Source organism: Aythya ferina (genome assembly GCF_964211825.1).
Source record: "Aythya ferina genome assembly, chromosome: 1".
In the NCBI taxonomy this organism is placed as follows: Eukaryota; Metazoa; Chordata; class Aves; order Anseriformes; family Anatidae; genus Aythya; species Aythya ferina.
In genome coordinates, this window is record NC_140296.1 from 150,533,742 (window position 1) to 150,822,099 (window position 288,358).

Below are 288,358 nucleotides of genomic sequence, written 5' to 3' on the forward strand. Positions count from 1 at the left end.
AGTGATAACCTGAACATACAATGGTGCATTTGTGAATCATCTGTTAGCCACAACATCTAGTTTGTAGATTGAAGTATACTGTTAGAACATTTATAGGGCACAGTACAGAGTTTCATCATTTTAACTCAGGGCAGCAGCTCAGTGTGTTCATTAAAGCACTCTTGTGGACAGAACTGAAAATACTTTTTAGGAACTATAGGAATAGGCAGGATAAGCTGATGCTGCCTGTTGGTTTTACTCATTTTTGCAAGCTGGAACTAGGAGGGGGTGAAATCCCATCCTGTTTGCTTGTCCCTTGAAAGATGACAGCTGGGAGCTGCAGGCAGGTCTGAGATTGCAGCTGGGCATCAAACCAACAGTGCTATGCTGCAGTGCTCAGCTGCAGGACAGCCCTGCTGTGTTCAAGTGCAGCACCAGCAAATGATTCCACTGCTGTGGTTTCAGTGAGCAACTGGGGTCGTTTTAAGGGGCCATGCCTTACTAGTCAGTAGTCACTTCATTTTTGTATAGGCTGTATTGGTAAGAGAGACGTGAAAAGATTTGATAGAACAATTGAGGATTCTGGCAGTAAACTTCTGTATCTGTCTTTGCATCTCTGGTGACTGTGTAGTAGGAAAGGCATAAGCTTTGCTAAGGGAAGCACTACAGAAGGAAATCCTCTCCCACCAGGGTTGTGTTACCTCTCTCCATATAGCGGAGCCTGTTAATCTGCTATTGTTCTTGCTAGTGGGACAGTGTTTGCTCAAGGTCATTTGTCACTCTTTTATTGCTCCTGGAGGCTGCGGAACAGCAGGGTCTGTTTTCTTTCTCAGGCAGTGACATGTATTTATGATGCAACATTGTAAACTGCTTAGCAAACCTGGAAGGACAATGGTAGAGCTGAAAAAAAAAAAAAAAAAGATAAATCATTAGGGGATAGGGTGATTCTTTAATTTGAAATGTGAGGTATAAATCATTGGTCCAGATGAGTCTCTCGAGAGCCTCCCAAGCTGGAAAAGCTATGCAGTTACTTGCCTGAAAGTGCACAGGTCACAAAAGCTATTATATGTGTGCAGGCCTGCTCAGGGGTTGGTCATGCGAGGTCCAGGTGACTGCATTGGATCTAGATGTTCATTACAGGTGCTGTGCAGGAAGGAATAGTTTGTTTGGCTTCGTTCCCACCAGTGAATCATGAGATCCCAAATGGCAACTGTTGCTGTTGGTTTTGCTGATTTGAGGACCTCTCTCTTCATGTGACAGCAAAAATCTGTGCCATCGGCTCCAATGTTTTTAGCTTACTGACCTCCCTTCCTCCCTTGGTATGCCTAAGAGCAACTGATGTGAAGTTGCAAAGGAAAGCGTAAAGCCAGAAGTCTGGCCTTCAAGCTATATGCATGATTTGTGACTCAAGTACTTGACAAAACTTGAGGGAAACCACAGCCAGCAGAGATCTCTCTCTCTCTGTCTTCTCTGGAAGATTGTTACCTGCTTGGGGCAATTGCATATGTGCCTTCCCATTGCTTGTTGTCTCTGGATGGAGCCCAGCTCATCTTACTTCGAAATGACAGTTTTCCTGTTCTATCGCAGGTCTGTCACCTTGATTCATTGTGCACTCACCCCAGTCAATGGGAGTTCGAGGAGCAAGACAGGATTTCACTCCATCTCTCTGTCCGATCTGTATTATGGAACACTCAGCACACAAGCATGTGCACTTCGTCAGCTCTGCTATTAATTAACCATGTTCCTGGGGGATATCCTTAGCCAGATGTGACCAAGTCACCCAAGCGTTTGGAGTGTAGCTGGCTTTTGTCTGAAATTTGTGTGAACTGTGGATACGAACTCCCTAGTGTTTCCGGGGACAGGGAAAGAAGTTTTTTTCCCCCCTTTTTTCTTGTGGAAGGCCCACTTCTCAGGTTATTTTGAGCTAAGGCTACAGGGTTAGAACGTGACGTTTTTCTCTCAGAACTCAGGAATCACGTGCTGGGGACTTAAATGCAAGGCATGAAACAGACATTTTAACTGCTATGAGCAGAGTGATCTGGAACAAACCAGCAGTTCATCTGGATGACCTGCTCATGTGATCTTCGGTGTTTACTGATGCCTGGTACTGTATTTAACTTGAATGTGTAATTTTACTCTGAAAAGTGACTTTTAGTAAAGTTGGTATCATGAAGTTCCACAGTTCACTGTGTTTCCATGCTCAGGCATGCTCACTTTATCAGTCAATGAATATGTGCCTCCGTCTTTGCACATCTGCTTCTGAAATAAGCCTGTTTTCTTTTATCTTAGCCTCAACAAGGATTCTGTAATTGGAAGTTAGCAATTGTATGGACTACATACAAACCGAAATAAAATCTAGTTTGCACTGTAATAACTGTTGACTACACACGGGTTAGCAGGAGTAAAATTTGATTTACAACTCAGTCATTTGAACATACATGATTCTGATTATGCACAAAAAACAAATGAAATAGTGCCACTTTTATACAGTCACTTTTCAGGCCCTTATTAGAATATTTTCTTTGTATTAAAACAACTGTTGTTTTCTAAATTCCTTTTACCCAGGTATTAGCTGTAATTGCTGGGTGCCACTGAGTATATTCCAGGATGACATTGGGTATATGAAGAGTGAAGGCTGAGCAAAGCACAGATCCAGCTGCAGGGCTGTTAATCAGAAAACAGGCTAGCAAATGATTTCCTCAGGTTGCGGATGGTCTCAGCTTTTGCTTCATCTTCGTTGGGGTTTCCCCGCTGAGATGATTCAGATATGCTGAAGGTGTTTGTCAGGGACTGCGATTTGCTGAAATGGAAAACAGAGTTGACACTGAGACTCAGCAGGAGAAGGCAGTTATTCAAAGCTGGTTACTGATGCTTTGTCCTCTGTCACAATTACATGGAGGAAAAAAGATGTAAGCAAATAGAATCTCCGTATGCTAAGACGTCCAGGATTTGGGGGGTATAGGAGGAATGAGGGATGGGCAAGTGGATCTAATCTACTATCACAGTCCATACTAGTACCTGTTTATGAAGGCATATGATTAAAAACATGTAATTCTTGGTGCTACTGCTGTGACAAACATTGACATTATTTCACTGTTAATACAGAATAATGGATTCCTACTGAGGATCACCTTTAATCAGCCACACCATGCATGGCGATCCTTTGATTTCAAATGTAGAGCACAAGGTTTTGTACAAAGTGGTAGCCATGTCCCCACCCATTTTTCTAGTAATTGCCCAGTAAAGAACCTTGTGTGGCTCCTGCATCCAAAGAGAAGTGAAGGAATTACTCTTGTCAAGCTTTCTGATCAATAATGTGCTGCTTACAGTCTGTAAGGAAAAGGATTATATACCCTGCTGAGAAGGAAGTAGCTGAATTGATATGGCCAGGGCACAGCATGCATTTAACAATGAGCATACAAACAAGAGTAAGAATGTGATATCTTTGAGATGTAACCTAAAACTTGTTCTTCCTGACAACAGTTCAGTGGTGGCCTGAGTTCTGCTCAGGCACTTGTACCTCTGGAGTCACTCACAGCTGTCCAGGCCTTTGTCTTTGGGGACTGCTGCCTGACAACAAGTGATAAGTTCTTCATGCCAGCTCAGGATACTTTTTTGGATAGCCTTATTCTACAGTCTACAGATAATAGTGTTTTAACTGAGCACCTACTTCAGATGCGGGTGTGGGTTGGCTTGCTGCTTGGATGTTTCAGTGGGGCTTGGCTGGCTAGGAGCCCGGCCTTGAGCAGGGGGTCTGGGCTGCTGTGGTGGGAACACGCCTGCCTTGGAAGCCTGGACTGGAGAGGACCCAGTTGCTGATCGAACTTGCTGTGGAGATCCAGGTGACCTTTGCTGCTGAGGTGAAGTGGACATGGGACTCTGGGGCTGCTGTCCTTGAGGAGAGAGCCGTTGCTGTGGAGGGGCGTTTGTCCGTGGAGGCTGAGATGCCTGAGGTTGGCGTGGCCCACCTGAAAGGGATGTGTGCGTATAAGCATGAAGAAGGTCATGTGGAAAACAAGCAAGCATCTATATGGAGGAATGGGTTTTGCTATGAGGAGAGACTATTCAGACTACTTTTATGCAAAAAAGATAAGGGAAATCCTATATCTAACAGTGGTGTCTCTGGAGTTTTTGTCCATTTCTCTACCTCTTCAAAGAAGCCCTGCTGCTCCCCCCAAAGGAAGTTGTTTCAATGTGCTGTACTTTTCCATGTAACTAATACTTCTTATTCTCATGAAGTGCTTCCTGCATTGAGAAAGAAGAGTCACTGGAATACCAGCACTAAAGGAAATGAAAGCTGAATCTGCAGGTTTGGGTCAACAGTCCCTTCATGAGAAAAGCAATTTGATGTAAAAAAACAGTGCACCCTACTACTATCTGAGCATCTGTTCCAGCATTATTGGCAGGTGGCTTTAGCAATATTGGTAGCAGACCCTCAAATCTCGCTATCCCTTCTTAATACTTGTCGCCGCTACAGCTCTGTGCAAACACAAATACACTCTGTGCCCCAAATCCTGCTCCAGTGCCATTTCAAGTGCCCTTTCTTTGCTGAGCCAAGTCCTAACAGTTATCAACTGGATCTGTATTGAATTTTCAGCCCACTTTCAGAGCTGATATGGGATTTTACAGTAGCTGCTTTAAAAGTACACTGAATTTGCTTCCTGCTTATCAGTGAATTGGGACTATGACCGAAACCTTTATCCTGAGAGTGTTTGTTTAGAAAGCAAACTGATGTCTTACAGTCCATGCTGTCATGGGTCCCAAATAACTGTACCTTGTGGAGGAGGCCGTGGCTGAGACAGTTGTGCGAGCTGAGGTCCAGGCTGAGTTTTCACTGACTGAGGCTGAACTTGTGGAGGCTAGAGAAAAAAAAAAAAAAAAAAAAAGCTATTCCAGTTAATACAGAGTCCCCAAAGAGAAGCCCAGAGGTAATATAGGAGCAGTGGAGTCCTGAAGTGTTCCTTAAATACACACACACAGCATCTGGCTGGTAAATTTTCAAGGGACTGAAATTGAGAGCTAAGTAATAAGGAGCATATAAATTGTTTGTTCACAGGGAATAACGGTGAAGTTACAGTTCATAATGTTTTTTAGGTAATCGGGAATTGCCGAATTTATCAGGCCCGAGGGATCTCTTTGTCCCATCTCCCATTTTGGACAGTTGCCAGCACCAGATGTTCCAAAGGAAGGAGGGATGAACCATGGAAATGTCTATGGAGTAATCATCTTTTTACCCTGAGGCGTCTCATCTTGATTGCTCTTAAGTAAGGACCAGCTCAAACCCTGGAACATAAAGTTTATGATCTGCTCTGCAAAATCTTTGCAATAGTTCCAGGTATTTTTTTTTTTTTATATTGTCACTCAGACCATTTCAATCTTACAACCTTTCCCACTTCTTAACTCCATTACTTTGAGTTTGAGAATAGTTCTCACAACCTACCTTCGCTAGGCCATTCATTATTTTGCAGGTTTTTACTGCCCTCACTCCCATTCATGTCCTTTCTAAAGCCAACAGGTTGAATCCCTTTGGTCCCTCCATGGGAATGTTTCCAGGCTCCTAATCATTTTCATCACCCACTTCTCTTTCCTGGCTTTGTGATCTTTGCTGCAGCTGCCCAAAGCAGGTCTGCTTGTGTTACTCCAGATGAAGCAGTGTCTTGGTTCTCTGTATGAGTCACCAACTCATTCCTTGTGCATCCAAATTCCCTGCTTCTCCCTTGTCAGCACAACCATAGGCTGAGCAATGGTTTTCGTTAGTCTGTTTGTAACAATGTCTTTCTTAAGAGAAACGGTGAGCAGGACTTACAAGGTATATATACAGTTTATGTTCTCCCTCTCTCTACCCCAGTTTAGCTTACTTTTCAGTCTTCGGTACGGTTTGCTGTTGTGGTGACTTAACATACATAGCTCTCTCAGAAGTTCTTCGCTGACATCCCTGGTCCTGGCTAACCCAAATAAGTTGGTGCCATCTGCACTTTCTTCTCTCTCACTGTTTACTCTTTCTGACAGATATTTTAATAAACAGATTAAGCAAAACAGAATTGTTGCACAGAGGGCTGGTCCAAGGTTAACAAAAGTCTGAGTAAGCCTATTGCACAAAATTGTTTATGAAAGAGCAAGGGAAGTTGGAGACAGATAGACTGGTATGTGCTGGATTATTTATATGGAGAACACAATGATAAAGGGGTTGTTGAAGCTCCTGGAAGGTCAAGAGAATGAGTTAAGTGATTCTGGAAGTGGGAAGAAATGTTTCATAGCTGGAAGCACTGAAATGAGTTTCAACTGACTAACATACTGACAACAATGATGTTGTCAGCCAATCTTGTACACAATTCATCTGTGACAGGCTAAATGGATGGGGAGGAAAACCTGGGACTTTTCTATTCCATAGCTTCTAGTCCTACATAGCTTGGGACACTAAAACATTGCCTTGGTGTTGCAGGAATTATACTGGAAATAACATAAAACATCCTGATTAGATCAGCCAAAGAAAGGGAATAAGATCTCATATTGACCTCTGTTGCCTCTGCCCACAGCCAACCCAAGGCTTCTCAGAGATGAAGGCAAAGCAATTTTGAGGTGGAGAGATGCAGGAGTGATGGCCACCCAATGTCCTTGACTGTTTGCAAGATTTAACATCTATCATATCTGTGTCTTCATCTGAGGCATTTTCTTCACAATGAAACTTTGCCTTCTAGACCCTCTTTGCTTGCTTTTTTAATAGCTCTTGTCTGCTACCTTCCCTAAGGCTTTGTGACAGTCTAGCTACATTATTTTGGCCGATTGCCTGCTGTCTACCACTTTATGAACAAATTCTCAGAGTTGATGGACCAAGAATGGAAAAGAAGATTAATGGGACATTTTTCTTTGAAAAAAGATATTGTGGTGGATGCTCTTAAGCCATGTTTCTGTAGGTTTATTAATCTTTTGTATTATTCTTTAAATTAATTGCTGAGATCATGTGTGAGATCCATGACTTCCTTACGTAAATTCTTCTATGTTAGTCTTATAGCCTTTTTAAACACAAATTTTGTATTTGTTATACACCAATCCTCTGGAGCAATAACTGTTTTTAATGAAATTGCACTTTTTTCTTGGCAGCTGAGTCACTTCCTAAATTCACGTCATTGGATGTAGCCAGCTGGGTCTGGGGGCTTAATAATTTTTTAAAATATCAGCTATCAGCAATTTAATAACTGCTTTTGCTCTCTGCCCTGCATGCCTGACTGGGAAAATCTATGTATGATTTAAGAAGTTCTCCACTTTCAGCAATTAAATTCAGTGGAGTCCCAGCACTGTCTCTGTTGTCTTCCCTTTCTCCCTTAACATTGGATGATCCATAAAGCTCACCAATGCTTTGGTGGGGTTCTGTCATCTGCTGAACTCAGAGAATTTGTTTCACTCTTCCCTCTATCTGATCTTTAAAATAAAATTCTATCCTTTTAAAGTTTCCTTTTATTACTTGTATGATTATATGCATGAATGATTTGTGTGCATAAATGTCTTTTAAAATGTCAGATTTCCAAATCTGGAAGATTTTTTTTCTGTTTGTCTTGAATGTCTTCTTTCACTTTGCGATTTAACCCTAGAAGTTTATTTCTTGCATTCCTCGTTTAGGAGCAGAAATGTATATACGCATTCAGGAAAACAATGTTCTCTTAAACAGCATCCATAAAGCTTGACTTCTAATAGTAGGGAGCTTTTGAATAATTTTCTTACTAAAAGTACATTTCCTAACTGTTTGTGCTATCTCATAACTTTTTGATACTGTCCCAAGCAAAGCAAACCTAGTACTACTTGTTCCCTTTCTGAAGTTGTACCTGGGTGTTTCAGAAGGCTAGGTCAAGCTGTTGTTTCCTATTGCACTTAGATTTCACAGTTCCCAGAAGAAATCACCTAAAAAGATGTAAAAACTCTCTCTGACTTACTGTCCCACTGTGTTATTTGACTTACTTGATAGCTGTATCTCATTATTATGACTTGTTGCTTCTTCCATTTCTGTCAATGCTGTGCACTCAATTTCTTAATTTCTCAGTTTTTCTTATTCAGAAACTTACAGAGATAGCCACAATAATATGCATAGTTATTCTATGCATACCCATAGGATATCTAAAGACTTATATTTTTATGTATTCATTACTGCTGCCTTCATATTCAGAACTGTTATTTTTCTTGTTTCTGTGGAAGTCTTCATCTGTAGTTCTATAACTATGTGTTATAGCATTCCAGTAGAAATTGTAGCTTGAGCAGTTTCTCCAATGTTTGCTGTACCAAGGTCTTTCTCTATCATAAAACACTGTAGTTAACACAGTTGTGAGTTTAATTTTCTTGATTTTGAACACAGGTATTTGCAGGCTGTATCCTTGTTGAGAAACTTTTTTTTTTAACTTAAGTCTTCTATTTGACATCTTATGCTTCCAAGACCATTTGTTTTGTTTTCCTTTGACCCTGTTTTAGTTCTGTTGCAATTCAATCCAGTCCTGTACAGATATAGACAATATATGCATCTGTCCATGTTCTTCTCAGTTTCTGCAGGCTTCCCCTTTGCTCTTAGTTTACACACTCTTTATCTCGGTTATTTCAGAGGTCAGTTGTTGATTTCACTTTGGCCAGAGTAAATCCTGCCCATTCTCTATGACTTTCACTGTCCCAAAGCATTTTTAGTGTCTATTAAAGGTTCCCCTCACTCTACCTAAAGTTTGCTTTGGATTTACTCTGAATGCACTGCATGCTGGGGTCCTGGTCTAGCAGGGAGTAGGCTGTCATACAGCAGAGGCAGAGAGCCACAGTCCTTCCTCTCACTTTATCTCTTGAGTGGAAATGGAAACTTTTCCAGTGTGTTGCAGTCAGTATTATCACTCAGCCTGATTACTCTTCTGCCCTTTCTTTTGTACAGATTTCTGTTGTTCTCAACCCTTCCTGCTTGGCTCCCTGCTAGACAGTGAAAGAGGTAATAGTGCATATACTCAGGGAATGAATGTGCCATGAGGAGTGCGAAGGGATCAGCTTAAATGCAAAAATGATAGGTTATTATAGGAATTCAGCAGTAGTCATGCCTCCTACTGATAAAGTGGGTAAAGGGCATCTCCAAAGAAGTGAGGCTGCATTGAGAAACGAAACAAGTCAGGGTGGAAATTCCCACTCTCCTCTTTGGGAAGCACAGATTTTCACCAGAGATGCAAAAACTTGAATGAAACCTATCCTGAGGACTGGTTTTAGATGGAGGTGAAGCTGGGAGTTAAAAGCACCTCTAGAAATGCTGTCTGCAATATGAATCTAGAATAGGATTTGATTTAGCAATTTGATTTTGCCTAGGTGCGTGCCCTCCCCCCCCCCCCCCCCCACCATGTGATGCCACAGTTACATGAAAGCAGAGGGCAGGAGACTGAGCCATTTCTCAGGGCACCCAATGCAAAGATCTGCAAGAGACTTCTCTGTAAGAGCAGGATTCAGTCACTCTGGTATGGGACTGTTCATCTCCTTGGGATGTCTGACTGGCTGATATTTACAGGGAGAAGAGAGAGAAAAAGAGTTCAGGAAAGTAGCTTGGTCAAAAGGTTGATATTCTGTCTTACCCAAGGCCTCAGCGGTGATGGGGTAGATCCAGCAGTGGTGACAAGCTGAGTCATTTTGGAAACAACCAGATCAGCTATAAGCTGTCTGTCCTCTTCCACATGCTCCCCAATCAGGGGCATCGAGCTGTCCATCACCTGCCACAAGAAAGAAAAACAGCAGTTAATAAAGAGGTTTCCTTGTGGCAGATGCTTGTTTCAACTCACCTTTCATGCTAACCTGCTTTATGTCCCCATGTCCTTGTCAACACATCTAGTCCTAAGGCCCCTCCATGCTGAAACATGCTAGGGTGGGATTTAATTTTTTTTTTTTTTTTTTTTTTTTGAAATGGCATGTGTTTCTCCACTCCCCATCTTCCATTTACAACTTGGAAGCCAACCGAAGGCTTCTGGTGGCTGAAGGTTTTCTACATCAAGCAAACACAAACTTGCTTCTTCCTGAGGAGATGCCTCTCATGGATGAGGTCTCTCTGGCATTGTGCTACAGCATTTAGGGATGACACTGCAGCAGAAAGGGACACAGGCAGACACAAAATGTACTGAAGTCTGAAGAGATGAAAGCAACAGGGACTGGAGGAAACCAGGAAACATTTGGGATTAATCAACACAGAGCACTGCACCCTGAGAGGGGAAATAAACACCACAAATGCATAATGAATAGGATGTCACCAAAACAACAGCACCCAGTGCAGAAAAGTAAACTTATTCCCTGCTTGTCTTCTTGATATTACTGTAATATGACTGCTGTCCAGCATGTACCACAACTGCTGGAGAAAGTTGGGAAGCAAGACTGTGGAGATGGGGGAAGGAGAGCTGTCAAAGGGTCTTTGAGGTAAGAAATGTTCTGGCAACAACAATAATAAGGATAGCGTAGCAGATCCTCAGCTGTGTAGCAGCTCTAAACATCATTTTCAGCAGTTCATCATAAATCAAGTGCTTCACAAACAGCAGAATCCCACAGGAAGAACTGTGCTATGATGGAGTTAAGATTCAGCTGGAGTAAATATAACTGTACTAAAATAACAAGAAGAGTTGGAAAAGTTTATTTTATTTTGCTTTGATTTTTAATCCAAACATTAAAAACCCTGGAAATGCTGAGTTAAAGATTGTATTGCTCAAGAAAGGCACTGACTCACGCTCAGATAACAATTGGAATTGCACTCCACCCTGGCCAGGCGATCAGGGGCATTGAGTCCACTATTTGAGTGAAATGGAAAGTTTCATGTATTTTATTTAGAGGTAGAGGAAATCAGTGAGGTGAAGTCAATGAGTGTTTGTATTCTAGTCTGTTCTTGTGGAATAACTATTCATTTGGGCTCGTTTCTGTAGGTGTCTCACACAAAGACTGGAGAAGCCACCAAGGAAGTTTTAACCAGGAGTTTGCGTGAAGAGTGAGTTGGCGCCTACATCCATGGCTGCTTGGCCTAGGGTGTCAATGAAGGAGGTTAGAAAAACAAATGGAAGTGCTCGGCTAAATGTACAAAGTGGCTTTTCATTCCTCTGTCTGCTCTCTGTAAAAAAATTAGGAGATAGGGAAAGATGTTCCCCAGAGGTGTCTGCAATAAGCCAGGGTGGCAGGGAACGGCCAGTTCCCCTCCGTGTCTCATACACAGGGGCTCCTGGGGGCCCTCTGGCAGCTTCCTGCACAGGTCGTCCTCCCTTAACCCCCCCTTAAAACCATTCCCACTTCATCTGGCAATTCCAGTTCGTGTGTGAGGAAAAGAGGTCTCGGCTCCCTGCAATGCACCGTGCGAGGGACGTGTCCGGCCACTAGATGATGCCATTACCCTGCTGACAGGCCCAGCCTCGCTCGGCGGCTCCCTGACCCTCCCTGGGATACAGCTCAGTTCAAAACACGCAAATCAGATAAAAACCCTCGCTTTCCCACCTTAAGAACTGCTTTTCCCTGTTTCTGAGGCAGCAGTGGCTGGAGCAGAAGGGGAAGGAGTTGCCCAGGGAGGTGGTGGAGTTACCGTCCCTGGGGGTGTTAAAGGCAAGGTTGGATGTGGTGCTTGGGGACATGGGTTAGTGGGTGACATTGGTGGTAGGGGGATGGCTACATGCATAAGGGAAGGCCTTTGAAAATGGTGGTGATTTCAGTGAGGAAAGTGTCACAGCCTGTTGCCACTGAAGCGGGAAGGAGCACAAGATGTCACCTTGCGTGTCCTTCTGGGAAAGGCGCATTGCTCTGCAGCTGGGCAGCCACGAATGCTAGCGGTGGAAGGAATACAGGAATCACTGACAGACTGCACTCATCCCTTCCCAAGGAGATCACAGACCAGCCATGGGAGACAACAGGACGTCGGCACATGTGGACCCAGCCTTTGTAGTGGCCCAAGGTCAGTAGCTGCTCCTGAGGCAGCTGCTGTCGCCTGATAAGGTGTATGGGGGGAGCGGAAGGCGGCAGGGCAAAGAAGAGACTCTGGAAAACCCCCCTGCGCCGATCTGACGCTGAGGCCTGAAGGCTGGGCTTGTTATTCCGTGCTCTGGTGCGCAGGAGTGGGGTGTTAGGTGATTTTTAGGGAAGGAAGGAAGGACACAGATGATTAGACATATCCAAAGGACTGATAAGGCAGTGGTGAGGGGATGGGCAGGGCTCCTCGCGGGGCAGCAGGGAGTGTGTCTAGTAACACAGCTTGGCTATGTGGCAGGTGGGGCTTAGTTGATCCAGGAGGAAGAATAAAACAAAAGGATTATTTTACTTGCTCCCCACCTGCTCTGTATTTATCAGTATAGAAGAGGTGTGTCAAAGGGCTACATTATGAAAAAAAAGGGCCAAGGGAGAGATTATTAAACCATACACACTGCTGAGCTCTTTTGAGAGTCTGGCTGCTAACAGCGGTACCTAACTTGTGCTATTTTGAGGACCTGGCCTTCTGAATATTCATGCTGAATATTCTTTTACAGTGGCAAAGTCCTTTAAAGCAGAGAAAAAAGAAGAACCAGCATTTGCCATCAAATTCACAGCTGTTTTAATAGTATGAAATCAGTAGATTTTAGCTTTGAATATGAGCCATGAACACGGTGCTTAAGTGTGCTAGTGCTTTGAGGGGCAGAAAGGTAGTAGGTCCTGTTATCTGCTATGGGAAAAGAAGGTGAAGTTCACATGGCAGCAAACACCATGAGTGAAAGATTGTTCTTGTCCTGTGCTGATAACTCATCATTTTCAATCTGATTTTGTTTGCAACAAACCACTGTGCTAAATCGCAGTTCATAGAACTGCCCATCACTGCTTCTGCAATTCTCTCCTAGAGAACTGCTTTGCACTGTGAAAATTAATTACTGCCTGCAATTGCATTGTGCAGATTTCTTATTTATTCAGTCCATTTAGGTGTGCTTTCTTGTAAAATGTCACAGCTTACTGTTCCTTCTCACCAAGAAAAATACAACTGTCGCACAGTCAAAAACTTTTTTCTCCCTAGTATCAAAAGAGAAAAGCAAAATAAAGGATCAGTTTCAGACCAAGAAAAGTACCCCAGGAAGTAGGCTGGAGGCAATTAATTACTTGTCAACATCTCTCTTCAATCTGCATAAAGTAGAAAAGGTGCCTGTTTGGCTTTGTTCTGCTCTTTGTATTGCATTACTCTATTACTTTCCTGACAGTGTCCATCAGCTTGGCATCTGAATGCCTGCTCGATGTTGGTACACCAGACCTACTCAATTAGGTTCTCTGCTGGCATAATTCAGTATGACCTATCTGAGGCTGATGTGTTTCTTCTGATTTGTATCACATTAGATCCATTGCTTTTTACCTTGGAGAGAGGGAGGGTTTTGGTGTGCATTTCCCTCTGCGTGCAGCCTGGCGAGGGCTGTTAGCATACGGCCGCGCTTTTCATGCAGTCACTCAGACAGGGGCAGATGTAAAAAAAACAGTGGTATATCCTGACAGAGGCATATAAACCTTAAACAGAGAATTACCCATGTGTGCACGTACATGGGCTTATGTGCAAGAATAGATGCAGGGATATGAAAACCACATCTCACATCTGACCATGTATGGACACAGTCCAAACATCCTTACTCTAGCAAGACTGCTTTCTCGCTCTTCCTTTCTCAGCTACATGTGCACAGAGACATAAAAATGCACAGCAGGGAGGCAGCCTGCTCTAGGGGATGCTCCTCTAGGTGCCGATGAATTGCGTACAGGAGCAGACCCATCAGCCGTGGCCCCATCACTGCAGAAAAGACGGAGGCTCCCCAGTGTTTTGTTGCTCGCAACATGCTTGGATCGCATGGCCTTTAACAGGTCACTGCTCCCCGGGGAATAGATACATAATGCTGGAATGTGCACTCACTGGAGGGCTCATGTGGTTCTCATCAGCATCCCAACCTCATCAGTGGGTGGGACTGCGCTCCCACACATAGCTTTCTAGTGTGTCAGCACCCCTGCATGAAGCCGTAGGCTGTCTCTGCTCATCTTCCTCGGCTGGCCTGCGTTGGTAGAGTTTACAGCAGGTCAGATGCTGTGCCTCCTTGAATCACATAGTGACAGAGACGCTTGCTTACTTGCCAGATTTTTTTCTCCCCCAGAGTGTCTCTTAAGTTTCCACTTTGATTTTCTGGCCAGCTTTTCCTTCTCTGCCCCGCTCGGGTGACCTGAGTGTGCTATCCACCACGTTCCCACTCCTGCCTCCTGGTCTGGTGAGGAACGTGCCGAACCTTAACTCTTAGAGCCACAGGTTGTCCTGTTAGTGGGGCTCTGAGCACAGAAGTCTGTAGCCCACACTGCCTGGAGTAGCTCTGTACTGGTCTGTCCTGCTGATCTGCTATTATAGTGAAAGCTGTCCAGGCAAAAATTTTAGCAAATTCACCTTTTAAAAAAAAAAAAAAATTGTTTCTGCTGTTTATGGGCCTTTTTGCTACACTCTTGCCATTTATTCTACCCTCTTAAATAAGGTGTGGCTAGGAGTTTTGTTACTGGTGTTCCCTTTTAAAGTGATTAGAGAAAGACATGTTCGTTTAGAAACTGAGACTTTCAGTGCACTGAATCACCTGCTGGACATGACTATTTTTCTGTCTGAATGGGTAATGGGGGGGCATGAATACGATTAATATGCTAACATCCCGTGGCACCTGAATTCAGGTTGGGCTGAATCTGGGCATGTTTGTTCATGATTCTGCCAATCTCTCCTCACAGCTCTGAGAGGTGTGCTGCCTTTGCAGGTGGTCAGCCTAGGATGAAAGGTACTGTGGCACTGGTGCAATGAGACATGCCAAACTTTGGATGCTGCCAGCAACACCTGCAGGCTGCTATGTGCTCGTTAAGAAGGTAGAATCACATCTGTCCCATAGTGGTAAATTGCCACACTATGGGGTCTCATCAGCTGGAAAACACAGGTGGCCAAGCAGTGTGTGGCTCTCCCATTTCTTTTCACAGTACATACTGAGAATTGAGGGCAGTACAAATCTGATCCCCTGCTGTATGTCTGTCAGTTTACCTGTGACTCTGAACAAGTCCCTTGAGTATCAGTGGGCCACAGCTTTGAGGAAATAGACGGACATTCAGGAGCAGTGACTGCTGGAGCATGCACACAGGAGTAAGAGAGCACATGGGTGCGTATGAACTCTGAGGGAACGTGTGTGCATGCAGACACACTTCCCGAAGGAGACTTGCCTTCAGGTTCCCCGTGCTCTCACCTCAATGATATAGTCTTTTCCATCTTTGCTGTGGACAGCTTTGACAGCACAAATATCGAGACCTCCAAACATTTCCGCGCAGGCATCCGCCCAGAGTCTGTACCTGCAGAAACCAGAGGCATGGCCTACGATTAAGTGTTTTGGGTATTACACCAACAGTCACCCATCCTGCTGCTCAGAGGAGCACAAAGAGATTCTGAAGGCATACTTGGTATACTTTACATACTTTGCCCCTCTTGCACAGGAGATGGACCGGAAAAACAAGCAAACAAACAAAAAAAAATCACCAAAAGAGAGAATCTTGCCTGGAGTTTCTCTTTAGTGCAGATTGTTTCAATCCTGCCCTCAAAGCCACCTTAAAATGTTTTTTTCCCTCCTTGGTATTTACATCAGATCTCCAGTCGGTTGTCATTTAGCCAAGCTATAAATATTTAGCTCATTTAATCTCCCAGAAGAGTTGGCCCCTTAGCGTTTGTATTGGCTTTGCCTGAAAGCCCTCCATTATGCAGGCAGCTTTTCTCCTGATAAGATGTCCAGGATATTGGGGCTGCAATAAGATGGGAAAGCGAGTGCAGAATTTAGCAGGGTGTAGCCACCCCCTCCCTGATCTGTGACCTAGCGCCTCCTGCTTTTGACAATTCACTCTTTCAGTGCCATCCTTTTACAGCCTCCTCCCTTTGATCCCTTGGGCGTTGCTCCTAGCCAGGCGGTGCCATCACAGGGACCAGGCACCGCTGGTCAGCGGGAGAAACACAGGCTACCAGCCCTTTTTTCTGTCCCTGAACGGGACCACCAGCTGGTATGAGCAGGGGCCAGGTCTGACAGGTGTCCCCTTAGCTGTCCTGGTGTCAGAGGAGGAGGGAGAATGACAAGGGGCCTGTTATGAGGGGGCCGCATCCCCCCGCTGTGGAAATGAAGAGGGAACGAGGCGGCCTGGTTTTATTTCCTGTGCAGCTGCTCTGCAGTCCCGGCCGTTTCAATAAGAATAATAATCTCAGAGCAGCAGATCTGTAAGCAGGACTGTGACAAGATGCGGGGAGGGAGGGAAGGCCACAGTCTTTTGAAAACACTGACATTTTGCAGACCCTGCAGGGACTGGGAAAAGAGCTGTTCTGGCCAAAGAACAAGTTTACATCCTTGAAGCCAGCCAGAGTCCCTGTAGCTTGACAATATAATGATCAACTTGTGCGAACACAATGTTTGCGGGAAAATGGCTCCTAATGAGGAGACCAAGCACGTTCACCCCAGCCCCTGTGAGGAAGGGAGAGTCTAGCACAAGGAGAACTGCGGACCCTGTGAGCCAGGCAGGATGCCCTGCAAGCTGCCCTCATGCACTGCTGTGCTCCGACACCCAGCACCATCACAGATCTCCCTAAGGGACATCTCTAGGTGCCTGGGTTTGACAGGCAGCCTCAGGGAATTGCTGCCCATGCCAGAGCCCCTGATAGCTACCTGGCCCTAGGTGAGCACTGGGAGGCATCAGGGCTGCTGGAGTGGAATAGCAGTGCTATGGGGCTGAGGAGCATATTTATGCATGTACATCAGGGTAGTTTTTTTACCTTTATCATTTGCAGATTTTTACTGTCATTTTGCTTATTATTATTTGGATGACAATTTTCTGGGCTACTGTTCAGTACAGCAGGTATTTCAGATGACTTCTACTCAGTAAAAAGTTTCAGCACACTCCTATCTTGTTGCATACACTGATGACTCACAGATTTCAAGGGTTTTTGCTGCATTTGTGGCTAGACAGGGCTAGTGCAGTGAATGGGGGAACTACTTCTGTAAACTGAACCTTCAAAATTAAACTCAGTAGGTTAGCAGGAATCTGGGTTTTAATCCTGCAACACTGCAGTTAGGGAATGTCTGCCCTTCTTCTCTCTAGCTGCAGCTGTGTTGTAAAACAACCAGGATACATAATAATGTCCTGTTCCCATAGTCATATTAGCATCTTTCAGAGTTACCTACAGCATCAGATTAGGTGCTTGGCTTGGTTTCCCCATCTCACAGAACAAAAGGTGCAGAAGGGACCTTATATGATCACCTGCGCAACTCATGTAACCAAAAGAGGAGGCATTTCTCTAATCTAGTCTGAAAGAGCACACAAATTTCCCTTCCCCTTCAGGCAATCCATTTCTGTTCTGTGTTATCACAGAATCACACAGAATCACAGAATTTCTAGGTTGGAAGAGACCTCAAGATCATTGAGTCCAACCTCTGACCTAATGCTAACAGTCCCCACTAAATATCCTTACTGTTAAGAAATATTTCCTATGCCCAAATGAACCTTTTCTACTATAGTTTAAGCCTATTACTTCTTACAGGTTTGTATAGCAATATAAAGTGTGGGTAGTGCCCTATTAGCAGCCTTTCATATATGTGAAGACTTTGCACTCTAGATGTTTTCATCTTTGGGATGCAGCAGTGTTCAGCTTGTGGACAACTTCTTCCAGCTCTGGGAAAGCTAATGAAGGAAAGTGAACTTCTGCACTGCAGACATACATTCATTATGCATGAGTGCACACCTCTACTGAAAAAAGTATCAGTGGTCCACAATTCGAAAAGGTAAAAAAACTTCATAAGCAATTGTTGCATATTTTTCTTATAGGCTCTCTTTTCTCCTCTGAGCATTTCCTTTATTATCCTGTGACCTCTTTAACTCATCTGCTATATTTCTTCAAATGTGGTGCCCAAACCTGGACAGAGTTAGAATTAACTATGATACTAAGATCATTGGGAACTGGAGATATGGTCTGAAAAAAATCTTAGATTCACTAGAGATGAGTGAGTACACATGTACTATTAATTCTACAGAATTTCTATTTTATATTTAGTCATAATTTCTAGACATATATTTATTATATTTCTATTTTATATCTATTCATATAATTAATTATATTTAATTTTATATTCATAGATTCTATAAATCTATGAATAATCTACTTAAAAAACAGGATAGCAGTTCTGTAGAAAAAGGATTGGGTTATGCAGCAAACCCGAAGTTACCATGAGTCAACAATATCACAAAGTTGTAATATTAGCAAATATCACAGTGATTTGAATATACGGAATTACCATCTGCAAAGTTTAGTCTGAAAGATGCATGAGGCAGCTCCTTCTCCCCTGTTCAGCAGTGAGACCTTAGCTACAACAGTGTCCACTTTGGAAGACTAGAGCTTTCAACACTTCAGCTGACAGATTTTTCTCTCTGTTGAGCAGCAGGAAAACACTTTTTCTCTGTGTGCCTCTCATTAGTAATGTACTTAGAATAACTTCTTGTTTCTTCTTATTTTGCACTGTGACCTTTCTGATTTTATCCCTACATGTTTGTGCTTGTGTGCTTGACCTTAGTATGCTGGTCTTTTTTCCTGTGGCTAAATTCACCAAAGATCTAATGATTTAGCAATGTTGCTCCCTAGCTGTACTTCCAGTCTGTTCTCCAAAACAGGACAGTTTGCCTTTGTGCCCTTAGTATTTTTTTAAGGAAATATTTGGTCTTTTAAACTCCTTTATCCGGCCTCCCGAGAGACCTCGCTTACCAGTTCTATCAGTGAACTGAAGTCTAAAATACAATTCCTCCCTTCTAACCCAAGAATAGCTAGTACTGTCATGAAACCCTCTTCCTTACCTCTCTGTCATTGCAATCTGTTCCAGCATTGCAGAACCTGTGTTTGCCTTCCAGTTTCCAGAGATAGACGTCCTCCTAGGAAAACAAACCAAAAACATAACCATGAACATGAAAATACATCCCTGCCCCATCCTCCCTCATACTGTAGTCCTCATTCTTGACTCAGTGCTTGTACAGGAGGGGATGAGGTGAGGTACTTCCTCATAGAAATCTTTCCAAATCCTGCCTCAACAACACTCCATACAGGATATGTTGTTCGAACTCATGAAAGGCTGAGTGAGGAGTTAGGCAGGGAAACCTCCAAGGAATCTTGAGTACACATCCAGCTCTGTAAGTACTTTCTTTCTTTATATATCTGGCGTAGGAGAGCTGAAATGTTGGTAGAAGGTCTCTGGGATAATCACCCTTGTGTTCAGCAATCGTAGCATCCTCCGTCTGTGGCTGAGCAACACTCTGTGCAAACATCTGACTAAGCAGTTCCACAAATGTCAGTTATAGCACTCAGGTCTCCCTAACTTTGACTTCAGTTGCACAGTAATCTTAGGAAATATGCTTATATCCTCTTTTCCACTGGATTTTCATTGATCTTACTGTGGCTTACTATGTTTGGACTTGGAGAATTTACTATTGCAAAATGGTTTGAGCCTCATTAGCTGCAACTGATGATTAATTTCCCCAAAATGGTACTGTTGCTGGCATATCTTGAGTTTCACCATCATCCATTAAGAGATGAAAAATTTCCTTTCCTTGACCCTAGGCATGGGGCAGACTTTGGACAGCTTGCTTTGACAACACTGTCCAGATAATCCTGGCATAGTGTACAATCTAATAAAAGTCAGCAAGCTGACAGCATACATCCAGGGAGAATCTCTACATTGAAAGATATTTAGGCAGAGATTTAGGAGGGGAGTATAATCAAGCATTTTCAACAGGAGGTTTTGGAACCCTCCCTACCACCTCCTTTTATTCTGGTGAAGGACAGCCTGGTGTCCTTTTCCTGATTTCTCTTCTTAAGTAGTATGCATAGTTGCTGTGAAATTTAAATAGTCTTTGTAACCCATATTTAAAGGTGTGGGAGGAGGGCCAAAGGAGCCTAATTACTGTTTTGAATAATTGTGTTTTCATATAGTTGACTCTTGCCTTTTGTTCCCTTCACCCAACATCCACCTTCCTGCCCTACTTTCTAAGCAAAAGTATGGATACCTCCTTGAGGTTTGGTTGTTGTGAATCCTTGATACCCTGTAAGGACAGTGTTCAAATCTCTTTTTCTTTTGATACGTGATTCTTAGGATTACGTTTTTCAGTTCTATAATGGGAAGACCGATGCTTTATTATCATATAGATGCCACCATAGTGGCAGGTGGCACCTAGAATGCCATTAGCACTGATGAGAACTCCTGGAGTCTGAACAGTAACAAGATGATTGAATATCAGTGTTCAGAAAATGAACCTGGCATACCAAATGTAAGCAGTTGAGCCATCGGTGAGTAAACCAAACCACAGCTATACAGTTTGACAAAGAAATTCAAAGTCTTAACTGGAAATGAACCCCTTACTCTGACTTGAGAAGGGGGAATGTGGGGGTGTATAATTTCTCCCACAATTTCTTCAGCCACATGAGCCACATTCACGTTTTCTCCTCACCAGTAGTACAATATCGGTCCATTATATTTGGTGGAATTTTAGGCATGTATCACATGCTACTTATCTGCTGTTTTGTAACTGGCCCAAGGCATGGGCTAAGTAGGTGTTTGTTAGTAGTGTAAATCTGGAGTCACTGCACTGAAGTCAATGGGAAACTGAACTCAAGCCTTGGGTCATGGGCTGGAAGGAAGTGCATTGAACATCTGGGGCGGAGAGGAATGAGTCACCCTGCAGTATCCTCCCTCGGGCAGATGCGTGCTAAGTAAACATATTCTGCAGAAATGTTGATATACAGTCTGTTCTCAGAAGGAAGGGTTTTTTTTAAAGCCTATATGTGTGGGTGAAGGTATAGAAATCCTGGGTAGATTCCATGGCTCACAGATCAAAGCAATTATCTTAGTCTGACGCATGCTGTAATTGCTTTAAGGCTGCGATTTGCTAGCATGACTAATGAATTTGAGTCTTCTATGTGAGACACCAATGAGAGCCCTGATATTTTGGTGCTTCTACCTCTGCCCTCTGACATAATAGGAACTCATGATATCATAGAAAGAACCTTCTCTTCTGTCTGACACTGGTACAGAAGGGGCAGCCCACGATCAAACTGGCTACGCTGATCCTCAGGCTCACTTCCACAAACGGCTCTCTCAACATAACTAAATACTCTGGGTTAGCAAGTCACTTGGTGAATTTTGCTGTTTGCTTTCTTTGCTAATAAGCTTAATTTCTCATTAAGGTGTTTCCCGTTCATGGCTGTTGTTTTTTTTTTTTTTTTTTTTTTTTTGTATGTGAAAACGTATTTCATTTAGCAAACAATTGTTTGCACAGCTATATTCCCAAATGGGATTAGCTCTTAGTGTGACTGCTTTCTTTTCTCAATCATCTGGTATTATTTCTGATCCCTGTCTGGATGAGAGTGTGGTGAGTGCGAATAATAAACAGGGAGAGGATATGATCAGCCTAACTGGGCCTTTGTTTCACGTAGAGGCGGTGTGGGAGCGGGCTCTGGAGCCAAGGCTGGGTAGGTTGGCAGGAACAGGGAATTTTAATGGACACTTTAAACCTTCCTTCCTTTGGCCAGTTTGGCATCGGGTTGTTGACCCGATCAGGTTTAAAACAATTTTCCTCTCATTGGGTTCACATGAAGCAGCTGAATGTTCCAAAAGTCCTTCCCATGAAGAATGCAGCTCAGTCATTATCTAGTTTGCTTAAATACCTCCGTGTCAGGAATCCGGCCAGGCAACTAGAACCAAAAAATATGTGATCAGGTCCGTTTGATTATCTTATGTAACGATGTTTGTGCCAGAGCTAGATGGCCTGGGGGTTGGTAAGCGTGGATCCAAAACTCACGGTGTTGCAGGTCTTAGGTAACATGTGAGATGTTATCTGGTGACCTGAAGAATGTGCTGCCAGGGCTGGCCACTTGTCCAGCATTTTGTGGCTGCATAAGGAGTGGTATTCCTGGAGAAGCTGTGCTATTTGGCTTAGCTTTGTCTACTGGTTTGCAGTAAGCAGAAACAGGTGTTTTATTGAGCCGTGTGGTTACATCCTTAATTGAGCTTGACGACTGCTGAAGTTTGGCTGAGCACTGTTTTATATTTTTAAACACCCCAGTGCTGAGGGTTGCCCTTGTCCCGCCTCTCTCACTCCCTTGCAGAGCAGGGAGGAGCACTGGGCCACCTGCAGAAATACCTCTCCTTTACCTTCCCCTCCTATGTATGCTCCAGGGAGCAATCATGCAAAATGCTCCTGGAAACCCTGTGAGGTGGCCAAGTGAGGCCACCTGTGCATGGTGCTGCATGCTCCTCATGCCCTTGTGTAAGGACAGTGCCACGATCTCTGTCTGGGGAGAAGACAGGGTGTTGCTGCGGCTTGGACACTGTAGGACTCCATGAGTTACAACCACCTCTTCCAAACTTCTCAGCTCCCTGAGGCTGTTGGGACACCCCTCCTTTTTATTGCCCCCGCTGGCAGGGAGGGTGGTGGGCTCAGTTTCCTCAGGAGGAATTTTGCTAAACTGCTGGGTAGGATGAGCCCTGTCACAAGGGGAGGTGGAGGTGGTAGGTGACAGCACAGCAGGGTTTTACAGTGGGAACTAACTGAAGCTCAGCAACAGGTAGAGGGAGATTTATCTTCCAAAACAACGAGCTGATGATGAGTAATGAGGATGATCAGTGGAAGCAGGATCTGGGTTCAGAGGTGGGAGATGAACAGCAGGGCTATTTTTCAAGGGAAATAAGTCAGTCTCCTACTCTGCCCAGAGCAGACTCTGAATGAATTGCACCCACAGCAATGTCTCCCCCCACCCCTGCCCACGTCTCACCCTGGCATAGCCACGCACTCACATGTAAGCCTTGTAATTGTTGCCGATTTTCTGGATTCGGATGTCATACTTGGAGTCGATGAATGGCTCGGCGGTGGCGTAGGTTCTTGCCATGGCTACGATGCTCGCCATGTCCCGGAAATCATGCTGGTTCTCAACCTTGACCTTGATTGCCAAAAATACAGCAAAAACAAGACAAGTGCAGGAATACTTTGTGAGTGGAAGTCATTTCCGTGACTGTGTCACACGATGTCTGTAAAAAAACACAGAGCTGAGAACAGAGCAGAGATTGCATGAGAGAGAAATTCCCCCATGAACCTAGCCCAGAGCAAATGAACCCCTTTCTCCTTCCTCATGCACGAGCCCTGGCAAACCTGGCACCAAGCAGGCAGCTAGAACTTGGACCAGATGGCTCTTGCTAACGCTCATTGCTTTTATGATGCTTCAAAAAAATATTTCATCTCTTAAGGGGCATTACTTCATTCAAACTTTGAAACTGCTATTTCCCATGTCGGGACGGATGAAAACAGAGCATTTTGGGTGGCCGGGAAATCAACAAGCGAGCTGGTCGCCTGCCACTTCTAGGCTTCCGTTCCCTGGCATTTCACATTGCCCCCATCCAGATTGTCCTTGAGGAGAAGTGCAGGTCTCCTGGTGGGAAGCAAGCTCTGAAGGAAGAGGCTGTCTCTGGGGGAGCCCAGGATTTTGGGGGGATCGGTGTGAGCAGGATGCCATGGTGCGTGCGTGGGACAGCTGGTTGGGTGTTGGGCTTGAGTCACACTTGGAGATGAGGGCGATAACCTACGAACTGGAGAACTTTCTGAGAAGCTCGCTTTTCACAGATTTGGGTTCATTTATGAGAAATGCTTTGAACCTTATCCAAAAAAAAAAAAAAAAAAAAAAAAGGTAACATCTCGAGATCACAGCCGGGGATGGCAGCTCCGCTTTGTCTGCTTGCCTGTAGCAGCCAGAAGGGCTCTGCCCCAGAGGAGCTCCGTGGTTGTGTCGGTGTGTGTGTGCTGAAGGAGGGAGATGCCAGACTGCGCGGAGCCGGCTGAAGAAAACTGCATGCAGTGGCATTTGGTGTTTCTCTGCGAAGAACAAACACGTGGTTTTACATATCTGCCTGCAGCCATGAGAGGGCAGGAGCCATCTTCACTAGGGAACAGAGGGCAGGTTTGCTGCTAACCTGTTTTGCTGTTCAGATGCCTTTGTGTGAGCTTCAGCCACAGCAGAAGCCAAGGACTCAGCCACAGCCTGGTGCAGAGAAGCTCTTGAGAACTGCACAGGTTGTGGGAAAGGTGAAAAATGCAGCTATTTTGACCTATAACCATCTCTAGATGCCTGAGTAAAAAGAAAAATGTCTGGTCTCTGCTTCTTCCCTTGCTGAATGCGGAATGCCCCTCATGCTCCTCCCTGTGGCTGCGGTGAGGGTTGGGCTCTTACTATTCAGGGCCATCAGAGAAAAGGAGCAGAGGGGGACTCCAGGCATGTGTGTGGGTGGGGAAAAAATAAAAAGAACTAAAATAGCCAAAGGGGAAATGTAAAGGGAACCTCTCTACATCATGCAGGAGAGCAGCCTTGCTTCTAGCTGGGCCGTTGCCCTCTGTGCCTTACGGGGAGCACCCCATGCCGGGGGAGCTCCAAACCTGGGCACGGCTCACAAAATCCTGGGGGGAGCAGTGCAGGGTGGACGGGTATGGGGTGTTTTTGCTGCAGAGATAAGAGCAGCACTGGTACTGCTGGGTGACACCAAGCCGGAGCGTCCCACCCTGCGGAGATGATGGCAGGAGGGACTGCAGGGCGTTACGACACAGGCTCCCAGACCCTGCTGGCGATGGGGAAAGACAAAAGCCATTACGTAATGACCTACTTGGAACCAGGACCTCTGTGGGATCTGAAACAAAGTGCTGCTGCGCTTGTGCAACAGATGTCTCTGGGCCCCGGCTGAGGCATTTTTGTTCCCAGCCCGAGAGCGTCAGTCTGGGGGCAGAGGAAGGGATGCTGCTTCCCCTCGCAGACCGGAGTTAGATCATACTGCTAGAAGGGACTTGGATGCTCTTCTCATAAATGGTTTTTTTCCTCAAAGAAGTGGCATGCTGTAGGAAGGAAGGGTGCTTTCCTTCCTCCTCTCTCCCTGCAGGGACATGAAACACGTGTTCTCCCATGGGCCGGAGGATTTTTGGTTGGGTAAGTAGCACGCAATGTAAGAAATGAAGGACACAGCAGCTGACTTCCCCGGTGCTACATCGCTGTGCCATCCTCTGCAAACAGCTTCGCTGTCTTCCCCAGCCCTTGCCACAGCCCTTCCCGTGGACTTCTTAGAGAAAGCACCTCGCCAGGTCCCCTTCTGGGAGGCCAAGGCCCTATTTCCCACCAGGCATCAAAATAATCACCACACCAAAGCTGAAATCTGAGCTGCCTCTTGTTAATTGTGAGAGCCAGCCAAATTTGACAAAATAACAACTGTGTCCTGGGTTAATGCTGGCTTAGTCCAGGATACGGTTATTACTTCATAAACAGGAAGCACTCCAGTTACAGTCAAATTAGATTTATTTTCCTGTCTTATCTATCAAGTCCACCATTTTATTAGCTTTCTACTTTTACATTTTTTTATAATTCATTTCCTCCTGCCTTGTAACCATTTTACATGTCAATAAAATCTCCATTCTCCTAACAGGAGAGAAAAAAAAAAGAGAGAACCAAAGGCAGGGTGTATGTGGCATGACACCAGAGGGCATTATTTAAGACAGGACTGTTAAAAATCATTACAGAGCAAACAGTCACCAATTTACCCAATAAGGGATAAATCTGCCGTCTAAAACGGCAGGTTGGCCAAAAAACATGGAAGTGAGAAAAGAAAGAAGTTGGAAAGGAATCAATAGGAAGCTATTTTGTCTCTCTTTTTTTTTGCATCCTTCTTAGGATAAATGCAGTATCCCATTAGCTGCATAGAGGAGTGCAAACAGCGAGGGCAAATAGAGCCCTTGCCCCGCCAGGCTGTTTGCTTAGCTGTGCTGGCTGTTTGAGCAGCAATAGGCTCATTCTGGGGCCATCAGCTGCTGTTTGCTGTAGAGTTTTAGTGACCTGTTGTGAAGAGCTTGGGCCAGCGTGTTGACAAATGCCTTTTCTGAGCAAGAAAGCTCCTCGGGAGAGTCGCTGCTTCCCTTCTGGCTCTCTTCTCTCACCCAGGTGCCGGCAGTGCCCAGCATGCTCCCTGTGGCTGCAGCAGAGGGACCTGGATCCTTGGGGACACGCTCACACAGAGGTGACCAACCCTTTGCTGGTGGCACCTCAGAAGCTGATACTGTGACAATTTCCACCCTCAGCTTTCCCAAGAGGCATTGATCTTACTGCCCCTGAGCAGACCTGGGCAGAAACTTCTGCTTCCTCTGTCTCGTAGTCCCCAAATCCACTGCCTCATATACACGCCACATCTTCCTGCACATCAGGATCTCAAGGCTGGGTCCTCCTCGCTCATCTTCAGCCTAAGCAGTGCAGGTATTACCTTGCTGTACCCTTTTGCTTTCATTAGTTTTGTGGCAACAATAATAATAATAATAAAAAAAAAGTCAGCCAAAGTGGCATAATTACAGTAGTTTGCTAGGACTGCCCTCGTGTTGCCCTCTCTGAGTGTCATCCAGAGTTAACTCGGCCTCACAGGTTAATCCCACACCACCCGGGAGATGGCTTGCAGAAGCAGTTTCTCTGTCCAAACTGGGTTTAGAGACAGGTTCAGCTGCAAAGTAAATGTCCAAGGCTGAGCCAGGGCTGGGCTTGGCTCTGTGGTGTTTAACTGAGTCTCGGTAGGCTTGTGAAAATACACATTGAGTGCTTTCCTCTAGAGGAGCTGGCCTGGCCACACAGAGCTTGGGATTTTTTATCCATCTCAAACTGCGCTTGGCTTTTCTGAAGTGACTTTGCTATTTGGGGACACTGGGTCTGGAGGAACAGCTCTGCACAGAGAGCTTCCTCAGCCTCTCCTTCCCTCTACCCCAAGTTAAACTCTCCTTCTCAGAAGATACCTGATCCAATTGACACACATGTGGTTTAGGCCTAACTAAATGTGGTTAATCCTTTGACCCACCTCAAAATAATAAATATACAACAGAATCCACGCTTCCTGATTATTTTCAGACTGAAGCTCTCCAAATGTTATGCTGTCTTTAATGCATTCAGCTTTATAATCCCTATTAACTTCCCAATGAACAACTATCAGCCATGGGTCTTGGCAGCTTTGGTCCCCAGTACCCTGGGTCAGTCACCATTTTCTGTGTCCAGCAAAAGGTTCAAGGCTGCTGCGCAAGAAATGAGGATGCTCTTGCTATTTTCAAGATGGGTCAGTGGGAATGCAGTGATTGGGCTGCTCTGTTCTGAAAGTTACATGTCAAGTCATTATTTGTCCTCTGCAAATGAAAATATTTGTTTCTTGACAAGCCAAGGCAACCCTTTCCTCTTCCTTTCCTCTTCAGTGTGCTGGGTTTTCAAAGCTCTTACTTTTAGAACATTCTATTTCAAGTCTCAGAGAGAGAGACAAGGTGATGAACTGTCCTTCCTGATAAAAAGCTTGTGGTATTTTTACTTTACATAGTGGCTCTGTTCAGTTTGTGCTATGTTTATACCAGAAAAAAAAAAAAAAAAAGTCTTTCCCATCCAGTAAAAGAGAAAATAACTCTGACCACATTATTATGAACAACAAGTTTTTCTTCTACAATGTAATAAATTCGTCTGAGCCAGGATTTGTACTGGGGAGGTGTTTTCATAATTGTGGGGCAGGCATGGAGAGGAGGTGACTCTTAAATTGGCCTAATTAGAGAGGTCTAAAAATAAAGCAAGAGTAGCAAAAAACATATATCTATTTATTAAATTTATATAAATATATATATAGCCACATGCATAGAAACAGTTTTTCCTCTCTTTGCAGATCTGGCAGTTGTTTCTTTCTCATGATCTGATCAGGAAGAGGTGAAGAGACTCTTTGAGTGAATTTGCAGTGCTGGGCTCTGTTCCTAGGGCACTTAAGGGTCATGTTAGCGCACAAATGTCAGATATTAACACACTAAGAGCTTTATTTCTTGCAATGGGCTCTGGCATTATGAGCTCTGGAGTCAGGAAGAAGTGTTATTCCTTTCTCACTGTAGCACTCACCCTGTTCAACAAAGACCCCCCAACCACATCTGGGGTAAATAGGCTCAAACTGTACAATGCTTAAAAATGTCTTAACCTCTTGTGAATTGCTGCATGAACAACAGTTCAGTGCTTTGTGAGGAAGGACCTCTCCTCTCAGTGTCCTTCTGTGATTTTCATTGAAAAGAAAAGGGTCTTTCTCTGCTGACTCCATTGTAAAATATTGTCTAAGTAATATTTCTGATATTGCATCTGTATCGATCGGGTATTGGACTAGCAGCACAGAGCACTTGTTATGTCCTCCAGTGCCAATGAGCTATGGGGTGACTTCAAAATTTGGCAGGGGGTAATAAGGGTCATGGGAGGGGCTGAGGGGCATATGTCCTGATTTTAGATGAGTAGATTGTCTGGGGCCCCTTTGTCTCTCCTGGTGAAGGCTATTCCTGGTGTCTCTGTTCAAGTCACACAGAATCACAGAATCTCAGAGTTGTCTAGGTTGGAAGAGACCTCAAGATCATCGCGTCCAACCTCTGACCTAACAGTAACAAGTCCTCAACTAACCCATATCGCTAAGTTCAACATCTAAACGTCTTTTAAAGACCTCCAGGGATGGTGACTCCACCACTATCCTGGGCAGCCCATTCCAATGCCTCACAACCCTCTCAGTAAAAAAGTTCTTCCTAATATCCAACCGAAAACACCCCTGGTGCAAGTTTAGCCCGTTCCCCCTCGTCCTGTCACTAGGAGAATAGACCAACCCCCACCTCTCTACAACCTCCTTTAGTGTACTTATAGAGAGTGATAAGGTCGCCCCTGAGCCTCCTTTTCTCCAGGCTGAACAAGCCCAGCTCCCTCAGCCGCTCCTCGTAGGACTTGTTCTCCAGACCCCTCACCAGCTTTGTCGCCCTTCTTTGGACTCTCCCGAGCATCTCGATGTCCTTCTTGTAGCAAGGGGCCCAAAACTGAACACAGTACTTGAGGTGTGGCCTCACCAGAGCCGAGTACAGGGGGACAATCACTTCCCTAGCCCTGCTGGTCACACTGTTTCTTATGCAAGCCAGGATGCCGTTGGCCTTCTTGGCCACCTGAGCACACTGCTGGCTCATATTCAGCCGACTATCCACCATCACTCCCAGGTCCTTCTCTGCCTGGCAGCTCTCCAACCACTCATCTCCCAGCCTGTAGCTCTGCTTGGGGTTATTGTGCCCCAGGTGCAGGACCCGGCACTTGGCCTTGTTAAGCTTCATGCAGTTGGCCTCAGCCCATCGGTGCAGCCTATCCAGATCCTCCTGCAGAGCCTTCCTACCCTCAAGCAGATCGACACACGCACCTAGCTTGGTGTCATCTGCGAACTTACTGAGGGTGCACTCGATGCCCTCATCCAGATCATCAGTAAAGATATTAAAGAGGACTGGCCCCAGTACTGAGCCCTGGGGAACGCCACTAGTGACCGGCCTCCAACTGGATTTGACTCCATTTACCACAACTCTTTGGGCCCGGCTATCCAGCCAGTTTCTAACCCAACGAAGCGTGCGCCAGTCCAAGCCATGAACAGCCAGTTTCTTGAGGAGAATGCTGTGGGAAACGGTGTCAAAAGCCTTGCTGGAGTCAAGGTAGACCACATCCACAGCCTTTCCCTCATCCACCAAGTGCGTCACTTTGTCATAGAAGGAGATGAGGTTCATCAAGCAGGACCTGCCTTTCATAAACCCATGCTGACTGGGCCTGATCACCTGCTTGCCTTGTAAGTGGCGCGTGATGACACTCAAGATAATCTGCTCCATGAGTTTCCCCAGCACTGAGGTCAAACAACACAGCTACTGTTTCTGGATTTCTCAACAGAAAGTTCAAAAGATGCCTTTTATTGTGGTTTTATTCATCTCCAACCTGCACCTTACACACATGCATCGCATGGCAAGAGCTTTTCTGTCACTACTGGTACGCTGCCACCCTTCTTGGTTCTGACCTTGACTGGTCCACTTCCAAGCTAAAGACAATCAACAGAGCCTCTTTCTTACAAGTCCTAATGCAGTTATTTTTTATTTTAGGTTTGAGGATTCTCTGTTCAACCCTTTCATTAAAAAACGTGGTGAGCGAATTTAGTGAAAATGTTGTGAAAACAAAGGATATGTGAAAATGATAGTCTGAATATTTTAATTATGCTCTTTCTAGCCATTATTACAAAATAATAAACACTCAGCACTTCTGAGAGTGCCAAGAGCCTTATGAACATGAATTACCAGTAATCGTTATAGCACTCTGGTCCGTAATACAGAGAAGATGAAGAACTGTGAAATGACACAAATCTGCCTGCAGGTCAATGGTGGAGCTTGCTGGGGAAGATGCCTTTTCTTTGTCCAGAGTTTGGCTTCTGGCCACTACCTCAGTACAAATAAAGAATAACAGTGTCTGGACTTCCAGTCTTTGCTCATTCTTCTAAGTCTTGGTGCCTCCCATGACATGTGATTTTATCGTTAATAAAAAGAAAAATGTAAGTACTTCTTTGACAATTTCTCCTGGTAATGAGATTGTAATCTGAATCCTTTGAAGCACCCATTACAGGTACCGGTACATGGCTCTCTATCTTGGCATCATTTGCTGCAGTAAGTACTATTTTTAATACTCACATGTGTACTTTGGCTAATAGGCTGGTTATTTTATCTTTTGTTTCTTCAGTCACTGCTTCTATACAAAACATGACCTGATGTAGGTGCTCTATTAATGCTTACTTTTTAACACTCATCCAAACCGAAAGCAAACCTCTCTCTTTCCTTATTATGTATATTTAGAACTAAAGACCTGCTATTTTCTTGTCATCTCTACTTCTGAAGACCAATGCAAAGAAATCCTTTGCCTCTCTGTAATCTCCTTATTGTCACTGATTATTGCTTTTATGTTGTAATGGTTAAAACCACCATAATGTCTCCTGGAAATGTTCCTCTTCTGGGTTTCTTAAAAGGACATTTGATAATTCCATTTTCTTCCTTTCTTCCTTTCTTCCTTTCTTTCTTCCTTTCTTTCTTTCTTTCTTGCTCTCTTGCTTGCTCTCTTTCTTGCTCTCTTTCTTGCTCTCTTGCTCTCTTGCTCTCTTTCTTTCTCTTCCTTCCTTCCTTCCTTCCTTCCTTCCTTCCTTCCTTCCTTCCTTCCTTCCTTCCTTCCTTCCTTCCTTCCTTCCTTCCTTCCTTCCTTCCTTCCTTCCTTCCTTCCTTCCTTCCTTCCTTCCTTCCTTCCTTCCTTCCTTCTTTCTTTCTTTCTTTCTTTCTTTCTTTCTTTCTTTCTTTCTTTCTTTCTTTCTTTCTTTCTTTCTTTCTTTCTTTCTTTCTTTCTTTCTTTCTTTCTTTCTTCCCCCCTCCTTTTTTTTTTTTTTTTTTTAAATGTAAAAGTGTTGTCTTTCTAGAAAACCCATAGTTCTGCTTATCTGTATTTCTCCTGTCATTTTCTGTGGTTTCTTTCCATCAGCCCCACTTGATCTTGAACTCTACTGTCTTAAAAATAAAACAATTTCCTGTTACTTGCTTTTTATACCAACCAACTTGTTCTTTATTTTATTTTCACCTCCTCTCTTCTCTCTCTTTATTTTTTTTTCCTCAATGCAATGAAATGAAGCGGGACTTCAAGAAGACTACTTTAATGAGCCTCAACTTTCCATCAGGCTGATTGTGACAGGAAGAAATCTAAACTGAAGAACCCAAACCTAAACTGTAAGGTCAACAGCCCTTCCTTCCTTTACCTTCCCCATTTACTGAACAGAGCCGTGTTGAAACTCTGTGCCCAAATCCACATTTAGACTTTCCTAGTAGTCCCTAATTTCATAATGACTAAAGTAAACTTGGCCTCAGACCAGTTCTTTCTTCTAGGACCCTGGCTGTCAGCCTATCTGCATCTGGAATGACTTCCTGCGTAACCCCCTTGTACCATTGCATACAATTGTGCACTGAATTGTGCACAATAGAAACCCCCTTTCCCTGTAACTTGTGACAGCAAAAATCAGTATCATTAGAGAATAAAATGGGAGAGAAAGTGAGAGGTGGAAGAAGATCTGCTGTCTTGTGCAGAAGACACCAATTAAATATTCTGGGGACAGTTTTGTCTGGAAACGCTGTTTAGGCTGGGGCACTTTCCTTTGATTCTATTCTTCCCTCATTTCTGTAGCCACCCAAGCATCCTTGTTGCACAAGAGAGACACATGAAGCTCTCCCTACATTACAGATGAAACTGCAGAGTAGTCAGAGAGGTCCAGGATTGCAGTAGGACTAAGATACCCACTGGGGCCTCAGGGAACTTGAAACCCTTCATCAGGGAGAAGCCTCTTCCTCCTGGTTTGTCCTGTTTGGATTTTGCTAATGAAATCCTTCTTGGGGACATGTTCAACAGCTTGCCCTGAAAGCAGCTCTACATGGTCTGCATGTAGTCTCATTCAATGACCCCCCTGTGTGTTTAGTATACGGAACACCAATATTTTAGCAAACTTTTCCTGCTTGTTTAAATGCATGTGCTTTAATTCTGTAAGCCACCTCCACCACTTTGCCCAGGGATGTGAGCCCACTTCCTCTCTGGCAGCTACCATCTAGACAGGGGAGCATTGCAACCAAAGCAAGAATGATCATGAGAGCTCCTGTGTGCAATCCAGGAAGCCAGAAAGAATTTCTGTTTATGAAGCGCAAGCAAACAAGCTGTACCCAGCTTTAGGTCAGTTGTACCTATGTATAATTTTCAGGCAAAAAGAGTGTGAGGCAGGCAGAAGTCTGGTCTGCTCTAGGAAAGTGCTGTGAGAGGGGTGTCAGTCACAAAGTTCAAATACCACCCATTTGGATTCAGAGATGATACACCAGAATTCCCTAATTTTGAACAAATCACGTTTTAGACAGATAGAGGGTGTTTTTTAAAGAGGTATATGCAAGGAAAGGAGGCAAAAGCACAGCAGGGACGTGCTGGCAAAGCCTCACTGAAAAGGGAGCCCAGACACCCCCAGAAACAGGGGCTGGTAATTCACTGGGGGAATAAAGATCCCAGCGAGCCTGGGAAAAACAAACAGGTCCTTCTGGGGAGCGAACTGTTTTTCAGGATTCCTTGGCAGGCGACCAGCCACTCTGCTTTGTAAAGTCTTGTTCTTCCTAGCAAGGAGGAAAAAAAAATAACTGAAGGGCTCCCACTTTGTTGAATAAGTTCATCATCATGCGCACAGAAGGACCAGTGCTGCCGTGCCTCATTGTGAGAACTGTGGGGTGTAGCTGTGCATTGCAGGTGCTTGAATAAACAACATCACCACTTTCGGGAGAGAAGAAAATGTATAAAAGACGAGCCTAATGACTTCAGCCCAGCCAGCTTTCCCCCCACTCTTCACGACCCCCCTCCTGCAACCCGGCAGCCTGCAAGCCAACATGGCTGCCCGGCTCCGAGTGCAGGGCGGCAGCAGCAGGCCCCTTCTCCCCCAGCAGCATCCAGAGCCACCCAGACAGGCCGGGGGCACGTCTAAGCCCTTCACCATCCGGCCACACACAGGGTACGATCGCAGGGATGCTGTGCCACATAGCATACTCTTTCCTGAAGTGTATGTATTTTTCCTTTTACTTACCTTCCCCATTCCAGCGTGAGCATGTCCCAGCTTGACCACTACCGGGAAATTCGGAGTTGTGACCTGAAAGACAGAAGAAGGAACTCCTCATTAGTATTCATTTCCAGCCATTGTATCTGAAATAGTTTACTTTCATTTAGTAGCTTTCATGCCCATGCCAATGGGAAGATAAACAGGTCCGATGAAGACTGTCCAGGTGTCAGGACAATTAGCTAGTAGCTCTTCATTGGGACCCGTATGGTCGGAAATAGAGGCCAGGCAGAATTCCTCAGATCTGACCCACTTTTGCTGCCTAATAGCAGTAACTTCTAAACCTTCCTTTTATTTTTATTTTATTTTTCCCCCCACTGTGTACGTGTGGATGTGCATAGACTCATATGCATGTAAAAAAGCTGCACCTGCAAGCCTGAATACGTGAACACATTCAGATGCTGAAAACATTTGAGTTCTAAGAAAGATGAGGGTTGTTTCTTTTTCCACGCCAACTGCTTTGGCCTTTAGCATGAGTGTGAGCTGTCCCTCGGCAGCTCCCATTCCCCTCCCATCAGCAGTGGTGGGGGAAGGCGAGGGGGAACAGGGGCCAACTCTTGGGTACAACTCACAAAGTCCATCTATTCATAAAGCGCCCTTTCTCCTCTAATTTCAGGGGTGGGTGTAGGGAATAAAAGAGAACAAAGAAGGGTTGGGATCAGCAATAAAAATAGAAAAAATTATGTCATGTCTTCTCCGTTGGCTCATGTGATGTTTACATTGGGCAGGGTTCTGCCATCTGAGCATGCAAGTACATCTGAGTGCACATGTAGGATTTTATTTAGAAAGCTGCTAGTATCCCCTCTCCCTTCTGCTCCTCAGTTTCACTCTCAAGCAAGGATTCACTTGTAGAGATCAGCTGAGAGTGGGTTGCACAGGCTGCTAGGAAGTGGAGATGGCAGGACAGCGACCAGGTCTGTCTGGATATTCACACCACGCCCTCCCTACATCCTGTTTGGTCCATTTCTATGCCTTGGCTTGACATCACCATGAGCTTCATCTTGTCCCGTGCTCCTGATCCTAGTGATCTCAATGCTATCCCTACAGTACATAACCCATTGTTTTTATTGCATATCTCATTTGCTTTGATGGAAAGTGTTTTATAAGATACTTTTGTCTCTACCTACATGCCTGAAGCACTGAGCTCTGCTCATTAAGCAGTTAACCTGGAAATCCAGCAATGGAAGGGACTTGAATTTTGACAGATAAATGGCTCTCCTATTTATTTAAGTTTGAGAATACATAAACAAATTGTTCTTGTGCTAATTACCAATTGTCTGTATGGACAGGCAGGCGCTACGCCCTAAAGATAGAATGGTGCTGCCGTCTCCATCTGTAGCAGCCCGCTATAAATAAATTAGTAATGAACACTAATGTTTTGCTGTTCATCTGCTTATGTAAAGAAATGGCACAAGAGGGGGAAACAGTGAGTGTATCATGTACTCAAGAAACCTGTGTCACTTGTGGGGATTTTCTTCAGGCAGAAAGCTGAAGGACCCTCCACGGAAGGGCACCCTCAGAGTCAATATATCACAGCTCTGGCACAGCAGTGACCGGCAGCCCTGTGCCAGAGGAAGAAGTGAGAGACCACGATAGGTGGCCTTCCTGGAGCCTCACAGTTAAGATAAGCATATGTCCAGGCACATGAGTTAGTGCTCCATTTCCCCTTCACCTCTCTAATTCATTGTAAGAGTCTGAAACTTAATTTGCTGCTGGCATAACAGAATCAAATGGAGGGCTGCACCTGAGGCTTACTGAAGATAGGACTGCGGATGGACCGTGCCAGGCCTTTAATGCTGGGAGATGAAAGGTAACCCAGCAGTCAGGGCACCCACCTGCTCAGGCTCAGGGAGACCTGGCTTGCTTCCCAGCTTTGTCATCCGTGCCCCATGCACATTGTTTGAGCCAAAGCGCTTGCAAGGCCTGGCCTCTGCTCCCTGTTTGGGAGCGCAGGCGGTGGCTGTTCCCACCACACAGGAAAAGCAAGCCACAAGCTGCGAGCCCCTGGCAAGGGGGCAAAGAAATGCACGGGATAGATAATGCGGTATCACAGGCTCAGAGTGGCCAGAGGCAGGAAGCGGTGTCTCTGCTATCCCGGCTGTGTACCCTACCTGCGGATTTTACTGAGGGAGCCTGGCTCGAGCACGGGGCCCGGGAGTGGGAAGCATCTGTTTTCCTGTGTACATGCGAAGAAAGTTTGGGATCCGATAAACAACCCAAGTTTACTGCTAGCCTGGGAGAAACCACAGGCAGTGGCAAAGCTCCGCTCAAACATCTCCCTTTCTCTTTGCTTCTTGGAAACATGAGCTCAGCTTTCTTGGTAAGGCTTTGCCTCATCCCAAGTGGTGACTGGCTGATGCCAGAGCAGGCTGGAGCCACGAGCTGCTTGGGCTGGCCGCGGTGCCAGGGGCTGGGGGTGAAACACGGAGCCAGGCTCCGAATGTGCAGCAGGCAGCCTCGCTGGGGAAGCTGTAGCCCTGGGGAAATGCTGGCACAGGGCTTGCCAGCAATATGTTTCTTCCACTGAAAGCCCACACTGAAATAATTTGTATGTATATGAACCTGCCTTATGGAGGAAGCAAAGAGAGAGCAGCACACACACTCACTGCAATTTATAATGGGTGTGTCTAGTGATGATGGAGTACCGTTAGTCTGTGCTGAAGTTAAGTGGGAATGAAAGCTCTCAATAATCCACAGGACTAAAGCAAACAGAGTCCACAACCACCCGATACAGGAGTTAGGATGCTTCTGCTGAAGTGGTGGAAGTGGGGTGGACTCCACCCCAGTCAGCGGAGATATTGTGAGCTTCTGCCATAGACAGGTTGGGACCCCAACCCCATTTCTGTTGCTAATGAGTTGGTCAGCCAGCATACTTGGCAAGCAGATGAATGGGCAGGGAAGCTGAACTGAGGGAGAATGTGTTACACATGTGAGTATGGGGCAATGGACACACAGACCCAGTGAGAAATTCTGGGGGTGGCCACAACTGCCACAAGAGCAGATCCCCAACATGAGTATTTACATGTGCTTAGTCATAGATTTCCTGGGAAAGAAGATGCTTTCGATCAAAGGATAACAGAGTTTAATAAGAAAAGCATGCTTTTACTAAAATCATGCAAAGGCATGTCTGTGTCTCTCTATGTGTTTGTTTATGTTTAGGAAAGGCTCTTTTTCTTGGAGAAACGGGGATAAACACTTTGATGCTTTTAAAATGTGCATAAATTGTTGACAGGGCTTGTATAGATGATGTCTGCGGGTTTGGGGATGGGACTGCAGCACTGCAGCTAACCCAGTGATCAGACACAGAGTGCTAGTTCATATGCACAACTCAACCCTTTGAATTAAAATCCTGTAAATTGATTCCCAGATGTTGTCACACAAAAGCCTTGAGATGGCAAGGTTTACAGATGTGCCTAGAACTCGGTGTATGGAGTCAAGCAGGAGTCTGAATCCTAAATTAGGGACTTAGCAAAGCCACCTTTGGTAAGGGTGAGGGGAGAGTCATGGAGTATTTCCAATTTAGGACATGGATGGCCCAAAGTATGTCATTTTAGTCCCTGATTTTACCGGCTTTGCTCCGTGTGTAGTGTCACTACAAAGACAACTCTGCAGTTAATCAGTATTTTGGCACTGGCGTGTGAAAGTGAGTGCCGGTATGCATGCATTAGCCTCTGTTTGAAAACACATGGCTGTAAACTATGACACTTTCTCCTTTACCCTCTGCCCCCTCCTTTCCAACAAATACGACAGTTTTCAGGGCTTCTTGTAAATATACGGATATCTTCTGCATTTGTTGCTGGTGGAGCAGTAGAACAGAGCTGGATATAAATTGATCCCCAGGGAGATATCTTAGATGAAACCTGCTCTATCACATAAATACAATGTTTTCCACTCTTTTACTTCATGGAGGCCCTCAACAGATGCTGGTCTTAGGTCTATGATTTTATATACTGTCCTGCAGTCCATAAACAATGCTGAATGCCTCTCTCAGTTTCCTTCTGCCATGCTCAGTTCTGTGCATTAGTTCACGTTATCCACCTCACACAATGCACTTCCAGTTTCCAGGGTTACTCCTTCTTCTGCAGAGCCTTTCCAGTCAACGCTAAAACAACCCTGGGAGCAGTGACATCGCGGTTGATATTCGGAGGGTTTTGGGGAGATGGGAAAAGGTGACGTTAAAACTTCAGTCTCTTGGCACCAGTACTGTATTACCATAGTGTCCAGTGTTTCCAACTGGGTCTGAAGCCCCATTGCACAAGGTACTGTAAGACTTTTGCTTCATATTCCCGCCAGAAGTAATACTGTGACTTTTAAAATCTTTTATTTATTTATTTATTTATTCAAGCTTTGACACTCTAAAACTGACCTTTCTGTTTATTTAGCTGTCTTTACTTGTAGGATGACAAAATCTGTTCTGGGTGGGTACCTAATGGGTTCTGGGAATGTTGTTCATGCCCTTGAGTGCTGAATGTTGAAAGTAATGTGTGTGGCACTTCCCTGGTGTCAATTAAGTTGGATGAGCAGTGAATATATATGTTTTCCTGTAAAAGCAAGCAAGCTGATGCAAATGTAGAGGAAAGTAATGATGTCATGACATGATGTCATTATGTTTATTGAACATATCTTACTGAAGGTCTAAGCTAAAGATCAGCACTGATTGCATGCTGGCCTTGCCAGTCATGGCAAAATTCAGGGCTGTTTAGTAAAATATGGAGGAGAAGAAGTGTTGTTTCCAGTTATTCACTTGCTCCCTCATGTAATCACCAACTCTGTGCAGAATGGCTGACTCAGTGGATCAGTACTATGGCCCCGTGGAGGTTTGTGGTCACCCATGTATGACAGACAAGTTGTTCTTTGCTGTTTACCAGATCAGGAATAGTGTGAGAAAAAAACAACAAGCAACTATAGGGGAACATGTTGAACAATAAGAGCTGCCAACATGAACATCTGTGCTCTATTAAAGGCACGTGATACGGATTCCTTCAAATCACATGTGTCTGTTCATTACTGTATTATAATTGCAGCACAATGGAGAAAAAATCATTAGCTGGGGGAAGAGGGCCTGTGCTTCCAACCAGCTGAAGAAAACCCTGAGGAGAAGTAGGTATCCTCAAAGGTCTCTGGAGGAAGGAGGATATAGGAGTTATCATGAGAAAAGTGCTGAGATACTTGTGTCAGGAGGAGTTCAGTAACAGCTGTATCAGGACAGCATCATATAAGGCAGGACCTGGAGCCGTATGGTGGTTGGTAGACAGGGTGGCAGCTGGTATACGGTAGTGCACCTTCTAGAAAAGTAGAGACAATGCCTCATTTTAGGATGGGATAAGTTTTACAGAGCCTTACTGAGCTGGGGTGGTGAAATCAGTGCCGTGGGGCAAGGTGGATGCCTTAGACGCCAGTAGTTTGGGTAGATTGTAAGGGATGCTTGCAAAACCAAATGGGAATAAACTAACACACAAAACAGCACTGTGAGGCCAGAGGGCAGCATTTTAGCAAGCAAGTGCAAGTTTTTGGAGGTGGCGCAGAGAATAGCCAAGAATGAGGCTGCTGATAACAAGGTTGTGAGGAGAGAAAACATTGACTAATTTGGAGGAGACCTCACTGCTACAGGGGTGGATATCCGAGAGCAATGGGAGGGCCAGGAACGATTGCAAAGCAAAGGGTTAGATTCAAGATGCTTTGAGTGGATGGACTTCTGCTCATTTCATTTAGCACTGGAGCTGAGACCTCCAGTTTTAAATAGAAAGAGTAACTGGGTGGAGATACAGCAATAGTCAATTTGTGCTACGAAGTCAAGTCAGCAGTGCCTTAGTGTGAGAAGATCCTTCAGGGTGGTACAGATCTATTCTTTGATCTTATCATTGCTTTTAGAAAACACAACACACACAAAAAAATGAAAGGCCAACAGCAACACAACTTAGTGTCCACATCCTGGAGTAAACAAACCACAAACCAATGTTTCAGAGCTCATAGCACTTGCTGTGGTTAGACATGGAAATGGGTGGAAAGGGTTAAGGACAAAGCAGAACTTTTTGTCATTAAGTCCACCTCTAATGTTACTGTGACTTCTGTTTTACTTGAGACAGGATCCTTTTGGGTTCCCAGTGGTCTCCCTCAGCACATGGAGGATAAGAGTGCGAGCATTTTATATTATTCTCATTCCCTTGGAGCTTCAAGTGTGAGAATTATATGAACAAGTCCAGACAAACAAATGCTCAGTGAAACAACAATATAGCTTGTGTCTGTGTGTGTGCTTCTATGCACACACACATCGAGCAGTGCTGGTCAATAAATTCCCATTACCGCCTCTCAAAATGCAAGCAAGTTTTTTTAAAGGTCATTAGGAGTACATGGAAATGTTTAATTCCTTAATGTGTGGGGTTTGCTTAGCCACTCTTTTTCAGCATTTTCATTAAGGAAGCCATCCATATTCCTCACTTGTTAGGGGAAGGAATACATTCTGATGTTAAAAAATTGTATATATATATATATATATTTGCTGGATGGAGTGGGGAGAAAAGAGGAAAATCAAGAGGAAACGCAGGAGTTCTCTCTCCATTCCGCCTCCCCAAACCCGAATTGGGTATTTTTGTCATGTTTTTCTCAAATTAGAAAATTCCATTCCCCATATCAACACACTGCAGGGGGAGGGAAGGTGAGTGCCTGCTGTCAGCAGGGTGGGGAACTCTCTAGGAATTTTCTTGTGAGGGGTTACCTTGGGAAAACATTTAGTGCCTCAGCTGTGGTAGAAGATACAGTAAGGCAACAGAGAGAAGAAAATGCTTTATGAAGTTATGCTGGGGTCTTCAAAGCTGTCCCTTTTCCAAGAACCCCTAAGGTTCAGAAGACACAGGCCAACAGAGCTCATCCTTCGCTCAGAAGGCTGTCCTTTTTTCGGGACAGACTGAATTCTCACTGATACCAAAATGAGCAGTTTAGGGTTTCCACAGTGAGAACGAAACTTCCCTGAACTTCACGGTGGAAAAAAAAAAAACCTTCAGGAGCAGGAATAATGAGGCCTTGCTGAAGCTGATCATTCACCTGCTAGCGTGGGCTTCCAGCCTCACCACGTGCTGAGCTGCAGATGCTTTCCTGGCTCCAAAGGGCAAAGCAAAAGCGGTTCCCAGCTCTTACACAAAGCATGCCCTGACGGCGATGCTCAGGAGGATCACACCCCTGCGAGGGCTGGGCTGTGGTTTCACAACCTGCAGCTCACCAGGCAGTGCTGCAGCTTCGGCAGCGTGGAGCGAGCAGCGGGCCCTGGGCTTGTTAGTGCGTTCGGCACGAAACACCCTGCCTGACACAGAAGAGGCTCTGATGTTTCACCGCAGGTCTCATGCCGCTGTAAGTGTGCCAATGACCCTGAGCAGCCTTGGTTGACATTGCCGTGCCAGATGCGGGCAGGAGGAGCAATGAGGCATGGATGTTGCCTGGTAAATGGGACGGGATGCCATGGTCTGCTGGAACATTTCAAATGCCCTCTGGGCTCTTGAAAGCTGCTGGGCAATGGATCATTGCCTCCTTCCTCCTTGCCATTCTTCAGCACTCAGAGCTATAGAAATAGCAGCACAAGGGAAACAGGCAGTCACAGTCTGACCTTTTTTTATGAAAAATCCCTGCTTTATTTCTGTAATTTTTTAAAAGTCCAAGGGACCAGCACAGTTAGTGATCTTAATTACTATCCCTCTCAAGTAACCTTGATTACTACATGCCCTCCAGGGCATGAGATGGCTTTGGATATAAAAAAGAAAGAGGAACGTGGAATGTGTCCCTTGAGTAGTCAGTATCTCAGGGTACATCTGTTCTGGTAAATTAATGCCATAGCAAGGACAATGGCATTGAGTTGCTTTTACTAATAAATCCCCTAACATTTCCCAAGCACAACATGAAAACCAGTGTGGGTCTACAGGGTATTTTGGAGGCCAAGACAGTTTAATAGCGTGGCTGTGGCCAGACCACACCAGCATTGCCAGAGAATGGCCCTGGCACCGCGTGGTTTGCTACTGTAAACGTGACCTCGGTCTGTCTCACAGGGCTGAGCAGCAGAGCAGTTTTTAATCTCACGTTATGCCCTATCTGTGTATGCTGCCACATTAGTGTTTTATTCTGTTGAACAAAGAAAGGTCTATCTCAGGCACAATAGCTTAAAGCTGCTGTACGTCACACCAGTCCCTTGTGATAATTCTCACTGTTTCATACTGAATCCACGGTAGCCACGTTTTTCACCTGCAGCCGCAAATATTTACACCACATATCTTTAGTCCACTGACCTAGAGAATCAAGTATTACCTCACATGAGAAATGTTTATGCTATGGGCCAACTTTGTTATATTCTACAACCAGATTCCATTTTAGGCATTTTGAGCCCTTAGGCTTGTGCAGGAATCCAAATCCTTCACCAATGTGGCTTGGCAGGGACACACATCCCCTACCTTTTGTGGTCTCTCCAGCTCTCTGTGCCATAAATGTGTGGAGTAAGGGTCTTCAAAGGCTCCAAAATCAAGGACACACCTTATCCATGGGCTGCACATGGAGCTGAACCCTGGTAGAAGCTCTTCTGAGCCCTGAAGGTGTTGTGACATCTTTTGTAGGCACCTACAGTGGGTGGAGGCTGAGTATGAGCCTTGTTCTTTCTACACTCTTGTTCTTGTGCTTCACAGTTTCAAGTTTATTTCTCCAGATAAAAATCTTGTATGTTTATCCAGGCTAATTTTTGCCTTATGTCAGAGACACTGAGGACATGAAAGGCAACCATTGTATCCTGTGATTGAATTAGCTCTGTGTCTCTTGGGGGTTCTTAGGAACTTCCAAATTATAAGTTTTTGGTAGGAGCCAAAAACTGTAGGAAGGGCTCTATTTCACCATCTCCCCAAAAGTTGCCTGGGGAAAAAAATAAGGTTCCAAGCTGCAAATTTTGTGTTTTCAAAGCAGAAAGTTTCACATTTCAATGATTCTGTGAATGAGCACTAATTAACTTTTTTAATCCAACAGGGAAATGAAATGTTTCCAAACCGTACAAGGGAAGCATTTTTGATATGCGTTTTATTTCTGCATGTTTCATTCATGAGGCTTTTTGACTTTGGGCTAGGGAAATAATCTGAAACCTCGAAACCTCTGGAGAGCTGAGAAAACCTACCCAGGCTTTAGGGCGTAACCCAAAATGGCCCCATATGGGTATTTGTCTCCCTCTTGTGGCTCATTCCATGAGATAAGACACGATCCTCCTCCAGCTGTTTCCTGAAGGCATTATAGCTTTAAATGAAGTGGGAGAAAGGCATTCCGTGGCTGTCCTGTGCAATTAACATAAATGTAAACCTTGGCTGCAACCTCGATGCTAAGAGGAAACCTAGTATGCCAATCTGAATCAAAAATGATTGAGGAGACGAGCGGGCTCCACACCCAGGGCACAGGCAGAGTTATTTTCAGCCGGGACTGGCTTCTGTTGACATCTTTCCCAGCTGTAGCGAGAAAGGGGCTCCTCAAGTGTCTGCACTCAGAGGAAACAGAAGAAACCACTGTGCGGATCAGCCTTTTTCATCTCGCAGCCACCACCTCGGTCAGCAGCATTTTTCCCCTGCTGCGCACACACATTGATGTATGGCAGGCTGCAGCAGCCAGGAACGGCAGGCGAGCAGCAGGAAGCAGAGAAATTCCATTCCCAGTAACACATAGACCCTCTTCTTTAGCTTGGGCAAGCCTGGAGAGCCAAAGGATGCTGTGGTCTCCGTAAGCCCACTCCTGTTTTGTCTGGAGAGAAAGTGTTCGCCCTTTACTGGAAAAAGAGGTGGAGACCTGAGCTGATTTCATTTGTGAGGCAATATCTCCACTTCTCTGGGATAAATGAGGCAAATGTGAGTGAGCTGGTCCACGCCCAGTGAAGGAAGGTGTTTGTTTCTTTCCCAGGCTGTCACGGGATACAGGTAGGATTTCGGAATATGGGCAGAAGCCAGCATGGAGGTACACAGGCACGTGCCTGAGAGAAGGGCACTGGGAGAGCCAGGGGAGCTCAGGCCTGGCACTCTGGCTGGAGATGGGGCACAGGAGAGGAAAGAGAAGCAGCAGCACCTCTTGTCTCCACTGCTGTCACTGCACTGCTGCACCAGCCTGGAGCTCACTCATGAGCAAAATCTAAGACCAGTTCAGAAAGATGTGTACTTCTTTCCTTATAATGATTCTACCTCTTTTCTTCCCATCAGATCATGAAATTATTTCCCCAAAGTGTCTGCTGAAGTTTTTCACAGTGGTTCTTGCTTTGTTTCTCACAGAGGTAGCGTCAGCACCTCAGAAATACGGCAACTGAACGCCACTGAACTCTGCTGAAAAAACAGTTGCTATTGAAATGTATAGGTAAAACTTCAGGGGAGTGGGAGCTGCTCTTAAACAAAGAAAGAAAGAAAAAAAAAAAGCCTTGGCACCCACAAAAAACCAACACAAAAACAAACAAACAAAAAAATGCTCTCTCAAAGAAGCTAAATCGTACCTCAAACTCTTTAGACTACTCAAAATCTGTGAGAGAAAACCTAGTCTCAGGTGGCAGAAGCCAACAGGGCTTTTTCCTTTTTCTTGATTTTGTTTCTTAAACTCTGAAATGAGAAAGTTTTGTACACACTTGTCCTGGTGGACTTCTTGGTTGATTGGTTTTCACCCAGCAGCTGTAGGTGGGTCCCTGAGGAAACTGTTCAAAACTTCCTATGCAGAGGTAGCTCCGTTAGAGAAGCAGGTGTCCAGGCTATGTGTGCACACTTCTGGACTTTGGTAGCAAGACCCTGATACTGGACCTTTAGGACAGGGTACTATTTCATATGCATTTAGTAGACAGCCCTAATTAGCTAAATTAGTTTGTCTGCATCATAAATGTAAAGCAGCGCACACTGGATTTGTCTCTAATTGTGGCATTGCTGTGGTGATGGGTTGCAGACTTTTTTTTAACTTTCTCATTAGTACTTAGCTTTAGGCATTTGTGAGAAACCACAGCCTCCAAATGCTCCCACTCCTGTCCTCTTAATTTTGACTCACAAGGTTTTAATGGATGAACAAGAAAGCAAAGAAAGCCTTTGGTTCTCATACCATTCAGCAAACCTCCGGCTGGCACTGGCATTGTTTGGGAACCCTTGTGGGGATGAAAGCAAATTCTGTACAGATGTGGCCTCTTCTGAGCCTGCTCTTTGAGGCCTGTTGATTCTCAGAACAAAAAGCACGTGAGGAGGGTGACTGGCAGGGGATTTCCATGGAGGGCTCTGAGCGAAGTTATTTTAAACCGATCCTGCACCACACGGGGCTAGCGATAGTCCTCGGAGGGAGGGGTTCCCAAAAGCACGAATGCTGCTGTGACCCTTTGTTTGCACTGAATTTTTCAGCAACCTCAGTGGGACCGGAGCTGGCATGTCTGCTCCACGCAGTGGGACGCTGCATGGAGATCCTCTGGGCTGATGGGCTCATGAAGCATGTCGTGATACGGGTTTGGAGCTGGGAAATGTACACTTGGATGAATGTGGCAAAAAGAACACATGTAGATGGCTTATGCAGGGACAGCTTGGGTGTTTCTGTTCCCAGACCTTTCCAGGGAGGGAGACAGGGGTTAGCATACGTGGATCTGGCTGCTTGTGTATTTTTGCACCTTGGTCTCCACCCATGAGAAGTTAATGGGGTGAAGCCACCTGGTTGGGTATCTCTGTGCTTGCTGTGAAGACACGCTCACGGAGCAGTTACAAAAAAATCCTGCACTTTCTTCCTAAACCTTCATGGAGGGAGTTTATGAGGCATGATATGTGAACCCGGCCCCGTGAAAGGATTAACCAGCTCTCAGCAACTGGGAGTGGTAAAGGGGGTCCCTCCTGAAACAAATCCCACTCTGTGTAAGATTGCTGATTAAACTGAGTCTTTGGACGGTAAAACTGTAACCGGGGCAGGAAATTTGATTACATCCATCAATCCAGCCGTCTGACTTCATGGGGCTAACGTTATCCTGAGCTCATCACTATGGCAGCGTGGCATCTCACACGTAAAGACTGAAACCCGGGCCTCACTGAAGGCGATGGGAGTTAGCTCATTCATTTCAACAAGGCTACGGTTTCTTTTGCAATGTTTGGTAAAGATTGTTTATCTCAAATTCCTCTCCCACCCTGTGGTATTTTCACTGTTTTATTACTCGGTTATGCAACTTTTAAGCAACCCTGCGAGGACGGCCTTTTGTGCCAAAAGTTGAGGCCAACTGAGAGTAGGAGGGCAGCGGGGAGGCTGTGGTCACCCAGCTCATCATGCAAAGCCTGGGGGGATGTGGGTCACAGCTGCCTTGAGGCATCCTTGAAGGGAGAAGTAGGCTCCTAGGGGAACTTGGAGCAGTTCTGTGCAAGCCCAAAAAGAGAGGAAGGGACGGACCACATCTTCCTTCTCTTCTCGTACAGAGTCTCGGCCGTGTGGGCTAAGATCACCTCATAGAGGCGAGCAGCAGGGTTTATGTGTGCGTAGAGAAGGGCCTCGTGAGACCGAGCAGGTATCTCAGCCAGCTTTCATGCCGCAGCACGCTCCGTGATCAAAGAGCCGGCCTCGGTGCTCTGGGTAAAAGCATCTGAGGGACGAGGAGCCTGCTTCTTCCCCAGTTCTCAGGAACGTGCCTGGCTCCCCACATTCCCCGCTCTCTCAAGCACGTGCTGCTTCTTCACGTGGTGCCACTTTTGCAGCCAGTGCACACAGGGGCTGTTCAGGAAAGGCCGTGACTGCTGCCTTTGTGGTGGCATGGGCCGACCTGCCGCCACGGGCCTAGTTTGCCCCAAAGTTTCCGTGTTGCCAAGGGAACGGTAGGAGGCACAAATCATTCCTATATGTGATTTCATTCTTTTATGCTATAAGCTAATTGCTTCCTTGTACCACAATATGTTCCAGCTGTTGGTCTTTATCTGTTTCTGTGTTTCTTCCGTCACTCTGGTGCATGGGTAATTTTGAAATGGTTCCCACATTTCCTCTTTTACTTCAAAAGAAACAAGAAAACAAGAACACTCACAGGCAAAATCTGCTTGCTCCTCACTACGTTTCCCCATGTGAGAAGCTCCCAGATCAAATTCCCTAGAATATCACCTATCAAAAGGATTATTTTGCATTTGTTGATGCAGAGCAGAGCTTCTTCCCTGGTGACGCTGTACATGTAAAAGCCCAGAACAGGGACAACTTACACGCTGCAGCGTGTGACAAACCCAACCTTAATCTTTAATGCAGTCTGCTTGTCCAGGCTTACGAAGACTGGTTTAGAAGAGAGGGAGAATGAGGAATTCAGTTGCCTCAGAACCACCAGGCTGTTTTGAGAGCTGGCTTGGAGGAATGTAGAACTAGATGGACAACTGGAGACCAGATTTCCAGAGCTGCAAATGATCCATGTGAGAGATGGATTAAACAGGTCCTGCTTCTTCAACCACAGCCTCAAGATATCTCCAAATACCCAAGAGCACGATTACAATTAATGTTCTTTCAAGATATAAAGTAATATGTTGGTTTTAATTATTTTCAACTGCAAGTAGGGAAGAGAAGAAGCATAAGGAGTTGCCCAGAGAGGTGGGTGAACTTGGTAGTGTGATTCAAAGTTGACCTTTTAAAAAGCTGCATTAATCACTGGCTAAGCTAACATCTGACTTCAACAGAAGACAGGCTGCTGAGTTTACAGAAAGAGTGAGGGAGAATTTTTCAGTGAATCGTGAGGAAGAAATGAAAAAGGAAATAGCTGTATGAGTTAGGCATGAATTGCAAGCGAGCTGACTAAATGGGGTGAAGCAGAGGCTATTTGCTTTAATTCACTGTGAATGTTACAGGAGGCAGATGCCCATGGATACCCCGATCCTTGGTTTCTACTGCTCCTGTTTCCTGACTGCTCTTCTTTGCTTACAGCTTATTGATGGGAACCAGCAACGTGAAGAATTAAATACCCAGGTGCAAACTGAACAAGCTTTGAACTTCAGTGACCTCTATTTCAGGCTCATTAGTTTGATCTGTCTTGGGAGTGCCAGCTGGTGGCCAGAATTTTTCTGCTAAGGGATAGCCCACAAACCAGAGGTCTATTGCACGATCGTGTTGTTCATGAATAGGATGAGTTGCATCATGAAGCTTACAGTGCTGTTGGGCAAATATACCCAGCAATGAGCAGGGCAGATTTAAACTGCATGAAATTGTTATAATGAGAGGGGTTTATACTGACTCCACATGACACTAAAAGCCATCCTAGCAATTTCTCGCTGTGGACATGATCAGACAAGCAAGTGGGGTAATGGTACTCCAGCTCTTTGGGTCATGCTTGGGGCATAGGCTGTACCACAAGCTTGGCTATGGGAAATACATCATTTAGTGGAAATTTTGGAGTATGGGGCCCCAAACTGGCATGTGTGTTAGCAGCAGTGCAAAGCTGGGACTCCCCCTCTTTGGTGACAGGACAGTCCAGGCCCAGCTGGCCAGGCAAAGGATTGGCACCCTGAGGACACTCAGTTAACCTCATGTTAGGTCTGAGTTATGCTTGCAAAGTGGTACAATGTATTAAAAGTGAAGGCAGGAGCTTTAGGCTGGTAGAAATATGCCTACGTTGGGACTAGGCTGGTAGAAATGTACCTACTTTGTGCAGGTAGAAAAATGGTAAGGGTCGCCTAGCCGTTATACTGCTGTAGGGCAGCGGAAGGCAGCAGTAAGGGGGAAGGACCCCAGACACCTTGCCCTTTTGGAATGAGGGGTGTATACTGGCTGTAGATGGTATTGAAAAGCACTCTGGTTGCTGTCAGGTAGAAATAGCTAAACTAACAGCATAATTCCATCATGCATTAGCTCCTGCTCACCCTCCTTACTGCAAATGTAGTTGGATACCCTAGATTTGGGGAAATAAGTGCTTAGATCTGGGGTTCAGTAGAGATGCTGGGTTTGAGAAAATGATTTAGCTAAAGGCAGCACTGACTGAAGACAGTGCACTGCCTCCAATAACTGCTAATCCAGTGATGCCAGCCTAAGGCCAAGGCCTTGAATGTACTGGCATTGCACAAAACCATAAGGCAAAATCCCAGCAAAAAATGACTGGTGAATAAACAGAGAAGCAGATGTGTGAGGGTGTAGTGGGAAGACGGTCAGCACAAACAAGCATATGTTAAGTCCTGATAGAAAATCATCACAGCTGCTGTGGAGTTACCAGGCTAATCGGGGTCAGGTCCTGCCCGCCCAGTGGAGCTTGTGCTGAGCCTGATTACTTGAGGCACAGAGGTGAAAAACCACCGTGGTGAAGCAGGTCCTTCAGCCATTCACGTGACAGCAAGTTTTCCCAGGCGTGCTGGCCAATTGTGCTCAAGCCAGAGTTTCTGTCTTACCTAACCCACAGGCCTGGACCTGATCTGTAGTAAAACTCCCTGGGAGATTTCACAAACTCCTTTGCTTAGATGAAGGGACGCGACAAGAGAACTAAGCTCTCCTTGAAGAGCAGTACTTGACTTCCAGAATAAATCCGCAGGGTTTAGAAACCTGAGCTCGGCGTATTTCCTCTGGTGAAAACTCAGTTTTGAGCGTGATCTGACAGAGCTCTGCCTGGCTGCCCTTCTGGGCAGAGTGGAAAGCATATTTATTTGCAAAATCTGTGCATTGGGAGCAACTTGCAGAGTTGTTCTTTCTTGGAAAGAAGTTGGCGTATTATCAATATATGCAATTATAAATGAAACTCACAGGATACTATGCCAAGCACTGTGCAAAATAAACCCTGCTTTAAGCATTTGCAGTCAAAACAGACAAGATGAAGGTGAATTATTGTCTTCATTTTGGGAATGAAGAACTGAAACACTGGGAGATTAAGTAACTTGCCATGAATCAAGCAGGCAATCTGTGGAAGAGCCAAGAATAAAATCCAGATCCCACTGAAGCAACCTAACCAGGAACATCCTTCCCATTGAATAGTTTAATTAACATAAATTAAGCAGCAAGTTGACTCAACATGTTTTTAATTTTACATGTGTACTTCAGAGAACACGATAATTGCATTTTATAATCTAAAAATAAACAAACGCATATGTCTGTCAGAAAAACAACAGGCACAGAGGAAAAATAGTTCAGTGCTTTATTATATTTGGTGTGAAGTCCTTTGTTAGGAGACTACAATTGTGATGTGAAGTAAAGGAAGAAGGCAAAGAACTCTCTCCTTCTGTGCTAAATTATTGGAATCAAAAATAATCCTTCTTTTAGGTCTCTACTGTCTGAGTGCCAGGGCTCTGTGTAAACAGAAGAGCCAATGACAGGTTCTTTAAGCACAAATCTTGCCAAATCCGCCACATCCTCAGTTAGCTCAGTGATGTTCAGCGGGTAAGAGGCAGAGCTGAGGATTTGCTAGCACCTAATATGTGCATTTGGAAGGGTCCGAAGACGGAAGGAGCCTGGAAAGCACCTGAGCCCTCCCATGCGCTGAAAGGGAAGATGAGAGCAGAAGAGATACAATAGCAAATCCCACTCAAGGGGAAGATGTCTTTTAAGCTCAACAACAAATCTGTCTGCTCTTTGAAGCTGCCTATGCCAGGCTTCATTCCCAGACAGCAGGGTGAGCATTCCTCTCTAAAATTAAGCCCCTGGCAATTGCTCCCCCCAGGAATAGGCATGTACTGAGCGCAGGAAAGCTACACATGAGTGACAATAGGATTTAAAGAGCAAGAGAAAAGAGAGGAACCGATTTAGACCTCATGGGAACATTCATGGAGCCTTTTCTACATGCAAAACACTTGCATTGAATTAAGCTAAATCAATATAAGCCAGCTGGAAAATGATCAATGGGGATGGCATTTACAAGCAAACAGGAGATTACTTGGCAGGGGCTGCACACCAGCTGAGGGCCATGCAGCCCTCCCCTGGTCAGCCCAGATCCATAGGGAAGGGTGGAAGGAAACAGTTTTGGTGGTAACCACCGTCGCATTGCAGGGTGCAAGCACAGCCACGTGTCTGCATGCTGCACCCCTCCCAGCTCACCGTGCCACCTCTGCCCCTGACAATACCGTGCTGAGCCTGGAGCAACTGCCCCTGCTGATGAGAGCACACCCGCTGGAGCTCGGAGCTGTGCTAGGAGGTTTGGGCATCTCCTGGCCGGCTGAGAGCATGTGCCAAACAACTGCAAGTCTGCCTGGTTCATGTCTTCTACATAGATCTGCATTTACTATCCTAGGGTATCTTCTGCAGCTCTTTTCCCACAGTGAAAGCAAAGCTGGAAAATTCGGCAGCTTTTGTCTACAGAGCTGAAAAACGCTCTCCTCCTGTGATGTTTGTACAAGTACTACATAAACCCAACTTGGATTTTCACTGGGACAAATGCATACACTCTTTTTTTTTTTTTTTTTGTCTGTGACGAATGTTAGGAAAATGTCAGTGATACTTGATGCACCCAGAGTTATGTGTGAGATGGCACTTTGAGATACAAGCTTGGAAAGCTGGTGTCTTTTGGCTGCTTCTGAGACAAAGTTCCTGCTCTAACCTGCTTTTCTTTAAGGCTTGAAGACCTTCTAATACAAAGCCTGGTGCTCCGTGTCATCACTGTGACTGTGGCTATAGGCTTACGTGGTAGTACCTTGTTTCGGTGAGCAGGTGCCAGCAGGAGGGGAGCAGTGTCTTTCAGAAAGGTTGTGCCCTGCAGATGTCATGCTGGGACTGATCCCACTCCTGTGCTGGGGTTTATGTCAGTTGCTGCTGAACAGTTGGGAATCAGAGACTGAACAAAGCAGACCTCTGTCAGACTCCTTCAATGAGAAACTTCTCACCTAACATTAGACATTTCTGGCTTTTGCCTACATCTCAACAGCCAGTCTGAACAAACTTTACAATCAGTGGAAAGAAATTGGGGTTTTTGGAGCCTGATTTGTCCAAAGTATTTGAGACACATACCTCAGACTGAAAATAGCTGCTCCACCGTAATGCTTGTCCCATTGACGACAAAGACAATGCTGGTGACCAAGGCCAAATATACACAACTGCATAATATACATCTATATGTTTGCATTTGGTTAGATGAATCCTAGCCCTGGAATGTAATTGATTTTGAGCAACATCCTGCTGTCCAGAGGTTAAAAAAAAAATGCTAAGAAAATACTTTTCCTGGAAGACTGCAGTTACTGAAAGCCTCACCTTACTGGCAGTGACAGTCTTTGGGAGTAAGCAAACTGGAGAAAGTATAACCATGCTTTTTTGTCTATCAGCAAATACTGTGAGCCAAGGAAAAGAAGGACCCTTGTTTGCTCTGAGGTGATGGCGAGTGGTCTGCAGTGCTTGTGCGTGGGTGAGCGGACACCTCATCTGTCCTTCTGGCCTCCATTCTAGTCTGTGGCCCTCGGTGATGGTGGGAGGTGATGCTAAGTGACTCTTTTCAGCTGAATGCTTCTATGACAATCAGAGGTGGCTTTATTTTCGACAATAGCTGGTGCTGAAGTACTGGATGCTTCTAGTAGTTTTGAATTAGGCCTGACATCTGAGGCTCACCAGGACACTGTATCACAGGAATTAGAAGAATACTGGCTTCCACATAAAAATGAAACATGTGAACCATATGTCATTAAACAGTACAATAAGCAGGCAAAAATACAGCAGAGTTTGTGGTTGTCAGGGGGTTGAAGAGCCAATCTCCTTGATTATGAGGAGCCGAGTCTCTAGGAAGAGAGCAAACATGGCTGGAACCTGAGGCGAAGCTGTGAAAACCCACTGGAGCAGCCAGAGTTATTTCTTGGCAATGCAATTTGAATTTGCCAGCCAAAGGAAGTTACCTAATTCAGACTGAAACCTGCAGAAGACGGACAGCACTATCGTGCTCCAGAGGATGCACGCTGTTACCCGAAAAGAAACTGGAAGCAGAATGGTAAGCTGGGCACGGAGCTGCCGTCCTCATAATGCAGCTCACTGATCTACAGCAACACGAGGACAATGGCTGGTATTTGGAAAAACCTTCAGGAACCACAGTCATTTTTATCACTTTCCAAGAGTTTCTCCAGCATGGACAGAGGACAATAGCACCGCGTCCTCAGATGACTCTTTGTGGGACCGGTGAGCAGTGCTGCGGAGGATTAAAGCACTATCATCTCGAAAGCAGATGAAATGTCTGTGCCTTGGATGTGGACATTGGTGCAGCTGATGCATTGCCAGGAATAGGGATGTTAGCATGGAAAGCAAAACCACAGGCTGTTGACCATAAATAGGTGAAGCTCGGGATTTACTGTGGCGAGCTAATTCCTATTAGAGTTGTGACTAAACTCATGGGCAATTAGCAAGTTGGAAGAAGCACAATTTATAATCACACCAAGGGAAAAAAATTATCCGCGAATAAAAACATGCCACTCCCTTCATCTCATATTAAAGAGGTAAGTCACCAAGGAGGCAGAAGATCAAAACAATTGAAAAAAAAAAGGCTGAGGATGTCTTCCAAGGGAAAGGGAACCTGTCAAGGCTTGTCACATGCACTGAAAGCACAGGCCGGTCAAGTGAAAAACCCCATGGCATGGGAATATTGGTCAGCTGATGCAGTCTGGCATAATTTACTATATGCTGGAAAAATTAATATTTATTTCAGAGATAGCCTTACTAGTCCTGAAGGTGGTCACACACATCATTTTTCTCTAGATCTAGCCACCTGGCATAGCTACTGGCTAAAATTGCCCTGCAGTTTCATGGGTATGAGTTTAGGCATACCCATTTTGTGGTGAAGCATAGTATGAGGCATTTTATTGCAAATTTGTGCTCAGTACAACAGGTTGGTAGAAAGCAATATCAAAATAAGAAACCACCCACTGGAAAAGAGTAAAGAGGTTAACTGTGACCTGCATTTAGCATTATTAAATTACAGGAGCGTACAGAAGATGAGTGGTTTGTCAGCTACGAAGATTTCCTTCAGCAAAAATCTGGAGAAATGAGAGTGCTTGCAGTGTTAGAAACTGATGACACCAAAGCCTGGCGCATCTACAAAGAAAGAGATGAGGTAAAATAAACCTTTAAGAACTAAGGTCATGGAAGCATCCACTCTTACATGAAAAAAACAGTTCCAAGTAAGTAGTGAGATCTGAACTAGCAGCTTTGAATTCATGAATATGTCATTACAAAGGGACATTTTATCTAAAAACATAGGTGGATTGTCCAATTTTTTTTAGAAGGGACGGAGAGATGAAGAGCACAGTGTCTGTTATTTTGCTTAGGAAGGTCCCAGGCAGATGATTGGGGCTGTCTGAGGCACCTGCATCCTAGGTATGGCACAACAAGACCCGCTGACCTAGAGGGGCTCGTCAGTAGCTGCTGGTGGTTTTGCACTGATGGCAGTTTGGGGCAGGTCTGTGTAACCCTACAGCGTGCCCCAAGAACAAACTGAATGTTAGTTGTTATGCTGCATACATGTACATGTACCTGGCTTTCTGTACTGTATTATTGCTGGTGAAGATGCATATGGAGAACTGGATTTTTACAAGGCTTTCTGAAAGCAAGGAACTGCCACGAACACAGGGCTGATGTCAGGCATTGATGGATAGTGGAAGATCAGACACCAGTGAAGTGAACCTCCTTTGGATACGATTGCTCTAAATGACTCCTGAACAGCAGGCATGGCTCATTCAGGAACACTGTTTACTACCATTTAGTGAGAAAGTACTACATCAGCTGGCATTCAGGATAAGTATCTCTTGAAGTCAAAATAATGTTGGAATTACTCAGAAACTGATTGTGCTTTCATCAACATACTGATTTGCCAAAAAATCACGTACCAGTCCAGTATAACTTGGGAAAAACAAACCAGAAAGTAGTTGAAATGTAAGGTTTCTGCAAGTCACAATAGCTTATCTTTTTGTGAAAAATGTCATCAAGACAGCATTTTCTAGTGGAAATGTCGAATGAAAGCAGGAGCATTTTGAATAGCAGGAGAACATTTTATTTCCCTTACCTGCAGATTTTTTTTTTAACAATGAAAATACCTAAAATATTCTATTGACATTTCTTTTTACACAAAGCAATACCATTGGGATGTTCCAAATCACACAAGACATTGAATTTTGAAACGGTGTACCTGCTATCTCCTGCTAGAATTGGAGTCTCTTGCTTATCGAAATACCACCAATTCAACAGTGCAGAGTTGCCTAAGAAAAGCACCTATGAATGCTCCAAGAATCTCAGTGCAGCTAGTTACAAGCACTAATAAAGTTAATTAGGCCTCAGAGGTACTTACACGTCTAATGCCCCTTTCTGTGGTATCAACCATAATATATTTGGGGCAGAGAGACAAAGCATTGCAATTGTACTGAAAATGGTTGAAACATCCTTTATTTTATCACAGAACAGCTACTAATTTTCAAACCTTTACCCCTAAACCCTATAAATCTCAAAATACCTACACCAAAAAAAAAAAAAAAAAAAAAAGATCTTAAAATAAAACAGAAATTAAATTTCCTTCTGGACTCCCCATGGGGTTCTCCCATCCTACCAGTGGAGTGGTGACTTCAGTTCAATGAATGACCCTCTGAGTCATTCAGCACAGAGAAGGAAGGAAAAGGGAAAGCATTTAGAATGGGTCTCCAGGGCTTTAGCCCACGGAATTTTTTCTCAGCCTACAGTCTCTGGAAGAAGCGGAGGAACCCCTTGAGCAGGAAGGGATTCAGAAACATGCGATGGCCTGTTTGTGGTGACTCACATCACATCAATAGCGGAATTGTCCAGAGACCGATAGAATGTCAGGACTCTTTTTCTACCATTGTGCATCCACAAGTACCAAGAAATACGTGTTTCCTATCACTCAGCCCAGCTTTACGTCAGGCTAATACATGTCAGTCTGTCTAAATGTATGTTTTGAAAACAGAGCTGGGCTTTAATATATGTGGAGTGTCTCATATTCAGGCATATTATTATTATTATTATTATTATTATTATTATAGTTCACAAGTGTTTCTGTTGGAGATTGCATGGATGTAGTTACACTTTATTCTTTGTTTTTAGCCAACTGTACTATGTCCCTTGAATGGTACATATGTTTAACAACATCTTCCATGAGCAGGTTTCATGCGGACAGACCATCAGGTCTCTGTGACCCATCGCACACGTCTGTAACACTGCAGCATTGTCACAGGGGTGGTGATAATCAGACTGCCTGTAGTGTCTTATTATAAGAGGCCGTTTGACCTGAAAGATTTGCCTTCTGGTGACCATTCAGGCTGGAATATGCCACCCTTAAGATGAAAGTAAGGGGAATTTCAGCCAAAGCAGGAGGCTGCATGCCCTTACACATACACACTCACATACTCAAGCAAAGGAAGAGTTGCTGGTTTTCCCATAGTAAAGAATACTTGTGGCTGCTTCTTTGGGAAACTGGCAAGTCCAACTCTGAAAAAAGGCAGTGAAGTGTAGCAGTCATTGGGTTTCTTCATCCTTATGAAAATTTGGCCAAATCTGGTCAAGTTCCAAACTTCTGGAACTTGCAGTTTGCACATGCTAAGTGCAATCTTGCCAGAGATCTGCGCTAAACTCACGAAGGCACCTGTCTGCTCCGAGTGCGCTGCTGAAGTGCAGAAGTTCACCAAGATTCTTCCACTCCATTTCAAGTCTCAGGTACCATAGGTATTGAACTGAAAAAAGGGAATCTGGGTGTGGAAAAATGAACAAACAAATATAGGGAAAACCAATTACCTTGTGTGAACTGATAGACAGCAGTTATGCCTGTATGTATATGTACTTCAAGTACTTTCAAACACTTTCTGTTTTGTTTTTCCAAGTTATACTAGACTGATACGTGATCTTTTGTCAAATCAGTATTATGATTATGTAGAGTAACTCTTACTTTATATAAATAGGGGTAATTCAGGGCAATCTAACCTTCAATAAAATGCAGATAAACTACCTTACATTTACAGCATGCTAGGTCTTCATGCTGATAGATACCTGTTTATAGCCATGAAGGGCTGATTGTGTCTGCTCTTCATGCAGTGCAGGTCAAGGTGCCAGACTTGGTGAGTCACACGAGTGCCAATGTGTAGCTGCCAGAGAGAGTATGTTAATTTTTTTCTTTCAGTTTGCTTTGTGGTAAACCTATGAATGGTCATGCCCATATACCGTTAAAAGAACCTTATTAAGGTCAAAAAGTTAAGCACACAAATGTTAGGAAATGCAGCCTTCAGTTTCCTTCCTTGTACATAAGCATTATGAATCAGTCCTTAATTATATGACCATGGGTTATTTTTTCCACAGGTCTCCTTCGGAAGGGTCCATCAGGTGGACCTGTTCTGAGGCTAAATCTGGACTTAAGGAGGAGGTTGTTTGCAGGACCCCTGCTTCATTTCTTCCAAAAGTCAGAAAATGCATAAATTATGAGTCAGGGAGTAGCAGAAAAAGAAAGGGCACTTTGAGGATTAAGGCATTTGAAAGGCATCTTAGTGAATTGGATTCTGTCTCTAACTGTGCCTAAAAGTCCATATGAAATGCTGAGAAAATTACTTGAATCACACTTCTCTGTAGGAAGTAGGTTTTTGTCCCTCAAAAAAAAAAAAAAAAAAAAAGTGCCTTTTTAAATTGAAACACTGGAAACTGATTTGCAATCTTTATATTGTGCTGCAATTAACCCCCGAAAATGACATCTTGGTCTGGTGTTTACATATAAAAAAAAAGAAGAAATACTTAAAAATTGGAGATGGTGTGAAAAAAAACAACTGAAATTATTTAAAATCTGAAGAATATGTTTATCCAAAGAGGTGCTTACAAAGCTTTTTGACAAGTGATTTGAATACAGGATTCAAATACCTTCCTGAGGAGTAAATATGAGGTGTAAAAAGATTCTTTAATGCAGTGGAGAAAAGTAAAATAAGAGTCTATGTCTGTGAGCTGAAGCTAGGCAGATTCAGACAAGAAATTTGGCATAAGCTTTAACAGTGAGAGTAATTAATCACCCCAGAAAAATCAACCCAAGCAAATCATCAGCTCTTTATCTCATGAGGTCTTTAAATTGAGCCTAGCTGCTTTTTCCTGAACTACTTGCTTTATACTTTGGTTGATCCTGAATTATTGGACTAATTATGGGGTTAACTGAGTGAAATGTATATACAGATCTGTAAAATCCAGGAAGTCAGACTGTGACCTAACAGCCCTTATCGTTGCTAATCCAAGTGCCAGGCAGTCATGGTTGCAGCTGAAGTCAGTGAAAAACTTCTCTATGATTATATAAAATGTTAAATAGTGCTACACAGGCAGAAAAAAATAGGGTCTAAGGTATCTCATTTAAGACATTCGAATATACTACATACTTTTGAACTTAATCTCTAACTTGTTCAGTTTTTTTTTTGTCTAGAAAACGAGGCTGATAATTTCTCCTTATCTGGATGAGATGTGAGTATGCATTGATTATTGTTTGTGAAATTTCAGTGATGAGAACCACTGAAATGCTCATGGGTAAAAGAATTCTCACTTCAAGGCAGCAGCTGAATAGCAGGAGAATAATGGACAAGAAATATGAGGAGATACCAGCTAATTCAGTAAGAACGGTATTAAATAAGGCAGAAATCTTGTGATAAAAAACAGCATGTGATCCAGCGATCAAGGACTGGCACATAGATACATAAGCATAAAGGAGGCAAATAAAATTGTACAATCAACCCCAATTCTGGCATTTCCAAACCAATCTCAAGTTTTTAGCCTGGCAATATCTCTCATTTTATTAGCAGAAAAGAAAATGGAATATAGTAAAATATATAACTGCAGCATGACATTAATTCACATGTATCTCCTTTGAACCTACACTGGGAAGAAATCTGTCTAAATTACATAAAAACTAGCATCTTATTCCCAACCATTTGCAGGTCTAATGCAACTCACAGAGAAAGACTGGAAAATGGTGAAGGGGAAAGCCAATGGGATTTCCATGTCTGGATTTAGAGAGGTAAAATTGTCAAAGCAGGGGCTAGAGAGGGAAGTATATTAGAAAAGTACATCATGTTGAAGGAGAGGTGTCAGTTACCATGTGGGTAAGAAGTTAACACCTAGAAGACAGTATGTAAATACAAGATGATCCCAGACCACTTGGAGCCTCTGGTTTTGTCAGGGCCCTGAGCCACTAATGGCACTAATGACCCTGATAATCCTCACCTAGAGCCCACACCCATGGGGCCCAGGAGCTCTACTTAAGCTCAGCCCTGGGCTTTGTCTCCATACATGAGCTATTTTGGAGGAGTGGTGGTTTTCAGTATAGATATAGCTATGACCCTGCCTGGCTGTGGAGCTGCTTGACCTGGACTTCAAGCTATGGACTGGTGTCTTGGCTTATTTTTGTCCCTGTCTAGACCTGCCTGCTGATCGCTGGACCTGAGCCTATCTGTGACCTACACATTGACTTCCTGGTTTGACCTTAGATTTTCCTCATCAAGACAATTCCGTCTTTTGATCTGAACTTTTGAGTGGACCTGGGCACCATCTTAGGGTCTGTCCTGTTCACCTTTCTCTAGCCCTCTGAGGCTGAGGCCTGGCTGGCAAGGCTCCCTCATGGCTCCTGGTTCACTGCCCTTGAAGGAGCAGCCCAGCTCTTGGTGCTCCCTGACAGACTCATCGAGGAGTTTGGACGTCAGGTTCTCCAGAGGGAGAGGCTGCCTTGACCGCAGGAGACACAAGCAGCTGTAGCAAGGGAGGGAAGGAGAAATCTCCAGCCAAGAATAACTAATTTATTTTTTTTTTCAGCCAAAACAAAGGTTTGGTGACTGGTAGCTCTGTGTGTATGTGTGACTCAGTGTGTGTGCACCCAGAACCACTCAGGGCATAAGATGACAGCACGAGGAGCATGCCAGCAGCCTCTAAGTAATCTCCAGTTGCTTCCCAAGAGCTCTTGATGCTTTCCTAAGCTTGTGGTAAAAAAAGAAGCCTCATGTATTTACATTTGAGGCGGGATGAAGGCCTACCACTGACCAGACTGCCTTATTGTATATTTCAGAGCCTGAGCCAAAACAATGCTGCTCTGACAGGGCCTAATTTCTGATGACTAATTGCTAGCTGGGCGAGGCTGTTCCCTGTCTTGGTCCTCTGCTCTATTTGTTTATCTTCTGATACTGTTTTGATATTTGAGGAATTGGACTTAAAATCAGTTGGGGAGCATAAATGGTCAGCCTAGGAATGAAAGGAGTAGGGTCTTATGTTTGATGCCAGCCTTGATAAGCGTTTTTCAAAAGCTGGTGCAAGAACTGAAGCTGCGTGTAAGCTTTGTGAAAGTGGTATATGTACTCTGCCCATTTTCCAACAAATAAGGGTCGTGTAATGTAACATCTTTATTTGAGGTAGGTTTTCATCTGTGAGCTGAAGTTTGACAGGGGTAGCAAACCTGTCTCATCATCTGCTGCAGAGAGGGGGACTGGCCGGGGTAGTGTCCCCTGCCACCACCAGCAAAGCAGAAATAATTAATTAAGCGTTGGTCTGTTCAGCTGAAGTATTAGGTTTTATCATGGGAGCACTTAAGGCTTTTTTTAAAGTCCTTCTATAAAGAGGAGTGATACTGTAGTTTTGAATTATAGGTGATAAGCTGGGCAAACCAGTACTACTTGATGTGCAAAGGAAGAGTGGAACACCCTCATCTTAGGCAATAGCTGTCACACTTGGGAAGTGAAAATCCAGTCTAGGAGGTGGATTGCAGTAGCTTTTTTTTTTTTTAAAAAAAAAAAAAAAAAAGTCTTCTCTGTGGACAGAATGGATTATATATGTGCCTCTAGGCTGTATATGTTCTTGTTAAAGCATAGGTGTTACTGAAGAATAGAAGTGTCCATCAAAGTCAAGACAGGTGGCCAGCTGCAGTAACCTGTAGGGATGGTTAATGGCTAGGGGTGACTTCATTTCTGAACATAACTAAACTGTGACAAGGAGGAGATGGTACTTTCAACGAATATTTACCTTCCTAATGGCTTCCAGAGACTTCAGTGAAAAAGTCCTCATCCGCTCTTAAGATGCGGAAAAGCAGCCAACTGAGAAGCCCTTGCAGATTTTGGTAATGCTTGAAAAATTGTGTTATTTCTAGATTTCTCCAGAGTTCAGAGTGCTCAGTCAAAGGCTCAGTGAGCCTTCCTCAACCCCTTGCAGCAAGTCTTGGGAAACTCATCGAGACTATCACCTCCCACCACTAATTTTGAAGAATTCCCTAGGGGCTTACTCCTTTGTCCCTCAGGATTTGTGGTTTTTAACTACACAGAGCTACGTGAAAAGCAGACCCCTGAATTTGGTAGTAGTACTGCATTCAGAGTGGAATATAATGAACAGCCACAATTTGCTGGGCACAATGACCAGCATTATGACAAGTGCACGCCACGGTATTGTTCTGGGTGTCGCAGGCAGAGCTAATGCATGTGCAGCTCTTTTCCATTCAGTCATTATTGTCTTCTGCAGAGGGCAAAGCTCCTGGGTTCTTTGGTCCTGCTGTCCTTTTATACTGTTCAAGACCTTTCCAGCTCATTCTGTTTCCCAGAACAGGCACTGTCCCACTAACTCCAACCCACAGTTTAGCCCAGTTATGAATGAAGGATGCCTAGCTTGCACAAAGATTATTTTCAATGTGGGAAAAAGCTGGTTCACCTACTGGATTGCTGGACTTAGTGCACTTTGTCTTACTTTTCTTGGTTAGTGTGAAAACTTGTATGCCTTATATCATGGTTTTCACCATTACTGCATTTCTGATAGGAATTCAGAAGCCTCAATTGTCAGTCTTCTTTTTCTGTCAGGGTTTTAGTACCCCCTTCCATAGATATCCTCATTCTCTCAAAAATTCCAGACATGTGCACGACTCTGGCATTATTTATGAATTAAATCCCCTTTGTGTATTAATGTGTGCTTTTCTGGACAGTTTTTAACATGTTTGTAATGTTGTAGAACTCTGCAGGTAGAACTATTTTTATTTTATTTTTTTTAATACTTTGGGATCCACGTGTTTTCAGTCTTGTGTCCAAAGAGTCAAGTGAATAAAATGTCACCTGATTATACTTGATTTTATTTATTTCAGTCTAGGCCTACTGGTGCTTAGACAGTTCTTCTGAAATTAAGCAGCAAGACAGAGATAATTATGTCTATGTTTGTTTTTGTATCTTGATGTTTTAATCGACCTCTAAAAATTTCAGGCTAGAAATCAACCTAATCAGTGCTAGGTTCAATTTTAAAACTATTTCATGTTGAAAGTTGGAGGTATCAGCCCTGGGAGACATTACTGATAAGCATCTGAATGTTGCAATTTATAAAGAAAAAAAAACCACAAACAAAAATGTCAAACATAAAATTCCTGTTCCACGTTTGGTGGTCTGAAACAAACAACTTTGTTGTTGTAAGGTGATATAAACACTGTGCCATCACTTAAATTGAGTTTACATGAAATGTGAGTAAAGATATATGTGCTAGTACTGATTTCAATAGTAACAGTAGCAGCAGGCATTTAGCAGAATTCATTATGAACAATTACTTTTGAATGTAGTTTCCATTTGCTAATGATTCACTTGTCCAGGCTGATTTCTTCAAATATATGTTTGTCAGCTGGCTGAAGTGAATACGTACAGCCTGGGGGCTATTTTAGAGCTATTTGCAGCTCACAGCACAATTCATTACATCATGTGTGTTATATTTTCTACTTTCCTGGATGTCAGAAACTACAGAAATATTTCAGAACTAAAACAGATCAGACAGACAAAAAGTCAAAGAAAGGGAAAACTTTATAGGCAAGGAACTGAGGATGAGAGCTGAAGCGGCCTGACAGTGCTTACAAAGGAAAATCTGCGCTAGGAATTGGACCCAGACATCCTGAGTGTCAGTCCAGCCTTAACCACAAGACTGTCCCTCTTCTGTTTCACAAATATTGTTACAAATTAACTGGTGGTTTACTGAATCCTTGTGATTTATTAGTCATGAACAGTGGAGTAAAATCATCGCATTCTTTGTGAGGATGTAACACTTTGGGTTTGGGTTTTCCTTTGATACTGCTCGTCTCTCTCTTCAGTTAAGAGGTCATTGACTCAAATGTGGGCTGTGAGCTGACTGTTGCCAGAGTGGAGATAGTTGGCTGTCATTGTTCTTTGTATGTAGCTGGGATTCTCACAGGATAGTCCGTGATAAAGAAAATAGGCTGGTAAAAAGACAGCATAGCTTTAGCATTTTAGCTGTCAGAGTGAAGGAATGATTCTTCTGTTCCTGACACCTGAATAAGTGAACTTTATTGCATTAGTATGGGACATAGGCATGGGTCTCAAGATGTTTTAGATGGCAAAACATTTGAAGCCAATTGGCCTTTTGCTTTGGGATCTTTGGGGCAGCAACTTTTCATTCTGGCTGGCTGGCTACCTCTGGAAATGTCTCTATAGATTGTCAGGACCAATAATAAAATGTAAAATGTGCCTCTGCTCATAAGGAATGTATCTGAGCTTGCCAATAAAACTTGGCTTGTTAAGTGTAAGTGGTTAAAATCCCTCCTTACTGCCTGGTGAGGCTGTCTCTGACCAAGACCAGTTAGAGACATGTTGATTGTGTGGCTGATCCCAATATTACTTCCAATGAGCACCTGTTCACCAAAGTACAAGTGCCACACGATCGGGTTAGCTCTAACTTTGAATACCTGTCTTGAATACCTCCAAAACTGAATATTATGTGACCACTGTGTTCATGTTGCACTACCCTCATAGGAAATGTTTTTATTAATGTCTAGTTTAATGTCCCAGGCTGCAATTTGCAGCCATTCTTTTGTGCAATATCATCTGATCACACTGAAGAGAATGTGGATCTGTTATGTTTGTATAATTACCCTTCAGGTAGTTGTAGGCTATTAGATGAGCCTTCCTTTCACCTGCCTACACAAGCCAAGATCCCTCAACATACCATTGCTGATGTGTTCCAGACCTCTGACCATTGTGGTAGACTTCATCTGGACATCCTCCAGTTTTCACATCCCTCTGCAGTGGAGAGGCTTCAGGCTGGACAGTGTGTCAAATGCATACTCAACCAGTGCCAGACAACAGGGAAAATAACTTCCAAATCTGTCAGCCATGCTCCTTCTCCTGTAGCACAGTACACAGTTGCCTTAGAGTGACAATGCCCTGCCAGCTCATTCAGGCTGGTAGCCACTGTAACCTCCTGCTCCTTTGCAGGGCTGTTGGTCTGTTGGCTCCCAGCTTGTAGGGATGGAGGGAATTATTCCACCTCAGGTGCACAGCTTTGTATTTCTCTTTACTGGACTTAATGAGGTTTCTGTTGGCCCAGTCCTTAGGTGTATGAGGTCCCTCTCAGCTGAAGATAATGTTATGCATATATATTTATATCAGCCAGCTGTTGTAAAGTTTGCATCTTCCACAGACAGGCTAAGGGTGTGCTTCCATGTTATACAGGTCGTTCATGATGATTGAACCGCAGGGACCACAGGATCAACCTCTGGAGTACATAACTTATTACTGCTGTGAGCAAAGCCAAGTCTTTGATCATCGTTACCCTTTCAGTCTGGTGGTCCAGCTGATTTTCAGCCAACCTAGAAGTCCTTTGTTTCAGCCTTGGCAGTGAAGAGTCCAGAAAGTAATAAAGCTTTAGCATTACTAGACTTTTCTAAAGCAGCACTGGAGGAATTTTCTGGAATCCATTCATATTGATTCATCAGAAAGACTGCGTGTGGCAGTATGGAGATGATAAAGGAAAGACCATGTTCAAACTAGAACTAAGCATTCATGGAGGACGAAGTGGCTTTCTTGTACTGGAAGCTCCAAAGCTGTTGTTTTTTCTGTCCCATAATGCTTTTGTGTCTAGAGACCCGATCAAATTGTAGCAGGAAAAGGTCACTTTCACCTTGTTTTGTCCAAACCCGTTGACTCAAAAGATCCCCTTCTAGGAGAAATATTTGGCATTACTTCGTAACATTTAATTACAACAGCCTTCTCCCTGCCACCCCAGATAGATTGGAATAGTTTCAAAAGGTGAACAAATTATATCAATTTGTCTTTAGATTTGCTTTGGCTGCAAATCCTTCATGGTGTGAAGAGGGGGACAAACCAAAAATGCTCCCTCTCCAAATGTGCATGGCTCTGGATTCAGAGATTTTATATCCAAACTCTATGCCTGTAGTCCATGTCTGTCAGCAGGAGGTCAGAGACAAAAAACACCCCACACATCTAGGTCAGAGCTCTTATGAAGGGGTCTTTTATTCATTCATCTCTTCCTCACCCCTCCTCTTTAGGGTCCAATTTCTTGTTGGTTCCTGTTAGCTTAAGGGGAATTACACATACATATGGTAAGGAGAGAATGGATCCCTTCTTCCTCTGTAGACAGTAAGGAAAACTAGAGGAAGCATCAATTTGTAATACAAGATGACCAAGGAAATCCTCAGCAATTATTGCATCACAGTTGTGTAATTATGAGTGTACAGTTTCCCCTGTACACCTGAGAAACTGCAGAGTTGAGCTACATCCCATCCTTGTGCCATACAACAGAATGGTGCCTGAAGCTGAGTTTGAGTGCAGAAGTTTCTCTGGTTGTGAAGCCAGCTGGGTGACCTACTTGTACCGTCACTGGATACTGGGCATCCTTGTTCAAGCACAAAATTGGGATTATTGCTGATGTGCTGCCTTACTAGCTATTTCTCTCTGCCATCAGTGATACGATTTAATCTCAAGTAATCTGAGGTAGAAATGAAACATGATGCAAAGCAACCTGCAGGGCTTTTTACTTTAGGCAGGCTTATTTAGTTTATCTTGTACAGCGTAGTTTACTGAATACTAAATCAGAAACCTACTGGTTCAGCCCCAGCTCTTTTCAGGGATGGAAGAGAAGCCTCACTCACAACATGCCAGTGCTGTGGTGCGTTAATGCTGCAGGTGTTGCTGATCATGGGAAAGCATTTTCAGAGCCAGGTGTAAGAGATGAGAACTGTCTTTTATAGACACAATGTATGCTTACTACCTCCTGTTCATTAACCCTGGAGTATACTTTTATTTTATCAAAGAAATTAAAAAAAAAAAAAAAAAAGAAAAAAAAAGAAATGTGCTGCTCCAGTCCTAAATCCAGTCCTGCTTTACCCGTGGATTTTGCTTTTAGCCTTCAGTGCTTGATTGCGCAGACCCCTGCAGAAGCACTTGGGCCGCGTTGCCCTGTTGGAGGCCATCTTGTGTGGCCTACGCAGGCCCTCACAAGAGATTAGTATGCAGCTCACAGCGCTCATGCCCACTACTTTCTCTTGATGAAATACCAGAGTATTAACCCGCTGTGGTGCATACATCCAGCAGCTCTCTGAACGGATTATCCTGGGTCTGAATGACCTGGGCCCTTCCCTTTTTCTTCCATATCCCATTGTTTGTTTTTATGGCTTTCCTGCTCTGCACAGGCTGTTATCCCTCGGTGAGGTAGCAAGCGTTGCTACTGTCAGGCTCCTGATATCTAAGGCTGGTTCCTCAGCCTCCATCTGCTTATCCAGCTGCATTGTGCTGGAAATATACTTCCATATACCCTCATAATGACTTCCTGTCAAGAAGGAAGCTGCCCTTGCTGTCCTCCCCTTTTCCCCAGGCCTTGCTTTTGTTCCTCTCTGACAGACAATTCAAAGGCACTAAACAGCCCCCCAGCAGAGAGGTGAAGGAGCTGGACCCCAGAGGCAGCTTGCTGTGCAGTCTGCAGCAGTCCAGGATTATCTCTTGGCCCCCCCATGAGCCCCTCCAAGGAGATGGGTGTGAACATGGGTTTGCCACTGGGTTCCTACCACCCAGCTCCTGTGTTTGGGACTTCCTCTGGCCTCGGGGATCCAGGGAGGGAAATTTCCCTTCAGCTCAATAAACTACTGCAATAAAGTGACTTCAAGTCCTGCATCTTTTGGTTACTTATTCTCTTGGCATTTTAGGGGGAGCCAAAGAATCTGTTTTCCATTTGCTGTACTTTTGCCGGAGACTGTAATTGCTCTTTGAACCTACAGGAGCAGGAAACCCATTAAAGGCCCAAGAGGACAGGGATTCAGTGCCAGCCAGCACATTCCTCAGCTCCTTTCATCCTGCAAGAGGAGAGTGCTTCTGGCTTCTCCAGAAGGGATATTACTGCATTTTGTTCAAATTTAAGCCTGATTTCAAGAGTAATTCTACCACTCACCTTATAGTAATCATTACTCCTTATATTATCATTATTATATTTATGGTCATTACTATCACTAACACCAAAATACCTGTGGAGAAGAGGTTATTAGAGGAAACCTAAGTATCAAGCTTGTCTTTCGGTATCTTGCAGACTGTAAGAACAGATATGGTAATGAGAAAATCCATGCTGTAAGTGGTGTGGAAAACTTGGTCAAGGCTTTTAAGGGAATGAGAATGCTGTTTATTGTGTGGGAAATAAGAGCTACCTGTTCCAGGTAGAAAAAGCATGAAAACTCTGTGTGTGACGATTCCTTTTTGGTGATGTGGCTACCACCCAGTAGGAATTTGTCTGAGGAAAGGACCGTTGGTTGTGCCTCCCCAAAATTGCTGTTGGTACTCCACAAGAAGTGTCAGGGCTCAGAACAGGTAGGACTGGTATGCTGCTGGATTAGCATGGACGTTCATCACCTCTGCTAATGGCAGATAATCTTCCAGAATACGGTTTGCTCTCATGTTGCCTCAATACTCCATGCCCCACAATGACTTTCTGCTGTATGGGACCCTTATTAGGCCATGGCTGAGTCTGTCCCATGGATTCTGGAAATGGGGAAGCAGCACAAAGAAAAGTGTAAACCAGAGAGGGAATTTGTAATCAAACAAACAAGCCAAAGGTAGACTGGGGTAGTAGTGGGAATAGAAAGACACATTCTGAACAGAAAAGCTGAAATCAAAGAGCTTAGATCTGCTTGGCAAAAGAAAGGAAGCCAGAAAAGACAATTTTAAGGATGACCCAGATGGAGTATGAGCCTATTATTTTAGTGTACTTCACAATAGCTAATCTTTTTGTGCCAAGTTTTGGCCCCTCTAACAGTTGTCTCTGTGCTGCTCCAGTCATGCAAATCTGCACTAAAGGTGAAATAATGAGCAGGTGAAGCTCAGTGATTGAGCTACTGATGGCAATACTTGAAGAGGAACCTCCTTTACGTATTTCTGCTTACAAGAGCAAAGGAATTTGCTAGGCAGTGCTAGGCAGCAAAGCCCACCATGCATGCTTGTGTACATCCAACAAAGTTACTGATTTCCCCTTTTGCAGTGGTCATGGGATAGGAAGAACACTGAGCTGAACATCACAGCAACCATCTCACTCTCAATAGAAGAGAGCACTTTGCATGGGGAAGGTTTTCTGTGAGTAACCAACACCCAGTTCAACTCTGCTGTTAACAACAAGAAGCTTCTGTGAGTGGGGAACCTTTGCTGGCAATTATTCCAAATTCTATCTCCAAATACTCTTGCATAAAGATGAAGGAACAAGCATTTTTTCCACACCTTGGCATTGCCCATATAGCTATCTCCTCCCTTACTCATTCTTCTTATGCTCCAGCTTACTTTAAACGAGAACACGTATCACACACAAAAAGCCTGCATAAAAACTGCAATGGCTATGGACTCAAGTGCTCAAAAAGTTAGGAAATCCGGGATTAAAGTTACCCAGGCAACGTTTGTGCAGATGGGTTATGATGCAGCCTTCATTTCCAAGTGCACAGACTGTTTCCTCAGGGTGCTCCCTGGCTCCGCGGGCAGGAGGGAACCACTCTGAGGCTGTGAAAGCATCAAAACAGTTCTCTGCATTAGCCCCTGCCTCATGCGTTAAGGAAAGCAGGTAGTACAGAAGGGTTATTTTTAATATAAATCATTTTCCCAATCCTGTTTGCAGAACAGCCCTGCAAAACAGTGTGTGATGTGATGCAGGGCAAGGGTAGGAAGGCGTGGGCTCTGGTGGCAGGGTGCAAGTCTTTGGAGCAATGCTACAGCTGGAGCCCCAAAAGGTTGAACCACAGCCGGCTTGCAAAGGGACTGAGAGCTCACAACTGCATCTGGGTTTTGTGCTTGGAATATAAAGTGCTGCAGCATGCTAGGAACTGTGAAAACCCAAGTCCTTGTCATTCTGTATCAGGTACTCCAAATCTTTTGCCTCTACTGTTTTCAGTAGGCAGCCTCTTGTCTACAAGATACACGATACCCACGGCAGTGCTGTGAAAACAAATTTGCTGATGTTTCTGAAGCAGCTAGATATGGTATCTCACTGAGAGCCTTGAACTCAAAGTGGGTTTTAGTAATTCTGCTCTCGGAGCGTGGTTTAAATCCTGTGTACTAAAGACGATCCAGGTCTATCTACTGAGCAGAAGGATAAAACAAAGTATGAGATGCTAATTTGCTAATTGAAGAAAGGAGGCAGGAATCCTGTGAGAGAAACGATCTACCTTGCAGGTCTCACACAAGGGAAATCAAAACTTTAGAGGCAGCCTTTGTAAGGGCCCTTCCTGCAACTGTAGCAGTAGTTCAGCAGTTCTTGTGCTCACGCTATACGTTCACAGTCATCTTTTGTAGCCTACGAGTCCCATCTGACCTGAAATTTTCTCTACAGATAACATTTTATTGTTTTAACTAATAGTCAGCCATAAACTCAATTAAACCAGAGCAAATCTTGTGTACAGATATCTTGTTTTGGAATAAGTTGTTTATTTGATTTGGCTGCCTTTGCTGTGTTTGTACAGGATTGAATTATGAAATACGAAAGTCTCAAACATCTCCCCTCAACTTTATATTCTACAGACTCTTCTTGATGGGCTTACTAGCACATCCCCGAGGAGACAGCAGGTATGTGTGGGAGCTGGAGTGTGTTTGCGATGGTGGCTAATGACCCATCAGATTTATTTCGGAAGCCAACTTCAGTACTGCTTCTGATGTAGCAGCCTTTTAGCCCAGGAAATTTAAAAATAACTATTCTATTTTTATTGTAAGGTAAAAAGGCTGTAATCAAAACAGTATTTTAAAACTTTTTTTTTATTATAATTTTTTTTTTTTTTTTTTTGGGCCTTCTCTTAGGTTTCTCCTCCATGTTTACATCTTGGAAGGAAAGGAGCCAGATTCTTTCACCCCCTGAAAGGTTTAACACAAGTTAAAGCAGCAGCTTAGGATTTTTTCTTCAGTAATAACCAGCAAACAAAGCTAAATCCTTTTGCAGAACAACAAATTTAATCGGACAGGCAGCTTTGCACCAGCTTCCGCCAATCCACAGCCCACTGCAGAGGCACAGGCATCTACAGGGCCAAAGCCGGTCCCCAGGGAGGCTGGCAGTGCTCCAGCCCCAGCCTGCCCAGGAGATAAAGCCTCCAGCCTGTTGGGAACACGCAGCAAAGCGTTGGGAAACTATTAGAGGAATGCGTAGTTCAACAAGCCTCTACACAGAAGCCTCTGCTTTGTTTTTCTCTTGAGATAAGATTTCATGTTATGAATTCCCAGGGCTTCCCCTGTTTTGCTGGGCAAAGGAATCCTGGCGTAATCCTGTGCCCGAAACAGAGGACAACTCCGAGCCTTGCCACCTGAGATACCTGCAACCACCTGGCAGTGCATCAGGGAAGAGCTTTATAAAGCAGGGACCAGTCACCCTGCTGCACCAAGAGAGCTGACAGCAGCTTATGCGGCCCCATCCATGCTGACTTGGGGCTACCTGAGCTGGGTGCTACTGGCAGCGTAGCTGTGGCAGCTCTGAGCTCAGGCTACAAAACCTGCCTGGTCCCTGGGGCAGCGTGCTGGCTAATGGCTCACCCTGAACTCCATGCCTACGGTTATCAGCACACGCATGAGATAGCTTAGAGCTAGTATGAGCTTGCCTGCGTGACCTGCTGACTGGCCTCCGATTACAATGTCGCTATATGCTTAGCCCCTACGCCCCCTCCTGCGCTGGTTCTTTTGACAGGCCACTAAATACACATAACACATTTTTGAGAGGAAGGAATAACCCCCTCCCTTCTCCACTCAGAAGCTAAATGGAGAAAAGCTTTGTTCAAACACAAGTGCACGAAAGGCTTCAAAGTAATTTTCTTGAAAATGGCTGGGAATAATTTCTTTCTTTGCCTCAGAGCTGCTTTTTCTTACTTTTTTTTTTTTTTTTTTTTTTTTTATGTAAATACTTACAACAATGTCTAATTGTCAGAAAAAATGTAAGCTATTTCTTAGTGGGATTCTAGTCTGCCCATTTCTACATTCCAAACTTTTGTCTTTAAAGCCGAGGTCTTGACTAAATTATATAGCTCGACATTTAGCTAGGTACTACCTCTCCAGAACGAGCCTGTTGGGACCGAGAAGCATTCTTGTTAAAAGCCTAAAATAAAATAATCTCTTCCAAATGACTTATTCTTGGCTCTGGCAACTAATTGTGTGTATATGCCCTAAGTTATATTAATGTGGAAGTAAGAGATCACAGGGAGCTTGTAGTGCTGGACGCGTTACTCACACATTAAGCCTATGGCCATGACATCACTGCCCTTGCTCTGGGCTCCAGCGATGGCGTAGCCAAAAAAGAGTAACTGAGAACACGCCGCATTGTTCCTCTCAGCTGCTGGGGCCATGTTGACTCTGTGAATCACGCTCAGCAGGCAGAGATGATACATCCCGTCATTAGTGTTACTAATGCCCCGGTCTGCGGAGGGAATTTCGCCTGCCCTAAGAAAACAGAGAGGGCAGTAAAGCTTGGGAATGGGTCAGAAGCTCGTTGGCATCTCTTAGACTGAGTTCATTCACCTGCAGCACGGATACAACACTAGGATCTTAAATTGTTATAAACGGGATTGTCTTGAGGCATATATAGGATATGTAAGGATATACAGAATATCCTTATCCTTTTGGTGAGATGCCGAGGCTGACCACAAGACACAAAAAAATTGAATACGATTTTTCCTGTCTCTCCTTTTTAACCTGCCCGCAAGGAGACCTAGAAGGGTTAAGTGCTAGAAAGGAAGAACTGCTCTGTTGGCCTCTGTTGGAGAGAAAAGGAGCTAAAAAAGCCTAGAGGTAGGTCTAATACCCACAGATTTAATTTTCACCTGTTATCACACGTGGGAGGATTTGTGTAAGATACAAAAATAATGTCATCATAGAAATGAGGATAATATGAATTTTGGTGGTAGCCCCAAACCATTGGCTGTGCTGACTGTTTCTAGAGCAGGGAGAAGCAATGGTCTGCTGTAGTGGTGCTTCAGCAAGCACTGAGAGCAAGCTCTGCTAAGTACCTCTTAGGAAAGGGATCCTGGTGGATGCCTGTTATTTTATGTTCCTTTGTTCTTTTTCTCCAAAACAGCGCTGTTCTGCTAAGCTATTTATTATTTGGAAGCAAGAAAGTAGAGCTCTATGAATACTCAGTTTAATTTTCTCAGGTGGGGAGTGGGAACACAAAATTATGTTTATTGGTGACCTTTAGAAATTGAACTCTGCCTTTGCTGCTGCCAGTCAAGGTCTGGCTGAAAAGGTAAGCTTTTTGCTTCCTTCATTTTTTCTCTTTCCCCTCTCTTATACACTTGATGCAGGAGTGAGGAAACTGGCTTATTGTTTTGTCTGAGTTCTTTGCAGATTTGGCAAGTCTCTAGGGAAAGTCTGCATGAGGGGAGCTTGGTACCACGAAACTGGGGCTTCGATTTATATTTTCATGATAAAGATAGATAAAGAGACTGCAGGTCTGACAGCCTAGCAATTTTTTTACTGCTAAGCGGAGCCTGAATTCTTGCCTGCATCTCACCACGTGTGGGTTGCGGTATGTGAAGGTGTGTAGGAGCCAGACAGAAAATAACTCACGTGAGTTCCAGCACAAGTCTAAGCACTGCAACCTGGTCTTTGGTACAGGCCATAAGTGCTGGAGGAGCTCAGCCCTGTCCACACAGAGTCCCCAGCCAGGGCAGGAGGCCTCACTGGTCTCAAAACTGCCAGCACTGCCCCACTCACACAATAACCAGCGTTAAGGGACGAGATCCCTTACAGAGCCTGGCCCAGCGACCTGACTCAGAGAGGGCCATGGGGTGTTTGGGGCTGTGGCGGTGCCGTGCCCCAGCCAAGGCCGCCCAGCTTCCAGGCCGAGCAGGCGGCCATCCCTGCCCTGCTGCTGCCCTGCCCGGCCTCGCCCTGACTAAGGGCCTGCCACAATGCTGCCTCCGGCCCCCTCCTTCACCCTCACCTTATACACACGGACTTCAATTTATCCCCATGCTGTTCCATTCACACGGACTTGATCTAGTGCCACACTCCTCTATCCCTGCTGGAAGAAAATCTCAAGGCCCCTTTTGCCTCACTTTTCTTGCTGGATCTCCTTGAGTGAGGTTATTAAGGTGTCTTTGACTTTGTGAGTTGCCCCTTCAGAATGGCGTGCCCTGCTGCTTTCCCACAGAGGGGAAGGCTCCATGTGCGAGATGCTGCAGAGAGCTCCTGCCTCCACCCAAAATCTTGTTTTTCAGAGTGACGCACACCCTGCTCTGCTGTTACTTAATGTAAGTGAAGTCACTGCTTTCCTCCCCTTCAAGCTGCTCCACCCTCAGTCAGGAGCTCTGCTTCTCCACCCTTTGGCAAAGCAGCTGTTTGGGGGTGGAGGTGAGTTTAGGGGTGGTGTTGACCACCCTCTCTCTTGGAGGGGAGAAAAAAAAAGTCTAGTCCTGTCAAAGGACTGCCCCGACACTGGGAACAGGGCCGACAGCCTTCCCCCCTTCATACCTGTGTGTGCTTCACGTGAGCACAATCATTTAATCACTCACATGATGGGTCTGTGGGGTCTGTGGGTCTGTGGGGTCTGGCCTAGGACACGGGGAAGAGCGTGAGTGCAGTGGCTGCTCTTTATCTGCCTTTTTTTTTTGTTTGTTTTCTTGCCCTGGAGGGAAGACTTCTCTGAAACACCTGCTGTGGCAGGTAGGAAGAGGAAAGAGAAGTTTGGGTGTCTAAGTGGTGTGATACGGGACTAGGTGCTCTGCTCTGCCCAGGGTTTGCTGACAAAACAGTGGGAAGGAGGAGAGCCTGTAGGAGCAGCCGCATCATTTTGCCTTCCCTCCATCAGCAGCGTGAGTGCAAGTCGCCCAGAAGCTGCCCAAACACACACCAGCACCTAATAGTCCCCTGCGGACCATCTGCCAAATGTGGCTGGAACACAATGCGGCGTAGCCACTCATCCTTCCCACCCTTGACATGCCCTTCCCTGAATGCTGGTGGCTATTTTGGCTGGCTGCTTGCTGGAGCCTTTAATGCTTTGGAGACACCGCAGGCAGGGGAGGGAGGCCTGGTATGGGTTCTCCTTCCTTGGAGAGAAGAGTGTTGACAGCTGGGGACACAACATCACGGGGAAGGCTTTTGGGGAATGCCTTCACTCTAAGAGGTGGTACGTCCCCGCAGAACCTCCCCGTTTAAAAGGGGAAGTCTGCGAGTGTTGACAAAAGAAAGCACGTTGTGCGAGGAAGGACAAATATTGTGCAGGAAACCTGTCAAAGTAGGGGAGCCAAACTTTTCAGCTGGTTCATGCAGAGGGTGACAACTGGTGGGCACCACTTCCATACACAGACAGATCGGAGGGGACAGAGCACAAAAACAGGAGGTCTGGCAAGCAAGGCAGCAGCTGGTCCTGTGGTCAGGGCGGCTGGCTGGCCTGGCTTTGAAGGATTGTGCCTTCACCTGCCTTGGAGCAAACACCGTTTTCCTCCAGCTCTGCTGGCACCGAATGAGGAGCTCTCTGTGTATGTAGTTACCTTCCTGCCACCCCCTGCTTCAGCCGCTTCATACCAGCTCCTGGCTTCTGTTCCGCTGCGCTATGATAATTTATTCACCAACCTCTGCTTTCCCCCCTTCTCACCATTTCCTGGCTGAAACAGCTTCTAGATTTGCTGTGATAACTCAGCTGCTTTACGACTATTCACTCCAAAATAATTAACTCAAAAATGAAGTGGTAAACAGAAGCTAGGAGTCCCACTAACCCCATTTGTTTATATGGAGGTAGCACCCCGCTCAAATGCTAGCATCCCCTTTCTGCCAGGTGCTACACAAGAAAGAACAAAAAGGCCCTTTCCCAGAGGGAGACATCTCTCAAAATCACATGAATGATTTTCATATTAGACGAGACAGACAGAGTGCACAGAAATAATGAGCTAATACTAGTTAATGCCAATGGTCTAGGACTTCAGCTTTGCCATTGTTACAGAGCTAGCATTCCTGGGTCAGAGAAACCGTATTTTTGGGAAGGATCAGTGGAAATGGTTTTGGGACTGTACCAAGGTCCTCCCATGATTCCAGTTTTCTTAGTCTTTAGCCTCAAAGGAATTTGCAGCTGGCTCAGGCAAAGCTAGAAATCCCCACAGGAAGGGTTTTGTTGATACTCAGACTTTGGAGGACAGTGAGCTTGTCTGTAAAGGGCAACGCATATAGCTGGCCACATCCACGGCACCACACCCGTGGCTCCTCCAAAGTGGCTAGAGTTTCAAGGACTCACATGACCGGGTCCATCCGTCCAGGGATTATTAGGAAAACCTGTAGGTTGTGCGTGGGAGGGAGGCTTCCCCCCCTTCATTCCTTTGGCTTGGACAGGATTCATCACGTTCTGAAAGTGAAACAAGCTGCCCACTTTGCTCTTCAAAATGGAGAGGATCTTCAGGCATCTGGAGAGCTCGCAGGGAGTCTGTGGGAAGCCAGAGCCAACCTGAGATGCCCCCTGCGCCCCTACACGTGCTCTGCTCGCTGCCGGGCTTCTCCGAGCAGCCTGGCTGTGCTACACCTCTGCTACCAGTGATGCTTGCTACGATTGCCAGTGGCTGGGTCTCTGTAGAGTGGAAAACAGCTCCTTGTGCAGCACAACCACACCTGGGAAAAACCAGCGGGGCATGGAGAAGAGCCGTGGGCAGCCAGCTCCCTAGGTCTGGTTTTCATGCAGACAGACTGCTGCTTCCTGCCAGCTCCAGGCAGTCTCGTCCAAAAAGTCCTCGTCAGCCTCTTGTTTCCAGTCCAACGCCAAACCAGGGCAACCTGCCCAACTAATAACAGAAATCTGCCCCCTGTCAGCTCAAGGACTAGTGCTCTCCGGTCCTTGAAGGCAATAATAACTGCCTTCTGCTACCAGTCAGCTTCCCAGGACCGAGGTCTTTTAAGGATTCCTCACCTGACTCAAAGCTTTCTTAAATCTGTCAAGTGAAAATAAGGGTCCCGAGCTGATATCCAGGCCCTGGACTTTGTTTTCTTATACAGGCAGCTTCTCTTCCAGATCTCTTAGGGGTCCACAGGCCCTTTTACTGTCCCCAGTCCCACAGATACATCACTCTGACCAAATGCTTTGAACCCGCAGAGAATCCTCTGCAGATTTGTATGGGTAAGAGGAGGGGAGATCAGGGAATGAAGTCACAAGAGATTTAGGGGAAGGCACAGACCCACCTGTTGCTTCAAGTTTATGGCTAAATTTGGTTGAGATGAATCATCCCAAACCTTTTACCTTCTTTCCGTGTCCTGTAGTGCCTCCGGACATCAGATTCATCACAGACTGTAGGGCAAATGTTATGGGTGGGAGAACATTGGCAGCACATCAGCGCAGGAGCGCCAAGCAGGTAAGACTCAGACTTCTGTGAACATCACGCCTACGGTATGAACACCGCACACAGCAAGCTCATTCACTCCTGGCATCGCAGCTTTATTGCTGCTGTGTTCGTTTTGAACCCTCTCTAATGTGTACTCTGTGCCCTTTGGCAGGGACGCACTCTGCCTGTTACTCATGAGCACAGTGCTTGGGACAATGTGGTTTTGGTTTTCCTCCAGGAGAGCACTGCTAGTAAGGAATGAAAGCACGTCTGTCATAGTCTGCATAGGAAAGGCAGTGTCCATGGGATGATAATATCTTCGGTGGTTACCATAAAGTTTTCAAAAATAAGTCATTCCTCTCATATGGTTCTTAAAAAACACACACAGACCTGGTATGCTAAGAACTTGCAATATGAACGTATCTCCCTTATTTGGAAAAAAAAACAAATCGTGCTACCAGTTTCCTGATCCCACTTCATTTTTGATATTTGACCTGCAGATTAGAGGTTTTCACGTCATCTGTCAGCCCACAGAGAGTATCCCAAGGTTCAGTGTGTGTGAGAGATAGGAAAGGGACATTAGGAACAGGCCAGCCACAAACAGCTAAAATTAGCTCTGAGAACTGGATTTGCTGAGGTCTCTGAGGAAAAGAGACAGAAAATGGTTGTTTGCTAAACTCCCGCTTGCTCTGCTGCCTCTGAGGACTGCTGGCTCACATCCCTGCTATTCTAGAGGATTTCCCCCACCCGTTCTGCTCTTTTGTAACTCCAGTCCAGTGTGACATGGGATTGCTGCTCCAGCAGCAAGCTGCTGACTACAAACAGGAAACGGGGCCTATTTGGAGCTCGGACTCGCTGATAACACGGACATCACACCCACGTGCAGACAGGGATGCTTCTCACATATGGCAATGATCAGCAGCTCCCCCTTTTCTCTCCTTCCCTCTTCCCCAAAAGGGCTTACAAAGCCCTAGAGGGGTCCTATCTTGAGCTTGAAGCAGTCTGTAGAAAGCACAGCAGCGTGAGGCCTCGGTTATCATAGAACTTGATTTCTTGCACAATTCTTTGAGAGTCTCCGAGGCCAGTAAATTTGAGACTGTAAATCTCCACATGGCCAGCGCATATGGCCCTCGAATATGGTATGGAGTGAATTACAGAGAGAGAGCCTATCTTCTGCGGAATCTGATTAAAGGAGTCCTTTGAGAATGATCCCTTCCACGCAGCCATAGGCATGGCTTTACAAGCTGCCCTCCCTCCTCCTTTTCACTAATGCCTGACGGAATATTTTATTTTCTGGCACTAGCATCTCCCTCCTCCTCTGAAGACTTGTCTCAGGATAGAACTGAGTGGCTCTATCTGCCTTCAGACTATGTTTTCAAAGAAAAAAAAAGTGTAATCACGGTGATACTAGTGGAAACACATTGGGGGAGTAGGAGGCATTGTCGAAGTTGAGGAGCTGGGTTCTGTCTCTGCAGGGAGGAGAAGGAAATGCTCTCGTGTTCACTGGGAATAAGATTTTGCTTCCTCCAGCCAACTCTCTGTGGTGCTATTTGCTTACAGCCATGCACAGCTAACGCTATACTACCCCCCTAGGCTAAGTCACTATTGACATTATATATGATGTTCATTGGTGAAGATTTATTCCGGATGGGGAAAGCAATTTCAGATGAAGTAAAAATTCCCCTTTCTAGCGTGCTCCTTCCTGTTACATGAGGCAGGTCTGTGCTCTTTGTGCTGCTGCTGCTTTGGCAAAATAAATTCCTTGAAACAAAAGTGACTATGGATCATATGGATTTTTTTTTTTCTTTTTTTCCCAGCAGTAGATCATTTTGTTTGAGCAGTGGGAGAGAGAATTACACTGCTGTGGAAGGTACACCTTCCACTGCTATGCAGTGAGATATGAGACCAGATTAGTGTCTTCTGTTATACCCATACTTAAGGATTTATCTGCACTGAGCAGGTCTCCATCCCTCTTTCCCCTTTACACTCTCTCAGATGGCAAGTGAACTTGAACTGAGAGCCTTTCTGTGCACTGCAGAACCTTTACACTCAGCATGTTCCTCCCAGTCCTCAGCTAGGTGTCTAGGGAGAGCTCTTCCTCCCTGGCTGGTGCGGTGCGAGCTCATTTTCCTCTTTCAGCCGGCTTTAAGCATTGCTTACAATCACTGCTGCAGATACTGGGAGATGGGAAGAATGTGGGGCAGTCCCTCAGCCACCCGTCTGCCACAGGTCTTGCTCAGGGCACGTGTTCATGCAGAGTACATGAGCCGTACGTATAATATGGATTCACATCTGTTCATTCAACATTTTCCTGCTTCCTGCCCACTCTGCATGGCTGTCATTGCTGCCTCTGATATGCATTTGAAGTCCTTCTTTCTGGGCAGTCTCAGTGGGGTGCAAGGACATTCATCCATATCGCATGCCTCCCCTTCAGAAGAGCACTGACCCGCCCCGTGTGCTACCTATTGCTCTTGCTACAAACTGAGTTAAAATCAGTTGAACTATGCCAGTATAGGATGCCTTTTTTTTTTTTTTTTTTTTTTTTTTTTTTTTGGAGCTTCTGCTAGTGACGTGTGAGATCATAGCCGTATCCCCATGCTCCCTGGTAAAGGTTCTGTCATTCAGTGTGAAGGAAAAACGGAGGAAGTTTGCTCTGTTCCTCTTCCTTTGGCGTCACCTCCAGTTGTGCTGCGTCTGGTTACAGATTAACTCGTCCTCCACAATACCCAATTACCAATCAGAACGGAATGGAAACCAGGGCACTTGGCTGAATGGGCAGAGAAAGGCACGACTGAGGGGTAGCTCAAGTCCATTCAGATTAAAGGAAAAGGGAAGAGGGACTGTACATTTCCCCCTTTATCTTCAGTGGAGAAAGAATACAACTTTCACACATCTGTGCTGAATCAGCCACTGATCTGCTCACTGCTGACGTTAATCCACGAGGTGTGGAACTCGCCCTGCAGCCATGAAAGGGTCCTTTGATGCAGGCGTTCCTCCTCACTCAGGAAGAGCGAGACGAACAAATGACAGGACCCTCCTCGCTCCTGACTGCAGACCTACCATCGCCTCACCTTTTGTCTCCCACTGTAAGCTGAGATTTATGGAGAAAAATTCCAGAAGAGTGAGGAAACACAAGTGCTGCCTTTTGCTCCAGAGAAGATAGAAATCTGTCCTTGAGGTCAGAAATCCTCCAGCTTCTAGTGCCTTCTAGGCCGGGAGCTTGGGCCCTGCTCTAACTGAGGCAGCCGCTTGCTGTTACAACACAGCAGAAATTTGGGAGTACAGAAACAAAAGCATTGAAAAAGTGGATTTGGATTTAAAAAAAATAAATAAATCCTGTGCTGAGGCAGCCATCTCTGCTGGGATCTCCACACAGAGGAACTGCTTCTCACTTTTGACACCCGCCTGGTGACATGCAGGGCAGGAATTGCCGAGTTTGTTCCCTGCTGGGACACTGCCCTCGTATTAGAGACCATTCCTGCAATGAACACCTTTGTCTGCAGTTTCAGGTGAGAAGCTGGGAACAGCCGGACTGTGGGGATCAAGTAACTGGCTTATTTTTGCAGGAGGTTTTTGCAGGTTATGCAGGAGAGGCAAGAGACCGTAAACTTTTCCTGCAGCTGCACCTGTTGCGCGGGGTGGAGAGAAGGCCCTTCCTTCAGACGTGACGGTGTCTCCAGGCTCGTCAGTGTCATAAAAAGAGGGATGCCAGCTCCCCTGTGCTCCTCTTCCTGCCTTTCACAAGTATGATGTTTTCAGAGGATTTGAACATGCTCTATAAAACCAGCGGCACATCCTGAGGACTGGCAGGCCTACTGGGCCTCTGAATGCTGTTGAGAGGCAGAGAGGTGAGGAGAGAAGGATCTGTTTGCACAGCCTGCCAGAAAGGTGTTGTGCTTCGGTCCAGTCACCTTCCATGCCAAGAGGACTGGATTCAGCTCCCCTGTTCCTCCATGGCTGATCATCCTTGGAGAAGCCAGGCCAACCCTCTAGATGTGAGGGCTGCAGTGGCTTTCCCCACACCACTTCCCAGTCGCTGTCAACGGCAAAAATGGAAAAACAGGAAAATGAAATTCTGGACTGTACCAGGAGGGTGAAAAGCTACAAGGTACTCCCGTATCCCCACCACGCAGAGCAAACCCCAGCAGAGGGATGGGATCGTGAGTGAGAGACCTGCCAGTCTGCCAGGCTGTCTGCCTGCTAAATATTGGGGAGTTATTTGGACCTCCACAAATACATCGAGCAACTGCAGTGGCCAGTACTCGGATGCAAACCCTCTCCCATGGAAAGTCCTTCTTCCTCAAGCTCACCTCCCAGGCCTCCACAGAGAGACTGTCTCGTTCAAGTTACGCTGGGAGAAACGTCAGACCTTGCTTACAGCCATGAATCTACAGCTCATGAACTCTGCTGGCCACAGTGCCACAGAGCTGCCTTAAAGCTCTCTTAAAAATGTGAGGCATTCCAGTCATTTTAATTACTGTGCATTGCATAAGCCAGAAAACAGTTCATACAAAGGAACAACAGAAAAGTGATTTTCGGTCACTTTGGCTCTCCTCTCTACTTAGTGCCAGCCTCCAAAGCTCTGGGAACACCAGCTCTTATTACCATTTGAAGCACTCCATCTATTTGCAATCTCTTTGTTCAGTCACTTAAAGCTATTGATGCAGTTTAGAAGGGTTTAAAAAGAAAAACAAAACTTCAATTTGGAAATGGCTACAGCAGCCATGAAAGCAAAGCAAGAGAAATGGAAAGTAAAAAAAAAAAAAAAAAAACACAACTTATTATAAACAAAAACGAGAGAAAATTAATTGCTTGGAATGAGGCACAGGCAGGTGAAGCCAAGCAAATCACGTCCCGTCCCCTGACTCTGTCAGACCATCTAATCACAGCTTCCTGGCTTGAACCCTTTGGCCCTGCTCCAGAAATGCACTTAAGCTTATATTTTAACTTTGCGCATGTAAATGGTCGTGTTGACTTCAGTGGAGCATCTTCGGTGTAGAACTGTTAGAGCTGGGGAAGGTTAATGGTGTATCTCGAACTGAAAGCTTGGGAGTGGGATAGAGCGTTACCTGTGTCTGGCTTCCAGACAGGAAGGTGACATAATTCTTTGCAGCCACTGAGAAAGAGATCAAATAAAACATTTTCGTATGTATATATAGAATCAAAGACATTTCTGAAGAAAAAGCCTTCTTGTTTTAAGTAGCAGATGAAGTTCATTGATACAATAGAGGAGTTAATAGATTTTTTTTTCCCCCAACCTTTTTTTATAGTCATAAATCATAGCAAACAGGAAAATTTTAAATAAAACAGCCTTCTCAAAGAAAAGTGTCAGAAAAAAAAAAAAGCAAAAAAAAAAAAGCTTTCTGAGATAGAAACAGATAATCGGGAAATAAGAGAACATTTTGTTAATGCAATGCACAACCGCCTCAGTAGAGTTGCCTGTGACATGGTGTGGGTGTGCTGTCAAAGAGGTCATCAGGTGGCTCCGAAAAGCACTGGTCCTTTCCAACCCGCTAGACAAAAGCAGAAAAACAAGGACATCCCCTAGAGGGTGTGAGGCTGAACTGATGGAAAAGATATGAGGATCGTCAACTTCAAGAAAAGGTTTTAGGATAAGACAAGACTTTGGAGTGACTTGGCAGCTGCACACTGAAATGCTGGTGGCAGGGCTCCATGCTCATGAATCAAGTCAAGTTGCTGCGCAAAAGTTAAAATGGAAAAATGCCCATACTTCAGAAGCATTTAAAATTAATGTATTTGTTCATCAAGGTGGCAGGACTGTTGGGACTACGGGCCGAAGCCTCCTGCCTTCATTCATGAACTAAGCTTGCTCAGTTTAAGCCAGCTGAGGTCTGTGATGAGCTGGGGTGTTTTCAGCCACTACATGTGTCAGGTTTTTTTTCCTTTGGTGGTTTGGTGGTGGTAGTAGTGTGTGTGTGGGTCCTTCTTTTGTTTGTTCCTTTTTTTTTTTTTTTTTTTTTTTTTTTTTTTTTTCTGGCCAGCGGTTCCTGTAGTTTGATTAAGCCCTTCTGTACAAATTAGATTCAGATGCTTTTGTCAGTTCAGAAGCAGCTTTCTGCCAGTGTCTGGCACCCCTCACGTTTCGTTGTGAAAGGTGATCAGAAGGGAAGAGGATCTGCCTTTAGTTCATTTACAGCAGCACCTCGTGCCTCTTGAAGGACTCAGTCATTGTAGCTAGCTCTGGGATGGTCCTTTCCAACCACAAACGGGACTTGTGGAAGGGAAACGGTGTAAGTTATGCTCCTGGTGTAAACTGCAGTATCTGTGGAAGCAGAAAGTAGCTCTCTCTCCCGAAACATAACCAAGACACCCAGCTTAACACCGCTCCTTTTGCAAAGACAGGGTTCTTCAGATACTGCGAGGAACCTGGCTCCATCCGGACGAAATGCGAACATCTCTTGCAGCGCAGTGCCCCCTAGCACTGCCTCTACACATTCGTGCAGGATTGAGGGAAGAAGGCCACTTTGCTCAGCCAACAACACCTGCAGGACACAGCTTTCCCTGGGAATTTTCACACCAGCTATTGACCCAGCCCAGTCAGGCTTAGCCTGTGGGATCCGACAAGATCACAGCGTGACGTGGTGTGGCTGCCCAGTAAAGCAGAGAGATCCTTAATTGTGTTCAACAGTGTGCTCTTGGGGGTGGACTGAAATAACGTGGATTTCTTTATTTGGTGACATAAATCAAATGTGAACTCTAATTTTCTCATATGAAGATCAAGGTTTTTATTTTCTCTTTCTTTCTCTGTTACGTTTTTTATGGCCATATAAGGCTTAAAGTTTCATCTAGCCAAAGGAGCTGAATGCTATTTTATTTTATTTTATTTTATTTTATTTTTTTCCCTTTGCAGTTTCTCCCACGCAGAGAACAGGGATTCAGATGGAGCTCTCCTTTCAGTTCCTTCATGACGTTTTATGTTACTTTGACCCTATATCAATTTTTCAAAATATAAATAAACAATCAGAACTCCTTCCTGCCTCTTCCAGAGTGCATTTCACTGGTGGGTCTCAAAGTGGAGAGGCTAATATTGAACATCTAATAGATATTGTCAGAGGATGATACGTAATACCTCTATTTACAGATGATAAAATGAATGTGCAGGCAGGTAAAATGATTTAACAGGCCTCACAGCAGGTGACAGGCCAGACTGAGTTTTCCTGAGTACTATTTGTGATTTACAAAAACAAAGCAGTCTGGTTTCTGTGGATGAAGTGTACCCTCTAAGTGGCAAATAACTGCTGTTATTATTGCATGGTATACAGTGCTACTGAACTGTTATTATCGCACAGTATCCTGCATCCCAGCTACTACAGAGAAGTCAATCTCTTTGAAATAGAATATCTAGGTGTCAGAAAAGCAGCCAAATCTGCCAAATCCTTACTGACTGAACACAGGTACTACTACTCCTGCCATGCAGGTACTGCTGCTACAATGCATTTTGAATTTTCTGGGTCACATCTCAAACTGTGGCAGAGAAGACACGCAGCCAGCTTGCACATCATCCCTTCCAAGCAGATGTGCCCCGCTGCTGGGTCAGACTGCGGCACTCCTTTTCAGCCCGGCAAGTAATTGCAGATTACTTCTCTGGGTTATATCTGAAAAGTGAACCAGTTCCTGTCGTCAGCACAAACTCGGTGTTACTTGAACAAGCTCGGTCGGTCTCGCTGTAAACAAGGTACATCCATGCCTGAAAGGCCCTGTGTAACTTCCAGCCCCCTTCCTTTTCCCTTCTCAGAAATGAAGGCGACTGAAGGGTTTGTTCTTCAGTCTCCTCTGAACATGTCCTGTGTCTTGTATTATAGCCACTCTTGGCATTTACACAACACCCATCGTCTTCAAAGCTTGGTACAAAGTATTCAGCTCGTTAGCCCTCGGAACACACAGGAAAGGTGTTATTATAGAAATGAAGAAACTTTCTCAGAGAAGCAACTGGGCCAGGTGCTGCTGGGGTTGCGATTATAATCTCATTGTGTGAGGGCCAAAGTCTCCCTTATTTACACAGTGTCAGGTTATGGAATAACTGAGCTGCTCTCAGATACTGATCTGAGATGTTGATAGATCAGGTGTATCATGATGGTGGCGATATCAAACCTTTTTAGAACAACAAAGAAAAAATGAAAGTACCGGACACACCTCATTTTTCTCCCGTTGTTACTCCACTGAGGTCAGTGGGGTTGTTCCTTGTTTACACCCAGTAAAATGGAAATGACAGTCCAATCTGACAGATTCGGCTTCAGCTGCAGTACCTCCAGCAGACAGCCCAAATATCTAAGGAGTTATTCGCAGAGGGGTTCTCATATTGCAGTTTGAAGCCAAATGATTCTGACAGTGACGTACCTAAATCTAAAGCCTTGTTTAATGTCCTGCCTCATACATACTTATATGACCCATTATGACCTCCGCACCACCTGATTTTTTTTCAGTGCTCACTAACAGACATTCCTGCAAAGCTCCATCACCATTATCCCCATTACACGGATTGGGATTTGAAGCACGGCGAGATGAAGCTGCCACACAGGTTGGCTGTGTCACAGCGAGGAGAGGAACCTGCATTTTCCTCCGATTGCTTTGCAACCTTGATCACTGCTAGCAACACCCATCTTGACGCTTTTGTACACCTATGCTCCAAATAAAGACCTGTGTTTCCATAAGACTGGAGGTTTTAATTTTTATAGGGATGGCATGATTCAAGAAGAGGTGTAGGCAGGCTGTGCTTCACCCAGATGGAGAAGAATTGTAAATCTAAAGACTTAGCTGACTATTTAGAAATTTAGGACAGCTGGTCCCCGGCCTTTAATACCAGCATAATTTATAACTAGACATGCTTAAGTCTTGTAAACCCCATGGAAAGTACTCTGACATTATATATACTGGTTTGATACCGTGATTAATCGCCCCTCGGTCCCCTCTGCAGGATAATGAGGATGTCTGTATCCTGCAGCTGGCAATCTCCTTCGTTGCAGCCCCGGCTCTACTATAACATTTACATTTCTACAGCTGATAGAAATTTACTGTTCCGAAAGGGGATAAGGGAAAACAAAACAAATGGGACTTTTCTGTAAATTCTGCTAAAGCCGCTCTGCTAAAATACACGTTGAGATGAAATGTTGGGTAGATGTGACCGGCGACTGGAAAGTCACTGACTTAAAGTCCCGAGGAGGGGAAGAGAAGGGGAGTGGGTGGTGGCAAGAGAAGGAGCATTTGAGATTTTTTTTTTTTTTTTTGAGCATTGGATGAAAATACGAAGATGAAATTCTGGCTAAGGTCTCGTCCTTCTCCTCCACCCGCTACCTGCTGAGAGGGGAAAAGCAGCAACACGCAGTGCTCCCCTTGCGTTTTCGGGGAGTAGCCCTTTAGGGCACTACCCCCTTTCACCCAAAAAATCGCTTTATAACCAGCCGAGGGGAGGCAACAGCCCGAGTTTTATAAGCAAACCCCGGAGGGCTTCGGGGGCGCCTCTGCCCGCCCTCCGGGCTGCCACCCTGAGGGGAGGCAAATCCCCAGAGTGGTCGGGGGGACCAGAGCCGGGTGGAGGCGACCAGAACCGGGCAGAGGGGACCAGAACCGGGCAGAGGGGACCAAAGCCGTGCGGGCACTGCCGGGGTCTCTCAGTAGACCCAGGGATGGGGCACAACGAAGTTTCTGTGGGACGGGGACGACTTGGCGGGCTTCCCCTCAGGGCGGCCAGCGGCGCAGGTAACCGCCCGCCCCAACGGCCCCGCACTATTCCCTATAAGGCGCTGAAGCGGCGGCCCCTCGGCCCCTCCCCGTCCCGCCGGCCGCTCCCGCCGATGAGGTAATGCGGGGGCTCCCATTGGCCGGCGGCGCAGCGGCTATAACTCGGCGCCGCGCTGCACCGCGCCGCGTCGTGCACCGTGCACCGAGCAGCAGCAGCAGCAGCGAGTGTGCAGCAGCAAGCAGCAGCGTGCAGCACCCGTGCATCGCCTTGCACCCGTGCATCGCCTTGCACCCGTGCATCGCCTTGCACCGCTGCATCGCCTTGCACCGCGCTCTCGGGCTTGCACCGTCCCAGCGAGCAAAAGGGCACCGTGCAAAGGGAGGCTGCTAGCAAAAGGGAGGCTCCTGCCCTCTCGCTCCGCACAAGCGAAGGGGTGAGCCCCGGCGGGCATCATGACGGCGTGGCTCGGCTTCCTCGCCCTGGCTCTCTGCAGCTGGAGCCTGCAGGACGCCGTGGTGGAGGCTTGCACTTGCGTCCCCATCCACCCGCAGGATGCTTTCTGCAACTCCGACATCGGTGAGTGCCGCCGACGGAGCCTCCTCGGGTTTTTGGGGGGAGAGGCGAGGCCCCGGGGCTCAGTCCCTGGCCCGAAATGGGGCGGTGGGCTCGAAATGGGGCGGGGGGGAGCTGTTGGGGTGAGCCCTGGGGGCTGCATGCGAGAGGAATTGGTGGTGTCCCCAGGGCACCCGGCGAGCAGGGTGCATGGGTGAGGGTTTCTGGCACCTCCACAGGTGGTTTGAGTGGTGTGAAGGGTGCTGGGGGGCTGCGCAGTGCTGGTACCCACTCCTCGCTGATGCCAGAGTCTGCAAAGAAACCCCCCTAGTAGGTGCTACGGGAGTCCGACAGGACATCGGTGCTCACTGTGGCGGGGTACCCGTTATCACAAGCCCTGCCAGTGGCTTTAAAGTTGGCCAAACTTGCTAGGAAAATCATTCTCCCTCCTGCCTTTAACTCCTCTGTACCAAAACGGCGGCTGTGTGTGGTTATCCGTGTCTGGTCTCTAAGGAGCGGCTGCTCCCGAGTGCCAGAAAAAGCCACTGCAGGTTCAGCTTCCCTCGCTGATGGGAGCCTGGAAAATATTTATAAAACAGCTTTAAACTGGGGAATCCTTCCAGGAAACTCAGCAGTTCAAAGCTCTGCTTATTACCGCCTCTTCTCTAGCCTGGATCAACAAGCGTGCCACCGACGTGCCGCTGCCAGGAGCTTGTCCTTGCAGTGAAAGTAAGGCTGGGAAACCATTTTTGCACAGCTGAAGCTGCACACAGCGTGTGGCCTTCGTTTGCTGCGTTTGGGGAGCAGGTCTGCTTTCCTGCTCTGCTCAGGTCATGTTGGAGCAGCTTGGGGGCTGTTTTCAGTTCAGTTTTAAGAAAGCTGGTGTTAAGTAAGTTGCTGTTGTGAACAGACCCTGATGCCAATGTATTTCTGCCAGATGGGTAAATGGCTAAGAGTAGAGCAAACTGCAAAGTTTCACATGGCAGCGCTCCTAAACTTCAGGGCGTGAAGTTTTCCTGTTTATTACTCTGCCTCTGATGGAGTTCAAAGTCATGTCCATCACCTCCCCGCTCTCTGCCCTGCAGTCTTCCTTGTATCTCATACCTCGGCTTTGCTTGGGGATGTGGCAGCTCTCAGGCTGATGCCAGGGGGGTAGTCGTGCCTTCAGGCATCCTGCTAATGCAGAGAAGCACGCAGGGAAAGAGCAGCTTGAGCTGGGAGGTGACTTACATGCACGTTAGGTTAAGACCGTGGTTCTGTATGAAAGACTGAAGCAAAATCCTGTGCTGGAACGCGCTACATTTGCTAGAACTGTCTGGAAAATGTGATGCTCCTGCAGGCTGATTTTTAACAAACACTGTCAAGTTGTTTTTTTTTTTTTTTTTTTAATGGCAAAAAACACGCTAAGGCTTTCTGGCTGTGGCGGAGTTCACCATCTCCATGGGAATTGAGGGCAGGGTGCTGGTGTGGCCGTGGGACAGACGAAACCGCGCGCTGCGTTATAAAACACGACGAGGGGAAGAAAGGGACTTGGCAGCGAGTTTTTACCGCTCTTGAAACTCCTGACAAAATACCAGCTCCGAGGGGAGGAGTCAGTGCAGTAAGGGCTGGAGCAGAAGAGCTTTTTAAAATAGCTCCTAAACAATACGAGAAATTAACTAGCTAGGTGGCAGCCTAGGAGAGGCTTTTCATCGTCCAGAAGCGCTGAATGCTGAAGGAGAAGGATTTTAATATAGCACTAATGTAAACTCTCGCTGTTGGTCTTTCGTGCCTAGCCAGTGAAGTCCTGCTCTCAAGTTTATTCCCTTCCCCTTTAATCTCACGTCACCACACATTTAATTTTTGATCATCCTCCAGCTCAGTTCTGATGCAGCCTCCCAGCTCGGCAGTCATTAGAAGGTTTTAATCTTTGCAGAAACAGATGCTCGAATAAACCTATTGGAAAACACATGCGAGATGTACGTCCTGTGGACGTGAAGGTTGTGGCTTTGTAAAGTGAGCCTGGAGGACATACACCACAGTTTTGTTTTCTTCCTTTAAAAAATCAAAAAGGAGACTCTCCTGCTAGACTGGTCACAAGGGTCTTTTCACTCAGCTTGAGTGTTCCGCACCATGAGTCGAGCAAAAGTGAAGAGGTGTGTCTCCTCTGGCCCTTTGAGGTCAGTCAATAATAAAATTTGCTTTTTTAACTCTTGGCTTTCTTTCTTTAACTGGATCAATAAGTGCCAGAACAGGCAGTACAATAATTAGACAAACAGCAACTGCTATGACATGCCATCTGAACTTTGCTTCCTCCCCTCCCACCCCCTGCCTACGACCCCTTCCAGATGTGAATATTTTTCTTTTGTTTGAATTAAGAGACCTTTTGAAAGAACAGACACCAGGCATGCTTTGTTCCATTGTGACAAAGCTGTGACATTTCCAGCTGGACATAGCTGACATGAAAAGGGCTTGTTTGTCCCTTTTTTGCAGGAGCAGCAGGAACTTTTAAGCTTGGCTGCTGAGTGTTGCATTCACAGGTCTGGAAAAACACCTCCTGCCTGGATTTGCCCCCTACCTCTCCTTCAAAAAAAAAGGAAAAGCAAAGTATGTGAAATCACTGGTTGGATTTTGACAAACCAATCTGCAAACGATAAAGAAAGTACTTTGTCCACTCCACACCTATTTCCCTTTCATCTTGCGCATATACTTCAGAAAAGAGCCGTGGCACTATGAGCTGTCTCTTACCTAAGTTCAAAGGAGCCTGAAATAACATTCTTTTCTATAGGTTGGGTTGGGGGAAGAAATGTCTATTTCAGCAAGGGTACCTGTAAGAGGCGCCCCTCTCCTTACTCTTGGTTAAGTTGGAGTTGGCAAGCTTTGGGGAGATGGAGACAACCTCTTAGAGTCCCTTGGTGTGAGGGGAGCCATCCATCCCTCCATCCTGACATGCCATGAGCTGAGTTACAAACATCTGCAGTGGCTAGCCTCCTTTCAACTGGGAGTGTGATAGGAGAAAAGCACGAGTCAGGAGAGGAGGAAGATCAGAAGTTTGTGTAGCCCAAAGACTAAGATCCTAATTGAAAACCAGCCCTTTTTCTTTCATGGCTTTTTTTTGACTTCACCATTCCACCTTTTTAATAGAAGACTAGAAGGGATATGCAGAACATATTGATCAGACGTGAGATCTTAAAGATGCAGTCTTTCCCTTGATGCGCGTGTGTATGGACTCTGGTGATGTCACATGTGCTGCCTTATCCATTAAGGCAGACATGTAAGGTTTTGGATTTACCACTTAGGAGTTTAAATTAAAGGTTGAAAGAAAGCTACTTCAATTAATTTTACTACAAATCCTTCGAGCTGAGATGAATTTCAAACAAATTTATGGATTACATGCCACGATAATGGTTGCAAGAGTGCTATATCAACTTAAAAATTGTACTTTTATTGGGGAAATAATGGTGTGGTTTCATTTTTAGACTGGACTTCCCTTGAAGGCATTTTAGAAACATGAGATCTGAGAAGTCCCTCTGTATTTTTTTTTTTTAAAGTAAATTCCATTTCAAATGGGAAGAAGTTGAGGAGATTGGATTAACTTTTATGAAATTCCCATGTCCATGGTGAGAAATGGCATTCCTTGTGCCTGGTCATGCCTTCTGACAGAAAGATCACCATTCTGAACTGAATTGTGCTATGAAGTAGAAATAGAAGTTGCTATTTGTTATTTTATTGGATATTTACAATTAAAGTAGAGCCAAATCCTGCTCTGCTTTCTCAGAGTAAAGAGATCACCTTATGGGATCTGGAGTTTGTCACTTCTCCAAATGTATTTATTGAAAAAAAAAAATGTGGGGAGAATTACTGTTTGGAAGATGTAGAGCAGAATGTTATATAAGGCTCCTTCGGTGTCTTGTTACCATTGCATGTGCTTACTCCAGATTTCCTGCAGGAAGTAACTCCACCAAGACCTCTGAGCCAGCAGAGAGCCAGATGTTCTAACCTTGGGTCTTAGAGCTCCTTGCTTTATGAAGATGCTTTTTTATTTCTTATTTTCTCTGGTTTCCCACCTGTTTTGGAGAGCTCCCTACCTGGTAATGCTCCTCTAACGTTCCTGGGAAGAAGCAGGCTGGTGGGAATGAAATTACGTACAGCTACATGCAGTGCTCGCATTTTTTAGCTTAGCAAAGGTTTTCACCTGGGATGGGGAAAGGTCTGCTTTGGTTATTCAGGATGTTTGGACTTGACCATAGAAGAGGCACAAGGTAGCAGGTTCATTCTCAGCTTTGTCTGTGGACTTCACATTTTCCAAGACCTCGCCTTACAGGGTCTCTTAGATATAACAACTGGACTGGTATCTGATGAAATGGGTCTTTGCACTCAAGTGAAATCCTGCTAACAGTCATGGTGGGACCAAGGGTCTTTAGTAGGAGCACTTGGTGAGTCACCTTTGCCTTAATTGGATGTTAAAGCTAAGATGAAAACTTATTTTTTTCCTGTAGCAGTATTGTCTGAGGTTGTATTTCTTTTTCCTCACAGCTCCAGTACCATGTGGTGCTCTTATGTAGCCCAACCAAGCATGCATCACTGAGAAAAGGAGCCCGTTTGGTCTGTGCAGGAGGTCTTCTCATTAAATGAAGCTCCCACTGTATGCTCCGGATGGAAGTTCATGAGAGCTAGTAAACCTGAGAGGGCAGCTTGGTGTGAGTTAGCAGGCAGGGCCAGGCATGCTGTGCTTGTCAGCTCTGAGCCAAACCAAGCTGAGGGCCTCATTTCAGTCCTAATAATGTCTGGGATGCATGTGCTTGAGTTTCATTTTAGTGATGAGGTTTTCGTTGTTCAAGATGAGGAGGCTTTTGCTTGGATGTGCTGCATATTACTCTAGACTTTCAGGGTATGGCTCTCCTCTTTCATGTACTTGAAAGTACTTCAAGTGCCTGCGTACTTGAGTGCCAGAGGAGGGAGACATGCTGCTGGGGCTTTATTAAAACCCAGAAGTCTTCCTGTAAAGTGGTACCAGAAGGAGCATACTGAAGTTGTCTGTGTGCTGCCCACTGGTGACTGCTACCAGTGTTATTTCACCTTAGCGGGGTAAGTGCTTCTTTAAAGCCCGAGTTAAACTGGACTTGCTTTGGAATATCTTAGAAAAAGTGTTAACCAATGTCCTGATTCCTGTGCTTGTCTACTGGGAGAGTGAATAAACATGAGGCATATGAATTTCAAATTTCTGCTGTCTGAAAGCATTAGGCTGGTACTGGGTCTGAGGTAGAAGAGACCAAGGTGAGTTAAATAGTTTTACACCCTCTTACACCAGATCTAAATCTGGCTCAGTTATCAATATGGAAAGAGAACACTGGACCAGCATCATAATTTAAGTAAAGCAGGTGTAGTGCCACTGGTCTCAGCGGCATTTCAGTGGCTTTTATCAGAGTTGAGTTGACAGTTTCAAGTTTCCAAGAGGAATGCTACAAACACCAAAGTGCTTGAAACTGTATTTAAAAAAAGCAGTTAACCTTCTACTGTAATGTGAAGTAGTTCCCTTGAGTGACCAGAGAGAAGATTTAGTAGATTAGCTGACAATGTCTAATAACATAAAAATGCATGTTGTTTTACACAACCCTGATTATTCTATTTATTCAACATTTCTGCCAGCTAAAAACGATTCTGTGAGCCTTTTGGAAACAAGATAGAAGTCTCTTGAGTTTCGTGCTGGTAAAACAAATGTTGACTATGAATAGTCCAAATTCCTGCTCATGTTTATACAAGACCTTTCCAAAGGGCAATTTCAGCCCTTAGAAACAGAATACAGACAATAAAACAATATAAATAGCAGAGAGATGCATCAGCAAAAATAATCATCAGACCTCATCAAATATCAGCAGCAGTTTGCTTGAGATGTAGAATATCATTTTTTATTGAAGAAAGGAAGGAATTGATGTGGGGTATCCTGGGGACTGAAATCCACTGGGAACCAGCAGAGAGCAGTTCTTGGGGAGGCTGTTTTCAGCCTGGGGGGAAAGTCTTGGATTGGACTAGTGGAGGACTGGTGGTCTGCGTCAGTGGACTCAGGTCTGAGAAAGTCCAGCTTTGTTGCTGGGTGGGGAAGAGGGTGATGACACCAATAGGCTCAGTCAGAAACCTGTAATGGGAAAGGTATTTAGGAGCTAAAGAAGCTGCAAAGACCCATCAAAGAATGGTCCTGGAGTATGAGAGAAGAGTTACTGGAGAAGGGAGTGATGCTGTATGGAAGTGTTGCTGAAGAACTAGTTACAGGCTGGTCAAGTGAAGAAGAATCATTAGCTGGGATGTGTGATAGGCCACCCTACCTGAAACTGGGGCAAGCCCAAGGTGGATCTGTGCCATCCAGGGAAGTGAAATGGGTACTGTGGCTTCAGTAAAAAGATGGGCAGTACAACACTCATAAAAAAAAAAAAAACAAAACAACAACAGTATTCTACTGATTGTTCTCTAACAGCCTGTAGCATGTTTGTTTTTGACTGGTGATCAGGGCTCAGGCTTTGAAAAGCCTCCATTTAGAGGAATGCACAGTTCCTGCAAATAGCCCTTCAAGAAGTGCACATTGCAGGGCTGTGTGTGCAAGAAGTAGTTTTGCTTTATTTATTTATTTATTTATTTATTTATTAATTCCCCCATGGAATTTATAAGGAAAATACAGTATAGCTTGAAAATGATGTGGATTCCACATCAGGAGAGGCAAATGAAATTAAGCCAAACACAATATGTTGTCTAAAAGTACTTTTCATATACATGAAGTAGTAGCCTGACTCTGTGCAGACAGGAGATGCTGGGTGAGCATGCAAATGGCAGAGCTGTCATTGTGCAGTACCTATTGGTTATTGACAAAAATACACACAAAAAACAATCATTGTCCTTAGTTATGCAGCCACTTTAGTAACAGATGGGTATTGTAGCCCTGCTGTTTCTCAAGAACTTGAAACTGGTTTATATGGGAGGTAAAGACAGGTATATGAAAAATTCCAAGGATGAAAAAAGACCCTGTTAAAATTTTCGCTTCTTGCTTCCTTGACTTTGACATGTAAAGGACTGGGTTTCTCCTGGCCTGCATGATCACTGGTACTTCAGCAAAGTGGATATAAATTGCACTGCATTTGCACAACACTTGCACAGATAGCAACAGCTGCACCAGGTGCAACAGTGTGAAGGTAACACATTATTATTTCTTGCTCCCTGGTGATTCATTTAAAAAAAAAAAAAAATAATCCTACAACAGCACATTGGAAACAGGAGTACTTCTATTCCACAGGGCCATGTTCAAACTGACCCAAGCTCCTGCTGGCCTGGGCTGAAAGACATGAATTTTAATTCCCTTGTGCTATATTGTAATTACAGCACTGGGACTTCAACATCTGTTTCCCTTTCTCAGTGTTTCTCTCCATGTCGGGTGTTGCTGCAGTGCAGCCCCCAGGGAGGCCTGCTGGCATTATGTTAGTCTCTTAATTTTCTATAGAAGAGCACTGGAGCATTTGCTCAGACAACAAGTTCAATCCCTCATGCTCAGTGAATACATGAACAAGCAAAAAATCTTGCTCCTCTGGGGCTTAATCAGCCCTCTCAAATTTCTGTTGTCAGCTGTAAATAGGAAGCTCTTCCCCTAGCAAGCAGGTTTTTGGTCTCCAAACAGTTAAAATACTTAGAGGAGGGGAAAAAAGTGCTTGCTTGTACCAAGACAGGAAAACCTCAGAATGGAAAACTTCCACTTGACTTTGAAAGACAGGAAATAGCTGGTGCTGGAGAGGCAACAGGTAGAGGAGGAGAGATCTGGAGGATGTCTGAACAAGACCAGCTATTCCCCTGACGCTTCTCCTTCAGCCCCGCGTCCTCTTGGGGAAGGTGTTCCAGGCTGGCCGTGCTTTTCCGAGCCCTTTATACGCTTTCCAAACACCCGCCCCGGTTTCCTACTTCCTGCCTTGTCTGACACCGCTATAAATATCCCGCCTGCCTTTCATCGGGCTGGAGGCACACACACGCTGCAGATTAAAGGGGTTTGAGGTGGCAGCACGCAGCGGCCTGTAGGCCAGCCCTTGTTGAGTGTGGGGCTGCTGGGTCCCCCGCTTTGGATTCCTGTTGGAAAATGGAGGGAGTCCTTCAGGACTGAAGCGGCCTCCCTGTTTATCGTGGTCACCTCTGGGCTGGGATATAAAGCCCTGCTTCCAAGTGAACAGTTTCCTCCAGTAAATAATAAACTGCACATGGCCCAGAGCTAAAAACTGAGCAGTTTCTGGTATTTGGGAAGAAGGTAGGGTGGGGAAGAGAGGTTGGAGAAGGAACAGGAGACGCTGGTTGAGGGACCACGCTACATGGAAAAGTACAGCAGTTGCAGTAACATGTACCTAAAGTGCCCTGGTGAAGAGGATCAGTCCAACAGGAAATAAAACAATGAAGTTTCCTCTGGGACACTTCAGTAGCCCTCATGTGCAAGTGCTTCAATAGCCAGAAAATACAGGGCCCTCCCTTAGTGTCCAGTAGGACAAAAACCCCAGCCCCAGAGAGGTGTAGGAAGACGGGCTGCAGCTCACATGCAGGTGACTCAGTGTTGCAAAGATTTTGCTGGGATTAGGGCAGGATGAGTTCGTGAGCCCTTTGTTTTACTTTTCTAAATTTGAAGAGCAGCCCCTGTCCCTTTTTTCTTATTTTTTTCCCCCAAGGGGTCAGGGGATTAAGGATTTAGTTGGTTATTTCCTCAGAGGATCAAGATAAAAAGGAGACTTCAATAAGTCTGTTCCCATCTTCTCTACAGACTATATTTGCAACAGAATTAAGCAGCTGTCCTGCTTTTTCCCCCACTGTGTAACAGCCCAGAGATAGCGGATTCAACAATATCAGACAGAATTCCTAGGTGGCACAAGACAGGACGGTTTTAATGGAATGTTATCCATTCAAAGAGAAGTTTGGCTAGACCTGGTGGCAAACAGACAGTGACCCTTACCAGTAGGTTGCCTTTAACACCTTCGCTTTTGAACAAGCATGCTGCAATAGCACCTGTGATCGAGGGTCATATGCACCATCCATCTAGTCTGGACTTCTGATGCTGACACCAATATCCCTCCCAGAAGCCTGATGTGGGATAGCCCAACTTTCTCATAGTCTCTTCTGTGGCCGTCATCCTAGTTCCTTGTAGTTAGTAAAAACCCTGCAGTTTTAAGTTCCTTCTAAAACTCTTCAAACACATTTAATAATTTAACTCTGGAGGAGGCATTTTGTTATCAGTATGAGTGTCAAATCTACCTTCCATGTGAGTTTCCCAGCATATTCTGGTTTGTTCTTTTTCTTTTTGGCCTGCAGGATGGGAATCGTGTATTTATTCATATTTTGTTCTGAGATGTCTCCTGATGCTTACCAAATAATAATGGGGCTATAAGGCTAGAGTTATAGGTCCTTGTGTTTGCAGAGCCCTGCACCTCTCTGCTGTGTGACTTAACAGGAGTCTGCAGGAGTGGCACTGGCAGCTAGAGCTGCATGATTCAGAGCCCTGAAGACATGGGGTTCTGTGCTCCGCAGGGCGCGGTTGCCTGTGCTCTGGCAGATGAATGGCTCATCAGATAATAATGTGGTCTCTGATGGCTTTTTTGTCATTCTCATCTGCTTTCCACATTTACTCCCTAGCTGTGAAAAATCATGAGAACTGCTCACAGTGTTATGGAGAAACTGCTGAGACTTTCTTAGGCAGGTCATGTGGTCATTTTATCATTTACACTATCTTATCTTGAGGTGTCCAGCAGCAGGGAAGGGCTTTATTTGAGCTAAGGCTGTGTTGGACCAAATTGTGTTTGATCCCAAGGACACTCATCCTCTCCAAAAGATTGACTCTTCCTTTGAAAAACAGCACAGCAAATTGGGAAGCAGGTTCTTACTGGCCTTTCTTCCCATGCTATGTTTAAGTTGGTTGAAGAAACGGTGTAGGTTGAAAAAAGCAGGCAGCACCTGTGTGTTTGGCTGGATGGGAAACAAAGCTTTCACTAGTACCGGAAAGTTTTCAAGCCAATAGGTTCCTTCCTGTCCATGCTAGATCTCATGTTTGTTTCTGAATGCCCTTCTCTCATAGCAATTTCCTCCAGAACTAATAGCTTTTGGAAGAGGTAGGATAAAGGAAAGCATTGGGTCTTTCTTTTCCTCCAGTCTCAGAAATTGTACTGAGACCTTTTCCTGTTTGTCTTTTATGCAGTATGGTAGCTTGGACCATTGACGTAAACTTTGTCCTTTGTGCTGTTCAAAGCTCCCCTCTTCTGAATTTGACAACATTGCCTGCACGTATTCTGACTAGGCTGCCTCCTTGATGGAAGGACAGGAGAGTGGACAGAACAGGATCATAGGGTGGTAGTTGTAGTGGCACACCTGATGGGGGTCACATTTCTCTGCAGGCTCCATATTCGCTCATCAAGCCCTCATAAAGTCCATACACAGCAGGGTTCCTTCCAGCATATATTCCCCAACACACATGTAGACCAGCAAAGAAAGATTGGCCACAGTGGTTATTGAAAGATTATTGCAGTGGTGCGATGAGGCAGCCCTGCCAGGTTAACACCATAGTCAAATAGAGAAAAGGCAGCTTTTGTTCCAAAAAATATTCAGAGTTGTGGATAGGAGGGGAAGAACTCTGAGGAGTTTCTAAAGGAGAGCTATGTAGCCCAGATGGGTTTGCTTTATTGATGAAATCCATCAGAGCTTCCAATAGCCACCCTAATGTGGGAAATTAAAACTGAAATGCTGATGAATGTAATTTCTCCTCTGAAGTGTGATTTTTGGACTATATCTTTTTATTTTATATATATATGTAATATATATTTTCCTCCTGAGAACATCTCTACCTGAGGTCCTTCAATGGCTGTATGTTCCTGAACGTACTGAAATTTGGGAATGTGAACAACCAGCATACACTGGAATCAAAAGAGCTATCATGGTTAATAAATAAATAAATAAATCCAATCTGGCTTCTATATTCCTGGAGTAATTTCCCTTGGCAAAGAGCAAGCACCAAATAGAACTGTACACTCATGAGCTACATATATCAGACTTGACTGCCAATATAATAGCACGAGCAAGCAGGATCTGTGTTCCTTTCACCCAGAAAAGGAAAACCACATTTTTTGTGAGGTTTCACTTTAGGGATACTAGTCTTAGCCCCAGTTTGGTTTTAGAATATATTGGCAGCAAAGTGACAGCTGACAGGATCAGGCAATGCCAGTCTGCTTTCTGTAGAAGCAGTAATGTTTTCACTACTCAAGGTCTTAAGTATTACTTACTTCCTAACCTCTTTTGGAAGGTGGGAGGGGAATCCTTTTATTTTTCTTCATGCGTTTTCACTAACGTCCCTTACCAGAAAACATTCCTGTGAACTGCAGTGAGAAAGTAATCTGTGGCTGTTTTGCATAGTTAGATAATTTGTTGTTTTTGTTTTTAAGCCAAATTGTGACTTTCCGAGGCCAGCACTGCTCCAAACCTTATTAATAGTAGTACTTGTCATTTTGGAGGTTTTGTCTTTTCATTTTTCTTTATACATGATCATTTCTGGTTTTGCTAATATGCACTTGCACTTCCTCTGTTTCCTTGCTTGTGGAAGGAAATTGTGTGCATTGGTACCCTGGTTTTGTCTGCTTTTCCCACAGAATACTGGAAGCAGAGTTGAAACTACTCTTTGGTAAGCTAGACCTCTGATTTTTCTCAGGGGAAAAAAGCCATTTAAGTATTCTTAGTTGGTATATTAAGTGCGAAATTAAGCAGCTCCAAAGGGGATGAACAGCTACCATTCAGAAGGGGAGTGCCTTTGTGCTTCTGGCTTCTCCTCAGAGCCACAACAGTTCAGTGTTCTTAACTCAAAGAGTTTCCCTTGGAGTAGTGGAAAATCAGAGCCAAGCAAGGCTTCTAAAACTCCAGGCTTAGACGTGTGCCTCGTGTGCGTGTGTGTACATCTTGCGGTTCAGTGATGACCCTGATGACTTCTTGAACTTCTAATGACAATGCAGCTGTCTGTTCATGGTGCTAATTAACCCCAAAGCTGATTCCTCCCTCCCCCTCGTTACCCGCTCAGTGAATGAGATGTGAAAACAAGAAGACGACTTTTCCCGTGCCCTTAGGGCTGTCTGAGCCTGGCAGCAGTGACCCTGCTTGAGTCGAACTGAAAGAGCTGCTGCGCAATGGCCCGTACTTCTTTTTAATGGGTTATTAAAATTCCACCTTCTCCCCCTCCCTCCAGTCCTGTTACAGTTCGGAGTGAAGGCACTTAGGGGAAAACAGCTGCAGGAGTAACTTTTCCTCTTTTCTTTCGGAAGGGCAGAGGCAGCTGTTCAGCTCCTAAGTCTGGGGATTCCGCCGCTACTTATGTAGGGCCTGATCCCACTCCGGCTGAAATTGGAGGCAGGATTCCCACTGGGTTCAGCAGGCAGTTGAAGGAAGCAGCTTCAGGAAGCAGCCTGCAATCAAACAATACTGCTTCAAAATGTTGGAAATGGCTAGAAAGCATAGAGAGAAGAGGAAGGCATTTCTCAGAGCTGACTTGCCTGCAATCTCAAAGAACAAGCACTCAGCAGCACCGTGCTTTTACTCGAGGAGCAGGTTAAATTACCGTGTTTGTGGTGTCCTAAGTCGTTTTTTAAAGACAGCTCTAGTACGTCTGCATTCGTTTATGGTCCATGGTGTTGACAGGCTTTTATTGGCGCACTGAATTAAAGGACTTTCATGTTGGGTGCCCATTTTGGCTTAGATCCCCTTCGAGATAAGGAAGAACAGGTTTACTTTTTGAAATGATGCCAGCTCCTGGCACCTGCAGCTTTCACTGGCAGGAATTTGTCACTTGGTGCTTTTTAGAAACAAGGGTGGAAAATGAAAGTTACTCTTGCTTTTGTCATTAGAGCTTGTTGTTGTCACCTCTGATTTACAGAGCGAAAGAGGAATCTGGGTATGTGTTGGAGAGGGTTGGGATTTCTCTTCCGCAGAGAGTTTTGAAATGGTGGAAATTCATTCAAAATGAAATGGGAGGGAAAATTAAAATATTAAAGTCTTCTGAATGGATTTTTCAGGAAAAAAAAAGATTATTCTGATGCATCTGAAACGAATGTTTTGAAGGGTTAAGAGGTGTCACATTAACATTTAGACTTCAAGAGAAATCAAAGAGAAACGCTGACTCAGGATGAAAATAGGTTTCATTTTTTTTGAGGAGAAAAATAAATATTTTTGCTGAAGTTGATGCTTTTCTTAGAAATTTGTGACTTAAGTAAAACCACATTTCCTGACAGGAAAAAGCATTCCAGAAACAATTCTTCCAGTCCTGTCCCTGATGATTTAACAGGAACAACCTCCCCTGCAGGAGATGGTGATTTTGATCAGTTTACACGCTACCTCTCAAGTTGGGAGGGATCCTGGGTCATTAGTCCTCTGGGCTTTGTGGTTATCTTTTTCTGGATGCTGAGGATTCTCTTTAGTACACATCTACCCACCCTTCACTTGTTTTAGCCCTCGGCAATGGGCAGTTCTCTATGGGTTTGCTGCATTAATGAACAAACAAGCTTGTGGCTGTGCTGCTTGCTGTCAGAGGACTGAGATGAGGCATTTCCCCTTACATTTGTGTTAGTGCCCTTCCTGTCAAGATGTTTAAACTTGCTTACACCTGTGCTCTGGTTGTGAGCTTCACCCGAGCTCTGCAAAGCAGGCTCCTGGGAGGTTAGCTCATGTTCATGGCTTTGCTGAAATCTAATGACTAACCATCCATGTCTTGTATAAAGCATTTTGCTTTTCTTAAAAAAAAAATAAAAAAAATAAAGTGACAAGAACACGTAAGAACTGATACCAGAATGCAGGCCTAACTTGCCCAAGTTAAAACTTAAATGGAAGATTTTGGTAAGAATACTTTATGAAGCTCTCAAACTCCAGTAGTACAGGTGAGCTAGTTGACTGGTAGGTTAACATTAATTAAACCACCATCAAGTTTTTATGGTCAGACTTGAACATTTCCACATAAAAAGCACCAATCAGCAATACTGACCAGGAACAGACCACTATGGGTTAGTCTTGGATTTGTGCAAAAACAAATAAAGATCCCACAGTGAACAATTGGTGGTAGGGCAGGCACTACTAACTATTCAGTGCGTTCTCTGCTTAAGGAAGTCTAGCCAAGAGCCGTATCGCATTAATATTTTACTGGGAACACCAGGATGAACATAAGTGTCAGGGTAGTAAGGCAGTACATAACTTCTGGACATCTATTCTGCATTGAGCCCTTTGGGCTGTCCATGAACATGAACTTTTGAAGAAAATTCCTTTTGATGAAGAAAGTTTGGGTAATAAAAGAACTAAATTACCATTTCTCTATGTCACCGTTTCTAAGGAGCAACTTTAGCCAGTCTGTCAGTAGGACAGTCAGGGATTTTCTGAGGAAACCACTTGAAGAACAAAAGTTGCTGGCCAGTGTCTGCCTATCCTTTCTGCTGCCAGTGCTCTGTGTCTGTGCACTGGGAAAATCCTGCCCCTTCAAAGCCAGAGGATGTACAATGTGCAATAATTATTCATGTAAATGCTTGTTGCTTACAGATGTTCTTGGACTTCCAGCTCTTCTAATTACCTCTTTTCATAAGCCTCTCATATCAGTCTCCTATTTATTTTTTTTTAATCTTATTCACAAAACAAATCATCACTGAGTAACTCTGGCCCTCGATGTCCCTCTGATGGTTGAAACTGAAGGCTGATGTTTAAGCACACAGTTAGGGTGGGGTACTTGATGGGATGCTGGCCAGGTGGGTGAGCTGGCCAGTGTGAAGTTTGCCCGGCCAGTGTCCTGAGAGCTATGCCCTAGGTCTTTAAATGGTGCTGAGACTTCACGGTGGAATTTTTAATGTAGCTGAACTCAGAAATTTAATCCATAGTATTAGTGACTGCGGTTAGATAATGGGCTTTAATAAAATGGGTGATTAATACGTTCCTTAAGCATCATGATAAACCAGAATTGTCATGGACATCATCTCCAGTGGATACTCCACAGAGGCTGTCAGCTTCTGAACAAGTTACAGCATGACAGTGGGCAAAGGTACTGGCTGCTGACAGCAGAAATTGCTTGAATGCAGGTTTAATTCCAGTGTCAGGCAGGCTTATTACTAGGTCCTGTAGGGTCTGGTGCAAATAGGAACAGCAGAGCAGCACATATAGGTCAGACCTGGTTAAATATGTATACCTCTTTGACATGGACAGCTGCTGACTCTATCAGTTCAATGCAAGTTTTCCAATGCAGGAAGGAATTGGCAGGTCCACCCAGTACCCTTGAAATCTATATGTGTTCCCAAACAGTTCTTCCTCCCCAGCTCCTACGTGCAAAATGGAGTGATCAGCAGCATGCAGCCTCCTCGCAGGGCCTGGCACCCGTCCCGGCCGGGCGAGGTGCTGAAGGAAGGACTCCTCTGAAGTAAGTCACTGAGGCTGGGAGTGTCCAGGCCTGTGGCTTTTGATACTCCCCGTTTTGAAAGGTTTACGTGCGCTGTCAGAGCTGCTCCATTTCTCATGCACAGAAGAAAACTGCTTTCAGAAGGTCTTCTTTGCAGGACTCTCCTTCCTCCTCTTCCTCCTGTTACCCCATTTGGATGGGAGCTCCCAGTGCATTCGTGGATAGCATGGTGTGTTAAGGAAGACTAATAAATAGCAGATTTGACTCAAGAATTTTCTACTGCCTCCTTGAAAAATACAGTGATTAAGCTTGTTAACTTCACATATCAAAGAAAGGAGACTTAATGCTAAAGAAGCAAAGACATGCCAGTTCTACGTATCTGGCTTTAGAAAGGTCTCACTGTTAAATGAAAAGCAAAGTAGCATCTACCAGGTGCAAGCCTTGGACATTCACTGTATATACAGTTGAGTGCTGGATGAGGGCATCCTTTTCCCCCCTCTGCTGCCTTCTGATGTCTGTTGAGCAGTCTCTTGACTGCTTGGTGGAGATAGCGGTTTTGTTCTGAGAACTGGATATCAAAGTGCAACACGACAGCTTGCAAAAGGAACAACCGTATCCCAGTAGAGCAACTTATCTACAGCTTCGCAGACCGAGGACTTTTCTTTCCTAGCAGAACTGAAACTTCTTCAAAAAAAAAAAAAATGCAGTAAAAAAGAAAAAAAATGGGGAAAAGGGGTGTATCTGCACTGTCTCTTCAGCTTCAAATCTCCTCACTGTCTACCTGATTGAGGTACACATAAGAACAACATCATTCACCTTCAGAAACAGCCATTGCATTTGAGGACTCTATGTTGCCCTTGCTTATGGTCAGCAGTACTTTATTCTTTAAGTGGTGCCTATGACCTTCAGGGAGTAAGAGTCTGCTCCATGTAGCTCAGAACAGGATTTTTGTGATCCTAGGTTCTTTAAAGTACCACACAATCCATTTTAGTCACTCTAACACTTGTGCTTGTAGTTTATTCTTCTGATTGTGATCTGTGGAAATGTCCGATCAGCCTCACTTGCAATCATATCACTAAATCACAGCCAGAGGACACATTTTCTTCTTGCAAAGGCTGTTCCCCTAACGGTACTTCTTCAGGCAATTCATCTCTCTTCATATGCTCCAATTTGCTTTCTATGTTACAGCTCACTTGATGGGTTGGGAAACGATCAATGCCAGATGCACATTCCTTTCAGGCAGTAAATGCTCCTGCAGCAGTAAGCCATGCACTCCAGCTCCTTGTTTCATTAAAATCGCATGTGGTTTCCATTTGCCCCTAATTGGTCTCACCTCAGCCCTGCCATATTCTCCGAGTGGAACACTAAGAGCTGTGGCTCCTTCGAATGCTTCCAAAGAGCTGTGAGAAACCAGAGCCTTACTTGTGTCAGCCTGGCTTCCCCTTGTCCTGTATGTACCGTGTCTACAATACTTGATCCAGAACTTAGGACTAAGTTAAATCTTACTCTTGAAGTCTTATGTAGACCAAAAGGAACAGGGAAAAGGTGTTTGAGTGAGGCATTACCTGACCAGCTTTGAGTCACATGCATATTATTTCTATCCATTGTTGTAAGTTGGCTCTGAAAGTGCATTTTGTTGGTTTCCTTTCAATACTGCCAACCTTGACTGAAAGCAGTTCGTTCTTTGCTAGTTGTCAGTGACACAAAACAAGGCAATGTGCTCTCTTCTGAGAACATCCCTTAGAACGAAGAGAAGGTGCTGCTCTGCTGCGCTCTGTTTGTGGGGCACTCCTGCTTCTTCCACTTGTGTTGCTCATCCTTCCTTTACTCTGATACTCAACTACTGCTTTTTGCCTCTAGACTGAATTCATCTGTCAGCAACTAGGTAAATATTTAGTTGGGGGAAAAAAAAAAAAAAAAGAAGCCTGACAAAAAGGAGACAGAAATGTCTAGTTTACAGGAGTGGATTTTGTTCCTCTTTATTTTGTCAGAAGATCCTGAGAGCTGTAGGCACGCTTGTTCTGCAGCCTGCAGCAGCTCTGTTTGCTTACTTCTGTAGCAAACCTAGAATGTGTTGTTGACGCAAGCTGTGAGTTTAACTTAGTGATGCATGTAACTCTTATGACTCAACTAGTCATGCTCTGCCTGTTCTAGATAATCTCTTGGTCCCGCCTGGCTTTCCTGAACTCAGTAGGTACTAATAGCTAGTAACAACAGATTTATTTTTTTTCTGCCTTCAGCTTCTTTGTGTTTTAGTAAGAGGTATTTCCTGAAGCTGGTTTTGCTTGGCACAAAACGTACCATCTACACATAGACTTCAAGGATTGTTCTTGTAAATGGGTGAAAATGCATTTTAGATCCCTCTTCTCTTCCTCCTCCTGTCAGTCTTCTCTCTGTCCTCCAAACAGTCTACCTGTGTATGAAAGTGAGGGAACTGACAGGAGGAGTTAGATGCAGGGGCAGTGCTGGGCAGCTGAGCATCAACCAAATCGCGTGTAGGAACCAGAATGAAATATCTAGAAGAGAATTTTCAGTTTCTTGTTTAAGACTCTCTTTTCTTTCTGTTCACGATGTATTTCCAAGGCAGTACTGCTTGGGCTTCCATAGGGTGAGATGCACAATATAGAGAGGGAGTGAAATGCTTGCTACCTCAAAAGTGATGCCACCTCAAAATTTGTGTTCAGTTAATAAGCTACAGGAGAAATGCCAAGCACAACCCAAATTCTGCTTGTTTCATGCAACCTTGCATATTTAATGTGTGGTCTTGTTGGGAGGATTAGCCTTCTCCCACATAGGGAAAACCCTTCTAGAACAGTTTATATCTTTTTTTTTGAAGTGATGGGAGGTCTGATGCAGTTGATCATGTGTGAAAGAATGTGTCATGCCTGTTTTGTGGTGTTGGAAGTGAGGCAATTTCAGTGTGTCCTGCAAACAGGCTCTCAGTGCCTAGGAAAAGCTGTAGAATAGAAAGGAATAAAAAACCTGCTTACTATTTAGCAACTGCATTTATGATCAGTTGGTTCAAGTAGAACTTGGGTCTGGATGATCCCATTTAATTGCCTTCTGCTTTCTGGGGCAGGCTTCAAATAGCCTTGCAGTGCCACAGTTAGGGACAGTTTTCTGATCTGTAGGACGAAGGCCAAAAGTGGTTTGAAGGCCAATAGTTCTGGTCAGAAATTGGAGGGAAAGATACCTGGGTGTCTTCCCTTCCTGTTTTTATTTAGACTTATGTCAGTCAAAATGTTCCAGAAAGCTTAGTAGTTACTGATGGAAGTACAAGTTCTTTCCACTGTGCTATTTTTTGTTGTTACTGACTGGTAGAAGCGGTTGGTGTTAAGAGGGTGCTCTTTCTTGATCGGTGTTCCTCAGAGTGTGATGAAAAGCCAAAAGGTCAAGATTTGGGCTGTCAGTTGAGTAAGTTAATTGGGAGCTAGCTGGTGAGGGGTATGAGAGGAAGGCAGCCAGCAGCAAACTGCTTACTTCACTACCTCTTTTTTTTTGGTTTTGTGATGAGCTTCTCCAGTGATGCTTTCCAGCAGCACTGCTGCCCTTGGCGTGTTCCAAGACAAAGCAAAAGAGGCTTTCATTGCTCTTGTGGCTTTGGCTGGAGGTCACGGTGGAACAAGGCAAGAGAAAGCTCCTCTGTTGTATTTTTTCAGCCTTCTCAGTCTTTGCAAGAAGCCTTCAAATTCAATACTCCAGTTTGTAAAATAATTCTGTTTTGGTTACATGGGAGGATGCGTCTTTCAGTACAGACAAATGATCAGACAGACTGGGGACTTGCATCTGTTTTTTGCCCTTTTGTGACCCCCTGCTGGCATCAGCATTTCCCCCTCTGTTCTGCTTTGCCATAAAAGTGGAGGAACGGGTGAGCGGGTGTTTTCCTGTCCCTCTTCCAGAGACAGCCCCACCCGCTGGCTTCTCATGCAAGCCTGCAGCCACCAGGCAATTTAACAGGTCCCCAAGAGGCTGCGTACAGCTGGGCCAGACTTCCAGTCCAAAGGACACAATCCACTTGAAATTATGGCCCTCTGTTATTAGGGAGGCCAAGAGTGTTGGTAATGATTGCTAACAGATCAGCCGGGGTGTGGGAAAAGGAACCGAGCTTGTGTGAGAGAGGGAGAGCACGAGACAAGCACAGAGCAATTCTATCCTTTAAGCAGCACCATCAGCATTTCTACAATGCTAGCAAATCTGTGTGTGAGAGCATCCCGCCTTGGCCAGCTGACTGATACCTCAGTAGGGTGCTAGGGGTGCTAGGAAGTTTTAAACACACCCCTGGCCATAGCCCTGTGTGATGGAAGCCCCATGGCATGTACAGCACCGTAAGGAGCTCTTGTGAGACAGGCCGAGTGGGAGAGCTGCTAGTAAGCTTGGGGAAAAGTTCTCAGTAACTTGCTCTTGGGAGTGGGCACAGGTCCTTGGATGGGTAAAATGGCGGTCTTCCTCCTTGGCATGTCCCACACTGCGTGTTGAGGTGGCATTTCCAAGTGCCCCATTCTGTTGGGGTTGGTTTGGCAGTCCAGCTCCTGCTGTAGCCAGTGGCCTCAGGCTGTAGCTGATGTTGAAGAACGGGCGGGGAGAATAACTTCTCCCCTATGTCTTCATTAGTAAACAGCAAGAATTCTCCACATCCTTAATTTACTTAAGTGCAATGAACGTACGTCTCAGCCAAACTTCTCACTTAAAAATAATCATATTGCACACCAGAAAAAGAAATCCATGAAACAATAATGAGATTGTAGCAGATGTTTCTCTCCTGAGCTTTTCATGATAATTGGTCACAAGGGAGATGGGTTTGGAGCAAATCCTGGTCTCTAAAGGCTGCATGCCTGCACTTAAAGCTGCTGTTCATGGATGACAACCAGCCAGCTTGAGAGAAAGCATCTGGTTCTCTTGGTGTGGTTGGATGTACAACTGGGATTCGTGGTGTGAGCTTCCACACATACCACTGCCCTCTTGTTGACAGAAAGTGAGATTTGTGGTAGTGTCACCATCTAGTGGCTGATCCCGATAAAGGACACAGGCTTGGATGGAAAGATAGTTGGTGCCTTTGCTTTTTGCACAGGGGAAAAGGAGCCGCTAAGCTGCTGCTGCTACATGTGTGGTGGCTGGTAGGTGCCTAGATGAAAAGATTTTGTAAATACAAGTCCTTTCACCATATTGTTTCCTCAGCCTGGCAAATGCTTGTCTTAATTTTGCATGGGTCCACTCCCCTCACCGGTTATTGTCCAATACTTTCTTCAGAAAAAGGCCACTCTCCGCTATCTCAGCTGTGAAGCTGGTGTCTCTCCTGCTCCATATCTTACCTTTGGACTTACTCGTCCTATGAATCTTTGAAAAAATGGCCACAGAGTAAGGGATAAAGTTAAGGAGCCTTTGAGTGGATTTGGATGGGTATGCATTTGGACAAGTAAAAGCACATGTAGGGCCTTTTTATCCTGTACCCATTCTCATTTGTTTGCCTTACCCAGTGTCATTTGGAAAAGTGTTTAGATGATTTTTGTGTGTGTTCATGTATATGTGCACATGTAGAGAGCTTCAACCATGATATAGATGCCAATGAAATACAAACTATGAGCTGTTTGCACTATGCTAGGCCTGTGGCAATTCTGAGCCATCTCTGTTTTTCTGAAGTATTAAGTCAGCTCACATTTAAAAGGAGGGAAAAAAAGATGCACACATTGGCTATTGGTGATACATTGTTAGATGTGTTCCTTGAATCCTCAACCACAGCAGGTTGTTACTTTCCTGACAGTTTTTTGGAGTATCATCTAAATATCCGGTTTTCTTTCTCTCTCTTCATTCTCCCCCTCATTTTTTTAATTGTGTCAACTTTGGAGAAGCAGCCTGTATGGTTTCTCCTCTTTGAATCACAGTATGACTGCCATGCTTATCTTACCAAGATTTATATCCCCATCTAATTTAACTTTTCATAAATAATTACAAATCACTCGTGAGACCTTGCCAACTGCTCCAGTCCCACAAAGTGACCTGACCTGAAACCCCAAAGTACTGAGAAACATTCATCTTGGAGTATTTTTATAGGCAGTACATCAAAGGAATTGTGGTTTAAAAATATGCAGCTATTTTGGTGACCACTTGTGTGGGATAAAGTTTCCCATCAGTAACAGCAGGACTGTAATAGAGCTTCAGGGAGAAGGAAGAAATTCAGGGGAGCAGTCATGGCACCTTGTGCCTTATTCTGTTGAAACAATAGGAGTCCCCAGATCTAAGGAGTTGATTTCTTTAGCGTAACAGGGACTAAACTTGCAGCAGAAATACTTTGAGTTTCCAGTGCTTTGCAGAGAGTGAACAAGTCCTTTGGCAAGTATGCGTGGCTCCTGCTGAGTTAGGAGCAATGTCCTTTGACCAGGTGCAAAGAGTAGCTCAGCAGTGTAACTGGTGAACAGCAGTCTGAATGCGCAAAGATGAGAACTGGGAGACACGTGGCTGCAGATCTGCAGCTGGGAGCTCTGGGCAGTCCTGTCTGGCCAGCATTTCTCTCCATTTACCCAGATGTGTCTGATCCATAAGGGGCAGGAAATCGGCCTCACGAAATACAGCAAGTAGACTTAAGCTGGAGCATCCTTTGCTCCTTGGCTGACTTTTCCTTTAATATGGGAAAAATGATACAGGGTGGGTTCCTTGTTGCTTCCAGGCTTTTTGGCAGAGGAAGGAACTTACTTAGAAAGTTTATCATTTGGATGATAAAGGCAACAGCTCTGAGACATAGAGGGCTTGACCCATTTACTTAAAAGCTTGAAGCAATAGCCCACACTAAGGTTCTACTTACTAACCTTACTGGGGAGTAATAATCTAAAGAGACAAGGATTTCTTTGTCTAGTCACGGATCCTTTCACCTCCCTGGTGGGTGGTGTTAGCTGAAACTGGGATGCTGTTATGTGCAGGTGAAGATGCACATTCTGAATCTTTGGTCCTTTAGTGAAGCTGATGATTAGTCCATAAATCGAAGCTGTCTTCTTTCTGAAGTGGCTGCACTACTTTAACCAGGGAGTTAATGGGCTGCCAAGCTAGCAGCTAAGTACATGAAGAAAATGGATTTTTAGGTGTTTTGTCAGCGACTGGGAACGTGATTGTCATCTCTGATGCTAATCGTGTTCTGGTTTGGAAACCCTATTGTTTTGCAAAATTGCTTTTTAGTATATTTGTTGTCATTGTCAATTAGTTACGAGATTCCATTGTTGATTTCAGATGTGCCAGGCAAACACCAGTTTTTTCAATTTCAGTATGTCACCTATACAACAGATGAAGATAAGACCTTTGACACCCTTTGCTATGGACTCCATTATTAGTGAAGTGCCCTGGAATTCACAAAGCTTTAAAGAAATTGTGTTATTTTTAATTGACTTAAGCAATCTGGTTTCTGTAGCTTTGCTAGTGGTGGTGGCTGGAGGAAACAAATAGAAGAATCTATTTATTTTAAACATATTTACTGTCCTGAATGACATGCTTCAGTGCCGCTATGAAATGTTGAAGAAGGGAGTAAATTGAAGTCTGAGCAAGTTCTTAAATAGTGGAATCAATAAAATTGTACAAATTCATATGCTTTACTGCCATTGGATAATAGAAATTTGAAAAAAAATTAAGAAAGAAGTTTGACACTCAATAAACAAAAGTTTTGTTGGACCTTTGAATCAAAGCCAGAAGGGGACTGTCTTACAAAGTTTAAAGTTTATTTGAGAAATCTGGCTGAGGCACAGAATTCAAATTGGAGCAGAGTGAGTTTGTCTTCATTTTTCTTGATTAGTGGAATTTTGACTTCCTTTTTTTGTTTGTTTAAGTGGCTTTTGGGGTATAGGGTTTTCTAACGGCGATCCTTATACTTCTCAGGACTGGTCTTGACAAATCTCACTTTCTTAAGCCCTTGTAAAAAGCCACTTCTGGTGCTTTTATAATGTGATATGATTGTTCTAGAGTAGTGGGCTTTAGCTGAATAATTTATGTGCTGTTACTAAGCTTTGCTTTACTACCAAAACAAGCAAGTGATTGTAGATTTATTTATTTATTTATTTTTTTGAGAAGAGGATATATAGAACAGTAATTTTTGTAGAATATGTGAAAAAATATAAGATCAGGAAAACTCTTGATGAAGCCTTCATCATCACCTCCAGGTCCTTATCTGTAATGGCTGAGTCTCAATTGGTGTTGCTGTGGTGCATCTGTAGCACAGTGCAGATACCAGTGTCAGGCTGGATTCAGTGTATAGATTGATGGATCAGCTCTAGTTTGTCCTCCAGGTGGCTTCTGACTGGCCTGGCTCCAGTGTGCTCTTGTGGTTATTGGGAAACAAAAGCTGCATGGGGCACTGATATTGCAGGTCAAAAGTGGTGCCTCGTGGAACATCATTCTTCATGTTGAGAATTAAGGCATTCAATACAAATTTCATCCCACTGGCTTGGTGCAAAGATTTTACCTTGCCTTGGTCCCAGCCATAGTCTGTTTTTCAGGTTTCAGTGGGGTTTCAACACATATAATGCTTGTTCTTAGTATTCACAAACAACTGGATTTCCTGTAAATTACTGCTTTCTTTGGCACCCCATTTTACATGCCTCTGTTGTGTGTGAGATTTTTAGAATAAATGGAGAGGAAGGTTGGACTGGAGTTTTATTTTCCAGAGTAAGTTACCTAAATGGCTTTTTTGAATTGGAGGGTGTAGCCTAAATCTTATGATGGTTTTTGTATCTCACTGTAAAGTTATTTATAATTTGTTGTATTTTACTCTCTCATGACAGTGATCCGAGCTAAAGTTGTGGGGAAGAAGCTCATGAAAGATGGACCATTTGGAACAATGCGATACACAGTCAAGCAGATGAAGGTATGTTTGCAGACTTTTCGCATAGATTTTCAGATATAATTATGACTCTAGTTAGCATGCGATAACATACAAAGATTATGTATTTAAAATAACAGTTCTCTTGGTCAGTCAGAATGGAAGGTAACCAACAATTGGTAGAAATTTGTCTGGAGAGTGGAAAGGAGCAGGAAGAGGTCATCCTGACATCCAATGCTGAATACCTGAATTCCTCTTTTAACGTTTCTGGTAGTAGAGGAGGACAGATGGGCCACTCTAGATACTGGAGTCATGTTTGTGTTCAACATAGACAGTGTTAAGCTATGGAAATGCAAGGTTTTCCATGCAACACTTTTGTTAAGTTCAAGATGTGGTGCTGGGGATCTGCCAGCGTTGGGAGAGTGCTCTCTCAGCTCTTCTTGCCTTGCACTCCTTGTGACCACCAGTTAGCATGATGGCATTTTTTCCATATACAGAACAAAGGAAACTCATATAGCAGAGGTTTTTGTATAAAGCTAAAGCAAACACTGTAGCTTTCAGATATCATCAGGTTGGAAGAGCTATGAACTATTGACTCTTTAGGTGAAAAGAGGTAGGTCTCCTACCCTAGTTCCTTGGTTTCTCAAGTGCTTCTCTTCAGAGCCCTGATTTCTTTGGTGTACAAACTGCATTCAACCTGCTGCTTTGGACGTTTTCTTAAGCTGCCCCCTTGTTATGTAATGCTAAAAATCAGCCCTACGTTGTTTTTCTTGGCTATGTGATTCCAGTCATAAGACTGGTTTATGTCTTGGAAAAAAAAAAAAAAAAAGGAAAGGGAATGGAAAAGCTTGGCAGACACTGAAGAAATCTGAAACATATTAGACAAAGTAAAGGTTCAGAAAAAAAAACAGTTGCTTGCCTCGTAACAGTAAGTCTCTTTATAAGGCAGTTTATAGCTAAGCAACAAAGCTGGGAGGAGGAGAGGCAAAGCCTGTTTCATAAACTATCGCAAAACCGCACACGTGGCCAAATCTGGCATGGCTCTCCCACTAGAGTGGAATGCTTCCACTTTGCATAAGGGACGTGCCGGGCTTATTAATTTCCTTTATCTTAAAAAAATCTTTTTAAGATTCAAAAGGAAATGTAGATTTCATTAACTTGCGTTTGTGTAAAAAAAAGGAAAAGCAACGGGTTATGTCGTTAGCAGCAAGACAATGCTGCCACTCCATTTTTTTGACAGCAGTCCCCGGCTTCACCAGGCTTGCAGCACTCTGTGCTGTTCTTGTTCAGCTCTGTCACCGTCCAGCTCAGCTGGTGTACTTCACTTCACAATACTACTCAGCATCAACAGGCTGCAATGGCTTCATCAATTATTCTTTTTTTGATTTCATCTCCATCTGTCCATGACCACTCCTTTCTCTCCTGCTTGGTTTGGTGCTTTGTTTCTAACACAGGGCTAAAGAACAGGATGCAGTGATGATCTAGAATGACAGTGTTCCTCAAAGTGAATTATGTGTTATATTACTGCTCTTCTGCCTAAGCACAGAGATTTCAGATGTAAAGCACTTGCGGTGCAGGAGAGTGAGCAAAATAGCTTTTCCTCCAGACCCAGCAGGAACCCCTGATTTTCCTTCTATTTTTGTCTAAGGAATAAGGTCAGCACCACACTCTCCAGCTATCTGAAGGTCAGATGACATTCATGATATCAGACAGCCAAGCATGCAAATGAGAGAAGGGAAACAAATATGACTCAGGAACTGAATGACTTCAAGTGCTTATTTCCCAGAAAAATGCATAATCTGTCATCACATATTGGTCTAGCACTAGCAGAACTTACAGCTCCCTCAGAATTCAACTCCAGTGGTTGATGTTCCACTGCCAGAACAAGAAAGGTGGTCTGTCTTTGTGTAATGGAGTTTTTTTTAAAAAAAAGGTTTCTCTGTGTCTATTGGCAAGGGGAAGAGCACAAGCCCAGGCAAGGTGAGCACGCTGCATGGAGCAGCAGCCACTCTCCTGTCACCAGACACCATGGTGTCAATCTTTAAAGAAGACATAGGAACCTGTCCTGGCTCTTTTCCTTGAGTTATTCTGCAGCACAGGCCCAGAGTGTTTACAGCAGAGACTGCAGTAATCCATAAATTCCTCACGCCAAGACCACAAGAGAACAATTGCCTTTTTTCAGGAGCTGTCCTACAATATTTTGTCAGAAAGCTACACCTCCGGCAAAGGCAAGAGTGATTTTAAAGGGGAGATTGTGTGTTGGTCAGGCTGCCTCTGCTGGCATGTGGTGTCCTACCACGTAAATGGTGGGTTGGTGAGAAGTTGCACTGCACATTTAACTGTGACCTTTGGCAGGAAGGAACCTGAAGCAGTTGAAGTGCTCGGTGGAGCTGGAATGTCCCAAGGACATAGTTCCTGATAAACAAACAAACCAAGTGCCTTCTCTGAAACCCTGCTGCCTTTCTGCTGAGCTTAGGGGATTCAGCATAAAGAGAGATTCGGCTCCGTGCAGTGGGGGAGCTCAGAGTGACGCAGCACATCTTTCCCTTGCTCACCCCAGTGAAAGCTGACTGTCCTCCTGCTGAAAAGAAAACTATGGCTCTGCACAGCTGCATGGGAACCACTCTGAAGATAAAACTAACATGTCAGTGTTTTTTGGCCACCTATAAACCCGCCTGCACCTGCAGATGAAAAACAAACACGCCTTTTAGTCTAGCAGCATGCACTGAATTGCCTTTGAAGAGCATTGAGAGCCTTAAAAGGCAACAAATTATCTTTGTATTTCTTCCGTGAGGCTCCTTGAGCTTGCTGTGGCCGATTCTTGCTCTTGCTAACACTGCTGAACTTACTGCTGAATTTCGTAACTAAAATAGATCGGGGCCTAGGCAAGAGCATAAGGTCAGCCCACGGCCCTGAAAAGGCCTTGTGCTTTTTCAAGTACTCCCCTTGTTGCCTTCTCAAATAACTTAACAGTATTTCAAATCTCAAATAATTTAAGAATATTTCAAGATCGTGTGTCAGAGGTCTGCACAGGACTGCTCTAACCCATGCATGTTCTGCAGTGCACTCTGAGCATGGCCCAAAGCTATTTCAGGCAACTGCAAGAGAAACAAGGAGGCAGGATGTTTCTGCTCCATGTGCACGCACAGCCCTGGTTGACCATGGCAACGCTTAGCACAGGCTGCCAAAAGCAAGAAGGCTTTCTTTGGTTTGTTGCTAGTCTGTGAAGGGAGTCTTTAGGGGTGAGCCTTAAAGGGGTGAAACCTGATAGGCACAAGAGGAAAGAAGCAGGGTGGGATTAAAGTTTAATTTTAGACAGACTAAAATGAGGTGTTGAGTCTTCCCTTCTCTCTTGATCGTCAACGGAGACGGGCAGGACCCACCAAAGCATAATTCAGCCTAAGAGTTGTAGACTATTTTTTAATTTTTTTTTAGGGTGGGCTGAGTTGTTTTGGAATTGCCTTTCCTTGGCATTTGACAAGAGAGGGATGTCTACTTCACATGAAACACATGAATTTTAAGGAGCTGAAGTTAGGCAAGATGACTGGAAGCCATGGCATCTGCTGTGACCTTGCATGGGAGGGATGGAGGGAGGAACATCGTGTCACGGGGAGAAGTTACTCATGCAGCAGGAACCACTACAGTATTTGCACGTGCGTTTCTGAGGCAGCAGGGGCGCTACGAAGGGGAATGCTGACACAGCTGGAAATAGAGCAGCACTAGCAGGCAACAGCACGTGACTCTTGCTAATACTTGGTTCCCTGTCATTATGTTTCCAAAAATACACATTTGTGGCCACAGGAGGACTCCGAGGGTAGCAGTTAGGAGAGAGGCTAGCTTTATGGTTGGGCTTCTTCTTACTGGTCCAATAGCCCTTACAGGATGTGTTGTGTGTCCCCCAAACATGGTTTATTTGTTTTGAAAGGAGGCATCTGTAGAAGATTGTCAAATTTCCATTTTCTTCCTGAGGACTGAGGTAGTAGTGAGTTTTCTTGAGTCATCAGAGGATGAGGGCCCTGTCTGGCCCCAACCCTGGGCCGATGAACACCTCAGCTGCTGGCACTGCTGAGGGTCACTGGGGTAGACCTGAAGGGCTTTTTGAGGGGCTGAGCGTGCTTCCTTCAGCAACCATGCCAGTGCTGACCCATGGGAGTGTGAACAAGAAATTAGACGCTGGAGTCAAAAAAACAGATCCCAGTTCAGCATTACCTCAGAGGCAATCATTAAGAGCTTGATGGACAGAAGAAGCAAGGAGTTACGTAGAAAGATGCAAGGGTCCTGTGGAAAGGACCCGAGCAGCTCCTCAGAGGAGTGATTTATCTAGATTGTAGGCCCTTTCTGTAAGGGGGATCATGGGCTCAAAGCATGCTGGTGCATGTGTAAACCCTGTAGCACAGATGTTTAATTAGTCCTACACTACCTGGAGATTAGCACTCTGGATGACTGATCGCTTGTGTTGCATATGCACAGCATCCAGCCCTCTGTAGTGTAGATAATGCCCTGGCTGGAGAGGCTGGGCAGCCCCAGCTGTTATCTTAGCTACTCTTATCTGCTTAGATACTGCTATCATAGCTTCTTGCTGTAACACCCGCTAGAGTGGGGTCTAAACACATGGTCTTTATTCAGTGTGCCTTTCCTCACAGTACCCTGGTGAGGCAAGGCAGAGCTGTTTTGCAGATGAGGAATGGAAGTGCACTGAAGGCTAAATAACTCATCCAAGGACACGTAGGATGCCTGTGCCAGAATCTAGATCTTCAACTGTTTTGAGGGTAACTGGAAAATCTGAGTAGGTCATCCCATACCAGCAAAATTGCAGGAATAATGTAGAGATGAGGCAAGGTTCACTTCTTCCATATTCAGCGTAAGACTTTGCTCGCTTAAGGACATGATGGTTTATTCCAAACATACTATGTCAACAGAAGCTCACAGATCGGGATTAATTTTAAAAAATGCTTTCCTTGCATATTTGCAGGGCGTAGAGGGAAGGCTGGAAAATACAAACCCTCTGGAATGTCTTTTACTGTACACAGCAGCGCTGTTACTGAACTGTGATAACTGCATAACATGCTGATTAGGGTAATGTCACTAAGGATGGAAAAAAAAACTTACAGGCACTCCCTGGATGCCCAGAAGGTGGTTGGACATCTGTGCATAGAAAAATTAGTAGTGTTTTGTTTTTATATGCAGTATCTGGGTCTAGTATAAAATCCATTAAATCAACAGACATCTGTTCACTGAATTCATAGAGGTTGGAAGCAGGCTGCTAACACCAGAAAAAATAGCACTGATGAATTCTGTGGAAGAAAAAGGGTTGTTGTTTTCTAGGTGGGGGAGTGGAGGTGGAGAGTGAAAGATGAGCAAGTGGGGATGCATACCTTGGGGTAATAAGGTAATAGGGGATTTCAAGGAACAGAATACATCATGGAGGGAAATAGTACCACTTACGTGACACAGCAGCAAGAATCTATAGCTCTGGGACTTTCTAGGATTTTTTTTTCCTTTCATGCCTCACCTTATTAATAGTTAAAATGAATATGAACGTGTTCTTTATCAGTAAAGCTGACAGAGAGAAGGATAGGCTGGGAAATGATATGAAATAGTGATTCTCTCAGCCCCTATTTTTTTCTTAAAATAGTCTTTTCTTTTTTTTTTTTTTTCCACTTTGAGAAGTCGGTATTTCATAGAGTTGGTGGGGAAAAAGAGACCAAATAATTTGAAATGATAACCAAATTTGAAAGATGAGATTTGGAGGAAAATCATCCTCAGTGTTTCAAAAACAGGATATGTTTTATCGGGTCCAATGTACACATGCAATGGCTGTTTCTTTGTTGTGCACAGACTTCAAAGCATGTACGAATTTCCATAAATTGCAGCAGTAAAATCAATGCAGATAGAGAGACATGCTAATTCTTGATTGATTCCAACTGCCAGTATATCTGTGAGTTCATATTTCAATTAAATTGAATTGTATCTTGGCTTACACTTAAAGGCTATGAAAAAGGGGAAGAAGCATAGTGGAATTATGTATACATGATATTTTCTTTATGGCACCCATCAGTACCAGGCTAATTTTAGGAGGTGGGGTGGAATTTTGTTTCTGCTTTCATTTAGTTAGTGAAACATTAAATCCTTGCTGAGGTCAGCAGGAGTAGCACATGCTAGATGTTTGAGAAGGAGGCATCTGGGATGATGACTTGGATCACGCACCAAAAGCTTGAAATTCTTATAGCAGCAACACTGGAAAATAGGGTCATCGTTTAAAAGAAAAATCCCTTAATTCAGAAGAAATAGTTTGAATCACATGAAGGAGAAAGAATCCAATCTTGAACTAATTTCTCCCTGATTAGAAGCTACGTAAAGGAAAAAAATGTTCAGGATGTTGGCAGAGCTTGCAGTGTCAGTGCACTGTTCACTTCATGCCACTGGAACTAATGGGAGTGGGAAGCGTGGTTGCTGTGTGGAGTTGCAGTGTCTTGTTACAGGCGGGTATTCTGTCCTAGGAGCAGATCCAGTGATCCCTCAGATCCCCTGAGGGATCCAGCAGATCCCCGAGTCCAGCTAGTGCTGTCAGTCCTTCATCCTAACCACTAAAAGTTCACTGCTTGCCATGATAGTCTAGGAATATAGATTGTAAAGAACTGACGTGAAAAGTTTTAATCTTAAGATAACTTAAAGCATTTTTATTCTTTCTCTAGATGTACAGAGGCTTCCAAATAATGCCTCATGTCCAGTATATCTACACAGAAGCCTCTGAGAGTCTTTGTGGAGTGAAGCTGGAGGTCAACAAGTACCAGTATCTGATTACAGGTAAAAGACAATGTGCTTCATAATGAAAACATCTTCCATTCTATACATACAGCTGCTAAGGACATGGCAGTTGCCAAGCCTTGCTTCTTGCGAAGGTGTCAATTCACTTAGTTTTGCTCTGTTTTTGAGACAAGCTTGACAGTATTACTCACCTGCATGTTGCTGCTGGTGCTTACAGCTGACACAACACTCCTAACGTGCAGAAGTGCTGTAATCTTGCTGGCCAGCGATTCCTGAGCCAGTTCATAAAAAAGAAAGCAGTTGTTGAACAGCGACTGAAGCCAAACATATTGAGAGCATTAGTGGTCTCAGGAAACGAGCAAAGCGCTTGAGCTGTGAAGTGCTAACTTGTGACCATGTCTCTGTTTTCAAGGCCGTGTGTACGAAGGGAAGGTTTACACTGGCCTGTGCAATTGGTATGAGAAGTGGGACCGGTTGACTCTGTCCCAGCGTAAAGGACTCAATCATCGTTACCACCTGGGCTGTGGATGCAAGGTATGTTGTGTTTCCTCGTTAGGTGGTACTAAGATATTAGAACCCTGCAATTCTGTTCACCTTGGCTGCTGATACCAATGATGTTGGTGAACGGTCAGGAAAGCAAATGGAAGACAACAGTTTTTGCAAGGAAAACAGAAAAGCTTAGCTTTAGTTGATAGCAGAGAAGAGATAATCAAATAAAGATGCAGTGTCTATGCCTTTGTGATTCTGTGTTGGAGTTAATTGGGGTTGGAGAAGCCTTCTAGGCAATTTCAATCATTTGCAGATGACTTAAATCAGGTACCAAAGTATTGGCAAGATGTGGACAGCTTTTTTTCCCGTGCAAACAATTTGGATAGGTTAAAACTCACATCCTAGCAGTGGCACAAAGATTTTGTTCATGGACCCAGGCCTGCAAAAACATAAACATAAGCTCAACTTTCCTTCACCTGAGAAGCTCCTTTGACTCTGGAGTTACCTGCATGTGTGAAGTTAAGCACATGCTTATGTGCTTACTAAACCGAGGCTGAATTTTGAGTTAGTAAGTAAGGTTCTAGGGAGAGGAATTTTGAATCCCGTATTTCTGGTAAAAAGGCTTTTTATATAATGTTGTTGTTTCATGTCACCTTACCTGGTTGCTCTTTACAATTACAGATCAGGCCCTGCTACTACTTGCCCTGCTTTGCCACCTCCAAGAATGAGTGCATTTGGACAGACATGCTCTCCAACTTTGGCCACTCAGGATATCAAGCGAAGCACTATGCCTGCATCCAGAGGGTAGAAGGTTACTGCAGCTGGTATAGAGGATGGGCACCTCCAGATAAAACGATCATCAATGCCACAGATCCCTGAGCACGCTATCCCTTCCTTATCTCCCCTCTCCCTTACTTGTGGCTGATCTTCCTTTGGACACTAACTCTTACCAGATCATGATGATGACAATGAAATTAGTGCCTGTTTTCTTGCAAATTTTAGCACTTCGAACACTTAAGGAAAAAAAAAAAAAGAAAAAAAAAAGAAAAAAGAAAAAAAAAGGAAAGAAAAAAAGTCTGTGCTACCTTACTGAATTTGTTGTAATCACCTTTTCCATTTTTGATACCACTCATTTTGATCAGATGACATTTGGGAGCTTACTTTTGCACACCAGAGGGAAAAATGGAAGAAAAAAAAAAAAAAGATGGAGCTCTTGCTCTCTTACATGTATCATTAGCTGTAGCAATATAATCTCTATTTTTTTAGGAAAACAAAAATCTAAAAACTATGCCAATTAGGCACTGTATTCTTCTATGCGCTGGCTTCCCCTCACCCCCTTCTCATACGCTAAGTGCTGAAAATATGTAGACAAATCTATTTGAAGGAAAACAGGTTTCATTAATCAGATTGGCAAATGAAACAAGTCTAAAAGAAACCCAGCCTCAACCTTGGAAAAAATAATGTCCAAAATAAATCCTCCTCTGTGGGAGAGATTGGCAACGTGATTGACTCCAGAAGTAGGAGAATTCACCTGGTGAGTCCAACCACATCATCTGGTAAAAGCATTGCTGACTGGTTGTCCTAGCTAATTCAGTCACAGGGTGAATGTAACAGCACATTTATAGTTCTGGCTTTCCCCAGAACAAAGAAGAGAGCATTTCGTCTTTCCATTGTTTAAAAAACAAAAGCCACATCCCCTACTTGCAGGGAGGTAAATCCATCTGCAGGAGAGCAGATGAAGTGCTGTGCCATCCTGTTTTGAGCAGCATTGGTCCCTGAGATCTTTGCAGCTTTGCTTCAACAGGAAAAACAGCTTGTAAACACCTTAAACTAAACAGATACGAAAATACCAACAGTAAATCAATCACATGAGAGAGGGAAAGGGGAGACTTGCTAGAGCTCTTACTATAAAAAAAAAATTCTATTGCCAAAATAGTGTTTTGCTGAACTAAGATGTATATACACATAATGACATAAGCTATTTTTGACAGGACGTGGACTTTTTTGGTGTTGTAAACAAAAGAATGGTTTGATTGTGTTTAAAGACAGAAATATTGACATTCCGAGTCAGTGAGTTGTTTTTAAGATATTGAAGCTCCAGTGTATCTGCAGTAGTGGCTACAGTCATTGTTTCCTCTGTACCCTAGCACCACGGTTCCTCCCCTGCAGCTATACTAGGCACATTTGTTTATATAGTGGAAGGAAGTGTGTGTGGGGGCTAGGCAAGGAAAAGTGGTCTTCTAATAAGTGCTGGCTGGGATCATAAAATTTCAGCTGCCCAGAGGATTCCTTCTGTGTCAAGTGCTGTTTCCCCTCTAGGCACTGTTAGGCATAGCTCTGTGCATGTGCTCATTACTGTGTCCTGCAGTGATGTGGGAGGAGGAGCCTTACTGTCTTGTGCTTTGCTGTCGACTGGAGAAGTTTTTTTTTGTTCTTTTTTTTTTTTTATTAAGAAAACTATAATATAATTTTTCTTATCAAATAAAAGTATTTTAAGTTTTAATGATGGTGAAGAAGGGGTGCTGGCAAAATGGGTGACTGAGTTTTGGACGGGGAGGGCTTGGGCAGGGAGATTATGCTTAACTTCATTTTTGTATTATTATGATTATTTATCTTAAGTTTCCATATATCTTCAACTCATTCCACTTAGAAAGCAGAGCTGCCACCAGCAGGAAAAAGTGTTTCAGTGATTCCAGCCTGGGGCAAAACAGCATTTTATAGTCAGTGACCTTCACAACTACTGGAGTTTTTGGGGCCTCTTTGCTAAATGGGAAGGAATGGGTGTCTGAGGTGGGTCCTGATGCATTTTTATGGTCCTTCTGTGCTACCAGAGCTCTGGCAGATGTACATGCCTTGAAATGTCCCATTCCCTAGATGAATTGTCGCAGCAAAAAGTTTGTAGCTTCATTTTTAAGATGAGCTTTAAAGGGCATTTTCAAAGAGTTAATGTAGGAGGCGCCTAGGTTTGCTGTGTTTTTTTTTTTTTTCCAGCGGCTCTGAGTGGCAATACAGAACAAAACACACTGCAAGTCTGTTGGATTTTCCTGTGATTCAGGCTTGGAACACTTTCCAAAAATCCTCTTCCCTGTGACTACTCCTAAATTATAGGTTGGAGATGAGAGGGAGAGTAGGGCGCTTCACAGCACCCATTATAGGATCGCGTGGTGGGTCAAGGATGTTGCCCCTTTTGGCAGAACACGGGGTTTGGCTTTGGACGCAGGGGGGCAATCTCTGTTTGAGCTGTGCACTGCTGACAAAATCTCAGAGGGTCACCAAGGGCAGAGTGGAGCCAGCCTCACAAGCGGTGATGGTTCCACCCTCACTGTCTGCATCGTGTGGAGTCGGCATCGCTGGAGATGGTCCTCCTCAAGCTCAAGGCGATTTTGCCAAGCGGACGTCTCTTTGAGCTGCAGCCACTTTTCACAGCTTCGGAGGCTAAGTGAGAGTGCCCCTCGATGCAGTGAAGTGTTGATTTGAATTTTCATTTAATTGCAGCTCTGCATATTTTACCTGTCACTGATTCATTTAGCTAGCTGAGACATCACAGTATTGCACTCAAATTATTGTGAAAATATTTGCATTCTAATGCTATGAGGACTTGTGTCCCGAAGTAGGATATAATGTAGCTATGTGCTCTGTAAACAGCAAAACAGCAACCACATTACCAGAAAATGAAATGAATACCCATTTTATATTGTAGACGGTAAAATATTTCTGAGATGCAGATGGCTAGACCAGCAAGGGTGGGGATTTGGTACCAAATCTCTTCCCTTGCTGTGTAAAGAAACAGTTCTTAAGGCTTTTAAAAATGTGGAGCCAAAAGGAGGGGGAAGAATCCAGTAAAAATACATTTCTTTTGGGAAGCTTCTTAATTATGTTTCTGTGCATGCTATCAGGGACATGTATTTCTTGGGCTAAATTTTAGCTTGTGCGTGCATTAAGAACGTGACCGAAGGTTCCCTTGAAGCAGGAGGGAGCCATTAGATGGATTGGAAAGGCTCTAAATCAGACTCAAAGACTTCTTCCTTTTCTTTCTACTCTCTCCTTTCTCCTGTCCTGCTAAGTCACTTCTGCTTGCCAATGGACAAAACTCTCCCTCATTAGAACAGGCCATGCAGGATGTGGGCATGCCAGGGATGGGGATGTGAGGAGGCAGGTATGACACTCTCCCCAAAATATTAGGCTCTGGAACATAAAATGGCTTGCAGCAGCACACATCACCTCTCCCATGCTTCTCACTTCACCCTGAAACCAAAGGGTAGAGGGAACTGTCAATGGCACATCTCATGTGAACATGTCCTTAGGGCATGTACAAGATGAGGCTTTTTTCCCCCCCCATACTTCACGTACATCAGCATTATAATAAGTAATTTTTAAAGGGCATAGGTCATTTCTGGCTGTTGCCTTTTGTTTTTTTATTTATAGACAATTTGCTTATTTGCTTGAGAGTGCTTTCCCTTTTAGAATCACTATAAAGGCTGGGAATGATTGGATTCAATTTTCCTTTTCCAAAATGGTAGAGAGCAGGAGGAGATCTGTGCTTGGAGTACATTGAATAAAGTTCTCCTGGAATTGCTGAGACATAGTGCTCCCCCCTCTGTGGGAGGCTTCCCCCTCCCTTTCATGCAACAAAACCACAATTTTAGGCCAAAACTCCTGTTTTGAAAAGCTGCAAGATCCTTTAGATAGGACTGTTTGAAAACCTAAACGTATCACCAGCAACCATTCATACTGGCTGGAGCAAAGTGCTACCTCAGGGTGATTGATGGCAAACACTCTGGTGTTTTTCACAGTACAGACTCTTGAAGTAAAAGCCTCAATGGGAACAAATCTCCATTCTTTCAGATGTATTTGAAAAAAAAAAATATTTATAATATCTTTTCTAGCTTAGAAGGAAGGGCAGGGCAAAATTTTTGCAAAACTTTTTTTTTTTTTTTTTTGAATAAGTATATTTTGGAGCTACCAGTCTTCACAAAAAGCTTAACAACCCACTAAATGCTGCTGCTTTGCCTTTACTGGTTTCTCATTCTTTCTGACAAAGTCTTTCCTTCATAGAGCCACTCTGCTGTTCCTGATAGTCATGGAAATTTGGGGAAGGAACCAAACCTGCGTGAAAAATCTTGTCCAGAAGGAATGTATTTGTTGCTAAATTTTCTAGCACTGTTTACAGTTTTCCTCCATGTTATTTATGAATTTTATATTCAGTGAATGTATATTGTCTTTTAAGGTAATGTTGCATAATGTTCACTTTTTATAGTGTCCTTTTATTCTAAACAGTAAAGTGGTTTTATTTCTATCACAGACATTCTGTCTCTGCTTCACTTATGTTAGTTTCTGTCCACTTCAAATGTACACAAATGGATTTGCAAGTGGATTTATTCATTTCCTCCCCTTTCTTGATACCATTTATTGGGCCCAAAGCAGACGTTCCACCTCTGGCCATTATGGCTCTTTGGCAAAGACGACATCCAGTAGTCTCTCCCTCTTTCTAAGAGTTTGATCACTTGAAGACTTGTTATTGGGGTCATAAGCCCTGGAGAGGTGAAAAGTCCTTTTTGAAGTTAACATATCCCACTTGTTAATTGGCCATAGGGGGTCACTACGGAGCAAGGCAGTCATTATGGGTAAGTCATGTAGAAGCATCAGTAGGGCCTTAGACGAACAGTTGCCAAATTTGCTTTTATTTCTAGTAAACAGGGGGAATGGTAAAAAGGTACATGCCCATAGCAAAGAAAATGGAGATTCATCATTCAGATCTTTTCTGCTGTGAAATGTCAGGGTAAAAATGCCCCGTTGAAATGAGAAGGAAGCTTCAGAGAAAGCATTTTCAACTAAATTAAAATGCTCACAAATAGGGCCTCCAAAACAGCTGTTAGAAATTTCCTTCATGTCACTTTTACTTTAGGAAAATCACCGTTCTCCACAAGGAGGAAAGAATGAAACAGACTTCTGTGTCTGTTCTGTGTTTCATCCAGAAGTTTGGAAAGTAAGCTTTGGAAAGTTTTAGACATAGAGGGATGAGGGTCTCTTATGTGAGAATTTCATTGCTTGAAATGTGTCACACTGCAAAGAAGAAACACCATAACTCTAGTTTGTAGCACTTCCGGGGGGATCAGCCACCAAAGTGCCAGTGCTAACTGGAATAGCTTGGGAAAAAAAAAAAAAAACCTCCAGGAAAGGAAAGAAAAGACTGGGGAAGGGATATAATTATAATTCCTGATACATTGAGAAGCTGATGCAGAGTGGGCAAGTTTCACAAGCATTTGATGGAGTAATGGCTGCAACACAGCTTGCTTGGCATAAGCATTTACTCTCTCAGCCCCTTATACTCATCCTGTCAGCCCAGGATACTGTAAGATGCATCTAGAAAGATCTTAGGAAGTTACACAGACTCATTTCTTTTGCTCCAGGCAGAAGAGAAGGGCAGACCCCCCACCTGGGAAGGGCAGGCCTTAATTTGCCCAAGTGGATTGTTGCCTGTGTAAATGTTTGGAAAGTGACTGATTTAAATCAGATTACTTAAGCTTGCATGTCAACAATAGTGTGTGTTCAGATGAGATTATCTGCAGTTTAAAAAGGTTCCTGTATTCTTTAGGAAGTAAGCAATAGCATCTGCAAGTAGGTGATAAGTTATAAAGATGACAAATACATGAAATTAAGATCAGTGCTTTGCTAAACCAAACTACTATACCAGTAACAAATGTGTTTACATGCGGAGGAGTCAGATTTCCAGAAATAAAAATAATGCTAAATTGCCAAGTAACATATTTGTAATGAAAAGCCTAATCAAATCTTCCAAAAATACCATTCCTGAAGTGATAGTCAGCCAAAGTCAAAACTGTCCTGAAGCATTACTCATATCACAAATCCCTCTTTATAAATCAGTGGTGATTAAATGCAACAAGATTTAAGAACTACTTTTTCTTAAAAAATCTATAACCAACTCTTGCTCAATATATAAGGGCCATCCTTTTTTTTTTTTTTTTTTTCAAATTGGTATTAGTTGATAATACAGCTCTTACCACCGCTTTACTTGAGTGTTTCACAATATGAGTGTACTTACCTTCACGATGTGCCTGTGAGGTATGGAAGTGCTGTTGTCCCCTCAGACAGTTACAGGGAACAGAGAATTGGAACACAGAGATAAAGGAGTGGCATTTCAAGGCATTCAGGTACCTAGAGTGCACCGGAGTGATCTTTTACAAGAATCTAAATGAGGTTTCTTTAAGCACTTTGAAGCTCCCACTCGGCACTAATTTCTGCCATCAGGTACCTACACCGTATTATACATTGTAGTTGGCCCACAATGTAGCAAGGAAGCTGTGGGAATGGAGGGATTTGAATTTTTTCTAGCTCCAGTTTGACATTGCAACACCCTTAACCTCCAGGCTGTAAACCCCACTTGAGTTCTCAATCAAAGGCAAATAAACTCAGCCACCTGGTGCCTTGCACATAGGGTCATGGTTCACACGCAGAGGGTCTCCAGAAAACCAGCCAGCTAAGAAGAGCCACTAATAAACCAATGTAAGTTAGGAGGAAAAATTCGCCAATAACTAGTCATCCTTGTAACCCAAAGGAAACGAGACATCAACAGTTTTAAATAAAGCCACTCAGCCATGTTCTCCAGAACCAAAGCCAAATGCAGTGGGCACTCGTGCATACCTCTTTGGAAGTTGCCCTGAGAGGTTGGGATGGTTTCCAGTAGCCACGCAGCACACTGGGTATTTAGGTGTTGACAGGAAGACTAGAGCCCCAGAACCACCAGGCAAAGGAAACATTACAAGCTGAAACAACTTATTCTTTTGAGAAGTCCAATTTACTTTGAGCACCTAGTCAGGCTGATAAACATTTCATGGATGGCAATGACATGACAGGCCAAGCAAACTGATGTTGTGAAACAAACATCTCTTTCTGTCCACATCCCAAATCTTCAGTGTTTCATAAACAACTCATGTTCATTGCTTCTCCCCCACCCATGCTAGAGTCAGAAGAAAGCACAGGTACTCACCATCTGCTTATGGCTTGGGAAGAAAGTTTGCTCCACGAGGGGGAATTTCTCAGGACCCAGTGAGTTGAAGATTTTAATGAGCTGAGAAAACTTGGGGCAGATAGAAGGGGACAAAAAAAACAAAAACAAGACACAGTAGATGTCAGTGGCTTATTGTGTAACAGGTAAGATCTTGCAAAACATTCTGATACTGGTGAAGGAGGTGAGAGAACTGAGAGGACCAAATAAATAAAGTACTCGCTGTAATTATCCAGGGCCAAGCTGAACAGTATACACAAACCTTGGACTAAGAGGAGGGGTTCAAGAGCCAGAAGAGGATCAGTTTGGGTTTAGTTACAGATCTGCTATGAATAGGCTTTACTTTCCAAAGTGGTTGGGGAAAGGGTGGGAGGCCTGTCTTAGCAGAGGATAGGGCTCAGAGGAGTGACCAGGCAGGAAATCAGTGCCACCACTCTTAAGCAGAGACAAAAGAAACCCAAGCTCTCCCTTACATCTTTGTTCCATGGCCAAAGCAAAGCAAGGCACCTTTACTCATTGTGCTGAAGGGAAGGAGAATTGCTAAGGGAGAAATGTGACTAGAGGAAAACCTCCTTTGAGCGCTAGACCAAGGCAGCACAAGCTTAACATAAGCCAATCATAACTGGTATTTATTATGAGCTGAGGGTCTCCCAACATCCACCCAAGCAGGGCAGGAGAAAGGGGAGATCATCTGTTCCTCATGGCCCATTGATGTGTTTCATGTTGCCATTGCCCCAGCCTGTCAGCATGAACATCATCATTTTCACCGCTATTACAAAGTGTTTATCAGTCAGGCTTGTGCCCACACAGACCTAAAGCCCCTCAGGGTAGGAGAGAGATTTGATTTCTGTTTGTGTTCCAAAACCCCAACAGAAGTGTAGCATAGTGAGTTCCTGCTCCACTTTGGCCATCTGCGAACTTTCAGACTATTGCATACTGCCTGCAGCCTCTCTATATAACCTTTCATTGATCAGATGGAAAAAACAAAACAAAACAAAAAACAACCAAACCTCTGTCTCAGACAGAAATTTTATACCCTGAGATACCATAGTAGAAAAAGGCACCAAAAAGGGGGTTAGTATAAATAAGAGAGTATGAGGTGGTGTATATGACAGAAACTTTCCATTAGATTCTTCACAATCACACATCTATCTATCCTCCTTCTTCTCTGAAGAGGTACAGCCCTGTTATAATTGGTCAAGGCAGAACCAGTAGTGCTGCTGGTGAAGTGGTAAGACCAGCAGTCTTGCAGAAGGGGAAACAGAGCTGAATAATACAGCTCAATTATTTTTGTGAATGTTGAGAAAACAAAGTGGTCCAAAGCAGTGAGAATCATGGCTCCTGCTGAGCTGGGAGACACGGCTGAACTCACTTCCCATTAATGCCTTATTTGAAAAATGATTTAGAAACTGAATCAAGCTTCCAAGTCCTCTGAAACTTGGTAAGATTGAGTTAAATTAACAAATGGCCTCCAGTCTGGGCCAAGTCTCACTGGCCAGATTTCTCCTTATCACAATTTCCTTCAAATTCCCCATTAAACATAGGAATGCAGTCACCTTGCAGGTGACCTTTGTGTCACCAGTATCACCTGAGGACATCTGGGGAAAGGAAAGATTATGCAGCCCATACTACGTCCCAGTAGTATGGGCTGCATAATCTTAAATGCTCTGAGCACTTCTGAGGAATGGCTGAAGCCAGTGAATGTACCACACTGCAACCTCAAGGTTACGCTGCAGATAAAGTGAGAACTACTGAGAAGAGATTTCATTGAGTATCTGTGTTAGGCCTCCTGTCCTGTTTCCTGGGCTGGTCTAAGCAAAAGCATTTCTGTGCAAGAAATTGAAGCTTGACTCAATGGGTAAGAAGAAATACCCCTTTGGGAGGTTAGGGGGTGATATATGTGTGAAAAAAAATGCAGCCAGCATGCAAAAAAAAAAAAAAAAAAAGGCTGCAGGGTGTATGCCAGACCCAGGCTACATGCTGAAGGGGCAGCTGCCAGCAGATTTGCAAACAAATGTGAAGAATCCTGTTGCTAATCTCATAGGTCAAAATGTGGCATTTAAGAAAACCCAGGAATTATCAAGAGCTGGCATATCCCTTCACTAACACCACCACCCCCTCACTTGCATCAGTAGATAAGAGAAAAACTCCCTGTGTAGAATAATTATTGTTGGCAAGAAGGGTATTTATGTTGCGGAAGGAGGACAGCTTGCTTCTCTTAACTACTTGCGCTAGTCCTGCACATCCTAGAGAAGAAAAACAAAGCCCTGTTTTGACTAGCAAAGTGAGCAAACAGGACTCAAAATTTAAGCAGAATGAGACAGAGACAAGGAGGAGGAGAAAAACACCCAGGCTGAGAGCAGCACAAGTCCCTTGCTGCATGTGCATGCAACCCTTGGAAAACCACGGACACTGTAATGTTGGGGTGACATCTGTGTTACTCTAGGAAAACAGCTCAGTCAGAGTAACTGGAACAATGGCACAGCATTCCAACTTGTACCTTGGGCTTTCTTTTGAAGTGCATAGCTCTTTGTTGCTGAAATGGCAAGCATTTCAGATGGACAGATGAGAGCTTCAGCCTTCTGGCAGCCTCCTCACTGAATCAATGTAAAAAAGTTCTGACCTTGGTATTGACCATGGTCAATTGGGTCATGGGTCAATTCCCTCCTTTTTATATATATATATGTATATATACATATACATATATACATATATATGTATACATATATATGTACACATATATATACATATATACATATACATATATATATATACACACACATATATATATATATATATACAAGTTTTTCCTTTTTGGCAGTTATTAAGGACAGGATATTGGCAAAGAGACACCCACGTTGAATGCTACGGGAACCTCTTGGATACCTGACAGCTCAAGTTGCTACTCCCAGTGCATTTTAGATGGGTAGGAATGTTACAGTCAGCACCTCAGCTAGAGATAAATGCTCCTTCCACATTTTGGTGTCAATTCTTACTTGACACCAAGAATTGTGCTCCACTGGTTTTACTGAGATCACATCCAGGCTGCAGAGCAAGATACAGGGCAAGGCAACATTGCACAATCTGGGTTTGAGACACCTGGAACAGGTAAGCAAGTGAAGTGCCTTGCCTGGCTGCTAGGATATCAAAGTGAGTTGCAGGGAATCTTTCCAGAGAAAGAAGATCCTTTCAGAGCATCTCTAGTCCTTTTGTACTGTTTTAAAGTGTCTATCTAGGTCACCAGGGAGCCTCTATCTCTTGACAGTCCGTAAGAGTGTAGCTGGCAGTTTCCTTCAACTATGTATATGACTGTCTTTAAGACTTTGTATTGTCTGCAGTCTCACAGGTGCAAAAGTTGTCTTACAGTTAGGATGTTTCTGCATGTAATATGAGTGCTACTCTCAGCATTGTTCCCACTGTATTTTGTATTGTGACTTTTACAACAAATTTTCTTTTTTTAAAAAAGATTGAAGCACTATGTTTAGCATGTTCATAGCATTATTTCTCAATAATTCTGTGACCATCTTAAAATGTAGATTGCATAGATGTTTCTCAGTGTGTGAAATCCCCCTGAATATGTCTATTTTTCTTTCAGAAATGTCTATTTTAAACTGTGCTTGTGTTTAATGAAAATTTTAACCTTTGGAGAAATTTGTAGTACTGGAAACCTGGCAAATGTCATTAAAAAGTGGAGCTGCATGTTTGAGTAAACTCAAGCCCAAACTCAGCTGATTGTAATTACAGTTGCTGAGAAAACATCATTGCAAATTGCCAAGGAAAAACAGTTTTCCTTCCATCCCCCTCCACAAAATCATAAACATTTCTATGAAATGGAACCATTTTTGGAAAAAAAAAAAAAAAGGGAGAGTGAAAAGCACATTTTCCCAGGAGATTTCATTTCTTCATGTAGCTCAACCATTTTGTATGTCCAAAAAGTTTCCAATAATCTTTGTTAAGCAGATGCCTTATTTCAAGATGCCTGTTTTGCAATCAAAATGGAACATGCACTGAAATGCTCTGTGCCTCTCTCTCACTTCCCAGCTATCACAAAATCTTCTGATTCTCCTGCCAGTGAGGCTTCCTGCCCTCAAATGCCCCAGTACAATCTCTACCTGAGCTAACTTTGACCTGATAAAATTTCAGCAGTGCCAAATGCCAGCTAAGACCCCATTTAGGTCTTAGATTACTTATTGCATTACAATCATTTGTCTTTGGGGGTGATGTCTGTTGGGGAGTAATAGGAAAAGGAGGCACTCTGTAAACCTGTTCTAAGTGTTTGCAAGTGGTTTCCTTGACTTTTCTGGGACGGTTGTGTGAGCCAGCTGTATTTTCCATGAGAAAAGCATGGCATTACCAGACCCTGAATATCTAGAGCTGAGTTACTGGCAGAGCCAATTTATTCCACACTGCCTTGCCAGCCCTGCTTTATTTTTATTTTTTTTCTCTCTCTCTTTTTTTTTTTTTTTTTTTTCTCAGTGTGCTGAATTTGTTTGTTTTCGTTTATTTTAGACTCCTAAAAATAGGCCTGTTATATCTTGAGGTCCCTGCACACCATCACAAGCATAATTACAAGGCATGAGTTGAAAACTGTCAGCTAAATCCTGACAGACTCAAACCCCAAGTCAGATGGAATAGACCACATGACTGTCTTCCTCAGCAAAAGCCAGCATAAGTGCAGAGGCTTTTTGTCTGGTCACTGGGGTCAACATTCTCGTAGTGTGTCAGGCTAACTGTAGAAAACAATGCCAAAGGGTTGTATTGAACCTTCCACTGATCCCTCTCTTCCTCTCTTTTCCATTCCCAGCAACCCTCATCACTCAAATGACAACTGAGGGCAAATGTGCATCATCCACCTGTAGAGTGATGGAAAAATTAGATTATTTTTTTTTTTTTTCCTGGAGGAGAGGATATGGGTTATGCGGAGCATTGCTGCACTGCAATGTTTTTGGAGAAGACAGGACCCTATCTGTATTTGTGCAATGAATAGGGAGAATCCCTAAAAAAAATATCTTAAATATTCCAGGGGGAAATATATTGGAAAGTGCTTTATCCTTGGCAGATCCATATACCTTGTTGTTCCCTGCTTTGCACCTAGAACAATGCAGTGGAATTTTTCCATTCTGGCAATGTCAGTGATCAGTGAGGGTGCTTTCCAATGAAACTGCTTGGAGACCCAGATGTAGACTCCAGAAAGGTATTGACATCTAACTCCTTCCTGCCAGCCTCATTCCTCAGGCTGTCCTGCTCCTTCAGATCCTAATGACTTAGAGTTGGTCATAACAGTTATGGGGGGTTACTGTAAACTTAGATTTGGGGCTGAGAAAAGCCAATGCTATATTTTTTCACGTTTTCTGAGATTACAAGGTGAACTTGACAAAATTTAAAGAACAGGTGAAGGAGGCTCCCAGTGCAAAAAAAAAAACCAAAACACACAAAACACCGTCTTGTGCTCCCCAGGAGCCCAAGGAGTTTCCAAGGTATAGTCTTTCAGGCCAACACCTTATGATAAACTTACACTTCCTTTTGGAACTGTTGACAAACTCTATACATTTTCCTGTTTTCTTCTGCCTCTTTCCAATATCTCTGCCATATTAAGTTACTTTTTTTTTTGTTGTTGTTGTTTTGTTTTGTTTTGTTTTGTTAGACCTAGTTGTTGAAGTGACCATCTCTTTCCCTTTCTAGACTGTCTTTTCAGCTGATATTCTTGCAAGAAAGTACCACTCAGAAGAAGTAGGAAGAGAGCACAAGATATGTTAGAATGATATACCCAAACTATTGCACTTCTGCAAGAAATGGATAATCATAGTCTTAGGATGGGGCAGCTGGCTACCACAAGCATCTATCTAATGAAAGATCCTAGCAGTGTAGTTCAGATACCCTTTAAAACAGTGAAGGTTAATATTTCATTTAAGGTTGTTTTTTCTTACTGTGTTTTGGTCAGGACATAGATAGCCTACTGATCTGCTATTATTAATCTCTTACTATTCATCTATTCTCCCTTACACTGTATTATTGTTTTTGACACAACAGAGACTGGGAAAGGTGAAACACATCCTATTCAGTGAGAGGAAATAACACCTTGAGATTACTAGAGGCTGATAAAGGAGCAATGTTCATAGGTGTTTTTGTTTGTTTGTTTGTTTGTTTGTTTGTTTGTTTCCCCCAAGATTTCCCAGCTGAATTGCTAAGGTGGTTTAGACTGTGGTTTTAACATAGAAAGGTGAATTCCCATGAAAGAACTCTGGAGGCTGAGTTTGGTGCTCTATCAGTACCAGATATCTGCTTTGCAGCTTTGGCATGCAGTGGAGCTGGGTCATCACTTACCACCCAGGGCTTGCTGCAGAAGTTGTAGATAGAGTAGAGGGAGTTGACGGTGTGGATGCCACCATACTGGAGGCCAATGATGAGGCTGCGGAAGTCCTCTCCTAGCGCCATGCTGTAGGCGTGCTGCCGGATCAGGACAAAATCAGGCTTGAAGGATCTGGAAGAGACATGGGAAGTGACATTTTACTTTCCACACTCAGCAGTACTTCCAGCCTCTCTGTGCTTCTTCTCCGCCTTTCTCCTTTTATTTTCATTAACACATGTTACTCTTTTTTGGGCCTCTCCTCATGTGTTGCTTGCGTTAGAAGGTAAGAAAACAAACAAAAAAACATATTAAAAAAAAAAAAAAGAAGGAAAATTCCAACGTAGTTGCAAGTATGAGAGTGTAGAAAGAGGCCAAACAGATTTTCTACAGTTTCCATGTCACTGAGGCATGCACAAGAACAAGGCACACGTGGGAGCCAAGGGTCATAAATTCACTGGTGGGGGGATTCTCTTTTCTTTCAGAAAGCTTGGCTGTATTTGGCAAGCTCATTGCAATGTGCTACGCAGATGAGGGAGCAAATTTGTTTCCTGATGATTGAACTCGATATTGAAGCAATGCCCAGTGGGTGGGAAGATCATGAGGGATTTCAAAAAGCTATCGTATGCATCCATGCATTTACATACATTCCCCCTTTAATCAGTTTACTACATACGCAGCACATCCCGGGCTTTTATGGTTATGAGTCAACAAATAAAGGACAGGCATGGTAATGTAATTAATCAAACGAGCAGAGCCCCTCATCCAGCTCTGTGACTCATGGCATGGACTTCCAGAATATTGTTTAGCAAGACTGGAGCCGGGACTCCTATGGTTCAACAGCAGCAGCTCTCAGCAAACTGACAGAAAAGTGAGGCCCTTTCTAGGTAAGCCAAGAGGCGACGGGTTAGCTTGCAAACAGCCAGATCTCATTCCTTGGTGATGCTGTGCCTTTGGAGCTCTTCAGAAATCTCTGGAAACAGCAGTTGGAAAGAAACTGTTTCCAAAATGGAGCTCAGCAGTTCATTCTTGAAGGCACAGAAGGGGCTTTTCCACTGAAATGGGGGATTACTTTATACTTTAACAAAGGTTGCATCAAGGACATTGGAAAAATTTCCATGCTGTATTAAAGTTTTTCAGAGAAATGAGCTCTGTAACCAGGTCCCATTACCTCACTACCCTCGAACATTTTCCTTGCTAAGAGACTATAATTTCAATCCTTCGGATATATGAGCTGGGTTTATAGCCCCTATTTATATTTCCATCATTCTGGCAAGGAAATCGGAGATGGTAAGTCTGGGCCAGATTGTGGCAACAAACACTGTATACAGAACCCAGAGCCGCTTTGTTGTTTTAGAGCTGTTCATTTTGCTTGTTGGCCTTGGGCTTTTGTTCTTGCTCTAGACATGGCGAGGCACATGCTCTGCTTTTGTGATGCAAGATGCCAATGTTTGGAAATGTTGTGATTCCCTCCCATGGAGTATTTTTAAACCCAGGCGTGTTCCCTAATGTACTTGGCACCAAAGGTGGTGCTTTCCTCCAGCAGCGAGATGCATAATGAGCATTGGGAGGGCTGCGCTATCACTGTGTGGCTGATTTATGGACCTCCCTGGTGTCAATGGGGGTGAAGCAAGCAGTGACCCCCTGCTGAGAAACAGCAAATAAATGCAAATCTTGGAAAGCTTTAACTCCTCCATTCTGCTGGACTTGCCATGTAGAAAGCAGCCCAGAGGCAGGCCTAGGTTCTCAGGAAGGGTTCATCAGCTTCCTATGACCAGGACTCCATGTCTCCACTGATTCACTAAACAGCTGTGGGGCCTGTGGGGGTCAGGAGCTTCAGGCACGTTCCTCCTTCATACTGCTTGCAGAGCACATGAAGAAGGAACTGATCTCTCTTATGGCTCGTCTTCCCCCAGACTGACTTAAGGAACAGCTCTTACTGGGGCCTCAGAGTTAATGGTTGAGACCAGTGCTCTGGTATCCCCTGAGGAAGCTGCTGGTTTTGCCCTTTAGCAACTCCCTGACACAAGGGTGGGCTCGTGGTGCCGCGGTGGGGAGGAGGCATGCGAGTAAGTGTAGCCAGCTGGGGGGAGGACAAGCAGTGGCTGGGAAGCTGCCTTCTGCAGCTTTAGCTCTGACAGCCAAAAGTTTAGAAAAAAAAGCTCTTGTCTTTTCAGATCCTGGCAAAGGAAGAGTTTTTCAGCTTGGAAGACGGACACAAGAATACAGAATAAATGTAGAAAAGCCTATTCTCAAAGTCTGCATCATGTAGGAAGGCAGGGCACTCTCTCACGCAGGAGATGAAGAGTGAATCTCTACAGTGAAGGTGGTCACTGAATCTCTCTTTTGCACTGTGGGACAATGATGATGTTCCCATGGATACTGAGAACAAGGCAGAGGAGTGCAGGGTCTGGGACTAGCTGCGAATAAACATCAGCCAGAGAGCCTTGGGTTCTATGAGGCGTCTGTAAAGGAGAAGCTGAGTCCAGTGGCAAAATGTGAGACGAGGGGCTAGAAAAGGTTGCAGACAGTAAAAGCAACATGAATGATCATGGTGGGAGTGGCAGTGTGAAAGCTGAGTAACTGGGATTACAAGTGAAGTGAAGAGAGAAGAGCTTAATTGTTTCACACAAGAGGATTCATACTTTTTTTTTTTTGGTGGAAGATTACTTTTGCGAGCTACCCCTTATTCTTGGAGTGTAAATCTTTAAATAGCAAGCCTTGGATTTGGGTTAACCAGTAGTATAACTGCTTTCTTTTCCTAGTTTAACACAACACAATAGCATCTCACACGAAAGAGAGTTCAAAACCTTGGCAGAGAGACAGGTTCGGCAGAAGTCCCACAGTTGAAACACCACTGCCAAAGCCATTGGGTGAGCCAAACTCAGCAGCTCAGGTCCTAAGCACCCCAGTCTGGCAGGACTAGGAGTGCAATGGCAGGAGCATGAGCCCATCATATTCCATGGATCTGTCCAGCCAGCATTTAGATGACCATGGATGGTCCCGAATAAAACTGTATCTAGACTCCTGCTAAAGACAGTTCACAGAAATAGATTTGGTCACAGGAAGAATACAAGGGAGCCTAGTGGGCTTCAAACACATAATAGGCAGGGAGATGGCATAGGTAAATGGAACTGAAAGTAGAACACATTTAAAACATGTTGCTTATGAGCTGTGCTCTGCATCTTGGTGCAGTGCCTGGGCTGCATGACAGACACCCATCTGAAGTCAGAAATCTTCCTTAGTGTGACAGCTGGATAGATGAAGCTTTCAGGAGAAAGTTGGAGCCTACCTTTGGCCACCACCCTTTTACAGAAGCCCTTTCTCAGACCTTGAGGGCTCTGTTTTCATTTGCTCCTAGCACTTTTGGTTTTAGTTTGGCTCCTAGCACTTTCCAGCAAAATAAAGGCCACTAAAATGTCTGTTACTCATTCCCAGAGTGGTGAAAAGGTACAAGAATCCTTTCTTAAAAATAATGATAATAATAAAACAATAACAATTGGGAGACTGGAAAAGTTTAATTTTCAGACTGAAATAACTGGTGAGATCGTGTTTTCCTCTGGAATGGAAAAGAACATTCCTTGCAGCTCACGTGGCCACAGGCTCTGGCAGATGGCACAGCCACAGCAGCAGAAGCCCTTCAATACTCTAAGTAGTGCATGACAGGATTGGCCACCCCATGGTGAAGCAGCCCCTATGGGTGCCCATGGCTTGCTCTTCCTTTACAGTAGTTGCCGTCTTGTCCCAGAAGCTAGCCACAGCTCATAGCAGCTTCTCAGCCTACCCTGGGAACTTGATATTGGCCATCAATTACCAGAGTCAGCCACCCCTGGGTGATGACAACTGTCTGGCAGGGAAGATGCTGGTACTCCCAGTCTTGAGCCTGGACTCTGATGCAGGATGCTTGTTTGCATTTAACAAGCTCTTTTTCAACTTGTTCCAATGTACTTTGAGGTTTCTTTCTCTCTTAGTGGTAAAACTGGATGTGACACCAACCTAAGTATAAAGCCTGGATCCAAATACCTAATATTTTAAAGGAAGGAAGAGATCTGACCGCAGAAGTTCTTAGATTGGACCCGTCTGCTCTTAAATCTGTGACAGCATTAGCAGTTTTGGAAACAGTATTGTCAGAAATGAGGGAATATAAAACAATTTAAGAGATTGCTGATGTTAGCTATGGAAGCTAAACAACCCAGGAGCAGCAGTAGGTATCCTGGTGACCCCGTATCTAACTTCTCTAATGATAAAAAGAGAATCAACCCAGAAAAGATCATCAGTAACATTTCTCTCTGGAAAACAGGTCCCTGGCCACTGTGAATGGATGGAGAAGAGATGATGACAGCAATTCCTGCTGGGAGGTTTCATGCCTTAAAGAGATCTCCTGTTTCTTATTTCTGATTATAGACATGACTCTGGCTTGCTTCCTGGCCCTTCAGCTGTTCTCACTGAAGCACAAACGGCTTCATGGGCATGAAGAAAGAACACACAAGAATAGATTATGTTGTCAAAATACCCTTTAATAATCCCTTCCATCTCCCACTGTGTATAATCACCTGCAGCTGACTCAGATACCTTAGTACCGTGATGAGCTCAGAGCACTTTTTGCCTGTGCTATGGGAGGAAGATGGGCTGTCCTGCTCTCTTTCTTAAAGACTGCCCATCTTGAAAGGCACTTGGCCCTTCATGTCAATAGGAAAAGATCCTCCTCGGACACTGAAGAAGGACATCTTCACCTCAGGGCCTGCCATTTCTCCATTATTCAAGGAGCCTTTCCTCAGAAAACACTTCCAACTGCACAACACATTTTTGACTAAGCAGTTCGCTTCCACAACCTCTCCTATCTGCTTGGCATGCCATGGAGAGGAAGAAAAGCGCAGAATTATGCAATATGATACAACAAGCTTTGCATTACTGGGAGTTAATGGAGCCTTCAGGCAAGTTTCTGAGGCACAAGTCCAAACCATAAGTGGTTGCGTCTACCTGAGAAGTACAATAATCCCTCCAACTATGCACTGCCTCAGGTGTCTGAAGGCTAATCAAAAATGACATTTACAAATAGGAAGAAGTTATTTTTTGAACTTTACCTGTACATTAATGGTATTATTATTAAGTTACTGAAATGCAATAAGAAATCTATGACATTTTCACTTACGATTATGTTAGATTTCATGTTTTGTTGGATGTCATGCTAACACGGGTAATTTACTAAGAAAAAAAAATCTCTTTCAGTCAAAACCTCATGTCATTTTCCACAGAAAGAAGTAAACCTTGCTGTGGTTATTCAAAGAAATAATGAATGTAAGCTCAGGCAGAGCTGGCTCTTGAGAAACAAGAAAGCAACATAGAATGGAGAAAAACATGACTTTACTGGGCTGGGGGAGAGGAGTAGGGGGTCTTTTGGACACTAATAGAGAAACACCTGAGGAAATACCACAGGGTGTGAGGGAGATTGGTGTAGCAAAAGCAGTAGGAAACAGGAATCATGGTAATCATGGTTGCAGTAGGACCAGTACCTCTATATATAGATGAGGGCACCTTGGAAGATGCTCTGATTTGCTTCTCGGCGCTAGACCAATGAGCCATAAAATCCCGTCATACACTCTCTGATCTGCACTGTGGCAGTCTCTGAAGTCTGTTATGTGTTTTCCTTGTAAACTGACTGACCTTGACAAGGAAAAGCATGTGGACCCTGATGATATCTCAAAGAAATAACAACCACACCTGCCAACAGCAGCTTGCCTTCAAAACACTTGTGCACCCCAGATTTCACAGAAGGTGATCTGAATACCTTCCAAGAACATAAAATAAAGTCACGGTGTTATTTAGGTCAGAGAGGGCCTCTGAAGAGCATTTGATACAACACCCTTCTCATTGCAGGGCAAATTACAAAATTACGTTATGTTGATTGGGGTCTTGTTCAGCCAAATTTCGAGTATTCCCAAGGATGAAGATCCCCTAGCCTCTCCGGGCACTTGTTCCAGTATTTGACCAATAATCCTGGTGGCCTTTCACTCAACACATTCCAGTCTGTCAATGTCTTTTTTATACTGGGGGAGCTCACAGCTGGGCACAGTACTCCAGATGTGAATAGTGTCTCGTTAGCTACAGCCTTGCTAATGCCGCCCATTGAACCAGTGCTTGGGCTTCCTCACCACAAAGGCACACAAGAAGGACCTCCAGATCCTTTTCTCAGAGCTGTTTTCTCTCCAGCTTCTCTCCAGCAGTGCTGGTCCATGGGGTTATTCTTCCCTCTGTGAAGGACTTTGTGATTGTCCTTATTGACCTTCATGAGGTTCGTGTTGGTGCATTTTCCCAGCTGTTGAGGTCCCTCCAAATGGCAGCTCTGCCCTTTGGCATATCTACCACTCCACACCCTCCAACTTGTTACTACCCATGTGCTTGCTGAGGCTACAGTCTGTTCCAGTAGCAGACCATTAATGAGGACCCACCTTGACCAGTAAAGTACAGGTGCAGCATGATTTGGCCCTTCACTTCTCCATTGTGTTGCTTCCTGGATGAAGATGAAGCCTTACTAAGAACCCATGTGGAAAGAAGACAAATTAAATCAGGAAAGGAAAAAATAACAAAACCAAAAACCAATCAAGACTGAAACAATCCACAACAGTCTTTAATCATTCTTGCATTCAGTCCTGGATTAACTAATTAATGAGTGCTTCAGGCCCTGGCAGAACATTTCTTATCGGAAAGAATTACTGCAAATGTAAAAGGGGCCAGGGAATGGTTTAGTCTCGGTGATGCTCCCCACCCTCGTCTGCTCAGAGTGACTTTTGCTTTCTGCAGCTGCCTGCACGCCAAATGTTTTCCCAATAACTGTCAGCATCTTGCCTGCATGTCGGCTGGGCGTCAGCTGCTGGGGAGGTGAAGGGGGACATTATTCATCTGGGAGATCAGTAAGCCCCGATGAGAGAAGCAGGCCTCCAAGCAGCTGTTTAACAGCAGGAGCTGAGATGGAAGCAACTGAGAATAAAGAAATAAATAAGCACGCCCCACCTTCTCTGCCTTTTTCATCTCCAGCTCAGAAAAGTGGGACAGGAAGGTAAGGAAGAGGGAGAAATTAGTGAAAGATGAAGGTAAATCGTCACCCACATGGGAATCACTTGCTGGAGGTGTTGAATTGCTTCATGCGTAACTGCAGCTTGCCAGGGTCTACCCTGTCTGACACCTTGTCCCAGCCTGATATCTCTGAAGGGTATTTAGGCAAGGGAAGAGGACGTTTGACACTTTGGTGCTTTGTCTACGGTACACTTTAAAAGCTCACAGGAGGTTACACGCACTTCTCCTCTGCATTACAGATTGCCATGCCACCAATATAAAAATGTTGCCCAAATGTTGCTCCGTGTTAAATACATAGCACATATTGTCCTATACAGTGTGCCAAATCCTGTGAATCCTGGGAGAGCTATAGGCACAATATATTTTTCCATCTGGTTTCTAGGAATCTAAACTCTCCCAAACAAATTCTCCCATGTTTTTCAGATTTTTGGTTTGAAAGAAAAAAAAAAATTCTAAAAAATATCCCCAATTAAATAAAGAGTTAAATTTAAGAAGATATAGGCTAGACAGAGCCTAGGGTTCCTCTTTGACAAAAACTTGCTGGAAGGCAAGAAGTTGGATGGCGATCTACTGCCTGCTGATACACCCTTCATCAGCGTCCAACTGATAGCTATTCCCTGGACATTCTCCCTGTAAAGAACTGTAAGGAACCACCATCTCTTGGGAGTGAATACTCTTCAAGGGACAAGAAAACATCCACCTCCTAGCAATGTGCAGCTACTGTGTGGTGAGTAAGCATGGCCTCTGTAGGCTAGAAAACCCACACACATCTTGCAGGGAGCTGCTTATCGAATCTACTGGGATAGGAGAGGGTGCATTGGGAAGGGGACAGTATCCTTGGCAAGCTTTGAAGAGCCTTGTATCTTGGATTTTATTTATTTTTTAACCACAGTACAAGTCTCCTGGGCTCTGCAAGCTCTGAATAGCAAGAAAATGCCTGCTGACAGGGTGTCCAGTTTCCTCCTTGTTTCCTCCATTGCCTCCTCAGGCTATGATTGTACTGCAGTGCAAAAATACCTTTTGAGAAAATAGCATTTCAGGTACTGGTCTATGTGGCATGGTCATTCAGCAGGTAGCTGTCCTGTTATCAGAGCACAGAGCTTAGTATGAGCACTGAATCAGCTGGAACCAATGGGAAAGTCAGTGTTAATTAAAGGAGTGAATGTGCTTGTATGGAGGACACAGAGTTCAAGACCACACCACAGCTACAAGTGACAAGGGCGTAGCACCTGTGGTAAGCTGAGTGAGACACGCATGTCCTTACACAGACCAGCCAAATTCGGGCAAGGCCTGGAGGGCTAAATGCTGCAACCATGGCAGGGATCCTTCCCACAGAAAGGGTTTGTCCCACATTCTCTGCTCCTCTCTGCCTTGCTGTCAGTTTTGTCACTCCTCCCCACTTGCCAGGGCTGTTGTTCCACACAAGGTCCTCCTCTTTCAGCCCCTGGGCATCTCCTGGTCCATCAGCTGTTGCTTGTGCTGTGGTAGTACAGTGAGGTCTGCACCAGGACATTATGGTGGTAGGACCCATGCAAACACACCAAAATGTACTTTTTGCCCTGGGTGATCAGTCCCAATGGCAAAAAAGCCAACTCAATGGGGAGACAGGAGATGAGAGCAGTCTGTTGCATGATTAATTTATATCCTCAAAAGTCTGAAATGCTCCCAGAAACATTAGTATTCCTTATGTAAGAAAGCTGTCCAGATTTTCAACATATCCCTGCCTTATTCCCACATCTACTGGAATTAATAGCTGAAGGCTTGTAAAGCCCAAAAGGCAAACAGAGGACTGCATTTAATCTAATGCAGAGGCTGAGATCATAGTTTGGGAGTCTAAGCGTTGTCAGAAGCAGAGACAGCCCAAATTCACATTTATACTGGGACACTTTTATAATATCCTGAAAGCATAAATGCACCTCAGAATAGGTGCCATGCCAACACTGACAGCCTGTTTTCACTGTGGGAAATGTTAGTAATGTTAGTAAATGTTAGCCCTTCTGAGAAATGAAGAACAAGTGGAAATAAAAATCCCATTCCTTACGTCTAAACCCAGTAGAGGTGACACAGCCCAAGAGGTTCCTAAGGTAAATTAGACTCCAGACAGTTCTGTATATCTGTGTGCACGTGTATAGGTCTGTAGACCTGTAAAAAAGGAAGTTGCAGATGCCCTGGAAGAATGATGAAAAATTCACCCAAATGATTTAAAAGTAAGCATCACTCATGCTTGTTTATTTTATTTTATTTTATTTATTTATTTATTTATTTATATATATTTTTTTTCACACTGCTTAATTGCTCCACAATAGCCTATTCATTGCACCCAGATATGATACCACTTCTCTGTTGAAGTGGTCACCCTGTCTAAATCAATGAGGAACTGATCCTCCGGGATGCATAAGTGCCATCTCCTGTTTCCTATATTTATGATTTCACTGAGGAAGCTGTAGTGCCAACTGTATCCAAAGAAGTTCCAGGGTAACAAAGACCAGTGCATAAGAAGTTTTGTTACTGCAAAATTACACATTGGGAGCTACACTTGTACTAAAATCAGGCAAGAAAAGTAATTCCTGCCATTCCTACCTTCAGTTATACTGTGTGCTAACCTTTAAACAACTACTTGTTTAAAGATATACAGGCTAGAAGTCATGGAGATCTGTATACCAAGTTCCTTGCTCTCTTTAGTTAACAATAATTCTTCCAAAGCTCTCTTTTTTTTTTTTTTTCCAAAATTTTCCAAGGCAAGTGGCAAATGGAGAGCTTCAAGGACTGTTGTATGTTCTCATTCATGGCAGAATTTAATAAGTTAATAATTCAGTTAACATTATATAAGACTGGAGAGAATATCCTAGTGATTGATTAATTACTATTATTACTATTATTATTAATATTGATAACAAAAGTGTTTATCATGTCATTGGTTTGAAATCCACTGGCCTGTAGTGCATTCACTGTTTTTAGACCAACCCACCACACTGTTGCCTTTGCTTTGAAGAGGAATGTGAAGAAGGCAGGTTTCCTGCAGGGGCAGAATCCTAAATGTGCGTGTTAGCAAGACACTGCCATGTTACCTTCCTGTAACTTGTAGGTGAGATTTCCATGGGCTCAGGGTGCTCAAAAAACACCATGAGTACTATATCTCACCAGCCAGGAACATTCTGACTTGTGACTGAATATCTTGCTTAATAATTAGCAGAGGCCCTATAAGTGATGGAAAAAAAGACGTGTATGACCAAAATACAGCACCAAGAACACTTCCTTGGTGGCCTCAGTCTGTGTTCACCAAGGCTGAAGGATTGCATCCAAGTCAAAAGATTTGGTATCCTATAAATATTAGTCTAACATTTCAATTTTTGTTCATTCTAATTTATTAAAGTTTACTGTTCTTACTATTTTTACTACTATCATAATTATCAGTATTGATAAATCTCTTTTCCAAAATTCTTCCATTCCTTTTGTGGTTCTCAGGCCCTGGGACCTTCCTGTTCCTGAAGTACAAACAGCTCTTAACTGAGCAGCCTCTGAGTGCTTTGGGCAGCAGAAATTCCTTTCCTGTCTCTCTCGAGGCCTTCTTGGTTCCTTCAATAGTATTTGCTGAGGACAATAGCTTAGAACCACTCATTCCTATGATGTTATATCCTTTTCAGTCCTTCCCCTTTTCTCATTCACCCCTGACTAGCACCACATTCACATTGGAGGGGTTGGTGCACACGGGTGAGCTTCTGGCCAGGGAGAGCATCTTTGTGGGCAGGATGGGGGAGTTTGACTGGAGTCGGAAACAAGCTGCACCCAGGTGGTTGCACCCTGGTGTGTGCAACTCTCTGTGCTCTCACTGGGTAACAATGTCGACCGTAGCTTGGCGTGTTGACAAGCAATATGCATCTCTACACAAGCAGAGGCAAATCCACCTACTCCATAAGCATACATAGATGAAAACACAGAGAGCTGAACTACTGCCACTTATAAAAACATATGCATTTTCGTATATAAATACATATTTCATATATAAATAGCCTCATGAGGCTAGTTTTGGTGCATTTGTATATACCACAAGCAGAAACATGAATGCTATGCCACAGACACTCCTGTGAAATAAATTTTGTCTTCAGTTTCAGTTTAATAGCTGATGAGCTTTCTGCCAGACGTATGAATGGCTTTGAGGGGAAAGGCATGGGAAGGAAAATGAAGATGTGATCAACCTAGGAAATGGTTCTTGGGAAGCCTTCCAGCGTTGTGAGCAAGTGAACACAAGAGCAGATTAGTGCGGTGCACTGTCTGATGGATGCTCCAGCGGTAGGTTCACAGGACATATGCTGTCTTTCACTGAGAAACAGACATTCATGGGACGAGAGAAAGCAAATGAATATAACAGACTCAACCTTTAAAGTTTTTAGCAGAGACTCGTGAAATTGTACTAAAGAACGGAGACTTGCGGACATACTAAGAGGTGTCAAGACCTGAAATGAATTGATGGACCACAGTCACAGCTAACTGACAGTGACAAGTGTTGTTTTGGACTGTTTGGGCTGGAAATGACGTCCTCAGAAATTAAACTGAGCCCAGCACTGTCAGAATCACCATTTTTCAGCTGCTCTAATAATCCCTTTCAAAAATCTCCCTGCATGGTATAACACATATCCGCATTTCTGTTTCTGAACAAGAAGCAAACAGACAAAAGAGTAATTAAATGTGTGAAAAATATGAAACTTCAAAATGTTGTATACACTAAAAAGGACAAAGGAATTGGTACAGAAAGAAGTAGGAAGGCTAGGAAATGGATTGGGAATAACAACGAGATTTCTACATGAAAAAGGAAAAGCTTTTGTTTCAAAGATGAAATACAGAGTTGAAAATTGTAATGACAGAAACTAATAAAGATACAGCCTGGGGTGGAAAGTAATTTCAGGGCTATGTAAACAGACATATTTTAACATCATACACCGATATGACAACCCACACTGCACTTTGTATAGCATTAAGTCCAAATTGTGGGCACTCTGGTGTCAGAAAGAAGGGAAACAATGCTTTTGGAAAGTGAATTGAATGTGTGATTGGGGAAGCATTGCTTAGGAAGAGTCTTTGTTTTCAATGACTGTAATTACAAAGTAGTTCCAGCAGGGACAGAAATCCCCACCAAAGAGAGTTATGGTATTAACCTGTGAGATATACCACAGACCAAGGCTGAAGCAAGAGGAATCTCAGTCAAAAAAAGGTGAGATTTTATTTTATTTTATTATTTTTTTAAAAAAATGATTATATTTATGGAGGTGCTTTGTGGCTATTGCAATGATAGTCTGCCAGAGTCAGGACCTAACACAGTTAGGCTAATGAATGCAAACCTCTGTTTACAATGAAGGTTAGTTTGTTGACATACTAGGAGAGAAAAAATCAAGGGCAAGGAAGATCCATTGTCTGTCCCTTTATTAGGAGGTCTATGGCTAAAAAGAACCTAAAAAGGAGGCGCTTGTGGTTGCATAAAGGGTCTGAACTGGAACTTATGACTGTATGGCATAATGTGCAATTGAGACCTGATACAAAACCACCAGAGTCAGGTCAGTCTTTCCATCCATTTTGGGAAACTTTGAAATCATCAGGTCTGTGTTGCTCTACTTCAGATACTGCCCAGACCCTGAGGTCATCCTGCTTGCTCCCAGATCTCCCCAGAAAGACTGATTATAAAGAAAAGCTGGCACTCCTCACCTTACCACCTTGGTGCCGTTCCTCATGACCTGCATGTCCACCATGCAGCCACCAGTGACATATGCAGCCAGGTTCAGCTCAGAGAACTCAGCCTGGAGTGGAGCAAAAGGACAGAGCGTTACTCAAGGACAGCAGAGACATAAACACATGAACACAGACACAGAATTGTCTTCAGATGGAATTTGCCTTTCCATTATTATTATTATTATTTTTCAGTGAGGCAATGGGAGATCCTGTTACAGCTGATTTGCCCCAGAGAGGCTGCAGAAGTATTTATGGTCCCACACTTGGGTGTACAAACTTACAGGATTAGGCTTATTGCAGTAATAAGTACTGAAGGAATTAAGAATGAGCAAGATGAAAAACACATACAGGAAAGAATAATAATAATAAAAAGAGGTAAGGTCATTTGAATTCAAATTCCAAGTTTCCACTTGGAAACATTCATTTAGAATTATGTCTGAGTTGGCTGTCACGCCACTGGCCAGCCATAAACCTAATACAAAAGGTTTAAACCTCCATAAATAGCTAAAAGGCCTCATTATGCTATAGGAAAGTGATAAGCAGAGGCACCCACCTAATTCGGTTTACTTGTTAAGATTTTAACTATTAAAGGGTTAGCGAAGCTGGGCAGACTATTAATGGTACTACACAGTTATTAAAACACTTTATCTTCTAAAAGAGGTGCAACTTACGAGTCTGGAAAGGTTGTCAGGGAATGTTTAAGCTGTGGGGAGCAAAAGGTAAATGTGCACTGAGTGATTCTGGCTGCATAGAGTGTCAGTGAAGGTTAAGACACAAATCACAGCGATTAACGGGGCGAGAGGTGTGACAATCCTGTTGCGTGGCAGCTGACTGTACTCCGGGCAGGCAGCAGTGCCAGCAGGACTTGGTGAGCCCAAGCCACTCAGAGCAGGAGGAGGATGTTGGGATTGGCTGATCTGCACCAAACTCAGGCTCCAAACCCTAAACCTGTCTTTTATGAGCCAGTGAGTAGACCTTAGGCTATCATAACCTATTCATATATTGTGCCTTTTGTTGGACTATGCAAAGTCTTGCTTTCCAGTTAACTTTTATGGATTCAGAATCCTGTATTAAATTATTGGGTTTGCCTGCTCAAGATGAGATTTGCCTGTATATATAAATAATCAGCTTTCAGTTTTTCAGACAAAAAAAACTGTCTTCTCCCTTTCAACAGCTTTTTTAATCCTGCCTGTTAATGTGTTTCTTTCAGAGGTAGTATGGTGGAGACTGGGCAGCAGTAAAATCATCTCCTAACCACTGGCTACCTAATATCAGAGCACTTAGATGGTGTTGCTTATTGTGATTTTATTACGATGATTGTAGTATTTAATGTTTGGATATTTCTACTAGATGGAACTGGAAGATAGAGCCAGGAACAACTTTTACATAGAAAAAAAATACAAAAATAATAAAAAAGAAAAACCATGTTTTTTTCCTCATGGAAAAAACTTGCAGATGGAGACTTAATGCACCTGTAAAGGCTCAGAGGCCAGACGACAAATGAAAAAATAACTTCCAACTTTCTTTTTTTAAAATCCACGTAATTTGAAAGCAATGGCTGTGGACTGTTGACCTGATGATGTAATGGGATTTCATGTCTGCGGCCCTGTGTAAACTTTTCAAAGCAACACCCTTACATGATCTTACATCATTTTAACTCACAATTATAATGGAAGGAAGGGGAAAATTCCTGTTGCCAAGAAGTAAATCCTACTTCAAACACATACACACACAATGGCAGTGATTCAGGTGACTTGCTGGACTTTTCTTATAAGATTGCATGGTACTGCCACACTGCTCAGGGTAGCTGATCTTCAGTGATCATTTTGGATCTGAGAGAAGAAAATCCGTACCTCTAAAAGTCACCTGCATTTAGTATGTTTAAAAAGCTCAATAAAATAAGGAGTGGGAGTTCACCTTGAACAAATTCAGCAAGAAGAGATGCTTTGGGTACCATCAGCAATCTCTCCAGTGGCTCCAAGTGGGACACAGCATACCTGCTTGCTAGCTTTCATGTGTTTGTGAAAGCTTTATGGAATGGAGAGATGAAAGGATGGGTTTTCCACCTCTGTGACTGCAGAGAGGTCCCAGTCAGAGAGCCACTGAACCGGACCTTTGGCTTCTGCAGCTGAGGGAAGCATCATCAGATATGAAATCAGAGCTTTAGCTTTAGGCCTGTATTTTATTTTATTTTTTTAATGCTTTTCTTCCATAATCATTTCCACAGTGGTTTTGTTTGTTTGTTTGTTTGTTTGTTTGTTTGTTTGTTTGTTTTTTTTACTACAGGACTTAACACTTGGCTTTGCTGGGGCTGAAAGTGGGGAGTCCTCATCTGATGGGCTGGCAAGTACAGCTGAATTAAGCCAGCCTGACAGGCATTGCCCAGAGGCAGTCGGACTAAACAAAGCTGTGTTCAGACACCTGACATCCAAACAGGCCTGGGAATCCCCTGAGCTGCTAAGTGCTCCATACCAAACTGCCAGGACCAATTTCAGGCCTGCTAATGTCGAGAGCCAGAAGAAAGGGAGAAATCCCTTGTGGCAACCATTGTCCAGGGCACCCTGGCAAAGAGCGAGGAGAAACAGGGCCTGTGGGACTCTGCAAACCCACAGCATTACCCCAGCCGAAAACGCCCAGAAATACAACCACAGCTGAGGAAGAGTCCCTAATCTTTCCCTGCCACTTAGCTTTAACGAGCTAAGTCAAGGACCATTGCTGCTCTCATGTAGCTGCTTTGTCCGATCCGACAGGCTGCAGCGAGCTGGCGCTTGGAAGAAGGCTGAAAACTTCAGTCAGCAGAAATTGTTTCCTGTTGATTTTCCAGTGCTCCCTGTATTTTTGACTTTGTGGGTTTTGTAGCCTGATGATTTCCCTTGGCTGGGCTTTCAAGTCTGAGATCATCTCCAGCCTGCTCTTACCTTGCAGACAAAGAGGCCTTTGAAAGCAGCCTGAGCAGATAGAGTAACAGGTAACTGCACGAACCTGGAGAGCGCAGCTCTCCACTGCCCTGCACAGCAATTTGTGTTAGGACCCATCAAAAATTAGGCAGAAATACGTCAGATGGTGTTTTATGCTTGCTTTGCAGATGGTGCCAGTGGCTGCAAAAACATCTAGGGTAAGAGTGAACCACATGTGACAAACGTGACACAGTCCATTTTAAGAATAATTTAATACAGACTGTGGGACTTGTATTTTGAATTTTCGTGAGGCCCAGATTTGAGAGGGTGCCCACAAATATTTTGAGGACAGTTATGTTAAAAATGCCTACTATTTCAGGTATTTGGATTCACAAATCTCTCCAGATCATTTGGACTAAATCTTAACCTACTCTCTATTTCTCACATCAGTGTTCCCTAGGTACTCGGTATCTTTCTGTTGAACTATTTTAGGGTTTCTGTTTCTGTTTGCTGAGTATGAAACAAAGAGGATTTTGTCGTTTTAAATTATGCTGTAGTGGAATGTCTGGCCTGACAGCCATATGTTAAAACGCTTCCTGGGAGGCATGTGTTCAGGCTGGATTTAAACCATAAACCAAGTTTCACAGAATAACAGAAGACGGGGGTGGAAGGACTTTAAGACATCAGACAGACCATCTCTCCTTCCTAAGGCAGGATCAGGTCTACCTCTGCCGTTGTGTGTAGGTGCTATGTAACTTTTTTGTATCTTCCATGGTTAAGGAGCCTCCTCAGTCAATCTGTGCTTTAACAACCTTGGAAAGTTTTCCTGATGTCTGACCTAAGTTTCTCCTCTTGCTTTCTAAGCCCATTGCAGAACTTTAAGACTTACTGCTTGAAGACTTACCCTTCCTTCTTCCTTTTTTATATTTATATTTTAATTTTTATTTTTAATTTTAGTTTTTATTTTATTTTTTATTTTATTATTCTTTTTTCCCTAGAAAAAAAACAAAACAAAACAAAAACAAAAACAAAAACATTCCTGTAAGATTCTCTTTTAGGCAATTTCAGAAGTGTTATTGTCACTGGGCTTCACTCTGATGGGGCTGCAATATTTTTAGGTTGTGACAGCCCAGTCACCATGATCTTTTAGCCGAGACCGGACCATTGCTGAGCAAGATGGAAGGATGAAGCCACTTGCCTTACAAAGGAGACTCCTGCTCATATATTCCAGTCTGGCATTACGCTCCAGCCTTCTGCAAGTGAGCAGGGGTCTTCTGAGGGGGCCGCTCTGCCCTCCTCCTCGGGGCAAACTGGAGCTCCACAGTTCCTATCGCCTTTGTCTCTCCCCTACCCACCAGTTGTGCCCTACCATCCCACAGGCCTGGGAGGGCTGGTTTCCTTTTCCTTTCCTGTGTCACTGAGATGATGCTCACTATGCACACCCAAGCTTCTCTTCTTCTCTCTCATCCCTGCTGTGTGTGCACATGCTTGTACACCCATGATCTAGGTCCTGACCTTCCTGTATCCTTTCCAGCATCCTTCCTGCTCCCAGCCTGCTGTTGATGGAGGTCTGGAGCTCTGGGAATGAACTGACATGGAAAGAATGATGTGGGATTTGTTAAATAGTAGGCAGGATCACAAGGGACAGAACCTGAGCAAAGGGACTGCTATTTTTATTTTTCTTTTTAACTCCCTCTAGAGCCAGCTCTCCACCTGAAAAGCACCATCCATCTCCCCAGATATTCCCAACATGTCCCTGTGAGACTTTCTGTTTCATCTCCCAGTAAACTGTGCTACACAACCAGCCTCTGACCAAGGCTCTCTGCTCGTCTAATCTTGCTCTTGCAACTCCTCACCAATTATCACTGTGGGTCTGTTTTGCTCCTCCTTTCCTGTGACACAAAATGCAGTCAGAATAATAGGCTGGTTTGTGTCATGGCTTGGGCACTTGAGATGAAGAATTACTAATGTCTAATCAAATTGCATACATTCCTTAGTGGATTTTATGCTTTAGTTTCTTGATGGACCTTCCAATACGTATAAGGAAAGAGAAACTTTGGCAGACACCAGACTGCATTCCAGTAACAGCACATTTCACTACAACCATTACAAGCATTTCATGGGGGAGGTAAGCAGTCCCTAATCCCTGCACAGGCAGGAGAGTGAACAAATCATATGGATGTGAACTGGGGGAGGACCAGGGCAGTGTGTACTTGATGCATGAATTAATCACATACATGAAGAATTAGAGATTAAGCAACCCCTGATTCCCAAATCTCTCTGCTGAGACATTGTCCCTTGGAGACAATAGAGAGTTGGGAGGGGGACACTGCTGTGAAGCTCCAAGAACAGCTTCCACAACTGCTCTTTACAAAACCTGAAGCCAGGACGTATGCTCTGCTCCTAGCCCACAGACAGTGCTGGTGCTGATACCTTGACCTGGGAGAGTGCTGGCTGGTGCATCAGCTCCAATGGCGTTTGGAGTTGTCTCTTAAATTTTCTTTTCAGAAACCATGTGACTGCCTGACAATTGGAGTTCTAGTTAGCAAAACCACATTTCTAAACCTTTTGATCCCAGGAAATAGCTCAAATGCATGAACTCTGAAAGCCTCCAAAAAACAAATGGAAAATAAAATAATTAAACAAGATTTTAGATATTTACTAAATTCATAATTTTAAGTCATTCTTGCTATTCTTCCAATTTCCTTTATTCATGAATTCTTTTTCATGAATGCTTGTATGTGGAAAAGCTGTGAGGCTTTCGTTGCTGTTCTTGAACTACTTTCTGGATTTTAGCTGGAAAAAAAAAACCCACATCTTAAGTATGTAATGAATAAAAATTATACAGTTATTTGATGAGAGGCTAATTCTCACAGTCACACACAGGCCTATCAGTCTCTACCTTTTGAAAAGACCACTTTATGCCGCACATGAAAATATTGCTTTAGAACAAGAAGCACAATGGAACTGGAAGACATGATTTGTATTACAATTATCTCCTGTGTGAGCCAAGTACAACATTTTTCCTGACAATGCTGCCAATGGAGTCATAATCTATACCACAAGACTTTTCCAGAAGCATGTACATAGGAGTTCACTGAATAATCATTCCCTGAAAATAAACCAGGCAGCGGGGACAAGTGAATGAGCTGTGCAAGAAGAATGCATGTCAGACAGAGATGGACCCACCTTGTCAAGGGCAGGAAATGGTGGGAAGAAGACGGCTGGACAAACAACAGGAATCAATATTTTGAGAAACTTTTTGGCCTCACCAAACCTCCTTCACACTTTTCCCCCTTTCACCATCAATTACCTAATGCCAGGAAAGATGTCTCTAAATATATTAAAATGCCTTCAGGAAATATCTAAAAGAAAGGTACCCTCAGGGTCAAGACTCTAAGAAGTGCTGCTTGCTCTTGCCTGCCAGGTCTGTGCTCTCCTCTTTCTCTCATGTGCTCTCTTCAGTCAATGCAAGACACAGAATTGGGGAAGACCACCAGAGCCATAGGATACGACCCATTGCTGCTGCAGGTACCGTGTCATGAAACCCTTTCTTAAATTGGTGTACTTATTAAAAGCAGTAATATCTCCTTCTGCCTCTAGGCAGCATAAACGAACTCAACTCTCTTGGTCCCCTTTCATAACTCAGGTCTCCACAGTCATCCCAGTGACCTCTTTCTGCACATCTTCTGCTCTGTGGGCATCTGCATCCTGGACAGGTGGTGAGTGTCCCACTCACCTGGCCACTGCCCACAGTGCCACGAGCTGGCTGATGGGTCTGCAGTTGTCCACGTCTCAGCCCCAGCATCCCTCCCCTCTTCTGCTGGTGGCACACAGCCACGCAGCATCCTTGTACACAAGGAAAGCCTAATGCACAAGGAGACCCCAACCCAGGACATTTTATGATCCATATTGGAAATCCCAGAGTCATGTGAAATCCTTAAAGCATGCATAGTTTTGTTTTCTTTGGGACAAGGCAAAGAATGTGGTGAAGGAGGTGTCGAATTAATACCAGTTGCCTCCAGAGATGGAAAATGTTTCACAGAGCATAAGGCTTTCTCCTCCTGAGTATACTGTATTTCCTAACGTTTCCTGTCCTCTGGCTAGTGAAGGAGAAAGATGGTCCGAGAAGATAAAACTAAAATTAATAATTAATTTCAGAAGAGTGACAACTCCTGTGGCACTTAAAGGTTCTTTAAGCTTAGCTTAGCTTTAGGGCCAACTTACATTATCAAACTTATATTTTTCATTTGTAAAAAGCAACAAAAAACACCCAGATTTTGTATTTCCTGAGGAAAAGAGCTGCAGTATACCCTGCAGTATAACCTACAGTTCTCAAAGCCAGAAATCTTAAGGCAAGCAAAAGCAGCAATGTGGTTCAAAACCTAAACCCCTTATTTTTAGCATAAGTTAGGAGGTGTATTTTTAGATTTGGCTGCTTCTTAAAGCTTAGGGTTTTACCCTCACTGAGTAAGACTTAAACTATCAAAGGTTTAATGGGAATAAGTCAAACATATTTTCACTTTTTGATCAGTGATTCATTCAGTCTCTTGAATGACTACCGTTGCTCCAGAAGGACATATAGTGGAAAAAAAAATCCAGATAGCAGAAACGTAATCAAAACTGCCTCCAAAGGAAGTGAGACCTGAATCCAGGAGAGTATTTGCATTTAAGTTTTAGTTTTTACAAACCTATGTTACACTAAAATCAAACCATGCATTTATCTGCCTAATTCTTGCAGGAATACCCCATTTACTGATGCAGTAAAGAGAGAAAGCTGCAGAGCTGCACTGTGCCTCACTCTGGGGATTAGCATCAAAGACAAGACTCAGGGATGTCAGTCAGGTTTTTTGATGCCAGCACTATATTTATGAAAAAATGCAGGTGGTAGATTCATTGTCCCATTAAAGGAAAGACACACTGCATACCTGCATGCAGGGATAATCTCCTTCCCCCCAGTAGTTTCCCTGGCTTTGTCTGTATTTCCTCAGGGGGGTCTTCTGACATCCAGGCTAAGAGGGCAAGTAAGAAACAGACACTATGCTGGAAACAGACATTATGCTGGATGAACTGAAATCCATAAATGTGTCTAATGTAAAAATGGAGGCTATTAGGGAAGTAGAACAGCTCATATGATGAGATGCTGCTGGCATCAGTGATCTTCTCTGTGTGCACTTTAACTGTGAATGCCTCCAGCCCCCATGGGACTGTAGAAAATAAAAGTCATTCAATAAGTCTGCTTCTCTGTGTTCCAGGAGTGGAGCCCTCACTGCTACCAATGGCATTTGGTTCTGCCTCTTACACTTTACAGCATGGCTCCCTTCGTCTCTTTTTCTCGTGCCTCCTTCCAGGAGCACATTTGCTTCCCAGTTTCTCAACCCTCAGCTGAACACCTCTCCCTCTGCAGCCAGGAGGGAGGAGAAAATGGAATTGTGTCCCTAGGTTTCAGTTAAGGATGTGTGGTAACAAATGCTGCAGCCTTTAAAGCAAATTAATAGATAAGTTTGGGGCATTATGCTGGAGATTAGAAGAGAAGAAACAAAGATGGAAACAAAGTCACATTCATTTTAATGAATCACAGGAGAGAGCAGAGGCTGGACAGTATATATACCAGCAGCAGGATCCCTGACAGCTCTTTCTCCTACTCATTGGCACCAGGTGGTGCCCACAGAGTCTCTTGTCCCATGTTAGTGGTAACAGACTTAGCTAAAGAGCAAGGGACTGGGTCTTGTGCTAACAAAGGAAAGAGTCAAGGTCATTTGGTTCATTTCTGTGCTAAATAGCCAGAAAAGCTTTTTTGAGAGTCTCTAAAACCTATTTTTGTACAGGCTGAGACTTACAGAAGTGGTTCCCTGAGTGGCTGGATGGCATTTAACAGTCTCTTCCCTGTGGATTATCCAGTGTCTAAGAACTGATTTCACCTCTGCTGAAGAAGCTGTAGAAACTTAATATCTTGAAACTCCTGCCTGTTTCTCAAATTCAGCTGAAATCAGCCAATGGCTTCTGCAGTTTTGGGTGTGGGGGACAGAGAGAGTGAGACAGTATGATCACATACGTCTTGCATTCCTCAAATGACAGCCAACGGGGAGAGGCAGCTCAGAGAGTGGGTAGGGGAGTACAACCAGATTAGATAACTGACTCCCCGCTGCTGAGAGTGAGAGAGGGGGAGAGAGAGAGAGACTGTGCTGCTTTCAGTGCTCCTACTCCACTATAAATAAGTGATGTCGTGACTTAAAAAAAAACAAAACAAAAAACAACAAAACATTTTCCTTCTCTGCTTCCACCCAAAAACTGCCCAAATGTCTTGCTAAGTAGGAAGGAAGATGTAATAGGCATGGAGATGAAAGAGAAAAGCAGCACGGCAAATCCTTCCTTCAATTTAAATCAAGTATTGAGCATCCTGGAAGAATGGCAAAAAAAATAGCACTGTCAGAAAAATTATAGCAGTATTTTATTTATTTTTTTTTCCCCCAATGTGGTTTTTCAAGATTGTTAAACATTTGGATATTTCCTTTCACTGCTTTCTGCCATTCAATTTCTGTTTTTTTTGTTATTTAGCTTCTCAGATCAAAAGTGTTTTTTTTTTTTTTTCCCTATAAGGTATTAAAAATTCTCCTAAGGCAAACTGTGTTTCTGGTTGAGGCAATGGTATGTGGATATCTGAAGCAAGATCAAATGGAAAGCTGAAAAACTACATGAACTTACTGAGAAGACCAAGTAGCACAAGAGATCCCTGAAAGTCAAACCCTGATGTGATGCAGAGCTCATCTGGAACTAAGTAGCCACCACACAGTTTCTGTGCTGTTCATGGTACCATTACAGTAGTGAAGACCGGTGAGCTGGGATCTCAAAAAGAAAGGTGTGCACCAGCTGGGTAAGCACAGTTATTTCCTGCCTTTTTTTTTTTTTTTTTTTTTTTTTTTTTCCATAAGAACATTGTGGAAGAAAGTTATTTTTTTTCAGGTCAAAAGGGTCTGTGTTCAGCCTCTGGTTTGCTGTTCCACAACACTTTAGAGTCTTACTCAAGAAAGAGCAAGAAGAGTAGAGGAAGGCTCCAGATAATCAGGCAAGAAAGGATAGGGAAAAGGGAAAAGGAGAAGGAAGAGGAAGAGAAAAACAAAAAAAGAAGAAGAAAAAAAAAAAAGAGAAAAAGAAAAAGAAAGAGAAAAAGAAAAAGAAAAAGAAAAAGAAAAAGAAAAAGAAAAAGAAAAAGGAAAAAAAAGAAAAAGAAAAAGAAAAAGAAAAAGAAAAAGAAAAAGAAAAAGAAAAAGAAAAAGAAAAAGAAAAAGAAAAAGAAAAAGAAAAAGAAAAAGAAAAAGAAAAAGAAAAAGAAAAAGAAAAAGAAAAAGAAAAAGAAAAAGAAGGGGCAAAAAGCCAGAGTCTGAAGAAAGAAATGCCCCTCACTTGGTCTCAACAATATGCAGAGAGGCCTGAGGTCAGACTTGAGGACTCCCCATGACAATGCAGCTTCTGTGTTCCCTTGGTAGACAGTGATCTAAGTGGGGAAAGAGATCATATCTGCTGTGTTTGAGGTCTGGTGGAGTCGAGAGCAGTTCCCTGCCAGCTACACCAAGGTTTGGTTGCCTGATCTGAGGAGTGGGGAGAGGCAAAGGGAAGAAGCTCGGTCCCTTGTTCATTGTTCCCCAGCTCTTAGACCGTGTGGTTCATTCTCTCAGGCAGAGAGAGCTGCAGTCACTGAGAGACTCAACTCCACTTGGTATTTAACAGGGCTGCGAGGGACTTGGCAATGGTCCTCACCAGCAGAGTCACGCTAGCCTAAGGGTTTTGGAGCAGTTTGGTGCCTCTTCTCAAGCACAGACATATAGCTGATGTGAAGGGTTTCAAGAGACAGGTTGGGAGAGTCTTCCTGAAGGAGTCCTAGAGGAAATGCTAAATGCTCTTAGTGACGATGACAAGGGTCATTACTGGGTCTAACCCATCAGGGATCAAGAGTCCATTTCTGCCCTTCTCCATTCAACAGCCATTGGAGACAGGCCTTTCATAAGCAGCTCAGGTGGAATACCTCTGAGGGGAAGCACTGTGAGGGCAAAGGCAGAGGCTGGAGTTTTAAGGAAGAGTTAGTAAGTCATTTTGAAGAGAACCAGGTCTAGCTTTGAAGCTGACCCTACTTTGAGTGGTACAGGAGGTTGGATCAGAGGTCTGAAGGGCAATTGTTATTTGATTCTATGCTTCAATGGGAGAAGTATGATTTTTTTTTTTTAATTTTATTTTTTCCTTTTCTCTTTTAAGGCATTTACTGCCACAGCCAGCAAGATAAAGGCTTTGATCAGAAAGTGCAAGTGAGAGTTGTTCTTGCTAAAAAGAAGTAACAAATTTGGCACCAATAAAAAGAGAAAATTGAATCATTTATTGATAACAGTTGCAATAACAACCTTCTAACTTTTCTGTCCCAGAAACAAAATTTAATCTGACTGTGTTCTCATACACAGTCTTAGGCAACAGGACAACAGCCCTTTGAAAAGAGAAAGAACAACTTGTCATGGGCAGTGGGTCTTGAGAAAGCCTTCAAAACCACTGCATTAGTACTTTTATACACACACACATATACATAACACAGAATCACCATCTTCGTAAAGACAGAAAATATCAGGTCATTCAAACAACATTTGCCAGCTTTCTTTACCCACCCAAGTAGTTTTATAGCCCTAAAGGGGAAAAAGCAAGCAGAAAAAGCAAGCATATCATTCCTTCATGATCACCAATTCATATATACATCTCTCTTACTATGCTTGCTTTCAAATTAGGTACCTGCAAATATTTATTAATAATCATTTCTGCTGTGACAATAACATGTAAAACCTCAGTCAATATGGGGACTTCATTTTGCCAGGCACTGCACCAACACAGAGAGGAGGGAACAGTCCCCAGCATGAAGAGTCTTGAGTTGAAATGAATGCCTTGTGCTACCAGAGAAACAGAGTATTTGTCCAGTGCCTTGCAGAGCACATTAGATAACAATTTATGAGACTTCTCAGTGTTCCTATGGGCTTTCAATGCCTGAAAAGATTTTGCTGTGTGCAGTTCTTTTGCATATGGAAATCAAAAAGATTTTAGGCTCAAATCAGGTCAAATAGGATGAGTCAGAAGACTTCTATAACTCACATGTGGAATACAACATCACCAACATGCACTGTGGTCTACTGCCTTTGCAGTACACATATGGATCTGTGATATAATCTTCCAATGGAAGAAATTATTGTTCCATCATCAAAATGGAAAACTTAATTTTAAGGTGACATAGTCACTAGTTCTGCAAAGGCAGGGAGAGAGGAAAGGATATTTTCACTTATATCTTCCATAATGTTCTAAAATGGACAAATATTAAAACTCATCCCCAGTTCCTTTCTTCTGAAGAACATCCGCAGGTTGTTGCTGATATCTCAGCCCTGTCCACACACATTTCTTACAACCACATTCAGTTGTCACTGACCTGTTCCACACGGATATCGAATTCTCCATTCACCTTCTTCCCTTGGAAATATTTGGCCCTGCAGAAGAAATGAGAGACATGGGCATGGTTAAAGGTTTGGGGCTCTTATTGAATGCTGTTTTGCTTCTGCAGTTCCGTTTTGCTGAAGAATTCCTATCCGGGTCACAGCATGTTTTCCTAATTCCTGTCTTCTTTCAGCTTTCTGTTCTCCAGGAGGAACCTGCCAAGCCAGATGAAAACCACACCGGAAAGTTCCTTCAAGGCTTGTGACTTTTACATTTCATTTTCAAGCTGAAAACCAAATGTTCTCCTAATCTTTTCCAGAGCAACAACTCTAATCAATGATTCCTTGCTAATCTCCTTTAATGCACAATCTTTATTCTGCAAATGAAGGAGTGCAACGTATGTCATGCCATCAGAAACTTTTTCTCCTGATGTTGAGCAAGGATCTTTATCATCACAGCTGAAGTACTTGTACAGTTTTCTCTCATGCTCTCTCCCTAAAGATTTGCTTTTCCATCGTTTGTCTTTCTGCTACTAATGTAGAGAAATAGTATACCCATCTACAGCACCATGAATGTAGGATATCCTGAACCAAGAAACTGTGTTAGTTTTGGAACTGAGAAATGTCACAAGAAGGACCATTTCTTTGTACCTCCCAGCACCTCTGCTCCTAGCTGCCTAAGCTAGGTAGACCACAGAGCACTTACAGGGAGGGAAAAGCTGACAGTTGTGCTGGAGAAGACAGGATAGGAAAAGGGCAGGCAACTTTAGCCTTTTCATCCATATTTGCTTGTTGTATTGATTAGTCAGCAGGGAAATTGCCAATAGAATTTCCCTCTTAATATTTTTCTCAGTTTCTTCCCTTCATCAAACAGACTTCAAATAAGAAGACACGAACTTAAATTATTTTCTCAGACCCCCCCCTAAAATTTCAGGAAGATTGTGTTGGTTCCAAAATGCTCTTCTATTTGGAAAGTGCTGAAAACACAGCTAAGCCCTTCAAGAGCTATTTCCAGAGACAAAGTAACTCTCTGAGTTCTGTTTCCAATTGGCAAAGACAGGACAGAATAAAGAAGTAAAGGAAAATGAGGGGAAGCCGGCTTTGCTCCCTATTTTATAGTATTAGCAAAAAAAGAAGCTGGCTCACATTTTTACTATGTGTCTATTTGTTCCAATAAAAAAGGAGAGACAGTAGGAAGGCAATTTTCCCCATGGCTGAAACACACTAGTTTTCAGCTGAATTCTCCCCTCCTCCAGCAATGTGAAATGTAAATAAAAAAGTTGCTTTGTTTTTTTTGATCCTGGCTCAAACCAAGTCAAAAGGTTTTTCTTTATTAGGAAAAAATACAAAAAAAAAAAAAAAAAAAATCATAAGTTTTCTGCTTGGCTGTAATGAGGGCATCTGTGGGCTGTATTGTGCTTCCCTTCCCAGACAGCCCATCCATCAGCGTGGTGCTAATAAGACCTCTGCGTGGATGTTGGTGAGGGATGCTGTAACAGCCAGGTGTGACCAAGACTAAATGGCTCAAACAACCCCTGTCCAGTATGACAAGCAGAACTCCAGCCACTTTTCCCCCTCTTTTGACTTTACAAGTTGCATGAAAAAAAAGCAACTCAACAGATAGGCTGAGACATCACGCCTCTAACGATAAACAGGAATGCTAAATGTGCTTAATAATTCCGCTGTGTTTCTGGAGGTATGGCTGAGTCTGGCAACATTCCTTGCTCCTAAGCATGAGGGATATTGCTGGAACCAGCAACTTCTCAAAAACTGGAATAAGCTTTAAGTGGGCCCACAGGAACTGGTCTGAAATTTGAGGCGTGCTACTCACTGGTACAAACTTGTTTTTATTCCCAGCACACTCGTAATATATACTCCTTACCCACATTTATGAAACACACTTCCTCCCTCTATGGCCTCTCTGCTTTGCTGACCAGCTGGTTGCAGACTCCTTGGTGCTGCTTTGCTTCAGTTTGTAATGAAGTGTGATTAGCCATGGTCTTCAGCCCGGTACAGATGGAGCAAAAGAGGCTTCCACTGCCTAGTCCAGGAAATTACCCTCAACACAGTTAAAAAATCCTCCCTCTCATCTCCACAACACTGGCTCTGCTCATGGGTAGGCACACAGAGGACACATCCAGCATGAGGATTCATTGGGGCGACATCCTCAAGTTAGATGCTGCGTGACCTCTCCTTATCCCTCCTTCCACACAGGTTGTCTCATCCCATGTCTCAGGTAACTTTCTTTTAACAGCACAATATGTCACATTCTTTGAAAGACAGCCCCCAGGAGGATTAACCTGCTCTGAGTGTCCCTGAAGACTACAGGTGCTAAGCAATTTGCAGCAAATATTTTGGTCAGCCCATCGTTTTGACACAGCCCAGGGTAAGAATGAAACACTTCTTTCTGAAAATATCTCTGAAACAGACAGAGTGATGTTTTCAATTCGCACCTGGTGTTCCGGAGACCCTGGGCAGTGGAGGCTATCATGCTGAAATGAAAAATGGCTTTAGCCTCACCCTGGACTCCTTGAAATTAAACTGGAATCGTTGCTGATGCTGTGGAAACATCATGATGCCTCCATGGCAAGGGGGAATATCTTTTGGTCAGTACTGCACAACACATGAAATGGCTTCTGATCCCTACCTACAAGAGTACAGCACACAATGGATGGAGGGAAGAAATAACACATTGCTCTGATGGGCATGCAGGAGAAAGGCGGGCATTTTTTTGCAGGAGAGACATCTGAGAATGCTCTCCCCCCGGGTGCTGAAAGAGCTGGTGGACGTCATTGCGGAACCTCTCTCAATTATTTTTCAACAATCCTGGGAATTTGGAGAGGTCCCGGTAGACTGGAAGCTGGCAAATGTTGTGCCGATTTTCAAGAAGGGTCAGAAAGAAGACCCTAGCAATTACAGGCCTGTCAGTCTCACGTCAGTGCCTGGTAAAATCATGGAGAAGTTGGTTCTCGAACTTATTGAGGTGCACCTGGGGGACAAAGCAGTCATTGGTCCCAGCCAGCATGGGTTTGTGAAGGGTAGGTCCTGCCTAACTAACCTGATTTCCTTTTATGATAAGATCACCCGTATGGTGGACCAAGGGAAACCAGCTGATGTGATTTTTTTGGACTTCAGCAAGGCTTTTGACACGGTTTCCCATAGGATCCTACTGGACAAAATGTCCACCATACAGCTAAATAAAAACATCATACGATGGGTGAGCAGTTGGCTAACGGGCAGGGCCCAAAGGGTTATGGTAAATGGGGCTGCATCAGGCTGGCGGGCGGTCACCAGTGGGGTCCCTCAAGGCTCCATTTTAGGGCCGGTACTTTTCAATATTTTTATAAACGATCTGGATGTAGGAATAGAAGGTATTTTGAGCAAGTATGCTGATGACACCAAACTTGGAGGAGTTGTGGACTCGAATGAGGGTGGAAAGGCCTTGCAGAGGGATCTGGATAGGTTGGAGAGCTGGGCGATCACCAACCGCATGAAGTTCAATAAGAGCAAGTGCCGGGTCCTGCACCTGGGATGGGGAAACCCTGGCTGCACGTACAGACTGGGTGATGAGACGCTGGAGAGCAGCCTAGAAGAGAGGGATCTGGGGGTCGTGGTAGACAGCAAGTTGAATATGAGCCAGCAGTGTGCCCTGGCAGCCAGGAGGGCCAACCGTGTCCTGGGGTGCATCAAGCACGGCATCGCTAGTAGGTCAAGGGAGGTGATTGTCCCGCTCTACTCTGCGCTGGTGCGGCCTCACCTCGAGTACTGTGTGCAGTTCTGGGCACCACAGTATAAAAAGGACATGAAACTGTTGGAGAGTGTCCAGAGGAGGGCTACGAAGATGGTGAAAGGCCTGGAGGGGAAGACGTACGAAGAACGGCTGAGGTCACTGGGCCTGTTCAGCCTGGAGAAGAGGAGGCTGAGGGGAGACCTCATCACAGTCTACAACTTCCTCGTAAGGGGGAGTGGAGAGGCAGGAGACCTTTTCTCCATTAACACCAGTGACAGGACCCGCGGGAACGGGGTTAAGCTGAGGCAGGGGAAATTTAGGCTTGACGTCAGGAGGGGGTTCTTCACAGAGAGGGTGGTTGCACACTGGAACAGGCTCCCCAGGGAAGTGGTCACTGCACCGAGCCTGTCTGAATTTAAGAAGAGATTGGACTGTGCACTTAGTCACATGGTCTGAACTTTTGGGTAGACCTGTGCGGTGTCAAGAGTTGGACTTGATGATCCTTAAGGGTCCCTTCCAACTCAGGATATTCTATGATTCTATGATTCTATGAAATCAACCTGAGCTTCTAGGTGGTGGGCTCCTCCAGACCTATTCCCAGGAATGTGACTTGCTGTGGGGTTTTCTAGGCAGCTTGTAATGCAGCTGTGAATCTCTCCCACAAGACCAGCTCAAATCCTTTCTAAGAAGCCTCAGAGTGCTCCCATTTACCTCAACCACAGCCAACCACCAGCAACAGGAGGAGCAGCTCATCACCCAGGATGGGAGCTGCCCTGCAGCACCCCCAGCTTGGGACACCAGGCAAGGCACCAGCCACACAAGCCCACTCCTCTCCTGGGCAGCCTGCAGTGCTCTTTGTTTTAAAGCACATCAGACGTTGAAGCTGGCACAGCAGTATTATAATTTGGCAATGCAGGGTGTAGATGGGGTGGTGCGGTTGCTGTGATCTCAGCAAATTAGCATGTAAACATGTTGTGATTGATGAAAAATGCAGGACCATGCTCAAGAAAAGTTCTTGGGTGGGATTGGCAGCGCTAGGAATTGTGTTTAAATGTGGCCACACCAGCTGGGAGAGAGGAAGCACCATAATAAACAGCCAAAGGTCTGCCCTGGCCTCCAGGGGAAGACCTTTCCTTGAACCCCTGTCTCCTTGCAACGAGGAAGCTGCACACCCTGGAAAGGGATAGGTTTTGAGGGTGCAAGGGCACCAGACAAGCACAACTTCTGCTTTCTGCCTCAGCCCTGACGTGGTTACAGGGCCACAGGAAACCTGATGCCTCTACTTATGAAGTAATTCGGAAAGAATAAAAAGCTTGTTTTCCAGAGCTGCCATGAAACAGTCCCCAGTCTGCCTCAGCGACCATGGCTAGAGGAAGCATATGGGTGATTTTTCAGCCAGACACAGAGTATATCCTGAATAGCAGCAGGGAAAAAAGACACCTGATGGTTATTATCAATTCACCTGGAATCACCTACATAAGAGAGAATTCATAGAAAATTCATGTATAACATTATTGGCTTAGGTATCTGTGAAGCATCCTTCTGAACAAGGGATGTGAGCACTGATGCAAAGCTGCAATCAGATCTGTAAGGCACCTGAATACCAGCAGTGAATTTTATCCCTCTGGTGTAACTCTGTGAGCAGGGTAACCCATACTGCAGCCATGAGAAGGCTGCAAAAATCCATGTGCTCCATGCCTGTAGTCTGCAGACACAGGGATTCGGTCCCTCAGATGGCACCATGTCCCCACCAAAGCCTTGTGTGTCCCCAGACCCAGGGGAAGTAAAGTTATGGGTATGTGAGCTGGGGCCAACCTGGAAACACAGCATGAAAGCAGCAACCCCTCTGTGTGGAACAGGAGCTTCCAGCTATTCCCACAGCTCTGTTAGCTGGGTGAAGGAGAGGTTATAACACATTACACAGCTTTGAAGACAGGCTGGTATCTTGTATTAAATTCATGGGACTTCCTCAGGGTATCCTATAAACTGGTTTCTGCATTAACTAATTTTTGAGGATAGGAAGAGATCAAGAAAATATAGCTCAAAGCATCCTATAAGAGACTGCAACGGAGCTGATGTAACAAATGTCATTGCAATTGCTGGTAGCATGTCTTGGAGTAACTAGATGAGTAAATAAGCATTACATCTGAGCCCCAACTCCCTGTGATGTGAATCAGCCCAGGCACCTTCTGGGGCTTCACTGTGTGACAGAAGCCTTGAGCTACAAACTCAGGAGTGGTTTTGTTCCTGCTTCCCAGGCTTGGAGTCACGGCAAGCATGCCAAGAGGGGCACTGAAATATTGTGAAAGCAAATTCCTCTGAATCCTCTGAGTTTGTGCTTCTGAAACAAGACACAAACAGCAAAGAAATGAAAGCCACTCTTTGGATGGAGACTGCTTCTCACCTGGAGCTCAAGGGAGTGGGTGGAAGAAAGAGGGAGAGGAGTGCTGGGGAAAAGACATCAGTAAATAAACCACAAAGGATCAGTGGGTAAATTATGGGATTGTCTAAATTATTTCCCTTGGAATTGTATCACAAATATTTCTCTCGAGCCCCTTGGGAAAACAAGGCACGTCATTTCTTTCTGGACCAACCTAGGAAAGGCCAGGCTAAAACCGTTGGAATTGGGTGTGGGGGCACCTCACGGAGGGAGGGCGGGGGGTTGGCCACTGTACCAAATCCCCGTGTCAAAGGGCCTGGGGCCCAAGTGATGCACAAGGCACTCACTGTATGTCCGCATTGTCTCCTTCATAAAAGGGGCTGGGACTGGGAAAAAGGAGGCAGTTTCCAGGATACTGGCCAGCAGCCACTGGAATGCCCCGACCACCCCAGCCCCCAACAGGCTGTAAAGGCAGTGGGGAGGGGAGGAGGAAGACGAGATGCATTTGTGCCCTTTTTTCCTCAGGGGTAAAAACAAGGGAGGTTTTCCTTTCAGGGCCCAGCCCTCAACCCCTTCACCACTTATCCCCAGTTTTGCAATTCCCAACTGCAAACAGGAAGGACTTTTGAGGTGGTCAAGTCCTGACTGCCCAGGGCATAGGGAAGAGAAAAAATCACTCCACGAGTGCTGTGGTCTGTAAGTTTCTTGAGCTCTTATCTACATCTGTTGCAGCCCAGAGACCTTTACACACTGATCAGGTGTAGGATGGACTGGTTGGTAGCTAATTTTTGTTTCGTAGGAGTACCTAATAAGCACTAGGGAGGGATGTTCATGTTGTTAAAAATGATGGATAAGCATGATGGATGTGTGTTTCAACATCTCAGACAACAAGGTCTGAACTAGAGGTTAAATAGCCCGGAGGCAAGATCAGAGAGGGAAAGGGGACCCCCATTTTACAGGTGGGAAGGAGAGGACCAAGAGGCACATCTAAATTTTGGGCTCCTACATACATTGATACTTTGCCAGGAGCTCCACGGATGTTTCAGTACCAGCCCGGGATGCAGTGCAGCTATACCCTGGGGTGACATTAATTTGTTCTCCCTGCTGTCACTGCTGGGGCTGCTGGAGCCACCTAGCCAAGAGCCAGCTCAGCAGGTATGTCCTTGGCGCCCGAGGTCAGATGGCGAGTCGGTGGGAACAGACATCCTCTGTTACCTTCTCGGAACAACCACAAGCCCAGCCTGCTCTGGTTACTGTAAAACAACCCCCGAGGCATTCTTAGTTACGGGATCACACTAAGGGAAGAAACGCCTCCGTGCCTGCTCCTGAAGAGATTTTTATCAGGCTGTGATGATGGTGTAGGGTTGGCTCTTTTTTGGACAAAGGAAGTCCTCACAGAGAGGTTCCTTATGAGGCCCCAGGTCCCACCCTACAGGGCTGGAAGCATTTTCTTGGCTTGAACACCCACAGAAAGGGAAGTTTGGGGGCAGGAAGGGAGAATGGCTTTCTAAGGTTTCTTTTGTGAGTCCTCCCTTTCTCTCAGGGCAACAAGTTGACAAACAGAACCAAAAGTCTGCTTTTGGGGGAGACCTGGGCTGGCAAACCACCAGGACTTTTAATGATGACCGCAGACACCACAATTCAGGGCATTCTTCCTATTCAGGGAACCGCAGAGTCCCACATAATGCTGGCCCCCCAGCATCTTCCTGTGCCACCTCCTGCTCACGAAACAGGGGTAATCAACGCAGTTACTCAAGAGGAGAAACACAAGTGAGTGTAAGGCTTTTGGACACGGCTTTTTGTATTTCTTCCAGCCATCAGGATAGGAAGGACACTTCGCTGTAGGTCCGATCCCCCCCAGGCTACCCTCTGAAGGGCCGGCACGGCGGTCACATTCCTCCTGGCCACAAAGAGCTGGGGAAGGGGGAGGCGTGCTTTAAGCACAACACGAGGCAGCGAGTTTATTTTGCATATTATTCAAAATAGTACATTGCTGGCACACTTCCATGCTGCTAAATCTAGAGGGTAGGGCCTGGAGCTGTTTGCGAGGGGTGTCATTTTGCTGAGGATTGTGCAATGCTTTGTCCTGGTTCCTCCTTGGAATGGAAGCCCACTTCTGACCTCTCTGAACTTTAGGAGTGGGGGAGGCAGGCTAGCTCACACCAAAGCCGAGGCAGGGCTGCAGGCTTTCAAGCAGAAGAAATCTGGCTCACAAGCCTTGAGAAACACATCTGAGCCTTTATTTTTTATTTTTTTTTTTTAAATATGTACGGGACTAGGCAGGACATTCTGAGGTTAAATTCTATGCATTTATAGGAACTCTGGTAAAGCAATTAAGGTCCCAGATTTGACTTGCATTAGCATATTTATAACCTGGTGGGGAATGTTTTCCATATTCCTTGTGTCTATTTTTGTAATGATACTAATCCTTTACATTTCTGTATCACCTTTCACGCAGGAGGACTAGATCCCAAGTTGCTTTACATATGCAGGACGAAAATACAGGCAGACATGATGGTGATATACCTAAAACAGATTGAAAAGTGATGTGATAAATGTGATTTATTGAATACCTCTGACAGGCTTACCTCCTTCTCACCCCTATGCCTGTATGCTAGGGAATATGTCTAATTTTGAAACTCTTCATGCTGCTTCCAAGTACACATACATAGTCTTACAGACACACACACTATTGAACACAAGCATGCCTCTGCTTTCCCTGAAATGGAGCTCAGCCCTCAAGTCACACTTGGCATAGATTATAGGAACAGTAATATTGAGTTCTGGGTATCTATGGATAAATAATGAAAATGTAAGGCTTTTATCCAGATTTGTGAAAACATAAATTTCACTTGTAAGTTTTTGCAAATTATATCGGCATAGTTGCACAGAACTTAAGAAGCTTTAAAAGGTTATCCTTGTATAATAAAGGCAAATTCATAATTATAGTCAGTTACCGCAATATTATTTGACTGTGGGTTTCTTACCAGGAAATACAGACAAACCTTTGTAATTTAACCAGCAAATTCCTGAGGTCAAGCTTGAAGTATCAACTCTGAATAATAATAATAATAAATAGTAATGAAGTCCAAATTGAAAAGCTAGTCCATAACTTGCCATTATATTTCAGTGAGTTAAGTACAGAAATATTTCTCTGAACGTGAGCTTTCGTATATCATCTTTAGCCTACTGAAAGCATGAAATGACTCATGATGACATTCGTGGAATACTTTTGAAAAGCCATTCCTTGAAAAAAATAGGGCTTAGAAAGTCCCAAATTACTAAAATTCTGTATTAGACTGTTATTATTTGACCTGCTATATTTTTGGACAAATTACATATTTAAGGCTCAATACATCATATACTATCAGAAGTAAAAATAGCTTTATTTTAATAAAAAGGGCTGATAATCTCCTCCATCCAGTGGAAAACAGTAATCCTGTCAGGTCAGCCCATAATTAGACCTGAACCATGACATTATTATTATACAAAGAGCCATTTCAGATGCATTAAGAGGATTTCATTCAGTGTTAATCATAGTTTTTCTCTTCCATCATTTTTAAATTTTTGGAGACAATATGTTCAGGCAGATCTGGCTGTAAATTAAATGGGAAAAAAATACAATTTTTGTCTCTTAAAATATTCTCAGTCTTTTTCTCTTGGTGACATATGGCACAATCCTAGCCTATAGAGCTGCCTCACACAGGGCACATGCCTTTTGTGCAAGACAGCATAACCACTGTTAACAATTGAAAAAGCCTGAAATTCAGGCAACACATGCCAACGGCTTTGAAAATTGTCACGAGATATTTCACAAGTGCAACAAATATATCTAACAAATGCAACAAGAACAACTTTGTTATGCTGTCTGGTCCAAAAAGCAATGTTTTTAGCATATGTTGTTAATGGGAACCTTAGCTGTGCTTGATCACTTCCCAAATAAGCTGTTTAAATATGAAGCATTAGGCTCAGAAGCTGAGCGCTTTCACAGAGGAGGTGCGTTAACAATTCACAATTCTAAATCCTGCTTGATCTGCTGAGACATTCAGTCCAGTAAGAGCATGATTTTACTTAACAGCGCTTTGGGCGAAGAAGTTGCCAGAGGTGGGATGTTTTTCTCCTGGCTGAGGTCAGGCTGCCAGAGCTGGCCCTTCTGCTGTTACATGGAGTCCTGCCATCCCCTTTTCTCATGGCCTCACTCCCTTTAGCTGTGTGTTTGCATGCACGTGTGTGCACATGCGTGTATGTATTCATGTCTGAGCTCCCTTTTTCTGGCAGCTGCTGTTGGTGGGTTGTGGATGAATTTTCAGAAGTTGCCCAAGGCACAGTTACTGCTTGCCTGGCCCACAAGGAGCTCCCTAATTCTCTGTGTGGAGATACCTGTCTGAGGAGTGCACCATTAATCACTGAAGAGAAACAGAGCTTTTCCTTAGCATGTCGATGTGTGGATACAGTCACTTCTGTGGTGTCTCTGAGAGCTCTCTGTCAAAGCCAAGAGCATGAGGGAGCCATACAGATAGTGCTTTCCTCTTGTGTACATCCTGCATGTGGTAGATTAACTGTGTGCTTCCTTGCAATGTGCTAGAGCAGGGTCTTGGAGTAAGATGGAAAATTTGTCAAAACATTGCCACTTTAGCAGAAAGCTGGGTGAGTTCCCTCGCTTTTAATAGAATGTACCTTTCTTTTACTGCTGCTAATGCAGAAAGCAGCTGATTGTATTCTGTGGAGTTCACATTATTTTTATAGTACTTTGTCTTTGGAATAAACCAGAGCATACTACATGTCAGGAGTGGCAAGGATTTTATGGAGGAAGACAGAGCATGGATTCCCATGGGTGTTTTTCACTTCCTCTACGTCTCCAAGATAAGTAGAGTGCTATTCTGTGCCATCAGAGACAGAGTAGCTCCTTAAAAATAGATAGGATTGCCATTTGTCACTTTAAAGTGCCTTCAACATGTACATGCCTATTTTGGTTGTTAGATCATTTCGTCATGCACTTGTGAAACACCTCGTCCCAATCCATAATTGCAGCTCTTTGTCTCTGCTGTAATACAAACAGTGATGATAAATTAATGTCTGGCTTGGCAATAATGCTGCAGTCTCCAATTATGAGAAAGTGTTTTCATTTAGAGAAGATAAATCAAATGGCAGATTCCATCGTCTCTCATTCTTCCTGTCTGTGAGCAAGCTAGTCCTTGTTGTAAACCCTGTGTAACTTGCTATGGGGGAGGAAGCCCCATCCCCTTAAAATAAGGGTAGCTCTTTAGTAGTTTTTTCTTGGGGATCTTTTCTAGTTGAGTTAACTAGTTCAAAAAGAAAAGGAAATGACCCTTTCTTGAAAACCAAATTTGGTTTCAGAAGTAGCAAGAACCAGAGTGGGTTGAAGAGAAATGCATTGCAGACATGATGCTTCTTCCAAACCCCAAATCACCAGCATAGAAATAACAATAGGTTGTTGTTGTCCACGTTTCAAATTCTGGGGTTGTTTCTGTACATGATGAGGGCTGGACAACCAGAATCTCCAGATTACCAGCTTCTTTAGATGTGCACAAGGCAAATGTTTCTGCCATTGACCTCAGGCTGGTCAGCTTGAGCTCACCTAACACCCTGTCTGAGACCAAGAAGATAACTGGCATTGCCTGGAAGTACGTTACCAATAATAAAAATCTGCAGAGGCACTGTTTTCCAGTGCTGCTGTCAGGGCCTCACTGAATTTCCTGGAGATGTGAGATCAACTGCAAGTAGCACTCCTGGCCTACTGGAGTGGTTGCAGTTGTACTCTCTCAGAAAATACTGTGGTACCTTTAGGCTGGGAAACTCTCTAGGCTAAGCATGCATTTCTACCCATGGTACAAAGCGTCATGGAGGACAAGGGTTTGTAATATTATTTCCTCAGTTTTCATGATACTGTGGTAAATGCATATCCAGATTTTGATCAGTGTCCTCACAACCTGAGACACGTAGTGAAAGCAGTGAGCCTTTGCCAGCAGCATTATTTGATATCTGTAGGCCTGCATAGATGCAGATTGCTGGGAGGAGTCCTCCATCATGAAAAGCATCCTCCATCATTTGTAGAAACTGTTGAGTTACAGACAACAGAGGTATAGCCAAGACAGGAGGATGCACAGAGTGCTTACACACAAGCAGAGGAGTGAAGACAGCACGGGTAGCCTTACCTCCTCTTTATAACTCCCAGCTGCTGCTCCTTGGGTTCTGCAGTTTGCAGAGCACAAAGTCTGCATGACAGACCAGCAGCTGGGAGATATAAAGTCAGGGATTTGAATGCAGTGTGTGTTTTAAACCATGAAAACATTGCAACAAAAGTCCAACCCCTCCCCATTCTCTTCCCTGCCTGGACTACCTTCAGCACCATTAATCTCAAGGAAAAAAAACTTATTGGCCTTCGAACTAGGGCTTTCCTCTCTGATTACAGTGTTTGGACTAAGCAGCGCCGGCTAAACTCCAGATGCTTGACTCGTGCATTAGAGGCACTCCCATCCCCAGCTGGAGGATGCTACGTTAAGGGACTGCCACCTGGCAGCATCTTCAGGGAACTGCAAAAAGCGAAGCAGAGATGGAGATCAGTGAACCTGCTGGGAGACTTACAGGTGCACCCAGAAAGGAGAGGTCAGGATTGAACCAGAGTGGTGTTGTCAGCTGAGCAACCTTGCATTAACACACTGCTACAGTGCTAAAAGACGATAGTCTACTGAAACTTTTGAAACAAAGCCCACCTTATCAGGGACTTTTCCACAGTTTAAAAGTTGTTTTTCCTTCGAGAAAACCCCTGCTGTTTCCCCTGCCTACTTGAAGATGGCTGAAGCAACCTGACCTGGTTGTGCTCAGTCACTGTCCCTTTTAGGGAAGCAAAGGAAGCAAAGCAGAGTGCAGGGCTCTTGCTTTGTGAAGATATCCCCAGGGAGGCAAGTCCCACCTTGTCCCCCCTCTCAATCAGAAAGCACAGAAGACCAAAGGTGACCACTTTCCTGAAGAGCGGAGTGGGATGAAAAAAGTAATAAAATCGTCTCCCTTGGCCAAGACCTGGTAACCCAACTTCTTTCACTTCCAAGTCTTCAGTACAGTCCCCTTGCGTGTGTTACCCTTTCCTTTTTTTTTCTGTGTTGAGACAAGCTGGCAGACAGAACAATGAACATCTCCTCAAAACATGGTCTGGATTTTCCCCAAAATAGGTCTCTCCGCCAGTTTTCTAAACTAGCAGACTTTGAAAGGAAGCACACTGCGAGCAGTAAGTCACTTCTGTAACATTTCAGAATACTTCAGTTGTCCTACTCTTTGGAAAGGGTCCTCTGCTGCCAAATATCACAGAAAACAAACTTCCAAACTTCTGTTTGTAAACAAAGTCCTGAAAGAAAAAGGCAGACTTAGCTGAGCCCAAGAGCCTTTTGACCATAACCACTATGACAAACAGGTGAAGGGCTTTTGACCAGCCAATGATCTCCAGTCATTACTACTGGTAGTAGTAGCCTTGGGTTATTTTTTGTTAATTTATGTATAAATTTACATCCAGGAAAAAGACTGAGAAAGAGAGAGCTGGAGAGAAGCATCCCTTTTCGTTTCTAAGACTGGCACAGACAGTAGGCTTAACTCCCTGTCCGTGTCATTAAAACACCTTCAAATCCAACCTCTTAGGACCATGGCTCAATGTGCCAGTTCAGCTAAGCCAGATGAGCCAACAGTGCTCTGTGTGTGCTTGTACATTGCGACTGTCAAGACTTTTTTTGCCAATGAGTGCCAAACGAGCACCTTTTCAGTCAAGATCTGCAGAAAGCCTGCTCTGCCATGTATGCAGGTCATCAGGCCGATACCAAACTGGAGCGAGATCTGGTGACCTAGGTGTGAAAGTGCCTGAGATGCAGATGCCCTAAGCCTCCCAGATCTCTCTCATCCCCCAGACATGGTGGAGCTGAAGGCAGCTGTACTATGATGACTTACCACTCTGTGTGTGCGTCATCAATCACCAGGAGGATTTTGGGTTTTGGAGCCACAGGTGGAGTGGGGCTTGTTGAGTGATCAATGAGTCCCGCAGCTGCTTGTGTGGTTTGCTTCATGGCACTGGAGATGGAGCTGAAGATGCTGGTGCCAGCAGAGGAAGACTGTGAGGGCTGCGGTGGATGTGGGTGCTTTCTCTCCATGGCAGGAGAAACTGGGGAGCTTGTGGAGTTGTCAGGGCGCTGCAAGTCCATCATGTAGCCATTGGGCAAATTCGCCACAAAACTACTGTCTGAGAGACGTCTCCGGAGGAAATTCATTGTTGTAAAGTTGCGTGGAAGCCCTCTTAGCAAGAGAAAGACTGAACAACAGTGTCACCAGTTCTGGGGAAATGCTTCTGTGTGTATGTAGGGAATTTTGTTGTTGTCCAGGCCGGCAGGCTTTCCTCCTTGAAATCCTGCTGGAGGAATATGACTTTGTTTTTCAGTTATGTTTTCGTTCTTCTCCTGTGGAAAAAGAATCAAAGACACACTTGTGAGATGCATACCATGAGTTTTACATAAGGAAGACTCTTCTGGCCCTTTCAATGAATACATTAATCAACAGCAAGAGGAAAAAGAAAGAGGACTACTGGTTTATATGTGGTATGCTACTGGTACAGCCAGACAGATGCAATGAAGTAGGTTTCATGGCCTCTCTTCCATCCCAAAACATTTTTCAGTCAAAGAAGGCCAACTTACAATAGCTTAGGGGCTAACAGTTCAGAAGAAATGGAAAAAAATAAGAAGAGAAAGAAATTCCAGCATGCTTACAGCCTTTTCCATGACTCTTCATCATGGAGAAAGAAAAACTATTCTGACCATAAGTGATAATTTTTAAAAGAGAGACAGCTTATTTCTGACATTGTGTGTGTTATTTCTAACACACATAATATGCTTATTACAGAATAACCAGAAAATGGTCCAACAGGATAGAAAGTTGTATCATCTTTGGCAGGCTTGTTAGCAAGGCTCCACATTTAAGAAACAAACATCCTAAATTGAAATAGCATGTAGAAAACAAGTAGTGGAAAAATCCTCCTACACATCTTGATCAAGTTCAGTGGAACCTTCAAACTATTCTCTTCTGTCCCAGTTGCTCTCTATATTTAAAACTGGACTTTGAGCCAGGTGCACAGGCTACTGGCCTTTTCAGGCTCATTTGTAGGATTTCTGCAGGTACTCAGACCTGGAATTTTGACCATCTAATTTTTCCTTTTAGAAAAAAAGAAAAAAAAAAAAGGGGAAAAAAAGAAAGAAAGAAAGAAAGAAGAAAGGTCTGTTACTCTGCTCATCTTTTCCAGTGTGAAAATGAACACTGTGGAATGCAACTATCTGGCTCTTTTCCCTTGACCATAGTATGACGACTTTGTTTTTACCCAGAACACTAAGTTCTTCAGCAGTTAAATAATCTCACAAAATTAGTACAGATACTTTTTTTTTTTTTTTTTTTTTTATATATATATTTTAATTTTGCACCTGTAGGCATAGCTCAGAAATGAGATTTCCATAGTAATTCCCCAAGTCCTTTTCTCTGCTGACACAGCATATGAGTCTTGTAGACCAGAGGCTGGTTTGTGAGATGCAGAAAAAAGAAAAGACAGAAGCATATTTTTGGTAAAACATGAATGTTTTTCAAGACAGACCTATCTGCAACAACAAAAGTCAAAGCTACCCCGCACATCAAGTGAGATGAGTCAAGTGAATTCCTGGTATCACCATTAAAACATTTTTTTTGAATGAGCCCCTACAAATGCTAGGGCTCCTTGCCTTAACCTGCCCAGGGTGGTGTCCCTCACTACTTGCCCTCTTGTCTCTGACTGCCTCTGCACAGTAGGAAATTGTCTTCTCCCAGGTGGTCCAAGAGAGTTTGGCATCTGTGAATCTCCTTCCTGGAGCTACTTAATTTTGGCTATAGGGATTTATAGAGCTTTAGAGACAAGGGATTCAGATCTGTCTGTGTCCACAGGTCTCTTAGCCTCCAAGAGCCTCAGTGAGGATCGGGTGAGCCTGGATGGAGTAAAAGAACTACAGAAATCCCTTTCACTCATGACCCCCGTATATTGCTATCCATCACCTCCCTGAATCCATGGGCGCAGGAGCCATCTGGAGCAGAGGGTTCTCTGCTGAAGCTGCTGACACATCAGCTTATTAGAGTGATTTTTCTCTTGATTTCTCAGCCCTGGCAGTACGAGTCCTCTGCGTTTGCTGGAACCTGGAGGTAGCCTTTTCCCAGGGAACAGCAAAGGAAATCTTTAATGATTTCCTGCCACATTTACAGTCGATAATGTATCTCGAGGCATTGTGCTGACTTCCCGCCCGGTCCTGGCGCACCCAGTGACTGCACAAAATCAGCAGACGCACACCAGTGAGCACTTCAGTAACCCCGTCTGCTTATGCAGTAATTGTTCCAAAAAACAGGTAACATACAATATCCATGAATTATGAGCCAGCTACTTGCCTCATATATTTCCACACACACTTGGTCCTCTCATGTACTACTGCAGTTAAGACATACTGTTACCTGTCCAGGATGGCCAGAACCTGTAAAGACTTTGGGGAATTTATACAGTACAGGCTGGGTGAAAATGAGCTGTATTGTCCTCTGCTCAGGAACCTGTGTATTTTACCTTGTGTAAAGCACACAAGAAAAATCCCCTTGCTTTAATGGCTTAAGAGAAGGTCCAGTCCTGGTTAAGAGGAGCAACCAAAAGATCTGCCTACCATTAGAAGGGCTCCAAATAACTGTCCGGTGACTGTGTACAGCAGCTAGGTGTGCTCTATTGGAGGACCTTGGCGTTAGCTGGGAAGAGGTGGGATCCGAGAATGATTTCAACACCAGCCTCAGGAGGAGCAGTTTTAGAACCAGACACCTGCCCAAGAGCTGCTGGGTCCTGCTGTGGCAGCTCTCAGCCTGGGAGGGAACTTGGCCGCAGCCGCACAGGCCAATTTTCACAAGCCAATATCCTTGGGACAGGGTCCAGCAGAACTTGCATGCTCCTGGATCTGTTTCTCCCCACTGCCAGGTGACTGCATGGCTGTTTCCTCCTCTGTGAGCTTTTCACTCTCCAAAAGGACACAGGCTGCTTGCAGTGCACCAGCAAGTGAAGCGAAGGGGACTCTCTGCTCTGCTCAAGAAGGGCATGGAGGCATGTGGTGTATGGTGTCACACAGCTGGGAAGGGCCAGAGTACCTCGTGATGTGTCTGGAAAACACACAGGCGTCCTCTGCAGGAGGGCTTCCCAAGTCATGCCCTTCAAGGTACCATTTACAATAAACAATTTATCAGACTTGTTGCAAGGCAATGAGCACTCGCCTCCTGCAGCCTTTCAAACAGCAATATTTACAGTGCCTCAACATTTTTTCCACCAGGGGTGTGGCAGTGGTAGATATTGTCCAGGAGGTACCACGTGCTGGCAAAACTCTCTTGTCCAGAGAGTTTGGGATGCTGCACTAGGCTGGCACTGCTTCTGCTCACTGCAAAGACTGGGCTGCATGCCCTTGGCTCAGGAAGGAAGAAGAAGAAACCAAAGCAACTGATGTTACAGGGAAAACTCCCTCCAGCAAAGCACGTGAAAGGTGAATTCCAGAGGATGCTGCTGCTGTGGCAGAGAGACACCTGGCTCTGCTCTGGGACATGAGATAGCAAACCCACCAGGAACTTCAACTTTGGGTCTGTTAAAGAGATGGCACTAACTGTTCTCATTAAACAATTTTTTCTAAGGAGATGAGTAATGTAGTTAAAAAACAGTTTTATTATTATTATTTTATTTTTTTTAAATGAAGTTATTGCTGGCTTCATTGCATCAATTTAATGATTCCCACTAGTGAAGCCACTGAGGTCTTCTCTGTAATCTGAGCTGTGCAAACTGCCAGCAGATTCTTTTGCTTACTGGAAAACCTCACGGTCGGCTTCTGCATCATGCACATTTGCTAGTTATTAACTTTCAGCAAGAGAGGCTTTCATACAGGCGCAGTTTGAGTAGGTTACAACCTCATTTTCCTGCTGCTTGAGACTCCTGTGGAAATCCTGAGGGCTCAGCACATCATGCCAAATCTGGCTCTGTGCAGCTCTCACAGCATGCAGCTCGGCATCCACCCAGTGTACATACAGTTCCTACCCTAGCAGACAAGTAGGGCTGTAACTTTGACAAAGCCAGGAGCCAACACCTCTCTCAGAAGCAAGACAGATCTGCTCAGTGCTGTTTTGTCACTCCAGAGCCACAGGCAGGAGAGCTGCTGGCTCTACACCATTAAGTTGTACCTTTCTGTGTATACCAGCATCTTCCTGTGGCTTGCACAGAGACAAGTCACCAATTTACTGTTTTGCCAGGCACAAACCTGCCCATAGAAAGGCCTGGAGCCTCCTGCACAGCTGAAATACAGACCATGGGCTGCTTCCAGCTGGGACCACAGCTCCTGTCAAGGTCTTTGAGCTGCCTTCCTCCACGCAGGAGTAATCGTCTGCTGTGTGAAACAGACGTTCCCAAAAGCTAGCTAGGAAAACAGTGGGCATCTGGTCCATGGAGCTGCAGGTCAGGACTCTGGGCTATATTTCAGGATGGGGAAATAATAAATAAGGCATAGGAGAATTAGTGAGTTCTGCAGAAAGAGAGCAAGGAGAGGAGGAGGCACAAGCAGAAAGGGAGGAAGTACACAGGAACCAGTTTAACCAAAGGACAACACAGGAACGCGTGGAAATCCCAACAAAGAGGGCACAGTCAGGGAATCAAAAGGAAATGATGTGAGCAACTACATGAAGCAAGAGAGAGATCAATTAAAGCTGACCTTGAAAATAACGACAAAGAGGCTGGCACCACCAGCCCCTTACTAACACATAGTTAAACTTCCTGGATGATATTTTTGGAAGGGTAAGGAAGGGAAAGCAATCTGTTCCCTAAGTGTGTTAGCAACACCCAGGCACCTAGCTGCTTTTTCTCAAGGATGTACTCCACAGAGATGCAAGTTATCTCAAGAAAACTGTTGACATGTGTTCGAAAACAAGAACAAAATGTTCACTTAAACCTCTTGCCATTCCCCTGGATTGCTTTCTAACGTTTGGTAACATCCAGAAGGAACCAAGCTCAATTGGCTGATAACTGGTAAGTCTGTTTAGATTTCCCCTGAGCTCGTTATCTATGCCATCAAGTAATGAGCTAGCAGCACCACATCTGCCTGCATTTGATTCCTGCTCCTAAAAGCCTCAACAGAGCATTAATGGGGGCAGCAACATGGAAAACCCAGTGTGGATGACAATAGTGCTGACTGTCCTCCCACCTGCACTTGTGCCCTGTGAGGGGTGGAAAGATGAGGGGATGCTCACTAAAGCCTCTCACATTCACTTTGTGGACAGCCTTTAGTGCACATGCACACCACAAGATATTCCACTGGATCTCCTTCTGACTTCAGGTGTATTGCACAAGGTGGGAGAGGACTTCTGTGGAGGTACAGCCATGCCAGAGAGCTGTAAATCCATCTGCTTGGCTTTCTGCACATATTTCCAAAAAGAAGAAAGCAGGAGATAACTTACTATTGTTAAGTTTTCAGTGTTTCACCCTGAGTGGCATCAGTGTTACCAAGCTTTGTATAACGTATGAATTGAAAGCAGAATAACGCAAGTAGTTCTGAAACTAATTAGAATTTTTGTTGGGTTTTTACCTCATTTTCCACAATTTTGGGCTCAAGATGTTCACATGTTCAAACATTTCTTGGGAGTTTTCTATGAAAGTCCGAATTCCATAAATCAACAAATTAAAACAACAAGGGTTAGGAAAAAACAACAACAAAGACAATCAGAAAAGGAATATTCCACCAAAAAGCATGAAGCATATACAAAAATGGTAGGGGCTGGGAAGGCAGTATGCTGTCCCAAGGAGCACACAAATGCAAACTTTCCATGCCTGTGTTCAGTTTGCAGGGAGATTTCCCAAACTTCAGCAATGTAATACAGCTCTAGCATAGAGACTGGTGGAAATTTTCCAAAGCTTGCAAAACTACAGCACAAGTTCCACCTAAAACCAGCACGGTTCGTGCATTTTGTTGCCAGAGATACTTCTGGAAATTTGTTATGTGCTGTGACTGACACCAGCAGAGCAGTGCTGCCTTTTTCGGGAGGCTGCAGGAAGCTGCAGTTGGGGAAGGTGGTAGGGCAGGGGAGTGGAGGTGGCATGCCACCAGGACAACGATGCTCCCCAGGGTCTGAGATCCCTGTTGGGGTTAGACAGTTGCTGGCCAGAATGCCACTTGCTTCACTATCTCTATATCATCTTTCGGCTGCAGTGATTTCCTTTAGAAATGGATCCTTTAAGTTCTTTCACAGCAATCCAGTGTCTTGTCTGTCTTGTTTCTCCGTTTAAAGAGATCTTCAGTGATGTCAGGAGATTTCTTTGTCAGAAATGGATCACTTTAAAAAGTCCAACATGCTTCATTAAACCACTGATGCATACAAATGTGCAAGAGCTCTGTTGTCTTATTTTTTTTTGCACTCCTGCAAACCTTAAAAAAACCTCTCTACTTTCTTGTGCAGCCATTGAACTAGAAAAGTCTAGGCTTTAAAAATTTTACTTTTTTTTTTCTTTCATTTTTTTACATTTTTATACATATATATATATATTTATTTTCAGTTTGCAGCTGTCAATGCTGTCTGTGTAGCAGCTTCACCATAGAGTATTTGCTTTGTCTGGTCCTGTAGATAATACATATACACATACCAAAATGAGTGCGAATGAAAGCACTTCCCAAGATCTGTCCCCAGCACAGAAAGTAAGTTAGTCTTTTTCCCCTTTTGCCAGTTATTTCATAATGGCGGGCGAGAAGAAGAAGGAATAATAAAAAAAAAAAGACTTTAAAATAACAAAATGTCATTGTAAGGTCATTGGACATTCAAGTATTTTGCAGAGGAAGATGACTAAAGCCATGAACAATAGTGAAAAAGTTTTTAGTGAAAAATAAACCTGAATATTAGGGTAATACTCCGTCTTTAATGCCCACAAGAACTAAAATGCTGATTTTCTACTTAGTGGAAACAATACATTACTTCCTCATTTTATTCTCAGTGTGGAAATCCGGTTGGCACCAAATGGCCTTGGTCTTGCTGCAGTGGTAATATCCCCTCGTCAATGCACTTAGGGAAGCCTTTTGTGGCCTGTCTCTATTCAATATCAAAAACTTACTTATCAGCAAAGCCAGACCAGGCTCAACTGGAGCAGGCAGGATGGGGCAAGGTAATCCAATGCTAATCCTTCAATGCTACTGCGCCGTCTCCATCTGAAAGATGGTTGAGTTGGCACATGGTCTCCATTTCTTATTTTCCTGGAATGGCATGGTCATTTCCATCCCAAGTAACAGTGATATTAATGCCCCCATTAAGCCTCCATTATACACATGTCAAAGTGGCTTCCCACGATTATATTAAAGAGAAACAGAAGACAGTAGCTCAAACTAGAGAATTTGTAGATATAAATGGTCTGCATATTAAGTGTATGAAACTGTGAGGAGGAAGCAAGCAGGGCTCTGTTGCCCCTGTCTTTTTCCTTCCCAGTCATGGATGTGACTATAGTTCATGAGTGTTTGTGTGCTCCAAGTTTCCTGCAGTAACCACACAAGTCCTGATTTCATGGTGATAAGAGCTAAAGAGGCACCAGACAAGCCCGTAATAAATCAGGGAGTTCCTTCAGCTGAGAGACGTGCAGCTTTGAAGAGTGCTGATCTGAATAAAATCCAGAAGCTGGATGTATTTAATATGTAGGGCCTGCCGATATGCATTAGAGCTTGTATAGATAGAAGGTGCCTAAGGGACTGATAGCTCAGAGGAAACTGCAGCAGCTTTCCCAGCGCTAATGGGGCTCCGGTCTCTATTCTGATCACACACTATTCCTCACTCCTACCTCATTTTCTTTCCTGTGCATTTCAGTTCTGTCCCAGCACATTAGGTATTCAAGATGCAAGTAAATAAAGCATTTTGTTGCTACAGAGCTAACTAGATATCTTGGAAAAAAATATTCAGGTTGTGAAAGGGAAGAAACAGTTCACTGAAAGGTCATAATATGCACCAAAGAGATAATTATTAATTAATAGATGACAGTAAGAGTGATTTTCTATCTAGAGCATAAATTCCATTACTTTTCATAGGTTTATAGGACAGCAATGCATTACATATTTCCAAGTAACTTATCTTCAAACAGAACCCTGCATTTCTTGCACCAATGGTTCTAACTCATTTTAAAATGCCGCAAAAAAAAAATGTTACTTTTTATTCTATTCCAAAATAGAATTTTTCCCCAAATGTTTTATGCTTTGGGGTTAAACAGTCTTCCTTCCAACATCTGAAGTCTTCTAAACCATCTGTACTGCCAGTATAGTCCTTGTAAGTTTCGCTGCCGTTTGCATCCACCCTTTTTCTTCCCCCGACTCCATTCCAGACACAACCATATTCCAATTTCCCAGATTTCTCCCACGTGGAGGGGAACCCTTTATAATACTCGAGGTGCACCTGACCTGATGATGTGAGTAACAGATACCTGGAGAAATAAAGCCTGTGATTTTACTTTGTGTGGCAAGCTGTTCATTTGCTTTTTGAACATACTTGCCCATCTCACTTAGCAGTGCTTAATACGAGAAGAATAAGCTGGGAATCTGAGCACACTTACTGATTTATTTTGATGATGGAAGAGCAAGGCAATGTTTTACTGCCCTCTGGGGAAGATTTCTGGCATGACTGTAAGATAGCTTGATGCCAAATTCATCCATGAGATGTGGAAGCGGTAGGAAATTGGCTGGCTAGACTATTCCCCCCAAAGAGACAGCGAGAACAGGGATTGGTAGAGCTTCTCCTGAAGCACTGTGGGGGACCAGCTGGCTATGTCTGACTCACCACTAATGATCAACCCAAACTGCTGAGCACTTCCAGAAGATGTTTTTCTTCACTTTTTCATGTGATTGCTCCTGATCACATGGGGACGCATGAAAAGCTGTGTGGGTTTGTGTTAGTACATCCCATTTACTCATGTACCCACACACTTCAGACTCCAGTGAGGAGAGCTTACCCAGCTCTGAACTGATCACCTCAGTCTTTGCACCCTAGCCAGCACCTGCTTTCCAGCTGCAACCTCACAGACATCCATGAGATTCTGAACTATCACGGTGCAGGTTGAAGCTGCAAGCTAAATACATTCATGGTATCAGCAGGAGCTTGTTTGGGACAGTCAGGGACAGGTGCCACACTTCTTTAGGAGAGCATCTGGCCAGCTTTTGAACACCATTTAAGAAGTTAGGTTGGCTCTGTGGGCATATTGCACTGACAAAGAGCTGTATCATCAGATGTGCACTACTATAAATAGAAAATATGTTTTAAAAAACTAATGATAAATGATTTCACTAACAGTCCTTTATCAAGCTGTCTTCTCTCTGGGTTCCTGTCTGATTGCCTATCCAGTTTTCGCATTCATGCTGAACAGTGTAGGAGCCCTTCATAACTGGATCCAAACTTCCGGAACCATGTTTAGACAAAAACAAAAAAACAAAAAAACAAAAACAAAAACAGCAGAAAATATAAAGCATTAGTGTGGGAACCGGAACAGATTCTGCACCCTGAAGAAGTCCTGAGAGAGTAGGCAAGTGGGCTGGGCACAAAAATGGAAATAAAGCACAGTGTGATTTTAATAGCATCCTCTGCCATCAGCTGGAGGAAAGGTCACTGGACTTCAGTGCCTTGATTTCCTCATTTAGGAATTTATATAGTGTGGAGATATTGTAAGGCTCAGATCACGTCCCCGTGTGCTGCACCACTAAACCAAGCATTAGCAGCTTCCACCAGCCAAGAGCTCTGATTCCCCTGCCGATCAACAGCTGAATCACAAAGCTTTTAAGGTTACAAAACTGGCCGGCCTCATTTAAGAATCCAACCACCAGGGCTTTCAAGGGCTGCTCAATCTGTAGCCACCAGGGATGGAAGGAAAAAAGAAAAGTCTTTTTCAGAGGAAAAACTTTGGCACTTAGAACCATTTTGTAACTGGAAATGCAAAGGATTGATCCAAACAACAATTTTGGCTTCTTCTCCAATAATCACAAATCTTCTTTCCCAAGCCTGGAGAGGAGAAAAGGAAGAAGAAAGAAGGGAGAGTTGTGCAGCTGGACAGCAGAGCAGGGTGCACCCAGAGGAGCTCAAGCCCCATGCCCTTGTGTTACAGACAGCATGAGCATTGCAGCAGGACTTACAGATGGACACATTCTGCAAGTCTCACAAGTTATCACTTTCTGTACTTTTCTGCCTTTTATATATGGCTATAAGACGATACTGCTAGCAATAGAAGCAGTATTGCAGTATTCCTATTACTCTGTGGGACAATCTGTTATGGATGAGAGCTAAGCAGTGCAATCCCGTGTGTCTGAAGCTTACTGATGAAAGCTGCTTTTACTGTTGATAGGTATTTGCAGAAAAAAAGACACGTCCAAAAGTAGACTGTAAAATCAGCTGAAGAGTCCAAACACAAGGAAGCTCTGAGCAACAGCTAGAGAGCTGCTGTGCTCTGCTGAGTTTATTTTCAGCACTCCCCAGGAGGGGTGCCTGAGCCCTAGGTTCATGAAGGTGACCTGCTTTGAAAGCTTGCCTGTTGCAGCTGGCTACCCTGCAACAGCTGCATTGCTTTGTCATCCCTACACCATCGCAGAACAGCCTGAAAAACAAACAGCCTAACAAACCCTGGGGCACAACTTCTTAGTTTCAAGCATTCAGAGGCTGGCACCACGGATGGCAGGGTGCTAACTGAAGGAGTCTGGGGAAGTGTGCTTGTTCCCTGCAGCTTTGCACAGAGCTGGATGCTCCTGGAGCCTGGCCTCCCCCAGTTAAGACAAACAGCCAAAATCTGCCTGTGTTTACGCTTGCATATTCAGCATTTTCCACAGCCATGAGCTATAAGAGAAGACCTGATCTTCCTGTTTGTTGTAGTATGGCAGTCAGCACATTAAAAGATACAAAACATCCTTCTCTATTTCAAGACTGCACACAAAAGGGAAACCAATCTTATGGCTTTTGCAGAAAGAAACAGTGGCCCCTTTCACTCTCTCTCTCTTTTCTTTTTTCTTTTTTTTTTTTTTTTTTCCATGGACTTAGTTTTTGAGTTTCAGCAAGTCTCCTAAATACTCTGTGTCATAGCATGCCTGATTATGTAATGACATTCCCTGTTAAAAATAATAAAGTGTGGAAATACTGAATTGGTTCGGGTTTGAGAGAGACCGTGTTGCATGACGATATAAATACAGATTGCAGAGGTGTTCTATAATATACAAAGCAAGCACGGCAGCTGTTTTAAATTAGATCTACTTGAAAACTGGAAACACTATTACTTTTTAATATGGAAGAATATACAGAGTTCTCAGCTCAGGTGAAAGCTGCTAAGGCTATAATAATGCTTTCAGAGCTGATCATGGTAGAAACTGTTGTGTATACCCAGATGTTAATTGTGTAAGAAGGTAGCCTGGGTCACCTATAGGTGGCCTTTTACAAATAAGCCAGGTTACATGCTAGGATCTCTGTCCCCTCTCCTTTCTACTCTAATGCAAACACAGTATCCAAACATAACCCAGCAAGTTCTGGGGTTATATGTAAATCTGTCATCATCACCAAACTCCATAAAAATGTAGGTCACTTTTACAAGCTGGTGATAGACCTTGCACATCCATGGGCATTTCCCTAAGAGTTGTAGGAAGAACCCTGGTTTGCATGGGAATCCACACATAAAGTCAGAGCAAGAGAAGATCATACCACGAGCAGTACTAACAATGTACATTGCCTGATAGCAGATACATAAAAGTACTTCACTATCATCAGCTTAATCACTTACTCTTTTTTTTTCTTTTTTTTTTTTTTTCTTCACTTCAGATCCCCATCATTAGTATCTCATTGCTGAAAGAGGATAATTGCTCTGCATCTTTTCAATTACTATCAAAGCACTGCAGAGCACTTGCGAAAAATCAAATAGATTTTGAGACTAGGATCATTGAGCTTGGCCTCCCACCTAGTGCAGCCTGTGTAGTTTTTCCCAGAAACCCCTGCCATGAGCTTATCACTTCTGATTTAAAACCAGCTCCATCATTAATTTACAAGCAGTCACCAGTCTGGCCCAAACCAGTGCCATACCTAAGCCACCTTTACTGTGGCAGAAGCAAAACAGTGGCTCCCTGACAGCCCAAATGAAGGAGCCAGCATTTTGTCTCACTGTGATGATCCTCCACGTTCAGCAGGCACTGTGTTGGATAACCAAATACAAAGACACTTGTCCAGGCACCCCAGAAGAGCTCAGATGTTCGTGCTGTAAAAGCAGAAGCTGCTGCCAGCGCATCATCTGCAAGGCTACTCAGTGCCTGGCAGTGATCCCTACCTGAGTCAATTTCTCATCTTATGCTACCCTGACCGTTGCACAAGTAACACTGCCAAGCACTGCAGGAGATGGCAGCTGGTTTGTCAGCCATGGCTCTGCCTTCCCTCCACCTGGTCACTGAGCCTCGTAGCACAGCCCATTCCCTGGGGCTGTCCCTGACAGCCATGGGCTGTCAACCTTGTGTTGCTAGCAGGAGGCAGTGAGTCTGCAGACTTTGACCAAACTGTTGGCCTTCACTGGCATCTCTGTGCAATCACGGCACCTGCCTGACACTCTACTGCAGCAGCAGAAGCCTTCTGGCTAGAGAAAGCCTGATGGGAAACCTATATAGTAACTCTGAATTCCCACCTAGTAAGTGTAACAACTGCTCTGTGTTAGCAAAGAACATGTGAGTATTGCCAAGAGGGAGTGAAGAACTTGCTGTTAGCTAAAACGGGCAGGCTGGCTGTATTTGGGGTTTCAGAGGTGCTCTTTAGAGACTCACAAAACTTCCTGACACCTCTTCCCCACAGCTGTTAGCCCTGACCATACCATGAAATGGACATGTGCTGTGCTCTCTTTAAAAAACTAAACAAAACAAAAATGTTCTTATCTGTCCCTAGACCTCATTGCTCTATCATTAAGTACAAAAACACACTTACAAGGTTAGACAGCTAAAGAGAATTTCAAGAGTCTATTCACTTTTCACCATCCATTCTGCGTTGAGAGAATATACAGATCCTACAGCATTGTGCAGAGGTAACCGAGTATTATTTCTATTAGTCCAAGGTGTGGGCAAGAAGGCTGCAGTTGTAGATGACTTACTAAAATTTAAATTTCATTTGTGTCCTCTCTGTTTCCAAGCCAGAGGTCAGCTATCTTGGGACCTCGGCAGATTGCAATGATCAGATGGAGAGAAAGGCAGGCTGGCAGGGGCAGAGCTGAAGGTGTCTGTTCTTCTGAACAGACACACAAAGGACTTTTCAGGCATGGTTGTATGGGTAAAATTACAGCACAGGGAGACATATGGAGCTGGGCTAAGAACGGTCCAGTTGAAAATTTATATATTTGTAATAGTAGGTTGAAAACCAGACTGTATGTTTCAAGGACATTTTGCCATTTAAAAGTATTTTCTGCTCCAAAACAGGGCAAAAAATATTCCAAAATTTCTTATAACATATTAATGAAGTATCAAATGTCCCATTCATTTCCAGACTTTGTTTTCCAAACAAATTTTCAAAGATGGCATTTCCACAGCCTGTCTCACAGCTGATGAGCTGTGATCTTTCAATGGAGAGACGCTAAGCTGAAACATGGCTGGCTGCGTACTCCTTATGGTGGCGTTGAGGGAGCACTCTGAGGTTTGGATATCACAAGTTACAGCATGTTACTGTTATTATTTATTCCATGCAGCCAACGCTGACCACAAAACTTTTCTGTCTGACAGACGAAATGCCACAGCAATGCAGAAGCTCGTGTCTTATATCTTTCTCTGATTACTGCTTTGCTTTTCCTGGAATATTTACCAAACTCCAACATTGTGTGCAAGTTAGCAGAACAGAGAGTACAAGGAAACTTGCAATGTTGCTTATTTAACCAGAAAACATGTCAGCAAGCACACAGTCAATTCCTTCCCTTCCAGCATGAGCAAAATTCCCATCAACTTCAACTGGATTCTCACTAAAATAAAAGTCACTGAAAGTTTTAGGTTCAGATCTGACCTGTCTCTCTTACTCAACACAGTGGAGGACAGATGATATTGCATGGCTGGTGTGACTTCTTCAGGAGATGTCAGCTGGTGACATCAGAAGATCTGTGAACGCCCAGGGTAACTAAAAGCACCATCCTGCTCTTTCTGTGGGTTGCTCCTAGGGAGAGGACAATAGTTATGCCATATGACCACAGGGCTCAGCAAAAAGGGTGCCACTGTCTTTCAAGGCAGAGGCATGACATATAAAGTGAGAGGTCCGTGACCTGCGACTGAGAGTCAGCGATGTCAAAGAAACTTCCTGGGAAAAATCTCCCTGCATATTAATAGGGACTGTCAGCCCTTGACAGGCACCATCCCCTCCTATGCCTTGTGTTTCTGTGTAGCCGGTGCATTGAATGCTCTCGAGTAAAGAGACTCATACATGAAACTGCCCCATAGGGAGCAGCAGGGGAAGCTGTGGCTGAGAGGCTCTGTTGAATTATTAAGGCTGCCCAGAGTAAGCCAGGGTAACCTCCATGTTAATTCCTGACAGCCTCTTTCAGTTTTATTATAAAACAGCATCCCCCACCTCGCCTACTCTTCTCTCTGCTGTTAAAAGAAACTTCATGAGGCTGCTGAAGTAAGAAAGCCTACCCACAAGATTAACTAAATACACAACGGCCTATTTTAGACAGATGCATCAAGCTAAATACAGCAGCCTTCAGCTGCTGGAGGGAGTGCAGCACTTCATCGAGCCCCTCTCACCAAAGCACATTAATGCTTTAGCAAGCAGAATGGAAATAAAGGCACACTCTCATCTTTAAGCAGCAAAACCAAATATTTCAGGGCTCAAAAAGAACTTGTTGGTCTTTGGTTTTGTTACGCCCACTTCAGAAAGCAGCTGGGTCCTGGGTGCGTTTCTCTGCCCACGTGTGTCCGCTCAGTCCTTGGCAGTGTACAGTGCATCAGAGGTGCATGTAATGAGCTGGGGGAAGAAATACCCATTCTGTTGCTTCCAAGACCATGTGATCACTCCTTTCCCCAGATTTCCATTTTTTTTTTTTCCCCACTGTTCTATAACTGTGCTGTGCTGCCAAGTTGAACAAGAAAACTTCTGCTTCTTGACTTCCTTTTCCAAATAATCTATTTTTTAGCATCTTCCCCTGGTGTTTCCCAGCTTGTTTTGCAAAGTCAAGCAGAAGTGTTTCTGAGCCAAGATAGTCTTTGACATTTTCCCACCTGTGCTACGTGGCTGCTCAGCCTTTCTGCAAGCCCAACAGGATACAGATTAGAGTGGGTGAAGAAGATGGCAGAGGAATGGGTGTGTTCATTGTGTTGTAAAAAAGAAGCCAACCACACAGCGCAAAGATATCCTATATTAAAAATAATACATTCTGACTAAAAAAAAAGGACTGCTACTATATTTTAAACAGCAGATTTTTAAGGTCTGAATCATCTTGGAGCTGAATGCACTGCTGCACTTGGTTTTGCTTTTCTAATAGTCCTATGTAAATACTCTTGTGTTTGCCTATGAAGTTAATTTAGTGCTGGTGAAAGTCTTCAAGTCCTTCCTGATTAAAAATACTTTGTGTTGGCTACAGAAGAAGTATGGTGTAAGCAGCTCTGGCTGTTTTCTTGCAAAAGGCTTGGATGTTCTGGGTCCCATAGAGGTGGGACTTTCTCCATTCACTTGGATGGAAATGATGCATCAGTAAAACCCATATTCTGCTCCAAATAAGGTGGTTTTAGCTATCGCCTCTACCAAAAAGTGTTTATTAGAATCTTTTCTTAAAAAGCCTAGAGGTTTGAATGGCCTAGAATTAACAAGTTGGAATATATTTCCTTCCATGTTTGTGCTGTTGCCAATTAAAGGTAAAACAAAATTGTAAATTAAAATGTAAGGCTTGAGTGATCATTCTTTTTACATTTGAGGGAGTTGAACTATTTTGAGCCATGGAGACCTGGTGGAAGACATTGGTTTCCATACTTTAAAAGGAGTTATTATGTGTGCTCTTGCTCCTGTGTGTGAGATGAAATAAGGAAGCTGGTGCTTCTCCAAGCTTCCCAGTTCAAGTATACAGTGAAGAAGTGTTGGCTATGGTTCTTGCTGAGAGCAGGAAATAAATCAGCCCCAAACCGCAATGTCTGGCAAAAATTAAGTTTCCTTCTTAAAAAAAAAAATACACTCTCCTTTTCCCCCACTTTCTACAGTTCTTCATTCGCCTCTCTCTCCAGTTCTTTCACCTTTCCTCATTTTTACATGAACTCTGACTCCTGCTTCTGGTCCATAGGAAGATAAAGCCACTGATGTACTTCAGGCTGGAATATCAAACAGTACAGCAGCTGTCTGTCTTCTTTATATTCCAGTCTGACAGTTTATAGCAAATTTAATTTCCCTTTAAAAATGACTGCAGCTCTCACAGAAGTGATTTGAATGCAATACTCCCAACCTGGAAAAGAGGTCTTTCTTACCCCTTGCAACCTGCTTTGTTTCCTCCTGGGGTAGCCCACTACAAGTACACAAACTACCGTGGAAAGCAGGTGATCCTTTCTTCCTCTTGGGGTCACTCTGGGGGCAATGCAGAATTCAGTCCTTTACAACAGAGCCCTGTCACCAGGACAAAAGATCATTTCCACCCTGAAGGCCACATTGCAGGCTCTTTCTACTGCTTGACCAAAGGCATCTCCTATTTTCTTCCTTTTATGAGAAGGGTCTCAATTGCAAGCACAAGCCCTGGTCCACCTGTCCTGTGGCCAGGGCACCCTGATAACAGCAGCAAAGTCATACTGCACCCCTGCTCTAGTGTTTGATCTGTGCAGCCACATACGGCTTATTTCTCATTAAACAGACAATAGATGAGTGTCTGGAACCTGACAGCCATTAATACAGACATTGTTAAATCTGCATAATCACTTAATTTTCCTTGACAACCATATTATAAATATATATGAGTCTGCTGTGCCTAACTGTTAACGATTGCTAATCAGATTTCTGCTGTTTGTCAGCACTGATGAAAAATTCCTTGACATTTTCTAATCTCTTGATGAGATAGAAAAGCACAACAAACCATGAAGGATGGGAAGAAGTGTAAAATTATCCAGAATTGAGAGATAGCACAGCTTCCCCACTGCTTCAACAGAAGGAAAACCATTTTATCCCACAGATAGCAAGCATATCTAGAAATTGGAAGGTTTCCATTTGATCTTACTACGTCTATCTGAAAACTTAGAATGCAAGGCTGTGTAAAACCTCTGGGGACCAAAGACAACCAAAAAGACAGAGGAAAGAGGGGAGAACAGAAAAAGTGGAGTGAATGAGGGAGGGGGGGAATACAAGAGGCAGAGCAGTGATGTTGTTTGAAACAAAACACTCTTACAACAGCTCCGAAAATGCCCTGGATGTTTTCTTTGACATATGAAGTTAGCAATTTCACCTACTGATGGGTAATCAGATCGAGTTGCTGCACCTTTATCAGCTAATAATTGCATCTGGGTCAAGGCAGCAATTTGTGATTTCCACCTGGGAATTCTGCGCTTATTTGCTTAGCTGTCAATGTGGCAGGAAAGAGATATTGAGCTTAGAAAGTTCAGAAACAGTAAAACATCATAGCGTTTAATTGCAAAACCCAATTCTAGAGAATTTCCAGGGTGATTGAAAAGCAATCCTACACACCTATAGACACAGCAACATCCTCTGAGGGGAGAGCAACAATGCAGCACACTAGTCACTGTGCAATAAGAACCAAAGCTACTTTATTACTTTTAAGGGAAATATATATATATATATATATATATATATTATATACATATATATTTGCCAGATAGTGCAGTGTAAATGACACAAATATAAGGAATTCTTAGAAGGTAGAATGAGATCTGCAAGGTGAAAAAAGCCTTAATTAAAAGTTAAAATTAAAGCAACAAGCCTTCTTAGGCGAGAGCTGTGGAAGCTAAGAGCACAGTGTTTCAGTTAGAATTTGCAATACTGCATATCCCACAGGAGCAACTCATTAATCACATGAAGAAAAAAATAATTAAAAAAAAAAAAGTCATGAACAGCAAGACGGGAGAGCAAAAGAAAAATGGTGCTGTTTCCAGGGGAAGAAGGATGATCTGGAGGATACTGTGGCTGACTTCTTGTAATTAGTGTTAACCTCACTGCAGAGCACAAGTTTGGCATCCCATCGCACCCCTCATTACTCGAGTACGTAACCTCCTAACCTCCACCCAGGAAAATGATATCATCGCCTGAATTAATCATCTCGGACAATTAATGGCAAAAGCAACCTCAGGTTTCCAGCACTGTCTCTGGCACCGGCAAGCTGGCAATGACATCAGCCTCCCTGGGAATATGCTGGCGTTTCGCCCATTTCCGAGCCTCGCTGTTGACTCCAAGGGCAGAGGCAGACAATGTAGTCACCCGACCGGCGCTAAACGCTGCAAGTGCACGCCGGGCTGCCGCTGCGGCATTGTCAGAGGGATGCTCCTTCCGCCCAACTCCCTATGTGCATCTCCTGAGGAAGATGCTTTTATCCCAAAACAGGCAGGTGCAAACGGCTTTCTCTGAAGGGTGGAGAGATGGAGTCTCCAGCACGGCCCCCTTTTTGGTAGGAGAACACTCTGCTCTGCACCTGGAGGCTCCAGACCCTTTAGGAGTGTGTGAATGAGCAAGTTATTTCATTATTGCTCCTTTGCTAGGGCAGAGGTAAGGGAGAGGAGTCAACTTTGCCAGAGAGTTTATTTTCAGATGGCCAGGAATGTTTTGGTTCATTTCCCAGCTGATTCTTGTATGTGCTGTGAAAGTTGGAGGCAAACTCAAATATGACCATGTTTCTGCTAGCTTAAGGGAACTGAAGGACGGGAAAGAGGCAAGAGAAATCAAGAGACAAAAAAGCCCACTAGCTTTCAGTATGTACCTTTGGCCCTGTTTTTCAGTCGGCACCTGTAATTCAGGTGAGGCAGAGAGCACGGCCCTATCCTACCAGAAGCCACACCATGTTCCCTATGGGATTTCTGTCAGCAAATACAAACATCCTCTGTAAGGTGGAGCCCTTTTGCACCTACACTAAGAGTCAAGACACATTTCTTCTCCCCTTCAGTCTCACCTGGGGCATGCACACAAGCAGCAGGATGATGGAGCTCAGGCTGAGCCTCCCCCCCCCCCCCCCAGGGCAACACAGCCCAGAGACTTCTGCCCAGACCCTCACAGACACAGGGCAAGGTGCACAGGGAGCTACTCCCTGGGGGGAACACCCACTGCGTTTGCATTTTCCCATCTTTGGGCCACATGGGAAAACCTGTGAAAAGAAAGGAGTTTTGGCAGGGGAAAGCTAACCCCCTGCTGTAAGAGATTTGGTGTCAGGGCAGGAGGAGGACTTACGTGAGGTTAGATCTTCCTCAGAGTGAACGGGTTGGGTTAATACAAGATGAGCCATTTTGTGTGCTTCTCCTGTAGGGCTCTCTGCCTTACTGCTCTTTTCGGAGGAAGCTCCTGGCTATCACCTTCTGAGCAAGCTGAAAAAGCAAACCTTCCTCAACCTTCCTCAACACTCACACTAGGAGCTCCCAACTTAACAACACCTCCATTTGGAACCCGGCTTTAAAAGAACAAGGTGATGAAGGCATACAAAAAGCAGCTAAACCTGTGACTGCCTTATAGCAAGCTGCAGACCCTGCTCTGGCTGGTGGCTGGGCTAAGGTTCGCCAGCTCGGGCCAGCCTGCTGCTAAAGATGTAAGCTGTGGGAGCGGGACTGCAACATCCTCGGTACAATGTTCCCTGTCTGCATGGCTTAGTGGAGCTTGTCACACATGTAATCCAGCTTTCCCCACCTGCCCTGCCTGTTTAGCAGTCACTTGTTATCAGTGCAAATGCAGAGAAACATAACGAAGAGCAGAGGCTAATTTAGTTGCTGTGCTTCTGTTCTTCCAGATAATGTTAATTTGTGGTCTTCAACCTGACCCTCAGAGATGCTCAGCCTCTCTTTGCACGGTTAAAAGGGAGGTAGCAAATCTGTGGAAACAATTCAATAGCTAATCACTCGTGCACGCAGCAAACAGGACACATTGATCATCGGTTCTTCCAGCCAGTCACATAACCTGTCCTGATCCCCCCAACCTTGCTTTCCAGGTGTAGGTGGCTCAGCAGCAGATAGGATTAATCCACACCCGTACTCACATGCACTCTCACTCCATGTTAGAGAATCTGATTACACAGATTGCTTGTCACTTATCTCCACCTGCCATGACTAATACTCCAGTCTGACCTCCTCTTTCCCATTTTCATATCTCACTGCGGATTCAATACATGCACAGACAGATGCACATGCACTTGCTGTTTTTTTGATTGCAAGCAGCTCGCTAAGAGCTTCTGCATTTCCATTTTCAATCAAACCAGAAAGCGCTGCTGTTTTCTTCAGACTCCCCATGAGGTAATTTCTGTCTTTTTGCTGCTCTCACTGCGTTTTTAAATGCATGGGTTTCATAGGTTGCTGCTGCATTCATATAAAACACAGGCATCTCCGTACAGACACGCATAATGAACACGCGATATGATAAACCCCTGCAGCACATATAAAGACAAAGGCACACGCTTCATGCATTGAGCAAGTGCTACCACACACATTCCCTTTCCCTCCAACCCCTGCGGGAAAACATTGCCTGCAGAGTGCTTTCCTCTAAACAAAAACACCTTTGTGGCACAGGGCCAGATTCTGGCAAGCCCCATTCCCACTCACCCCCTTACCTTTCCTTGGGCTGCTAATCCGGGGGCCCCGGACCTGTTCGCTTTCCCTCCTGCACGCAAACTGCCAGTCCCTCCTGCTTCACATTCACAGCACACTGGCAGGATTCACCGTCATCCCATTCTGCTGGATCCTTATCGCCCTATTGGCCAAAGCCAGACAGTAAATTCAATTAGGCTCCTCCTTATAACTATATTATCACAGGAACAGGATGAATAATTTAGTGGAACAACAAGGATGTGCAGGCTCCGGTGTCACTGGCTTCATCCCCACTGGCAGGCTTTTCTCTTATCAAAGAGAGGCGGGTAAAGAAACCAGAATCTGTCGCTGCTGAAAAGGAGACCTCAGATTGTATTCTCACTTGTATTCCCCTTTCTGTTTCTCTTGTCCTCACCCCCCAAAAGCCATGGCATTCCCTTTTCATTGCTGTGTAACCGTCCTACAGAGCAGTATTTCTCTGGTGCATGGCCATTACTATCTCAGAGGGTACAGAGATCTCTGTCCAGGCAAAGTGTTAGCACATGCAGTGCATCAAATGCTTTGAATTTTTCCTTTAATGCAAGACATGTGAAAAGAATAAAACTGTTCTGCACAAGGGAGTGACAAGATGAGCAGATCACAAGGAAATGGGAGAGTCTGCCTTGTACCATGATATTCTCTGTTCAGCAACTGCTCTGTCATCCCAGACACCAAGGGATGCAAGTCCCTGAAAGGCTCGTATGTGCATCACCCAGGGACTGTGATTTCACACACCAGCTGTGGGAGTCTGCATCCCCACACCAAAAAAAACCCTCCACGCTGAAGAAGTGGCAGTCTTCCTCCAGACCAAATGACTAAACTGTTCTGCTTTTTTTTTGTTTGTTTGTTTTTTAATTAATTTATTATTTTTTTTTATTTTTCCAGACCAGAAATTTGTAAATTTGTAGCGAGAACTTACAGCACATCTGTTTCCCAAGAAGTAGTTTTCCCCCAAATGAACATTGTCCTTCTTCACCAGATGAAGCTTCATTTGAAGAGTTACAGAGCACTGCAGCTACTCCTTATGTGGACACCACTATCCTTGTTGAACCTCAGAGTCCCTGGTGTACTTGAAGGGTTTCTTGTGGGTCCAATGCCTGAAGCGGAGGAGCTCAGTGGGACATCACTAATGCTCAGGTCAGCAAGCAAGACTTTTTAATAACCCTTCACAGCAATATTCAAAGCTATTGCTGATATATGTCCACACGTGCTGCACTTAGAAACAGTCATGTCATTCCATCGTGACTTAAGCAGGCAGAAAGAATAAACCAGTTTTCTTCCCATTACAGGAACCCACCCCCTTGGAGAGCAAGAGAACATGAGGTTGAATGTTCAGCTCCCGTGAAATCAAGCTTGAGTACCAGCACAGCTACAAAGGCAGGCCAAAAAGGGCCAAAAAAGGACAAATTTACCTTCCTGCTTCTGAAGATGCTTTACTTTCGAAGAATGGCAGCTGCTCTTTTCTCCCCCCTCTTTCCCTTGCAGCCTTCCAAACTTTTAAGAGCTTTTGTTCTAAATGAAATCTTGAATTATGCACTTGCTGCTAGCTTCAGAGCAATTAAATTAAGCCACGTGGCAAGCTGCCCAATGTCACTACCAAAACTCAGGGTGTTTCAGCATCATTTATTGAACAGTTTTTACATGATGCTTACTTAAATCACAAAAAGAGAACAAATTAGGCTGTTGCCAGGGCAACCAGAGAATCTGCTCAAAATTCAGGAGAAGCTCGGGAGGGGGAAAGCTCTTCAATGGAAAGCTCTGCATCACGAATATGGCCCTTGGTTATCAAATCCCTTTCAAGTTAATTCCTAGCATCAAAGCCTCCCTGACTAAGGGTTTAACAATCAGGAGCCAAACTTTGGCTAAAGAGGGCACAGGCCAGCTCTGCCAGCACTACTCTGAACTTAGTTCTGGTGAGAGGTGCCCAGCTGAGAGCCCCATAGAGCAGCCACTGCAGCAGTAGTGCACAACCAGAGAGGGTGGGAGAAACAACATGAGGCTTCTTTGTGGACAAGCATTGAATAAAAAAAAAAGCAGATCACAACATTCACAGAGAAGGTGGGGAGGGAGACAAGGACTCACAGTCCCAGTTGCTGCCTGTGGAAAACATCTGAAAGCTGGGGTAAGCTGAGTGAAGTCTTCCACCAATTCCATGAAGTGAGTTAGAGCAAACTTGAGGACAAAATTGCAAGACAAAAAGCAGGATGAATGGTGTCAGAAAAAGCTGACAAGTTCAGCAAATGGAAGGTGGGATACTAAAGATTTTTGCAGGAATTAAATCCTTAGTAAGGCTGTTGAATATTTTTGAATATTTCCCATCAAAGCTGGTTCTCTGGGTAATTTCTTTTCAGCTGAACATTTATTATTATTATTATTATTATTATTATTATTATTTATTTATTTATTTATTTATTTATTTTTATTGCAAGCACTCTAAGAAAATCATTAGTTTAGGAGAAATTTTGAAGTGAAGTCTTTTGTGTCTCAATTGCAATAGCTGAAGGGTTTTTGGATGAAAACAGAGAACCTCTTCTTTTTATGAAAACTTTCAGAAAGTTTTGGAGTTTACCTGGAAGATCTTTACTTCCTTGTCATTATTTCTGATCAATTTCTTGCCATTGGAAGTTTCCATGTGTTCATTTGAAATGATGCTTCACTGGGCACAAGCCCCTTTTGTAGGACAGAGACAAAAAAGGGGGCATACTCAAAGTTAAAGAAAATGAAACACACGTAGATGGAGTCAGCTTCTGTGAAAAGCTTTTCTCTCCGGGCTGGATGAAAAACATGTTCATAGATAAAAAAAGGAGCAACTTAGAAATTTAGGGAGATATATATGATTGTATTGTGAGTGTTGTACTACAAATGTGGGATACTTGCCAAGGCAAAAGCACACATACTGCAGGGATCCAAACATTCAAGAATTTATTAAAAAATCCCTAGTCACAAGTATTAATTATCAAGATATAAGTCTTACCTTATCTGATGTCCTGTTTACTCTTTGAGTCCCAAGACTGACTGACAGTCTGCCTAATTCTGCATGGCAATGTTTCAGCACCTTGTGTTGGAGAAGTTGATCTTTTGATGGAGTTGTCTTGCTACTGTTTGGGTGCCACCTTTATAGATTGCTAGTGTAACCTCTGATTGGTTTGACCTGAATATAAAACAGGAGCTGAATTGTCTCTCTACTTGCAGATGAGTCTGGATATTTATTTTTTTCTTTCTTTTCCCCCAGCTAATAGTCATTAGCTAATGACATTGTAGCAGCAGGACTGGATCAGACTGCACACACGCCATGGAGGCTTGTTTTGAACCCACAACATGAGGCAGAGATCAGAGGTTGGAGTGAGTATTTTTTCATGCTGAATATATTGTGAGAGCCTCTTTAGCAACTGTCAGCTTGGCAAACATGCTCTTGGGATGGTGTAACAGCAGCAGAGGCATTCATATGTCGGGTTCCACAGAAATAAATCTGAGAAATAACAGGATAGCAATGGGCTCCTTCGCAGAGTCTGGGATGCTGTTTTCTGAAGTGGGATGTCTTTGGGACAAGCTGCATTTTACCTACTCAGGTTGAGGCATTCTGCTGGGGATTCAGTGCTACTGCTTACATGTATGGTGGTCTCCATAAGAAGCATATTGTCATACTATTGAAAATATGTTTCAGTGTCCCACACATGCTCCTAACTAGAAGAATTTTTCATTCTTCAGCAATTGTGACTTGTGATTACAGTGAACTTTTTGAAACTTTCCAACTATCCCTTCTTAATCTAGAAAGAAAACAATAACTACTTTACTTACATTAGCAACATATTTCTATAGCAAGTTCATTGATTGCAATTTCTTGCCATCTCAAGCATCATAGCAATATGGTGTCTTAGAAAGATGTACTTTATCCAACTATGTTTTTTTCTGATGCAAGAAAACACAAATATAATTTTACTTTATTTTATTTATATATTTATTTTTTTTGACAGAGTCTCTTTAGTACTAATCAACTTTGAAAATACAAGTATACTGCTGCTTCCCCAGATCACCTGCCATACTTTGCAAAACACTGTTCCTAGGCTGTGGAAGTCTCTGATGTGAGAAGAACATTCTTGTTTATTCCTGGGACAATTTTCTACCTCCCTACGGTTAGAAGAGAGACATACCCTAATCCCCTGTTGACACAGACAATATCTGAAACATTATGACATTCATTTAGGATAAAGGAAACAGAGGGCCCAAATGTGAACAAGGCAAACCAGAGACTCATCTCTGGGTCCTTCTCAGGGCAGGAACTTCCTATATCAAGAGCTTACCAGTTCTTCAGAAGGGAGACAACCATTGTACTTCCTGCACAAATGATTCCATTAAGTAGAGGCTCCAGTAACACTGGGTCAAAGTCCAACAGGACCAACAACCAAGACAACCATTAGAAAATGAAATTCATGTCAGTAGATTGCAACTCACAAAACACAGCTTTGACTTATTTCTCTTACATTCCTGTTTGCTTTAAGATTTTCATCCAAACTACAAATCCTATACTGGACATATGGAGCTGGAACTGGCAATATGTGTTTTTGTTTCTTTGCTTTCTTGAATTGGAAAAAACTACTTCATCTTGCAGAGTTTATGGGGCTTTTGACAACCAGGGAGAACATCTGGTACAAAATCTGAGGCTGAACATCACATTCGGAAGGGAGGGCTGACCTGAATTCTTCTGTAGCTTCTTTAAGCCAAGGGATACTGTTGCAAGGTGCAGCTAAGCCATCACTTGTGCACTGACCAGATCTTGTTCTTACCTCACTTATTCCCATTCAAGAAGAATAGATCTCACAATGCCAAAGGATTCATAATAGGGCAAAACTCATGTAAAGTTATAGCAGGATCATCATCCTCACCTTTAGCAGAGAATTATCTCAAAAGGACCATCACAGAGGACCAGGGCTATAGCAATGGAGTAGCTCAGGAGAACCAAAAGCTGATTTGGCCAACTGGTTTGCTACAGAGAGTGTTTCTTCAGGTGTCTCCATGCTCTCGCATCTTCCTCCTCCTCCCTTCCCTGGTTGCCAAGCAACCATGAAAAGGACTGGAGAGCTTGATGGAAGAAACCACCCCCGGGGCACTGTGTGGGATGTCTTTCCTGGAAAATCCTCAAGGACAAAGCAGCCTTAGCCTCAGAGACAATGTCTCACCATGAAATGATGCTTTGCATGAAGATTGGTCATGGGGCAAGTGGATATGTATCCATAATAACCAGAATAAATTCTTTTATCAACTCTAAGCTTGCTTCTGAGCTTCCTTGGGGCTCAGCTGTTCTCTGTCAATCCATCAGATCAATAACTTAGGAGCTGAAGCATAAAAATCATGAGCCTGTAGGGCAGGAGACCTCACAATACCAGATACCCCAAATTAGTGTTGTGGTGTCTCTGAGAATCACTGTTGTAGCTGGTCATGGACATATGTTTAAACACTGACTTAACAGTGTACCCCATACGACAAATACAAAAAGCATGTAAAAAAAAAAAAAAATCCAGAAATCTGTTGGCTAATAAAAACTTGGGCACCTGTGGATAAGGTGTAAGATCAGCACTAGAAAGTGAAATGGAAAGCCCTGTACTGACCATCAAGTCCCTTGGCCAACTTGTCTGGGGGAGGCTGTCTCATTCTCCCAGGTCTACCCATCTTCCCATTCTCAGGGTTTACACTGATGGATAACAATGTCAGTATAAACCCTCTGAACAAAAGAAATTGGGATCTGCTATTCGGAACTGCAGAGTACCAACACACCAAAATGGCATAATTAGTATTCCAAAATTGAATTTAGTTTACAAAATGGTGGCATCAACTAAACACAGGTACAAAGTCAGGTAAAAAATGTCTGGAAAGTTAAACACACCTCTGATTTTGTTTTCAAAACCAGCTTGATTTTCAAAGTCTCACCCTGTGCAGGACTGAATGTAACAAGAAAGAGAAGAAAAGGAAAGAAGGCAAACTTCCTGTTTCAGAAACTTTAAAAAAACTTTTTTTTTTTTTTTTTTTTCCCTGTGATTATGCTGGATTATTGATACTTTTCAGTATTTCAGGCATATTTTTGAGACCTATTGCTGCACAACAAAATCTAGTTTTTATCTACTTCCATACATCATGCCAGAAAAACAATTTTTTTCTAAGCAATAGTTTCCATTTTTATTACCTAGTGTTGTGTCTAAAATGATAATGGCTGTACCCTGAGGCCATTCAACCCAATAGCAATCACTGCAGACTCTGAAGCTGCATAGTTTTGAACCGCATCTTAACCGTTTATCACAAATGTCTTGGGAATTAAGGAACAGTTTTTGCAGTTTCCCTAAATATTCTTCTTCCCTCCCTGTCCTTCTGAGTAGTCAATTGCTATTTATGTATAGCCCACACAAAATGAATTATTACTAATCAAAATCACCCAGTCAGAACTGGACCTGGATGTTATCCCTCACTGAAAGGAGAAATGCTTTTGATTTCCCCATACATCTGCCCAGCTAAGTGAACTTTTGTTTTGCTAGCAAGGAGATCATGACTTCAAAGCTTCTACTCCAATTCCTGCTGCTTTTATTTGAGTTTTGCTTAAACAACTGCCTCAAGCCTTCAAGTTTGCAGCTTACATTAGCCAGAGGAAACTGATTTTTCCTTGGGTCCTCCAGCAGTGCAATACAGGTAGCTGATTTTTTTTTTTTCTGGTATTTTTTTTTTTCTGGCACATCCAAGGTTCTGCTGTCCCCTAAGGTAACAGTTTGGCTTGCTGCCTTTTCTATTGAGGTTTGAAGCACAAAGCAATACTCCATTACAAAAATCTCAATACTACCTTTACACTTATTTGAATAGAAAATTGAGGTTTAGAGTGATGAAACAAAGGAGATTAAAATGTAGGAATATATATATATATATATTTTTTTTTTGCTGAGTTGTCTCTTTCCTCCTTTTAAACACCTCTTATATTTAGCACCTGAGGGTAGAAAACAAAACAAATGCTCTGATTAACTGCTCTTTTTTTTTTGTTTGTTTGTTTTGTTTTGTTTTGTTTTGTTTTAATATTAAGGTGTACCTGCTATTAAGGGTAGAATATTGGAATTATGAATTCTGGCAACTAAACCTTACTATTTTTTTAAATGGTCTATCCCTCTACCAGTTATAGTATTTAGAATAAGGAAACAACATGTGAAAGGCTTTCCTTGGAAGAATTAGATAGGTTGGATGGAGGGGCACATTTTTCTGCATAAATCAAAGATCTCGGCTAGGTACTCTTGTGCAGCAACTGCTGCTTGAAGCATCAGCTACAGCAGCTAGAGAGGCATGTTTGCAATTACCATAAAATGCAGGACAGAGCAGGGGACAGGGTGAGTTGGGAGGAATGGGGAAAAGGTAGAAAGGGGAGAAAGGACAGGGAGAACCAGTAGAATCGAGGGCAATGCAGAAGGACCCTGGTGTAGCCATTCAGGCTCCTTTAGGGGTGAAGAAAAGTGAGGAAATAAATTCTCTCAAGAGTACACATATCCTAGGGGAGCTTTTCAAACAGCACTCTGCAGTGGGCAAATAACCACTGTACTCCAGCATAACTCACTTCCCGGGGGCATAGGAATCTAATGAGAAATTACTTGCAAGGTTGTAAAATGAAACCACAGACAACATGAGCAGAAAAGTCATGTTTTAATTTAGAACTACTCATTGACTGATAAGAGGGCCAAAATACAAACATGTTCCCTAATGTTGTTGGCTAAATGCCTTTCTCAAAGCATGTTAAAGGGAAAGGAGACAGCTGCAGCAGGCTGGAGTAAAATTGAGAAAAAACAGGGTATCTGCTCCAGCTCCAGACAGAATTGTAAGGACCAAATGGCACACGAGGACAGCAGTGGTATTGACCATCTTTCTCATCATTGGTACCTCCCATATTTCTTCCAGTGCATCATAAATAATATGACTTCAGGAAAACTTTTAAAATAGCCTGTTCTTCAGAGATAACATACTTGGATCAAAGAAGTCAGAGTTATTCTACAGCAGCTTTAGAAGCTGTGGTACACATTAAGGGTGTTTACAGCCTTAACGATAACAAATGTGATATAGTATGCCTATAAAGCATGTAAGTGATAGGCAATGACACCCCATCAGTTTCCACTGGTTTTCTCTGGTACTGTCCTGCAAATGTGCTTAAACAAAAACATGTGGTTATATTGTCTCATGAACAGCCAGGAAAATGCTTTCATATCTATAGCTCAGACATTTCACTGATCTCTGCAACGGGGTCTTCTTTACTCCCTGTATTTTTCTACTTCTGCTACCAAAATGACTACCTGCCTGAACAAAACAATCTTTTAGCCAAGATTGATGTCTTTCCCATTTTCATGGGTTTAAAATTTATATATATCTTGTGTAGTTCTCGCTCCAGTTCCCAATGTTTTTGAAATGAACATATTTGGATAGCTTCAGGTTTTCTAAACCTTCCAAATTCAGTACATTTCTCTAGATAGCTTAATCAAATGTTCTGTTCCACATAAGCTTCTTTTCCCTTCTCTGGTTCATCAGGTACCTCTTCAGCTCAGCTCCTGAGCAGGCACTGAAAGACCCCCACAGAGGAGGAAAGACAACAGAACCCCAAATGCCATAGCGTCTGCCCTTTCCTTGTGAGCACAATCATGCAAACTCTGCCTCTTCACAGCTGGACTTAGAGCAAAAGTTCAAAACCACCTTACAATACATCCCCAGTGCCACTACATGCTAAGCAATATACACTAAACACTCAGAAAGGTTTATATTTTCTGAAAAGAGCTGCAACAATTTACTTGTGCTGAGGCTTCTTCTCCATACATATTTATGGGGTCTGTTTACTCAAATAAAGCAAAGTGTGAAATTCAACAGACACAGAACCTCACAGAGAAGTCTTCTGTCTGCTTTAATTAAAGAGGGAAGGAAAACACTCAAAGAGTCTTTACCGCAGTGAAAGTTAAAAAAAATAAATCAAGAGAAACCACTGTGGGCGGATGAAGCTTCTACATTTTAATGACTTCTGACATTTCTTAAAGTCCTCCAGGCTTTCAAACCATTAGGATACAAGAAAGTTCACTGTGGTCACTAGATAGGCAGATACTGCCCTGAAAGCAGATACTGCCAGCTGTTGAAAAGAACAAAACAAAACAAAACACCTTCTGCTTCAGGGAAGGGGAGGAAAACAACACGCTTTTTTAGGAGTTTATAGAAGTGTACAATATCCAGGATGCTAAGTATGGGCAGATCAGACTTCACCCTCAATTAAAGATTTTTGTCTTCAAGCAAGAAAAACACAGATATTGGGAACATCAGTTGGGAAATAAACAAACAAACAAAAATCTACCTGTGCAAATGAGAGATGAATATGCAAGTAGAACCACCATGCTTTCCCATGTCCCTCTCTGTTTTGCTTGGGTTGAGGGTTGATTCACTTACAGTATTGAAAGGCCCTTTTTAATGAGTTGTGTGAAACCTGGCAGACACATAGCCTCTTTGAACAACAAAGAGTTTCCTGCATTAATGAAGGAGAAAAGAAACTCAAGAATTAATTTATTACAACACATTAATTACTGCATGAAATAAAAGTTCAAATAATCAGCAGGAACCACAGGGGTGAGGTAAAGGTGTGAGGAGATAAAATACATGCATTCAACTTGGGTGATGTGCAAAAACGGGCTTTGTTACTAACAAACAACAATATCAAAAATGCAGCTGGGGTTTGTGATTGTTGAATAATGGGGTTATATTGAGGGACCTTCTGAAGTTTATCTACTTGATAAACAACTACTCCAACCTTACTCAGAAAGAGCAAGAAGCAAGATCAAAAATAGAGATCAACCACAGCTAACAAGGGGGGGGGGGGGGGGGTGGATAGGTATGCAGGATTGCACAACTTATTTTAAGACAGATACGTTACATATTGAAAGAGCAGCTATGGACCTGGAGAAAAGTTTTGCTACAAGAGGGGAGAAACACACTCACACAAAAACTATGCAACATTTTTTCCCCTGAAATATGGCTTTAATACTCTATGTTGTAAAAATTTGTGCCCATGGGATGGGGGTGGAGGGGCATTAAAACTTACAGAAATGACATGACTGAGGGAAGAAGTATGCTTATCTTTATTGATAGAATGGGAAAAAAAAAGTTACTACAGGATGAAATGTGAATACAAACATTTGCATGCACATGCATGCAAGAACAGAGTTCTTGTTTTGCAGAACATATTGGAATACCTCCTATAGGCAAAGCAGGCAAAGCAGCTGGAAATGCCATCCTGCATACCAGTGTCCCAGTGCTCTTCCCTCTGATATATCTAATTAAGTCACAACATCTCCACTCAAAGACGGGATACCAACAATCTTATTCAGAGCCTAGCATTTTCAGGCTTGCATCTTCTGCCCACATCTGGGACTGGAACACAGTATTATTGCACAGTAGGCACTGTCCATATGATGTATTATATACAAGGGCACTAACCAGACTTGCTAGCTGTGCTGATGCCCTGATCTTGCTGATGACCAGGAAGAAGAGACTCAGTGCTACCAGGTCTTGATTTAAAGCTTGACTGGAAAACAGCCACAATGCTGAAGATGAAGAATAAAATGAAAGACCATAAACTTGCTGGATTAGCCTGAAGAATTTCAAGGAGCCAAATGCTGGGATAACGACCACCTTTTCTACTTGCCTGTAAAAAGAATTTCACAGGAATTGAAAGTTGATGTTCTAGATTTCCTTTAAAGAAATAAAGTTTTACAATCAGTAAGAGATGTGGGTGATAAAGATTCTTCCTTTATAGCTGTGAACCCAGAGAAAATAACCTTGAGCTACAGGTGGAGGCTCAGGTTTCCTGCAGTGCTGCTAACACTTCCCTCATGTGCGAGCAGCCGATGTTAGAAAGAGTCATTTTGTGACAAGTATTTGTTTCTGGATGTCCCACAAGGCCATATGGAGTGCAAATCAATTGCTCTAGGAAAAAAAGTATGATATGATGCTGTTAAACTGCAAAAGGAAATGGATCAACTAAACCCAAGACTGAGACACTCAGGATAGAAGCAACGGTCTCTAAGAGCGAGTTTGTTCTGAGGGGGACCACATCTTTGGTCCTGCTGTTCAGCTGATGCAGAATACTTCAAAGATCACACACAAGGCATGATGTGTGGCAATCGCTTTAAAGGGATCCCAGCAGGGCTGGCTTGAGCACATTTGCTAGGATGGTGTTTGCTGGAATATGACTACTGCTCCCCCCTCTCAGATCCCACTACAAGCACCGCTGGCTGTTGTGAGCAGCATCATGCATTGCATGCTGCACTTGCCTGAGGCTGGAAATCCATCTTCCCTCTTCACCCTCCTCCCAGCCTGACGCTAGTTTTGATGGGATATTTTCTCCCTGCAATAGCCTGGCTCCCAGCTTCTCTCTTTTCCTAAATGGGGACTGTTTCCTCCTCCTAACTATTCATGCAGGAGAGCAGATGGCAGGGGGAGTGGATTTCTCACTCACTCGGAGTGTGCTAGCTTATACAGACACTAGGCTTTGACACACAAAGGGGGAATAATGCCAACTGCAGAAGAAAGCAAGATTTTCCAGAGCATGACTTCTAGCTTCACCTGTTCTCTGTTCTTCCATTCAGGCACAACATATTTCGGGAAATACTGTTCATTTCTCAGTGAGCATTTATGCCAGTTGCATCACATCGTGTTTTTTCCTTCTCCCATTTTAAATTTTTAATTAGGCCATAAAAACAATTCACAGCATATTGTTTATCAAAATGAATGTAGTCTTTTCATTCTTTTCATCGCAAGGAACAGCTGCAGTTCAGTACAATCCCAAACATTTGGGAGCAAAATTTTTGAGTCAGTAGTCCTCTGCAAATCTTCTACATTCAGACATTGTGATGAGAGAAGCGGGACATGAGCAGGATCTTTCTGACCAAGTGGAGGACATCTGTAAGTACACTTTTCACAGTGCACTGGGACACTCACCAACCAACCCTATGCCTGGTTCAGTGATGAGGGCACTTCTGGGACTATTCCCAATAGGCAGTGTGTACAAGCCATGCTGTTCTGGAGTCCAAGAGTATTTACTGTCACAGAAATAGGCCACTCCATGCCAGTTAGCCTCGGTGCCCAGGGACACTCCTGGGCATGTATAATTTATTGGACTGAATGTAACTGTGCTGCAAGTACTCACACAGGCATTTCAGCTTTGCTGGCACAAGTGGCATTTTATTAGTGCGCTGAAATATTGGCACTCAAATGTGGCTTCAATAATTTATTGTTAAAGTTTCTGTTGCAGACATCAGCATCACCAAAAAAAAGCACTAAAATTCAAATGAGGATACATGTACACTTATTAGCCCTTTCAATCTGACCAGCTCCAGCTGATAGTCTGCTGCTATGGACTTTATCAGCAAAGCCACTGTTGTAGCATCATTAACAAAGAACAGAAATGTTTTACATGAAGCCTTTCAATCAAAATTTTGCCTAGATGGTTCTCTAGCAATAACAAAGTGCAGTCACCTTTTGATTTATGATGACATTCAATGGGTATCCCAAGAACAGCACAGAGAAAGAAGTCATTGGTAAAGGCCACTGGGGTCTGTCCTATTTTAATTGAAGCAACAATGCTGTCTTTGACTGCTACACAAGTACTGCCAGACTTTCAGATTTTTTTGCTGTTTTTCAGAGAGCCTGAACTGAAATGACCTTGCAGAAAACTATATTCAACTGAAAACAGCTATTCAGAATGAATGGACAAGTCAACCAAGTTCAGATTTTAATCTGTGGCTTCAAAAGCTTCTTTCTCAAGCTATAAATTAAGGTAACTGAGTCGTAAATCAGTGGAGTTGCAGTAGGGGAAAGCTGGTGAGAGCAGAGAAATCAGACCTGTCTGATGTTTAGCAGACTAAAGCAAAAGCTCTATTTCAATTTTATGTGAGGAGAATAGCATCAAAAGCCAATGGGCTTCTAAGCAGCAATCCACCAGTTTATCAAGAGTCTCACAGAGAAAAAGCCAGTGAAGAGAAATGAGGAAAAAAAAAAAAAGAAAACACAAAAAACCCACATGACAGAGTAATTTAAGGTGCTGTCTTCAGGCATCAGAACCCATATAATTAAATCTTCTACTAATGCAAATGCAACTTTGCTTCTATTTGTCATCAGTGATGCTAGAATATTAAGGTAACACAGACAAAGGAAACCTAAGAAATATGTTTTCTTTACCTGTCTTACAGATAAAATGTAGAATAGTCTGAGAAGAAAAAGGAAGAATTACAACATTCCCCAGTTCCATTATAAGTAAAATGCAGTACACACAGCTCCTTTCTGGAATGGCTTCATCATCATCACAAAAATCAGGATATGGTGGCCATTATGCTCCCAATAATCCCTACCATGAGACTGGGTGTCTCTGATGCCTGAGAGGTGACTTTTTGCCATGAGGCCAGTCAGCAACTCTCCTTTGCACACTGCAGTATAAGCTGTGCTTTCAAAGAAGGAAGCTGTAGGAAAAGCAAACCAAGTAATCTTTCAAGATTCAACAGGGAAGCACAAACTCAGCTCAGTCAGGTTTAGTCTCTGAAGTCATACAATGATTAATCAATTTATCAGGGGTTCAATAGCCTGAGACCAAAGTTATGTGATGGATTTTTAACCACTTTGGACTTGTGCCCATCTAGCCCTCTAAGATGAGGTTGAGACTTGGCCAAACACTTCTGAGTGCAGCAGTGTTTTGTTGGGTTGTGAATTTAGCCATTGGATCATGAAATATTTTTTATGTGTGTGTGTGGTGCTATTGTTTACATAAAACAAGGAAACATATAAAGCTATTTACTGCAATGAAGGCTTTCTAGAATATCAACAGCCTTTGGAATCAACAGGGAAGCTCCTCTGAGCAGTTTTAGTAGTGTTCACAGAGCAGGGCCTTGGGACACCATTCTGACTCACTTACCCCAGGGTTATTCCAAGTATTCCAGACCAGTCACATTAGTAACCAAAGCAGTGCTCTCCAGTCCTATTAGCATTTGTAATTTGTAATACTAGTAAGCTTTTCTTAGCTGCGTATGTCCTTCGTATGCAGTGCGTAGCTGCGTTTTCTCTTACAGTGCTCTCTGGGACAGCACATTCAAGTCCAACCCATTGTGTTACACACATCTGGACATGAGATGAACTGCTAATGAATTTTTCTGACAGAAAACTTGTTGACTTCTAGTTTTCCCTGTACAAAAATGACAGGTTCTTTCTCTTTGCATGAATGATGTTAAGTGAGTATGCAACATTTGAGTCTGATCTTTTTTTTCCATAGCAGGGAAAAAATCTTTTCAGGAAGCCTGCTCTCAGGTTAGCTGCCAGCACCCTAAGTGGCATATTTTGCTTGTTAGAGATTGTCTGTAAGAGAAACAATTTTCTGGGCAACTCCATCCCACCCTCTTGCTGTACTTTATAACTTGGTTCTCCTTCTTCCCCAGTACCAACTGTTGCTGAGTCACTGGATTTTTTTTTCCCTTCTTCCAATTTGCTGTAATTGATTTATGCTGAAGTTCTATTGATCTGTTGAGGATGTGCGCATGGGGGAATTTCTTGACAGGTCTGAGGCCGCAGGTCTATGCCTATTAGTGAGTGAGTGCAGGGAAGTCTGATAGGCAGAGGCATTGGGCCAAATCTCAATTATTTTTTACTGAATACCATTTCTGCATTCATCCTCACCACCACTCATACATAGCCTAGTGGAAACATTTCATAGCCTAGTGGAAACATTTCAATGGCCACCTGAAATCATGATAGTTCCTGTCTTTCCCAAGCCCTCAGACAGACAGGAAGGGAAAGAAAAGAAAAAAAATAAAATAAAAAGCAGAATCAAGTAGAACAACAGTCAGACTAAGCCTGTTATCTGCAGTGGTACAGATGTTTAATCCACTGAATTAATGAATCTAGTTCTTGCAGCCCAAGCTGCTGCTTAATCTCCTTTATATATATGTATTTCAAGTACTGTAGTTCTTTTCCTTGGGCATTAAACTGCTGTTCCACCCACTGCTCACCCTGAACAGAGCACTTTCCTTTCCTTAGGCATTATGCACCCCCCTCTTAAGGCAGTAGAGCCTGCTGGAAGCTGCACAGCCCTAAGCACAGCCACACCAGTTCTCAGCCACTGCTCCCTCAAATGTTAATCATTTAAAGGTTACCAAATGTTTATCCTCGGCCATGACGATGTTCAGTGATGTTTTATAAGGTCTTGTTACTGGTTAACAAAACAAATAGATTGTTTGTCCCGAACCAACACACATCGTCCATCTGAACAGCCTCCTGCCTGATTTCAAACTCTCCAAGGTTTCCCCAGCCAAGCTTCCAGGCATTATTCATAAAGGTGCCAGCACTTTACTGTACTCCTCGGACCTTTGGATTAGCTTTGTAGCATGGATGCAGCCAAAGCTGGGCTGAGCAGAATGCACAAAATGCCTGCTTCTCTTTGTATCACACAAAGCTCTCCCATTAACAGTTCCTGCAATGCAATGTCATTTTGACATTCAGCACAAGAATCGTTTGTGGAAACAGATTAGTCCTTGTATTTGGAGTGCTTCCAGCCAGCAATAAGAGGGATTTGATAAAATTGGAGGTCTGCTGTGGTTCAAAAAGCAGCTTCGACATACATGTACACCTAAGTGTCTGCAAGGTATTCTTTCTCTGCCTATACAAGCTACATTGCACAATGTTAGAAAAGGGAAAAAATGTGAGTGTAATAAGGCAGTTGTAAATGGGGTATGCAAATACAGCGGACACTTACATGTTTGTTTTGAAAATTTGTGTGTGTAGAAATAATGAGGCCCAGCAGAGTTGATATAAAAGACACATACTAAGCCTGCATGACTAGTTTCTGGAGATGGTCCCATTGTAGTGCAACATTGATGCTGATCGGCATACATTGCACTGGATTATTCCCTTCCCCCACCTCTGAGATTTGTTCTATCACCCAATAAATTTGATCTTCATTATTATGACTTAGAGGCCAAAGGCTTTGTACTGCTCTGGAAGCACAAGGTCTCAGGAATTGTCTGGACTTGTCTCAAGTGTGAGCTGATTTAGTTTGTTCAAGCAATATTTAAACTGTTGCTTAAAGTTGTTTTATTTTCACCTTAATTTAGAGGGGTATCAAGTAGTTATTCAATGTGGACTGCAATGTCCCGTACAGAAGAACAGCATGTGGTGTGGATGAACAGACACAGGACACTGCCAGAGGCCCCAGACTGTAGACACAAGTTGTGATGATCAGTGAATTGCAGCTCCAGCTATGCAAGATTTTATTTTTCAGTTAAGAGCAGTTTTAGAGATAACAACAGAAAAAATGAGCAACTGAGAACCAATAAAAGGAGAGCATGCAAGTAGGTGGATTAAGTGGAAAAAAACAAACAAACAAACAAACAAACAAAACAACAAACAAGGAGTCTAAGGCTAAGGAAGAAGTGGCTGTATGCTTACCAGCAAAAGAGGAGAAAAAAATTTCCACAGATGTTATCTAAAACAGCATAGCCCCCTTGAGAAAGGCCTCAGGACACTGACAGATCATCAGGCCCTTCCCCTCACACATGCATGATTTTTTCATAGAACAATTTTAGCTGTGTTAATGAGGCTTTTCTATATTAGCTTGGATTATGAGCGTATAGCATTGTAGCAAGGTTAACAGCTAGGACTGATTGACTGTTAAAACAATAAATCATCGCCATTCTTGCCTGAAGCTCATCATACACTTTTTCTAGCAGAAAGCAGACAGATACTGAAGATGGCTGTATGGTTTCTTCCCATGATACTGGAGCTGCAGCATGCTGACCAGCTTGGACTCTCAAAGATACAAGGAACAGATGCCCAACTTGATCTTCTTTTTCTTTCCTAGGATCTTCCACAGCTGACTCAGACATACACCACAGGATCTGGCAGTTTTACTACCTTATTCAGAGAAAGGAGCTTTGTTCTTATTTGTAAATAATTTAGACATTTTCATGAATGTCAGATAATCTTAAGTTAATTGATACTCTAGTTCTGGGGCTCCTATGAACTTTTAAATCACATTGCAGGTCAAATTGAAGGATGTTAACCCTTTCCCCTGGAATTATCTAACAACCTTTCCTGATCAGACATTGTTAGCTATACCAAGCAAATGGTGATTCTGGAGAAGTAATGGTAGAAACAACATTGTTAAATACTTGGCCTGGAACTTAAAAAGAACCACTACCAACAAAATCTTTCTACTTGTTCCTGGTAGCAGTTGTAACTTTGATCCTAAATTGTTCCTGAATTTTCAAATGGTATATGACAAACTATTATGAACCTGGAGTTTATTCTTGAGTAACAGAAAATTAGGGGGATGTCTATATAGAAATAACAGTGCTGCATTAAGACTAAACTAAACTCTCAGAATAGTTTCAATGTACAAAGTTTCAATCCTATGATTAGGAAGATTTGGAATATCATCCCTTCCATTTTCCTTCATCAGAATGAAAGATGTCATTTCTGATCAAAGTAATTCAGCATCTCCGATTTGAAGACTTTCAGGAAGTGTTTTTCCTTTGTTATGTTTCTGTCTCTATTGAACAGACGAGAAGCCAACTTTAAATCATTTAAGCTTTCCAGGGATGAAAGCTCTATTTCTGGACTAACTCTATCGAATACACCACATGTAACTCAGTCTTTGTGCCAGGAAAGAGCTTTGAAACCACCTCTCAGACACACAGAATGACACGAGCCCAATTCTGCTCTTTGGTCATGGAGTTAAACACTACATGGGGCTGACACCAAACTGAGAGAATTTACATCAGAAATGACAGATGGCAAGATGGTTGCTACCACTATCAACTCCATTCTGCCACCAGCTTTCACGTCTGAACCTGCCTAACACCAGGACAGCTCCAGTTTATAGCTGTTAGAACTGAAAGGATGCATTTTTCATGTCAGCGGAGCAGAACAGTTGGTAATTTTTCCAGAGCAGAGATTACAGCCTGAAGCCTGCTGCCTCCAGTTCTGACATGCCGTTCAGAGAGTCTCTGTTGCTGGGTACCAAATATCTGATCCATGACCCATGAAAGAACTGGAAAGAGGACTACCAGATGATGTGCATGTAGTGTGTTGATATTTCTGCAGCATGTTGATTTTTCTAACAATCCCTTAAAAACAATATAATATGCACAGTAGTTTGTTCACTAAAAATGCTGAGATTTAGCCAAGTACATGTATTTACATATGCACACTTACACGAGGTAAGCTTTCATATACACAAATCGAATAACAAGTTCTACAGACAATTTGGTTAGTCTAAAACACATTTATGTTTGAAGACAGAAATCGACACAGGCAATATTATAAGAAAGGAGGACAGTCATCTGCCCTTTTTCCTCTTCACAGTTGTGGAAACCTTGCAGAAGGCTTCTCATTACAGGGCTACCCTGGGCAGGGAGATTTACAGAAGTCTATAGGCTTGGCTGTGAACTACTGAATGCTAAGTCAAAGACAAGGTACTGTGTCTAAAGTGAAGCCATATTTCAAATCTGTCAGTGAAATTCTCTGATACACTACCAATGGTGTCTCCTGGCTAGTTTAACTTAGCTGGAAGCAACACAGTCTGCCTAGAGAGCAACGGCCCCTTCCGTGACCATCCTCTTCTCTCTGGTGGAGGCAGCATCGTCCTTAATAGGTCACTGAATCCAGTCTCCCGTGGAGAGAAAATATCCCTCAGGAAACAACGTATTGGCTGTTTGTTGTTCAGGCATGTGTACAGATAACTTAACTCTCCCAATCCTACCCTGAAAAAATCTCCATAAGGCTGACTCCTACTGTTCTGGACCATCTGGATACATTAATTCTAAAGTACTGTAATAGAGAAGCAGTCATTTGAGTCCATAATGTACTAAAAGACAATATGCAGTGTTAGCTGGGCACCAGATAGGGCATAGATTAAATATGTTCACCAGTTGCCATGTGACATTTGTACTGTGCACGTAGAATATGTAAGTATTTAACATTAAAAATACCAGGTCGAATAGGTCACTTGATATACCTTAAAGGTGCCCTAGCAAAACAGCTAGATTCTGCAGGACTTCAGTGGCTGTAGTTCAAGCCTCAACACTGACAAGGCAGTCTAAGAACACTAGGAAGGAGAAAACTGCATCATTTTTTTTTTTTTTTTTTTTTCTCATTAAGAATATTATCCACACCTAGAAGTAGACTAAAACATCTTCCCTTAAAGTACAGCATACGAAACACACTCTGGCAATCACGTCTTTCTGAAGTATTCAGGTCTAGTAACCAAGGCCTGCAGTTATCACAGTAAGGTAGCTCTTACGCTATTATGTGCCTGATGCAATTCACTGTCTCTCTTACAAAAGAAAGCAGTGAACATACCCCAGGCCAGTATCCCGTGGAATGTAATTCCAGCCAACAATGGAGAATTAAGAGATTACTCAGATGCAAATGCATCAGTAGGAAAAAGTGTCATTTGGTGCCTCTCCTACCGTTTCCTCACAGCATTTCTGTCACTCTGATTTGCTGCTCTTCTGCCCACGGAAGCAAAGGGTAATCCTGTTGTGAAACTACCTCCCATTCTGGTAATTAATTTGTTGCTTGAAGGAACACAACTAAATGACTCAATTTCATTTTGAAATAAACTCTGCTTTGCAACTCCTTTTGCAGAAACTAAAATGGAGCTGTCTTCTGGACTGTGCTGTTCTTTCATACCGTTGTGCACTTGGTAAATTACATTAGCACAGCATGACGCTGGCAAAAGACATGGGATGCAGCCTCAACTGTAAAATCAAAACTGTTTGTCTGGAAGAAGGAGGGATATTGTCCCCTCCCCCTCTATCCATGATATTCATGGTACTGGAAAAGTACAGTTTGGCTATGCTCCCTAATATGTCATTAAAAAACTGTAGATATATTTTGCTACAACTTCTTTCTAACTGATGCTACATCCCTGACTGATTTTGTAGTCTGAGATCAGATGAAGTGACAAATCTACAAAACTTGCACTGTCAGATGTATGAGGACATATATTGTAATTTCTTCTCTCTGACCAGAATCAACTCAGATGTTACTTTCAAGAGTTTTGCTCAGCCTCTGCAAAGAGTACTGGCCAAATGTGAAGGTTTGATGGCCAAAGAAATTTAAGATTAATGATTCAGGAACTAGTCCTAGTATATTTCTTTTCAAGATGAACAACTTCAACACTTCCTCATTGTAGGACCTCTTTAGTATGCCTGTCTGGATAAGTGTGGCCAAGACACATAGCCCATTAAAGACATGTTTGTCATGGAACACCTCTTGACAGTCCCAGAAGGCTCCTCTCAAATTCAGGTAAATTCAGATGCCTTGAAAAAAAACCACACATTTCCATTAAAACAGCTAAACTTTTCTTTTGAATCAGTTTGATGTTGAATAACTGTTTCCCCTGTGAAAGTTTTCAGTGTTCAAAGTTTTGGGATATGATGAAATGACAACACCAAAAAGCATTAGAGACTTATCTTTTTACTTAAAATTCTGTGAAATCCTCAACTCCACCTTCTAAAGCCAGCTTTAAAACTTACTTATCAATTATTTCATAGGGTAGGGTTTTGTCCATGCTGAAGGCCATTAGAAACAAGTAGTTTTTAATGGACTCTTTAATGGACTTAAATGGTCTCTTATCTTGGTCACCCTAGCAATGAGCAAACTCCATAGGAATAGACTTAGAAATGCATCAGCTACAGTTACATGCAGCTGATAGAGCTGAAACTCAGATTCAGCTGTTTTAGTTCTGAGAGAAGCTTGTGCTACAGAAATGGTAGAGATATTTTAGAAATATAATTGAATGGTTTCTTTTTATTAGTTAATAATGCAACTTTGAAAGAATTCTTCAGTACCTTATGTCCCATTTGAGTAGAAAAGATCACTGCTGTGATGGTGTCAGGATGGAAATGGGACATAAGATTGCGTTGTAATCAGGTGAGCTTTTTTTTTTTTTTTCTTTTTTCTTTTTTTTTGACAACTTGTAAGGCAGAGTACTCATCTGTTACAAGCTTCCTCTGTTGACATTGACCACTAAAACACAAGAACAAGAGAAGCATTGCTTTGCCTTGTGAACATTTAAGTAACACATTAGTATTTAATGGTGTTAACTACATTGCTTTTTGTTCGTTTGTTCGTTTGTTTGTTTAAACCAATGGGATTAAGTATTGTAGTAGTTATAGTAGTGTTAACCTACCATACGACATACAGCCTTGCGCTGATGTGTTAGGCAATAATTGCTGTGACATTCACTGCAGAGCTAACTGTGCATATCAGATGGACACTACAGGTTTTCAAGGCCTTTGATACTCTCTTAATATGTTAAATTCATACTAAATATCCATGTATACTGTAAGGATAGGGCAGAAGAATCCCCAAACTGAGATAAATGGAATTAGGACTTGCCTCCACTTCATTGCTGCCCATGAAGCAGCTTCTGCCTCAGCACCTTGGACAGAGGAACAAAGGTGAGCAGATCGGGATTGCACCATCCTTGGAGAGTGGCCACCTTCCCACGTATAAGCACACACATGAACCAAATAGTGCTCCTTCCCAGGTGAGAGCAATCCATGATACTCTCTCAGTTATGATCACTCCAAGAAACCCTACAGTTCTGGCATTAGCAATGATGGTATGAGGGCATAAAAACTAAAAGAAAAAAGGTGGATGGGATGAACACATGCTCCAATTTACCTGTTTAGTAACGTGTTTAACCTGCACTAACATGTTTAGAGCAGTAGGCAATGAGATGAGGAATACTTAACTACCGCAGCCGTATGCTGTCCGAACACTTCAAGTCCACCCAGGGATAAGCAATATTGACTAATAATCAATATTGTAGAAGAATGAAAATCCAGGTATGTGCAGAGTTACTACTACTGCAACTGGTGATAACACTTCAGCCTACAGCATTTCTAAAATGCGTAGCTTTTCTGAAGAACTGCTTTCAGACTGCATAGCTTTTTAATCAACCTGCAAAGCAACATGATCAAATAATGTAATTAAGCAAATGGGATCAGGGACCTGAGAAATGCCTTCAGTCCCATAGCAATTTACTGTAACTTGCTTGGCAGGAAATACTGACAGCTTAGCTAATATCTGGAGTACAGGTTTGGGTTTCATCAGCACAACTTGTCTGGACATTCTTCAAAGGACTTCATGACACCTCAAGAAGAGCTATATATCTACTGCAGGGACCACCATCAGTGAAGACATTTGAATTGTTCATGAAATCATGAATAACAACAGGTGAGGTTGCAGATATACATGTCTTTAAGAGGGCTCGGGTAGTATTTTTAAAAAGTCTTAGAGCAGCACTTGCCAAACATATGATGAAACGTTTATGGGGAATTTGAAAAATGTTTCCATATATGTTATTTGCAAGATGTTTACAGAAGGTTAGCAACAGTTGCACATAAACTTGAGGAACTTTGTGTCAAGAGATCTAATAAAATACATGTTCAGTTTCACATTTAGGGAAGTAAGTTTTTATCTTCCCTGCAAGAGGAAATAAAGCTGCTATCACAGTAGAACATTACTGTTCCATCTCAGAGCTATAAGAAGAGAGACTAATATTATCCTTGCAGAAAGATAATAGCACACTGCCCGGAAGACAGAAGAATAGAGCTCATGTGGGGTGCACCTGTGAACACATCTGTATACATATAAATGCAAAAGTTTTAATTGTGAAGAGACTGAAGAGAGATGGTTGTGTTTCAATTTTAAATAGAAAAATCAGTTCCACAGACTAAACAATTATTCCCACAAGGTAAAGGCTGGAATATTTTCTGTATTTAAAGTCAATACCTCTAGATTTCTTTTATCATTCTGGAAAATGACATGGGGCAGGATTACTTGAGCATGTTTCATATTGTTATTGAGAAAGAAACAGAAGACAATACTGCATTAATGTATTCTTAGGGACCTCATGGACATGGGTGAGGCAAAAGTGTGGCTAAAAGACTGAATCCTGGCCTGATTTAATTAAGGAATTTTATTTTTTTACTGTTATTGGAGTGGGGTGCATAAGATTGTCCAATAGAGGTAGGGAAGGAACTGTCACCCAAGGCACACTCCCTATAAAATGATACTAATACTAACTGAAACTTCAAAAAGCTAGAGCAAGGACTAAAACACTGAACCAAAGGGACTTCCAGTGAGTGACCGGAGACCTAGATCAATCAGATCATCTAGATCAGCTTATCTTGGTTTACCTGTGTGCACTATACCCAGACTATTTTAACATGAGTGCAAAACTCACCATAATGAAACAAAGTGTAAAAAGCTTGAGTGCAGTAGAAGCTTAAGACCATGGTTATTTTTTCCTGACTGCTATTTTTATAACTCAGAATAATTATATTCTATACCTCTTCCTGAAACTAAAGCTCTCCCAGAAGATGCTGTTCAACTCTCAGTGTGAAGTACCTCCTTTGCTTTGAGCTTTACATACTTATTATAAAGCTGATGATCAAGCTTCCTGAAAGAGAGAGATGAACAGAAAACAGAAGAGCAAGAAAAAGTATGCATCTCACCCACACTTACAAAAATTGTCATCCAACCTTGGTCACTCTTAATGTGCTAGGCATTAAATTATATTTCCATGGATGTCATATAAACTAGACACAGAAGCTGAAGTGCTAAACTACAGTTTGACTTTAGACTCTTTGTCTACTGATGCTCCTAGGTCACTATGGTCCTGTGCTCTGCAGATGAGGAGTCAGATTCAATGATCTCCCTTTCATCAGTTCCCACAGTGAGTTCTTGGAGCAGAAATCAAATGCCAGCCTACCATCCTGAAGCATGTCCCTCCTTCAAGCAATGAGACCCCATCTCACAGCACAGTGAGAATGCACGCCTGAGGAATGACTATTTCCTATAGCACACTACAGAGCAACAAAATCTAGTATACAACTTTGGTTTGGGGAAGTTGGCTTCTGGAATGGTCTGAGCCTTGGAGGCCAGAGGAACAGCAGTTCATCTCCTTGGCTCACATTGCTCTTCCATGTTGACTTCATGTTTAAAGTTCTGAGTCATATTTTAGCACTACAGGAATGCAAAGTTTAACTATTGATGACAGGAATGAACACTGCATGACATTCAATACCACATTTAAAGATTAAATTTATAACACATTTGCAGGATTACCATATTCTGCTTACTACTGGTGGGACGGGCCAGCAAATACGCCAGGACAGCAGAACAGACACAGAGCTGATGCCTGCTTCACATATGTTAGAGCCAAGTTAGCTAGGGAGGAATAGGTTATGAGGAGTATTGGGTCTTGCTGGGAAGGAGAAAGAGCATGTCTACAGCCAGAGATGCTACCATTTAAATGTCTCCACCATTTCTCATCTTTCCTACCTGACTACTCAGTAAAAGGACTAGAAAGAAATCAGTAGCTTCTCTTCTTCACGCCCTGGACCACCGAATTTTGGCACCACCAAGTAGTATTAGACAGGAGGAGAGGTGGAAGAGATTCTAACTTCTCTCTCATCAGAATCACAATGGAAATCACCACTACTGATAAATACATTGCCAAACTGACAATGTAACGTTTGCTCTTATTGGTTCACTTGTCTCCATGGAACCCATCAAGGAAAATTAATCTCCTGGCTAGAAGCAAGCTTTTGTCTGAGCCAAAGTCTTCCAGCTTGCCTTCAAGGAATTTCTTGCCTTTCAGTATGATTGAAAGCCTGTACATCACTGCTGAGCATCACATTAAATCACTACTGAGCAGACCTCAGAGATGCTTCCTATCAACACCATGATAGAGCTTGGTGTTGCCATGAGGAAGGGGCTGCTGAAAGTCATGAAATCAGGTATTTGATGTAGCTAGAGGTAGCTCTCAATAGGAGCCACACTGTCATGTACATAATCATCTCAGTACTTTGTTTCTCTACCTCCCCCCTTATTAATTAAGAAACCGATAACATGCTATATTTCAGTTTCAGTAGCCTGGTTGCTTTTGCAGTTTCTGATGACTTCTGTCAACTTCAGGAAAAGTTGGGCATATGGCAAACTGAATCAGGCTCCAGCCAGTGTGAAAGCCTTCATTAAAGACTGCCTTGCCACACTGCTCTTGTACTTCACATTGCAATCATGCAAGTATTTTAAACACATCTCCAGACCTTGATCCACCAGTTTACAGATGAGGATGGGGAGTGCAAAATGTAGGGGAAGAATGGAGCATGACCATGAGAAAGATGTTCAACTTTTCAGTCCAAGCCTTCCAGATAAAATGAAAACAGCCTCATGGAGCAGGTACTGAGAGCCAGGATAAGGCAAAGCCATTCTCAAGTTATCCTGTACACAGGTCCAAGTGTAATAACATTGTTCACAGAACTGAGATAGCAGTCCTCTCCCACAGAGCAGCAGAAACTCATGCATCATTGTGGCTCATCAAATGTCTTCTTTCCATTTTCACACCTCTGACCCTTTAGAAAATGGGCTGAAGCTTCACAGTCTAATTTCCTCTTTAAAAGCTGAAAACCATTATTTACTACCTCTCAGAGGGTGCATTTGTTCACACAGTCAGGTATCGTTGCTGAGCCTAGACAAGAGTACCCCATCAAAGACTTAAGGGCAGGAGGCCTTCTTATTTCCTTACTCTTCCTATTTCTTTCTAAAATACTAGTGGAACAGATAAGTCCAAGTTTTGTATAGGAAGTCCTAGAAGCGAGAGCTTAAGAGTTTCCCTTTTAAGGCTGAACCTCTTCTCCAGTGTATTTACATCTCTAGACAGTGCAGATTACTAGATCTAAACAGCTTTTCTCTAGTTTATTAAAATGACAGCAAAAAATTTTGAGTAACACTTTTTTTTTTTTTTTTTTTTTTTTCATTTGGAAGATCAAAGTCCATCGTTAAGAAAGATGTAATTTTTGTTCCCCTCCAGTGGAGCAGAAAATTTAAGAGGCACTGAAACAGGTCTCAGGACTTGGAGAAAACTTACAAACATGCCTTAAATCCAGAAAGAGATGAGGAAAGACTGTGGCAGCAAGATCGCCTACACAGTCAACCAATTTCCCAGGCATACGTACACATCCTCCAGGTATTTGAAGCTCTGCTGCACAGCACAGCAGAAGAACACATAGCTCACTTTTTCACACAGATGTTCTTTTCTTTCCTCAAAGTAGCTGATAAAACATGGTTTGGGTAGTTACCATGATCATTCAGTGGGTAGTTTGAGCTTAGAGTGGTGAAACTGGATCCCTTTAAGGAGCAGGATTTCAGAGTAAGTAATGTAAGGATTTTGTCTAGCCTTAGGGGTTTAAGAAACTGAGCTCTTACCCAGTTCTTCCTACACAAGCATGCACACATTACATGGCAGTCCATGCAGCACCATGGTGGAGGAGCTTGACTTGCACCATTATTGACTCCTGAAACTAAGCCTGCCATGGGACAGAGGTGTTGGACTAGCAAATGGGAGTCCTGCAGCTCATACCAAGCCGTTCGTTGCAGCAGGTCGGGAGGCACTGCTGTTCACTTTATGTCCCCTCTCAAGCACACTTCAGAGAGCTTTAAAAGGCAGCTCTGGAGACAGAAATCCTATTCATGCAATATCCCATATTAATGCATAGCTTGCTTTTCACATTTCCCCTCAGACAACCCTGTGAATTTGAGAGACCTGTGAAGAAATGCATTCTTTGTTATCACATCCTTAAGTCTTGATAGGACTTTCTTTTGCAGGAATAAACTCAGCTGTAAACAGATTGCTTTACTTGGCTAACAAGCATTACATTAACATATTTCACTGCACACCATTACCTCCCTACTAGAAGGCAGCTCAGGCTAGAAAGATGCAAACAGAACAAAGCACAAAGACTTTCTCTAAGGAAAACTAAAATTTACTTGCTTGTAAACATTCTTTCCATCCAATCAGAGAGTTTAGGGAGGACTTGAACACCTTCAAAATATCACTGGAGATTTATCCTTTCAAGTTGTGACATCTCCTTCCAGCAATTCCACTTACCACACATCACTTCTGATCATGTCTTCATATAGGGTCCTGCACCTGGGGCGCAATAACCCCAAGCAGAGCTACAGGCTGGGAGAGGAATGGTTGGAAAGCTGCCAGGCAGAGAAGGACCTGGGAGTGATGGTGGACAGTCGGCTGAATATGAGCCAGCAGTGTGCTCAGGTGGCCAAGAAGGCCAACGGCATCCTGGCTTGTATTAGGAACAGCGTGACCAGCAGGGCTAGGGAGGTGATCGTCCCCCTGTACTCAGCTCTGGTGAGGCCGCACCTCGAGTACTGTGTTCAGTTTTGGGCCCCTCGCTACAAGAAGGACATCGAGGTGCTTGAGCGGGTTCAGAGAAGGGCGACGAAGCTGGTGAGGGGCCTGGAGAACAAGTCCTACAAGGAGCGGCTGAGGGAGCTGGGCTTGTTCAGCCTGGAGAAGAGGAGGCTCAGGGGTGACCTTATCGCTCTTTTTAGGTACCTCAAGGGAGGCTGTAGCGAGGTGGGGGTTGGCCTGTTCTCCCACGTGCCTGGTGACAGGACGAGGGGGAATGGGCTTAAGTTGAGCCAGGGGAGTTTTAGGTTAGATGTTAGGAAGAACTTCTTTACAGAAAGGGTTGTGAGGCATTGGAACAGGCTGCCCAGGGAAGTGGTGGAGTCACCATCCCTGGAAGTCTTCAAAAGACGCTTAGATGTAGAGCTTAGGGATATGGTTTAGTGGAGGGCTGTTAGCGTTAGGTTGGAGGTTGGACTCGATGACCTTGAGGTCTCTTCCAACCTAGAAATTCTGTGATTCTGTGATTCTGTGATTCTGTGATCTGCTGCATGGCCAAGAACAGGCATAAGCCACATTCATGCTGTGCAGAGCAAACATGCCATTTTATTACTTTTTTGTGTGAAAGATCATGTTCAAAGCACAATAATTTATCTTGCTGAAGGATGTGACAGGCCAACTGTTACCCCTCATCCTTTTATCAGATCAGACCTGTTGGGATTTTACCAGCTACTGAAGGAGAGCACTGAACTGTGAAGGGTACCCAATGTTAGACAACCTGAAGCAACAGCAGCACCTTTCAGATGGCTCACCCCTAAGCTGAACTAGATTTAGTCTGTTAAGAAGAAATCAGAGCTGAGAAGCACAAACAGGCATACATCAAAAAAGCGTAACCACAAATTAAAAGAAAACAAAGAAATAACCACAAGAAGAACTTTTCTCCTATCCTGCCTCATGGCAATCACTGCGTCTTGTGTTTTGGGAATTAAACTTTTAATATTTATTATGTGAGATTTCTTCTGCTGCTTTATTCACATTCCACCAAGTTGTTGACTAGAAATCAGCAACTTGAGCACTTCTTGAATGCCAGCAAAACATATTTCTGCATATTTCTGCCAAGTTAACGAAACACCAAAAAAGACAAGGGCATTTCAGTAAGAGGTAAAGAGACAGTTCAGCCTGTGTGCGGCGCAAATCACTTTGAACCTGCAACATGCTCAGATGAATCACATGTATGAATCACACAGGGGTGTTGGACAACAGCAAGCTCGACATGGGCAGTATGCCCTGGCATCCAAGAGGGCAAACCACATTTTGGGGGTGCATTAAACACAGAATAGTTAGCTGGGCAAAAGAAGTGATTTTCCCCACTGTATTTAGCATCAGTGCAGCCTCAGCTTGAATGTTGTGTGCAGTTCTGGTCTCCACAATATTAAAAAGAAATTAAGATACTTGAAAGCATCCAGGGAAGGGCAACAAGGCTGGTAAATGGGCTGGAAGATGTGTCCTCTGAGGAGGGGCTGAGGACACCTGGGTTGTGTGGTCTGGAGAAGAGAAGGCTGAGATGACCTCATTGCTCCCTGAAGCTTGACAAGGAGGGGAAGTGGAGAGGGAAGTGTTGGTCTCTTCTTGCTGGAAACAAACAACAGAATGTACAGGAACAGCACAAAACTGCACCAGTGGGGTTCACATCCAGTGATTAGGAGACTTTTTTTTACCATAAGGGTGTTCAAACACTGGAACAGGCTTCCCAACGAGGTGGTTGATGCCCCATGCCTGTCAGTGTTCCAGATGCATTTGGATATTGCCCTCAATAATATGCTTTAACTTTTGGATAGCCCTGAAGTGGTCAGGCACTGGACAGTCTTTAAAGGTCCCTTCCACTGAATTATTCTATTTTCTCTCTGCCTCACCAGTTCAGCTGAGGAAAGAGCAGATTGCCCTGGTCTCCTCAGATTTCTTTGCTGCTCAGAGGTCAGGGCTGAAGAGCTTATGTTTAAGTAATTTCTCTCACTAACTTCCTGTGTACTTTTTGGTCTGCTAGTTTCCTACTTTCAGAAAACGGGCTGCTTGAAATAAGCCAAGGGTTTGAAATCAGGGTAGGGCTTTCTGCAATAAAGGTTTTAGGCAGCTGTGTTTTAAACCATTATGTTTAACTAATGTTTCAATTAGATTTCAAGTTTTGTGATACTTTATGGGGAAGGGGAAGGGCAGGCTTTCTGTGGCAAGAGGGCTGGGAAAATGATATTTTTTTCAGATTCCTCTCAAAGGAGGAGCCATGATCTTTTGGAGCCTCCTAGGAAGGAGGCTGTGAGCGTGGCCCATCTCACCTGAGCCCTGTTCAGCAGAACTGCACATAACAGGCATGGCCTCTACTGTGTGTTTGCCCCCAGCCTCAGTAAAGACCTGGTAACTCAGCAGTACTCCCACTGACTATGGCCAGGCCACCAGAAAGACTGGTCAAATGCAAAAGGTTCAATTATTAGATATTTATATATCAGTTAGATATTTTAATGCAGTAGTAGTGAGTGGATCTCAGATCATCCCAGGTCCCTCACTCCTGCCTCCTGGTTCTTACACTGGAGCACATCTGTTCAGCAGTTTGGATTAATTTTTAAAGCAATTTCATGTTATGCTATTAATTTCACAGGGACAAAGCCATGACACCACTAAAATGCTCCCATTCTAGAAGCTGGGAGATGAAAGTTAACTTTACATTTGCAGGGAAAGGAAGCTTCAGCAAAAACCTGCAATTCTTAAGAGGACTGTAAGACAAGGATTACACAGGTCAAGTCATTACAGCTTTCCATTAAGAGCCACCATACAGCAAGTTGCACAGAAATCATTTTTTCTGCTTCCCAGAACACCACAGCACAATCTACCCTGCAGTGACAAACACCAGCAGTTGCAGGGCTTCCGTATAATTTCATCATGCTATCTAAATAAGAAACGTTATCTTTCTAGAAATATTGGAAGGATGAAGACCCTCATACCCAGCTTCTGTTGCTCCCTTCAAGAAAATGACACTCAGAGACAGCTTGTGTATCTGTAGTATCTATTTGTTTATCCAACTCCATTGCTGTAAAAGTGTGAAAAGATACTTTCTATATAACTCAGTTAGCACATACAATATGCAGAATGGCTCCATCACGAGAACCAAGTACAACTTTCATCACTCAGATTTGTTTTATGAATTTACTTACCCGCTTCCTAATAACATATTAGCATTGTAATTTATTTCCTGCTGGACAAAGCCTCTATGCACAGACGGAAGGGAAAGTGTTGGAAGTACAATGCAATAGAGCTGGTTTGTAAAAAAAATATAAAGTGGAAAGTTGTGCTCACATGATTTCAAAACAGCATATAAAGGGATTTACTAACACAGAAGGAACAAGATTTCTAGCAAGAAAACTAGAGAATGTGAACATTTTGTTATAAAATATACTCATTAAAACATGTAGTATGCTCCCAGGATTATGGAGATTGTAAAATCTAGCATTTGCAAGAATTCAGATGAGGCAACTATATCAAAAGGAATATAATTGCACAATTACAAGTGAAAACATTTTTAAGGAGTGACACACAGCTATGATTTTATGATACAGTGCAAGAGCATTTACTCTAAATGTTTCTTTTAGAACAAATGTTTTACAAACTCTTTTCATGACTACCAAACATTCCCATATGAGGCTTAAAAAAAAACAACTCCTCTCCACAGGTTTCCCCATCACTAACCTCACATCTAATTGTAATATCAACTGTACACGCTCTTCCTGCATTAAATAAACAAATAAATAAATAAATAAAAATAAAAAAGTGCAAGAATATGCAAACACCAAATTCCTCTGTTAACAGACAGTTGCAGTTCTGCAGGCCCATGATTTCAAAACGGCATGTTCCATTTTGAAAGAGATTTATGGGAAATTGAAATCACAGGTTTGCTTCCCCACCTAATGGGACTAAAAGTGACCAGGCTCCATGGGGAAGTCAGTTAGAGCTTTGAAGGCTGAACTGACAGGCTATTAATTCCATAGTTTCCACACCAACTGCTTAAATACTTAATCTCTTGACTCCTCTTAATGATATTCCTCCCTACTGAAGGTCTAATTTTGCAAAGGCATTTACTGACTTCCCAGCACTCTGCTGTTGAAGTCTCAGTATAGTCCAGTAGCAAGCCAGCAACCAAAGAGTTAAGGCCAGAGATAAGTGGTATACACATAATAACTGCAACTAGCCCTCACTTAGTGTCACAAATAACATGCTATGCTCATTATCAAGGCCTATCTCAAGCAAGTGAAAAACCCCAAATGGATTTGATGCATGTGTGGCTAAGCACAGGGGCTTTAGTGAGTTTAAGGAGAAATGTGAGAAGGCAAATGGGGTTAAACAGCTCAAATGGCAGCTGTTCTTGTCCCTAAAAAGAAAATGTGTTCAATTATTCATGTTCAGATTAAACTGACAATGAAGCTAGCTTCAACACAGCAATTCTTCTGCATTATTCATACCATGGAGCCAGCGGAGTCTCTGCAAAAGGATGTTTTCTGCAGATGGATGAAGCCTACAAATGGTTCATAAGATGAGCTCATTCATAAACTCAATGAAGAAAGTACGTATGTTGGGAGATATTTAAATATGAAAACTCAGTGAGTGTTCCTTGGAATGATTAGATAAGGCTTGCATCATCTAGAAGCTACTGGGGCTTAGAAACCTTATTGAGATACAGGAAAAGCAGAGAAGATTATCTTGGGTTTCTGGTCATTCTCTCTGTTCTCCTTCAAGACACAGAAGTACCTAGAGAATCCATTTAACATAATGGCTACTGCATCACACCAGGCCTTTTGTATTTGCTTCTACTTAACCAGCAGGGCTATGACATCTCATTTTCTCCCAAGACTCCAGAGCAGTCTTCAAAGCAACTTCAGCCAGCAATATTTCTTATTAACAGCTGTGCTGCTATGGCCATCAGCAACTGGAGCTGCTCAGGTCTCTGAAAATCACTCACAGGGCAACCAAGGCAGTACACCTGCAAATGAAATCTCAGCAGCTGTGAGTATGGCTTTTAGAGAACCCTGGGCGAACACTTCAGCATCATGTCCCTTGCTTGTGACCACAGAGCAGAGCTCTTCTGCAAGAAATATAGGGCCCAGTTCAATGGAAACACTGCACAAACACAAGTTAACTGACAGTCAACAGCACACTTTAGTCACCCCTTCCATTCTTCTCTGAACCTGGTGTTCTTTAGAATGAACATAAGTGAATATAAGTGAATATATTCATGGGTCCCTGAGTTTTCCTGCAAAGGTTGTCTTTTAGGCACTGAGAGTGATAAAGAATGGGCTAGAGAGACGGAGTACTTCCAATTGAGTAACCTAGACAGGCACCTGTTCTGCAGACAGACTTGCTCTGCAGTGCTATCATTACCTCTGAGAAGTCAGTTCTGCAGGAACACTCAGAGCCAAGATTTTCCTTCAAAGTGTCCTAGGCTGACATGGTTCCCTTTTGGTCCACCTAATTATTCATCTATAAATGCTTTATTTCAGAGACTGAAGCCCATCCACCACAGAAGATCTAAAACTTGTTGAAATTTCTGCAGTAAGCCCAGAACTTGTCTTTGAGACATAATACATTGTCAGAGCGAGTGCCAGATTTTTAATCAAGATTTAAGTCACAGTGTCCCTGTGTCCTCCCTGCAATTAGTCATCCCATTAACCAATTATCCTCACTGTTGGGAGCTTGAACTCAATTTTTACTCAGACTTTACATTACATCAGCTGCCAGCCACTGTGTATCATACTTCTATGTTAGAGAGCCATCTAGCAGAAGACTCAGCACTCTGCAGACACCTACAGTACACTAGTCACAGCTTTCATATGAATAAATTACTTATTTTTTTGCTACATATATTTTCCTGAATTAATAAAATCAGAACATTTTCTAAAGTAGCTGAGACCTCTCCCACCAATGTCCTTTTTGAAATGTAGGCTTGGACTGAAAGAGTGCATGGGGACTTAATGAGTGACACCAGTACTACATGACAAGTCATTACCTTGCTGATTTGTTAATTGCAAGGTTATCTTTCACTGCCAAGGGCTTCACTTTTTGATCTCACATCACATTCCCAACATGCTACAGAGCATCTTGATTTTTCTTTGTGCTTTTTATTGAAATCACAGTATTCCAGATAGGATTTCAAAGATCCATGTGCAGTTTATGGAAGATGTTCTATGGAAGTTTTTACTACCAAGAGAAACCCAAACTAAACATGGGAAGTTCATGTTTTTGTGTTTGTACCACAGGAAAACACATGCCCCCCTCCCTCTTTCCTGGGGGTCTTCTAGACCTGGCTTCTCCTCTCCACCAGCCTTGGCGTAAACCACACTACTGAAACACAGCAGCAGAGAAGCAATCTGGAAACAAAGTTTTTCATCTCCTAGGAGTAAGGACACTTACTTTAGCAGTATGATTACAATAACAGATGAGTACACGCTGTATTAGAAGGAAAAAATGAATAAAAAACATTAAGATCAAGAACTGAGCTGAAGCCTGGTGCGGTGATAATGCAGTTGTTTTGTAGGTGTACTTGTCATTCAGACAAGTAACAGACACCAGTCTGACTTCATTCACAGCCCCTGAATAAACTCAGGGATGTAGGTAGCTCCAGGCTTGGACAAGCCAGAATCTGGCCCTGAGCATTTCAGAAGAATCCTCTTTTATAGAAGGACTTCTGACAACACAGCCCTAAGGCAGATGTAGACCTGATGAAAACAACAAAGCAGAGAGCTCTTTGCCCCCTGTGCCCTCATCCACATCCTAGTTCCTCCGCCACTGAAGATGATGTGAGCTGTCAGCGCAGTGATGGAGGACCAGGGGACTGGAGCAGTGGAAAAGTGGAATCATCATGGCCTTTCTGGTAAATCCATGTGACAGTCAATCTCTTGGGTCCACATCATTTGATATTGTTGCCTACGGTAGTATCCACACCGCATATTTGAATGCAGTCAGAAGGTCAGACTCATAACAAGCATCTAAGTCACAAGTTTGGGCTAAAGGAGAGGGGAAGGGGAAGGGGAAGGGGAAGGGGAAGGGGAAGGGGAAGGGGAAGGGGAAGGGGAAAGGGAAGGGGAAGGGGAAGGGGAAGGGGAAGGGGAAGGGGAAGGGGAAGGGGAAGGGGAAGGGGAAGGGGAAGGGGAAGGGGAAGGGGAAGGGGAAGGGGAAGGGGAAGGGGAAGGGGAAGGGGAAGGGGAAGGGGAAGGGGAAGGGGAAGGGGAAGGGGAAGGGGAAGGGGAAGGGGAAGGGGAAGGGGAAGGGGAAGGGGAAGGGGAAGGGGAAGGGGAAGGGAAGGGAAGGGAAGGGAAGGGAAGGGAAGGGAAGGGAAGGGAAGGGAAGGGAAGGGAAGGGAAGGGAAGGGAAGGGAAGGGAAGGGAAGGGAAGGGAAGGGAAGGGAAGGGAAGGGAAGGGAAGGGAAGGGAAGGGAAGGGAAGGGAAGGGAAGGGAAGGGAAGGGAAGGGAAGGGAAGGGAAGGGAAGGGAAGGGAAGGGAAGGGAAGGGAAGGGAAGGGAAGGGAAGGGAAGGGAAGGGAAGGGAAGGGAAGGGAAGGGAAGGGAAGGGAAGGGAAGGGAAGGGAAGGGAAGGGAAGGGAAGGGAAGGGAAGGGAAGGAAAGGAAAGGAAAGGAAAGGAAAGGAAAGGAAAGGAAAGGAAAGGAAAGGAAAGGAAAGGAAAGGAAAGGAAAGGAAAGGAAAGGAAAGGAAAGGAAAGGAAAGGAAAGGAAAGGAAAGGAAAGGAACAAACCAACTTTCACTCACAGACTTGGTCTTGGTGTAGTTGCAGAGACTTTCTGTCAAGGATTTTGGGGGTGACAGCTCTACCTGCCTTTGTGCACAGCTGTCTTACCTGCCCACATATCCCCCAGTGGGGTGCTGAGTCTCTCCACTCCCATGATTATCCCCCCCTTGCCCTTCCCAGTTTTCTGGATGAGCAGTTATTTTCCTCATCAACAGTGATCAACAGGCACCATCTAGTGGTGCCTAGAAAATCTACTCTTTTCATTTAGCTTCTATTTCTGAGACTATGAGAAGCAGTTCGTGCTACACGTATTGCTCTAAGTGGGCACAGCACCCCTAGCTGCTCTTACAGACAGGAAAGCAAGCCTAATATAGAGATGTCATGGCAGCTCTGCAGAAACAGATATGGCAAACAATTGGTCACGAGAGCCTTCGACGGGCATTCTGCAATCCAACTTCTCACGGCCTAAGCAAGATGGTTTATCAAGTGAGAACTTGTGACGGAGGTGATAGCACTTGCCCAAGGACTCACTAGAATTCTTAAAGGAGTAGGAAAACCTTAGCTTTTAAACATAAAGTATTTCAGGATGCATTACCGAACTCTAACTTAAAAAGAGGTCTCTTGCTAGGCTGCCACCGTCAGCATATTAGTCAAGGGGAGCATGAAGTTCTGGGTAGCTTCTGAAACTGGGGTGGCTCTTTTTACCTTCACTTATCATAGAACAGCTTGGGTTGGAAGGGACTTTACAGACAATCTGATTTGAACCCTCTGCCATGGGCAGGGACACCTCCCACCAGCCAAGGTTGCCCAAAGCTTGAACACCTTTGAACACCTCCAGGGATGGGGCATCTACAGTTTCTCTGGGCAGCCTGTGCCAGTGCCTCAACACCCTCTGAGTGAAGAATTTCCTCCTAACATCTAATCCAAATCTTTCCCCTTTTAGTTTAAAACCATTCCCCCATTGTTCTATCTCTTCCTTTCTGAGTAAGAAGTCATTCTCTACCTTTTCTTATGAGCCCTCTTAAAGTACTGAAAAAAGCATCTCTCATGTACTTGTACCTACTCTCTATCCAAGCTTGATAGGAGCTATAAATGAAAAAGATTATGAAAGATCTAAGATATTAGTATAGATATTAGCATTATTAACTGATATTTTCTCTACTGATGACATAGATGGAGTATCTCTTAGAATTAATAAAAGACAAAAGCCACAAAGGACACCAGTGCAAGTGATGGAACAAGGTTTCAGTGAATAAAGCTAGCAAGTTGTGGTGGACTGTGCCTTGAAGGAAACTGTTTAGATGTACATAGGTCTTTGCATTCCCAAACAATAACCTGTTCCTCAGATGAATAAACTACTTTGTTTTTTCCTCATACCCTTTTGTTTCACTTTCCATGTACCAAAGCTTATCATACAATGGCTGCTGGCAGAGCAACGAAGGAAATGGAACAAATGTACTTTTAGCACACCCGCACTTATTTCAATAGAAGTTTGCCAGAACTGCATTTAGCCTAGTACCCATATACAGCAATTACAGAGAGCTTTTTGATGTAGTCACTATTAGATAACCCATGTTATTATCCCTAAGAGACAGGGCAAACAGAGGAGAGAAACATAGATGTTTTGGGACAATCTTCTTGGCTGTCATGAGGTAAGAGGAAATTGGCTAACTAGTTAGCTAGAGAAAGATGGTGGGGCCTGGGAAAGGCAGGGTCATGGTAGTCAGCTTGGTGAGAAGCATTGATTAGAAAAAGCTGCAGAGAGGTTACTGGAGGGGTTTGCTCCTGCCTTCTGGGGCAGCAGAAGAAAGCCAGAAAACTCACCTCATGTCACACCACTGTTCAGTGTGCCAGGGCTCTCAGAGCTGTGTGGGGCTCCTCCCTCACACAGGCAACCTATAGCAAACTCATGTTGTCAGCAGAATCCCACTGGTGTGAATATAGAAAGGGAGGAGTATCAGTCCTGGAAATAGATGACTATAGCAGACCTAACTGGGGGCACTTCAGGATGAACCACTACAGGTGAGAGTCTCTCTGTGCCCATCACTGAGGGAGGGATCACTAACACCTCCAAGAAAATGTATGTCATGCTCACATTTTTGACCTATAACCTATCATCTTGCATGTACACGTAAAGTCGTATAACCATGACTTCAATACAGGAGAAATCAAATCCATTCTGAACCACTTGGTACGTTGTGTTTGGCTATGAAGACCCCTTAGCTGTGTGTCAGGTATCACCTAGAAAAGCAGTAGTTGATTTCTGAAGCGATCTGGCTATTTAGGAGAAATTAAATACATCACTTGTGTAGAGGGTGCTACTTGGCTCAGGTGAGCCTCTGCATTTGCAAGACTCTGAGTAGAGGAAAAAAGGCAGATTTAGAAATGGAGCTGGTTGGGCACTTGATTTATACTGCACTTTCTGGCACATCAATCTTTTTTACAGAATTCATATTCCAAAATTGCTTTCAGTGTATACATTAAGATAACCAGAACTGGCCAAAAAAATCTGGGCCTTCTGAGATCCAAAGGTAAAGATGGATTACTAAGTCCTCCTGAACTAGAAGTAAGCTTGGGAGAAATTTCATCCTGTCAAAAATCTGCATTTGCAGTGGAAGTGGGCAAAAATACCCACCCTGTTTTCTACGTGTGCCAGACAGTGATAGCTGTGCTTTGAAACACTGCAATGCAGTGTTCAGCTCTATAGTCATACTCTCCCTCCCCCCCCCCCCCCACCCCCGCTGCCCCAATAAATAAATAAATAAATAAATATTAAAAAAGAAGAAGGAGAAGAAGGAAGGCAGGCAAGAAGGAAAAACCTGAAACCCAAATACGACATCCTTAGAGATGAAAATGCAGTACACATACAAATTTATCTTTTTAATTAGAAATTGCCTGTGTCTCATTTATCTGCAGACAAACCAGGATGATGCCTCTCTTTCCCCTCATGGGACATGGTAGGAACGAGGCAGTACTGTCTGAACTCTCAAGAGCTTTGGTCAGAAGCTGCCCATTGTCATGCCACCACAATCAGTTTTGAAAATGCTTTACTTTGAAAAGTGAAAGTCTGGACATTGCTGATCTGTTTGTGCTCAGAAACAAAGATCATGATCTCCTGGCATCTCCTCAGGTTACTTCCAGTGAGTAGGTTTATCTAAACCCTGGGCAGTACCGTGAGGTGCCTGCTAATGTTTTTCTTTTTTCTCTATTTTTTTTTTTCCCCACTGAGAGTTCTGTAGAGAGGGAGAGACCGGGAATTGCCTGGAGGCAAGATGTGGCTCAGCAACATTTTGGAGGTCTTAAGTAAAAAAGGTGCTCCATCATGCTGTTGCCCATCCACAACAAAATGAACCTCATCCTAAATTGTACTGGGGAAAAAAAAATAAAAATGAAGTGAGGCAAAGCGTGGCAAATTGCAGTTGTTTCCCTCTCTTTCTTCACTAACTGTTTTTATTTTGTTTTGTTTTGTTTTGTTTTGTTTTGTTTTGTTTTGTTTTGTTTTCCTGCAGTTCCAGAGCACTCAACACAGCAGTCCCATTTGTTCTTTTGCATTTGTCTTTGCAGCTGAAGGTATTTTACATATAAGCTCTCTTAAGCAGAAGAAAACATGTTCCTCTGTAATTGCGTAACCTTGCACAATACTGGATGACAGTAAAGGCTTGTTTACTTTTGGTGTTTTCATACCATCCAAGGACAATAATGGCCAGCTTTCAGTAACGCTTAAGCCAGAAGAAGAGTCAAATGTTTTCTTGTGTTTGCCTCACAGCTCAGGGCCAAGCTGGTTTTGCTCATCTCTGAGTGTGCTTCATCATTTTTGCCTTATCTGGGGTTTACTCTTTCGTGGCACTGATATTTTGTGCAGTTAGCCACCAGCACAGTTACTCTGACCCTCACTTTCTACACAAAGAAGAAAGCAGTTCCCTGAATATTTATCCTGATGTTCCAGGGGATATTTTCATTCTGTAGACATGTTTGTTTAAGGAATATAAATATGGTTGGATTTCCCTCATCTCTAAATATGAATATATCCTTCTTTCTTTCTTTCTTTCTTTCTTTCTTTCTTTCTTTCTTTCTTTCTTTCTTTCTTTCTTTCTTTCTTTCTTTCTTTCTTTCTTTCTTTCTTTCTTTCTTTCTTTCTTTCTTTCTTTCTTTCTTTCTTTCTTTCTTTTTTTTTCCTTTTTCCCAGCAACCTCTGCAAATACTGCACCAGAAGCACTGTCAGATTATCTGGAGGCAAACAAACAAAAATGCAATATCAAGAAATCATCCACGATCGATGCACTGTCAGACTAATGGGACACTTTGGCATGCTTTGGGTGAGACAGGCCCCGTACCAGAGCCAGTAAGGAGCACCACAGTGAGAGCTGTTTTGGGCAGCAGGTGCAGTGGGGTCAGAGCAGGAGGCAAATGGAGGTCTTGGGTGGTGCCGGTGTAAGAGTTGAGCCCAGCGACTGGATCCAAGCTCGAGAAACAGGAGGAAGCCGGGCTATGGGGTGGGAATGCATTTGTGGTCTTGTCTTGCCGATGAGCACTCATATGGGCCTCACCTCAGCACTGGCAGGGATCATGTCTGGACCATGGTGAGGTAGCTTGAGCAGTGTTGAGCTGTGATCGGAAGCAAGGATGGTTCAGGAGGTGTGGGTGTCAGCAAGAATGTGAAGCTTTAGAGGGGGCTATTTTAAAATAAAGATTTTTTTAAAAAGTCAAAAAAAAAGAAAAAAAAAAAGAAAGAAAAAAAATGAAGAAAAGCAAATATTCCTTTAGGATGGGTGAAGAAAAAAATCCAGGTTTGCCTCCCCTGTTTTGTTTTGATTTTTTTTTTTTCTTTTTCTTTTTCCTGCAAAACATTTTAAGTAGTTGGATAACTCTGCCTGGAACACGATCAGCCAGAGGCAGATACCCACCATGGAAAACAGCAGCTTAAACAATTTGTTAGAACTGAAAACAACAGACGACATTCAGATAAGAATGTCAAGAAACCTTAAATAGAGCTGCTGCTTCCTGCACAGCCTATAATTAGATACCAGGGTAGTACCTTATACATACTTAAGATACAAGCCAGAACGCTTTTTGCCAATTTTTTCTGTCTCTGCATTCCCATCTGTGTTCTTTGTTGTTGTTGCTTGCCAACTTTCTGATAAAGCAATATATCTGTGGCTGATATTTGCTAGAAACCATTGTGACAAATGTTCTCTACAAAACAAAATGCTATTAATTTTTTCTCCAAGTAAGTGCTGAGAACAGTAAGGTTTAATTTCCTGCCTCTCCACTCTCCTGACTTCTCTTGTTAACCTCAATTTATTTTTTCACCTCAGCCTATAAGAGAGCTTTACAAACCATGGTGTCATTTCAACACCTATTTTTTTTCATTCTGAGGCCCAGTTTGTGCAAGCATCAAGTTAGATATTCTACAAATTAAAAAAGAAAGAAAGAAAAAAAAAAAAGCAGAGATGCCTAAAAACACTGTGTGAAGCTCGATTTCAGGCAGACATTTGTGGATATGATGGCCTACCAAAGCATTCCTCAGATGCTTACATCTTAGTGACAATCATGGCTTTCTTACGAAGTCAAGAAACACAGCCAGTATTTAGGGGCAGATCTTCAGTTCCACTCTTTAAATACTCTAAAGGAAAGGCCCACAAGTTCCACGTTGTCATAGGTGACTCCTGTGCATACCCTGCTTTGCCCTTGGCACTGCATTCATGGTTAAGGACAAAGGGAAAGTCTGGCTAAAACATGCCTGTATCTATCCATTCTCAGATGGGATGCTGGCCTGAAAGTGTGTTGAATAGTTCATACAAGGAGCAGTCTATTACCAGGTTAACAAGAATAAAACGTCACTGAGACTCACATGTCATGTCTTGGGGAAGGCAGAGGAAGAGCTGTGGTGACTGGGTGGGATTGGGCACATATCAGTCCTTGTTCCATCTTCATGCCAGCTTTGTCACATCCACACCTAAAGTTATTTAACTCAGTCTGAGAAATAGGGTCATGGCTCCACTGTCAAATGAAAACATTTGCCCAGCTCCAGTGCTAACTTGGATTTTGTTATGATGGCCAAAACACTTCAACTGCAATGCAAGCATGTCTCTCCTGCTACATTTGGTGACAGGGCACTGAACCACACTCCTTGACCTTGCCTCTGTGTGGCAAAACACTGGGACTACCCTATCAAACAAACCAGGGATGGATTTCATCTGCAATCTAAGACCTCAATAAAAGATAAGGTCATTAGCTCAAGATACACTTAGAAAAAGCAGACGAGAGGTGAAGCCTTGAACTATATTTCCATTTCATCATTAGCCTCTGCAAAGTCTTAAGCTATCTTTTCACCTCATTGTTAGTCTCCTCAGCAAAAACTGGGTTGTTTCTTTAGATGACTTAATTTTCTGGAGACACTAAATAAATCTTTCTGTTAACTATCAGAAGTTCCCTGCCAGCCTCATACACTAACAAATTACTGCATGTGACCATATATATAACCTTAGTTTCTCTGAAAATTGGACAAAGCCTAAATTAGTGTGGAATTGAAGGCAGGTGCTCATGAAGTATTATAGTAACAAAAAAAAAGGTTCTCATTTGAAAGAGAAAAAATAATTTATTAGTGTCTACTACAAGCTTTAGTTAAATAGGCAATGACAGAGATAGAAAGGCCTGCAAAGTTGGCCTGTTATTTTCTACTGTCTCAAAATAATGAAGTTTTACATGCATTAATAAAAGTTTCTTACTTTTCCTGGCATAGTCCTCATTGTATTTGCAGTTCTGCTTTCTATATCCATTTCTTTCTTGTATCATTTTCTCTTTTCCAGGATTAGGTTGGGTGAAGGACGTGTGATATTGTTAATTATCACCTTTTAGTGCCGTGACAGTAGCCAGCCCTTTCCTGGGAACATTTCCAACTACCACCAACATCCTGCGTGCCTTAATGCTGAGGAGATATTATAGGCAAGTACATAGGTGCAGTGTTGTGCAGCTTCATTCATTACTGAGGGCTGATCATGTGCAAATGCTGAAGGCAGGGATCACCCCAGCTCTCTGCCTGCTGCTGTGGAGCTCCCACAAGGGTGCTCTAGAGCTTGTCCTCTGTCTCATTGCTCTGCCCCGTTCACAGCCCCAGTTGCTACCCTGTTTTCTTGCACTAGGAGACCTAGCCACATTTTGCTATGGACACAACTTTCACTGCTTTAGCATGATGCCCCAGGGAATATTCACCAGGGCATAAGGCAAGGCTCATATACCTGGAGGGAGCCCATGAGTAGCTATAACTGTTAGGAGTGTTAAATTCATGGCACACCCTGGTGATGTGCAGGACTTCTACCTCCTCAAGAGCTGTACTGTAAAATCCATGCAGATCAAGAGAGTTGTGTTTTCTTGCCATATGACATTGGCATCAAAGGTGTCTACTGTCATTACTGTGCTGCCTATACTCCATTATGAGTCACAAGATTTTCCCTCCTTCAGGCAATTTTCCATTCTTTTCCCCACTTTGCCACTCTTTCTGCAGATAGAAAACACTTCATCACCTTCTACAACAGGAGAGATCAGTGCTGGCAACATTCCTCCATCCCACCCCCATCACTCAAAAAGCTCATTATCACTCATTATCAAATACAGCTTCCAGGGACACATGCGTGCCCTTAGCTGTATGCTGACAGGAAGATTTCACCAAATGGGTCTGTGCCAGGAGGAACAGTATTCCTTGCAAGTTCACACCACAGACTTGCATACACATTGCCTGGACATCCCTGCCTAGGGCATCAGGATGCAGACATGTTTTATGACCACAAGGAGTAGGTTAGCAGGTAGTGGGGGAATTTCAGGCATGTCAAGTGCCCAGCAGAGAGTAAAGCAGCAGATGGATAAAGAAACATCTCAAATACCAAGATTTATCCAGAGGATGACTTCCCAGATGACCCCTTTGCTCATGGCTATCCAGATGCAGGAAGCAGGTCGCATCACCTTGCTTTCTGTATTGCCTGCATCCCTGCCCAGAATGTTACTGTGCCTTCTGAGACATCTATAAAGCAATGCAGACAAGACTACTGACCTCATAGGAGTCTCCTTGTGAGATCCCCCCTGGACTACTGTGTTCAGCTCTGGGGCCCCCAAAATAACAAGGATGAGAACTGCATTTCTCAGGGTCCCTCTCTTGCCCTTTTTGAAGATGAATGACATCTACTTTCTTTCAGTCCTCAGGAACCTTGCCCAGTTGCCATGACCTCTCAAAGACATCAAGAGTGACCTCAAAATGACATCAGCCAGCCTCCTTAGTGTTCTTGTGTACATCCCATCGTGTCTGATGGGCTTGTGTGTGTTCAGTTTGTTTAAATGTTCTCTAACCAGATCTTCCTCCACCCAGGATAAATATTCCTTACTTTAGACTTTCTCACGAGTCTCAAGGGTCTGGAATTCCCAAAGGCAAATCTTACAGTAAAGACTGAAGTGACCATTTGTTCAGGTGGATCCCTTCTCTTCCTAGTCATCCTTAATCCTCAGAAAGAATCTCCTGGGTAAGTGTAGTACCCCTGGCAGTATGTTAGTTATCCCACCACAAAATAGAGGCAGCAACATTTCTCACCTTCCCAGTGCAGCTACAAGAGAAGGGGCATGGTGTGAAGCACCCGGACACATGAGCAATGGCAGGGTATGGGCCATGCACACAATGCAATAGATGCTGAAGTGTCTGCTGCGATGAAGCAGTCATGGTTCTGCCCTGTATAGCCACTGGGTACATCTGGAAAAAGTTCTGATGTCTCTTCCTGGCATGCTGTATCTGTGACATGGCTTTTGTTGGAGCACCATCGCCAGGCTCTGGGCATGATTATTTTGATGAAATACATTCATATATCACCTTTCTGCTGGAGTTTAATTGACATAAAGGAATAGAACAGAACATGGAAGAAATCTGCTGTAGTGAGTCAAAGATATATGGAGCCTACTTACAAGCTCAGGTGAAAAACGGGAGAATAATAGCACCTATTTTCAAGGTATTTGACTTATGGGCCTATAACTCTTAAGCTCTTGGCAAACATGCTCCAGCATGAGTTGGAAATATGAGAAATTTACTGCACACTAAGCATTTTCCCCCTGACGAAAGCAGGGGGGCTTCCCACTCCCTTTTTCCCCTTCCTGCCATTCATCACCAAGTGGAGAAAAGTCAGAAGCTCGGAAGCACACAGGTAGAAATATGATCCTGACACCAAATTTTACACCTTAATCTACCCCTTATTTCAGCAAAGGCTGGTTTACATTATCAGCCTATCCATCAGTCCAATTCACTTGATGGAGGAGGCAAACAGTGGGAAGAGACGGGATGTCAGGAAAGGTCTGTTCAGAAGTGTCAGGGAGGAGATTTTCATGAAGCTGTTTGAAACAGTAGAGCAGGGCCACTGCTGTTTGGAGGCTGAGGTGACACACACTCCTGTTATTTATGCTAGACCTAACCATAGGGCATGCAGCCCTGTGGCTTTTGGTGGTGCTGAGGCTACTGCTGCCCACTCAAAATGGCTTCAAGCTGTGTCCTGTGTGTCCCAGGGATGGTTCCCAGCCAAGCTGTCTGGGTCTACACAGGAGAAGGATCATGACGAGGCAAAAGGAAGAGTTTCTGTTCCTGGAGACAGACAAGGAAGCTGATCTGAGAAAAACTCTGTGAAGGCATTTGGAGATGGAAACACTATAGATAGATTATATAGATATAAATATAGATGATATAGATACCTTTTAAGAAATGGAAAACAGTGAAATTCAGATGTGAGGCCACAGAGGCTTCACGGAGGAACAGAATAAAAGGCAAGTGAGTGTAGCCAGGGTGAAGACTGTTTGTTCTGAATTCATCACGTATTTTGCCTGTGCAGAGCTGAAGGACTATACAGTTTCACTCTGGTCATTTTTTTTAATGCTTATTATTTCTTGCCTTGGAAGAAGAGGCCTTTATAGCTTGACAGAAGAAAAAGCAGTCTACTAGAAAACAACTGAAGCATGAACTGTGATAAGAACAAGGGGAGATCTGTTTACCAGGCAGAATGAAAACATAAGTAATTAGCTTACCAACAAGCAGCAACTGCTCTATCAAAAGGAAACATGATGCACAGAAGACCTTTATTGATGGACACACTAGAAACTATTTCAAGGAGATGAAATTTAAACTCAGCTAACAAGAAATTAATGATGCTATGTTATTAGTACTTCAAATAGCTCTTACAGAAGACCTCACCCGCATGATCCAAACGTTTCCAGTCCATTTTATTATTCATAAAGTATTCATGTGGCCCTTTGCAGTGAACCCCAGGCTGGCTGAAGGCTGCTATTTGTTAATGAGCATCCTGTTCAGACTTACTGCAGATGAAATGTGGCCTTAGGCCTCCAAATGGCATGTACTGCTATTTCACATAGATTCAAAATAGGAAAGTCACAAATGCAATTCTGTGATTTTAAAAAGGACTTTTTTATCTACAAAAGAAGTACAGGTGAAGGTCAAAACACAGGTCAGGGTGTAGAATATAGGGCTGTCTCTTCTGATCTGCGGACATCCTGTGTGACTAAGCATGATCTCTGCATGTATTCATTTCAAAAGCTGAAATAATGGTAAAAGTTACTTACTTCAAAAGACTGCTGCTGTCATGCCTAATTTCAAAAGAAAAAATGTTTATAGAACACTATCAAATTCTTGGGCAGAATACATCAGAGAAATGCAAAGTGTTGTTTATAATTGCAGAGAAGAAAAACCTAAGTTAATACATCAAGGTTGCAAATTCAAGCATTTGAAAGCTGGGAAATGCCAAAATTAAGGTCAGCAGTGAAATCTTAGTTTGTGTTCTTTGTATGTATGCATTACAAGGTACACTGTAATCATGACATGCTATTTCAGAATATACAGCAGCTGCAGAGCAGATGTTCTCCCTCCATCAACATATACCTAGAAGGTTTACGGTGGAGACAGACTCCCCTGTGGGTTACGAGTGGAGTTGGCCCAAAGCCTACTTAGCCCTGTACCCAAAAGCTTCCTATTGCCAAAAGGTTAAGTATTTAAAGGTGAGCAATAAATAAATAAATAAATAAATAAATAAATAAATAAATAAAAAGCTGAAAATATGTATCTGGATGTATCTGTTACACCAATGGAAAGCAATATGACATACAGTAGTGTTACTGACGGTGATTGGTAGTATCACCATCAGTATTCTACTTTTTGTTAGAATTTAACTAAATCATTCTGGTGTTGCTTTTCTTTCTATTAATTCATTTTTTATTTTTATTTTTATTTTTATTTTTATTTTTATTTTTATTTTTATTTTTTTCCCAGTCATGTCTCTGGTATCCCATAATGATTCTTCTCAATTTCTACATCTCTTCCTTTGGTCCCCTCTCACCATTCCTTCTGATTGTCCTTCCTCCTTTTCCTCTGCTTTTTCCTCACACACACTTTTGATTCTTCCTCAAAACCCACTATTTCTCCTCTCTTTTCCTCACTTGCCTTTAATCTTACTGTGTCATCTTATGTCATCTCTTCTAGACCCCAGTCATGCCCTTTCTCTTCCCCAGCCCTATGCCTTTTGATAAAAAACATTTTACCTGGCAAAATAACAGATAGCAGAGGGCAGTTTTGCAGCTTGTGCAGACTGAAAGGAGGCTGCCCCACAACTCTGACTCTTCCTCCACAGTGAGATTTCTGTGTGGAATCATCCAGGAGAGTGCTGGGTTCTTAGAGAAGAAATATAATTCAAAGTTGAGTGTGTAGTGAGTAAACTTAACAATAAATATCAAAGGGAAATGAAATTTAAAACTGAGAAAAGGGTTAATGATAAGTCTCTCACACTTGGGCAATATTTTTTTTTTTTTCATATTAATTAGGCTTAGGATAGATCTATTAGGTTTTGTTGAAGTTATAACACAGTATGACACCAGAGTTGTCCTACAGTATTCTAAATACTATTTCCCCCCACTTCCCCTCCAGCATGAAAGTGTCTGCCTAAAGGACAGAAGTCACATTTGCACGACCCAAATAACAGAATTCAAAGTGTGCTAATGATCCAAGCTGTTGCATTTGGCATTTTAAAAGGGCAATGCTAGGATCTGAGATTACGGGCACAAAGACAGATTTAAGCAAATCAAATTCTCAGAAATATTCCCATATAGCCCACTAACTTGAATTACAGTGTCTTTAGAGGTGACATTTAGTTCACTACAGCATTTGGAGCAAAAGGACATGGATTCCTCAGACAACTTTTTCTTTGGCTTCCTGAAATGATGTGCATTCTCAGGACTGAGGGATAGAGCCCAGTATGATAACTGAAGTACAAACCTCAGTTAAAAACATCAGGTTTCCACACACAATTGGACTTTTATTTATTTATTTATTTATTTATTTATTTATTTATTTTGGGGGGGGGACATTGAAGAGTGTTGATATTTCGCAGGCTGAAAAATTAGACTGGGTCAGAGATAAAATACTGGTTATATTGGCCCGCCCACAGAATTATCCAAGAACAAAAACTGCAGTTTAGATTCACAGCCTGTCTTACCTGAACTCACTCACAGCATAAAAATCACTAGAGAGCATTACAAAGCATATTTACTCTTCTGGACTTATATACCCTTCAGTTTTGTGCACTGCAAAGCTCTACTCTCTTACTCCAAGCATGAGTAAAAATTCTGACAATTGTACCAGATTACCTGGCTGTGTTATAACATAATTTTCTTTGTGCTACCTGTACAAAGATGAATTAGTTCATTTGCTGATTCAGAATCTCAACTGACTCAGATTTCCCTGGAGCATTACCACAATAACCCGTGTAAGACATGCTTCAATCTCTGCTCAGAGTACCTGCTGTTTTCTGGTGTCTACAGATAAACCAAACGCCCTAGATGTAAATGATACAAATAGGTTGGGACACCCTTATCTGAAGAGATGTGCTGTCATTGTGCCTCAATACATGGAGAAGGGACTCTGGTAGGTAGAAAGACCTGGGCCCAATCCTCCTTTCTTTCTCAGAAGGAAAAATTAAGACAAGGCCCAGAAAAGACTTCCCTGGACTTCACCACACCCACAAACACTGACCTTGCTTATTGACATGTGCCAACCCATCTTGAACCATGTTCTTCCCCGGTGCTCCTGCCTCTCACAAAGAAGGCTTTGGCCTAGTCATACTCAAAACTTGACAAAACTTGATCTTTCTTTGCCTTAAACATGCACGTAGAAGCAGTGCAAACTCCACTGGGTACCTTATCCCAGAAATGCCCTCCTCATCCTGGCACAGAACTCTCCTAGAATGACTGCTATCCAATAGAAAGAGGGACAGCTCTTGGAAAGGGCATAATGTCCTCTGAGTATCCTCCTATATCCTCTGAGTATAAGGGAAGTGCATGAAATATTATGCCCCATACATTGTGGAGCATAATATTTCTGAAGTTCATTTGGCCATCTTCATATTCCTGACTCAGCTTCCCAAGTTACTGGTCACTTGAAAGAAAGCAGGCCCATATTCCTGTTCCACATATGTTCAGTCCTTGGGTGCTTTGCTAGGAATGCCTCCTCATTAACCATATCTCCAACTATAGCGAGCCAGTGACATATTACTTAGCCTCCTTCAAGTGTTTCCAAGGCATCTCCAGAGATTCCTCTCTACCTGATACAGACTTTCACCTTGTGCAGGTTGTTTAAACCTGTTGTAGCTGCTGTGAGGGATTCAGGAAGGTGACTGATATTTCCCAGGAGTCTCTAGTGGCATAACAGTGGTTGTAATTAATCATAATTTGTTTTTTCTCCTTCTTCCCCTCACTCAGCATGCAGGCAACAATGCAAATCATAGGTGGGTGGCCCCCTGTTCAAAGCAGTTGTCTTTGCTGAAGCCAAAAATGAAAACCAATCCCAAATGCAGAAGGAAACAGGCAGATAAAGTTTCAGGTTAAAAATAAAATCAGAAAAAAAAACAAATCGTTATCCTCATGATTTCTCCAACAGAATTACTTTCTGCTCCCCAAGGAACAGATGTTTTCAGACTAGATTAGCATCACTTTACTGCTGACCCTTTAGAGTAAAGTTTCTGGGCAGCAGCTTTTCCAGTTCTACATGAGCTAACAACCCGTGTTTTTCTTTTTGTAGCTGAACGTTTTGAATACAAAATAACACAGAGCAAACCACCGATTCCTGTTTGATGTTAGTCATCAGGGATCTTCCACCTGATTTTCTGTGTACCCATGTCACACAGGGAGCCATTGAAGAGAAGTGCTAGATTTGGGGAATTTGAGAATAAGGGCTATGTTCTTTGTTGCTGTTATGTCTCCAAGAATTAGCAGATTAGGTCCAATGGAGAAGATCATCCCAAATACTCAGGGAAAGAGATCAACTGATCCTCTTTCTTCCTCATATTTTTGTTCAGCTGGCAGGAGCAGGATGCAAGCCACCAACCAGCAATATTATTACATTAAATCATGAATCATGGTAGGCTCTACTCTGTGACATCAGTTTTGGAGTTTGCTCCACCATTGGAGCACCAGAATCAGTCACCACAAGAATATATTGTTGTAACAGACAATTTGTCATCAGATTGTAAAGTGCTTTTAAGTGTGTCCTCATTTTGCTTACAGCTAAGGGCAGACACTAGGATATGTAGAAGATTGTTCTAGGCTACTGCTGTGCCAGAAATGGAAGACAGATCTCTTTGTGCCCACATTAAGGCTTTCTGCCTCCTTTTGTAGGATTTTCCTTATGACTGGCAGATGCCAGAAGCACCTTCTCCCAGCTCATTAAGATCAGTCCTTGTCCAGTAGTGCCTTCAGACCTTTTTCAGCTTCTCTTCAGCCCCTACTCTTCTCCTGGGTTTTTGCATCTTGTACCAGTTTTGTAGGTTGCCAACCATCAAGGTATATATTTTGGTGTGATTGCTATGCCTATTGCCACCAGCCCCAGTGGGAGCTGAGCACTGTTAACTATCAACAATGTCTGTTGTTTGCATTTAATAAGAAAGTAACAAATTTTATGGCTACTCCCATTCTTCTGATGTTTGGTTATTCTGACATTCAGAAGTGTCCAGAAAGTCTCACTGGGTAGATTTTGGAAGTTAAGTCAAAGAAGGAAAGCCATAACCAGCAGTGCTTAGCTCTGTTTGTGAGCTGCTGTTACAGCAGGAAATAACTTCCTCTGTGCTCTTTCATTACTTGATTGGCTCTAACAAAAATTCTTGTGCAACACATCAAGCAGCAGTATGGGCTCACTTCATGTAGAGACATGGTACCAGGTAAGTGGAAAAGAAAAACTCAGTCCCTGGGGCTAATTTGGCTGTTGTTGCCCTATGAGATGGGGCTCTTTAAAAAAGCCTCTCTGTATTCACACTGCACCCCCTGAAACTTTACTCCCCTCTTGTTTGAGAGATCCATATTCTCCTGGAAAGATATCAGCTCTCCAAGGACTGCTTTATACAAGGCATGCAATGAAAATTGGGAGAGCAAAGTCTCTGTAAAGTCTCTTCTTAGGGCCTTTTTTTTTCTTTTTAAATGCAATACCACTAAAAGCAATGGGTCTATGCCCAGTAGGAAATACTGTACCAGAAAATTAGACAGCAACAGAAAGAAAATCACTAATCACTAAACAGCAAACTGAAAGCAAGTAAAAGAGAAAGAAAAAAAAAAAAAAAAAAAAAAAAAAAAGCTGTTTCAGCTTCCTGACTCATTCCAAAAGGATCTTGCGCTAGGATCTTGCGCTATTAATTCAATATTTTACACTGCAAGAGTTAATATTTGCTGCCTAACTCATTAGAAGCACACTAGCTAGCATTCCCACATTCCCACACAGTTGATAGGGCAGTGGGCAAGGATATCCCTAGCACAGAGGCAAAAACATTTGTTCTGAGCTAGAGAATAGGAAGACAAGGCAAAAGATACACTTACAGGAGGAAAAATCAGCGTTACAAAGTGTAAAACACAGAATAGTGTGGTTGGACCCTGCCCAGCTGCCACCAAAGGACCAGGAAAGCAGGACCACCACTGGGCTCAAGTGTCATACAAAAGGAAAGAAAGGTGCTGATGACCATGGGAGAAAAAAACCTGCAAAGCCCTGAAATGCCCTGCACATCCAGTGGCACCCAACCGGAGCGCCAGCCAGCAGATGGCAATGCCAGCCCGTGTACACACTCCTTCGCTTGCAAAGTGATCCAGGTGGCCCCAGTTGCCAGCCTGCATCCCCACAGTGTCAGAAAATGGTGAATTAAACAGGACATTTCCTGTCTGCAGCCTTGTGATGCTTGTGATCCAATTGTACTCTTGTTTTCACCTGAACATCTCCCTGTGCCGTGGTGTGGGGAAAATGGGACCTATCAGGTACCTGCCTGACCTTATCAGTGTAGACACTTAAAAAAAAATATTTACTTGTCAGTCTTGCAGCCCATGCAATTGACTTTCCTGAATCAATTGCTATGCACAGTACTCTGAGTTCTTATCCACTGGCTCTGAGCTCTGAGGCAGGTAAACGATAAGCAGATTTGTGCTGCATGATTTCTCTGTATTTTAGAGCATGCTTGGTTGAGCCTTTGGCTCTGTGCAGCTTGACATCATTAATGCCTTCAGAGATGCCAAGCAGAACTTCAGCCTACAGCAACAGAGCCCAAGGCACAGGTGGGTGCTAACTTACCCAGTCTAGCTGCAGTCATCCTGTTGGGATGTTACCTCTCCCTTTACTTGCTTCTGGAAGCAAAGTGGTCAAGTTTTGAACTGTTGCAAGAGATTTAATGTACTAAATGATACTAAAAAGCTGCCTGCCTATGGCCATAAACTTCAATTCATGGCAATACCTGGGTTATATAATGACAGGAGCAGAGAACAGCTAGGAGAGATGAAGGCTGGTGTGCAGGAGAGCATGTGGAGGGCACCTGGGCATGCTGGGCTTCTGGAAAGTGCTGGAATTAAGGTGCTGGCATGGAGCAATTTGGGCAGGTAGCTCAGGCAGAGCAGGCCTGTGTTGGGTGGGTGGTTGCAGAGAAGCCTCTGCCCAGTGTTTGCAGCTGCTTCCAGCGGCTCAAAGCAGCTTCTTCCAGCCTTCACTTTGACCTTTGCTCACTCTGCCTTGTTTTCCTTTCCCAGATATATAATTTCATGTTGACCTTCCTCCTGTTAGCCCATTTTCTTCCTTTCCCCTCTCACCAATCCCCCCTCACCAATCTCTCTCTTCCCTAAGACTGTTTTCACACCAGCCTTGCCTTTTTCTCCTCTTACCTCTTCCCTCCTCTCTGCCGCCTTACTGTCCCTTCTCACATCCTTATCAGAGGCTTCAGGGTGCTGGACATGTGAAAGCCTCTGTGGCAGCACAGCAGAGGCGCCGGAGCCAGTAGAAGTTGTTTAGGATATCTGTCCTGGCTTCTGGCTTGTGCTCAGCTCACTGCCCACCAGGGCCCTCATGGCCTTTCCAGGCAGGCAGTCCCAGCCTGTGCTGTTGCAATGGGCTCTTCCTTCCCAGCTACAGCACTTCCTTCTGTTCTTGTTGAATTTCTTAAAGTTTCTGCTAACCCACGGCCTCAGCCTCTCCCAGTCCTGCTGGACAGCTGTACTGCCCTGCAGTGTGCTGACCTGCTCAGTCGCCATCACCAGCTTTGTGTCACCTGTGAACATGCTGAACGTGCTCCTTGTCACCTCCTTCCAAGACACTGATAAAGGTGTTAAACAGTGGGGTGCCAGGAAAAACACCTGCAATATTCACTTGTTTCTGGCCTCCAGGGAAGCACAACCCATTTATCACTTCATTGTGCTAGCCGGTCAGTAGAGGCTGGTACGAAGGAACGGGGACTTCCTATCCCAGGAGCATGCAAGGGTGCAGAAGTCCCTAGTCCATTTCCCTCTTTCCTTTTCCCCCAGTCTCATCTGTACAATAAAGCCAAAGCAACCAGGCTGAAGAAATGTCATAATTCATTGGTAAAGCCTGTTTCTTTATAGATATACAAATATGCATATATATAAATATATGATATATACATATATATAAATATATATATTTCTTTTTATTATTATTATTGTTATATATATATTTTTAGTTAGGGTCCCTTCAGCCTTGTCAAATATGGATTTTAATATAACTGAGGCACTTCAGCTGATTTTTGAGGAGTTACTGACACATTGACAAGCTGGTTAACATCAACCCACTTCATATAACTCAGTTATAAAATGGTGCAAGTCCTCTTTCCTGCAACACGTGGCTGCAATACATGGAGGCCGGACATTAGTGGGACAGCAACTATTACAGCCTTTGATGCAGGGCATATAGCCACAACCTTCTCATCTTGATCCTGAACTCCACAGCTGGAATAGGAGTGAAGGAACCTACAAAGGCCTCTCTTTCATCTGTGGAAACCAGCCACACAGTACTGCCATCCCTGCAGCCAGCAGGCTGCTGCTCCCTAACTTGCCCTCAAAGGGAACCAGAAAACTTTGCAGGGCAGCTATGCCCCAGAAGATGGGATCCACTCACACATCTTCTCACATGGTGTCACTGCATGCACACATATAGCCCTACACCTTTGTCTTCTAGTTGAAATTGAGCAGAGATGTGACACAGACCGAAATATTTTCCTTTTCAATAACCAAATGTTCCAGCCCCGTGCTTTTAGCTTTGCAACAGCTTGTAAAGCAAAGTGCATTCAGTGCTGGAATCAGCAGTAAAATCCAATTTGATCATTCCCACTCCCCCCGCCTGGAACAGCTGGGTTAAAAATCTTTGACTAACAAGTTTTCACTGCCATACTAATCACTTTTCTTAATCAAATCAATGAACCATCCAATTTAAATCTGTTTCTCATGAAACAAACATTTCACAAAGATTCAGGTGCAATAAATAACCACCAAACTTGAGACACTGAGCTTAAAGCAGCCCCTGACTCACAGCTCCTGCCTCTCCTGAGAGCCAGAGAGGTGAGGGAGCAGTCACCCAGCTTAGGGCTAGGACCACAACTTGCTGTGAGTGAGGGCAGACAATCTGCCTTGCCTCTACCACGTTTTGCTGTAGCTCTCAGGAGTACATGTAGCAGTGTGGCAGAAGGACTTTTACAGGCTCCAGATGAAAATTAAACATCCTGTTGTTATTTTAAGGGGCATTTAAAGTTAAGATCCTGTGCCTCACGCTTAACTGGAACGAGCAGAACTGGCAGATTGTTTCCATTGCTCGGAATAAATCTATCCTCTCTGCAGGGGGAACACAACAAAATTAAGCCTGACCATGCGTAGGCAGACAACCCCATAGCAAGGCAATTCCCTTTGGAGAGGAAAGCTCTCATCCAAGAATGGCTTTGACGTATAGTACCAAACACCCCTGCTATGTTAGAAAGCAAAAGCCTGTGACATTGTGTTAATGAATGCTGGCTAGTAAACCCTTGGTGTTTACTGGGTGGGCATATAGGTACAGAGATTTGTGCCTCTGCTCCTTAAGTAACCCCCAGGAAACCGATGAGCCTCACTGAAATAAACTGAGATTTTCCATAGTCTTTGCAGGCTTGCAGCACCCAAGAGCAACAGTCTGCAAAAATAATCTTTGTGAGGGCATTAGCTCAGCCAGAACAAGGAGGAATTTGACACAGCAATTCTTCTCCCCATGCTAGAAGTGTCCTGTGGTTTGCGGGCTTCCAACCTACCCATATGAAAGCACATGAAGAGTCACTGCGTAAGGGAGAAATACAGAGAAATGAAGAAAGGGAGCTCAAACAAGAACTGAGCTCCAAGAGGGAATGTTACTTAAGGCTTGAGAATGAGCAGGGTATATGTATATATATACACACATATATATAAATATATATAAGTAAAGTAAATAAATGCTATCAGTATGAAGTGGCATTTCTGATCCTTGAAATCTGTCTCTGCTGTTGGAGTAGTGCAGCAGCCTTCTGTGCTGAGATGGTTGTTCCCATGCTCAAGTCATTTTGGAAGCAAGCTGGGTGATAAATGTTAGTGGAAAATCTCGTGTTTGCTTTCCTTTAGCTGAACCTCTGTGGACTGAGCTTTCTTGTGGAAACCTCTGAAGTCATCTGTGTAAGACCAGCTGGGTGATGCACAGGGAAACAGAAGAACAAAACTTCTTGAGCTGCATAGGATTTCTCAGAAAGAAATTGCATATAGTACATCTCCGGCCTTGGGCCAAAAACTAACAAGCCTTGTGATCCAGTTGACATACAACATGTTATGGCTGAAGTCTACAGGAGACCACTACACATCCCATTCCTGCCCCAAGACACAGCTGCACTGAGCAACCAGCCAAGTGCTGTTAAAACACCTAACTTCACACAGACAACTCCTAAAGCCCTTGCAGCTAATGCATGCCAGAAGGTAAGTGCCTAGTTTAGGGAAACAGGGCATAAATTGAAGAATTAGTTACAGGATATTAAACTCACCAAGATGCAGTTACCAAGGCATGAGGCAAACAACATTCTGGGTACCTGGCAGATGTGTATGAGGAGAGGCTTACCTGTGAGTCCCCATATGTTGCTTTGTTCATTAAAGCTTCCTAATGGCTTGCCCGGGTAACCACATTGGACAAGCCTGGGTTATCACAAAATAGGACCATAGAATATCCTGAGTTGGAAGAGTCAACTCCATTATCCTGAGTTGGAAGGGACCCCTGAGGATCATTGGGTCCAATAATATACCAACACGGTGTAGCAGTAGTACAAGAGTCCTGATTTCTTTACAACCACTCAAAGTAAAGGTTTCCCATTTGCTGTAAATGTTGCTCAAGCTGAGCAGATACCAAGCAGGCACATGGGTGTGCACATGTGCTTCTCCAGCACTGCAAAAGGGTTTCATGAGCTGGAGAAGGAACAAGGATTTGGGCTTCTTTGGGAGCAGCAGTGAGACTAACGCGGTGGTACCGAGGGGGTTGCTCCCAGAAATCAATAGGAAAGGGCTTTTCTGAGCAAGAAATACCCAGGTGTGCCCAAGTGAAAGAAGAATCCAAGGGCATGATAAAGGAAAGGTAACTGTATATGAACGCCTCACACTTTTCTGTGCAGTTCAGGAAAGAGGAAAAATAGCTTCTAAAGAGTGTTGTTATGCCCTGAAGCAGAGGATGAATTGAACCCGTTATCCTTGTTCATCCTTTTCCCTGGTGGCCACTTCAAAATATTGGCTTTTGTTTAAAAAATGTGTACAGTACTTATAATTGCAAAATTAACCTTCAAAATCAAAACCCAGCATAAATGAAGAAGCTGTATCAGCAAAGAGCCTGGAACAGGAGCTCAGAGAGGTTGTTGCCATTCACCACCTGAAGTTGCTAGCTCTGGAGCCAAACTGGGGTTCATTATCAGCAAAAAAACCCCTGTTTTTCTCCTGGTGTACAGAGGGTATTCGGTGACCAGCTGACACTGCAGGTTTAACCAGTCAGTACTGGGGTTAGAATAATGGCCACCTCACTTTGGCTTTGCTCTGAACAGATGTATGTTGCCCTTTTGTTTACGTTCAAATACAAAATTAACAAGACTAAAGGTTTCAGAATATTCCAGGACCTGAGCTATGGAATTAAAATTTTAGCATTGTAAATTCAATTTTGATTTTTCTTCCCCCCACCACAGACACTAGGGAGAGAGACAATATTCCTCCATGCTATTTCCATGGCTAAATCTATGGCAGAACTTCTGCTGGCATCCCAGCAACATCTGTCTCTAGAACTAGATAACATACCCCAAGGCAGCAAACACACCTACATCCCATGTCTGTCCATACCATCTGGTCACTGGCTAGCTCTTTTAAAGTAGCTCAAAGGTAAAGGTAGTTATAGGACGGTCACTAGGAATCACTCAAAGAGCCTGCAGGAATTATGGTGCAGAGCCTCGTCAGTACTTCAGTCCTGGGAACTCAACTCCTTCTGATGAAACCTAGTTTCTGACCCCAGGGTAAGCATATTGTAATTTGCACTACTGCATCTGTCCTGGAGCATTAATATTTGACATAAATCCTAAAGGAAGCTCTCTTCTTTATTACTGATTTTTCAGAGGTGGATGGGTAAGAAAGGTTGTGGGTAATATGGAAATGGCATAGGCAGAGGATCCCTTCTGGGAGCCTGATTATTGAAAATCAGCTGCTATTTACACAGTTAATGCCATTCACTTCTTGCACCTGCTCAATCATTCATTTCCCAATACAAGCCAGCTTTGCCCTGCTGCAAAGTCAGGGAATTTAAGGGAGTTACTCCTGCAGGTTTTCTCTTTCTCTCCGATGACTGCAGAGTTCAGCTTATAAAACCCCCACTTGTATATTACCAGCCTTTCATCTTCTTTTCTTTGAATTCTATTTCTACCTATTTATATGTATATATACTTTTCCAAGTATTAATGCTTCTGGTAATGAATCTGGGGCTCTCTAAGTCTTCCTGGTCTCCCATTCTGTTCCTGTGCGACACAAAACTCATTTGAGTCTGTAATCATCTGAAGAAAGAGCAATTCAGCTAGCTTTTCAACTTACGCTAGTCTTTGCTCATACTCTGTTGAATCATTCAGAAAGGCTCCACGCACTACATCTAGGGACAGCGTATTCTTTATCATGTCCCTCCAAATGCAAATTCAGTGCTGACATCCTTGACAAGCACACTCTTTAGAAGACAGTTCTTTAAAAGCTCAGTTTTAAAACAAACAAACACACACAAAGGATTGTGCAATTGACCTGTCTTCCCACTCTTGCCCCCATCCTCTTTCTTGATAATGAAATTCTTCCGCAGAGAAGCCTTAGGCCATTGAGTGGTGGGGAGGGAAGGAGGGAACTGTTTTCCTTTGGTTCCACTTATTAGTGCTAAAAGATGTAGCGCTGTAAGTGAAATCATGGGAAGAGTGATTGCAGCTCTGAGCACCTGAAAAACTTATCAGCTATCTATTAACAAAGGGTAATTAATAGTAAAGTGAAGGCTTTTTGTTTTTGCATATATATTTTTTTTTTTCCTATTTTCAAGAGAAGGACTTGCATATATTGGAAAATCCATGCTTTCTCCTCGCAGATAAAGCATTTGCAATACTAACCTGTGGTCCAGGTTTGCTTCCATGGTGCTGGTGAGGTGTCATTTTTTGTAGGGTCTCCATCTGCTTGTTATTGTATATAAACTGAACAAACTTCCCCCATATGCCAAAGTCTTGTATTTGATTACAGAAAGCCAACAGATGAAGAAGGTCAAGGTCAAGTAAAGCAGATAAACAACCACAGGATCACCTCTAAGTAGACAAGGACTCACCTGTCTTCAGGCGGATCAGCCTTGTACTAATGTGTCTGACCGAGCCAAAGTTGGAGGAATAAACCAGATTAAAGGCAGTGACAATGTTCACCAAAATATAATAACAGGCTTAAAGATGAAAACTAAACAATACACAACCCCCCCTTTTTTTTGTTTCCATCCAAAGAAACAACAGCTGGTATGTTCCTGAAACCAGCACATGTCAAGTCAGACACTGGAAAGGAATTGAGAGGATTATTTCACAATTTTATTGCACAACTGAAAATTAACCTTTTTCTTTTTTTTTTTCTCTCTCTCTTTTTTTTTTTTTTTTTTTTTTTTTCCCCCCAATATTTACAAGCCATTTATTTTGCACACGTAATCTGAACAGCATTTCCCCTGATAAAACTGTCACCTAGAAAACTTACACACAGACTGAAGCATACATGTAAAGTAAGTGGTTTGTGTTAAAACGCGAATTGCCTCAGTCTAACTCTGGAGGGGGAGAGGCGCTTGGGAGATGGGGCAGCAGACGGAAAGAAGACACAGTTTTCTTTTTTCTTTCCTGAAATGTTACTTAAGGATCTTTCCCTGACTTGGGGAAAGAAACAAAAGGTTTCAGTATTCGTTCAAGAAGAATGCTAGCCAGTCAGGTAATGTACCGACAGGGTGCTGATGTGAAGATTCAAACCCTTCAGCGCTACAAGCCTCGCAGAGAAGTGACAAGCCTCGTTTCATGCATGGTTCACCTTAAAGGTCACAACAACCCAGTTTTCCCCTGGAGAATGTAAAATCACTTTGGTCACAACAGACAAGGAGTGAGGTTTGAGTCTTAAGAAGAAACACACTTGGGAGGGTGGATTTTTTTTTTTATTATTATTTATTTTTATTTTTTAAATCTTCTTTCTCATATATTCCCTACCTGCACCTTTGGAAAAGTGCTGGCTGACACATTGCAGAAGCTGCTGCTTCTTCCAGCACTTCCACAGCAGTAATACAGTGCAACAAATATTGCACAACCAGCCCAGCAATGCTGTGGGTAATACTTTAACCATCGTTATGAAGCTCACAGCTTTGTGCTGAAAATGAGTGTTTTCTTGGCTGTCAGTGCGAGGTGCCTGTCACAATGCGTATCACAGCTCCTGGAGTCCGTGAATCGCTCCCCTCCCAAGGCTGATCCACCCACACGTTTTCCATCACATAGATTGTTGTTTTCAAGTTTGTCAGCTAATATTGAGTTTGCAGCCTTGTAGCACTTACTGCTCAGTTTCCAGGGGATTTTGACACCTGCAATCATAAAGGAGGAGGTGGCAGCTCTAAAACTGATGCTTGCTGGCCCAGATTTGTCCCATGTTACTTCAGGCAGGTGCACTCCAGAGGAACCTGCACAGAGATCTTGCAGCACTGCAACCTTTTCTACTAGTCAGAGAGCAGAGGGGTGATTTAGGGCTTAGGAGATAACAAAAGCTGTCTGCAGATGTCGTGCTCACTCCATTGCCTACCAAAGGAAGCTAAGAGGACCAGCTCCAACATCCTGTGTCTCTGACAGCTGCCAAGTTGCATAGGATGAATCTGGGCCTGAATTCTTCAAGCTGGGCACCTAAAAACATAGGGTTTCTGGATTTACAAAGAACATTTTGTATTTAGATCGCTTTAGTGCTACTGTTATTCAGGTGTTGGGACTTTTTTTGCTGTAGAGCGGAGAAGCAGAACAAATGACACGATCCACCACACGATCTGTGGTGGACTCAGTGTGCAGAATGCTTATAGACTTGTTATGTGAGTTAGTGCTTGTCTATTGCCAGGTATGCTACCGGGAGATGGCTTTGTGAAAGTCAATTCAACTACAGGAAAAGCAAAACCCATGACCTGAGACCAAATGACCTATGTCAACTCTTCTAAAGTCTTTGCATCTTCCAGAGCCACATAGTCACCATCACCCACAATGGAGAAATGCTTTTTTCTATGTAATACTCATACAGGGATTTCAACATCATGTAAAGTATCCGTACTGTCTTTAAAATACCTGCCAACACCTACCTAAGGCTGAGGTAAATGTGGATTTGGGGGTCCACGACACCGAGAATACAGGCAAAGAGTAGAAAGCCCTGTAATGGCCTTGCTGAAGAAGGCTCCTGAAATTGAATCCTAAAGAAATTGTAGCAAATTTGTAAATTGTAGAAATTTGTGCATTTTTTTTGGTACATGCTGCTGATTTCAACCCCATTGGATAACTCACAGTGACGTTCTCAAAAACAAACAAACAAACACATTTTTCTAGAAGATACACAGGTTTGGGGTACAGAAAAGTTGAACAATATCAGTATGTTAGAAATAAAGCAAGACACAGTGATCCCATTCCTACACCTTCAAATTGCTGAATTTCCTCTTAGACTGAGACTTGAAGATTAAAATTGGAAAAAAATGATTAGAAGAGTAAATTTGTGTGGAGGCCCAGGTGCCATGCCATGATGTATTGATACTGCTTTAGTAATTAACTCACCCAGTGGGATAGCACAAGCCAGTGGTCTTTCATACTTTAAAGAACAGGCTCTGTTAAGATAGAAATAAAGCCTGTGATAGCACAAAGCAAAGAACAATCCTCCTAGGCTACAGGAAAGGCCTAGTTGTTAGTACATCCCAACAACTACTCTTCTTTGCCTCGGAACAAGCTGTAATACTTGTTAATCTGACTGATACAGAAGAAAGCTCTATCAACCTGAGAAAATTTAATTCCTCCCATCTCCCCCACAACTTTTGCAAACTCTTTGTTTCATATATGAAAATGGAAATGAAACCAACAAAAATTATAATGAAATACTCAGGTCCTGGGCAGTCCTATTCAGGGATTTGTTTTCATCACATGCACGTGTTTTGCTCTAGTAAATGCAAACAGAAGGAAGACAGTGACTGTATTTTCTTCTTTGATGACAGAATAGGGCAGCTTAACCTCATGGATATTTTTGCACTGAGTCTCCACAAATGTTAATCCTTTGGGTCTTACATAAATCATTGCTTTTGGATTGATTTTGCTGTACTTTGAATAAACCCTAACAGTGAAAAGTGAAAGATGTAAACTCTCCATGAGCCATGGATAATATAATAATTATCCATGGCTGATTTGGTCATATGAATAATTATGACAATACTCATTGATGTTATGGACAGAAAGTATCATTTCATTCATCTGTCTATTCTCTTATCAGCACAGCAGAAGCTTCCTGCCCAGCCTGAATGCTGTGTCTCAAGCCAGCTGGATTAATTGCTGCTAATATAATTAGTAAACACTGGGCAAGGTATTGAGGGAAAATGCACATATCTCTTGTTGTCATTCTGGACTAGCAAACTACCAAGCCCTATCTCTACCTAACCCCAAGGGGCCTCTGTCATCCCCTGTGAGCACATATCTAAAATGCAGAAAAGCTCTGCAAAGTCTATTGGAATAATAGATTTAATACTGAACTCACTACTGCCCTCTCAAAAAGCAGATAGCAGTGGTGTACTCCCTGCTGCTGGTGGTTAGTTCCGACTGGATGAGCAGTTCAGAGATAGACAGCACTGGATCCTTTTTCCTTTCTTTATAGCATCACTGGAGAGTGCTGATGGAACAACAGATACACTGGCGGATCAAAAGAAGAAATTATACAAACCTTGCTAATGCTAGCTTTGCCCCAGCCATTGATCCTAGTGCTGACTTAAGGTGCAGACAATTTTACAAAGGCTGGATAAGCAGACTCCTACTGTTACCAAGCTGCCATTATCTTTAATTTTGTTATTTTTTTTCTTTAAGAGCAATGTGGGAATCCAAGGAATTCAATCATATTAAAAATTTTTGAATTGACAGTGGTTTAATTTAAGTGCAGATTTCCATGAATTTTACAATCCACCGAATTTACTACATCTGGGCCACAATGGGCAGCATTCGGTAAGAAATGCCACAGATGTCCTTAGTCCAAACCACAGATTCTACAGACAACCTTTCTTAGGGACCCCAGAATTCTTTTGCCTTCTTTATTCCTCTGGAAATTTGGCTACAGAAAATTTAACACCCCCCTCTCAACCTTCCCAAATTATTTACTCCATCTCTTTCCTGCTTTCTTGACAAACTGTGTGTTCAGAGTGGTCCCAAAGTGGGGGCAGACATGCTGGGGGCTTGGGCACAGCTGGGATTCATCACTCTGATATGTTCAGCAGTTAGCATTCATAGGCTTAGGGCTGAGTGCTACACGGCCTTGGAGTGTGTAATTTCCATCAGCTCCGTAGGATCCCTCCACACTAGAAAAGCCCATAGAACAGAACTGCAGGCATTATGCTCAGAAAGCCTGAGGCCATGGGGGATAATTGATTTTCCTAAATCACAGTTTAAACCTATCATTTGGGGAAAAAAAAAAAAAAAAAAAAGTCTGGCTTTGCTCAAAATCAAGGCAGCTATCATACTACAAGAAGCTCAATGAGAGCAAAAGTAAAAAAGAAATACCACCCAGCTGTCTAATTCCCTGAGTGCCGTCCACTCTGTGCATATCATGAAAGAGAAGTCCCCTAAAACACCAGCAAATGATCCTGTAGGGACTGTGTCCTAATCTGTGAGTATCAGGGGAGAGAATGAAGGTGTATGAACCAAGCAGCAATTTGACCAGCAACTTGAATTTTCAGATACAGTACCTTTCACTTGACTGGTTTTGCAGCCTTAGCAGGAGTCTAAATGGTTAATTTAGCCAATCCATGCGTCCACTGTTTGAAAATTATATTGCCGTAAAACTGAAGAACAGACTTCGCTTGGCTTGAATCATTTGGCCTTGTGTTTGGAGACCTCTTCTTGAATATGTTGTGTGAGGAAGGTGTCTACATGTCTGATCAGAGAATTAGCCCCAAGTCAGAATTATTTCTATCAGATTGAAATCTTGTGTCTCATGGCAACGGACCATGGAGCTCAAATGAAGCCTTTGTCACCTGCACAGTGACTTCCCATAAATGGATGTTACAGAGGTTTAGGGCATTTTAATGCTACTGAAACAGTAAGCAGCTGGGAGACAGGAGCACTTTTCATCCTCAGAGAGGAAGCTATAGCACAGAATGACAGAAAAGACACTAAGCTCTTAGCCTGGGTTTCAGACCTTTTGCTTCCTGACACCATCAATGAGCTAACATTTCCATTACGGTAAGTATTAACATGTCTGGACAAATAAATCCATACAATCCATCACACGAACGAATATTTGGCTGTCTTTCTAATTCCAAGATTATTTTTTCAACTGATCATTGCAGTGCAAGCAACCCCCAAATCCCCAGTATTCGTAAAAGGAATACATTCCGGCCAGCTGACATGTAGGCTAGCTCTTTGGAAATTCTTGAGGACTTTATGTCTTCTTTTGGGAATGCGCAACTACTGATGAAAGCAAGCTCCTATAAAAGCAAGGTATTTCTCAGTCCAGATTTGTATGTTTCCTGATCCCTAACTTGCTGTGCACAGCCAGCAGCTTTTCCAAACTTAAAATTTATATTATAAACAAAAATATCAGTCTTTAAACAATCCCCAATTCACCAAAGTCTTTGGATGTAAGCATATATTCTAGATATACATTCTGAATTATTACTGTAAAGATTACTTCATTTACCTATCGATGCTTCTGCATTTTCAACACTGAAGTGGAAATACTAGGTGATCGGCTGTCATTGTCAAAGAGTGACTTTGTTCCAGTTGTACTCACTGGAGTTGCAGAAACTTGGCTGCTTTCTTTTCCTAGAATTGAATTAGTTTTGGAGCTAACAAAGATGCATTCTTTTTTTTTTTTCACTCCTACCATCTAATATTTTAGACCTTGTTGAAGTTCATAAATAATGATGCTCACCCCACTTGCTGAGCTTGCTGTGTTCTGCTGCTGCACTGAAACCTGAGGAACACCCATACAATATCTGGCAGCGCAGCAAGGAATCTCTTGTGCAGTGCCTAAGAGTAATATCTCTGCTGATTTGCCAGGGCTCCCTGTGCTGGTGGTCATTAATCTTTCTCAGCCAAAAATGGATGGGGCTATTAGGCAAGCTGGAGTAATGGGGGAAACTGGCAAGACACAGGAGAAAATGCATTATCTTCTGCATAGAACTGCATGTAAAAATAAGAACATTAAAAATGTATTTTTCATATTTAATTGGGCGATGTATGATTATACCTACCAGAAAATAATGTGCAATGTGTTTTGTGCAGGGTATTTATAAAACTGTTCAGCTGTGCTAGGGCCTTATTTTCCCCTGAGGACAGAAATAGTAACTAAAGTCCTGACAAAGTTTTTGTGTTTTTTCTTCTAACACAGGGCTTACTCTGCTGCAATAGCTACCGCAAATAACCCTACAAAGTGCCTCCACTTGTCGCAGTATCAGGAAAATGCAGTTTATGATTTACATACAAACCACACGAAGCCTACCAGGTAAAAATTCAGCACTTTAGAAATAATGTGATCACATCTGATTTTCAGTCTAACAAAAGTGGTGGAACCGCAGGTACATTGCTAATTCCTTTCTGTCACTGAATCCAAGATGATGATTACAAATAGAATAAAATTCACAAAAACGATATAGAACCAGATTGCTCACACAGGAAACTATCAAGGCTGGAAGGAATTACTTAAAGTAGGACTTGGAAAAAAAAATCTGATTGATACTAAAGACTATTCAGAATACACAAAGACATTTTAAAATGGTAGATGGCAAATGGCCGATGACCCTTAGCCAGAAAATGCTAGGATGGAAATTACAGCCAAACATTTGAAGATATATGCTGTAACAACAGAAAGAAATCATGGAAACATATCAGGGGGTTATAATAAGGCATTAGAAAAGGTAAGAGTTATGGCCAAAACTTTAACTGCAGAGCCTGTTACATCAAAGGGAGAAGCATGAAAACAGAAATAGGAGGATTGGGTGCCAGCCAGGCAGCAGATTATTATTTGAAACAGTAATTATGTCTGAAACACAGCAGGATGTCAGAAGGTGCTGGGAAATACAGAGTTCAGACTTTGGTGCTGGAAGGGGCTTACAGGGATGAAAAGATTCTAGGGACTTGATTTTTGGAGAGGAGGGGAAAAGGGAGACACAGGACAGAATGTGTCAAGATAAGACCCCCAGTTAGACGAACACAAGAATTCTGTAAGATTTTACAACCGACCCCTTGACTAGGAGAAAGTTAGCATTTAGTAAGAGTTAGGAGAAAACTTCTTCAGAACAAATAAAAAACAAAACAAAACTTTTTTTTTTTTTTTTTTTTTTTTCTGTTAAAGAATCAATGGTCCTAATTAAACTAAAAAAAAAAAAAAAAAAAAAAAGCCAACAACTCTGAAGTTTTGCTTTAGTAAAGAGTATCACAGACTCACACAGAATCACAGAATTTCTAGGTTGGAAGAGACCTCAAGATCATCGAGTCCAACCTCGGACCTAACACTAACAGTCCCCACTAAACCATATCCCTAAGCTCTACATCTAAATGTCTTTTAAAGACTTCCAGGGATGGTGACTCCACCACTTCCCTGGGCAGCCTGTTCCAATGTCTAACAACCCTTTCGGTAAAGAAGTTCTTCCTAGGATCCAACCTAAAACTCCCCTGGTGCAACTTTAGCCCATTTCCCCTCGTCCTGTCACCAGGCATGTGGGAGAACAGACCAACTCCCACCTCGCTACAGCCTCCTTTAAGGTACCTGTAGAGAGCCCTCAGATTAAAAGTGGAAAGGGCTTAAAAATAGCCATGGAATATGGTATTCCCTTAGATAAATGAAAGACAAGGAAATGTTGGTATGACTGAAGTGGAGATTTTTGAAATTATTCAGACCAAATAGAGAACCTTCAGAGAATGGAAATCAAAACTTGGTAAACCTGAAAGGAAGGTATGTAATAGTTAGGATGGATTTGAGCAAGCAAAGAGGGAATTTGAAGAGCAAATAGTAGGAAGTTAAAATGGAAAATGCATGTTTGCTTAGTACACCAAAAGCAGAAAACTGGAGAGGACCAGTAGGCTACCCCAAACAATAAGTAGAGGGAACAATTAAAGACAATAAGGACATTGACAAGAATCTAAATGATTTATTTGCATCAGTCTTCACCAGAGATGGTGTTTGAGTGGTATCTAAATGAGGGACTCACACTTTCCAAATAACAAAGATAAGGAGACGTCATAGACTGAAGACTCAAGAGAGAAGCTGGTGGAACAAATCAATAAATCAAAGGCATTAAGTCACCAGATTTATCTGACGTTTCTTGAAGACTCCAGGAGAAATCTGAGAATCAAGAAACAAAATTCCTAGCAAATACCTATTACAGCAGAGGACTAGCAGACAGTGTTGTAACTGTGTTGGGGATTTTTGTTGTTGGTGTTTTTTTTTTCACGGTGTTGGAGGAGCCCTGGCAGTTCAAGACAGGTAAGTAAGCCTAATTTGCTACCACATGAATTGGCTGAAATGTGTTAAAAAAACCCAAGCCCCACATCTCTCAAATTAGGAAGCACACACAAACGTGATGTGACAGAAACAAGTCAGCACCATGTCCATAAGGAAAAAAACGGGCTCTTTGAACCTACTACCGATCTTTGAGCTGTTTACAACAGACTGCAAATCTAAGGCTATCCAGGAGTTCCCACAACTTGCTGCACAAAGGGGCAAGGTGCAAACGGTCACCTCCCAGCTCCCCCATCGGCATCTCAGGACCACTGAGAAGAAAATAATGTTGACATTGATAATGACACAACCAAACTACCTACAGGTCCACGCTACAGGTTACGCAGTTGTAGGCAACCCAGTCCATCCTTGGGCAACATTGTTAAGCCAAGAAGAAATGTACACCTGGAAATGAGTTTTCAAAATATATGAAACATAACGGTGGCCCCACTGAAACTCTGTTGTATGTAGGCACAACAAGACTTCAGCCCCTTCTAGGATTGGCTTTTGATAACTTTTTGCACATTAGCTAATCATCATGGCTCTGTGCAGCAAAGTTCTCATTCTCATTATGCGCAGTGACCTGGGCCCTTAATGGTGAGCAATACGGGACTTGGTGAGTTAAGATTTTTTTTTTTTTTTTAAATATATCTTAGCCAGGACTGACTGAGCACTCATTTCACTTCTTCCCAGATCTTCAAAGGTTTTTATGTAAATCTTTACATAAAGCCATTAAGAACCAAAGAAAAGCACTTTGGAAAATTATGCATTGATGTATTCTTACGCAGCCAACACTCCCAGGGGAAAAGGTAGTAATTGCACATAGCCTCCCGCCCCTTTTTATTTCTTGTCAAAGATGTTGCCTTTTTTGGCTTTTCTTATATATACACAGCATGATGAACTGATATTTGTAGTTTAAATGTCTGGTTTAACAGCGTGGTTTCCACTGTAACAAAAAGCTCTCACGAAATGTCAGGTTAGAAATAAAACCAAGCTCTAGAGGGATGAGTTGGGGAAGAAAGTAGAAGGTCCAGTGGCTGAAAAACAAAATGGAACAAAGTGAGCAGAACACAATGTGGACCCATTTCCCAGTTCAGGCAGTGGTATTGGTACATGTGGTTGTACAGGGATCTGGGGAAAGGAGAGAGACACATTTCTCACTGAATCATTTCTGCTTTCTCTATTAACATTGCAACAGAAATTACAAATAGCCCTGCAAGGGGTAGTGCATTAAACCTCAGCTCCTCATCCAATGTAAACACAACATTAATACTGAAAGATAAAGAAAACGGTAAAAAGTCCAGTGTCTTGTTTTCTGTGTTTTGCTTGTTAAGTTTCCTGTCCACCCTCCAGAATATTCCTGTGTGTATTGAAGTTGTGAACTTGACCAGCCCACATTCAAGCAAACAATCACACTCAGATTCCCAACATAAACTTTTCTCCCTCGAATGGGGAGTTTATTCCTAACAGTTCTGCTCCTTTTATTTATAAACTCCTTTAACGAAGTAGTTCTGAGACCTTGTAGCAGGCAGCAGGAGAGCACCCAGGCTACGAGTTGTCGCGCTTATATTCCCTGTTCAGCAAAGTTCACGTAAAGCCCAAGGCCCAGTGCCTTCATGGATGGGCATGCACTGAAATGAGTCTATGAATCAATATCCCCCCGCACAACATGCCTTCTAGGCAAAATCCAATTCTTGCCTAAAAAAGATAAAGAGTTACAACCAGGCCCTTTATTTTACGAGACACATATGAACACGTTGCTCTGGTGAAAACAGACCTTACACTAACAGGTTTTGTTCACTTTCGGGCAGAGCTACTGATCTTCTTTACTGGACCACCAGAACTGAAGATGGGAAAGAAACACAATGGAGACATTTCCTTGGCAAGGAAAGGAACAGCATTTAGGACTGGGGAAGAGGCAGGGCAGGGCATAAGGGATTTTCCTGATAAAACGTAACTAATTTGAGCATAAAAGACCAACTGATATCATGTACACACCTAAACCTGTAACACACCTTCCCTGGAGTGCAGTATTGTACAAGTGTCCCCTTCATTTTCAAGGCTAATTCAGACCTTTGGCTCATCCTGCATTTACAAGGTCATCCATGTTTAGAGGGCCACTGTGAATGTTCACAGGTGAAAGTTCCCTTTCAGAGTAGTGCAGATTTGAAATTCACAGGACAGCGACCCGAAGATCTTCCTTTACAGATAAAAAGCATGTCAAATTATTAAATAGCAACATGAAATCCTATATTCTGAAGGTCTGTCTTTGCTCTGCAGTTAAGAGAACAGAGTGCATTCCCAGCCCATGCCCAGTCCCCATCTCTTGCAGTACAGCAGGCGTGTAGCCGGCCCCTCTTGTTGACACCTCACAAATGCTAAAGCTGAAAGGCCTGGGGTGGTTGGGGAAGGGGCTGATGAGCACAGTCTGAAGACATGTCACTTCAAATTTCTACTGTTAGAACTGCCAGGTATGATAAAAAAACTGAAAGTATTTCTCAGTTCGAAGTTTGAAGACCAGGCCTCAAACGTTGAGTGGCTCCTCCCTTCAGTGTCTCTGTTTCCTCTAAAATGGGCTCCGCTGTGCTAGCTGTTGTTCTCTGCCGTGAGATATTTGAGAGCTGCAAAGCCATAGTGACGTGACATGTCCTGCTGGAACTCCTCCTTCAGGGTCTTGAGACAGATGCGGTATTGCTTGTTGGAGCGAAACTTGGTGATGTCGAAGCTGGGGGCATGCGGCATGTGGATCATGTAGGCGTTGGGCAGCACCGTGAACTCGTACTCCTGGAGGAGAAAGACACCAGCTGTGAGGGGTGTTCCTGAGCCCTCCTGCAATGCACCTCTCTCATGCCTCCACAGTCAAACACATTCTGTCATGCAACAGTTCACTGTAGGTCTCAAGAACAGCTAACCCATACAACTATGCCAAATAAACCTTTTTGTGTTTATGAAGGACCTACCTTGTCTTTGAAAATGTTTTACTCCATATAAACCAAATAACAGAGAAATGGTGCTAAAGACATTTCTGACGTCATGTCTGCAGCACAGATGTTTGACAGTAGTGTGCTTACAACCAACTATGAATGCACACAGCATGAGTTTCAATTGTGTTTCCAAAAGCATGCTTTCCCCCCTGTAATTTATCTTTCGTCGGATGCTGGAATAAGCAATATTTAAAAAGGGACACCTTGCACTACCTATGTTACTTTGCCTGTATACTTACAGCAACAAAACTGTCCCAGACTATTTATAAACTTGAAGTAGTGGGAGAATATGGTGCCTTTTATAGGCTGAGTGTGAAAATGGACCTGCTAATTTCATATGCTTTGAGAAGATTTCTCTTCAGATTGTATAAATCTTGGAAAGGTTTTAAACAAATTAACTTCTTCACAAAGTATGAGATATTGTGCTAATTCCTCTGCTCCTCTGTAACTGCTTCACTAATTCTGAAGAAGGTTTTTGACATTTTTTGTTGCTAAAAACTATGATTCATCCGTGTTTCAATTACTCTTATTAGATTTGCTCCATTTTTGTAATTAAATATATGATTGATCATTTGAGACAAAGCTAGATAAAAAGTGCCTTATAGGAAAGTTGGAAAGTCACAAGTGTAGGATGCACAAGAATGTGGTATGTGGTCCCACATAGGATGTGCAAGAAGGTATGTGGTCCCACAAAAATCTGGACAGGAAAGGGACGTGAACCTCAGAATTCTGTAGCCAAGTGAAGTACCCTATCAGCTGAGGCTATGCTAGCTATTTTTTTTTTTTTGTTAAATTTCAGAAAGTCTGAGTTTGTATGGGATGTAAATGATGAGCCACTTCAAAGCCTCTACAAGCACACTGGCTACTCTTCATACCCAGTTTCTATTTACAACTGTTTTTGCACTGCCTTATTAACCATCTCTGTGTAAGACGGTGAACAACCACAGAGCTTCTGCAGAGCATGCTGGCTTTAAAAGACATGGAGCTGAACTTCTGGTTTGCAGCCCTGTGTAGATTTAGGAGTCTGTGCTGGGACACAGATTAATTACCTGCAGTGGAGAGGCAGGATATTCCAAAATATTTTGTTAGGGAAAGAGATTTATGGGAGAGAACACACTTGAGCTAATAAACACTAGGGTTTTCACCTACAGACAGTCCTTCACCTAACAAGCTACAATGAGAAGAGACTGAAAACTGCTGGATGATGATGCTACCAGAAACCAAGAGTTTGAGCAACACAGCCCCACATGAAGTTACAGAAACTGCAGTGCTGTCCCAGAAACACTTAGGAAACAGTAGCATCTGTTGGACAGTGCAGATGCAGCTGTGTGGCTGCTCCTTTCTCATTATGGGAGTGCCTGTTCCCTGCCAAACAGTGCTACAGAGTAAATCTTTGTGCCAAATGACAATGCTGTCATACACGGGAATGGGCCCCTGTGAGCTTCTGTTTGGGATGACGAGTGTACAGGAAGAGCAAAATATTCTGATGCTCACAGGCAGAACTCATTTAGCTGGAAGAGACTTGGAACTAATGGGGAATCAAACACAAAAACAAAGGCTGCCATAATGGAATGAGGAGAGCTGATGAACAACAAACTACATAACTTCTCTGCAGGACCTGAACATTAAGGGCTGAATCTGCTGAGGAAGAAAAACGCCCCTCATACAATCTTTTCTCTTTTGCATTTCTTTCTCTGCATCTCAAGTCTGCTGTCTTGCAGATCAAAGACTTTCTATGCTCTGCAACGTAAACGGTCTGCAGAGCAGTGCTCCCATCCCTGAAAGGCCTTCAGCCACATAACAGTGTGCCAAAAATGTAAGCCCCTTTGAAAGATGCTGGGCTGGGGTCCTGGAAAAAGAGATGCTCACTGTCTAGTTCCACAATCACTGGAAGAGCGGGGAAAGGTTTCCTAATGGCCCATCTCTACTGTAAGAAAACATTCCTTGAGAAAGCAAAGCACTCTCAGGAACCTCTGTCCTTATCTCACAGGTTATAAATGCTTTAGACAGAGACTGTCATTATCCATATATTTGTACAGCATCCAGCTCAGCGGACATCTCCATGCCCCCAGAATAATAATGACGATTATCTCCACACTGTGTGCTCCTCTGAAGGATGGTAGTGGCACAGGTCCTTGGTGAGGTGTCTCCCACAGTCCGTTTGACACACGCTGCAGTTGCGAGGAGCAGGGAAATAATTCAGCTGAGCGGCTGTTTTGTCTGCTGATAAAGGAGCCAGCCAAACAGCTTGCAGCAACATGATCCATGAATGCCCTGAAGCCAAAGGAATGCCTTATGGGTGCTTGGTGCAGCATTTCCTCCTTTTTATGGAGGGGATGTTCCCCATTCATCACAATTCCTTCCTTCTAACTTAAGGAGCAGCCAGGCAAAGGAGACAGAACTCAGGAGATTGATCAAAATTTGCAACAGAGTGGCTGGGAGATCAAAGCTCCCTAAGGAAAAAGCCTAAATACATGTAAACTCCAAACAGGAGCACATCTGAATTTACTGTGAGGAAAACAGAACAACAAGGTAGTCCAGCATATTTTGGTCTGGCTCAGGGAATTTGATATTTCTAGCTGACATAGGGAAAAATAGCATGTCCCCTCCAGCCTGATTTTGTGGGAAAACAGGCCAATACCCAAGTTGCTACAGATGAAAATTAAACTTCTTTTCAAAGTGAGAATTTTTTTAAGGCTGGAAGAGTGAGAAAAACAATTCCCCAACTGAGTTAGTTCCATCCCAATGGCCTTTTTAAATACCTGTGCTATGATCAACTTTGAAAAATGTTCCAATTTCCTATGTGTGAGTCTGTATGCTGAGCAAATGTCTCTGAGCAGAAGAGTTAAATCGTGAGTGCTAGATGAGAGTGGCCAGTTGGAATGTAAGCCCTGACAGCCAGATTAACAAATAAATCATTGCATTGGCACTCTCCACAAACGATAATTAATTGATTAGTGTTTGGATAGTGCACTGGAAAATTAAAGTGCTATAGCAAAGTATTACTATTAATAATAACATAATGGACAATTTTTGGGGGAGGGTCTGTAATCATTTTTTTTCATCAACAGAAGTAGGCACAAATTAGTTTGCAATGCCCTTTTTCAAACAGAGGGCAAGTGGCAGGTAGCCCAAGGTGGCCATGTGGTTTTGTAAGCAGTAGAAAATAGCCCTCCCGTATGCCTGCCTTCATCAAAAGCACTGTATCATGCACCCCCAAGATACAGTCTCCCAGTAACCTGCTGTATGTCTTGTGCTGCTCTGCTTTCTGCAAGCTGCTAACAGTTGGGCAGAGAGGCATCAGCTGTATCCCAGACCCAAGTCCTCACAGCAGAAGCATATCCCACTAGCATAGTGGGATACAGCTGGCTAAAATTATTTTCAGATACCATGAAATGCCACTGGTTCAAAAACTGGAAATGAAATCGAACTGAAAAAAAAACAAACAGCAAACTAAAGAGAACTGCCATGACCCAGCCCCTGCTGATTAATGCACTGGTTAGCTTCACATCCAAGAACAGCAGGGATGTGCAAACTCTGCCATTTCAGTGCACAGCAACACCAGACTCCCATGGAGCCATAACCAGTGCCAGTCTAAAGATCTAGGTCTGTGACAAGGACCTTGGCAGCTCTGAGAGCTCTGGTGCCAGTCTGGGACTCTCGAGGTCTCTCTGCATCCTTGTTCTTTATATTCTGTCCAGCAGTGCCATCCCAAGCCACAAATCCAAGAGGCAGACAGCCCAAGGATCAAATACCTGGATCTTCTGGAGTTTGCTGCTACATAGCTGGAGACTTTGGAAATGTAAAGACCCTGACTTTGCAGAGATGCGCTGTAAATCTGGGCTAGAAATTGAAGATCCTTGACTTGGATTCTGTTCAAGATTGCTTTTTGAATTCTAAATTAACAATTGGGACTCACCAACCTCTGTTTAACTAAAAAGATTCCAGCCAGATCTATAGGTCTATAGACCCCACAGTAGGTGATTAGACTGATAACAAGTGCTGCAGTACTTGGGCACACTTCTGGGCAGGAAGAATTGTGTCACTCTGAGACAACAGCTTTCTCAGCACTGACAAATGAACTAAGGAGACTCAGTACTCTTTTTAATGCTTGATAAGGACTAAACTGAGCTCAAAAAAGCACTCATTAAGGAGCTCAGTAAGGCCAGGTGAGCACTTTGGCAATGCAGAGCTTGAAGCCTTTCTACAGAAGGTGGATTTCTTCTAACAACCCTGCCGTCTGCCCCTGCATGAGTTATGCAGGCATCATCTTCTCACCTGTGCATCCAGTTCCATGATGTGAGCCACTTTGTTCCAGCCAAATCCAACAAACCGCCTGTCATACTCCGGGCAGTCCTTCCTCACAACAACGTATGGCTCGAAGTCTGCTTCCCACTCAACGCGGTAGGGGGTGGTGGCTGTTCGCCACTTGGCAAAGTTCGTTGGCGCGTGCCCTTTTGTCCAGACGTGATACCTTCAACAGACATAAATGGCACGGACACGGGGAGGCAATTAAACAGGATGCATCTTGGTGAGGCTACAAAATGTTACTTGTTAGATAAAACGCTCGAAAATAAGGACATTAGCTTACAGTTCACATCATCGTTTTCAGGACGTATCAGAGGCAATTTCTAGGACTGTTTCCAGCACGCTTCCCAGAGCCTCTGTGTGCTTGATGCTTAAACAGATCTAGCTGGTGAAGGATGGTGTGAAAACACTACCTAATGCTAACGTGAGAAACAATTACAAAACACGCAGACAGTTCATCTGCACTGCAAAGTGCTGTGTCTCATTCCTAGCAACCAAGTGGCTGCATCAGTGCTCTAAAATCAGCATGAAACCCTGCAGCTCACATAAGGCCCTGAAAATTAGCTATTTCTACACCACAGTGACATTCACGATCTGTTTTGTATGTAATTTTATAATTTGTATGAGAGACACCTGCAGCTCTGGATAGATGTTCCGTTTTATTAATTACTGTTATTACTATGGCAGGAGCTAAAGTGCATAATTAAATTAATAAGTAAAATATCACACAAAGACATTTCTGCTGCACTTTCTATATTGTGGGGGGCGCCCGTATGATCCTGAGTAAGGTAATCAATTTGATTTACAGAAAAAGATCCTTTTATACTTCGTTAATCTTGTTTAGGTCACAGCAGGTCCCTTCCAAGCACAGCTTGAATCCACCCCATTAGTGCCAGGGTCAATGATTCTCTCGCCCACTTACTCTTCTTACACCTTTCCAAAAATCAATGAGACAGGCTCTTTCTGCAGACTCATAGATTAAATAATGAAACAAAGGCATAGCAGGCCATCTGTATTACAATGCTCTGAGATGTGTAACAGAAGGGGCAAAACAAACATCCTGCCAGTTTGTAATGTAAGGTACATTGAATTCACGGGGATGACTCATGTGCTCAAAGTGAAGAGGTTTAAGCTTTAACTATTTGTAGAACTGGGACCTGGATTCTCATACTGTCGCAAGCTATCGTTAAAAACAGAGATGTAAAATCACAGCCCAAGAATTCCTACTTTGGCTGTATACTCATATGGCTTATTGCTGGACAAATAGAACTGCTCAGCTTCACTGACTCTCCTTGGTCAGGGGCAGTGTAGGAGGACAGGATTATTACAACTGCACTGGTGTCCCAAGTAACCTATGGTCCTTTGGAAGCTGCATTTCTAAGTTGTAAACAGGTTGCATCACTTTCGGATATCTGCCTTGGGGACCAGGAAAAACAAAGCACGTCTGTACTAAAAAAAACCTGACAGTGAATGAATTAACCAGAGCTTATTAGAAACCAGTGCAGCATTCAAAAATATTACAATCCTTGAAGGCCTTTGGAACCATCTCCAAAAAGCCCATCCCTTTTCTGGAAGTGACTAGCTAACCTATGCAGTCACTAATGACCAGCTATCCATGATGGAAAAAATATAATCACAATATAGAGCTTAAAATGATACGGGATTGTGGACGATGCTCTAACGTCCTACCTCCGGCATTTTGAAATTAATTATGATAATAACAATAATGACTACTAAACACTCATGAAGTGATTCGTATCTTCAAAGCCCCATGCAAACTTTGGTTAATTGAGAGATTCCTGCAGAGAATCAGGCAAATGCTTCTGTTCCTCTAGTAACACTCTCCTACTGATTAAAACAGCGGGGCTAACAGGACACTAGCCATAAAAACATCCCTTACTTTTGACCCTTTTCAGGGTTAGCAATGTAAGCAGACACAGCAGCTCAGGTATAACGTCTGTGAGTGGAGAGAGTGGACCAGCAGGAAAAATTAAATCGTGGGGAGCAGACAATGAAGAGAGGACAGAGAAGTGAGAGTGGAAAGAGAAAAATCAGAAAGGAAGGAATAGACCTGACCAAACCAAACAAACAAACAAAAAAAAACAAAGATCTTTTACTTGCCTCTTCAGAGCAACTGATGGGAGTGGAGGGAAAGTGGCAGACAAAAGGGTAGCTAAGGTCAGGACAAATAGGAATCTGAGTACAGAATGCTCAAGTAAGGTGTGAACACACTAATTGCAATGGAATAATCAGTCAGGAAGTTGGAATTGTGAATTCAGGATTACATACATACATGTACATAAAATATGGGTCTAAATATATATACATATAATCTGCTGGAGCTAGGTCTTGGCCAATGACTAATCATCACATGAAATGAACTGCAAAATCAGAATATGCAGACACCATTACATGGATGTCCTTGCAGGGGAAGCTACCATAAAAGAGTGAGTCATTTCCAACAGGCTTTATTCTCAGTGATGCAGTTGTGAGAACTGGTTCACTGTCTGTATTGGTCTTCCATCAGCAGGATAAATGAATAAATGTAGCTCTCCCACTCAGAGCCTTCTCACCCAAGATTTAAACACACATTGAATTTTAAGGCCACACTCAATTTCACAGATTTTTGGGAGAAGTCGCTCTTTGTCAAAATAGTGACCAAGGCATTTTGAATCCCACTGGTAATTTTGAAAAATCCAATCCAAATCATTTGGTCTTTGTGCAATGATGATGAGTTTTTTTTTCCCATGGTTCATAGAAAACATCTACACAAAAAAACCCACAACTGTTCTGGGTCAAATGTTTCATCTTACTTTCTATATCCATGACTTTTTTTCCAAAATACGATTTCAAAACTACAGCAAACTTTGCTAAAGTTAGCAAAGTGAAATTGTTATTCTTCTCAGAGTGTTCTTCCTCCCTGCCCTGTCACTCAAAGCTTCATGTTTCAGTGAGAAAAATGTTTTGGTGAAAGAAAAAACTTTCTCAGCTCTGTTCTCAGATGCTTAAACATTTTGCTGGATTGTGGATGCAATCAGTTAATTAGTTAATCAGTCGTTGCTGGTTATGTTTTCTCAATATGATGCATCTTCTACCAGCTGTGGTTTTCCTCGTGCCTGAAAGCTGTGTCGGCAGCACATTCGTGGTTCATCAGCTATTACCCAGCCATGAAGCCGGCACATTCTCAGGAGGCACAGTCACAGCCAGCACCTGCACACGAAGCCATCAAGCTGGGACAGAGCATCCCACTGCTGCGGAGAGTTTCCACGCAGCACACCCTGTCAGCCACAGATGCTCACACGTCTTCCTTTTCCTTTTGGTGGTGACTGGGGGATGTAATTGAGAGCCGTTTTGTACTCCTTAGCTGCCCAGAGGTAGAAAAGGTCACCATTTGGAAAAGAGGTGACAAAAGCAATTTCAGTGAGGGAAAGATTGTAATCTACCGTGTGGTGTGAGGGACTGGGATGCTGCAGGCACTCTCAGCAATCACTGTCACAGCAGTCCTCCCCAGTTCACTCCCACCCGCTCAGCCTTAGAATTGCAGCATTATTAAAGCACCTTGAAGGTGGAGGTGGAAATTCTCGGCCCAGATCACAGCTGCTTTGTGGCTGTTGATAGATTTGAACAATGAAACGAGCCAAAGCAAACTAGGGAAGCATTTGTAAAACGTGTCCTACATTAATATGCAAACCAGCTACAGTTTGCATGTCCTTCAGTTCTTTTTTAACCTTGCTCTGGCAAAACTCCCACTGATGTTAAAGAGATTTTTGCCTGAGTGAGACTTGAGAAAGGAGGTGCAAATCTGGCTGTGTGCGGAACATGCCAACATGCTGAATAGCTTGAAGATGAAATCTGTAGTGGAAGGCCACTGCTGTGCAGGCTGAAAATTTGACTGCTGGTGGAATATAACAGCTGAAAATCCTGAGGGTGTTATTTTCCACTGGAAGGATTTTTTCTTTCAACTATGGGAGAAACAATTACTCTCTATCAACAAATTTCTTGTTAATTTGTCTTTGACTGCTAAGGAATGATGGGGGAAATATGCTTGCTCTATCAGTAACCTTAAGTAATTTTCCAGAGATGGGCATGCCTCCCTAATATCTCAGTCACCTCGAGCTTCTATTTCAAGGTAGTCATGGGTACCGGTAGGGTCAGAATTGTGTTTTCCAGGCTCACACAGGCTGTCTGCTATGATGTCTACATAAAGCTACATGAGAGAAGGGTGGCTGCTGCAATGAGAGCCGTGCATAATGCAGTGAATAGAAGTACGGTGAGGAAAGCTCTAATGTAAGAAAAGGATGGAAGATGTGATAAAGAGCTGTGCTGGCTGTGGATAACACTTAGTGTTTTCATAGTTCTTATCTCTAGATCTCAAAATACTGTATAAAGGAGAGGTGAACATTGTTACCTGCATTTCAGAGATGGAGAACAGAGATGTAAGAAAGAACTGATTTGTGTAGCACCTCCCAGCAGGACACTAGCGGAGCTGGGACATGAACACAGGTTTCCTAAGCCCCCTCCCTGTGCAATATCATAAGGCCATATTGTACTCTTGCCATCACTACGATGCTTTACAAATGTCTGCTAATCAGACCTGACCACACACCCATGAGAGAGTTAGCCCTTGGTTAAGTTGTGTTTTAAAACTGAAAAGTCTGACAGATAATAGAAGTGACTTGTTCACAGCAACAAAAGGAGTATCAGAGAGGAGCTCTGAATTTAGGTGTTCTTAATTTCTCAGCTTCTAGTCAGAGTATACTTTCACCTCTACATTGGGAAACTCTGGCTATTTAAGCAGCTGTTTCATACTTTTTAAGAGCACATGGCAAGCTTGTATTTGTTTTTCCAATCAGTCAGTATGAAACCAAACCAATGAGCAGAGAGAAATTATTGTTGGTCACATGAGGGACTCAGCTATCCAGACAGTATTTGGCAGCCAAAAAGGAAATTACACGCACATGAGTGTAATGGTCACGCCTGATTTTGTAGAGCAATAAAGAATGACGAAAATAAAACAAATTCAATTTAACAATTGAAGTCCTTCAGTAGAGGAGTATAATACTAGATAAAATGCCGACCTTACAGATGGAATATATCCACATATGATTCTGTTCACTGCCTCTCTATGAAAAGGGAAAAAAATCCAATACATTTCTTAATGGAGCTAGCTAGCTGACAGAAGAGAAAAATAAAATATTCACAGAACATGAAGAAAACTCTTTAGAGATAATGACCACAGGTTCAACGAAAGTACTTTCCATTACCTGAATGTAAAAAGGGTTCCCATGTCCAACATAGATAGCAGCTCTGCTTTTGACTTGGGGAAGGAGAGGCGGTAGCGTAGGGTCTCAAAAGCAGGTACAATCAGAGCTTTCTTGGTGTTAGCCAGGTCTAACTGGATGACGGACTTCCTGGAAAAGAGAAAAAATTTGAGCAGAAAAATGTTAAACTGAGAAAATCACTTGGCATTTCAAAATAAAGAGCAGAGAATGGGCAGTTTGATACTGCAAATGTAACTATGGCTCATATTCTTTCCCATAAGTGCATTGTTTTTTTCCTCTGTTTTTGAATCTGCTACTCTGTGAGCAGGGAGAACAGTACAGTTCAAAAAGAGCTTGTGTGTTTGACAGATCAATGCTACCCTGCACATCCAGGGATGCCCCGAGCTGAACTAGGACTCTGAGTAGGGCCAACTTACCAGCCCTGTAAGAGAAATGCAGTTAAATCTCTTTATGTTTCTATATACATGGGAAAGAGATGCCCAGTCCATGGCAGTTCTAAAGAACTGGGTTTTATTCAGGACTTTACGAGGTGAGGAATCAGAAAGTTTAGTTGCATTTCAACCTAGCAGTTGTCTGGGTTATGCTGTGCCATCACATTTGCTTTTCACCTCTGCTTTAGAGCTCTGTGTGTCCTTTGAGGTATGTATTATCTTAGCCCCCTTATGGACCAGATATCTGCCCTCAAGAACACTGGCTGCCATGAAGGTTGATCTTTGTTCAAGGTAAGGCACAGATCTATTGCAAAAGGACATGGTGCAAATAACCACAACTGGAAATTAGCAGAAGTGTTTCTTTGTTATTGTTAATCATGTGCATGGTAGTGTCTGGAGCTCAGAGCTCATTTGTGCTTGGCACTGTATATAAGGCAAAGAGGTTGTTTGCTTCAGAGAACGATTGCGCACTGGGTGCAAAGAGATACCTCACTTTTTGCCTCCTTTTGCTCCAAGTTGTTCAGTGTGGAGACTTTTTCAGTGTGTGTGTGTGCATGCAAGCATACTGCATTTTGTGCAAAAAGGCCCTTCCAGACAGGGTCCTTAGGACAACAGCTTAGCAATCTTACAGACTGCCTGCCAGACATGTACTGTTTTTTCTTTCCTAGCAAACTAAAATTCAAAGAAAAGGAAAGAGAAGTTCATTTTCCATCCCCTGACTGAATCTTAGCATGCTTGTCATTAGAAATAACTCTGTCTTGATTTTCCTTTCATTATCTTTATATTTCATAAGAGAAATATGCCTCTCTCTCCCTGTCAAAGTCAGTTCCCCTTAACAGGATTCACTGTCCTGGCTTTTATGCTACTGCAACAAGCAATCAAGGACAATGTTGACAAGCAAGAAACTCTACAGCCTTATAAGATGAAGGAATTGGGATCACTGTCATAATACTAGAAGGACCAAACAAACCACTTTTCTAAGGAATAGAATATCTAGCATGTATTTCTATTGCCATCAGAGAAGAAGAAAAAGAGCAGGTCTATTTAATAAAATCTGAATTTTAGAGAATTCATACCACCCTATGGGCCTGTTCTATAAAAGAAAATCTGTTCCCAAAGCCTTACTGCAAAGTTTGCATTGTTTAAAGAACCCCTGCCACATTCCACTGAACTTTTCACAACTGAAAGATTTTAACAGTCTTATTATACCTTTTCTGTACTTTCCTTATTTCTTCTCCCTCACCATCACTAATGGCCAAGATATCTGCATGTAAATAGATTAATCCTTTACAGTCAGCCTCCATGACCTTCCAGAATCACTGAGCAGTGCCAGCATCCAGTCTTTACGACGATTTTAATGCTTTTTCCTCTTCACACCTTCTCTGCAAGCAGGGTACACTAATACAGTTACTCTGACAACATCTCAGGCTTTCTGCACTCTATACAATCTGTCAGACTTGAGCAGTGCAGCTTTGAGGATTCAGTGCAAGGAAGAAACAGGTGATGTTTGCAGTGATGCTCATCCTTTGGGCTCTGCAAGGGAAAAGCCACTTCCATTTATGGCTGCTGCTGTCTCTTTCACGGAGAGCTCAAATGTCTCATGCAAAACTCAAGGCTTCATCTCTGCTTGGCACTGTCCAAGGAGTAGGGGACAATCCTGTCCACCAAAGTTCACAGTCTGAAGTAGATCGAAGCTAAAGTAGGTATAGGTATTAAGCAAGGGTGTAAGGCAGAGTTGCATGTTACAACTAGTGTTGAGTGTGACTTACTTTCTAAAATACGGGAAACAAGCACAAAAATTATATGGGTATCAATAATTCTTTCATACACTCCCCAGTCGTCATCTGCAAATTTAAAACAGGTGTCAGTGTCTGAACTGGGCCTTAGATCTCTTGTTGGAAAGAAGAGATGACAGTTTTACAAAGAAAACCAACACAGAGTGAAAAAACTGATACTTGAGGCTGAAATCACTGTAACAGTCCAAGGTTAATATGGAAAAAAAAGCAGAATATGAAAACAAGATGTTTGTAGTAGATGCAGTCAAACACATAGAACCACCAGAGGTGCTTCAAGAGTAAAATAATGTAATGGGATAATCTTTGCAGAAATATTTTCAAGAGGTATGCGAGCATCTGAGGTGCATATTGTTAAGGCCAAAGGGTAGAGGTTCAGCAAAACTGATTTGGGAGCTGAGGGCAGCACTGATCTCTGAGTAGAACAGCCTGCTTTGGATGTGCACTAGATGACATAAAAGACTGACATAAGGTGAGGAAAGAATCAATGCTGATATCCAGGTGCTGAACCTCAGTGACAGAGGACAACAGAGGTCATGTTAACTGTGATAAAGACAAGGGAGTTTTGGTAGAGAAAAGAACTCCTTCCATTTTCTTCTGATAAGAAGTTGGTGGTCTGCTCCTTGGACTCCCAGCTGAAAATCTAACCTCTTCCTACTGAAAGCAAGTCTGTTTTTCCTTTCTGTGTCATGCTGTTTTTTGTTTGTTTGTTTGTTTGTTTTGTTTTTCCTTGTTTGAGTGGAGGTGCCATTTGCTGGTTGACTGGTTTTGTGGTACTTGGAATAGAAAATTTCCACTGTTAAATGTTGCAACGTATGTGGAATATAACATGAGGAACACATTAGGTTATTTTACAAACCAGCACTAGGGAAACTTTTTAATTCCTGCACTATCCTTGTGAGGGCTGTTTTTTGGATTCGGTAATATCAATCCTGTACCCATTTTCCTATATCTGTCCTTTTCCCCAAACCTCAAAATGAGGATATAAGATTTTATGAAGAGGTTTCTCTTTGCTAGTGTTGTCCAGGAAACCGTTTCCCAGGCACCTTTGTGTTCAGACCTGATGTATGTCATTCTGACACAGTGAGAGTTGGGTTAAATTTCTAATCTACCAATCAACTCTATTTTTTTGTAGAGCATGGATGAAATGAACCTTAAATCACAAGAGTCTCCTCAGAGGTTGAATGAACTCCAGCATGTTGAGATCAATATTTTCATCTCCACAGTCTTTTCCAAAAATTAACAAATCATTTTCATCCTCAAGTGGGGAGATAGTAGTATCATTCCCATTTCTGCTGGATAAAGAAGCTCAGATACAGAAATACTAATAACCTAATCCAAAAGCACTGAATTCAGAAAAAAAATAAAAAAGTGTACATTAATTCCAATTATCTTCCACCATTAGGACCCTCAGTGATTAGCTCAAGATCAATGGACAAGGTAGTCATGGGGTTTGTTACATGAACTGAAGAGATGTCAGCCCAGTGTTGAATTCATCAGGACTTTCATCCTCTCTACAAAAGGAACGTTCAAAGGCACCCAACAAATAAAAATTAACAGGCACAACATGATGTGTGACTCTTTCTGAGATGCTAAAGAGCAACCAGAAATATTTCACAATTCATGTTACAAGGAGAGGTCTAAAACCTATGGATAGGGTTTGGATGCAAGCTCCCAGTTTATGCTAATGTGTCCCTGGAAGCAAAGGGCATATTTTATAGAAATATGTCAGGAAAGAACTTTAGTGCTAGCTGTGACAACTGTAGATACCATAAAGAAGCAGCCTGTCTAGTTATTTTATGTTAGAAGAGCCTTTAGGATGACCCACACACCTTACTTTTTGCAACCAGAAAGAGCCTTTAGCTCTGGGGCAATGACAAGATGACCTCAGTAACAAATGACTGAAGGTGACAAAAGACTTCTGCTCAGCACAGACCATAAAAATGCCTGAGTTTTGTAAACAGGAAGCCTTTAAATGATACATTTCTGCCCCTCTGTACTTTACAGGAGAGTAAGGTAGAACAAAAAGGGGTTTTGATGGAGATTAAAAGCATTGAAATGGCATTACTTAGCAGCTGTGAAAAAGCTCAATTAACATAAATCTAAGTGCTAGCAACAGATACCTAGAGGGACTGGTTACCACCAACTTCTCCTTCAAAACTGGCTGCAATTCTTCACATACAACGCCTTCAAAACAGGTTGGAAATGTTTTTCAAAATTCCTTTCTCTAAGAATACATACTCTGTAGAGACACAGTATACAATATATGCAGCTTGCAAGCAAGATGGAGTTGTCTGGCTCGTTCTGTATAAAGCAGCACCTGAAATACCAGACTACATCTTTTTGCTTATGGTTTTTCTCTCTGAGGAAATGAGGATGAATATATGTATATGACTCTCTACCAAACAGTAGCTGCCATTCCAACAGATGGCGCTGATCAGCTACCTGAAGGAGCTGTGGGAACAGTCAATGTGGAAATATACAACATATCTGTATTTAAAATAATCTCATTGCACCTCCCTGCTATTTTGCTCAGAAAAATCATTACTGAAAAAGCAACAAATGACTCTAGTTGTGCCCCCCCACCTCCACCAGTCCCATTTTAAAGAGCTGGAAGTAGCAGATTAGCAATTTCAATATTCCCAAGCAACAGAGATGCACAGAGTTAAGGTGATGTGGATCTCACAAAAGACGTGTAGAGCAACGCAGTGTCTCAGAAGCAACAATGTTCTGTGACAATCCATTTCTTTTTTTTTTTTTTTCCTGAACAACACCAATGTGTGGCATCACTGTGCATTTAGTCCCATGATACATTATCACCATATCAGAGTAATTTGTATGGCTGTAATGTCTCAAGTGCACTGTGGTATGTCACTTTGTTTTCTCTCCTCTCTCCTTCGTTTCAGTTCTGGCTCCCATCAATGCACTGCAAAGCAGCATGTAGGAACAAGCTGTATTTCTGGTACTACATGTCAGTGTCAACAGCTGCTATCCTTCCTGTGTCCAGCATTGATCTGAAGAAATGTAACAGCATGCAGCACTTACGTCAAAGAATGGTACTGCTAATAACAGAAGTCCCTGTACGTATCTTGAGACAGTTAATCTGTGCGAGAGACATAATTATTTTGGAATCCTTTAAGTAAAGAAGAAATATCCCTGAAATAAGTGGGAAACTGGCTGACACAGTGGGATAAAGCTTCAGTGAAAGCTTCAGTTGAAATCTAGCATCTTAAAAGCTATAGTGAATTTGGACCAGTTCACAGATGTGGAACGTGAAAAAGGCAACTGTCCACATGAGGGAGAAGGGAGAAGAAGATTCTTATTGAGTTAGCCTGAAACAAAGGAATCGATTCATAAGTTTACAATACAGGACGGTATATTGCCCTTTACACTCCAGCACCCCAGGCCTACATACTGAAAGGGCTCACCTACAGGCAGACCCTCACTGGAGCACTGTGATCAGGTTTTACCAAACTCAAAAAGAGATGAAAGACAAAACTGGTTAAGGACTAAGGAACTGAAATCCTTCTGTCTGGCCACAGGGTGTCCTCCTTGCTCTATGCTTTGGCCTCAGGTGACCAGCCTCTGTAGAGGAAAAAGGTCTTTATTAAAAATAGCTCTGTTAATAGATGAGAGCTCTGTAGTTTGTTCAGTCCAACTTGCTCACATTCATTAAGATACAGTACACATTGAGGTTACTCTTCCCAGTTTCTTTACGCTAATTATTTTGCCTTGACAGGTGCAGGTCGTACTCATATTCTTAAGCTGGTTAGACTCTCATTCCGTTTTCAAGATATGGAACTGGATAAAGAGTGAAAGAATGTATCACAAGGACAAAAAATTCAGTACCATTCTGCACATTTTTTCTGTCATTGACATTAAGAACCTGGGATGTGTAAGGATATTGCTCATTTCACATCTCTGCTAATACTGGACGCTATTGCACCTTTAATGACACTTAATCCAGTTCAGTTTTCAAACTGTTTTGAAAAATGATTCTGATAGCTAACAGGTTTCACACTTAGAACCGCTTCTTTTTCTTTCTTCTTTTTTTTTTTTTTTTTTTTTTTTTTTTTTTTTTTTATAGCAATATTATGTTACTTCTAGTTACAGCCTCTTCCTATGCCCTAAAAATTCTTGTGCCTTGCTGGGTGTTGTCACACTTTAAACTAAACTGCCTCTTTCAGATCTGCTCAAATTGCATTATTTTGGGAATGTGTGAGAAGGCTGGGGTGTGGAGGGGCTGAAAAAGCATGTGGCAGCAGGGAGCCTTCCTCCACTTACCTGAGGTACTCGTAGAGTCCATACATGGGCAGGAAGTCAATGTCAGACAGAAACATGTACGGTGTGCTGATATGCTTCATGGCCACATTCCTTAGCAGATTCACAGGATAGAACTGGCCTTCCTTGTAGACGATATGGTAGCCGACGTTGTGGCGGCTCATTAGTACTTCTGAGCCCTGGGCGTAGCGCAGAAATTGCTGGGCTTCTGCATCAGAAAGATAGAGTGCCAGGCTGATCGGACCTTCCCAGTGTTTGCAGATAGCTTCAAGCATCTGGAGCCTGAAAGAGGAAGGGTAAGAATAAGAAAAGGCTGTCTCCCCGTCTGGGACTATTTGCCTGGGTTCATCTCATCAAATACAGATACCTCTATCTAAGTGAGACAGATTGGCATCACTTTATATCCTGTGGAAAGCAATAAATATTTCTACAGCACAATTCATCTTATCTAAGTCCATGTCTCTTTCTGGACAGGTGGACTGCACCCTAGATACGCCTACCTCTCTCCAGTGAATACGAGGGAGACAAAGATGGCACTAGCTCATATATAAACATCCACAACACAAATACCTAAAGCCAGGTGAAATCAATGACAATCCTTTCTGCTTAAAGCCTTGATGCTGCAGAAAAACCCACATGGACGACGGGGCTTCATCTGATGAGAGCTTTGAGTGGTTGTAGGGATCTGTCTTTGTAGATCTAATTACAGAATAGGGGACTTGTAATCTAAAGCTATGCCTAGTGCCCAATTCACATTTTAGGCCAAGTTAGTCTCTCTTCAAGAAGCCAGTGGAGAAGAAAGGTGTACAGACCCACAGATCACTTTACCTCCTGTTTAGGAAAACCTTTTCAAAATTTTTGCAAGGCAGTTAGTCAGATCTTAAAAACTGTTGAAAGTGACAGGTCAAGGGAATACTGACTTATATAAACATTTGTGTTGACTGGAAAAAACTGTCAGGGGAAGGGCAAAAGGATGAGACACAATAGAAATGGGGTTTACCATGAGTAAGGAGAGAAGAAGGGAGAGATATGGCATGGAATACCAAAAGAACAGTTCAGACAAAACCATCATTTAAAATACTAATCTGTATATGTTTTAGCATTATCTCCTCAAAGTCCACTAAATGATTTTTAGAACAGGTTGTATCAATGAATATTTTTAAAAACTCTCAGCAGTTAAAATATTATTGATGAAAATGACAACAACATACCTCATATACAATGTAAATCAAACCCAGTCTGGTCAAAATAGATTAATCACTTTGGACAATTTATACAGAATTGCCTAGAGATTAAGATATGCCACCCAAAAATACAGCAAGAACTGATTACAAAGCCTCTTGAGTTAATATAAAGGGAAATGAACCTATGCAGCCTAGCCACATATTCTATTAAAAATTAGGAAGAGTAGATGATGCAACATGATTATCTTCTCTACCTTCCATATCCGTGTCACTAGATTTTTCCTATTAATATTTATACAGAACACAAGAAAAGTTTTCTGCATCATTGTAATCAGAGAAAATAATTTCCCCCTCCTACTATCGCACTAAGTATTGCAGCAGAAAGGAATGATATACCAGCAAACACAAATTCTGATTTAACATTAATAGCTTTTTCCAGTGTTTCTGAATGATCCTGATGACATTCAAGACAATATAATCATTTTGTCTTAGATATGAGATATTACTTTTACTAATCTATACCTGGTACATTATTTTCTTTTTATCTATTATTGAAACAAAGGCTATTATCAGCCTGAAACATACAGCTGAATTAGAAACACCAATCGATAAAAGGGATCTAAAAGGTATGTGAAGGCTTTAGGCTTTTGATTGTACTAATAACAAGTAGAGAAAAAAAAATATTTTTTGCTTTCTCCAATATAGTGACAACCTGTTAATCAGTAGGATCCATTTCATCATCACTCAGGTTTAGGGCAGCCTTTTATAAATGAAATACTTGCCTAGAAAGAAATGTAGCAAAATGCCTTTCAAGGACTCTAAGCAGTGGACAAATGGCATACATAACTTATTTAAACGGCACACCTGATGACGCCTGCAAAGCTTTCTGCAACGGTTAAGTGGAAACTGGGTTTTGCTGGTATAAATTTCCAGCTGGACAGCTTAGTGCCCTTCAGAACACTCTATTTTGCTGGGCCTTTCTCATTGACAGGCTACACTTCTATGAGTTTGATACAGGGACTGCTAGATGATGCTCCCTAATCTGAACTCTGTAGGTTGTTAGAAGTCTTTTTTTTTGACCACAGAACTTAGAAATACAAGCTTCTAAGCACACCAAGTTATTTCTTTGTTTCTAGTTGTCTTGAGGAATGTGTTCTATAAAGAAAATAAATAAACTCTTACACTGCATAATAATAGAGGTCATCATTTAGCTGGTATTTTTTTTTAAGGTCTGTTTCAGTCAAGAGAATTTTACTGGTGAGATTCTTTGTTTTCACTCTTCCTCTTAAGCACATTCAACCAGTTTACGAGTCTTTCTCACCCTGACCTCAAGCAGTCTAATGCTAAATTTTTCTTTCCTCATCCACACCCTTAGCTCACATTTCTCATATTTCTGATTCCTAGGTACATACCTTGCCTTTAAAAAAGCTGCCTAGCCAAAGTACCTGCTTGAAATCCACATATAAAGCCTGTGATGCAACCAAGCCATTATCAGACCAAATTTGTCACATCAGTACAAGAGGAGACCAATAAAAACACTGAATGAAGTCGCTCTCAAAGCCTATATCTCCAGACATTAATGTTACCTCCTAAACTGCATCACTGTCTTCCATTTCCCAAGCCTATAGCACAAACAAACGTAAGCCTGTCACAAGTCATGTCAGTCTCAACTCCAGCAGGTCTAGAATTGGAGACAACTGGGAGTTGCTTTTTTTGCCTTTCCTTATGCCGGAGGATCATTTGAAAGAACTAAGCAAGAGTGTAGCATATAGCACATTGTTTACGTACATGCCATGTTAAATCTGAGACACTAATATTAAATGTCTATAGCTACGCTGGAGGAATTTAATAAAAGTGGTCTAAAGAAGGTACCAAAAAATAAGGCAGTAACTGAAAGATGTGAAAGAAAACAAAGAAGCTAAACAGCTCTTTGGTATGATATTATTTATTGATTTTAGCTGAAAGAGAGTATTTCCAACTCAAATCAATAATTTATAGCAACACACCAAAGAAGTAGGGAAGATTTTTCCTGCACAGTATCAGGAGGGCTGTTCTTCCTGAATAAAAATGTGTGGTTCTGTCTATCAATAAAAACATGTGCCCCAGTGAGGATCCAGAAAGAGAAACAGATGCTCAGACTTTGCATCAGTGCCAGTGAATCAGTGCCGAGCCCCAGCTCATTCTTTTGAATTAAATTCTGGGGGGAAAATATACCATGTGCACAGACCAACTCTACTAATTTACTGTGGCACTCACTCAGGGTCTGGCTTAATTTATTTCTTTAGTTTTTTACTCAAAGGTTTGTGAACACTTAAGAAATGTTTCCTCAATTAAAAATCAATAGAACAGACACCGATGTGCATAGCAAATCATAATATGACGTGCAGGATGCAGTGCTGAGGCACTGCCGAAACAAAACAGCCCTCATCTGTTCATGTTTATTTTTAAAACAGGCTGCAAATGTCTGTTAATCTGAATTCCTCTGACCCTCGTGGAATACTGCTGACCTTCTACTGGTGTAGCAGTGGTGATATTCACGGGTCATGTAGCATTCTGCATGTGCTCTGCCAAATAGAGTATAAGTTGCTTGCTTATATGCAAGGAGTTCTGCCCTGTTTTATTACCTACTCTGATAGCAGCAGCTACAAAGTTTGGAACAGATTTGAACTGAGAAGCCTGACGAAAAAAAAGACTGACAATTCAAAGTGTCACAGAGCTGGCTGATATGGACTACACTGACAGCGCTTCTGAAACGTGACAACGCAGGAATCAGAAAGGCACAGGTGGAGCTTGTCATGAAATGGACTTTTTCCCCAAATGAAATACCAGTTAAATTCCACTTTACGTTGGAACTGAAAGTTGGGAAGAGTTAAACTACAGATATTATCCTGAAAATCAACATTTGTATAAAAATGAAATGACTCCTATCAAAAGGAGATATTTTTTGTTTCCCACTAGCACACTAAAACTAAAAATATTTTATTTTAAACTGCCAAATTTGAAACTAAAATGTTTAGTTTTGACTCTCATTATAAGAAAATCAAGCCACTCACTGAAATTTTCTGCAATACCAATGAAAGCAAAACTAACATTGTCTGAAGATGAAACACTGTGAAAAACCTTTTGATCAGCTAACACTGCTTGCCTAAGTCCATCACCAACATCTCCTGTTTTTCCTAGGTGGCTGTGAAACTCCAAAAAATAATAATGCCTGACAAGTCTGACAAGTAACAACCCATGCAGTTCCAGTATTTAGCCTCACATGAACTCCACCTACACTCCTGCATTCACTGCAAACTGAAGTCTGGATGCATGTGTGATGTCTACATGTGCTACTCCTAATTCAAGCAAGGTCTTACAGCATGATATCTAAGTTTCTGTGAAAGCCATTTTTCTTTCTCCCTAAAGCATTACAATAGATGGATTTCTTGAAATGCTCTGAAACTGTCAAAAAATTTTCATCGTCTCACATTTCCAGATGAACAAGAGTTTTTGCCTACCTGTCCATTGAAAGTTGAGCCACCAGTGTTACATCAGTATTGTCTGAAGCAGGTTCATATTCATAATGTAGAAAATACAAATGAGTGCGATGGACGGTGAAGCGTTCTCGACGAAATTCATAGCATAAGTCATCCTCATCCAGCTCAGACAGCTGTTTCTGGAGCTGTAAGGGAAAAGCAGACATAAATATAAGTCCTTTATTATTCCTCTTGCAAGTCAGAGAGAGTAAGGAGGTTGGGAACTTGCAGCATGAAGCAATGGGGAGCAGACTGAAACAAACATAGCAGTATTTTCCCAAGTGTCACTCCTTCAAGCCACTGGACAAGAGATTAGAAGAAAGCACTCCTAAGCAAACAGATGAGGCAGACAGACCATTATATTATGATCTATGTATTTTATATATCATATGTATTATCATCTTCCAACATCCAGAGTAGCAATGAAACAGTGAACAATCACATTTAATAACTGCCAAGTTTCAGAGCTGATGATCCAATGGGATGCATAAGACCACTCCTTATTAGAAGCAGTATTTTAAACTACTTGTAGACATACAGCTCCAGCAGAGGGAACTCAGCAGTAGATTATGCTTGTACCCTGGACTAAGCAATTCCCATTCTGCTGCCTCTGTTGGAGAACAGTAACTGCTGCTAGGGGCATGGACAGACAGCTGGAAAAGTAACAGCTTAAACTGAACATTAGTCAGTGTCTTGAGACTTATGTATCTGCACCAGTATAATTTTGAAATAAAAATAATCTTTCAACTGCAGAAGAGCCGGATATAAGCCTATATTTTTAACAGGATTTGTACTTCTGGATATTTGGGTTGAGAAATCAAAAGGATGCCAGATTAGCAGAGAACAGGTATTTCTTGGCTTCCCTGAAAACCAAGCCCCTTCAAAGTCAAAACAGCAAAAGAAAGCAATTGTATCCTCAGTCATTTATTCCTGTAGCTGTAACAGAATAAAAGTTTGGCTCTTGGGAAAGGAGGAAGAGAAAAACTGACCAAACAACTATACAGATGACCAATTCCATCACTGAACTATATTATTTAAAGACAAATATCTGGCTAGAATTCTTAAAATACATTCATTTTAAAGGAAAAATCAGTCATCCCTGCTGTAAAATATTCCACAAAATGTAATGACAATGAAAATTATAAATGATATTGACATATCAAATAGAGTTCTGTTTGCGTTGATCTAAAATGTAGATTATTAGTAAAGGTATCATTTTCCACACTTTATTTCTTAAAAAATATCCTATAGGATAAGATTACCTGTTTATCAGTAAAGAATAAATTAAGACAAATATTCATGTTATATATATACAAGTTTTGATAAAATCACTGTGAACTTCAAATTGTTTCATGAAATAAACATTATGAATTATAGACATTCATTTAGATTCAAAAATCTCTTCTGTTCTGTTCAGAATGATTTAAAGTAATAGTTTACAACAGTATCATTAAGAAAAACATTGGAAAATGTAGGCGTTTCTTGTTCTAACATCGTGTTAAGAACGAGAGCTGTTGTTCTTGGAACTATAAGCGTAATGGCTGCCATCAACAATAATGCTTAGAGCTGAATGTTTTTCTGTGACAGCTGATGGAATAATTCCTGGTATTTTCCTGTATATCACTCTTTAATCTTCTTTTGAATAATGGAAACACCTCCTTTGATTTCAATGAGTTTTGGATCAGGATCTCATTCTTCCTTGCTATTGTTCTGCACAGGTCTTAAAATGTCCCTCAGGAGAGACTGCTTTTAGAAAGATGAGAGCCTGAATCTTGACAAATCTTTACTCAGGCAAAACTTCTATTGAAATCAAGATCTCTTTTGGTGGAATAAAAATTGGGAGTTCTTTTACATATTGTTGGAGTTTCATTCATTCTGATTTAAAAATCATGATTCAGCTGAGCCTGTACTTTATTTTCCGAAGCACATTCAAACAATATTTGAATTAAACCCAATATTTACAACAATGACTATAAAGATTATTGTATCTTTTTGTTTCTCCTTTGAAAAGAGATATTAGTGTGCCTTTATCAGAATTATCAAGGAGCTTTAAATGTAAACGGTTAAGACAATAGCAAAGCACATTTCAGGGATACCTTCCTATCCTGCTGTATATACAAACAACAAGGCTAGAAGTTTATAATTGTACAGCAGCTACTAATCAGGCAGTCACTGAATGATTATCAGATTACATTCAGGTTGCAAGCTATGAGGATATAAATACTTAATTATAAGTTACAGAATAACATTTTGGGCTCAATTATGGCTTTGCATACTACAGAGCCCTTGGTGGGGGATGAGGAGGGAGACGGCTTCTCAGAGGCTCCAGTATTTTGGCTGTGAAAGTCACCAAGCCACAAAGTTGCCCGTGGAGGTGATGGAGAGCAGCAAGCACCAGAAAGCGCCTTCTGCTATGGGGAAAGGGTAACCTGTTCTTTCCACTGCTTTTCTTAGGGTCAGGATTTTGTCAGTGCTTTTTGAGAACACTTGTACAATCCTTGCTTGCTCACACCATGAGCCTAAACTGCTGGACAGCCTTAGGAGACCTCCGCAGGCTGTGCAAACACAGCTTACATAAGGCACGCTCCTTCAGACACAACAATCAGTACAGGACAAGCTATGATTTGGCCTGTAGTACTGTTACTGTGCACGTGGCAAGCAGTCTGCATTAAGGATGGGCTTATCCTGCAGCAATGGGGAGGCAACAGGCATTGGAAAGAAATATAGCATGTGATTATCCATGTGAAAACTCCCTTCCTGCTGGAAGCAATGCTGGACATGCTAGGATTTGGTCTAGCAAAACATGTAAGCTCACAAGGTTTCTCACTGAAGCCAATCGTGTGACATGCACAAGGTATCAGGACCAACATCGTGGGTGCTGCACAAGATTACACACTAGGCAGCAAAAAGCCAGTCCATGCAGCTGCCAGCTGAGGACTGCATGGACTGGGAAAGTCAGCTGCACCCTAAAACATTCAGGCTAGCCTCTTTTTTCTTTCATTCAACCTAGTTCAAGGACAATTTTGTTGCTGTGGGTTTTGTTATTTTTGAGTAAAATTGTTACAGATATCACAGCATAATGAAATAATACTGCCAATTTCTGAAGTTGAATAAATAAACAAATACCTCCCCCTTTCTTTCCTCCAGCAACCTAAAAATCAGATCCTTGGAAACAGCCAGCTTGTTATTTGAACATATCTCTTTCCTGATGCCTGACAACAATAGGAAGTGAGGAAAATACTGTGAAGTGAAATACCATAACCTACTTACTTTCTGAACAATCTCATTCAGTTACAGGACTATGAAATCCAGAATACTGGTAACTTCCCCGAAATATCTTACAACTTCTATATAGAATGTTTAAAATAAATTAATATGGACAGGAATTAAAGACTTGAGTACCATACATGTATGTGCATTTTTTACTTACTACTCTTACAAATGATTGAACAGCATAAAATGAGTTACAGCAGAAAAAAAAATCCCTTTCTTTTGGAGACATAGCAGAAAAAAATCCTTTCTTTCGGGCATCTCATCTTTTTGCACTTGTAAAAATGCAGTGACATCACAGTTTTGTCATCCTTTTAGGCAGCTCTTTCATTGCTCTCTGACAGAAATTTATTGGAGGCAAGAGTAGGAAAGGAAAATTTCCAACCCGTTTTTGCCTTGTTGTCTCTCCAAGACTGGGTTTATCTAACGGCAAGCAGCAATACAGTTGAAACTGAACCTGATGTTTGCAGGCAAATTAATGTAAGAAGAGAGGTTGGATAAGAGGGGCCAAAGAAGCCTCTATATTTCTTTCTTTGAAGAAATGGCCCATCTTTGTAATATGTCAGAGCTCAACAAAAACAGTGCCTTTGGTTTCTACTCTGTGTTTCTTAAAATATACTACAGGCATAAAATGGGGTGGAGGAAAAAAGAAAACATGTTTTCAGGAATAAAAAAGCTTCATTAGTTTAAGAGTATTTTCCCCTCCTTCAATTTCTTTCTCAATACATTCATATACCCCCAGTATGACACACGTATAAAGGCTGCTTCCTTTTACTGTGAAGGGACACACACAATCTATAAATACATATGGCATAAAGTCATATGCCATTTTTTACACACATTTAAAATGAAGAATTTTAATGATGCACAACATTCAAAAGAAAAGTAATTGTCTAAGACAGTCACATACATAACCTTAAACTTATCTCTTTATGAGTTACCTCATTCTTTTCCAGTTACATGATCATATAAAATTTCTCTAATGATATAATCTTATCTACAGCATGTATATTGTGTGGATCCATTATTTATGGATAAAGAACTTACAGCTTGGTTTAGAGTTTGCTCCCACATTGTACCTTTATGAAAAGATGAGCTACCAATGGGAATCTGACAGATCTATACAAACAGAGGCTTACTTAAACACAGTGCACCATCAAAATGAGGATCTTAATGTCAGCTGGATTTGATAAAAAGATGGCATCCCTTTAAGAATCCCTCCATAATACTTATAACAAAATGCCTAATATAGCTAAGACTTTTCATCCTTAGAGTGACAGCATGCATTTCACAAAAGCAAGTTTGCTTATCATGAGATTCACTCTTTCTACAAGACTTTCAAGGCTAAGGCTACTTGCCACTGAGCATGTGGGAAATTTCACCTCGAGGAAACATTTTTGCAGTTGAAAAGTGATGTGCTTTTCAGTGTGTGTACAGTAGATATTCTCTTAGGAAATACTGTAGTGGGAAACAGCGAGTGCTTTCATTAGCATCACGATGTTACTTGTTTCCAAAATAAAAATGGTAGCATGCAGAGAGTGCCATGACATGCAAGAGACCAAAGCAAAAAGAGAGAGATATCCAAGAGTACACGTTACATTACTTCTTGGGATGACCAGCTGTGGCATGCGATCAGACCACTCACTTCTCAGGTGGCCTGTGAGGCTAGGCTGGACAGACAAGCACGGGCAGACCAGAAGCTATTCAACTCTACCGTGAATCCTCATCATTTACCAGGTCTACTTTTCTGACTAATACATCTGTGGTGTATCCATGTGCTAGACAACAGACCCATATGATAATGGCACATAGCATGTACCTTTCACTGATGAACTGGTTAGTCCTAACCAGATTTAGTTCCTAAATCTCCCTTCCTAAGGCTGTTCCTAGAAGAAGCGCATCAGTGATCAGCTTCATTTGTTTGAACTGCTGTGTCACAGAAACTATTTTCTTCCCACCAAAATCTACAGGATTTCATCACAAATGAGACCAATCCAAAGTCCAGGATCAGAAATATTTTCTTTGATATTAGTGATATTTAAGAATTTTTTTTTTTTTAATTTATTTTTATCTTTTTCCTTAAGTCCTATTTAGACCTTGGGGAAGGGGAGAAATCCCTTCATTGTATAGGCATCTCTTTCTCATCAAGTGTTTAAGGTAAAGTGAGATGACACAAGGCTTAAGTAACTCACTAAATACCATGCTAACACAACAGGAACAGAGCTGCTCAAATGAAAACTTTTAACTTTCAGATCATCTTTCCTTCTCCCAGGTGTGTGCAGTTAAGATTCATAGCACAAAACCAGCTCAGCTTAGCCACTGAGACAGATGAAAAATAACACCAGCCCAGGATGAAACTACAATCTGGCTATAAAATGCAGCAGTTTTATTTCCTCCTGTGTAGCTGCCCCACTTCCCACCAGTAGGCAATTGTGTTACAGCGTTTAGCACTTTTAAAGTTAAAAATTAAATTAACTGCTGCCTTTAGGATGGCATAAACAAAACAGATGATGTAAGGAGGAAAAAGCATTTACTGAGTCTTGTTTGGAATGACCTACATAACGTAATTCTTGCTTCTCCAGTGATTAGTAATAAAAACCAGGCTAATCCCATGTCAATTAAATCCTTATTCCTCCCATGCCATAAAATTTCGTACATTTGCTATGGGTCAAATTGAGCCATC

General features: G+C 43.1%; 3 protein-coding genes and 1 long non-coding RNA gene across 9 annotated transcripts in view; 2 read left to right on the plus strand and 2 right to left on the minus strand.

Moving 5' to 3' along the window:
• Nucleotides 1-730: 730 nt before the first annotated feature.
• Nucleotides 731-192,147, minus strand: SYN3 (synapsin III). Of its 2 annotated transcripts, XR_014694443.1 has the most exons (15): nucleotides 191,995-192,147; nucleotides 171,171-171,673; nucleotides 157,104-157,161; nucleotides 144,732-144,823; nucleotides 131,939-132,095; nucleotides 125,597-125,686; nucleotides 33,486-33,548; nucleotides 22,806-22,948; nucleotides 18,817-18,891; nucleotides 15,189-15,291; nucleotides 9,555-9,689; nucleotides 4,754-4,838; nucleotides 3,650-3,947; nucleotides 1,015-2,779; nucleotides 731-879 (listed from the first exon to the last, which is right to left on the minus strand). XR_014694443.1 is itself a non-coding variant. In XM_084524016.1 (14 exons), exons 2-14 carry the CDS (start codon nucleotides 171,485-171,487, stop codon nucleotides 2,647-2,649), a joined length of 1,749 nt encoding a protein of 582 aa, XP_084380142.1. In that variant the 5' UTR covers nucleotides 171,488-171,673; nucleotides 191,995-192,147; the 3' UTR covers nucleotides 731-2,646. The 2 variants fall into 2 exon arrangements, 1 of the variants encoding a protein (XP_084380142.1); XM_084524016.1 differs by having other exon boundaries at nucleotides 731-2,779.
• Nucleotides 43,078-84,575, plus strand: LOC311438949. Its single transcript, XR_014694454.1, has 4 exons — nucleotides 43,078-43,435; nucleotides 46,728-47,060; nucleotides 53,326-53,457; nucleotides 84,348-84,575. It is a non-coding gene; the product is annotated as an uncharacterized lncRNA (long non-coding RNA).
• TIMP3 (TIMP metallopeptidase inhibitor 3) lies at nucleotides 85,680-122,893 on the plus strand. The gene is made up of 5 exons (XM_084524030.1): nucleotides 85,680-86,179; nucleotides 110,294-110,376; nucleotides 117,027-117,138; nucleotides 117,512-117,633; nucleotides 118,270-122,893. Exons 1-5 carry the CDS (start codon nucleotides 86,056-86,058, stop codon nucleotides 118,465-118,467), a joined length of 639 nt encoding a protein of 212 aa, XP_084380156.1. The 5' UTR covers nucleotides 85,680-86,055; the 3' UTR covers nucleotides 118,468-122,893.
• Nucleotides 192,148-259,777: 67,630 nt separating the features above from the next.
• Nucleotides 259,778-288,358, minus strand: part of LARGE1 (LARGE xylosyl- and glucuronyltransferase 1) — a 283,589-nt gene continuing 255,008 nt past the window's right edge. For all 5 annotated transcript variants that reach the window (XM_084524041.1, XM_084524043.1, XM_084524044.1 and 2 more), the window contains 5 exons: nucleotides 282,388-282,551; nucleotides 277,707-277,985; nucleotides 271,181-271,327; nucleotides 265,887-266,082; nucleotides 259,778-261,408 (listed from right to left, as the gene is read on the minus strand). In XM_084524041.1, the coding sequence (XP_084380167.1) occupies nucleotides 261,211-261,408; nucleotides 265,887-266,082; nucleotides 271,181-271,327; nucleotides 277,707-277,985; nucleotides 282,388-282,551 (984 nt within the window). In that variant the 3' untranslated portion in view covers nucleotides 259,778-261,210. The remainder of the gene's footprint in view (nucleotides 261,409-265,886; nucleotides 266,083-271,180; nucleotides 271,328-277,706; nucleotides 277,986-282,387; nucleotides 282,552-288,358) is intronic.

Excerpts from the sequence above, each read along its gene's own strand:
- TIMP3 (XM_084524030.1), top strand. The coding sequence starts at position 86,056 with ATGACGGCGTGGCTCGGCTTCCTCGCCCTGGCTCTCTGCAGCTGGAGC. Across the intron at positions 86,180-110,293 it reads TTTCTGCAACTCCGACATCG|TGATCCGAGCTAAAGTTGTG; the intron begins GTGAGTGCCGCC and ends CTCTCATGACAG. Across the intron at positions 117,634-118,269 it reads ACCTGGGCTGTGGATGCAAG|ATCAGGCCCTGCTACTACTT; the intron begins GTATGTTGTGTT and ends TTACAATTACAG.
- SYN3 (XM_084524016.1), bottom strand. The coding sequence starts at position 171,487 with ATGAATTTCCTCCGGAGACGTCTCTCAGACAGTAGTTTTGTGGCGAAT. Across the intron at positions 18,892-22,805 it reads AACAATTACAAGGCTTACAT|GAGGACGTCTATCTCTGGAA; the intron begins GTGAGTGCGTGG and ends TTGTTTTCCTAG. Across the intron at positions 15,292-18,816 it reads CAGATTGCAATGACAGAGAG|GTACAGACTCTGGGCGGATG; the intron begins GTAAGGAAGAGG and ends TGGTTTCTGCAG.